We start from the raw sequence: 284,474 nt of genomic DNA on the forward strand, positions 1-284,474 counted from the left end.
GGGGAAAAAAACAGCCCAAAATTAAAACTAACAGTTTAGACTGGAAAATACGGTTTATTGTTATGTCATGTTATGTCAGCTTCTATCACAGTATAAGATTCAGTAATATCCAAATTGCATGAATGCTGCCATCATTTACGTTTATGTAGGTACACTTACTTTCGCTAAGCCCATCAAAGCCGTAAGAATTTGTTTACTGCTAATTCAGTCTTTTGAAAACAAACAAATTATTTAATTATGTTTTTTGATTTTCAAGCGGCATTGTTCGGTGTTTCGCGTGTGCCCCATTTCTTCCAAGCGGCTTGGTATTACGGTGTTCCAGGCAATTCAGTTTCCCTATGTTTCTCCTGTCTATCAGGAAATAATGTTTCCCCTAATATTGAAGCAAAGAGGTATGCAAAATTTCTAAAAATCACTCAGGTACATTATTACATGTAAATACAGTATTGTTATTAGTACAAAAGGCCCAGAGTTGCTGTATACCTGGGGGAACCAAATATCCTGGATATCAGGGAATAATGTTTCTCCTAATATTTAGGCAAATATGTATGTGAGATGTCTGACAATCACTCAGGTACATTATTACATGTGAATAAAGTAGATCGTCACGCATATAGTCTTAAAGCAATACTATACCGTTTTCATCAAGAAATATGTCTATCCAGCAAATTAAATAATTTCATTTATTATCTGTAAAAACAAAAAAAATCGAAGGCATGTGATGTTTTAAAATATATGGAGATGCTATCTGCTCAAACCGGTCATGCACAGACCCTGCCGTCACGTTCGCTCACCCCGGACCCACGCTCTTCTCATTAATCTGCTAATTACTCCAGTATGACGGGGAGGCAGCCTGTAAGCAGCCCGGGCAGCCGATCGCCCCGGCTTTCCTGGGGTGGGCGGCTGAATTGAGCCGCGAGGGAGTCCCATCTGCAGGTACGGCCTGCCCAGTCCGACAAAAAGCGGGCAGCGTGCTACTGGAACCCAGATGAAGATGAAGTCTCACTGAGACCCTCAGCAGGAGGCTAAGCGTGATCTCTACAAGCGTTTATAGTTTTTGGGCCAATACCCCGAGCAGGAAAAGAGTGTGTCTTTTTTAGACCTGTGCACTCAGCACACAACTGTCAGCAGCACAAAGGACCGCACTGCCTCCCAGCCTGGCCTGCAAAGCATCATGGGGGAAATCTCTCTGTGTAGCATTACAATATTGTGCTACAAAAGGGGCTCATCAGCCGAAAGCCCACAGACATCGTGATCGGCCTGTATGAGCTGGTCTTCCTGCAGGCACCAGGAGACTTTCATTTAAAAAGATATCTTAGGTGTCCTTCAATAACGGAGGACCAACTGACAGCTCAGGAGGGAGCACAGTGGCCTTGGCATCCTGGATTGTGGATTCCAGTCCAGCCAGGGACGGACTAACTTCTCTGGGGGCCCTAGACTGTCATGGGTTGGGGGCCCCCTAAATGAGCCATTTGAGTTTTTTGGAGCTGAAGAAGAGGGAATTAAAAATGCTGCAGCATCAACAATATGCTAATCAAAGCACAGGGTGCCAGCACTGAAACTTACTGATCATGGTGGGGGCAGGAACGCTGCTGGTAAAACTCACTGATCGGGGGGAGGGGGCTTTGATCGGGCAAACTTAAGATATATTATATTATGATAGATTATAATGTTTTGACCAAAACTGCTATATAAATGGTTTGAAGTGAACATTTGATCTATATGTTTTGTTATGAATAAACGGTGGAGATCTGCAGGGGGCCCCCAGGGTTGTTCACCCCCTGCCCCCCCCCCTAAATTCCACCTCTGAGTCCCACCCCTGAACTGATTAGAATTTTAGTTAGTGAAACATGACCGATCATGGATGGATTGAGACAGCATAGGGCGGCGTCTGGGCTCTTTAAGTCTGACCTTCTTTGCAGTGTGGTCCTAAAGAGCTGGGGTCCGGGGGGGGGGGGGCAGCATATGTTGGGAATTAATGTCTCCTGCAGGTGTGATGAATCCTGACGAATGCAAGGGTGACGCATGGGGGAGCTGCCAGGGCTGCAAGGCTTGTGAAATAAGATAAGACGTCTTCATGGTAACAGCTACTAATCTTTTGCAAGCCTGTGACAGTGAGCGCCAAGTGCGCTGATGTGACCCAATCAGGGTGGCCGGATTGAGACTTCAGTCTTTGTTGTAACTAGTGGCTGGGGATGTACGTTGGTAATGAGGCAATTTTAATTGAGACTCAGCAGCCTAACAGATGGAAGCTGCCACTGATGCTGAGCAACAGGCAAGACAGACAAGCAAAGAGAGAGGCAGAGAGACAGACAGGCAAACAGACAATCAGACAGGCAGAGAGACAGACAGGCAAACAGATAATCAGATAGGCAGAGAGACAGACAGGCAATCAGACAGGCAGAGAGACAGACAGGCAAACAGACAGACAGGCAGAGACAGACATGCAATCAGACAGGCAGAGAGACAGACAGGCAAACAGACAATCAGACAGGCAGAGAGACAGACAGGCAAACAGACAATCAGACAGGCAAAGAGACAGACAGGCAATCAGACAGGCAAACAGACAGACAGGCAATCAGACAGACAGAGAGACAGACAGGCAGAGACAGACAGGCAAACAGACAATCAGACAGGCAGAGAGACAGACAGGCAAACAGACAATCAGATAGGCATGTAAAACTCCATGTAAAACAACAGCTATGTCCAAACACGGCCTTTCTTGTGTAGTTATAGATTTATTGAATTATGGACATAGAATCGTAGATTATATATGATTATATGTAGAAAGTGATGGATTACAGTATATTTTGTAGCTCTTTGTAAATCACTAACTGTAAGGAGTCAGCTGGCCAGTTGGTAGCACACACTGTATACACTGTATGTTGATTACACAAAAGTAGAATGAAATGAATGAAGATGGTAGCTAAGGAACAGGCATCACAGACAATAAGGAAAAGAGCCTCTGATGGGTATAAGCAGGGTTATCCCAGCCCAGAAAGAGTGACAAAGTCCCCAGTCACCCAGGCTGAGAGGAAGTGATGTCAAAGTTTCTTGTCACTTCTTGTCCAGCACCTCCTGACTCCTCTGTGTTCCTACTGGCTCCGCCTGGCTCTCCTTGGCATCTCCTGGCCCCTTATGGCTCCTCCTACCTTCTCCTGCCTCGCCATCATCTCCTCCATTAACTGGTTTTCAGCTCTCATCTCGGTGCTGTTGGCCAGCATCTCCGAGCCCGAAAGATAAGGGAAAAAACCACCGCAGGGCGTAGTCCATACACAGCCCGCATGAAATATTGATTTGACCCAGTAAAAGGATCCACTGTGGGCCAGGGTGGGGCTTCCTCTGTTTAATGTGCATAATTACCGACAGTCACTGGGGGCAGCGCATTACAGCACAGCAGCTGCAAACAAACAGGCTGTCCTCCTTTACGGAACAAAGACCACCCTGTCCCCCCTAACCACGTTTCCTGAGGCAGGTCTGTAAATAGAAGACAGAAAGCGACACCTCTGAGGAGCATTGAGGCTTCGTTATGGGCAGCTAGAAGTGTCAGGCCTGCCTGAGACACAGACTGCTTGCTGATGGGCTGGAAAGTCACGCAGCTCAGCTCATCCTACTGCAATGCTTGACCGTCTATCTGCTTATTGCTGGTGCCTGTTATACATTCTTTATAATATGGAAGGTCTTAACAGTCAGTTAAGGACTGCAAAAGAGATCAAAGTCAAAAACCAGGATACCTTGTCACACTCTAAAATCATTAACTAACAATAAAATTGAAGACTAGAAATGTGGAGAAATCTGAATGGATGAAAGATGGTGAAGAAGCTTCATACTCTGCTCGAGGATCATACTCTACTAAGTGTGTAAAAGAGTTAGAGATTTCATACTCTGCTCGAGGATCATACTCTACTGAGTGTGTAAAAGAGTTAGAGATTTCATACTCTGCTCGAGGATCATACTCTACTGAGTGTGTAAAAGAGTTAGAGATTTCATACTCTGCTAGAGGATCATACTCTACTGAGTGTGTAAAAGAGTTAGAGATTTCATACTCTGCTAGAGGATCATACTCTACTGAGTGTGTAAAAGAGTTAGAGATTTCATACTCTGCTCGAGGATCATACTCATACTGAGTGTGTAAAAGAGTTAGAGATTTCATACTCTGCTCGAGGATCATACTCATACTGAGTGCATAGCTCTAGTGACCAGCTTCAGACATCAGCTGCCCTGATCATTAGGTTCCAGTTTACCTTACAAATATTTGTCTAATCAAAGAAAGTGGGAGCTGTAACTCTGTCCGTCCCATTTGAGGATTTACTGTGGGTTTACTGGTGTTGATCTGATGAGAGGACTTTGTAGATCCTCCCGTCTCTGAGGCTGAAACTTCCTCATAACAGAAGAGGGTAGAGAAACATTACTCATAATTTCATTTTCATTTCTTTTCAGTCTCGGCAGACATCGTCCTTATCGATGCCAGGGAAAGAAATACGATAAAAAACAAAGATGTAAAAGAAAAGGCATTCAGGGTTCATAATGGGTATAATATAGCAAGATAAAATACAGAATCCTCTCATTTAATGAATAAAAGCTTGCACAGCAGAAGCTATTGACACACTTTTGTTAATTTGCCAGTTCCCAGAAAAACCGCAAATCCTTCTGAGTATGGAGACTGATGAGACAATCGAAATCATATTGGTAACTGACCTATGTGAGATTTTCAGACACCCACATCCCAAAACAGGGACATAAGATAACCTTCATCCCTCAGATTTAATGCGTCAGCATTCATCAGTGAATATCAGCATAGACATACAGTAGATACAGGCCTCTACTGTCCATACGGATAATTAAACATCATCATCATCATCATATTCATCCTGCTTCTCCAGGTGAGCACTCGGCAAGTCAGACTTCTTTCTCCACAGCCATAGATTCTCTGTCATTCTGGGGGATCCCAAGATGTTCCTAACACAACTAGGAGATATAATCCCTCTGGCACGTCTTGGATCTTCTCCAGGGCATCTGCCCATTGGGAAATGCCTGGAACGGAACCTTCAGAAGCTGACCAGATAGCATCCTTATGTGATGCCTGAACCCCCGGTGCAGGCTTGATCTGAAGGAGCAGTGGCTCTGTTTCAGAGTCCCTCTGGATCAACGTTGAGCAAAATGCAGAATTTATGAATTGGAATCTGAACTGAATTACATTAGGTTTCTGTCAGCCCTCTAAGTCCTTTTCCATGGGCACGTATCTATTGTTTTTGCATATTTACCTGTTAATGCATTTTATCATTTGTGAGGAGTCTGCAGTAGCTTTTGTGAGCGTCGGGGGGTTGTCACATGGATAGGGCTGTGATAGGGTTACTTGTATGACTATGAAATAGTCTTCCACCATGATGCACAAAATCACAGTTAAAATATTTATTCTTCAAATGTTGTTCATTGTTCAAATTTGTTCATTCTGAGTAACATTTACATAACTATACAGTATATGATGTGTATGTTAATATGTTTATGTGTAATTCATGTAGAAATATTATGCTGTATCATTACAGCAGCCCCTGTACTATGTGTATGAATTTATGGACATTCAATTCCATTTTAATTCTACTTCCTACATTTCAAATTCAAACTGCCATTCTGCATCCAGTTATAGCAATACAAATTCAATGAACTGAATTAGAATTTCAGAGCCGTTCTCAGTTCAGTTCTAAATGGAGCACAGCCCTGCTCTGGATCTCCGAATCTTCAGCCCTTAATGGGCTGCATATGCACCTGAGGGCTTTCTGACTCTAAGACTGCCTGGCTGATACCTTTCTATCAAATCAGTAGGGATGTGGACAGCTTGACTAAAGGCTCTGATAAGCCTATTCTGGGCAGGGTGCTCGGGTTCTCCTTGGTACCTTTCAGGGTTTCTTTGTCGGATTGTAGTCTGTCTGGCCTCCTCACACAGTCCTGTTTGCTGAGGGAAGTCCTACCAGGAGCTCGGGCTCTGTGCATGGTTACCGCAGGTCCTACCAGGAGCTCGGGCTCTGTGCATCGTTACGGCAGGTCCTACCAGGAGCTCGGGCTCTGTGCATCGTTACCGCAGGTCCTACCAGGAGCTCGGGCTCTGTGCATCGTTACCGCAGGTCCTACCAGGAGCTCGGGCTCTGTGCATCGTTACCGCAGGTCCTACCAGGAGCTCGGGCTCTGTGCATCGTTATCGCAGGTCCTACCAGGAGCTCGGGCTCTGTGCATCGTTACCGCAGGTCCTACCAGGAGCTCGGGCTCTGTGCATCGTTACCGCAGGTCCTACCAGGAGCTCGGGCTCTGTGCATCGTTACGGCAGGTCCTACCAGGAGCTCGGGCTCTGTGCATCGTTACCGCAGGTCCTACCAGGAGCTCGGGCTCTGTGCATCGTTACGGCAGGTCCTACCAGGAGCTCGGGCTCTGTGCCCACTTGGATGAGCATCAAAGCCTCTCAGGGCTCCTCTCATGCCCTGCTGAAATTTACGCAGGACTCGTGAGAACTTGAAAGTGCTTTCACCCTGTGCAGAACTTTCTGGAAGCTTCTGTTATGACTGTCATTCCGGGCCGTGTGCCCTCATTACTAACAGCAGCTCTGAATCCAGGAGAGCTTAAGGCCAACTTGTGCTTTTTACAGCTTTTTTACATGGTAATTAGTCATTACTTGGAGCCTGACAGAGTGCTTCCCAATTGATACTTTCCTTTGGTAAATATTTAATTGGCACTTTCCCAAAAGAACAAACATCCTTGCTTATACATGAAAAAGCATACATTTATATCAATTACATCACAAAAAAAGATTTCATTAAATGCCTTAAACCACACATTGGTCAGTTTAGTGACCATATCTGCCTGGTCTGTCATGGTGACACTTATGAAGTGATCCCTGCACAGTAATATCAGGACGTACTGTCACGAAAGCTCTCCATCCTCCTTGGGTAATACATCCCAGCTTCCTTTCTGCTTCCTCTCTGCTAGGCTCCTGCAGAGTAACAAAGCAGTGTGGACCTTGTGACGACACCCAGCTCGCAGCCTTGGGCGCCACCTCTGTAACGCCGATCAACAGGCGCGTCAATTAAATATTTCCTCCACTTTCCACAAAACAGAATTTAAATGACCTTTCTTTGTGTTGCACCTTTACAAAGAGATCGCAGATTTAATCTGTCAGTGTGAAAGTGTGAAAGTGTGACATACAGACACTAGAATGTGTGTCTAATTATGAGTGTGTCTCATGGAAGCAGGTCACCTTCAGCAGCAAACTCTGCCTTTAAAATAACACACACTGCTGGCTGTTACTAATGTGCTGTGCGTTCATGGCACTGGTATTTCTGACTTTCATGCCAGTTGGAAATGGATTGCACTGCAATTTGTGAAACTATGAAAACATTCTGGTGCATATATATGTATCTGTATGATATATATAAAGTGTTTTTGTGATGTGCCAGTGACCCTGACCAAGATAAAAGGTTAGAAGACAGATTGATGGATGCATGGATGGATGGATGGAGTATGTGTTGAGTGTGTGTGTTTAATTCAAAGAATGTGCTTTAAAAAGAAGTGTTTGATTATTCTTGAATTATACAGGTAATTTAAATAAGAAAAGGTAATTTTACAAGAAAATCGCCTTTTTAGAGTTTGAACGTACCTGTAAAATGTCTGTAATTTCTTATACTGATCTTGGTTTCATTGCCTCCCGGAGACCTCCCTTCTTCCCATCTTCCCTTCTTCCCTTCTTCCCCTCTTCTCCTGCCTCATCATTCACTTTGAGCGAATGCACAGAAACCTGTTATGGAGGATAAAAAAAAATGATGAAAAAGCTGCCGTGCTAAAGTGACAGGAAGGAGAAGATGCCACGTCTCCGAGTTACGCCACGGTAATGGGGGCGTCATTCTCTATTATTTTTTATTAGCATGAACATACAGGGGGGGTGGGGAGGGTTGGGGGTGGCACCTGAAAGGCAGTGAGCTGAACCGCATGCATAGGACTCTGAAAGCTCTTACTGGAAGACAGCACCCTCCTACAAATAATCCCCCACCTCGCCAATCTCACAGCACAGCGTGCCGTCTGCGGTGGCAGGGGGGTTCTGGGGGGGGACATGACAACATGTGGCTCCCCTAAATACGTATACTACTTGAGTCTGAAATCAATTAATTATTACATTATATTACATATGTGGGCTACAATTCTGTGGGCTGGGAACAGGCGAAACACAAACTTAAGCACATTTTCCTGAGGGACCCTGGGTGCGCTGGGTGGTCCAGTCACATCAGTTGGTGAAAAGCGAGTTTAACGACAGAAAAAAAACTATCGAGCTTGAGGAAGCAAGACAGTCTAAACATGAAATCAGTGAGTCAAATATTTATAAAAAACTGTAAAATGTAACTGCAAAGCCTTGCATAAATAACTTATCAGTGTTCAAAATAGTCTTCTGCTTCTTAGTGCTGGTAATCTAGTGTAAGTAATACTTGGAGGGCATTAAGATCAAATGCATCTGGCCCCCTAACAGAACATCAGGCCCCAGTCTGCTCCCCCCCCCCCCCCCCAGATGAAATGGTTAGAAACACGCAGCTGCACAGTGCCTCTTGCCACATTTCAGGTACCGTGATTTAATAACCCCCCCGGCGGACACTGCAGAGCTGATTTCAATACGCCACACATGACATGTCCCACATTTATAAATCTGCATGTATCCTATAGCATTTCAGTCATTGTAGAGACAATGGACTTCAGCCAGCGTGTGACAAATGTCACCCTACATGCGATATTGTGAGTATTACAGTAAATAAATATAATTAATCCCCAACCTTTCTATCCGCGTGTGAGCTGCAGCTCGCTGGAGGCAGCCAGCCTCCCTCATATCGAGTGTAATTTAATAGTGTAAAACAGGCCGACATGAATCAGGCAGCGAGGTGCCGTGTTTGGGGTCATTTTTCCATTAGCTAACAAGATTTAAAAAAAACCTTGAATCAAACAATATATAGCAGGATTTTACAGTATATTGTTACTGCAGGTATGTTCCAATGTTTCTGTACAGTAATCTGATATAGGACTCCCCAGCTGCAGTCCTCCATACACCTTTCTGCGCCATTCCAGAGCTGGGGCACCTGAATCCAACACAGTGCGCAGATAGATCTCCCTGCTCAGGCACGTCTTAATCAGCTAATTACCGGGTTTAGTGGGTGTTTCTGAACAGGGAAATCTGCAGACTGTGTTGGATTCTGCCGCTCCAGCTCTGGAATTGCGCAGCCCTGATCTAATAGCAGTAACCTTGGAAATGCATGTTTCCTGCCTCTTTACTTACCGCCAAGACTATAAAAACCTTTTGTGTTACTGCTGCCTGACAACAAGACAAAGGGAAAGTCTGTCATCTTTAGTGAATTAAGGTAATTCAGCAAGACACAGAACATCTGACTCTTTCATTGCACAAAGAGGCACTGTGTTATGAAAAGAGGCTGGACATTTGATGCATTTAATATAATAACAAGAGAGGGGCGTGGTGACTCAGATGGAAGCACTGTAGCCCCAGGCAGCCAGGTTTAAGGTGTCCTGTCACGGTACAAAGGCATGTAGTTAAGGTACCTGCTGTCTCTACAATGATGTGTGTGAATATCTGCGAGTGTGTGCCCTGCAGTGGACTGGCACGCCGGGTGGGGTGTAGCTTGGGGGTGTCTGTGTAAACACAATAAATTCACAATAGAAACTACAGTCAATTGAGTGTCATTTGGGTCCCGAAATCATAGCTGCTTCTGTTATAGTACCTATGAGCAAAAACGGCACCTTAAATTTAACAGGGCCACACACCTTTCTCTAATGACTGTTTGCGTTTCATTTCGTACAGTACTTACTCCTTGATATAGGTCTAGCTAAACAACCAAATTAAGAAGAAATGTAAATTTATACTAAAACTGAAAATCATTGTATCTTGGTTAATAAGCTTAAGAGCCTGTGCATTCATAGGCAGGTCGATATGTGGTAGGAAATAGATCATATACTGTACAATAGAAAAAAAGAAAATCATATTATAGAAATACCAAAGTAACAGCCCAAATATTCTACACATTATACGTCACACAATGTTTGAGTATCAGGTACACATAAGATAAGAATAATAAAAAGTGAAATAATGCAAGGTTTAACATCTAGGTTTGTGAAAGGGCCCCCTCTGGTGGACAGATTGGCCAACGTACAAATAATCAAGACCAGGAGCAGCTGCTACATGATTTTGCTTCAAAGATTAACTGAGGAAAAGCTATGCAAAGCTTGCAAGATATCTCTGGCAGGGTGCTGAACCCAGAAACACGTTCTTGTCACCAGAAGCTCGGCCTTCTGGGTTCATCATGGCTGAGGCATAGTGACCCCAACTATTCTTTCCATCCATCCATTATCTGTAACTGATTGTCCTATAGAGGGTCACGGGGGTTCAAGGAGCCTATGAGTGCAAGGGAGGGAACAACCCAGGATGGAGCACCAACCCATCTCAGGACATGCTGACACACCATTTAGTCACTCCTACAAAGAAATGGGTGACTATACTCACCTTGCGTGCAATGAACAAATATTCTGTCATGCACTGTTCTCTCCTGTCAATCATTTCTTTTGTAAGAAAATAGGCTTGTGACTCAGGAGCAAATAAGTGATTTAACTATATTCACCTGCATGTTTTTAGACTGTGGGGGCAATCCCACAACAGCACAGGGAGAACATGCAAAGTCCACACACACAGAGGGTGGACACTCGAACGCTGCTCCCATAGGTGCGAGGCAACAGTGCTAACCACTGCACCATCATACACCCCTTTTTCCTTTTCTCTCTCTTCTAACGGGAAGTACAGAAATATGGAGCTTCTGGAATAGGCCCTCGGATAGATTCCTGCCGTCCAGATGGGTTTGGGAAGTTTAAATTGCCAAACATTATGAATACAAAAATAAAACAAATAAAATTCTTATCCAGCTAAGAATTTCTCTTCATAAGCAAAATGAAATAAACTGTCAAAGAAATAATATGATAATAATGTGTGTTTACATTCTCAAGGGCCGACGAGGCATTATTCTGGCTCTGATCCAGTGGACAGTGGGACACGGACTTCTTAAGAGAGCATGTCAACCACACACAAACTGTGGGGGGGGGGGTCATGTGTGTGGCTCAGAGGGGCAATGAAGCCACATGATGAGGGCTAACGGCACATAAGAGATGATTAGAAGCCTGCACTGGCGACGGCGGCCTGGATCGCCTCTGTATCTGTTACCCAGAGGCTTGGGTTCACAGTGCCGGTCTGAACCAACAATACAACAGTTGCTTGCTAATGGATTACAGTGGATCTGGGCTGGGGCATCAAGCTTGAGAAATCCCTCCTCTGTCTAAAGGCCGTTTTCTTACGAAATAAATAAGAAGAAATGACTGGGGAGAGAGAACAGAACGTAACAGTATTAGTTCATCGCACGCAAGCCCTTTTCTTGCTCTCATGATTGGCCTGTTTGTGCAGTGAGCCTTGGCAGTATCACTATCTGCCAGATATTTCTTTCTACCACTTGGTCATATGTGTTACATCCTGCCCGTCACGTCCACCTGACCCTCCTGTCTCCTCCCTGGCGTGGCTCTAATGAGCCACACCTGTTGTTTGTTACCCCTCGTTAGCCTTTGTTTTTAAGTACCTGTTTGTCTTGTCATCCCCGGTCCGGTCATTGACGTCACTCCTCCTGTCTGCCCGTGTCCCTCCCCATACTCGCCTTCTTGTTTTGACTTCTCATGGTCTTGTTTGTTTCCCTGCCCCCGCCCCCCTTTTTGCGTGAGGCTGAAGCACGCCTTGATATTTCGCATTTTCTGATCTGTCTGTGTCACATGGCTGTCTTCTGGCTATTCTCACTGGTGAATCCCGGCCATCGTCACCAAGCAAATCTGGTTTTTATTTGATGTCACCTGGTTTTTATAGAGCCTTCTGAGGCGGCCATTTCTGATGGGGATCTGCAAGCGGAGCCACACACTCACATCTGGAACACATTCATTCTTGGAGTGAGGCGACCGCCCGCCTGCGTAATACCGCCTCCCGTAAGATCAGCTGGAAGTGGCTTCTTTGGGAGATTCAGCCAGATGTGGGGAGGCTTCAGCTAGCCGAGAGCGCTCGAAAGTGAGAGAAGCTAACGACAAAGTTCCTGGGCTGAGTCTGCCTGAGCTGTGACTTGCAGTAACAGCGTGTGTGTGTGTCCCCCCTCGCCATAGCCTCGCAATGTATAGACGGTGGGTTTTGCTGGCGGCCGTGCTCCTGTCCCTGCAGATCGGACACGCTCAGAGGACGACGCAGGAGATGGTCATGATGCAGTACTTTGACAGGCGACTCTCCGAACTCGAGGTAGGAGTGGAACATATGCTTCAGCAGTCACGTCAGATCAAGCTTCTGAAGTCTGCGAAGAATCTACCTTATTAAGCGGATGTGATTAGTGTTTTCCTGGAATGTGTTCTTCCTTTCTAACATACAATATTTCCAGCTAATACTTTCACATAAAATCACACAAGTTCCTGATACTGTACAAATGGTGTGGGTATGGGGGTAGCAGGGTGATGACAAAAAGCAGATTTTAAAGCAGAAGTGTCTTTGCTAAGCGCTGTGATGACCACCACCCCCCCCCTTCCCCCGGCCCCAGGACCGCGTTAACAGATGCGACCAGAGTGTACAGACATACGAGCAGAAGCTATACGACATCAGCAAGCACCTGCGTGGTCACCTGGACGGCCTGGGCGTCTTCAAGGCTGAAATGAAGAGCCTGATTGACAGCGTGGTGATGAGGGTGGAGCGGACGGAGAGGGACATCGAGTACATGGAGCAGCAGAGCCCCCTACAGCCTTGCGTGGACGTCGACGAGGCCGTCCTGGAGGAGCAGGTGAAGGAGGCTCACAGGGAGACCAAGAGCAAACTGGAGCAGAAAACAGGTAGTGAGAACATACAGGGGGTGACCTGTGGTCAAACAGAGAAGCTTAGGGTGTAGAGGACCCAAACGCAACAGGCACATCCATGCAGCAATATCTGCTCTAATTGTTATGTTATTAATATTAAAAAAACATGAATGAACCATCTGTAAATTCAGTGATATAACTTACGTGCTAGATAAATATTTTAGTTGTAAGAAGATTTAGTTGTAGCCTATTTTGCCTATGAATTAGAACAGGGGTCACCAACTCCGGTCCTGGAGAGTTACCGTCCAGTAGGTTTTCTATCCTACCTGGCCTCTGATGAGCCACACTAGTTCTCAGGTAAATACCAGGAGCAGGTGTGGCTCATCAGAAGCCAGGTAGGATAGAAAACTTACTGGATAGTAGCTCACCAGGACCGGAGTTGGTGACCCCTGCATTAGAATATGTGAAAAGTGTATTCATATCAGAGCTGTACTAGACTTAACATTTACCCATTACACTGTGTGAACAGCTAACAAAAACAAGATCAGTCTCTTGGTTCTGTGCACAGCATTCTGGGTAATGAATGTCTCCCGTGTCCCGGATAAGCAAATCTCTGAAATGCAAACATTTATATCTGATTTTTTGTCTGAATTATGCATTAGAAAAAACATCAGAAGCAATAAGCTGATTTTTCTGGAAAGTGATTTCAGCGCACAGTCTGTTAGCTGTGTCTGTCTGGAGTTTGTACTCCTAGTAGTGCTCTGCCTTCCTTCCACAGCTCAAAGCCTTGTGGTTCAGGTGAATTTGTGCCATTAAAACACCTCAACCACATCTCCACTGGAGAACAGGTCAATGAAAATGGCATGGTGTAGGTTTTTAATACAGCTTTTTGTCTTCTTATAATGGAATTCATATAAAAGCCAGATAATTCATTAAAATTCTCAACAAAAAAAAAACAAATGAAAACAAACAACAAAGTCTCTAAAAATGTGCTGGATCTGCAGGTTCTTATCAATTCTTAATGACTTCTTCAGAATTCCAGACACACCAAAAAATGTCACCTTCCATCCAACACTGTAGTTGAGCTCCAAGCAAACAGCTGCACAAACACAGTGTTTGGCTCACTGACAAAATGAAATGTGTGCATCTTTACACTGACAGATTGTGATGTGGTGATCAAGGGTGTAAAGTCCCTGAAGATCCTGAAGCGAGCAGGGGAAGCCCAGGGCTCCTGGATGAAGGATCCCAGCAAAGGCTCATCCAAGGTCTACTTCTTCAGCGGGACGAGGAACAGTACCTTCCTGGAGTTCAGCAACCTGCAAGCTTTCACTAAGCAAAACTCTACCCAGGGGGCGCTAATGGTCCAGCTGCCATTCCCCTGGCAGGGGACAGGCCACGCCGTGTACCATGGCTTCGTTTACTACCACAAGGCTGGCACAGTCAACGAGATTGTCAAGGTGCACATCCGCAATGGTACCTTCAGCGACAACATGCTGCTGCCGGGGGCTGGGCGGCTGCCCACCTATTCATTGACCCCCCAAACCATCATCGACCTGGCCGTGGATGAGCTGGGCCTCTGGGCTATCCACGCCGACCCAGACTTCGGAGGGAACCTGGTGATCACCAAGCTGGACCGGTCCAGCCTGGCGGTAGAGCACACTTGGGACACGGAGTGCAAGAGCCGGGATGCGGAGGCGTCCTTCCTCATCTGCGGGACGCTCCACGTGGTGTACAACTCACGCTCTGGTGGGCGCTCCAGCGTGCAGTGCATGTACGACATCCATGACACCTTCCACAGCCCGGAGAGCCCAGTCTTTTTCTTCCCCAAACGCTACTCGAGCCACTCAAGCATGCGGTACCACCCCAAAGACAAGCAGCTCTACTCCTGGGACGATGGCTACCAGACTATCTACAAAGTGCAGACCAAGAGGAAAAACGAGGTCGCGTCAACCTAATTCACAAGCAAAGGCACCATCCAGTAGCATTAGGGGACAACCAGATCTTAATCATGAAGGCAACAAGGTTTTTTATTTTAGGAATTTCTCTTCAATGTATAATGACCAAAAAAATGTGAACGTAAAGTTACATTCATACAGTAACATATATTGATGTGATAGACACCAGCAGATATCTGGCACCAGAGTACCGCCGCAGTATACAACAAATATTAAAGTTTGAGAAAACACCCTCTACTGGTCAGTCAGAGAAGTGCACATGCGGAATGCGAGCGTTGCAATAAATCACGCTGAGTAGCTACTGTCTGTCGGTCTGTCGGTGACTTGATTTAATCAGAAGTTACACTGAAACACATTTTATGGTTCATTTATGGTTTGCGTGGCTTAAATTACATAATCGCTATAACTGCACACCAACACGTATGTTGTATCATTGTAATATATTTTTGCAAGCATAACTGAAATGTAGGCCTATATTGTAAGAAATTTTACATTTCGAAATAAAAAGCAGGTTTTTCTTCTGTTGTGCTTTTATTTAAACAATGTTCCATTTATTATAACTATGAGTACGCACAATAATATACATATATTTCATAGGAAAAATTTTGTTTGTCTTTAAAGACAGCTGCAAACATTTTTAAAAAATGACCAGACATGCTATTGCTGCTCAGCTTTTACTGTCGCGAACTCCGAGAAAATCATCATAATAAACATATGTAAGCTCTCAGTGAAATGAAGTGTATTATTCTTGACGGAAAACAGCATAGGTCTATAATAGGTCTAACAATAGGTCTATAAAAGACAGACCGATAGATAGATAGATTTGACTATATAGCCTATATTATCCCAAAATGCGCTTCCTTAAACATCTGTTTAACATCTGTTTGGCTCGGGGTCTGTGTCCCCCTTAATTATTTAACACTGAGAGCAGAAAACCCATTCTTCACATCTTCAAAAGGGGCTATTAAAAGATTTGCCACTTAAAAGATTATTTTATGCGTCCTTCGCAGCTGCGGCTCTCGGTCGCGGTTTTATTCAGAAAAAAATATATATGTAAATGTTTCCATTTAACTGTACTGTACTAAGTTACAGTACGACTCGCTGGATGCCCTTCAGCCACTGGAGGGCGACAAAATGTTGATAAAAATTCCCAAAATGCGCGCACTGTTCAAATTTAATACTGTATAGTACAACACTACTAACCTTCGTGTATGCATGAGCATGAAACATTTAAAAAGCATTACTGACTACATGCTAATACGTCATTATTCTGTTATATATACGGAGGGCTGCACTGCGACTTCACACCTCCATGGCTGTGGGTCCAAGTCCCGCCCTTCTATATGTATGTGTACATGTCCGGTAATGGACAGGCATCCTGCCCAGGGTGTCCCCCTGCCCCGTGCCCTGCGATGGACAGGCATCCTGCCCAGGGTGTCCCCCTGCCCCGTGCCCTGCGATGGACAGGCATCCCGCCCAGGGTGTCCCCCTGCCCCGTGCCCGGTGATGGACAGGCATCCCGCCCAGGGTGTCCCCCTGCCCCGTGCCCGGTGATGGACAGGCATCCTGCCCAGGGTGTCCCCCTGCCTTGTCCCCTTTGCTTCGTGAGGGAAGTTTCTCTTACCACCCTGACCAGGATAACTGGATGGATGATAGATGGATTAATATATACTGTATGGGCTATATTTATTGCTTCAAATTTCACTGCATTTATATTTAAAGCTAATACACTAATCTCCCTCTGAAGGTTTTTGATTGTTTTTGTTTCTGGTCATAATTGCAATCCAACCATCCAGGACAGACTATAGCTATAGGCAGAACAGACAATCGTCTATGAGGACCACTGCATTACCTGGCCATCCATCCATCCATAAATCCATCCATCCAACTTAGCGCATCTTGGAAAGATTGGCGGTTGCTGCACTTACAGTTTATTCAATTGATTAGCTGCACATCTATACCGTTTAAACCCGCTGTGTGTTTCCTCAGCTCTCAGATCGCATTTTTGGCTCTTGACCATGCGGACCCTCGCGGATCGGTGCACAGCCGCCGTAGGAATCACATGACGGGCGACCTACTGTAGTAGCCGCGGGGCGATGGAGGGAATAACCCTGGCGATGAGAACCGAGGGCCAGCAGAGCGCTTTACTGAGCCATTACCGGCGGAGGACGGACCGTAGCGAAAGGCGAGCGGCTCCCCCTTTTCCTCGCTGCTCATTCTGCGGTTTGCTGGTTTCCTTTTTGCACTTATGTCGATGTAAAGTCTTTCCGCGTGCATGTTTGTTTAATCCAAGTTAATAATAGCCCTGTATAATACGTTAATCAGTCGGCATGCGTTCGCTTTTTTCCTTTTGTAAAACGCATTATAAGGTCGCTGCTTTCCCTTTCTGCAACTTTTTAGTGTAAAGTTTAACTAAAGTGTGTAAAGTGCAGCGGGGCGGCGGTTTATTTGATAAGCCCGCAGATATCTGCGCACCTGTCTGATTAATACGCACAGCGCCGTTATGTCATATCGGCATAATTTAAACAATAATACCGTATTATATGGCTGTTTCATGTTATGTGGGCAACATTTTAAAATGTACATACGTATGCACCGAAATTGTATTGAACTTATTTGTCCACATATAACTGTTCGAAAGCGACTCAGGCAGGTTTTAGCATTCAGAGATATATTTCATGTTTACTGTCTAGTTAAAAATGAAAAAGTGCGTTGAAAGGAAACTTCTCAATTACATGTAATTTAAAAACTGCAGATCGAAACGTCTGTTTCACGAGGTCCATTAAAATGCGATGAGAATTTATCAGTTTTTTAGCTTTTCTGGCCTGCCCTATATGGATATAGATGGGCGGACTGGACATGACGTGGTCTCCCAAAGACGCACAGGGTGTACATGGCTGTTTGGACATCATGAGGATGTTTCATAGGTGGCCAAGCTGTGGCCCCAGGGACTTCTGGGAAATGAGCTGCATTAGCTGGGGCTCTGGCTGTATGAGGGGTCCTGGGGCCTGTTTCCTGAAACTTCTGCAGGTGCTGGTCTTTCACAAACGTTTAGCACGTCTCAAAACCAAATTAACTAGCAAATCAACTAGCAAAGTGTGGTTTATGACTTGTTAGGAAAGATTGAACTTTAAATAGATGTGTCCTTTTGAAAACATGGCTGAATTGCATCACTTGTGCTTCTGGGTGCATTAATGACACTTGTGTTACTGTGGTAAATTACAGCATTGATGTTCGAACATCAGGATCGGCTAAAGCCCAGCAGATGAGAACCTCACAGTGCAGATTTATAATTACACTGTAAAATGAGCAGATGTCGCAGAGTCACGATGGTTCATCCAGATAATCCTTCAGGAATTTTCCTGGGATGGGGGGGCTTTCATATTCCCAGTCTCTCCTATGATTATACCACGAAGGAGCTGAATTTTGGGGGGGGGAAAACTGTGGGTCTTAACCTCACCTGTGTCATCGGCGATTGCTGATGTAAGGCGGCGTGATTACGTTTGGCGCCCCCTGGCTGGAGGAATACACCTAGCGGCTCCTAGCAGGATAATAATGGATGAACAGAACTTGTGTTACCTCACAGAAATGATTTAGCAGCTGAACGTCAAAACTTACCAGTGGACACGTAGCATCATGGAAACCCAAATTAAGTCAAAATGGAGCCACACCAAAACAATTGTTTCAGTAAGTGTTTTAACTGTGAAGAACATATATCCAACCTCAGTCTTAGCCACTGGTAACTTCCCTGTGAAAGATTGCCGGTGCTCTTGTACAGTGTGGTCACTGCGGCACACAGATCGACCGCGGCTTAGCAATGCTGTCATCGTGTTACCGTGAATGTGAAGGATATGGTATCTAAGAACTGCTGCCCTTTATCTGCTCGCTTCCGTAATCAATCGGCCTGTTTCCTGCTCGCCAGCACTGACCGGCCTGTGACTGGGTCTCCCGCATTTAACCATTAAGGCATTATACATATCTGTGGTCTGAGGCTCTTTTCCACAGTGGAGGGCAGAGAAGGGATTTGTACCCAGAGGAAGGAGCGATGGGGAGCATCTCACTCCCTGCAGCCCCATCTCACTCCCTGCTGCCCCATCTCACTCCCTGCTGCCCCATCTCACTCCCTGCTGCCCCATCTCACTCTGCGAAAATACCCTGTGACTTCATGCCCCAAAACAATAACCACGACTGATTATGTTTTCTTTGTGTTTTGGGAGACGCCAGAGTAAAATGCAGTAAATTTTGCCTTGACAGCCCAGGAACGGCAGCCTTTTCACAAAGACGATTAAGAATCGGAGAGCTTTGCTTTTAGTAGGGCTTCTTGTTTTACTGTAACTGACACAATCCAACAGCACGAACGGATCTCCAAATTACCCCATGTGTTATGTTTCATAATTTGTTTGCGTTGAGCTGATGTTGGCGTGTTTGAACAGGAGCGGCGACGGAGTCGCGATGGCGTGCTGAGCATCGTGGCCACGGGGAGATCGTGGTGGCGGCAGCGACCGTGCACCGCACTTTACTCCAGGAGACGCTCTTGTGTTAGCTGCACGCTCGCTGCGGCCCCCTGAGTGTGTCTGGTGTGCGTGGGGACTGCTCAGGTGTCATTAACGCCATTGGCTTTGCTCTGAATCTCTGATTTGTAGGTGAGTGTGTGTGGAGAGGAACAGACTCGCATTTGGAAAGGAAACGGCAGTTTCTTAAGCGATTAAACGGCTCCAGAAGTTATGGCCAATTACCAAAGGCTGAGCCTCCGCCCAAAGTCCAGAGCTGCTCACATGGGTGGTCAGCAGAGCCCCCTGTCCCCCCCCCCGACCCTCCCCCGGGCTTGTTCTGGAAGCACTGCCTTGTTATCCAGTTAAACATTATCACAATTTGATGTCTCAGCCTGTCAGTTTCAGGCTGGGCTTTTGGTTTAAGGTGCTTTTTTCATTATTGTTACTGTTTTCAGTTTATACTGACAGATGAGTCCTTTCTAGCTCAGACTCAGATGCATTTCTAGTGAATTATCTCATTTTTTGTCACAATGCACAAAACTGGTGTTGGGTTACGTATGAAATAGGAAGTATTGGAGCAGAAGTCTTGTGTTACCAAACAACATTAACTTGTTTAATAACGTATAAGAGCTTCATATTGCAGACAGATCCTGGATTTAGTTTTTCATATTCCTATATTTGTTTCCAGCACTGTTTCCATTTTATGAAAAGTGCTGATGTAGTTAATTTGCTTATTTGTCTTGCATTATATAATGTATATAGAGCAACATTTTCACTCACATTTCTGCATGCAGAGGTCTTTCCTCGCCGCTGGGTCAGGGTGGTTGCGTTTGTCTGATTACCAGTTAATCTAGTAGGTAAACACAGTGCAGGCGTGCCACTCTGCACGGGAACCCCGATCATTACGCTTCCTGCACGAACGTATCTCACGGTAAATATAAGAACTGATTTCTGGATATTGGTTCAGACGTTTTTATTTTACATTTTCATTAGCCTGTTGAGCAATAGCTGGTTAAGCAATTTTCTGTTTAAATAATTTGAATTTTATTTTTTGCCTTATGAGTAAAGTAAAGGGATTTTTTTTAACAGTTATTGACAAAGTGTGCTTGCAGTGTTTGCTAGGAAGCCCTACTGCTAACGGCTGGTTTCTGGTGGCCCCGTGTTTCCACGTTTAAATTAGCCCCTGTTCTCAGAGCTTATCAAGCATTTCTACCGTGACGATGTACAGAAACCAGACACACAAAGTTGGATCTTTGTAACATCCTTCCAGCTCAGGCTGGCATGTGACTCTTGTGATGTCACTAATCGCTTTAGTGATACCGGGAGGTGCTCGCCGGAGCCTGTCCATTCACGCCGGGAGGTTCTGCTCGCAGAGGTTTGGACGGGCTCACGTTGGAGCTGCCGCTTGAGCGCACAAGTGTAAGTTTGCAAACAGCTGATATGTATCAAACCTTTTCCTGCATCCATCTGTAACCTGTTTCCGTAATAGAAACTGTAAAGAGACGCCACACGGATCCAGCAGTCAGTCAGCTTAAAGTATGACGATGATTTGTCCTACATGATGAAATGTGATCAGTAAGAATCCCAGCAGAATGAAAATGAATCGCTGTGTTGTTGTTTTTTTATATATAGTTGTGTGTTTCACATAGATTTATAAAAACACGGAGCAGGAGTAATCAGAGTGATCCCTAAAGGAGTGTTTCTGTGTAACATAAGTGCAGAGAGCCGTGTCTGTGAGCATCCGTGGCCCCTGCCCTCTGTGCGTGCCACGATTGGCTGCTTGGGGGGGCAGCCCACCCCTGCTGTGCACTGCTGGGCGATCCGGCCCAGAGACGCAGACGGACAGGCAGTGTGTCTATGAGCCGGGCTGCTCCGCATCCGACGCCCGCGTCTTTATGGGGGGGTAAGATATTCTGTGAGGAGGAACCCCAGCCACGGGGGCATCTAGGAGCCTCTGGCCAAAATGTTGCTGTTGAGGAGTTGAGGAGATGAATGCCCATGTGCTGTTATAGCTTGGATGTAAGTGCTCAGTGTAGAGCCAGTGCGGTCCATCGCTAATGGTGAAGTGAGGATGGTGATGATCTGTGATCGCCGGGCCGGTCTGCGCCTGCAGCCGCCTGTGAGCTCCTCTCGCTCCATCATCAGTGCCCTGAATTTTCCATGCTGGCTGAACTCTCTCTCTCTCACCCTGTCTCGCTTTAATCTCTCTCTCCCGCTGTTTAATTGATTCATTTCGACGCTGCTTATCGAGGCTTCTGTTTAAAAAACAGTTGAATTGAATTATAAGCTGCTTTGCAGTGGTACCTTTTGCTTGTGTTGTTCTTTCAAGCTCCCTGTGCTGTTTTTCCATGTCGCTTTAGGCTGTTCAGCTGCAGCGTTAACAGACGTGTCCGGCTGTGCAAACGCAGCCACGTGGGCCGTCCCTCAACCTCACTCTTCTCCCACATGGTGTTTTATTATTGTTGTTAATAATAATAGTGATAATAATACTCACGAATGTTGCACTTTTGCATGTATGTTAGCGAACATGCAGGCACAGCCGGGAGCAGACCCAACAGACACATGTTAAATTTTCATTTCACACCCTGTCAGATTTGTCTGTGAGTGTATAAGGTGCTAAGGCAGATTGGACCGTTTTAAGGAATTGAAGGAAATCCCCACGGGATATTTGTGGATATTCAGCTTATTCTGAAAGCCGCGTCCGTCCAGTTTTGGTTGGTTTACTGACAGCATGTGGGGGTGGTGGGTGTGTGTAGGGGGGTGTTACTACGCTGAGATCTGTGGGAACAGAGGGCAGCTAGAGGAACAGGTTGAGCCAGGCGATGGAGGAGAGTCACGCTGGGGTGTGTCCCCGCAGTCTGTCGACATGCTTTAATGACTGTACTGTAGGTGTGGCTGTGGGAACAAAGCTCTGCTGCAGTGAAGGCCTTGTGTTCCTCTGCTGTGCCAGTTTACCCTGCATTTGTCAGTGAGTTGCTCTCAGTACTGCACTGTCCTGAGTGTCATGGCCACCTCTGTTTCATACAACTCCAGCACAGGGAGGTTGGACTGTTAGCCCCCTGGCCCCACTGCGTCCCCGTCCCTCCCTCGCCCCCCCCCGCCGCGTCCCCGTCCCTCCCTCGGCCCCCTGGCCCCACCGTGTCCCCGTCCCTCCCTCCGCCCCCTGGCCCCGCTGCGTCCCCGTCCCTCCCTCGGCCCCCTGGCCCCGCCGCGTCCCCGTCCCTCCCTCGGCCCCCTGGCCCCGCCGCGTCCCCGTCCCTCCCTGGCCCCACTGCGTCCCCGTCCCTCCCTCGGCCCCCCCTGCCGTGTCCCCGTCCCTCCCTCGGCCCCCTGGCCCCACCGCGTCCCCGTCCCTCCCTCGGCCCCCTGGCCCCACCGCGTCCCCGTCCCTCCCTCGGCCCCCTGGCCCGCAACCAGCAAACAGTGTTAACTGCGAAAAGATGTTTTAAAAAAAGCCATACTTCTGTCTTGAGTTTGTCTCTTTTAATTAACTGATTTGGGGTTTGAGGTTAATTTGTTTATGCTGTAACATGACCCTTAGGTTTTCTGTTAGAGAATTACAGAATCCAGATCCATACTAGCCCAGTGGAAGCTGTTAGCAGTTAAATAGTCACCTGTCAGCAGTCAGCTGCTCTGTACTCCTCTTAGACCAACGGGAACTGAAAGTCCACACCAGCAGGTGGCAATAATGAATGCACTGAAAGCAGAGATAATGTGAATGATAAAGTGTGTGTTTGCGTGCACATGTATCATTTTTGGCAGCTACTTGTAACTATATATCTGTAACATTTGCACATATATAGGCCATTTGTTGTGTTTGAATATGTGAGGGACGTTTTGTGTACCCCTGCTAAAAGCAGCAGAAAAATCCATCTAGCCTACGACTAAAATGTCGGATTGTTTAGGGAAGAGAAAAGCCTCTTAAGGAGGGTAAGAGCCCATCCTGAAACTGCAGCATCTGCACGGAAGTGCTGAGGCAGGGACGCTCACCCCCAGGATCCGGAGGAGCTCCATCCAGCATACAGAATATTCTGTGAGGAGGAACCCCAGCCGTGGGAGCCTTCTGCTGTAAACAAATCCCTTTGGCGTCTCATCCGCTTGAGACCAGTATGATCATCGATTCCAGAAATCATCCATGTTCCCGTCCCTCCCCATGTGCTTTGCAGGACTTGGGGGGGTACCGGACCGCCAGTGCTGTAGCTGGTCGCCATGGCATCCGATGCAAGCCACGTCCTCGAAGCGGCCTTGGAGCAGATGGATGAGATCATCGCAGGTACAGCTCGTTGATCAGTGATCAGTCCTGCTGAATGAGTATTTCTCAGCACAGGCCACATTTTTGATCCCTCCCAGTGCACCTGTACCAGGTATTTGGTGTTCCTGATTGGCTGGGAGCTGGGAGGGAGCAAAAACGTGGCCTGTCTTTGGGTTCCCCAAGAACTGGGTTGAGAAGCACTCTTCTAAACACTCTTCTCTGCTGTCCCCCATCACAAAATGTCGGTAAAGTGGCTCCAGCTGTGCATGACACACACCTTTCGAACGCCTTTGGCTGGGTCACGCTCCACACCGTTCCTGAGGTGGCTGGGTCACGCTCCACACCGTTCCTGAGGTGGCTGGGTCACGCTCCACACCGTTCCTGAGGTGGCTGTGTCACGCTCCACACCGTTCCTGCGGCGGCTGGGTCACGCTCCACACCGTTCCTGAGGTGGCTGGGTCACGCTCCACACCGTTCCTGAGGTGGCTGGGTCACGCTCCACACCGTTCCTGAGGTGGCTGGGTCACGCTCCACACCGTTCCTGAGGTGGCTGGGTCACGCTCCACACCCTTCCTGAGGCCTCTGTCCCGACACCCAAGTTCCCCATTAAGCTGCTACTGCTTCCTCTCCTCCGTTTTCCCAGTCTGCTCCTGATCCGGTTTTTGCTGCCCCCCCCAGTGCTGTTTGGCTGTGCCATGCTCTGGAACCTTATCTAAACAGTGGCTGTATGGCCTGTTTTTGCAGAGCGGTACGGTACCTCTGACCCCCCTGCAGTCGCCACAATCCGCTCTATCTGCCTGACACCTCACAGCCTGCCCTGTGTATCAGTCATCGCAGGGGTATCAGGTGGCGCACTGGGCTGCACTGAATGGGGGGGAGTAGTGAGGGTAGATGGCCAGATCCCCCCCCTCCTGTGCTGGGGACCTACTAGGAAGCATAAACATTCACTGCTGCAGCAGCTGATCACATGCAGCCTGTTTTCTCAAAGCTGCATGTTAAAAATAGTTCATTTGTGCAGAAGGAAACAGCACCTTTGATACTCTTCAATGCTGTTTGTATGGTGAGGAGGCTGATGGCTGGAATGCTGGGTATGATCTGAGGATGCATGATGTGGAGATGATCTCCTGAACTCACAGTAGCGGGTGAGGGTTTACCTCAGCAGGTACGTAGATTGTGGCGGAGAGAGTGATTGAGAGAGAGAAAAACCAGCCTGTGTTGCAGATGGAGACTGAGGGAGTCTCCTTTCAGGTCACACCCACCGTAACCACATATGGAGACAGACTGCGGGTATTTTCACATTTATATACCACAGCCACAGAGGGAAATCTGAACCCCATCCATTTAATTAAATATTAAATCCCCAGTAAAGAAAGAAAACTTTGTTCTCTGAGTAAGATGTCATATAAATCCAGCAGGCAGCCCCATCGTTGCCCTGTCGGGTCGCTGTCACTGAGAGATTCATTTCTTTTCATCTGCTGCGATTAAACTGGTTTCGTAGCTCTTGCTATTTGTGAGACAGCAGAGTGGACATAGTGGCGGCATTTGTCAGATGAATGCTATTCGAAACGTTTGGGAATGGCCTTTTATGAGTGGTAAAAACAGAGTGTAATTAAAGTGTCATTATAGCAAAGTCCCTCATCCACCACAGTGGATTAGTGCTTGTCGCATTGCTCATGTGAAGCACGTCGGCAAGATTAAATTTAAGGATGGGGGCAAACCCAGACTCCCATGCAGTCCTGTGCTGTGTGAGGTGGGTTGTGTTTCACTGATTGGCTGCTCACTGACAGACTTAACTGCTTCAGTAGCTTTTTAAACAAGTGACACCTGCTGGTTGAACTTAGTAATTGCTGTTCTGATATTTGCTTTTTCCTATAACCAGTTTCATTTAGTGAAATGAGTTTTTTGAAAATGTCCTCATCCCACATTATAAAAATTTGAATTGGTATGGGGGTATTACATTAGTATTATGGTGAGGATATAACATATTTCTGAAGACACCCATGCTTAACAAGATATAACTTTTTAATTTTAAAAAGACTCTAATGTCTGTTTAGTGGCCTAATCTGTAAAGAATTAGAGTTTAGATTTTCCAGACAGATGTCGGCAGCTCTGACTTCTGGGCATGATGGAGGGATGATGGGGAGGATCTCTGAGGGAGGAGCTTCAGAGGTCACATGATCATGCTACAGCAGCGGGATCATCGGCAGCCACTAGGCCCGTGAAGGATCCGACCCTGCGATCTGTGTCCATACCCGTGAAGGATCCGACCCTGCGATCTGTGTCCATACCCGTGAAGGATCCGACACTGCGATCTGTGTCCATAGCCGTGAAGGATCCGACACTGCGATCTGTGTCCATACCACATGGCCCTTCGAAATGCATCACGAGCAGGTTGAGGCTCTGCTTCCTGGTGTGTACCCTGGGAGACGAATGTTTAGCCGGTACTAACAGGAAATGCCTCCTATGATAAAACACCAACGTCACACCTCGAGCAAATCCAGGCAAACGCTGTGTGGATTCACAGTTTGAAGTAAAACCCAATGCTTGAAAACATCATTCCCGAGGGATCCATGCCAGCAGATCCAGGCTCAGATCTGAGGGGAATTTCAGCACCTCCTCCCATGATCAAGGGTCCTACCCTTATGGTACTTGCACAAATGTGTGGGGGGGGGGGGGGGGGGAGGGTAGTTAAAACCACGTGGGCAGCAAGGACCCATCCCACTGTTTGCACTTGATCAAAAGCGGCTGGCTTGCCGTGATTCTTTGCCATGCATGTCTGATTGATGGTGCCACGCTATTGGATGGCTTTGGTCACGTGAGCTGTTTCCATAACCACTTAATGCTAATCTGGTCTTGCTTTCATGTGGGTCGTGTATTTACGGGCTGCACTGGTTTCGTGTAATAAATCCCATGAGTTAGTCTGTGAGATACAGTCCGCCTCAGAAATTCTGCATATGGACATCGAGTCAAACCTTGGTCAGTGTGCTGCTGATACGAGTCTGTACTTACTGGAGGGGCAAGAAAATACAGTGTGAGAGTTTTTTCCAGCACGCCTGTTATTTCTGGAGTGAGATTATATCATCTGCTTAAATAAGAAAGTGTGTGCGACAGACACACGTGTGCTGATGGCTTCCATGTGTTCCTGGGTTTGTTCTGGGACCCAGCAGCTGCAGTGGATCTTCTGTGACACGCAGACCGCCGTGCTCATTAGAGGCCACGCCCCCTCAGATGTCGCTCTGTGATGCAGGTTCCCAGGTGGCGGAGCGGCGCCCCCTGTTGGCGCCACAGCTGGCCGAGCAGCTCAGGCTCGCCGTGGAGACGCAGGTTGGCGTGGAGGAGAAGGACGCCATAGACGCGCAGGTAGCTGGACCCACGGTGCAGACCCTGCTGCGTTGGCTGGAGATGGGTGCGGTGAGTGGGGGGGCCCAGGGGACATTACTCATGGAGTAGCCGCTGATTGGCCAGGGGGTACGCGGTGTTCTCCGGCCATGTGAATTTGCAGGCTCACTCACTGTGAAGAGTATAATGATACGATGAGCCTGATTTAGGGTAGCCTGACATAGAGCTGCATCAGGCCCTCATGCCTGCTATTTTTCACTGGGAAGAGATGCATCATGGGCCGGGTCCTGCTTGGAGATGAGCCAGAGCTGCTGTCAAGAGGCGGGACTTAAGTGGCACTTCCCATCCTCCCGCACTCTTGCCCCAGTGGAGGAGAACAGATAGTTCAGGCTCACGTGGGACCTGGAAGATGATTGGTTGGTGATTCTGGGCAGCTGGTTCCAGCAGGGCGGCGGTGTTGCCTCTTCTGAAGGCATCTGGAACTGGTTAAGTCAGCCTAGTGTCTGAGAGAGGCCTCCATGGCGGCCCTTTGATGTCAGGCCTCTGGGCTCTGCGGCCAGGGAGTGCTCCTGCTGCTGGATGAGAGCCGCGTACCGGCCTGCGCTCCATCACGGGCGTCCGCGCTGCCAGCTGTGCTAAGCTGTAGTGCGTGGCGCTGGAGAAGCGGCTCGCTGCGGATGAGCAAGCGGAGAACAGGATCCTGCCCTGCCGTCAGGGTAAAGCTAAAGCTGCAGCTTTCAGATTTAGTCACTTGCTCCGATTTGAGTATCTCTCTGTTGACTCACTGTCCGTCTGAGTGTTTGAGATTTCTAGATGTCTATTTGGGCCGAGGGACCAATAGTCTGTGCCGCAGTGACCGTTTTGCTACTTTTTTGAGAAGCTAAGGGTAGCGTCTGCAAATGTCTCCCTACAAACAGTCATCTAGAACAAGCGGCTGTGACTGTGACACCATGAGACCATGCTCCACACAGAGAAGGTCTCACCAGGTCCTCTTCAGAAAAAGGTGAAGCAGGTCTTCACACAAAAGTGGATGCGAAGTCCATCTGGTGATAGCCATAAGTGGACCATGACCATCTCCTGTTGAGTTATTGACCAGCTACAAGCTGGGGGAGGGCTCTCCTTCCTTCCTGGAGGGTCTCGGTCGTAGTCAGAGGTTGTTGGATCTTCAGAAAGCTTCTAAAGCAGCATGGTAACAGTATCTGTCCCATCAGTTCATTTCCAGGCTTCCTATGACAAAAGTGTATAAGAACCAACAAATGGCCCTTTTTGTGGCAAGAACCATCAGCCCCCCCGCCCCCCATTGGTATGTAAATGTAAAAAGCCCCCCAACCCCACCCCCCTGCTGATCTGTTTCTGCTCTGCAGTTATATTTGTCTGGTGTTATCTGCAAGATCCCCCCACCCCCCACCCCCACTCACTCTCATGTGATCCAAACAGGAAATGGCTGAGAGTCATGAAAGCCCTGAATTGGGGGGGGGGGGCGGTAAGTACAGAGGCTGCCTGATGAGACGCCCCGAGGCCGCGGAGTTCTCAGGGCGATCCCGGGAGCCCACAGGTGTCAGCAGCGACGCCATGTAACCTCTCGCCGTGGTCACCCCTCTCGGGGTGGGGGCATGGGGGGTCTTATGGCTCTGAAAGGAGAAACAGGGCCTAATGAATCCCAGCCAGAGCTCTAACTAAAAGCAGCAGTGCAGCCCCTTCCCCGGATTCTGTGACTGCCTGCGACTGGCGTGCCCTGTTTGCATTACTGCCTCCTTCAATGCAGCAGCAGTCAGACATGCGTTAAGAGGACTGAGTTAACAGGAGCCAGTCTTTGAGGAGGAGGAGGAGGAGGGAAGGAGGGTGGGAGAAAGAGGGAGGGAGAGAGAGAGGGCAGGGGAGCCAGAGCCGGCAGCTGGGCTGAGCTGCACTCCGAGGCAGCGGGTCGGAGTTGCAGCTTGGAGCTCTGCGCTCCACACCACATGCTTAGCGGCCCGTGCCGTCGCAGGAAGTGGGCGTGAGCGGTGGAGTCTCGGGGTCGCCGCACTCCGTCCTCCAACTGTAGCCGCTGGGAAGCAGAGCTCGACTTGGGGAGACTTGGGCACAATGGCCCAGCGGCATGGAGGGCCACATTGATTTTTACAAGCATTTCACTTGGCTTAAAAAGGTATGTGGGTCTGCAAACTTTCTTACTGCCTCATCGCTTCCTTCACTGGGTCCTGAACTACAAAACAGTACTGGAACTCCATCACGGGAGAGGGGGAAGGGGCTCTGATCACGCATAGAGTCCCCGTTTAACATAAACCATGGGTCTGTTTACTAACCATGAGATAAACAGAGGCATCTGGTAGAGAAATGCTGGATGAATGGATGGATTTTATTAATTGCATACCAGCCTTTGGATTGCATGTGCAGTTTCAAGCTGGTTTTTGAAGTGTAGTTTAATGATGTGGAGCTTCCGCGCTGAGGTTCTGTTCTGCTCTCTGTGCCTGAGCACCAGTGTTGGGGAATAACGAGTTACTTGTAACGGCGTTACGTAATTTAATTACAAAAAAAATGCAATTGTAATCCGTTACAGTTACTAGAGAAAAAAAGTGTAATTAAATTAGTTACTTATGGAAATATTCATGATTACATCATAAGATTGTATGCAAAACCTTGCTAATATCTTTAATACCAGTATTTTTATTGCTTTTGAGTTTAGAAAAAAAGTCAGAATTTTGACATTAAAGTCAGAAGTCTGACATTAAAGTCAGAATTCAAATAATATTTTCATGGTGGCCCTAATCCTCTTCCATAGACAAGGAAAGTAATGCATTCCATTGCTGGAAATATTAAAAAACAATTCTGATATATTACGGAAAAAGGCACAAATTTAACTGTGCAATGCAGTGCGTGTTTACCGGCTGTAAAGATGTTGTCGAGACCTAAACAGTCCATGTCCAACCTAAGGAAACATCTAGAGGTAGGTGCAGCTTACTGTAACTGCAAACAGTCATAATACACAAGGCAGGGAAGACATGCCTACCTTCAGCGTGCCACACCAACAGTTGAGAATATTCATTCATAATTTAGAAAAGTAATCAAAAAGTAATCGAATGTAATTAGTTACATTACTTTCATTTAGTAATTGAAATAGTTACACTACTATTACATTTTAAATGGAGTAACTTGTAATTGTAACGAATTACATTTCCAAAGTAATCTTCCCAACACTGCTGAGCTCCAGTCAGGAAGCGGTTTGGCGGTGAAGGCAGAAGCCGCTGGAGTGGCTGGGCAGCCAGGCGGGAAATGAGAGTAAGAGGACGGGACAGGTGCTGGACTGCTTCACGCAAAGCCCAGCCTCTCATGAACAACTACAGCATCTTCTCATCCCCAGATGAAGTCTAACGCCTGACCGCAGCAGGGGTTAATGTGAAGTGAGGAGATGCAGGCGGCTAGTTTTTACAGCCGCTGCTGTCCTTTGACTGACTCATAACCATGACATAAGACAAATGTAACTATTCAGGTCTTGAATATAGTTTTTCTCCTTCTAAGTCCGTGTAAACCACTAAAAGTCTTCGGAAATCTCATGGCCAGTGGGTCTGCTGGACATCAGCCTCTGTGGCAGCTGTTAGTTTGCCTCATCGTGCCCGAGCAGAGACCTGGAAATTTCATTTATTCCTTTAAACAAGAGGCTTATTTTAATAGTGGAGGTTTTCAGGCATAATGCCTGGCGGTGTGCTGTGTATTAGTAATATCGTGACTCTGGAGACCTTCATTACATTCCATCCTAATTCCAGTACTTAAAACCTGCAGTCAATGCCCTTTGGCTGGACTGTATGCTGAAACCATGGCAACGGTAATGGTTAGGGTTAAGTGACCGCTTACCCTGAAGACTTGCTGGGACCAGGTTCCGTTAAGGTCTTAAGTGCCATCACAGCCCCGAATTTAGTACGATGTTAATGTGCTGCTAAAGCCCTTGCAGTGAGAGAGTGCCCCCCCCAACCCCCCTACAGCAATCGAGATCCCCCCAGGCAGCTCAGGTCACTCTTTTTAACGGTGACTGTCACATATGACACCCCGGGAAATCTGCTCACAGTTTGAGTGCTGCTGTGGTTGTGATTAAGACAGCCCATGATCCTTGTGAACTACAGGTCCCCTTTACCCAATCAGTGGGCTGGAGAAAGTTCCAGATCTCTGCACGTTCATCTCTGCGAGTTTGTAAGTGTCATTTGTTTCTGCATTTCATTTTTATAGATCTGGACCCACCTTACGAATCTGGCCGCTAATCGCACTTGATTAGATGTGTGTGTCTCTCTTTCTGTGTGTCTCTGTCTGTCTCTCTGTGTCTGTCTGTCTGTTTCTCTCTGTATGTGTGTGTTTCTGTCTGCGTATGTCTGTCACCATGTCCCTCTGTCTGTGTCTGTCAGTCTGTCCCTTCGTCCGTGTCCGTCTGTATCTCTCTGTATGCATGTGTTTCTCTGTCTACGTATGTCTCTCTCTGTTTCTCTGTCTGCGTATGTCTCTCTCTGTTTCTCTGTCTGCGTATGTCTCTCTGTGTGTTTCTCTGTCTGCGTATGTCTCTCTCTGTGTTTCTCTGTCTGCGTATGTCTCTCTCTGTGTTTCTCTGTCTGCGTATGTCTCTCTCTGTTTCTCTGTCTGCGTATGTCTCTCTCTGTGTTTCTCTGTCTGCGTATGTCTCTCTCTGTTTCTCTGTCTGCGTATGTCTCTCTGTGTGTTTCTCTGTCTGCGTATGTCTCTTTCTGTGTTTCTCTGTCTGCGTATGTCTCTCTCTGTTTCTCTGTCTGCGTATGTCTCTCTGTGTGTTTCTCTGTCTGCGTATGTCTCTCTCTGTGTTTCACTGTCTGCGTATGTCTCTCTCTGTGTTTCACTGTCTGCGTATGTCTCTCTCTGTGTTTCTCTGTCTGCGTATGTCTCTCTCTGTGTTTCTCTGTCTGCGTGTCTTTTTGTCTGTGTCCCTATGTATGCATTTCTCTGTCTGCTTATGTCTGTCTCCATGTCTCTCTGTCTGGGTCTCTTTGTACGCCTGCGTTTCTGTCTGAATATATCTGTCTGCGTGTCTTTGTCTCTGCGTCTGCCTTTTAACTTCCTGCAGAATACCTTCCCTGCACTGTTAGCTGTACTTTTTGGGAACACTTTGCATGACTTGATGTAATTAATTTCTGTCCTTAGTGGTGTTAGTAGAGTTGCCACTCATCCTGTATATATAAAAAAACCTGTACAAGACGGGATTGATCCCCAAAGTGCTCGTGAATGAGGCCCCCCCTCCCCACTCTGTGAATGTTATCATGGGAGACCCCCCCTGGGCGCCAGGGGTAGCAGCCTGTATTTTTTTGGATTGACAGTGGCAGCCCTACGTGTTAGGCATGTCTTTAACCGATAAAAATGTCTTAATGTTTCACCCTTAAATAGATATAAACCTGTAATATTATAACTGTAATATTATAACTAAATCCATTTGGACATATTATGCTTACAGTCATCTGACAATAAAAACAAACAAACACATTTAGTAACTTGAGCTGTATGCTTCAGCATCTGACTAAAATTTGTTTATGAAGATGGAAATTCAAAAGATGTGTATTTATGTAAAACTGAATTTTAATCCCAACGTTTCAGTTTAACAGTTCACTTTCACCATCTCTTTTAAAAATTTCCCTTTACCGTTTCGCAGGCCATTGATTTGTTAGAGCTGCCTGTTAAGGTGGACTAACCCTTTTCAGTAAATACAGGTAGCATGTACAGCCTGCAACATCCTCAAAGGGTCCTATTGGCTTTTACTTACAAAAAATGACGTTTCCCATCAAAGCTCCCAAAAGTCCAGAAATGTCGGGTCTTTTTCTCTAACAAGAAGGCTGGACTCCTGGCTCCAGATGTCTAGAGTGAACCATAAAATGTCCCTCTCTACGGGGGATTATATCTTTGGTGTCCATAACAGCGTTATGATGATATGATTTCCTACAAGGACATGATTACAGTATCTTCAATGTGCAAAGAGCTGATTTTTATTTGTGTTTTTTAGCTAAAAAGCTTCACATGATAAACTTAGAGGTGCATTGCCCATTTCATGCTGATACAGGTTATTTTTGGATTAAGGCAGAAAATTAATGTGTCTGGTATGACTGCTGTTTCACTTACGGTCCCTATAGTGACGTATCTGGTGTGACTGCTGTTTTGCTTATGGTTCTAATAGTGATGTGTCTGGTATGACTGCCGTTTCGCTGACGGTCCCTATAGTGATGTGTTCAGTATAACTGCTGTTTCACTTATGGTCCCTATAGTGATGTGTCTGGTATGACTGCCGTTTAGTGCTCTTCCTGTGCTATAAAACATGTAAATAATCCCCCAGGTGACCTGTGCTCGTGAGCTAACACTAACATCACTACAGACTCCTTTCCAGGCCTTCGCTGCTCTGTCTGGCTCCCTCCTGTCCTTAGTGACCTCATGTCCCCAGAGAGGCTGGCTTCTGTCCACTTTGCTCTCTCTATGCTGATTGGCTCTCCTCCTGTTACCTCCTCACAGGGAAACGTTCAAACCCCGGTGAGCAATGAGGGCTACCAAGAACGTCTGTCACGCTTAGAGGGGGACAAGGAGTCCCTTGTCTTGCAGGTGAGCTGGTATCTACCCCCAGGGACATGCTGCGGTGCCATTCGGCTCCTGGGGGGGCTGGGTAGGGGTGGTGGGGGCAAGTGTCTGTCCTCCTTTAATGGTGTTGATCACTTTAGTTAACAGCGAGCAGTAACACTGCAGGGTCCCATGATGCCTTGCCCGATATAGCCAGGTGATGCGTATCCCAGCCGTCTCGCAGTCATGCTTTTTTACTGCCTGCGGCATTCCCGGCATTCCTACCTGCCACAGCTATAATTACTGTATGAAGCTGGTGTGTTAGGCTGCACTCGGCCAGGGTGCCGTTCCTGTTTGTTTGTGTGACGTGTGACAGGTCCAGTTTCACAAGGTGTCAGGTACAGTGTGGTAGGGCATGGCTGTAGGTCGTGTGTGTGTGTGTGTGTGTGTGTGTGTGTGTGTGTGTGTGTTTTGGGTTGCGTGCTGCGTCGGGGCGGTTTGTCCAGCACCTTTTAAAATCGTGTCCTGGCTTGTTGGACTTGGCCCGTCTTCAGGCCGCTTTCCCAGAGACGGTGGCACATTCCCTGCTCCTAGGACCTGGCCAATCGGTTGCATTTCACCCTCACTAAACAGTTTTGCTTTGCCCCAAGCCCTGCCTGCCTTCCACAAGGTTAAACTTTTACGCGACCGTGGTAGAGTCCTGCTCCCATCCGCTTCCTGGTATTGTGACGCGTTTTGAGGGAAGGGCCCTGGGCACAGTGTGTCAGAGGGGCGTGCCCCTGGAGTTTGTACCTTCCCCAGGTGGGGGCGGAGTGTCACGCACTGACGGAGCGTGTGTTTCTGGCCTGGCAGGTCAGTGTGCTCACAGATCAGGTGGAGGCGCAGGGAGAGAAGATCAGGGACCTGGAGAGTAACCTGGAGGAGCACCAGCACAAGCTCGACTCCACTGAGGAGATGCTGCAGCAGGTAGGGACCTGAACGCCGGAGCCACCACCACCCCACCCGGAGTCTATGCTGCGTGATGTCATGGCGTTTGGATGTGGGCACAACTGGGCAAGTGTGTCTGTAGCTGTACTCTCATAACACATACAATTCCCGCACACTTGGCGGGCACTACCAGAGGAAACCACCACAAACCAACTCTCACTTCCGCACACTCAGCTCTGACTCTGACTGTGACTCCCACACACTCGACTCTGACTCTGACTCTGACTCCTGCACACACAGCTCTGATGCTGACCCTGATACCGTCACTGACTTACAGCTGGTTTCACTTTGCCATCTCCACCCACAGAGGGTTTGATTTCGCTGTGAATGTTGTTGAGAGTTTGGCAGCTGTTTCTTTTCCGGGGCACGTCACACTCTGGCATTCGCATGTGGAAAGTGTGCTTCTGTCACCTCCGCTTGTGGAGTGTACCCGTTTTCCACTGTCCGTTCTGATACAGCGACCTACACACAAACACGAGCCGCATTCTCGGGAGGGGGGAGGTAGTCACTCTGCTTAATCTGATTAAGTTCAGCTCGTGGCCACATCCAAAGGGCAGGTTACACAACACAGCAGGACAGCGGGTGACCTGATGCCATGTGACCACAGGTCACATGACGCTGGGTCACAGTGCTTTTGTTGTTTTTTTTTTTCCTTCGTGAAACGCTGAGGCCCAGATCTAACGCTGTTTCATGCTGTCTTTGCCCTGGATATTTTCATGTGTTTTTACATCAGTTTTCAAGTAATTTTAGTTCTGATTTCTGTGGATAAAACTGGCAGGGGTGCTGTGAGCGAAACACATACTGTAGACTTAGGAAGTAATTGTGCTTATAAATCCTCATAAATCTGTAGTAACCACACAACACAGTATCGTAAAGCTCTGTCTGGCGTTCCTGTGGGAAGTGAGTGTGCAGAGTGATGTTAAGGGGTGAATGAGGCCATTCAGCTTTGAGGTTCCTGTCAGCTGACAGACTAAGTCCCACATGCTGGACCCTTTAAATTCTGTGCTCAGGCCCGGTGCTTTGGCCTCAACATTTCCACCTGTGATGAAACCCAAGCGTGTGCAGGATTGCCCCGCCCCGGCGGGCAGGAGAACGCATCACTATGCTGCTCTCCCTGGGGGACTGGAGGTACTTCAGCTGCCCATCTCACTTTTAGGGCTGCTTTCATGGGCTTCCTGTGTCCCAGCATGCCTTGCTGCCTGGAGTTTTGTTTATTGTTTTCAGCATTATAATTTGCATGAAGTAGCCGGGGGGGCAGCATTCAGCCTTTCCGGCCTGGTGAGAATCTGGCCTCTGTCACACCTTTAATTGTTCTGGGCACACCTTGCATTCAGATTCAGGGATTTCCGGCTCGGAAGGCAAAGCACAGTACAGAGTGGCAAAGCCGCGTAAAGTGCGGCAGCCAAAGGCCGCCGTGCCATGGGAGAGTGGCGGCTCGGGGCCCTGAAATGTGAGAGCGTCACGGTACACAGCAGCCGAGTGAGCCAGAGCGCTACAGCACCTCCCAGAGCCCGACGAGACGGAACGGCAGCCACTCAGCACCCGCTTTCAAGCTCTCTTTCTAGCTGCTCGGGTCCCTTCATGCGAGGACCCGCCTCGGGCCACAGTTTAGCCGTCTCGCGTCTTGCCTGTCTGAAGTGTCGGTGGGTCCCGTCCAAAGTGAAACCATGATCCGTAACCATGCCAACGGTCTGCTGTAACTCACACGGTGTAATTATGAGTTTTCCACATTTTCCCTGCAGCTCTCATTTTGCTGCCGACCTGCACACAGAACTTTCCGTTTGCGTTTTTTTTTTCCAAAAGCTGGGATACCATGGCTTCGCAACGCACATTTTTTGTTTCTGTGAGTCTTCACGCAGCAGTCGGTATCATCACGGTTACGGACGGCACATCTCTGCGCTACTGCTCCTTTGATGGTTATCACCATAACCTCTGACAGGCCCATGGTTTGTAAACAAACAAGCAAAAAGAAGAGAAAGCCCCCGTTTGGTCTGAAGAACAAGGGTTTCACTCTCCAGTCTTGTTTTCCTCAGAAAACACAAGCTGAATCCTGCCTGCCGCTCATGTGCTCGCTGCCGACAGAGCAAATAAAAATAGAGTGCATAGCAGGATATATTTAGGAGAAGTAGATCCTCACTAAACTTTGGTTTAGGGGCTGCTACTGTTGCTGGAACGGAACGGCATCTCGAGCTTCTTATGTATCCGTGTGTCTGTCCCTGTGTCTGTCCCCGTGCGTCCCTGTGTCTGTCCCCGTGCGTCCCTGTGTCTGTCCCCGTGCGTCCCTGTGTCTGTCCCCGTGCGCCCCCCACAGGAACTCCTGAGACGAACTTCGCTGGAGACACAGAAATTGGATCTTATGGATGAGGTTTCCTACCTGAAGCTGAAGCTGGTGGGCATGGAGGAGCAGCAACAGGGCAATAGAGAGGACAAGCAGCAGAAAGCAGAGGTACGCGGTGAAGAGCGGGCCTGGGACGGGGGTGGGGGTCCGCGTCCTTACAGCCACAGCGGTGACTTACCCCGACAGCTGCCAGAAGCTGAACCGCCACAGATAGGAGACTCGGTACTTAGTGTGGATGGAAAAGGTTTGTTGGTTGGGTGTCATTAGACACTCAAATACTGACAGGACGGTTCTGCTAGACTGGGCTCCATGATGGTGGGAGAGCAGTTTACCACATCAAATGTGGGAACAGGTTTACAGGCCAAATAACTTTAGCGTCCTGTACAAACACAGCGTTGCCTAACAAAAGAGACTCGTGAAATATACTTTGGGGGGGGGGGTGCTGGGTAAATGTTCAGGGGAGTTTGCAGAGCTTGTGTTTATCTATTTAGGGTCAGTGTGGTGTTTCTGTAGGCCGGGGGGTAAGTGGGGGGCAAATGATCACGTCGTACGTAGATCAAACAGACCCCACAGGACTTTTTCAGATAACAGATAATACCCCCCTTCCCCAGTGAGACCCCCCGTAAACACCCGGCTCTCTGTACTGACACCCTGAGTGAACCCCCCCCCATGACTAAGAGCACTTTGTTTCATAATAGGCTTTCGGGCGGCGGGGGGTTTTCAGTGCTTCAAAAGATGCGTGCAAATATTTGGATGCATTTTTTCTGTGTTTTACAGTTCAAATGTTGAATAGTTTAAAGAGGGAGAGGTTTTAGCTGCGCAGCTGGGAATTTCTTTGCGACTTTGGTCCATTTGTCGAGTGAGGACAGGTTAGAAAAACAAGCCAGAAGTGGAACAGTCACTGGGAAACACTATGGCCAGCTGCCAGGGGGGTGGTATCGCTGCCTTACACCTTTCAGGGAGGCAGTTTATAGCTCTGGGCTGATCACCTCGCTCTTCAAAGGGCGACACGAGGAGCCCCGTCCACCTCAATGAGACCATTGTGCTGACTTAGAAATGCGTCCTTAGCAGCTGCTCTGGTGACTCTCCCCATCTCTCTGTTTCTCCCTCTCCCTCTTCACTCTCTCTCTCTATCTCTCTCTCCGTCTCCCCATCTCTCTGTTTCTCCCTCTCCCTCTTCACTCTCTCTCTCTATCTCTCTCTCCGTCTCCCCATCTCTCTGTTTCTCCCTCTCCCTCTTCACTCTCTCTCTCTATCTCTCTCTCCGTCTCCCCATCTCTCTGTTTCTCCCTCTCTCTCTCTTCCCTTTCTCCCTTCTCTCTCCCTCTCTGTCTCTCCCTCTCTCTGTCTCTCCCTCTTCCCCTTCGCTCTTTCTCCCTTCTCTCTCTCTCTCTGTCTTTCCCTGTCTCTCCCTCATTCTCTCTCCATCTTCTCCTTCTCCCTCTCCCCCATCTCTCCCCCGTATCTCGCCCACTCTCCCTCTCCCCCATCTCTCCCCCCTATCTCGCCCACTCTCCCTCTCCCCCATCTCTCCCCCTATCTCGCCCACTCTCCCTCTCCTCCCCGTGTTGTTTTCTGAAGTCCCCTTTGACCTTATCTCTGCCTCACTGAATGTGTGGCTGTCATATGACCCCAGCATGAGCTGCTGTCTTATTTACACAGCCGTCACTTACTGCCGTGGACACCAGAGAGACTCTTTAGGGTCTGATAGCGAAGGTGGACGCAGGCTGACCTCAGCAAGACGTCGTGCAGCGCTGGTGGGCCTGAGAGTGTTTCACATGATGTCTGGGAGTCAGGTTTTGTCCTCCTGCCCCTGCGAGGGGGAGGGGCGGGGGGGGGGGGGATGATGTCTCCACACAGCTAGCAGCTCTATGATTCGCTGAGGCGTTAATGTTCCTGTTTGTCTGTGTGTTGAGTCAACAAGCAGCTGGCATGACCTGTCCTGGGATGTGGAATGGCAGACGTGCTCTTTGGGCTCAGGGATGCTTTCACTGAGGGTGTCTCCCCAGCCTGGATCCCCCCCGACGTGGATGGGAATCAGTGCCTGTCATTGACAGACGGGCCACAGGAATTGACTCATGAAGCTTCCTTTGGTCACATGGTCCAAGTGTTAACATCTGGAGAGGAAGCTTCTGCTCTCTTGCTAAAACCGACAATCAGTGCCATTTCGAAAACACGAATACGGACAGGAAAGAGGCTGCATGACCGCCAGGCGCCATGGTCTCCTTCCAGAAGGCGCTGGGCTCTGTCAGCCGTTCTGTTTCTTTTTTCTGTCACGCTCGGGATGAGTGTAACCACTCTGCCCCCCCCCCCCCCCCCAGGAGAGTGTGTTGGGCAAACGAACACCCCCATACCTGGCAGACTGTAGCCAGTCCTTAAACATCCTGTCGTACGGAGCAGGAAAGGGCACAGTGCTGCCTAGAGCGCCCCCCCTGCTCACACGCCCGCCCACCCGCCCCCATCAGGTACTCTGTGGCTCCACTCCTGCCCCGTGGCTCTCCTCTCATGCACTCGCCTCTCTGTTTGTGTTTCCCTCTCTCCCCTCCTCCTCCCAGTGTGTAGTCAATCTGATTAGCGAGCTCCAGGAGCAGATGTGTAAGTTTCAGCAGGAGATCAGTACCAGAATCCAGGAGAAGCAGGCCCTGGAGGGCCAGGCTGGCCGTAGCGCCGAGGGGCCCCACGCGTGGCCGGTCCAAGGCCCGTGCAGCGCACCTGCTGAGGACCCCAGTCAAAATAAGGGCGAGAACGTATGCTCCCCGTCCTGCACGGCCGCCGCGGGCGCTAACACTAACCGCTGGCCCCTAGGGGGCCCTGTGGGGGTGCCGTCGTGTGGCTCTGTGGGTCACTAATCCCGCGTGGTCATCACTCTCGGTGCCATGGCTCTGCATAGAGTGTCTGCATGGGTGCTTCTTCTGGGTTTGTGTCATTTTCCTCTTCCTCCTCCAAGCTGGATTTTACTGGTCCGTCACTTATCATCGGACACCAGTTCAAGCATCCAAATTTCGAGCCTGTGCCGTGTGTGTGTGTCAGTCGTTAACAGACACGGCCGTCGGCAGCTGCCACTCCAGGGCACAGGCCCACACCCGTAACCGCGGCGGCGGCCATATTGGTTCGGGCTCTGAAGTGGCCGCACTGCTGGAAAACGGTGTCCATGAGAATTTCACAAACTGTCTTTGCCTTCCTGTTTTCCCATCTTCCTCTAGTAAAAATAAACCTTGTACTGGTAGCCATGTGTAAAAATACTGTTTTATCATGGTAAGTGGTAGGATCATTTTTAATTGCATTTTGGGGAAATGAACGTGATAAAACGGTGTGATGATGTAGTTCCCTACAAAAAGAGCTGAAGTGTCCCCTTTCTCATTTGCATGCATCCTGCAGCAGAGTTAACCATCATCTCGGGGACATTATCAAAGCGGCGATGCTGATTCTCATTCGTGTCTCTGACATGGACAGGGCCTCCTGCAGGAGCTCAGACACCTGAAGAGTAAAGTGGATGAGCTGGAAGGGGAGAAATGCCAGTATGAGAGGAAACTGAAGTCCACCAAGGTAAAGAGGGCACCGGGCGGGCGCTCATCTGTTCAGCCGCCATCGTGACCCTCAAACCCTGCTGCCCTAACCAGCCATATTGCAGTGTCTCTGTCTGTCATATAGACACTTGGCTTGATGATCTGATTGTTGAGGCTTTTGTGTTTTGATTTTGGGCATGTCTTGGGGGGGCGCACCATTTAGATTCTCCTTTTAACTGCGATAAAATGGCGGTTTGCTTTTTACACTTTGTGACCATGAGCTGCTCCGCTGAGTGTGAGGCTTTTGTCCGAGGCTGCAGGACGGAACACAGCGTCGCTTCTAGGCCTGTCATCGCCTGAGCTGACTGGCTGGCTGTAAGCCCCCTGAGGGCATCACAACCTCAGCAGGGCAGCCTGATGGGCTGCTGGCACCCCCTACTGGTCTTGCGGCCTTAATGCAGACGGTCTAGCGTCTCTCTGGTCAGGAGCCCTCCTTCTCCTGACAACCCCCTGCCCTCTCTCCCTCCGAAAAACATTCCCGTTTCCCAACCAAACAGCACCTTCCATATGTACGGTCACTAGGGTTGGCCTGGGGTGACCATCTGTGGTGGTATGAACACCCTGGGCCTCACTTCTAGTTCCACACCCCGTGCTCCTGCCGGCTTGAACTTGTAGTCACTACTCTCATTTTCCACTTTTAAACTGATACGTTAGAGATGTTCTTGCTTTTTAATTAGTTATGGGTTGATATTTATATATATTGAGTTTCCCATTTCATTTTTCCTACTTGCATAGTTACCTATGCAATTTGTATTTTTGTATAGTGTGTTTGTACACAGCCATGGAAAAAATTAAGAGACCACTCTATATTTTTAAACAAATCTGCATTTTTAAATCCCGGTTTGCAGAATACTATACTGAGCAGCAGGTCGCTTCTAGGTACAAAATTTCTAAGACAGCAGTACTCAAGAATAAGGTGAAGCAGGAGACACTGGGAACGACCAGCAACCAGCCAGGCAGAGGGCAGAAGCGAATTTCTAAAGCCAGAGATGTCGGTTAACTTATTTGACAATTTTTCATGAATTGTAGGATGACATGAAGTGACCTTCAAAAAGAATGGGAAACATTAAGTGCAGGTGTGAAGTGCACTGCTAGGACAGTTCATATCAGGCTCCTAGAAAGCAGGATTGAAGTCCCATATAGCAAGGAAGAAGCCCTTCATTAATGAGAAAGAAAACAACCAGGCTGGAGTTTGCAAAATATATATATATATATATATATATATTATTCACAGATGCACACCCATAAATTGAGAAATGAGTGAAACAAAAAATTGTGCTGTGGTCTCTTCATTCTTTACATGGCTGTATGTGTTTATATATGTTTGTAAATGTGTCTGTGTATGTTTGTATGTGTTTATATATGTTTGTAAATGCGTGTGTGTATGTTTGTATGTGTTTATGTATGTTTGTAAATGCGTGTGTGTATGTTTGTATGTGTTTATATATGTTTGTAAATGCGTGTGTGTATGTTTGTATGTGTTTATATATGTTTGTAAATGCGTGTGTGTATGTTTGTATGTGTTTATATATGTTTGTAAATGCGTGTGTGTATGTTTGTATGTGTTTATATATGTTTGTAAATGCGTGTGTGTATGTTTGTATGTGTTTATGTATGTTTGTAAATGCGTGTGTGTATGTTTGTATGTGTTTATGTATGTTTGTAAATGCGTGTGTGTATGTTTGTATGTGTTTATGTATGTTTGTTATACATGTGTCAGTTGATATGTATGCGATCATCTTTTGAGTGCTTCTCTCAGTAACAGAACTCATTCTCTCTCCCTCCCTCTCTCTAACCACCCCCCCCCAGGCTGAAATCTCAAACCTTCAGCAGCTCCTGGCGGCAAAAGATGCCGAAATCGAGGGTCTGCAGATGCAGCTTCTGTCCCGTGTCCCGGCATCTGACGACAATGCAGAGAGAGGTACTGTCACGCTGGGCTCCGGAGCCTGAGACAGTCACATGCAGGTGGGCCGGGGGCGGGGCCAAGCGGCCAAGTGACCACTGCTGCCCCGGGACCAGCTTGGCTGCCTCCCAATATGCATACTTGACCATACTTGTGTTCTTGCGTACCTGTTTTACACTCTTCAGCTGCCAAAGACCACGTCCATTACTAAGAAAAGTAAAAGTCCCCTGCTCCTGATCCCCCCCCAATGCTGTCGTCGCTATGCAGCCCCCCACCTACCCTGCAGAAAAAGCCTGAAAGGCTCATCAGTCACCACCCCCCCCACCCCCCGTCATCAGTTATTTGTCACACCGTGTCCTGCCTGTCACACCCTGTCCATCAGTCCGAGGGGGAATGGGGGGGTGGACATTAACCACAGTAGGGGGATGTCTGTGCTCATGAGTAGTGTAACCCCCCCGCCACATGCTAATGGTACTTTACATTCCAGTCACTGGGTGAGGGTGGGGGCTAGCAACTAGCTAGAAACAGTGAGTCCAATCCAAGGCCTTAAGTTCCAAATTTTGCTTGCTTGTACCGGGTTTGAGAGCTTTAGTGATCCAGCACATCGCTCCACCCCCCCAATCCGCCTCCCTACACACTGCCCATGAACTGTATCTGGGTGTCTCCTCATCCTCCGACGGCCTCCTGAGAGCGGTTATTAAGGGCGAGCAAGACGTCTCCAGCCCGCATGACTGCAGCCAGATGCTCGATCCACATCGGAAAGTTATTTTGAGGAAAAGGAAAATATTTTCACTGGCGATTGCGGTTTTCTGGCAGCTGATGTCTGTCTCGCTGCAGATCAGGAGCTGCAGAGACTGAGAATTGGGATGGAGGCTCTGCTGGCAGCCAATGAGGAGAAGGTCAGTGACCGCCACACTCACGTCACTCACAATACCGTCATGCACAGATATCTGTACTATGGTGCAGAATCTGCCCGGAATCACTATACCAGCTTGACGCATTTAGTGAAGAGCAGAGTCGAACCACAGAGTGATTTATTCCCGTCACAAAATGCCCAACATCTGCAGCCACAAGCCTGGAGCCTGCCCACACGGGCCGTTTTTGTTTTACAACCCATGCATGCGTGCGGGTGAAGATAGAAGTCCATGAGACGACTAAAAGCCGCAAGCCACAGACATGAATCACACCGCAGTATAAACCCGTTGTTACGGAAAGTCCCACGCAAGCTGCATTTTAGAAAAGGGCTCTGTTCCTATTCCGGATACGGGGTCCTGACGTTGCCTTTGGACCTGAGCCCTGCTACCGTCTGGCTGAGAACGCAATCGTTTGTCATGCAGCTGCTTACTATGAAAGGGGACACAGTTTGACAGGTGGGCGGCGGCCACAATGATGCACATTAATCTGAGCTGCGGGTCCGAAAAAAGCGGGTCAGCCTGGAGGCTTATTATTTATTAACTGGGCGATTTGCATTTCCATTCAGAATCAGTGTCTTTACACTTCAGTGCTGGTCCTTTCGTGCACTGAGATCACACGTCTGGCAGGCTGGAGACTCCAATCCCACGTTTGTGCCGTCTGCATGCCCCCCCCCCGGGATTGGAGACCCATCCTGGCACTTGTTATGGTTGTGCCGCGTTGCCTGTTTAACTAAAAAGCCAATTGCTTGGCTTCAGGACCGACGCATCCAGGAGTTGGGCGCCCTTCTAGAACAGTACAGAAAGATCAAGGATGACATGGGCCTCGCTCAAGGTAATTTGTTTTTACTCACTTTGAGAATAAAAGTGTTGCATTATCATATTACATACAGACCCATCTGGCAGCTGGGATTAATGCCTTGTTTTGTTGTTTACCTGCCAATTAGCCAATGAGAAGCTGCCAGGTGGCAGTGAGGAGGATCTCTCCAGAAGCGGGGGGCTGAGGGGTCTCACTCACAGAGCCAGCGTGGAGATCCTCCGCCTGGAGGTGAGAGTCGCACCCCTCCACACTGTGCAGCCGCTCCTGCCCCTTGCACCTCCTCTGACTCCCACTCTCCCCTCCCCCAGGTGTCTTCCAGGGGTTCCTCACCGATCGTGGCCTCCCCATCTTCTCTTAACTCCAGGTAGGGAGGTGACAGAGAGGGCTGAGGGTTATGGTTATGCATGTATCCCTGAGCTGTTTTTAAGGGCTCCACCTTTGTGCTCCAGGAGTACACAGGTGTCTCCAGGGTCTGCAGTGTCCCCTGGGTCTGCAGTGTCACCTGGCAACGCCAGCTGCCCGAACGGACAGTGGTAAGTGAAGACGTCACTGGATTATATGACTTTTAAACATCCACCCTGTTTACATCATTGACTGGTTCAACACCAGCCAAAGGCCAGATAATTTCTCTGATCGGGCTGCTCTGCTCAAAGGGGACACCTAGGGGTCGTTGGTGAAACTGCACTTCCATGAGCCCTCCAACTTGTGTTTAGTAATGACTTTAATGTTCATTGTCATTCACCAGGACAAAAACACGGATGCTGTCCTCCAGTCTAGAGGAGCTGCAGTGTGGACCTGTGCAGGTTTGGCCTCCATGTTCCTCTTTTGTCACAGCATATGGTGATGGGGTCCAACTGTGATAACTAACAGGGGGCAACTAAAAGGGGGCTAAACACTTCACATGGCCTCAGCTCTTCCTGTTTCACTGGCTAATGTTTAGGGAAAAAAGGTCCGCGATTATACCATCCCTGGTTAAAGTGTCGTTTCACAAGTGTCACTGTGAATAAGTGTCATTTTAACAGTGTCACTCTGAATAAATGTAGTTTGAAGTGTGTCACTGTAAAACTGGTTTTGGAATGGATAAAGCAGGCTGACATTAAGCTTCTGGAATGGCTTTCTCAAACCTCAACCCTATTTAAAATTTGTGGACTCTGCTTAAAAGCCGGGTCCGTGCCGGGAAAACAACCAATTTAAGTGAACTCTGCCAAGAAGAGTGGTCAAATATCCAGCCAGAACTATGCCAGAAGCTTGCTGATGGCGACAGAAAGCATCTTATCTGGGTGCAACTTGTTACGGGACATTTAACCAAATATTACAGTATGTATAATTATTGACCCTGTGTGGATTGCAGAAAATCCAAAATATATTCAATCTTATGCACCCAATTCTTGTTTTTAAAAATCATTGAAGATGATGAAAAGAATGGTTCTTATAAATCATTAAAAGCTTAAAAAATGACATTCATGCCCCTGATGAGTGAATGTAAACCTCTGACCACAGCTCTGAGTGCCTTTGCGTGACGTCGCTCACGCTCTCCCTTCTTTTGATTCACATGCACTGACAGCTTGCGGCTGGGGAGCCAGTACACTGCGTATCGCCAGAGGTATTTCCACTGGATGATGTCACTGTGACCTTTAACCCCACACTCAAAGCACTGAGCCGTCTCTCTGATTCCTGCCCTTTTTAACTCTCGGACTGTATGTGTTTGACCTGGATCTGCTGTCTCTGAAGGAGGCCGACTCACCTCCGCCGGCTTTGAAACCTGTAACACTCAGCTTTACTTCCGAAATGCATCCTCCTCTATGCCCCCCCCCCCCTCCCCTGCATGTCCCCCGTACACCAAAGCTCCCACTTGCCGCTTTTAAGTCCCGTGTTTCCTGTTCCCAGATCCGACATCCGGAAAGCGGTAAATTTCAGACACTTCCAGGGAAGCGGTGGCTGGCCGCGCAGAATGGGAGCAGAGAGACGCCGTCGCCCGCAGCGCCCAGGAATGACGGCGACCTCATCCTGAGTATGTGTCACTGGGGGTTGTGTTACCGACACCCGGCTATCAGCCGCCTGTTTACAATACAACACTGGGATCAGGTGACCTGTTGACATAGCGTCTGCCAGTGCAGAGGGCAGCCTGAAGGTGGTGCTGTTTCATCTCTGTGCGTTTTTCCACCACCCCAGGTACTGTACTTTTTGTACTTTGAGAAAGTACCAGAAGTACGGCACTTCAAGGTTTTGGTTTTCCGGCAGCATAAAAACTGGTACTGGTGCCGAATGACATCACAACTCAAGGCGGGGCATTTTGTACTGAATTCAAAAAAAGGCTGTAGTATATTATACGGCTTGCTGATGCTGATTAATACCAACATTGCATGTTATGCACGTACAATTCTTACATCGCTTGTCAGCTATATTAAAATAAAGCTTTTTTCTTACTTTCAATTCTGTATGGACATTATAGCGTGGGGGGTTAAAGTTTTGCTAAAATACTTTTCTCTGTTACTCTCATGGGAAATAACCGGGGCAGTGATGGCTTAATGGTTAGGGACATGCACTTGTAATTGAAAGATTGCTGGTTCAGGGCACCACTGAGGTGCCCTGAGTAAGGTACCGCCCCCAAGCACTGCTCCCCGGGCACTGAATTAGCCGCCCCCTGCTATGTCACATATGGGTTAAATGCAGAGGACACATTTTGTTGTTGTGTGCTGTGGTGTGTCAACAATGACCACAGATCACCTAATTCTAATTCTAACTTAGCAAGCGTTGCAATTTAAATTATTATTCCATTTATAGATTTTTTTTTATGTTTACAAATAAGTTTAAAGCTTTACCTTAGCTGCTTTTACATGAGCGCTGCATGCGTACTCCAAGATAATCATAATCATTTCATCCTTGCCATTTAAATCACTCGAAGAGGAGTTTGTGAGAAATTTTCCTTTTTTATAGAACTCCTGTTTTATAAATACCCCAATATTTATTACGACAAAATCTAATATATCCTATATACGTGCTGTATTAGTATATTCAACAAAATACTTTTTCATTTCTTGTCCTGCCATCCGGATCTTTTTGTTTTATATCTTCTTACGACGAAATTGCATATTTTTTACTTCGTTTTTTTCTGAGTTTGCGGCTGTTTTCAAGGCGGCGTTGGTATTGTGTTTCAGAGGCAGGCTATTTGCATAACAAGTCGACAAACAAAGCGTTTAAACTCCCACCCCAAAGTACCGAAGTACCAAAGTACCCCAGCTGGTTTGGCACTTTCGGTACTGGTACTCGACCGGAAGTCAGTGGAAACGCGAAAGTACCAAAAGTACCATACCAAGAGTACCGTACTGTGTACCGCATAGTGGGAAAGCGGCCAAACATTTACTACAACATTTGCTAATTCTAAACAGTTAAAAGTAGAATAAATACATATGGAGGTGGTGAGTGTGCCAGTTAAGATGAAGTGATTGCCTGCCTTTTCTGTGGATTTTTCTGTGAAGAGACCCTGCAGCGCTCTTCCTGGGCTGACCAGCAGGAGGCGCCCTGCCTTCTTCCCAAAACTCTTTCTTTTGTATTAATGGCTACCGTTCTTGCCCGGCCCCTCTTGCTCACTCTTAACCACTCTACCCTTTGCCTCTGTTCTATGCCCTGCCCTCTCTCTCACTCGATGTTCCAGTGTTCCGGCTTTACGCATCGAGTCCACAAGAGCCCTGGCACCAACCCCCCCCACTGGAAAGTTACATTGTAAAGCCGCCTGGCCTGTGCTCATTCTCTCTTAACCAGCTTTTCCTGGGGGCATCTGTCTGCTCTCTCATGGTTTTGTATCTTCCTGCTGCAAACACAATGCCCTGAGCCCACCATCGAGTGCACCAAACACCTGAAAGCTGAACTACCAGGTGCTCCAACCGACACATTCGATACATCTGCTCCACGTTCAGTAAACACACCGCACACGGGCTTAATTGCTGTGTAGAACATAACCGCCAGCTTAACGCATCTTGCATAATACATAAGGCTGCTCAGGCTGCTTTGTTGTGCTTTGCTGGCCCTGCAGAGCAGATGTTGTGGATGCAGAGCGTGTGACTTTCATCTGCACTTCAACCCCCCTCCCCCCCCCCCTCTCCGCTTTTCTTTAGACCAGTATCCCGTGGGAAACCAGATCTTTTTGGAGCTGGTGGGTTATTCTCGGTTTCTACATGTTTTTCTTGCATAACTAGAGAGATCCAGTCTTTCCTGCTCCGCCGTGTAGCTGTGACTCCACATGCCTCGAGACGTTTGCTTTCCGTGCGGTTCTGAGCGCACGTGGCTTCCTATAGCCCAGGCCAGACCACAGAGTGCGTGGCTGGAATCACACCCTCACTATTGAGAGACGCACACAGCCGAACTCTCTGAAAGCGTCTCCGTTTCTCTACGCTGCAGGGAAGACGGAGGCGAGGGCCTCGCCGGACGTCTCAGCCAGCTCGTCTGGCGTGGATTCGGGCCAGAACTCGCCTGTCTCACCAGAGCATAGGAAGAACCAGAAGGGAATCAAGAAGTTCTGGGGAAAGTGAGTCACTGCATGAGTGTCATGTTTGTTTGACATGCATCTCGTGGTGCACATTTAACCGGCCACCGTCCCCCTCAGGATCCGGAGGACGCAGTCGGGCAGCCTGCAAAGAGACGAGCTGGAGCCCTCGTCGTTTAGGCGGGGGGGCCTGAGGGCCACAGCAGGACCCCGACTTGCCCGCACCCCCGACAGCGGCAGCTCCATCCGGTACATTAGCCGAATCCGCACAGACACAGAGACGACGGTTTCAGTCTGGATTCATACCAGTTCCAAGGGGGGGGGCACTCTGATGACACAGTGACATCTGCTGCTTTCTCTTAGGGACAAGAACACACCTTTTGTCAAGTGGACCAAGGAGCAGGTGTGCGGATGGCTGGAGGACGAGGGCCTGGGGCAGTATGTGAGCCTCACGCGGCTGTGGGTCACCTCGGGACAGACACTGCTAGCAGCCACGCCCCAGGACATTGAGAAGGTACAGTGTGGGGGGGGGCACTTCCTGCTGGGGGTGGCCCGTCCACCTCTGCATGTCAGCGTGACATGTTCTTGCCCCCCAGGAGATGGGAATCAAGCATCCCCTGCACCGCAAGAAGATCCAGCTGGCCGTGCGCTCCTTCAGCTCCAAGGTGCCAGAGAAGTCGGCAGAGCTGGACCACATCTGGGTGACACGTGCGTACCAACCACGACGGCCATGCCCTCCCCCCGGCGAGCGTGTGTGACGATGCCAAACAGCGTCGCGCTTGTGCATTCGCAGGCTGGCTCGACGACATCGGCTTGCCCCAGTACAAGGACCAGTTCAACGAGGCGCGAGTGGACGGCAGGATGCTGCAGTACCTGACGCTGGTAAGGCCCCCGCCCCCGCTGACAGGCCATTTAAACATGCTGCAGTACCTGTGAGGTCCTCACGAGGGCGCTCCCATCCCACTTCGCAGAGCGACCTCCTCTTCCTGAAGGTCACAAGCCTGCTGCATCACCTGAGCATAAAGAGCGCCATCCATGTGCTGCACATCAACAAGTTTAACCCGAACTGTCTGCGGCGCCGCCCAGGGGATGAGGTACGCTATTGCGACCGAGCCTCACAATTAATCGGGGGGAGTGCCCTATTATGGACTGTGCATAATACCATTGCAGAGCAAGATGTCGCCTTCAGAGGTGATCCAGTGGTCCAACCACCGCGTGATGGAGTGGCTGCGCTCGGTGGACCTTGCAGAATACGCAGCCAACCTGCGAGGTAGCGGCGTGCATGGAGGGCTGCTGGTGAGTCAGCGAGGCGCCTACAGAGGGGGGGGGGGTTGGGGGGGGCACAGAAGGGGGGAGAAAGACAGAGAGTGAGACAGGGGAGGAGAGAGAGTGAGAGGAAGAGAGAGGGAGAGTCAGGGGGGAGGGGAGAATTTTATTAATTCCTTAGAGAGAGATTCTCCAGTTACAGAACCATTATTGACACCATGTAACATTATATAACATACATCACAACCCAGCATTTCATAAAAAAATAAAAATAAAACAAAAACAATCAAATAATGCACAAAGAATATCCTAATTATGTGCAAATAATTGCTAGTTTTGTGCAAGTAATGTGCAGATAATGTGCAGGATTGCAGATAATGTGCAGGATACATGAGCAGCTTACAGAGACCAACACTCCCCTTGCTTGACAATGACGTGCCCTGTTGTACAATGCAATGGTAAGGAGGCCCTTATGTGTCGTGGTAGAAAAAAACTATTATTTCGTAGCGATTCATGCTCTCAAGTTACTAATCCGTGCGCTTGAGTTACGAATTTGTGCGCTATAGAGCCGTCACTATGACTCGATTAAACTCGATTATTAAAAAAGCATCGATTGAAAATTTCCTTCTCGATTACTCAGCAATATGGCAGAAGGTAGACGGCTCATGCAGGATGAGGGTCCAAGTAAAGACTGGAAGCGCGACACATTAAAGGTGAAAGAAAATGCAGCCGTCTGTCAGTATTGTAAAGCAGAACTTGAATATCATCACGGCACAACTGCCATGCAAATACATCGTAAAAGAAGACATTCAGGTTTGACGGAGGAGATTAGCCGTAGATTTAGCTACTCCAAGTAGCTACTCCCATTTAGCTACTCCAGGTAGCCTAGCCTGTGTTTCTCAACAATTGACTTAATTTTTCTATTGTGATTCCTGTATATCAAAATAATCGCTGCTAAAACTAAGGCTTTACCGTGTAGCTTAACCACATCATAATACTGTACATAATAACCACGTCACATTAATTATGTTTTGTTAACATATTGCGTGTTTTGAGTAGAGCTGAACGAGACTAGGTAATGATTATATAGCAACATTTAGGAGTTGAAAATATTATAGCCAAATGTAGAACTTTTCTACCTTTAACCACCGATAGTCAATCTGCTAACAGTCTGTCACACATCACCTTGGTGTTGTTGAGATTTGTGCCAACAGACACAAAGCAGTGCTGTTAAATCACTTTGTGAGCTTTTGCTCATTGTCATTATAAAATACAAATGCAGCGGAATACGAAGGGCTTTTCGTGACCAGTTCTTCCTCACGTTTCTCCTCTTACTTGATTATTAATATAGTGACAGACCTAGTGTGCTCGAATTAGTAATTGGTGCTCTGAAGTTATTAATTTGTTTGCTCCTGTTAGTAATTCGTGCTCTCCGATTGGTGATTAATTTGGGGGATCAAATTACTAACTCGAGCGCAGAAGAGCACAAATTAGATTTTTTTCTACCGTGACACCTAATGGATTCCCTACAATGGTGGTTGGCAGGACTGATTTCTGCCCTGTTGCAGCAGAGCTGAATGACCCTGCTGCTGAAGGTGTTGAAGCAGCATATTATACGGGGGATGTCTGTCATTGTCCATAATGGAGAACATTTTCTTGATTATGCTCTTCTCCACCACGGACTCCAAGGTGTTTAAGGTGGAGCGTGAAAAGAGCCTGGTCATTATGATTGGCTTATTTGGTCTGTTTTTGTCTTTTGCCGTGATTCCGCTCCCCCAACACGCCACCACTGAGAGATCTGTACACTGACAGCAGACTGATAGATTTCCTTTCCATCCACACCTCTTGTGCCCCCCCCCCGCAGATCCTGGAGCCACGCTTCAACTCAGACACACTGGCCATGATGCTGAACATCCCACCCCAGAAGACACTGCTGCGGCGCCACCTGGCCACCAACTTCACCACGCTGGTGGGCCCCCAGGCGCAAATGGAGAAGCGGCAGTGCATGGGGGCCTCGGGGTACACGCCCCTCACTACCACCGCTAAAGTGCGGGTGAGGCCCTGGTCGTCGGGGGGCGGGCGGGGGGACAGCCTCGGGGTACACGCCCCTCACTACCACCGCTAAAGTGCGGGTGAGGCCCTGGTCGTCGGGGGGCGGGCGGGGGGACAGCCTCGGGGTACACGCCCCTCACTACCACCGGCAAAATGTGGACGCAGCCCCCGCTGGGCAGGCAGGGGGGCAGACAGTCAGGGTACACGCCCCTCACCAGCACTGCCAAAATTCAGGCGTGGCTCCACCTGGCCGGGCGGGGGCACAGCCTCAGGAAGCTTTACTTAATCCCCGGCTGAAGTTTCAGGCCTGAATCCTGCTGTGTGGGGTTCGTATTCCTGTTTGCTGAGATAAGCAGCACGCACCCACCTGGCCCCTCCCTCGCTGAGGCGGAAAAAAAGGCGTGGGGGTGCTGCTTTATCAGTATTTAGTGTACTCTTCATTCCTGCCACCTCTGCGGTTGGTGGTGGGGGGGGGGGGGGGGGTGGTTTACGGTTAGTGTTGTCGCTCTCTTGCCCCAACCCCAAACGCTCTCTGTCCCTTTCAGCCCAAGAAGCTTGGCTTCTCCACCTTTGGACATCTCAGGAAGAAGAAGCTGGACGACTCAACAGACTACATCTGCCCAGCGGACATGTCGCCGGCGGCGACCAACGGGCCCGTCCTCCCCTATGCTGGCTTGCGGGGGCTCAGCCCCATCTTCGACCGCGATGGTGAGCGGCTGGAGCAGGCCGGACGGAGAAGCTGATATACCTCCTCCCAGCGTCCCATGACGAGATGGACAGTTTCGTGTTTTACTCTCGCTCTCCATTATGTTACCTTGTACTCTGAATACTTTATAACCATGACGTTTCACACATTTACATGCCGTACTATTCCTGTACAAACGTGACGCTCTTTGATTATCCTTACTGTTCAAACAGTTGCTGTGTGGTGCCTTGTGCAATATTTGCACACTTTGGGATATTTAATATTTATGGTCAGTTATATAATGTGAGCCAATCCTACATCTCTGGACAAGCTTTTAAGGAGTATACATTGTTATTTTGCTATAAGATGGCCAGCATATTTTTATAACCACTTGCTCTCATATAATGCAGTAATGCATACTGTTCCAAAGTCATTGTGAATAGTATGTAAACAGGAAGTTACAATGATGAATAAATGTAATCTGAGTTCTGAATCTAAGTGCCGAATGCTGTTTGTTACACACACAGCGTGTCCAACACAAAATGAAGGTTACTCAGCTCAGTTAATTACTCTGAGTGTGTGGCTCAGCATGTTCGGCTGCTGATCCATTGATCGGTGGGTTGCTGGCTCTAATCCCAGGGGCAGCAGAGGAATGACACGGCTGAGCCTCTGAGCAAGATCCTTAACCCCTAATTACCGCAGGAACTGTCTGACCCTGCATTCTCAAAAATGTGTGTTGCTTTAGGAAAAGAGGTGTTAAATTAAATGCAACTTCTGCTACAGTTTGGTTTGTGTTCTACCCAGGGAGTTAATGCTGACCATTAATTAGGGAAGGTTGATAAGGTCAATGAACAGCAACCCCCCCCCCCAGACTAGCATTTTTGGTTGATCCCAGCAAATTAGCTCACCAGGAAGCCAGCACTGCACACACCAGTTTGTCCAGTTTGTCACATGACACACACCCCTTTGTTTTAAAAGTGTATGTGTTGTTTTTAAGACAGTCAAACAGTTTTATTTTTTTAAACAAAACAGCGGGTATCAGGTTCTAGGGAGGGTCCATCTGGCAGTGTCAGTTACCTCCTGGCAAGGTCCCCTGCAGGCTTCACCCCATGTAGATCCCATCTCCGCCGGGCAGGAGGAGGCAGGTGAATCCTAGCAGAAGGGGGCTTACGGGCAGCAGCAAGAGAGCCCGTTTATGCTTAGAAGGTTTCTCTGCTTCTCTTGCTGGTATAGTCTTCCCCTTTATGAATCCTCATCCAGTGTAAATGCATGTTAATTTTCAGTGTTAATGGCTTGTTAATTTAATCTTCTTTTGGGCTAAAGTAACCTCAGCCTCTGCCAATGGGACAAATGGAGACCAAACCAGGAGGACAGCGCACTATGTTAAAGAACATCTTAATTACGCCAAACAAGCAACGCGGGAACGTCATCCAGGCCTTCAGCGACAGCGTCCTCCGCGCCTCTGCTAGGGTTCGAGAGTACCTGGAGTTCTGTGACCCCAGAGGTAGATTCCACCTGAGCCCTGGTGCCCTGGAGGAGATCTTCCTGATGAGCTGCATCAGCCGCAGTGCACAGCTGCAGATGTCAGACTCCTTCAGCTGCACCGCCATGAGCAGAGAGCAGAAGGTCCTGCTGGGAGCTGACTGGGTGTGGACCTTCCCTGAGAGACATGGAGAAGCACTTGAGGCCCAGATAGTCGTTCGGGTTCTGTACAGTCTGGATGACACCATACCCCCCCCAGAAGCCCCTGAGGAGTCCCTACGCATCGCCGAGATGGCATCGGGCCAGTGGAGCCGGCCGGAGAGGATGGTGCGGTTCTGCTCCTCCATCGGCCGGGACTGCTACGCCCTGTTCCTCTTCTTCGGCTCCAGGAACGACCCGGGCAGCATCTCCGGGCTGCTCAGCAACAACCTCCATGCGGCTCTTGGCAAGGGAGCCACAATCGACCGGGCCTTTCTGGAACACTTCTTCAAAGGGTCCATGTCCTTCTCCACTCCAGGCGAAATGCTGGAGAGGATCAATCAGAAGCAGCGGAACGACCCCTTGACCATGCTCATCAGGTTCACATAACCGGTACACGAAAATGGACTGAAATTTAACAACTGCGACTGCACAGCTGTTTAAACAGCCACGCTGCACAGTAACTGCTGTTAGTCTTCAGGCACCTTTTGTCCCTTAGAGACAGATGACATCAGTCAGAGAACTTCTAACTATCAGCTTCAGATATATGATGTGTGGAGTCAAACACTGAGCTGAAATATCGTTCTCATTGGTCAAAGTGCAAATGAAAAGTAATACAATATAAATACTGAGACATATAAGCATAATATAGACAACAATTTAAGACATGGCATTAAGACAGATTGAAAGGTATGGTTAACAGCCTGTTGATGAAGTGCAAAACTGTTACAGAAATTTGGCATTGAAGCAAAATGTACAATGAATAAACAGATTCATATACAGAGCTGTGAGTCCAGAGCTATCAGTCCTTTTAACAGACCCAGACTTAGGCTGGGAGGAGCCAGACCATTCAGCAATCGAACAGTCTCAGGAGAAAATGTCTCATTGTCCCAGCTTTCAGTTTGCAAAGGCCTCCTAGCAGATGGCAGTGGAGAAAAAAGGCTATGAGTGGAGTTCAGTGGCTGATGCCATTGGCCCCTCTGGATGCCGCAGCCATTATAAACGTCCAGCTGGGAAGGCAGAATGCTCCCGGCAACTTCTCTGCTGTTTTAAGAAGCTGCTGAAGAAGCTGGTGCTCCAAGGCGTTGTGGCACCCGAACCAGGCTGTGGTGCAGTTTCTAAGAACACTCTGAATGGTGCCTCTGTAGGTGCAGAGGGTGAGAGATGGCATTCCTGCCCTTTTCAGGCGCCACAGGTAGCGAGGTTCACTGATGGCCTGTCTTGGTCAGAGAGGATACATGCTGGCTCCTCAGTGAGACCCACACCCTCCTGACACTGTTAAAGGGTATGGAGCTAAAGGACGAATCCCATTGTCCTGATTCATCATACTGCTTTTTCAGTTTGTCATCACTGACAGATCAACCACTAAAAACAGCCTGATTTGCTGAATCATTACAAATGTGAATTTGATTAAATATCGTTCGTGCTGAGTAAGAGCCAGAAAGGAATTCTGTGGCCGCAGTCTAGGAAGGGAGCCAAACAGAGGTGTAAGAACAGAAAAATTGTGTTGGCTAACATTGTGAGCCGGTGATGAGGATCGTGTTAACGTGGCCAATATGACGGGACACCTGGAGGACCTTCTCAGCAACAATGACAAATAAAACACAGGCTATTTATTTAAAATATTAATTTACAGAGCTGTAAAACATCATAGGCGGATGGTTGGAGCTGAGTATGTTTCCAACGCAGCACAGCAAACGCTGCATTTGGAGAAGAGTATGCCTCGCATTGTGACTGAGGCTCACGTGTGATTGTTGATAAACTGCCCTTTTCAGTCAAGGACATCAGTACCTCACAGCCCTACCGGAACCTTTAAAGCTGATTTATACTTCTGCGTAGAACCTATGGCATCAGTATAGTGTAGGTGCAGTGTAGAGCATACCCTACACTGTAGTCTGACGTGCACCTCCAGACAAACATCCAATTGCCCATCCACTTAGGGCTGATTTATACCTTTGTGTCGAGCATACACCATGATATATGCAAGTGGTGTACACCGTGGTGAGCATTTATACTTGTGCACTGGTGTGACTATCTTGCTCAGCAATTACAGTATTAGGTGATACATAGTTTTGGATGTTTTATTGTCTTTCCACCCTATGATACATTCAATTGTTGACTCAAGCATTTGGTAAAAAAAAGTTCTGCTAATAAATTTGTTAAGTTGCTTTTTATGCATTTTCCCAAAGTTAGTGTCTATAGTATTCTTTTACTTTTTAAAGTCTTGTATAGTATAGGATAACAGGGACCACACATTTTATGCACACACAAAATGCCAGTGCAGCACTGCCCTCTTGTGGTCATAAATAAAAATTAGTTACTATACTAAAGATCCTGTACCTGTATCACTGCAATTACGGATTCCTTCATAAATTTCAAAAACCACGAAACTTAGCTCATTGATATTTTATATATCAGAAGTTACATAGCTGACCTATTTGTTCAGATAACTTCAGAAAATCTATCTTGTAATGCTTTGAATAACTTAGAAATGTTGTCTTTGTATTTTTAACCTCATATTTTTGCATGTGAATTCGGACCATCGGATTTCCGATGTATATTTCCAATGCATAAATATTCAATGTTAGAATTTCAGTGGAATATAAAATTCAAATTGTGATGACTCAGATTTACTTCCATAATCTTGAGTTATACAGACTCGCTACATTGCAAACATCTACAAGAATATCTAAAATTGTATTCCCACACAAATAAGCAGTCGAAACTGGTGATTCAGCTAAGCCAAAATAAGAAAAAAGCTAAATAAGAAATGAATGTCAGATTCTGCATTTACCAGTTAAAAGTCATATTATGATCATATTCAATAAATCCATGAATCATACCACAGTTGTGAGACCACAGAAAGCCCCGCAAGATGTGTGTCACCACCCTGGGACATCATAATCTATGGATAGCCTCTAACCGACCGGGGAGGGGCGGGATGTGCTGATTAGTGGTCCTTTTTGACGGTGTTTTCACACCAGCACTTTTTAAGTCCGATTAAAACGGACCCTGATGCGATTTCCCCCTTGATGCTATTCGTTTGGGCAGGTGTGAGCACAGTAATCGCACTTGGGTGCGGACCAAAAGAACCATACCGAGACCCTTGAGAGGAGGTGGTCTCGGCCCGGTCCCAAACGTACTCGGGAGCAGACTGATTCTGGTGCGAACGTGATCCGACCTCAATCCGACCCAACTTCCAGGTGTCCTCTGCGAATTTCAGCTAAACGGCTCCAGTAGCAAACCAGGGGGCAGTCCCACCAAGCAGGATTAAGGGAAAGTCTGACTTATTTCGACAAGTCTTCCAATTTAAGTTGGAGTTCCGATTCATCAACGTGTCCGACGTGTGGGAACAGATTCCCAAAAGATCGTTCCGTCGGGCGAAATTCCGCTCACTATTCATGTATTTAGGTATTTTATGGGACCTACTGAAATAAAGGTAGCTGATTATGAGAAAGACCTTGGTGTGTATGTTGATGCTTCCATGTGTCATTCTCGCCAGTGCGGGGAAGCAATAAAAAAGGCCAATAGGATGTTGGGGTATATCTCCAGGTGTGTGGAGTTTAAGTCAAGGGAGGTAATGCTAAGATTATACAATTCCTTGGTGAGACCTCACCTAGAATATTGTGTGCAGGTTTGGTCACCATATCTTAAAAAGGACATTGCAGCCTTAGAAAAGGTGCAGCGTAGGGCCACAAGAATGATTCCTGGTCTTTTAGAGCAGTGTTTCCCAACCCAGTCCTCGGGGAACCCCGGTCATTCCACGTTTTTGCTCCCTCCCAGCTCCCAGCCAATCAGGAACACGGAATACCTGGTACAGGTGCGCTGGGAGCTGAGAGGAAGCAAAAACATAGACTGTCCGGGGTTCCCCGAGGCCTGGGTTGGGAAACACTGTTTTAGAGGAATGTCATACGAGGAAAGGTTAGTTGAGCTAAATCTGTTCAGCCTCAAGCAAAGGAGACTGAGGGGGGGACATGATCCAGGTCTATAAGATTCTAACAGGTTTGGATGCTGTTCAACCGATTAGTTACTTCAGCATTAGTTCAAATACAAGAACTCGTGGTCATACTGTAGGTGGAAATTAGCGGGAGAACATTTCAAGCTGGATTTAAGGAAGCACTTCTTTACACAGCGTGTAGTCAGAGTATGGAATAGTCTTCCTGATAACATAGTGCAAGCTGAATCTTTGGGTTCCTTTAAATCAGAGCTAGATAAGATTTTAACAACTCTGAGCTATTAGTTAAGTTCTCCACCAAGCAAGCTCGATAGGCCGAATGGCCTCCTCTCGTTTGTATAGTTCTTATGTTCTACATGTAATATAATAAAGTCTATAAAAATCACGTCTCAGCAGTCCAACTAATTCCAAAATAATTTAGATAAGAGGGCACCCATGTTACAAAGGTCAAACATGAAATGCAATAACTGAAATTGAAAAGAAAATCCGTTAAAATAATATGTACAGGAAGATATTTTTATATTTTGTTTAGTCCCTGCAGTCTACTTTAAAAGTTTATTAGTAAAAACGAAAGATACGATATGGTTATTTGTGCAGAACATTTCACAGGTATGCGACTGAAAGTATCTGACGGAGATCAAATAATACTGAATAACATACAGTAGGAATGACAGGAGAACCGAACTATAGGTGTGAAATGGCTTTGGTCTCTATGGAAAACGATGGATTGGCGAACCAGGTATAATTATGACCATTATGATAAAAACATGTCCTAAACCATCTAATGTACTGTTTGGCAAACTGATGGTAAGACCTAAGTGCGAACCAACATTGTAACCAATGTGTACAGGTACTTACCTTCTCAGGCAGAAGAAGGAGCTAAAATAAAACCTTTGTGTGGGCGCCTGTGTGTTTAACTGATTTGGAAATATAGGCTAGAAGGAATGAAATAGAAGCTAAATCATAAATTTTTCTGTTATCTTGCTTTGTGCGGATAGAGCGTATACTTTCCCGACAAAGGCGTTAATCAACAGTTAGTCTCTGTCAAGATATCGATACCGGGTTACTCGATTACCGATAATATCGTCATATGGCTCAGCTGCACATAATGGTAACCATCACAGATTCTACAGATGTTCTGCCTTGGGGGCTGCCGTTTGGATTGCTTAGGAAAGCCATGAGAAGGTGAATGCGTGTAACACCAATAAAACATCATTAGCTGGCCACACAAACCTATTTCGCCTAACAAGGGAGCAAATCCATCTCTCCCGTCCGCTGCGTGGGAGGTCTGTTGGCATGACAACGCTCCGTTGACAGATAAGCATTTGAATTAATACACTGTGTGACAAAATTAGCGTGAATCGTTTTTCCTTCGGAGGCAAAATATAAATGTCATTTTTATCACTGTTCTTTATTTTACTCTCAGTCTGAATTCGACAGCCATGACTAAGATGACGCTTATGTGGATGAGCGCAGGGTGAAGGGAGTATTCACATCTGAAGAGTATTTAATCTTTCCATTCATTCTGAATTCTGTGATGGCTGTTGAAAGTAGGGGTTAGTCAGTGATACTACGTCATTGTTAGTGATCGAGCTGAAAATACATTGTGCGAGCTGTAGCCTAGTGTTGGCCGGGGCACTGATATTGAAAATGTGCCGCATTTTCGAAAACTGTGGGTATTACATTTCTTTTGGAAGTGTACCAATTACACTATTACAGACATCACTAACGCTATATGTCGCTAACGCTAACCATCGAATCAGAACCATGGACTCAGAATGTCCGAACCACTGCCAAAACTCGTTATACTCTATTTCAGAATTGCAGACTTAATGCAAAATGGCATATTACGAACTAGCAAATTTTATCCGCTGTAAGTTCTCTGCATAAGAAGACGTCTGCTACTATAGTGTCAACTATTAAATATGATCTCTCTAGCTTCAGGTCAAGTGATTTATGCAAGGGATTTTTATAATATAGCAGGGTCTATACCTAGCTATATCCTGAATGAATGTAATAGAACGTATTATATCCTTGTAACTGAATGAATCAGACCGATCATAATGCAACGCTTTGCAACATTGTAGTAGGGTATGTGCTGGAGCGGAGTGAGGCTTACGTTATTAAAATTAAGAGAGCAACAATTTAAATGTATTTGAGATAAATGTCTCCTAAAATCAGTGACATAAGTTCATAATTTACTGTGAACGATACTTATGTTTCTTCTGCATTATTATCTCTGCAATATTAGCATTGTGATACTTAAAGTGGTATTGGTATCAAGATTATAATGTTCCTGACACTACTGTAGCTAATGTTTATTTAAATAATATCATACATCTAGCACTCTAGCGTCTATACAAGAATAAGCATCATTATGAAACTCCACTGGCAAAGTGAATAGGGGGTTGGGGGTATATAATTCCATGAACATCCACCAGAGGTCACTGTGTGTGTTGACAAGACCTGCCAGTACACAGGCAGGCACATGACTGGAAAGGCTATGCCCCCCCCCCCCCAATCAAACTATACCTCAGGATTCAGAGCATCATCCACACAGGGTGCGTGTCTGGTAGAACCTGCACCATAGGTGTTGAGATGTCAACACTGCAACATCAGTGTTTGCTTTCATGGGCTTCATGTTGGCGCTGCACCCGCATAGTCACCAGCAGCAACCTGACCTTCAGCTTCTGTTGTAAATATTGTATTGAGAATTAGGGAAAGGAATGAGCCATCTCTGACAGTGCAAGGAGAGTTCTGGAAGCTCAGAGACAATGACAGCAAAATATGTGTTTCAGATCCAGTGCGGTTGCTATCCAAGATGAGTGAGAGTTACATAGCAACCAGAATGGACTGATACCAGATAAGTGAGCCATTCAATGTAATCCTGATGCTGAAAAAACCTCCAACAAAACAGAGGATTAAATCCATGACTGGAAAACAAGCCTAATATGTTGCCCTGTGATAAGGTTACAGTTTAGCCAGTAGCCCAGTACTCTGAAGCCCAGAGTAAATGCAGGGAAACAGAGGCAAGGCCCAACTTGACAAGACAGTGAAGCATTTCTCGTGTCTCTGAAAACATTGTGGTTAAGAAGACACTGCAAACTGCAAATTTCCTACAATCATTCAGCATGCGCCCCCTATTGGTCTGTGTTGGAATAGCTTTCAGCTCTAATCAGGGATGCAGCTTTGTTTCAAACTTCCTGACTAGTGCATCACTGTCAAGCCTTGAGTTGAGCCAAAGAAAACATTCCTTTAGAGGGAATTTGCATTAGTCACTGCGCTTCGGTTCCAGTGTCACATAAATGATGAAAGATGTAACGTTAAAACCAGAGGACAGGCTGACATTGTGGTATTCCTTTTCTTCATCACGTGTTTTTCTGCCCTCGTCTGCCATGTGCTAAATACCACGGGGTCTTTCTAAACGCCTGACGTGAGCTGTCCCCCCCACGGCCTGGGCCTCATGGCTCCTGAAATGCATCCTTTGGTTTCAGTGGACTTTCACTGAACTTCCATTGTCTAAACTAGCAGTTCTCGTGCTGCTTCCCATAAAGTGCAGATGATCTCCCATCGACACAGGGCATTTTTTTTTTCTAACTCATCAGAATGCAGATACGCTGGTTCCATGTTTGTGCTTCTGATGAGATGATGCCGGGGAAGATTAAGCAGGAGACCAACAACCCTCTGACATTGCAGTGGTGACATAGCAGTGACATGATATCACCTTAGCAGTGAAGAAGTTAGTGTAACACCCTCCTAAGCAAGCAAAGAAATGCATCCTGACTACATGTCCTTGGGGGCAGGGGTGACCCAGTAAGCACTGTAGCCAGTGCCATAGAGCTGACCAAAAGGTAGCCTCTGGGCAATAACCTCTGGCTTGGAGGGTTGCCATGGCAGCAGAGCCCTCTGCAAGCCAGGCACAAAAGGCCATTATCAGCTGTGAGCCAGAGGATCCGGCAGCCCAGCAGGAGAGCAAACAAGAACTCATGTGCCTTCAGGTGTCCCGCCTGCCCACCACTGATTTGGGTCATATGGGGAGGGTGTGGAGCAGCTTGGTTGAAATTAGTGCATCATGAGACACTGATATAACAACCCTCTCTGTCCCTCTTTTCGCTGTGCAAGTCCATGAACAGACAGCGTAACCATAACAGCTCAACCCTTGGGGACACAACACTCCATGGAGCGGATCAGCCACGCAGCGCTGAAGGGGTGAAACGCCACCACCTTTAAGGGAGGTGAGGTTTCTTTAAGGGGTGGAACCGGGTTCCACTAAAAAAAAAGAGAAAAAACATTCATATCGCTTAAAACACATTTTCAATGCCGATTGTGCAGAATGGCACCACCTTTATGTCGATAAAAGGAACTTCAGCGAAGCAAAACATTTCCTGCGTTGACTAATAGACTTTAACGTACTTCTCATCAGTTTCTATTTAATAATTGTTTTTTATAGTAATGGACTATGACGCACTTTTAAATTCACCCAGTGAAGCAGTGCTTCATCTGATGTTTCCAATTAAGCCCACTGTTGTGCATTCTTGACCCAAATATAATTAACGCTTGTTTAACCATTCAGAACCGAGTTCAGCCACCAGGTAATATAAACTCACATTCGCCAGTATTCCTTGTTGGCATTTGAACAAGGCATACTCCAAATGAAAGAAAAATACTTTGATTTGTAAATACTGTTCTTGTTGATTGTAGCTAAACCCTTGTATATAGTGTAAATAAGATTTTCCATCCATCCCTCAATTTTCCAAACCGCTTATCCTTCTGGGTCGCTGGGGGTCCGGAGCCTATCCCGGAAACTACGGGCACGAGGCGGGGAACATAAGTAAGATTTTATTTGTAGAAAAAAATGTGATGTAAACAAACATATTTTTTGTTCACTGTGATGGCTTGGCACACTGTCATAGATTGATCCGTATTGAAAAATTGAATACTGCATCCTTCAATTCATATTACTTTTATATAGTGCCTTTTACAACAGAGCTGCCCCAAAGCGCTTTACGTGGATGTGTTGTGATACATTACATCAAAGTGCTGTCAACAAAGTGAATTGTAGTAGTTGACAGATTGCTTTTCCACTATGACAATGTTCTAGCTTTTTTGGCGTGTTTGTGTTACACGTGTAATGTGGAACAAAACGGTAATATAAAGCTGGGTAGCTTATACTCATATTTTAATCAAGTAAATAAATTTTACTTGTACAGACGCTCCTCTACTTCCGGACGAGTTACGTTCCGAACGGCCGTTACGCTGCTGTGCGGCGGGAGTAGCGGCCAGAAGTCGTGCTAGGCGGATTTGGTGCGCAGAAAAAAAATTGATGTTGCGGACAGGAAACGGGAGCCCAACGAACACAATTTGGACTTGCAGTTCTCTTCGTTCGTATGTCTGAATGTTCGTAAGTTGAAAGTTCATAAGTAGAAGAGCGTCTGTATTTGTATAATGACTATTCTAGAAAAGGGTGCGCCTGTTGAAATCTGACAAAAGCAATTTAGAATTATTTTCTAAGGTTCATAGTTACACAACTGAAGACTCAGTAAACATGCTAAATGGGCAAGTTTAACCAATAACACTAAACTGATAAACCACTAATCCGTGGAATATTTAGTAGTGAGGAAATTTTATGAATGGACTTATTGCACAGGTGGTATCCTATCATGGTACTGTACCACGGTTGAATTAACTGAGCTCCTGAGCAACCCATTCTTTCGCAGATGTTTGTAGAAGCAGTCTGCCTGCCTAGGTACTTGATTTTATACACCTGTGGCTATGGAAGTGATTGGAACACCTGCATTCAATGATTTGGAGGAGTGTCCCAATACTTTCGGCAATATAGTGTGTGTGTCAAATTAAAGGGGAGACTTATGGAAACTCTTTAGAAGCAAATTTCACCATTTTTCAAAACTGCAATCCAAACCGAATCTCCAGAAGTACTAGGTGCAGTGTGCTATGGTCATAAAGGCTGAAACATGACTTCCACTCAATAAGGCACCTAAGGTAAAACATTAAGAATGAGCACGGACACATCTCACGACTGATTTTATATGGGTTATATGGAGAGATGAGATGAGTGTCTCTTCACGGAGCAGATGGATGGGCTAGTGCCATGGTTCTCAACCTTTTCAACATTAAGGCCCACCTATTTATCACTCCATGTTGTCAAGGCCGACTAGGCCACATTAGATGGTACAGTGGAATCCACTTATAGCGATCACGTCTATCTAGGTGAAATTGATCACTATAAATGGATGATCAGTATAACCTATTTTTTCCCTTTTTCTTTATATCTCAGGTAGATTTCCATCTACTTCACATTTGTATATTTATTACATGAATAAGATCATAGAAAAGATAAAGATAATAGAACGGACAGCATTTACAAAAAAAGTAAAAAAGTAATTGATGATATGAGTCGGTAGCTTGGGCTGCTTTGCACACTCGCTGCAGCTTGTGAGACACGAGAGGCTGTTATCGCAGTGAAGTGTAATGATGCTGTTGCCAGTGGGAGAAAAACTGTAGGGCATTTTAAGCATTCGCTACTTGCATATCCTCACTTGGAAGATATTCAAACTGAACTGCAAATGCCTCAAGAACGCTTAAAACAAGACGTACAAAGGAGGAGGAACGGAATGTTATGTATGTCTCTATAGCATAATTTTTCGACATACATTTTTTCCATTTGTATTTACTAGTTTTAACAATACCAATACTATATAAAGTATAAAAATATATTACATTTATTATATCAAAATATTAAATATTAAAGTAATAAGAGCTCTTGTATCGGAATCGAACTGAAAGAAATGTGGATGGGCCCATCCGTAATGCATATCCTAAATCGCAGCCTTTGTGATTTGCTAATCGCATTGTTTCAAATTGTGATTTCCATCTGAATCATTCAGCCCTACTATATTTACTGCCCGAATTACGCAGGGCGCTGGCGCCCCATTACGGGCCAGTTGCCTCCCCTGATTTCAGATTCGCGGCCCATCAGTGGGCCACAGCCCAGTGTTTGAGAAACCCCAGGCTAGTGGACAGACACCTTCTTCAGGTGCCAACAAGGTGGTGGAGGAGTAGGGCTGCAGGCTGGAATTATTAGTGATGAACTTGTCAAAACTTTACGACTTGCAAATGGTGCAAAAATCCACTAGGAGATCTACTGCCAACCTTCTTGAAACACTGGTACAAAAAAAGATTCAGCATTTTTCAGAAAGGTTATGATATTCATACAGGATGATGCTGCTTCCAGTGCCTCAAAGTATTCCATAGATTAGCCAAGAAAGGCTTAAAAGATTGAATTATGACCAGGCCCCCGTCATCGCCCGACTTAACCCCCAAGGAGAACTGCTGGACCTTACATTTATTAAGGCAGCAAGCAGTACCCTTCTCAGAGCAGTGCCTGGAAGGGGGCCTAGCTGCCTCAGCTAATATAGGATGGGATTAAATTCAAGAACTGGTTGAATTGGTTCAATGGACCACAGCTTATTGAGAAGAAAGGTGGCTGTACACCTTGTAAAGTGGTCTGTACAGAAAGGCCAATATTTCATTATTCCTTAAATTCATTATTATTATTATTTCTGTTCTTGGTAAAGAGAAAAAAAATCCACTTTAAAAAGTTTCTGATTTGCTAATAATTATGCACCCTGATATTCAAGTGTTTATTTTTGTTTGTGATAGACTAATGTAACATTTTCTCTCTAAATAAATTTACTTGGACCAAAAGAAAACTTCTGAATTCACTTAAGTCTACCCAACTCTTGATAAATTATTTTCAGGAATAATACTTGTCTAATAATTCTGCATACAGTGTATTTTACCAATGCAAAGATGTTGTGGTCTGTGGTCTGTGGCGCCGTGACGCGCAGTGACATTTCTGGGGAGGTATAGGACTATGGTATATGTACAATTTCAATTCAACATACAAGTATAAATCAGCCTTTAACTGAACTGTAGCGTTAACACGATGCTGCTCAACTGTTGCTATTGGTCAATCATATCTTGTGTTTATGTGTGTTCTGCCAACAGCGTGCCAGATAATGTCCGTTGTAAGCGTGTCTGCAACAGTCTAACAACTATGTTTATTTTTATTGTTTAAAATGTTACTGGACTTGCAGTTAGCGGAACTAAATTTAGCAGAAGCTAGTTTGTCCGGCAGCAGTTTTCAAAATTAGCCGAAATGCTAATTCGGCTTTCAAGGGGGAGAGGCGGTGGTGGCGAGACCTTTAAAGGGGGAGCAGAGGCGAAGCTATCAAGAGGAGCTACATTTAGCAGAAGTCAATTGGTCCGCTAACGATTTTCAAAGTTAGCAGAAACGCTAATCCGAAAAACGGCGGCGACAGGGCCGTCGGGGGGGGAGCGATGGCGGCGACAGGGCCGTCGGGGGGGGGAGCAGCCATGACAGGGCCGTCGGGGGGGGAGCAGCCATGACAGGGCCGTCGGGGGGGGAGCAGCCATGACAGGGCCGTCGGTGGGGGAGCAGCTGTGGCAGGGCCTATATCAGGGAAACTCTGCCAAGGCCTTTAAACTGCAACCACCACTGTAACCAATTTGTAATCTTATCTCCTGCCCATCAGAGTTCGTTACAACACTTCCTTTTCTCATGAGACTGACCCTCAAATGTTAGCAATGGGAAATGTTGTCACCAGAGAACCAACAGAAACCTTAAAAAGCTGATCAACTCACAACGCTTGTTGCTCAATTCACAGCAAAACCACCACCAAGGGCATGAAGCACATTCAAAGAACCAAGCACAAATTAACCTTGAAAAATTACACTTCTAAAACGAACACACACACCCATAAAGCTAATCATCCACATAAAACCACATTAATCCCTAAGAGGAAGTTTAGCTCTGAGCTCAAACTTGAGGAATGGAAACTCCCCAGGAAAGAGTCACACCTCAAGTTCATCACAGATAATATACGAAGTTAGGTTCTCCTAGGAGTGTGCTTTGACAGACCATAAGTGTTTTTCCATTAGATTTGCCAGGTTTCACACCAAGTTGCTCACTTTCATAGTAAAGAAGTACAATGTGAAAGGATACAGACAAAGCAGTGGATATGGGGTACTGACCACACCACTGTACTGCTTCAGTCCAGAGCAGCACTGTACTGCAACAGTTCCAAGAGGCACTGTACTGCAGGACTGTACCACCTCAGTTCAGAACGGCACTGTACCACACCACTGCACTGCTGCAGTCCAGAGAAGCACTGTACTACAGGATTGTACCACCTCAGTCCAGACTGGCACTGTACCGCACCACTGTACTGCCTCAGTGCAGAGGTACTGACCACACCACTGTACTGCCTCAGTCCAGAGCAGCACTGTACTGCATCAGTCCAGAGCAGCACTGTACTGCATCAGTTCCAAGAGGCACTGTACTGCAGGGCTGTACCACCTCAGTCCAGACTGGCACTGTACTGCAGGACTGTACCGCCTCAGTCCAGACTGGCACTGTACTGCATCACTGTACTGCCTCAGCCCAGATCGGCACTGTACCGCACTACTGTACCAAAGTACTGTTTCACACAGCTGGCAGGAGTCTGGCTTGTTCTTAACCTTCACCTGTTAGGGTACTTTGACTTCAATCAGGCAAATTTAGCATCGGAGCAGGCCGCGCAGCACTTGGGAAGCACTCACATTTCAAATGAAATATTTACAGCACCAGTTTCAGTAACAAAGTAAGAGGAGATTTCCTGCATTGTGAGCACTGTACATTAGGTGAACACTTAATACTCCTGGCCTTGTACTGAGCCCTGGGAGATGAGGCCCTGCAGCACCGCCTCCCACTGGCCACCACTTAGCGACTCACATCTCTCCATCACCAGGGAGTATCAGTACAGCACCTTTGAACCTGCTTAGCAAACATTACAATTTGCAGTGAGAGAGAATCTGTCACTTAAATGTATAAAAGATGGGCCACTTCACAGCAGAGGGTTTCACAGTGATGCCAAACGCAAGCTGAAGTGGATGGTGAAGCACAAGGCAGCATGTTAAGGGAATAAGATCAAACTCGTCAAGGGGAAAAGTGCAGCAGTCTCAAAGGCACCGGTCAGTCAGTTTCTGCTCTTCATTCATTCATGAGGATTGAAAGTGAGCGAGGCAGGTAATGTGAGGAATGAAGGCGACCCAAACGAAGACAGCCCCTGCGCTTATGGGGGTTTCTCCAAGCCACAAGGCAAACAGCAGTAAAGCACATCATGCTCACGAAACGTATTCAAAGCAGCTTCGTCGTCGTTATCAAACAAAACCACTCGGTAATTATATCTGAGCGAGAGCTCTCGGGGCTGGTTGCCTGGCAACAGCAGGCCCCAGCGTGGCAGAGTAAGCGTGGATCTGAAACCGAAGTTAGCCTCAGCCAGCAACCAGCAGAGGTGAGGCTGCTCAGAAAACGGCATGTATGTGAAATACAGCCTTGCTGGGTGTCGAAGGCCTGAATCGCTGTGCCAAGAATGAGAAGTGAAGGTTAACTGCAGAGAGCTTTCCCCAGACACCAAACACCATTAAGACGTGACCGCTTACCAGTCTCGGACGGGAAACAAGACCATGTCACAAGGAAAGTTCAGTCTACAGTGGTTGTATATAATTCATTTTTATTGATTTACAAAGGCACCAATTTATTCCAATGAAAGAGACAGAGGCAGTTACCCAAACTGAACATGATAGAGCCTTATTCTGTGCAACAGGGATGTTACATGGATGTGGAACAGGAGACACCCTGAAATGTACAATGCCATTCTGAAAGAAATGTACCTGAACATTAAGGCAAAACAAAAGAAAGCAATGATTGTCCCAGAATTAGACCTTTGTGATAACGAAAAACCATCTCAAAAGCAATACTAGTTAATTCCCCCAAAATGATCACAGCTTGTTAGTGTCATTAGAGCAAGTATGGGCAGGGCAATGTCAACGCACCCGTCGGCAGGAATATTTTCTAAATGCAGCGAGGCCTCAAGTCTCGTCAAAAATAAGTGCTAGCTGGGATGCAGGAGAACCAGGCAATCAGGCTGGGGCCTCAGAGGTGCTCCAGCCCAGTGACAATTTGTTTGTTTTCTAACATTTTACACGGGTATGACCTGCTCCGTTGTGAAGCCATCCGACAGCATGCTTCCTCAGTGCAACATGCCCGGGGCACCAAGGTATCTGGATATACAGTAGCTGAAGCTGGTTCATTATTTCAAGTTCTCATTTTTCGAAATAAATTAGATTTAAGCATAAAAGTTAACCCTCGGCATGTTAAATTGTAGCTAAATAGATGTACACAAAATAGAAAAGACTGAAGTACTTTCACATTCTGTTGGACGTTAAAAATCCAGGCACGTATCAGGTTGTTCATTGTCGCATCCAAAATAGCTCTGAGTGTAGGGGAGGAGATTCCGATCGTAATGAGTCCCCATGGGGGCCAAGTTCATGACCCCCGAAACTGAACACTGGCTAGAATGGGGAATACAAGCATTCACTCCACCACTGACAGTGTTAACATAGGGATAGTTGGGAAAGTTAAAGGGATGCAAAGCTGGAGAAACCAAGCGATCATATTCGCCTAGCATGTTAGCTCGCCAAGGCCAAACTCTGGCTTCAGGTATCATTCAACCTCCGATTACCTCATCCCGGGCATGGAGATCGAGGGGAGAAAACCGAGACTAACTATCAGGGTTTAGTCTAAACCTAGGGGGCACAAAAAGGCTTTGGTTTAAAGACTAGCTCCTCAAAAGTAACTGGGCAAGATGTCGAAACCAACAGTACAAGTGCAAACCATAACGCGAGGATCTGGGGATTCAGGCGCAGGTTGGAAGAGGCGGCTTTCCAACTACGCGAGGCTGAAGGTCATTATTGCCATCAGCAACCCCCAGATCTCAAAGCTGGGGGAGAAATACCTCCCTCAGGTAAGCAGGGGTATATTGATGTGTGGAGGAGGCCACCAGCCTCCACCAGTAAAGGGTTTGGGGTGTCTAATACATACAGCAATACGATGAAGGCAGCTGAATCAAATGCATGAAGCCAAGTGCCAGCAGGTCCTTGAGCCTTGCCAGGTGTGTGTTTTTAAACCTGGGATACCCGCCCTCCCCAGAGGCTAAAGCGCAGGCACTTCCTCGCCAACTGGTCAACCAGCTGCTGGGAAGATGTTGGGATGTTGACTTTCGTGCTGTAATTCCGATGGCCAAGCATCATAGAGCGTTGGGTCAAATGCATAGGTATCCAACGGGGTGGGGAGGAGGGGGGGAGTGGGGGGGGGGGGGGGTAGAGACACCCAGCCTCAGTGCCTCAGTGTGCTGGATGCTCTGAAATATGACAAGAACTTGAAGCAGAGGCTGACCACAAAATACCAGATGTTGCGTGCCATCTGGGACCTGGCGATGAAGACCCGCCACACGAGCACCAACAGGACGGTGTTGAACGTATAGCGAATGTTCCTTAGCCTGGAAGAGGAGGAGATTAAACTGATGGGGGACAGCATTTTCAACACCGCTGAGACACACCCAGCACTCAGCAAGGAGTCAGAAGTCTCAGCATGCGCCTGAACGTCAAGCCCTTACTTATTGAGGTGCTTCCTGGCCGCTGGCAGTCCCGACAGTTCCTCGTTCAGGACATACTTCTTGGTCCCCATGCAGTAACTCTCCATGTATTCAGCCCAGTGCAGCTGTCTGACATCGAAGTTAAACATCTGGAAGAAGATATTATGGATTGATTAAACTGAGCAAGCATACAGCTCAAGTTTGATTGGATTAACCTCAAAAGCAGATCGAACTGCCAGCCACAACCCAGTGCATTAAAGTCATCCTGCACACTGATTTTCCAGCACAAGTGTCATTTCTGGGCTCATAAAAGGGCATTCAAGCACATCATTACCCACACGCTTCACCCCAAATATGCCAGACATCCACAGAGCAGGATTTCAGGGACAATGTCCCCATTCACACACGCCCCTCCTTCCAGTTATACTACGTTCCACATGCATCATTCGTGACCACACGCTCCAGGGCAAACCGCCCACGTCAGCTGTAGTGAATTTCCATGGCACCAGTGCTGCACCCCTCATACATAGCACCATAACCAGGCTGGCCGCCTGTCCATCACAGGACATATCCATGTTGACGAACAGCAGATCAAACCACAGCCGACAACTCGGCAGGGACCCTGCAGCCCTGATGGGACGATGAGCCGTACCTTCCGGTCCTGTGGGCTCATCTGATTCAGGAGCATGGTCATGTTGTCCGTGTTCCACGTCCACGAGTGGCTGGTGAAATATTCCAGCACCATCATGGCCTTGTGGAGTCGTGTGATGGTCTTCATCATCCTGTCACCATGGGAACACATCAGGCATACAACAGTGGTGTGGGGAAGGCTCACTAACCTTACAGCCCTCCCCAGCACAGATAGGACCAACATACTGGATATGAAGTCAGTGCAGAGACCAGAATAAGACATCTGTACCAAAAAGCCCCAGACTAGCGTCTCCCAACCTGGTCCTTGGGGACCTACGGTCGGTCCGTGTTTTTGCTACATCCCAGCGCCTGGAGCAAAAACGTGGACTGACTGCAAATCCCTTAGGACCAGATTGGGAAACACTGTCCTAGACAGGGTGAGGACAAGATGCTCACGGAGCTTCACCATGCCAGGGGAAACCCAAAACAGAAGCTCATCTGGCATGTCTTGGTACAGTCCGATGGTCATTCCACTGAAAAATCCAGTATTCAGGAAATTATAGCGGGAAATGGTTTGGGAACGAAACCGATATGGGAAAGCTATGGATTTACAGGAGGCAGCCAAGGAAGCGAGGGGTTGCGGAGAGGGAGGTGGGGTCATCTCCAAAGCTACTGGGCTCATGTGGCATGAAGATGGACTGAGAAGGAAAGGACCGGGGGGAGGAGGAAGAATCCGAGCATATATGCACCGTGTTGCTGTAAGAAGCCAGCATTTACAAACAAAAGGCTGATGGAAGCACCCAGCCGGTCTGCAGAATGTCCTGCTCAGCATAACGGCTGATATCAATCACTGTGCATATGCGTGACTCAGGTTCCCCACCAGACAAACAGAGAATGAAGTAACACGTGACTGAGCGATTACAAGGTGAATTATCCAAATCAGAAACAAGGATGAAAACTGCAATCTATTGGACAAATCAATCATTTTCCCTAACATGTGTCCAGCTGCTTTATACTGTATGAGTGTAGACCATTAGCTGCAAATCCACATCCTCACAAAATGCCTGATTTCAGAAACTGGAAAGGACCAGTGTATTGCTTGATACCAAACACCCCACATCAGGTAAAATTTTGCATCTTGAACCTGAATCTTATCAGTTGCATTCATCCATTATGAGTCAGAGCCAGTGAGAACTCGCAGACAGTCAGACAGACAGTCAAATTTAGCCCCACCCCCCCCAGAGGAGGAGGAACTGGGAGTTTCTAAAGGCAAAGGGGTGGGCACTTGGCATCAATGCAACCCAAGGATGATAGTCTGACCCAGGCTGGTGGCAGATGATTACGGTGCAGCACAGGGGTCCCACGTCACCCCCAGACTTAATGGCACGACTCACCAAGGAGAAATGGCAGGGCAACTGGCCGACCAATCAGAGGCCCAAACATGGCGGGAAGCCAAAGATAAAACTAGAGCCTCGACGCCAATGCCAAGTGGGGGAGGGGCACACATTTAGACACTACCAGTGGCTTCACGTCCTGCGCCCAAAAGGCCCACATGTGACATGCGTGACAGAGCCAAAGTGCCCCCTGGAAGCGACAGCGCCCCCCAGTGGCCGCCGCTCCGAGTCCGATGCCATGAAGTCGAGCAAACAGCTGAGCTTGCTTCCTCCCCGCCAGCGACACCCAGTGGTGGAGGGATAGAGTAGCAGCCAGACCTTACCGGGGCTGGCGGCCCGTCAGCCTGAGGTAGCCATCATAGAGCAGCGCGGGCAGCGTGTGACTCACTGTGGTCCAGTACTGATTGGTAAAGGGGTTGGACCGCAGGTTTACATTGGGCCGCCTGAACGGCTGTTCTAAGGGGTTGGTCTTGAAGGTCATGTTTATACAGTACTCTGCAGAGAGAACATCACAGCAGCCTTTAACACAGGCAGACACGCACACACACACGCTGGGGACGAGGGCGCAGAACCAGGCCGCGGCCTGCCGTTATGCGCCCTTACCCAGAAGGCAGCTTCACACAAACCCCTAGCTAGGCGAGAGCGCGCGCACGGGCAGGGTGGGGCGGGCCGGTGCCGAGAGCGGCGTTTACCTGGGCGCTCTTCCCGTCATCCGGAGGTAGAGATCATATAGGAAGGCCGGGACCTTGTGACTCACAGCTATCCAGTACTGATTGATAAGGTGATTGGATGTGAGATTAACATGAGGCCTCCTGAAAGCCTGCTCCAGGGGCTTCCTCTTGAAAGTGGATATTACATGGTACTCTAAGGGAGAGAAGTGTGGCAGGGTGAAGCCGGCGGGGCCCTCGGGGGTCACCGCCGCACTGAAACCGGCCGGCTTTAACAGAGGCTGCAGTGAGCGACGACAGTCAGGTTTCTGAAGCTGATACTATACAGTGGAGCAGGAATAATGAGCTGCAACTGCAGATCCACCTGGAAAGCTGGAGAAGCATCGCGGGCAGCTGCATTCTACGCGGGTTTCACTTTACAGCCGTTCTATGCTGAGCGATTCCATGCATTCATCACAGAGCAATTAAATGAACTGACATGACTGCATGCACTCAATAGCACTGATTAAATGCTGAAGTGCCAGAGAGCAACCCCCCCCACATTCGCAGAAGTATGAAATCATATTTAAGCCATTTCTCATTCTGGCACACCCGGATTAGACAACCTACTGCATTTAATACAAGTAATGGAATCCTAATCGAAATTGCTTGCTAAAAATGACACGCGCTATACAGATGGCCAAATATCCAAGAGGAAACCCTCCATTTAAATCCTGAGAAGTAGCTTGGACCATTTCCCCACCCCCACTAGCAAAAGGGCCAAACTCATGGGTCACTGGTGATCAAGAAACTGAGGCTCATCCCCAGGCTCAAAAATCTGCATTTCAGCCAAAACATCTGCAGTAGATGTACACATTTGGGAAGAGCCACACCTGCAGCTGTTATTATTCTGGTCTACAATCCAGCAAGACAGGATCTGTAACATATTAACCTGGGGGTAAGCCAACAGTCACACTACACTCTACAGATAAAAAAGCTGTCGGGTTCTACTCGGAGAACATGGACTCGTGGGTGTAGAAGCCCTGTGAGTGATTTAATCTTATCACTAGGTTAAAGCTGCTAGCACCAGCACTGCGTTTGGCCAGTGGGAGCAGGGAGGGTCCACAACCATCACAAAGCACCTGGAGATACTCGTTGGAGTCACACTGAGGCCAATTCAGTCAACCAGTCATTTAAAAGGGTAAAAACACAGCAAGGAGCAGGATGTTCCTACCGACTTCACCCCAGTGGAAGGGGTTGATGCCTCCGGTTGTGCAGTTATACACCAGCAGACTCTTCGGCCTGCAGTAGAGATATGGACCTCAAAGTCAGACGGGTCATTTAGTGTCACCAGCGCCCCAAAGACCTTGGATCGCAGCCCCGGCCTACCTGCTGAATCGCTGAGAGCCCGAGAACCAAGCGGCTGCCAGTGTGGCATTGATGACCACGTCAACCGGGACAAGGTCGGCTACGGCATCATTGGAGGCTCTCATGGTACGCAGGATCCCCTTTCCAGCCTGGGGGGGAGAGGGGACAGAGTATTGACCCATCTGGGTTCAAGAAAATGGGACTGGAGTAAAAAGGCATGCTTACAGCAATGAAAATCCCACTGGGGCCATTGAAGTTATCGATCCAGCCCTATTAGGGAAGAAGGAGAGATTGTTTGGTGGAACATCAAAACAGGTCTGGCAGGATAACACAACACAGGCCTAACAGGTTAACACAAAGCAGGTCTAACAGCTTTTACAGACAATAAATCATCCATGCGTGAGGTTTATCAAACAGCAATCAGAAACAGCCTCAAACCCAAGAGTGTTAGACGAACTCAGATTGGCAGCCAAAGGAAAAGGTGGGACCCGCTGCAGTGCCGAGACTCACGGGGAACGGCTCCTGCCAGCTGGCCCCCACGATCGAGGGCCGGATAATGGCCACGTTGAGGCTCCCGGACTCCTGCTGGACGAGGTACTCTGCCAGCGCCTTGGTGTATGTGTAGGTGTTGGGTCTGTCACCTATGAGCTTTGGTGTGATCAGGCTCACCAGCTTGTCATCCATCCACCTATATGATAAACCGAAGAAGGAGTTTAAACTTAACGTTATGGCCAGGCTGTACGTTCATAGCAACTAGAACTAGTCAACCAACCAGAGCCTGTTTGCAGAAGGTGGCCTCTCCTTGAGCTCATTAAAAGTTCATAAAAAAGGCACTACAAAGTGAAAGCCCTTTCGGGAACAACCACAGTGACACTGCAGTCATGTTAAGAAGCCTGAAGGTCACCCAGTGCTCAAGAACAAACTTCAGACGCCTCAAGCTAATACCGATGCAAGACAACCATTGAAATTTTTACCCGATTAAGTGTTCTTATATGGACCCTGAGTAGTGATCGCAGAATGCAGTCATACCTGCCACTCGGAACCTCACTGGCGATACATTACCCAACATGCCTGAGGTTATCAGCAAAAACCTTGCAGGCATGACATCAGAGAAGTTACACACTGCTAGGTAACAGAGCCCAGCATGTTCACGCAGATTAGAATGTGTACCAAACCAGGACCGGAGCTGCACACCATGTATAAAGTACACATTCACCTGGCTCTTCTGATTTGTTGCATTTAAACAGTGAAATTCACACGCCATTCAGCACTCTGCTCATACAGAGCACTTCAAAAAAAGCGATTGTACAGAAGAGCCGAGCGCTTGCTACTTACTCCAGAGAGTCTATGAGCTTCTTGTAGTCGACAGGTGGCGGATACACCATCTCCTCAATGACTGTGCGGTCACAGTTGGCATAAGCTGTGGACACGTGGATGAACACCTCCAGATGTTTCATCCTGCGAGCCAGAGCCACGACCTTCTGCGTGGCCAGCACATTCAGCAGCATGGCTTCCCTGTGACAGAAATCTTACGTCAGGGTTGGGTTTGCGAGTACCGGCAGTCTGCAGGTCACGAATGAGAGCTGGAAAAATAATACAGTACATCATAATAAATTATACAGTAATATAAGCAACATACAGTGATAATAAGTAACATACATACAGCACTGCACCTTAAGCCAAACTGCTGAAGCGGCACAAATGTTTTCACAAACACTGCATGTGATGCATGTGTATTACAAACCATTGTAATTAACCCGAATATTTAATATAAATTAACTTTATGGCAGTGCGTTCATAAGTAAGTCAGACATTCATAACCCAGGTACCGCCTGGGTGACTAGGGATGGGAATCGAGAACTGGTTCTGATTTGGAATTGATGAGGGAATCAATTAGTAACTTTAACATGTTCAATAGTTAAGAATATGGCCTGGTTTTGTGGTAATGTGCCTGTGTGCTTGTTACTACGGTGTTAAGAAATATTTTTATTTTAATTTATTGTTCATTTATTTATTGTTCATGTCACACTACAGCTAATAAAACAGCTGCTTTTGGTGCTGAAAACTGCATAGGACTACTGTTTTTTTAAAATAACTATGTAGCTAACCAGGGCTAATTACCTGTCCACAAAATTATAATCAGTGATAAATTAATATTTGATTATTTTACAGTGATTAGGAATTAATAAGGGAATCAATAAAGAACCGGATCGATAAGAAGAATCGATGATGGCACCGACATCAATAATTTCTTAACGATTCTAGGGCTGCAACAACTAATCGATTTAATCGATTAAAATCGATTATTAAAATAGTTGCCAACTAATTTAATAATCGATTAGTTGGGTCTACGTTATTATACACATAAGTACAGTGGCAACCTCCTAATTTGGGAGCAGTAAGCTAACCAAAGCCGCGGTGGCAGTAAAGTACCATTAAGCTGGATGCCGACCGCCATAAAAGAAAAAAGTAAATGCACATAAACGCCATTTACGCACCTTTTAAATTTACAAAACAGCTTTTACTCACCTTTTTTAAGATCACTAATGTTAATGATATAGTTACCCACCGTTTTTACTGCTGTGCATATAGTTTACCCAGCTTAAATTTCTTGTTACCACTACACCACTGCTTCATTTCTTCACGATAGAAATTTATAGTAATATCAAATGTTGTAGTACTCAAGACCAGTTTTTGAAGGTCTCGATCTTGTCTTTGAAGCAGCCGTATTTGTACTCGTTCTTGTCAAGGACTCGGGATTTTATTTCGAGACCATAACTCTGAGAATATTCTTATTAATGAGCCGTTTACTGTCGGATTGGATAACTAATAACTGCAACCAATGGCGTTACTGCCGGCCGCGTTACCCGCCCCGTCCCTTCACACACGCACATGTGTTTAAATGAACGCAGGGGAAGTCGTGGTTGTCAACACAATCAGCTATTATGGGGCTAGAAATGCGGCTACATACAGTATACCACAACGTGTTTACCCTACCATTCTATTAGGTGGGCGCCCCAAGTTAATTTTATTTAATTTCATTTTCTATATAGCTCCAGATCGCAACAGAAGTCATTTAAGGCTACCTTTCCGATAGAACAGGTTTATATCTTGTCCTTTTATTAAACAAACTAAATAGCCTTATATTATTTATCTTATTTACAGTTCATCACTGTAGTATGCTGAAACAACCGGACACGTTTTAAAACAAAATTTGCCGCCTGCCGTTCACGGGCACCAATCGTCTTATTTGCGTTGCTCAGTAATTTTTAGCGTAAGATGCGGAAAAGGCTTTTTCTTCGCAATAAATGTTTACTTTATTTGTCCATAATAAATGCAGACATACTCGCTGGCGTGCTCTCTCCCCCTGTCATATATGTGTATCAACATTAAATAACATTAGACAATTCTTTAATAATATTCTTAGTAGCAGCAGCGGTAGTCTGTGCTTTTACATTAAAAAACTGGAGTACTGAATACATTATCTAAAGCACCATGCTGGTTGCACTTTATAAAACAAGATTTTGTGTATTTCATTACGTTGATTCAGCTGCTACAAATTATTAATTTTTTTTGTATACTCTTAATGTAGCATACATTTGTTTTTTATGCGAGTTGCTGGAAACAACTTTTGTACAAAGACAGACTGGGTTATTAAAAATTGCTGGAAATCAAATTGTTTTTTTGCCCCCCCCCCCCAATCCGATTAATCGATTAGTCGAAAAAGTAATCGACAGATTAATTGATTATCAAAATAATCGTTAGTTGCAGCCCTAAACGATTCCCATCCCTGTGTGTGACAAAAACAAGGACGGCACAGAGCACTGGTTACAACCAGAGGGGAGAGCGGCAGGAAAACGGGACCCCAGAGACGGGCCTTCATCACTCTAAAGCAGCCTCCCGAGCGTTAATCCGAGAGGCAATGAGGAAATACAGGCCTTCATCACTCTAAAGCAGCCTCCCGAGTGTTAATCCGAGAGGCAATGAGGAAATACAGGCCTTCATCACTCTAAAGCAGCCTCCCGAGTGTTAGTCCGAGAGGCAATGAGGAAATACAGGCCTTCATCACTCTAAAGCAGCCTCCCGAGTGTTAATCCGAGCGGCAGTGAGGAAATACAGGCCTTCATCACTCTAAAGCAGCCTCCCGAGTGTTAATCCGAGCGGCAGTGAGGAAATACAGGCCTTCATCACTCTAAAGCAGCCTCCAGAGTGTTAATCCGAGCGGCAGTGAGGAAATACAGGCCTTCATCACTCTAAAGCAGCCTCCCGAGAGTCTTAATCCGAGCGGCAGTGAGGAAAGATGGGCCTTCATCACTCTAAAGCAGCCTCCCGAGTGTTAATCCGAGCGGCAATGAGGAAATACAGGCCTTCATCACTCTAAAGCAGCCTCCCGAGTGTTAATCCGTGCAGCAGTGAGGAAAGACGGGCCTTTAACGCTCTAAAGCAGCCTCCCGAGTGTTAATCGAGCGGTAGTGAGGAGTGACCGTGCTTTCGGGCGCCTTGCTCACTTGAGCGGCTCGTTGAATCTCACGGTCGCGGCACAGTGGAATACGATGTTGACGCTGCCCTCCAGCATCTCCTGGTCGTCTTTGCTCAAACCCAGTTCTGGCTGTGTCAGGTCACTGCTTACGGCCACGATTTTCTTGGAAAAACAAGGCTGCTCCTCTTTCAGCCTGTCAAAAAGCTAAATGGGGGGGGGGGGGGGGGGGGGGGTGGGTTGGATAAAAACACAGGCTGAACACCAAGAAAAGACATAACAGCTCTTAGGTGCAGCACTAGCCAGCGAGGACCAGGGACTCTGCAGGGGCTTGATAAGACACAGGACCGGGGGTGGGGGGCCACCAGCGGAGAGCCATACCTTGCAGTTCACCATGTCGGCGATGCGTGCCCCGGGTGCCTGGCCCGCCTTCGCCCGCACCAGCACATAGGCAGCCTTAACGTCAGGGCAGGAGCGCAGCAGCTTCTCCAGCAAGACTTTGCCCATAAAGCCGGTGCCCCCTGTGATGAGCACAGTCTTGCCAGCGTAGTACTCCGGAATGGTGGCCATGACGACGACAGTAGCCCTTTGCAGATGGTCCCCTGTAAGACGGACCGCACATGGTTATTACAGGAGTCTAAGAGCACGGGCCAACAGAAAAGGCCTCCTATAAGACGGCTTGAACGCAAATGGTTATCAAAGGAGGCCTACAAGCACGGGCCGACAGAAAAGGCCTCCTGGGAGACGGAGTCGCCGCTGCAGCATGAACACGTCGTTTCTTACAGAGCCTCAAAATGAGTACAGCCAAAAGAGACTCAACACTGCAATGAGTCACTGACAGCCACTTGTCACCAGCAAAGCAGCTCTATCTTATCGAGTGAATCATTAACAAACTCAAACCAATCTGTGCCAATTACAGATAACCCCAACCAAGAGGGACAGCGATAACATCCCCATCGTCACCTCATACCTTTCAGTTTACACACTTGGACAATCTGACATCACAGGCCACACTCAAATCCATCACACGGCGAAGCGGGCCAGGCTAAAAGGCCGTGTGATTCTGGATGGTGCCTGATAGCTAGGACTCCCGCGTCCTCCCCATTCGATGCAGAGGCTTGCAGGTAACATAGAACCATCACAGCAGCCTCCCTGCTCAATGCAGCAGTTGTGTAGCACAAAATACTGCTGCCAAGGCGACAGCCGTAGGAACCTCAAAAATGGCAGCGATCCCAGCTATGGGGCACCAATGCCCAGTCCATGTCAGGGCTCAAAATCCAACAGCACAACTAGACATTTACTTTATTATGGAGACATTCAACACGGTAACCCAGGCTTGCCTACACAAGCACGTCTGTTCACAAACCGCTGGACCGCATGCATAATCAGTCTGACCAGCACTTATAAATCATATTTATGTAGAATAGGGGCTCGTTCCTTTTATACTGTGGATGCAGCTACTTTCCAAGAGACAATCAGTGCTCGACTCTGAAAGCGGAAGCTCGGTGGCAACATTGAGACCTCAACTGCAGAGGCCACAGGCTCAAACGAGGGCGCCATGCATCTGCGCCATAGCGAGGCTTAAACGAGAGGAACTACCGCTGGACAGGAAGTAGCACAGCTCCCCGCCAAACCTGAACAAAACTGCCCAAAGAATTCACATTAGTTTACTTATAATCCGACAGACAGGGACTTCATTGTGCGCCACTTTAGCAATCTGATGTGTCAAATTAACACACACAATTTACAAGGTTTCTATGTGGGCGCTCATGTTAGTTTTTTGGATAAACTAACGGGTACCCCATAGCCAGAAATACGATAGGGTGAACCACAATTTAAGCTTTAAGTACTTCCAATAAATTGTTAAAATTGGTTAATTTCATCTACTCGAAGACCACATCGGAATCTACGACAACAAAAGGCCAAATCTGACTCGAAGTAGGGGTTTTTCAAAAACTGCTTTTCGCTCGCGAAACGGATCCTCTGAGCCACTACAGAATAGTTTCGCATGCATCCAGGCCCTATTTCGCTTAAGTGCATTTACACCGTTCGACCCCGAATACTTCCAAAAAGCGAGGAGAAAGTGAGCACGCTGCATTATCCTAAGTTTCATGACCAGGGGGTTGCATACCAAGATATCGGTTAAGGAAAAGCCCGGAGTTTGCAGTACTGCGGGTGCCAAGTGATCTCACATTTACTGGAGCCTGCGGAGATGCCTTTTCTGGGCAGAGCTACGCCGCGCGCGCTCCGATCCCCGCAGTTAGCGAGACATTAACCCGGCTGCACGCGCGGTATCGCCGTATCTAAACGCCAGCTGCGGCTGGTTATTCGGCTACTAAAGCAGAGGCTCAGAAAACAGAGCCAGGGAAACGTAAGGGAACAAAACAAAAGGAACGTAACTTTAAAAAATGTACCCATGCAATTCGTACAAAACTATATACAGGGGCAATTTGGGGAGTTAGCAGCTGCTTTAACTACCCAGCGCGGCACATATGTTACCTTGTTAAATAAGCATTAGTCCGGTTGATCCAGTCAGCCGAGGTTCATAAACCTGGTTAATGTGCACCTGACTACTTACTAACACGACTAACCCATAACCGTACCGCAGAAAGAGAGGGAGGCTGACGCACCTCCCCGGTGACACGGAAGCGGGGGGCCCCTCGCCCCCTCGCGCCGCCGCTCCGTGCTCGCGACGCCGCGCGCATTTACCTGCATTTCTCGGAAACCCCACCGAGACCGTTAGCTTCCCGTCCCTTAAAATCAGCAAGTTTCGTCTATCTTCAGAGCGGCTTCGTGAAAACAACGCGAGTCAAAAAGTCATCTTTACCTGTGACACCCTAGTGCCTCCGACCAGCGGCGTTACCCCCCCTTTGCAGCAGACCCCCGACGCTCGGCAGCTCGTAACTCCGCAGGCCACACCGACACACACACCGCAAGCCGCTACGTGTGCAGGGACCGCCGGCAGAGCTCGCAGAATAATGGGTTCTGCCTCCGCTGATTGACCACTGGGAGAAGGCAATCGGTAATGCCTAACAGGAAGTGATGCAAATACACGCCTCGAGCAGCACTAGTGGCTCTCCATGTTTCGTGTTTTATGTATTAAGCTTTTGCCAGGTCTTCTTTTCACATGGCTTATGATGAGTTTTATCGTTGCTTTGATCATTTTTGCGTTCAACATGTTTGTACAATTTATAGTTGCTGTCTTGATTTTGCAACGTGTAGCTACATGTATTTATTATGTCAAATATATTGATGTAATAGGGGATCTATAGTTACTCATCTTATTCGCGCATTATGTTAATAAAAAGCTGCGGTTTTCATCTCTCGGAAATTGCAGGAAATGAGCCGATATCGATATAACGTATAAGTTCCTTACTGAGGGCAAAACACTTTTTAAAAATGCGTAAATTAAAATATTTAATAGACATCTTGTAGTTTTGTTTTTAAGATTTTGTAGTAAAAGAAGGATGTATTAAAAACTGTGAGAAATGCTAAAAGGAAATTGTTATATTATAGCGTTTAATTCTTCTTGGATGTGTTGTTTTGTAGAAGGACTTTATGTAGTGTTTTACCCTTGTTTAATTCTTTTACTCTGCCTTTAATAGGTTTGCTTTGTATGACATATTTGGGGTAATTATAACGTAAATCACACAGCAAGTATTTAGACTAAACTTTTCTTTCGTACATTGAATTGAGAATTTAACCACGTGTCTTGCATGATGAAATTGAGTTTCCTAAATGCATTTCTTACATAACTCGATCATTTTCTAACGCAAATGTATTTAGTGATATCCCTACATCTGGAATACTCAACATTTATAGGTGACTGGATGAAATGGTTTGCGGTCCTCGGACAGCAGGAAGATTCTATCATCTTTCGTTCCAAATAATCTTTTAAGCTATTAGTAATTACAAGTGATTCTGTTGTTCCATAGTAAATGCTGATGAAATATTCGTTACTACAAAAATCTTTTTCCATATTTTGAATGTGCAAAATTTAAATGTATACGGGTGGTGTGCAAAATTGTTCATTCGTGCATTCATGCATATAAAACTCTGTAAAATGTATTTGCATTTGTAAAACTGATATCTCACATACAGCAATATTCCATTCCGCGTTCTCAGATATCTTGATTGTATAATTACCAGGAAGCCAGTCCAGTTAAATGGACGATGATTGAAGCGTTGTCTGCTGTGAGATTACTGAATGGTTGAATGTTTGACAAACCAGCTTGATGGGATAACTTAGTCAGTCATTTGATTTAATGATGAAGTATGGCTGAAATAGTGTTAACGTGTATGCATCATTAAAGGTAACAAAATGAAAACAAATGGAAACCAAACATCGATAAAACAATTATAGAATCGTTATTGAATTGGAATAGTTATTTAAAAACGTACGTGATCACTTAATTATATTTTCATAAATTTCTATAAATCAAACTATTGTATTTTGCCATCGCAAATACACAAGCTAGTATTCATGGCAGAAAATCCGTCCTTGTCTGAGTTGGGTTTTCAAGCAGCGCCCTCTAGTGTAAATATATTTCACATTTATCACGATTCGCAATAAAATGGTAATTAAAAATGTTTGAAATACCCTGACATCGTATTGGATAAGTAGCAATGCAATATGGGTGGCAATCTAAAACAATACCTCATATTTTAGACACGTTTTAATTCCCGTGAACAATCCGGCGAAAAATAGCCAGTAAGCTATTTTTGCTTATGTGATCATATGGGCAGCACGGTGGATTGCTGTTTAGTAACGTAACACCACAGCCGTATGTGTGTGTTTATGTTTTGGCTTTTTGGTTGGTTTGCACCTTCTCTCTCCTCTCAGCCGCCCAAAGTAGTATTTTTCAATATTATAGGCGACATAGGCAGCGGTCTGGGGCGCCAACTCCCGATTGACTTGCTAGCCAATTTCACTTTGCCTCGGACTGAAGGCGTGATCGCTTAGGGCGTCACATCGGCTAGGACCCGTATTGGATGGATAAATGTGGGGTTAGAGTTAAAATGAACTTTTTTTGACAGCCCGCTGAGTGCGTAAACCAGCAGCGGTACAGACAAGGGAGTCAATTCACCCAACGCTCACACACGGAGCTAGACGCCAGCAACACACGCATTCTAAGGCAAACATTGCATGGGGTGCCCCACTTACTAATTACACTGAATGCACAGGTACACAGCCGTGAAATTACAGAATTGATACATTTATGTGACTTTGCAGTGTGGCACAAAGCATGCTGGTCATCCGCTAAATAATTTACCCCATAAGCAGCCCCCTGGCACCACACTGCCCTCACCTGAGGAGTCAGTTCTTCCAGTAGCCCCCAAGTCCCCCAAATGCAGCAGAGGCTGGTCTCTGGCATACCCTCCTCTTCTGGCATGTCCTATTCTGCCACCGCTGCAGTGGGGTGAGGTCAGGCCAGGGGGTGATACAGCGCTAGGCGATCCCTGTGTAGGACCACAGTCTTTTGCTCAGGCAGCTGCATGCAATAAACAACATTAGAGAGCTGCTGCAGGACCTGCCCCAGTCCGCTGCAGTGGCTGTTCTGCTTGGGTCTTTATTTGCAGATGGGGCAGGACACCGAAACTGCCAAAGTCTTGCCCGCAGCTTTAGGCATCGTAGGTGCACTTCTGTCATTGCACCTTGGAGCTGTCGGGTCAGCTCACGCACCACCCTCAGATATGCTCCACAGATACCCGATAGTCAGAAATGAATTTGAGGTTGGGGGTTTCGCCTAAAGGGAGGGAGCTCCCTTCAGTCCCTTCATACTCCTGCAGCACCTCCAGCCAGCTGTACCTCAAAAGGAGTCACTTTCAGCCGTTAGGGGAGCAGTTATTCTAGCGCTCCCTCCTCAATGTGCTTTAGGTGGTCCCTGTCACCATGATCCACTTCCGGCCACCATCTTCCCAGAGGATCACCATGTCCACACTATGAGCCCCCAGACAGAACATCAAGTCCAGTCTGTTGATGCAGGAGTCATGGCTATAGCTCAGGTGCACCTCCAGCTCTGTAGTCAGTATGATGCCTGAGTCATTCTTTGTTGTCGAAATAGAATAGCAGTTTTGTAATAAGGAAGTAAGTGATGACACCAAACACTGGGAGCCCAGGTGTGTGACGTTTTGATCTCTGCTTTGTGGGGGAGGAAACGAACCCAATAAATAGATTATGTTCAAAAGAGGGATAATTTTTGCCATGTCAACGGATTGGTGAAGGCAATTGAAAAACTTCTTTGAATTTGTATTCATTTTCACAGTTCCTGAATGTTTTTTTGTTTCGTGTGGTTTCTTGATGCCCTGTTTTTTTTACATCGTAAACAATAATAATTTACAGTCTGCATCCCCATTTTCGAAATAAATAAATAAATAAAATCATTTTGTTTCGCCACTAGAGGGGGCCCTGTGAATATGAATGAATAATCCTGCCGGAGTTCAGACCCGATCCGAGATCGGATCAGGCTGTCAATAGAGAAAGCGCCTTCCGAGGATGCGCCGCTCTGGAGGTTTTGGTTTTGAGAAATGCAGACTGTGCAGCTGGCAGAGCTCCTACTGGGACTCACATTCTTGGTCAAGGGATGCAAATATTTGGGGTACAAGATTTTTGCACTAAAGCATGCCCTGTTAATTATTTGAACGATAACTGAATACACAGACCTTGACTGAGTTCTTTCCACTTTCATTAAACCCAGATGTGTTTCAGGACTAACCCGAACTGCACTACAGCAATATCAAGACAAATCAAATATTACAATATTTCTGGGAAGTGTCAGTTTTAATACAAAAAACAGTATGTTTGTTTTTTGGGGAGACCTTCCAAGGTCACAAACTCCACCTCGTTCTGGGGGAAGCCCAGACATTTCCTGGCCAGCTGGGGGAGATCAGTCTCAGGTTCCATCACTCGTGAACAAGTTCCAGAGCACTTACAGCTACTGAGACCTACCCCTGGAGCCTGGCCTGGGTGTGGTGTTCACTGAAAAGGCTCATATGGTGAGCCTGGAACCTATCCCAGAAAACATAGGGCACAAGGCTGGGTACACCCTGAACAAGATCTCAGTCTGTATTACCCATCCATCTTCCAATTGCCGGTCAGGGTCAGTGTAACAGGGAGAGCAGCAGACAAGGCTGCAGGATGCCAGGTCATTTTAGAGATTCCGTGGATGTTTTGTTCTGTGGGATTAAACCAGAGTATTCGGGAGAAACCTGCGTGGCAGGGAAATGACATGTCAGTTCCACAAAGACACAGTGGAGGTGGGATTCGAACCTACCCAGCAACCAATCCATAATTATTATTAATTATTATATTATATAATAATAATAATATTTGTTGTAGTAGTGGTCCTCCTACATTCACTTTTAATTGTTTCCACTGAAAAGTATCTCTTACGTGTATACATATTAAACGGTAACTACATATTACTATACATTTCGGACTGTTATATTAAATCGACTTTTTTAGTCCGCAATAAACCCGGATTGACGCTTCTGGTCAATGGAGCAGTAGAGAGTTTGATATTGGAGGTACACAACTTAATAGGGGGGAAAGATTAATAAGTAATTTATAGGGGGAAAATGAAGCCTATTTAAATATTGGTGGGTACGAGCCCCATCAACACACACACACACGCACGCACACACACACTCTTCGGTTCCTACGTCCCTGCTTCTGGCCACTAAAATGAGAATTTGCAACCCCCCGGCCGATAGCAGGGGGGTTCGGCCGGCTGCCGGTTGTCAGCCGGAGCGGCTGGCGTCATACGCCGCGGATTCCCCGGCATCACAGCCAAAATGGCGGAGCTGTGAGCGGGGTTGGCGCTACCATGAGCCAGCGGAGCATATTAATGCTGCAATAAACGCGTAGGAGCTAAATGATGAATCCGCGGCTGTAGTCGGAGCAGCGCACATTGTGAGAGGACGCGGATCCAGCTCTTTTCTCTGCGCCGTGAGTATGCTGCCGTGCATAGAGGTCGCAGCTCCGGCTACGGCTTGACTCTGCTCAGCGCGGCCCCGCGGTCCCTGCGCCGGGCTCGGTCATCGGGGACGCGGATCATCAGCGCTTAACGGAATCGGTGCGCCTCGCGTTTTAAACAGGTTTCTCATTGTTACCGTGGGACCTGAGCAAGGTTTATATTGCAGACGGCTCGGTGGGTTGCGGCAGTAACCTTAATGCACAGCCTACCGGTTTAGATGGGCTGATGCGATCATGGCTTTAATAACATGTTGAATAACATGACATCTGGTGAATTTTTACTGTGATTTTAATGTCTGGTTCGATATCAGCATTTCTTGAATAGATGGACAGATAAATAGGCTAGGGATTTTATACTTTGTTCTGCCTGGGTCAGGTTTAGCTGGGCGTGTGGGAATTGGAAATAGAGGCTAGTGTTCAACCCCCCCCCCCCCAAGCCCGCGCTGCTCGCCGCCGGCCGGAATAAACCCATAATAAATAATAATAATAATAATAATAATAACAACAGGGGACGCCGGATTCACTGCTTTGCTGGCTTTAACCTCAGCTTCTAGCTTTAACGGTTATCGCCGTGGTCAGTGGCGGCCGATCAGTGCGAATGTGATGCCCCAAACCTTTTCCCGTTAACGCCGATGCGCTCCAGATGTGCGGTGGGCGCGGGCACGTGTCCGCGCACGCCGGGGATGGGCTGAGCGGGGGGTCGGCATGGGGGTCAGGGATTCAAGTGAAACTGGATACCGTGCATGGCCCGGGCGCCTAAATACGGCGTGTCACAGATGGTGGACAGTGAAGGTTATTTTTAGCTTGCTTTCGGGCAGTCGTATAGGGGACAGTGCTAATCATTATGACAGTGCTAATAGCAGTCGGGAAATGCTGATCACAATGTGATTGAACATTCGGTTGTTAAAAACCGTTAGAAATACGGGAATAGCCATTTGAGCTCTTGTGATGATTAAATTTGAGTCAGGCAATTAAGCACCCTGTCTTAATCTAATCCTTCGGGATGTTCCAGCGGATTAGGATGTAATGCAGCAATTCACGAGTTGCGAGTATTTTGTGCAAAGCATTGGTGATTCCAGCTGCGATAGAAATGCATCTCATCGACAATAATACTTTGGCATGTTGCTCATTAGATGTACGGCGAGAGAGTAATGCATTAAAAGTTCCTCCCGTGTTTCAGCTACAGAGGCTTACTTCCTTTTGTCAGATTTGTGTCGGGGTGTCTAGTAGGCTTCCTGACATTGTTTTGGTTTTCATGTCCTCATAGAGAGAGCAGTTATCCGCAGAGGCCGGGCAAAGGCTTGTCTGGACACATCATGCGTTATGCAGATTCACTGACATAAATACACGGAGAAGGCATACCCCTGTGATCTGACAGGCTCAGCTGCTCCCTCCCAGTAAACACAAGCCGTCCCCGGACCCGGATCGGCTGAGTGAGCTGGCAGTCCGGAGAGGAGCTGTGAGGGACTGCAGAAGGACTCAAAGGAAAACAGGAGGGAGGGCGCAGAAACTCCCAGTGTTAGACGGGAGTCTAACAGTCTTTGCAGGACGCGGTGAATGGAATGAATTCAGGGTACGACCCGCCGCGGAGGGAAAACTTAGAGGTGAGATCCGCTCGCACAGGTGAAGTAACGACAGCGGCTTTAGGCAGTGCCAACACCTTTAGGGCGACCGAGGAGGCCGGACAGAGCAGCTCAATTCGTTTTTGTCATGCGCTGCACGCAAAACGAGTAATACGGAGATGGGAGTCGGGGGTGAGTATGCTGCAGGGACCTGCATCTCCCATCGCTGTCCCCGCAAATCAGTCCAAGCCCTTGAAATCAGTGCAGTGTTTTATAGAACAGTGGAAAATGTGCGTGTCATTTGTTTATAGGCAAAACATATTTGTATGATGTACGAAACATGTAAAGCGAGCATTAGGAGAACATAGCATTAAATGAGAAGATGGCTTTATGGTAAATGCTGATAATTACACAAATTTGGATAATCAACACTAAATAAACTTAAGCCTAATAATATCAGCTAACTGTGCATTATCCTTAAATACATTCCAGAGGACATGTATCTGAAGATACATATGGTTATTAGATTAACTCCAAAGCGATGTGGTGAAACTGTAAACAATGTTAAAAAAAAAAAAGGTTTAAATGCTTATATACAATTTAAAATGTCAAACAGTAATTAGAGTGTTCTGCTAGCAGGAAACTTCATGATTCCTCATTGTGTTTGGGTGGCCTGGAGTTGCCTAAATACTGACTGTGTTTTGTAATTAATTAAATGCCCCCCACCCTCGACCTGCCTCTGAGTGCTTACGGTAGAAGTGTTTTCTCTGTCAGCTTGCAGTTTGGCTCTGTAGGTATCGAAGAAAATGACACGCCGTTCTCTGTCTGGAAGGAGTCAGCATCCTGGGAATTGAGCAGTGTGCTAGTTTTGCTTGGAGTAATTATTGGGTTTCGTGCAGTTAATTACATGACAATCTTCCCGCCGGCGTGAATTCTGCCTTATTGCCTGACCAGTCTGTGTGAGAAAACGGTAATCTGAATGAGAGCAGCATTAAGTGTTTTCCTCGGAGGGGAATATAACGATGGCTGATCTCTGGTCAGTGCACGCAGGGCACCACCACCATCCTAAAGGAGGGAGTAGGGATGCAGCACCTGAAGATATGGGCGACCCAAAGACTCTCTTAGAAATCCATCCATATTAAATTAACATGCATTGTTAGAAACAATCACCTCAACCTTCAGTATAGATTGTCTGGTGATTTACTACTTTATTCAGTTCATCTACTGCTTTTTAAAAAACAGTCACCGTGTTTGGTGTAAGCTTCTGGGGGCTGTGAGTCAAAGCTTTAAGATCAAGAGAAGAAGGGATCCAGACCCCCCCCTCCACCCCCACCCCCCCCCACCCCCCCTCCATGAGCACAAACATACACACTGAAATACTTTGAACAACTGGGATCTTAAGACAGGTTGCTTGCCAGGGAGAGAGTTATAAGATCAGGTGGAGAGAGGAGGATGGTTTCTAGGAGCCCCGAGTCCTTGGCAGAGGCTTAGAAACGTCCAGGGTGGGAGAGCAGCCCTGTGTGCCTGAATGGCGCCATGGGGTGAAGGGCCGCGCCAGCTGTGTGTAGGGCGTTCGGGGCCGAGCCTTGGAGTATCTCCTCCTCTGTTCTGCGTGACAGACTGGCTCGGTTTCTGAACGCTAACTTGGATACTTATTTATGTGACGGGCCACATAAACCGTGGATTGAAAGTGGGGGTGGATGGAAAGATTGAGCTCTCTGTGCTTCTCTGCCAGTGAATGGTGGGTGGAGTGTTGAAGTCTCATTACCTAAATGACATGCTGTAGCGTTCGTTCCAGGATGATCTGAGACTGGGATCCTATCCTCCAGTAAAACTTAGGGACCAGTGGCTTTACCAGACGAGCCCTCACTGGAGAATATGACAGGTAAGCAGCAGGGCAGCTTAAAAGATGCCAAATGGGGTAAAACCTTACGTATGACTGAGTTCCTCATAAGGATAAACACTCAAGATAAAGTATACAGCTGTGGATGGCTTTGATCACTTTGTCTTTGTCATGTCCAGCCTGACTATTGCGGAGTATAAAAGTGGATGTTTTTGTTCTGAGAAATCCAAATGCATGTTGTCAGCAGAAACCTGCCTTATTTTTCTGGGCTTTTGATGAATTAAGAAGCTTATAATTTACTTTATAATCAAAGTCCAAAGGTCAAGAAAAAAATCAAAGATCGAGGTGCAGGTTATGTTTTGTGGTTGGTCCCTTGATGGAGATGCTGCGTTATGATCAGGGAACCCTGAGACATGGTCATTTGGGCAATATCTTAGGAGTGTGTCCTCAGCGGGCATGGTTTTGGGGGTGTGGCCTCAGGGGGCATGGTCTTGGGGGTGTGGCCTTAGGGGGCATGGTCTTAGGGGTGTGGCCTCAGGGGGCATGGTCTTGGGGGTGTGGCCTTAGGGGGCATGGTCTGGGGGGGTCATCTTAAGGGGCATGGTCTTGGGGGGGTGGTCTTAAGGGTTATGGTCTTGGGGGGGGTGGTCTTAAGGGTTATGGTCATGGGGTGCCGCATTCAGAATGCATGCCAGTCCTACTGTACTACGGTGTACTGTGGTGACAAATATCTTTGTCGGTATTTTATTTTTACTGCCACCGCAAGACATGAAAGCATAATGCAATGAAGAAGGTGCTTTACAATGAAGTAAAAAGCATGTCACACTTCAGGTTGGTGTGATTAAGTGGCAGCGAGGAGAGCCCTGACTAGACTGCAGGTGATTTTACATTATCTGCATTGCGGTTCTGGTTATTTTGACACTGATATGAAAATGCATCCTTAGAAGAATGGACAGTTTCCAAATGAAGAGAAGACGGTAGATTCTGCTGGCTGTTCTCAGAGCAGCATAAAGTGGGCTTAGCTCTCCACAGTGTCTGACCCGGTGCTGTTCGACTTAGGGCCCGATCGGCGTGGTGTCTGACCTGGTGCTGCCCATCTTAGGGCCCGATCGCCATGGTGTCTGACCCGGTGCTGCCGGTCTTAGGGCCCGATCACCGTGGTGTCTGATCCGGTGCTGCCCGTCTTAGGGCCCGATCGCCGTGGTGTCTGAGCCGGTGCTGCCGGTCTTAGGGCCCGATCGCCGTGGTGTCTGATCCAGTGCTGCCACAGCTTAATTCACAGATGAAAAAGTTTAGACGGATTAATAAGGCAGTAAAAGTTTGAGCTGCGATGTAAACACCCCAAACTGTCTGGCTGCAGAATTAACTCGCAGGATTTGCTTAATTACAACAGCCTTGTTGAATTCCCAGTCTGACTGTGAAGCTGCTATGAAACTGTCCAGCTGATTGCACAACACTGCGGTTTAAATGGTATGTTTTGGTCAGCATTAACAGATACTGCGATGGATTATGTGTTAGTTTTACCCCGCAGCACTGCACTCATTGTGCTCACTGCACTTATTGCGGCCATTGCATGCTCTGCATTCACTGCGCTCACTGCATCCACTGGCCCAGTGGCTCCTGAGGCCAAAACCTGTGTTTAACAGGGTTTATTTACCATATTGGATTAGTGTGTTTTTTTTTTTTCTTTCAGATTTAAAGCAGTGTGACGTTTATGCATTCTGATTTATTTTTGAGATATTTTCATTTATCCATATCATCAGTAATGCACTAAGCTCAGAGGGTGCTGGGAGGCGGGGCTAACTTACGGGAGGCTGTCTTACGGGGATCATGTACTTCAGAATGCAATGATGGTGACAGGCCGCCCCCTTCCTGAGGGGGAACCTGATTGCCGATGAGATATTTTTGTCTGTGATGCCCTTAGGGTTACCCCTCAGCTTTGAGTCAACACCTGTGCTTCTTCCTTCATAATATGACAGAGGAGACAGAGTGCTCAAACTTTCGGTCTAAAAGCAGTAACACGGTAGAGATGAAACGCCACGCACAAGAATGCAACTTCCACTCATCAGATTGTTCATTTGCTCCAGTAGTACGGAGTACCGCAGCAAATTTTCTGGAGTGTTCTTTCTTTGGAAGCTGTTGTTATCCTCTTAATACCATAGGTAGGTATCCAAGGAAATGTTAGCGGTTTTGTGTAAATTTGGAACAATTTTACATGAATGCCAACCAAGCGATATCACCATGTTACAAATTATACATACACTACACAGAAAAATATTAAAATGGTAGTCTTCAGGTGAAATGTTGTAACATGTATTTTTAGCCATTTTGTTCTTACAAGAATCTCATTTAAACACAACCTTCACCTGGTCTGAAGATGGATGAATGAATCGATGGGGGAACAATCCCATCTAGAAAGGCTGAGGTGGTCCTGCTCAGTGTGGTTGGCGCCTCCTAGTGGTATTAACAGAACTAACCGTGGTCAGAAGGACCCGGCCAGCGATCACGTCACTGCAGCCTGTGTGACACGCGCTGTCCTTCTACAGCACAAAGCCACTGGTATTTTTATACACTGCCATCAGTGCTGGGAGGGGACAGTGTCGCTTTTTAAAGGAGGATGACGCACAACATGTGGCACCGCAGGTCAGGATGCCGTTTCTGTGATCGGAAGGTCGCTAGTTCAGACCCCAGTCATCAGAGTGATTGCCCTGTTGGCCCTCGAAAAGGCTCTTAACCCCCAATTGCTCCAGTAACTGACTGCATTAAAAAAGTTTCCGCAGAATAAATAAATAAAATGTAAAATCATTCCTAAAGATTTCATTTGATAGTTCATTAGCCATAACTCGTAACCAACCATTAGTGAGATGATTTTTACTTAAATGTTGAACTCATAATTTATGCTGGAAAAAAAGCTAAAGTGGATGGCATGAATCTCAGTGGGCAGAGCTGACGCCTCTCCACGCCAGGCTGGGAGGGCAATGCCTGTCCCTGTGCTGTGCCTGTGGAGTTTGCATTTTGTCCCTGTGTTGTGTGAATTTTCAGGTACTCTGGTTTCCAACTGCTCCAAAGAAATGCAATCTTGCATAAATATCTGGTTATGTAAATAAAAAATTGGTTGGAAGATGGACGGATTAAAACTGAAATAATATTTTTGCACATTTGAATGTGGAATTTTATGAAAGAAGCTCATCGTAAGTATGTAATATAATATTTGTGTTTTAGCATGGGACATGCTTTCAAAGCACCATTTAATGAAATCTAATAAAACTTAACTACACGTAATAATTCTTTGAATGAAAAGACTTTTGAGCCAAACGGTACATCATGGCTGAGCTGATGGCAGGTTGGGGAAAATGGCATCTCACTGTCACCAGGCTGCAGGGTGGTGTTACTCTGATGGGGGTGGTGGAGCCTCACTGTCACCAGGCTGCAGGGTGGTGTTACTCTGATGGGGCTGGTGGAGCCTCACTGTCACCAGGCTGCAGGGTGGTGTTACTCTGATGGGGCTGGTGGAGCCTCACTGTCACCAGGCTGCAGGGTGGCGTTACTCTGATGGGGCTGGTGGAGCCTCACTGTCACCAGGCTGCAGGGTGGTGTTACTCTGATGGGGCTGGTGGAGTCTCACTGTCACCAGGCTGCAGGGTGGTGTTACTCTGATGGGGCTGGTGGAGCCTCACTGTCACCAGGCTGCAGGGTGGTGTTACTCTGATGGGGCTGGTGGAGTCTCACTGTCACCAGGCTGCAGGGTGGTGTTACTCTGATGGGGCTGGTGGAGTCTCACTGTCACCAGGCTGCAGGGTGTCAGTCTGATGGGGGAGGTGGAGCCTCACTGTCACCAGCCTGGGTCATTATGAAGCCGCCTGGCTCTCAGACTCAGAGCTGTCCCCTTTGTCACCACACGCACGCCCAGCCGTCTCGACAAAGGGCGAGGAGGCTCTTTGCTGCTCATTCAGAAAGAATCCTCTTTTCGGGGACAGTTTGCCTCCGTCCTCCATCCTAGATGTCCCGTGATTCCACAGGGTTCTGGTTCAGGAAACATGGGTCAGCAGAGACCCCACTGCGGCTGGCCGAGTCTCGGAGGGAATACGTAGGCCCGTATCCTTGCATTCATCTGGCAGATACTCAGAGCTGCGGCCTCAGCTTGCACAGGGGGGTGGGCATCGGCTGCTTTTTTTCTGTAATAACCAGAAGCAGATGCGAGCCCAGATGCATTATGGGCGTTTTAATGGACTTATTTGTTTTGCCTCCTCTAAGCTCGGCTTGTTTGTCCATCCCATGATCCTTCGGCGGCTCCCAGCAGCTGCACTCATGTGGATTACAGGCTGCTTTCGCAATCGGCGTCTCGGCATCCCACGGCACTCACTGTCCTGGCCTTTAAATGGTCGGGGGCGGGGGGGGCGGGCCGCGTCAGCATGCAGGGGGGCAGCACCGCGGCGGATTCCTCCTGCTTCTTCCGGGGTTAAGGAGTCAGGGGCCGCAGGCGTGGGGAGATCTTTTTCTCCCAGAACCGCAGGAAGGCTCTGCGTTCTGGCTAGACAAACAAGCCGCATGGAGTGTTCAGATCTGCTCGGCTGGTAACATGGTGAGAGAAAAACAGCCACATTTGCCCACTTCAGGCCTATCCCTCTTTAACTATTCCTCAGCTGGTAGGATTACCGCCTCTTACTCATCTGCTCTTAAAAGTCACATTCAGGCTTTGTCTAAATCAAAAGTCCAGTTTTTTGAGAGTCAGCTTACAGCTCACATGTGACCCATCTGCTCCTCAGTCAGGATACGTGTCCCTCACGTGTAGCATGATTCAGCTGATTAATGGCCTGTGACATCACATAATGACCTCACTGAAGGGATTTCTGTAGTGATAGCCAGCCGATGTCATCAAGACAATACAGGGGTCATAGAGGGTTCAATACAGGGGACGTTACATAATCCTATGAGCTGCGTGTTGACATTCATGAAGGTTAATTTATTTCCAATTGTGTCCATTGTGGCCTTTGTCAACATGTTGGACATGTTGGATAGCACACTTACTAGGCACTCAGAAATACTAGTCAGAATGCGCAATCGGTCTTCCTATAGCTGCTTAAATGGCCTTTCCTCTTTTCAGGACAGTGTGGTTACAACCACAGGGCCAGCAGGAACATCTTCTCTCATGTGCATTGGTTGTGCAACCAAGAGGCTGCACAACCTCTTGTCTGTTGACATTAATGGCCAGTTTCAAGGGAGTATGGGGGCTTTAGTGTTCACTTTAATGGGAGGTTTGATGGGAGTATGGGGGCTTTAGTGTTCACTTTAATAGGAGGTTTAATAGGAGTATGGGGGCTTTAGTGTTCACTTTAAAGGGAGGTTTGATGGGAGTATGGGGGCTTTAGTGTTCACTTTAATGGGAGGTTTGATGGGAGTATGGGGGCTTTAGTGTTCACTTTAATGGGAGGTTTGATGGGAGTATGGGGGCTTTAGTGTTCACTTTAATGGGAGGTTTGAAGGGAGTATGGGGGCTTTAGTGTTCACTTTAATGGGAGGTTTGAAGGGAGTATGGGGGCTTTAGTGTTCACTTTAATGGGAGGTTTGATGGAAGTATGGGGGCTTTAGTGTTCACTTTAATGTGAGGGTTGATAGGAGTATGGGGGCTTTAGTGTTCACTTCAGTGGGAGGTTTGATGGGAGTATGGGGGCTTTAGTGTTCACTTTAATAGGAGGTTTGAAGGGAGTATGGGGGCTTTAGTGTTCACTTTAATAGGAGGTTTGAAGGGAGTATGGGGGCTTTAGTGTTCACTTTAATGGTAGGTTTGAAGGGAGTATGGGGGCTTTAGTGTTCACTTTAATGGGAGGTTTGATGGGAGTATGGGGGCTTTAGTGTTCACTTCAATGGGAGGTTTGATGGGAGTATGGGGGCTTTAGTGTACACTTCAATGGGAGGTTTGATGGGAGTCTGGGGGCTTTAGTGTTCACTTTAATGGGAGGTTTGAAGGGAGTATGGGGGCTTTATTGTTCACTTTAATAGGAGGTTTGAAGGGAGTATGGGGGCTTTAGTGTTCACTTTAATAGGAGGTTTAATAGGAGTATGGGGGCTTTAGTGTTCACTTTAAAGGGAGGTTTGATGGGAGTATGGGGGCTTTAGTGTTCACTTTAATGGGAGGTTTGATGGGAGTATGGGGGCTTTAGTGTTCACTTTTATGGGAGGTTTGATGGAAGTATGGGGGCTTTAGTGTTCACTTTAATATGAGGGTTGATAGGAGTATGGGGGCTTTAGTGTTCACTTCAGTGGGAGGTTTGATGGGAGTATGGGGGCTTTAGTGTTCACTTTAATAGGAGGTTTGAAGGGAGTATGGGGGCTTTAGTGTTCACTTTAATAGGAGGTTTGAAGGGAGTATGGGGGCTTTAGTGTTCACTTTAATGGGAGGTTTGAAGGGAGTATGGGGGCTTTAGTGTTCACTTTAATAGGAGGTTTGAAGGGAGTATGGGGGCTTTAGTGTTCACTTCAATGGGAGGTTTGATGGGAGTATGGGGGCTTTAATGTTCACTTTAATGGGAGGTTTGAAGGGAGTATGGGGGCTTTATTGTTCACTTTAATAGGAGGTTTGAAGGGAGTATGGGGGCTTTAGTGTTCACTTTAATAGGAGGTTTAATAGGAGTATGGGGGCTTTAGTGTTCACTTTAAAGGGAGGTTTGATGGGAGTATGGGGGCTTTAGTGTTCACTTTAATGGGAGGTTTGATGGGAGTATGGGGGCTTTAGTGTTCACTTTAATGGGAGGTTTGATGGAAGTATGGGGGCTTTAGTGTTCACTTTAATATGAGGGTTGATAGGAGTATGGGGGCTTTAGTGTTCACTTCAGTGGGAGGTTTGATGGGAGTATGGGGGCTTTAGTGTTCACTTTAATAGGAGGTTTGAAGGGAGTATGGGGGCTTTAGTGTTCACTTTAATGGGAGGTTTGATGGGAGTATGGGGGCTTTAGTGTTCACTTTAATGGGAGGTTTGATGGAAGTATGGGGGCTTTAGTGTTCACTTTAATATGAGGGTTGATAGGAGTATGGGGGCTTTAGTGTTCACTTCAGTGGGAGGTTTGATGGGAGTATGGGGGCTTTAGTGTTCACTTTAATAGGAGGTTTGAAGGGAGTATGGGGGCTTTAGTGTTCACTTTAATAGGAGGTTTGAAGGGAGTATGGGGGCTTTAGTGTTCACTTCAATGGGAGGTTTGAAGGGAGTATGGGGGCTTTAGTGTTCACTTTAATAGGAGGTTTGAAGGGAGTATGGGGGCTTTAGTGTTCACTTCAATGGGAGGTTTGATGGGAGTATGGGGGCTTTAATGTTCACTTTAATGGGAGGTTTGAAGGGAGTATGGGGGCTTTATTGTTCACTTTAATAGGAGGTTTGAAGGGAGTATGGGGGCTTTAGTGTTCACTTTAATAGGAGGTTTAATAGGAGTATGGGGGCTTTAGTGTTCACTTTAAAGGGAGGTTTGATGGGAGTATGGGGGCTTTAGTGTTCACTTTAATGGGAGGTTTGATGGGAGTATGGGGGCTTTAGTGTTCACTTTAATGGGAGGTTTGATGGAAGTATGGGGGCTTTAGTGTTCACTTTAATATGAGGGTTGATAGGAGTATGGGGGCTTTAGTGTTCACTTCAGTGGGAGGTTTGATGGGAGTATGGGGGCTTTAGTGTTCACTTTAATAGGAGGTTTGAAGGGAGTATGGGGGCTTTAGTGTTCACTTTAATAGGAGGTTTGAAGGGAGTATGGGGGCTTTAGTGTTCACTTTAATGGGAGGTTTGAAGGGAGTATGGGGGCTTTAGTGTTCACTTTAATAGGAGGTTTGAAGGGAGTATGGGGACTTTAGTGTTCACTTCAATGGGAGGTTTGATGGGAGTATGGGGGCTTTATTGTTCACTTTAATGGGAGGTTTGAAGGGAGTATGGGGGCTTTAGTGTTCACTTTAATAGGAGGTTTAATAGGAGTATGGGGGCTTTAGTGTTCACTTTAAAGGGAGGTTTGATGGGAGTATGGGGGCTTTAGTGTTCACTTTAATGGGAGGTTTAATAGGAGTATGGGGGCTTTAGTGTTCACTTTAAAGGGAGGTTTGATGGGAGTATGGGGGCTTTAGTGTTCACTTTAATGGGAGGTTTGATGGGAGTATGGGGGCTTTAGTGTTCACTTTAGTGGGAGGTTTGAAGGGAGTATGGGGGCTTTAGTGTTCACTTTAATGGGAGGTTTGATGGGAGTATGGGGGCTTTAGTGTTCACTTTAATGGGAGGTTTGATGGAAGTATGGGGGCTTTAGTGTTCACTTTAATATGAGGGTTGATAGGAGTATGGGGGCTTTAGTGTTCACTTCAGTGGGAGGTTTGATGGGAGTATGGGGGCTTTAGTGTTCACTTTAATGGGAGGTTTGATGGGAGTATGGGGGCTTTAGTGTTCACTTTAATGGGAGGTTTGATGGAAGTATGGGGGCTTTAGTGTTCACTTTAATATGAGGGTTGATAGGAGTATGGGGGCTTTAGTGTTCACTTCAGTGGGAGGTTTGATGGGAGTATGGGGGCTTTAGTGTTCACTTTAATAGGAGGTTTGAAGGGAGTATGGGGGCTTTAGTGTTCACTTTAATAGGAGGTTTGAAGGGAGTATGGGGGCTTTAGTGTTCACTTTAATGGGAGGTTTGAAGGGAGTATGGGGGCTTTAGTGTTCACTTTAATAGGAGGTTTGAAGGGAGTATGGGGACTTTAGTGTTCACTTCAATGGGAGGTTTGATGGGAGTATGGGGGCTTTATTGTTCACTTTAATGGGAGGTTTGAAGGGAGTATGGGGGCTTTAGTGTTCACTTTAATAGGAGGTTTAATAGGAGTATGGGGGCTTTAGTGTTCACTTTAAAGGGAGGTTTGATGGGAGTATGGGGGCTTTAGTGTTCACTTTAATGGGAGGTTTAATAGGAGTATGGGGGCTTTAGTGTTCACTTTAAAGGGAGGTTTGATGGGAGTATGGGGGCTTTAGTGTTCACTTTAATGGGAGGTTTGATGGGAGTATGGGGGCTTTAGTGTTCACTTTAGTGGGAGGTTTGAAGGGAGTATGGGGGCTTTAGTGTTCACTTTAATGGGAGGTTTGATGGGAGTATGGGGGCTTTAGTGTTCACTTTAATGGGAGGTTTGATGGAAGTATGGGGGCTTTAGTGTTCACTTTAATATGAGGGTTGATAGGAGTATGGGGGCTTTAGTGTTCACTTCAGTGGGAGGTTTGATGGGAGTATGGGGGCTTTAGTGTTCACTTTAATAGGAGGTTTGAAGGGAGTATGGGGGCTTTAGTGTTCACTTTAATAGGAGGTTTGAAGGGAGTATGGGGGCTTTAGTGTTCACTTCAATGGGAGGTTTGAAGGGAGTATGGGGGCTTTAGTGTTCACTTTAATAGGAGGTTTGAAGGGAGTATGGGGGCTTTAGTGTTCACTTCAATGGGAGGTTTGATGGGAGTATGGGGGCTTTAATGTTCACTTTAATGGGAGGTTTGAAGGGAGTATGGGGGCTTTATTGTTCACTTTAATAGGAGGTTTGAAGGGAGTATGGGGGCTTTAGTGTTCACTTTAATAGGAGGTTTAATAGGAGTATGGGGGCTTTAGTGTTCACTTTAAAGGGAGGTTTGATGGGAGTATGGGGGCTTTAGTGTTCACTTTAATGGGAGGTTTGATGGGAGTATGGGGGCTTTAGTGTTCACTTTAATGGGAGGTTTGATGGAAGTATGGGGGCTTTAGTGTTCACTTTAATATGAGGGTTGATAGGAGTATGGGGGCTTTAGTGTTCACTTCAGTGGGAGGTTTGATGGGAGTATGGGGGCTTTAGTGTTCACTTTAATAGGAGGTTTGAAGGGAGTATGGGGGCTTTAGTGTTCACTTTAATAGGAGGTTTGAAGGGAGTATGGGGGCTTTAGTGTTCACTTTAATGGGAGGTTTGAAGGGAGTATGGGGGCTTTAGTGTTCACTTTAATAGGAGGTTTGAAGGGAGTATGGGGACTTTAGTGTTCACTTCAATGGGAGGTTTGATGGGAGTATGGGGGCTTTATTGTTCACTTTAATGGGAGGTTTGAAGGGAGTATGGGGGCTTTAGTGTTCACTTTAAAGGGAGGTTTGATGGGAGTATGGGGGCTTTAGTGTTCACTTTAATGGGAGGTTTAATAGGAGTATGGGGGCTTTAGTGTTCACTTTAAAGGGAGGTTTGATGGGAGTATGGGGGCTTTAGTGTTCACTTTAATGGGAGGTTTGATGGGAGTATGGGGGCTTTAGTGTTCACTTTAGTGGGAGGTTTGAAGGGAGTATGGGGGCTTTAGTGTTCACTTTAATGGGAGGTTTGATGGGAGTATGGGGGCTTTAGTGTTCACTTTAATGGGAGGTTTGATGGGAGTATGGCGGCTTTAGTGTTCACTTTAATGGGAGGTTTGAAGGGAGTATGGGGGCTTTAGTGTTCACTTTAATGGGAGGTTTGATGGGAGTATGGGGGCTTTAGTGTTCACTTCAATAGGAGGTTTGATGGGAGTATGGGGGGTTTAGTGTTCACTTCAATGGCATGTTTCAGCCTCCCTCTCCTGCATGGGTGTCTCTGTGTAGGCTTTGTGCTGGAACAGTCATTAGCAAAATACAGTAATTCATTAGTTAATTGGTTTGATTTTTTCCATCCTAAGATGGCAGCCTGCTTTGTATGTCTGAGAAAATAGCTTTTCCAGCTAAGCTTCTGTTTAAAGGAAATAAGGAAAGTCTTCAGGTGAGATGCTTAATATATGCATCTGTTGAATCTTGCCATTTAGCCCACGGTTACCATGGTTACCTATCAGAGGGACTGAGCATCTCAGCGAGTGTCTTCCTGGCCTCAAAGCTGAGACCTCTCGGCGAGACACGTTTGGCCCAATTAGACTGGGCCGTGGTTTGAGTCTGTGTGTGAGTGACGGTCCTCTGATCGGGATGGCTGTGCTTCCTTTATGTGTGACCTGCCATTTGCCCCAGGTTTGAGTCTGTGTGTGAGTGACGGTCCTCTGATCGGGATGGCTGTGCTTCCTTTATGTGTCACCTGCCATATGCCCCAGGTTTGAGAGGTCATGCTCCTCCCCGGGAGCTCGTGTCTGCTCTCAGATAAAGGAAGCGATTCAAATCCTCACTCAGATGAAGCCGATTTTCAGCGTCTGAGAGCCTGGATTCCGAAACGGAGGCACCTGTGAGTCTCCCGTCCGTGGAGAAAGGCTGCCTTTTCTAAACAGTGTTTGCAAAGAGAGTAAAGCGTGGCCAGACAAGCTGTGCTTCCTCCGGCGAGGAACCCCCCCCATTCTGCTTGCTGACTCACTGTCCTGTGCGGCCTTGGTGTGGGGAAGTGCTTATTTTAACATCTTAATTCGCATCTCAGACCTTAATGAGAGACTCACTGTGCTGGATTACATTACTTCCTTGTTCACTAAATATAGTAAATTATAAAACTATGATTGCATAACCATGGTCTCCAGCCTGTTGGGCTGTGCCTTATGAGCGGAGCCTGTGCTTTGATGATGTTTTTCCCGATGTCTCGTGGCATCTCTGCACTCTAAGTGCCCCCCCACGCGCCCCCATGTTCAGGCAGCACCTGCGACTTTCTGTTTTTTCCCATCAATTCCTGCAGCATCTGAGAGGTTGCATGGGGATTTTTTCCACTGTTGCCATGGTGAGCGTTACCGCAATCGCTTGTGTCACTGGGGGGGGGGGGCACCGAGGGAGGCCACGTCCATGAGGGCCTGTTACCATGTTTCTGAGTGGTGGGGTCCATATGTGGTCACCTGCCTCTTCTAAGGAGTGGAAGCGAGTGTGTTTGACCACGCATGTCTGGTATATGGCATACATGCTAACCTTGGTGTGATGTTGGAGCCAGAAGGTCCTGATGCATTAGCCAAAAAATATCAGCATTGTACAGGAAGTATCCCAGAATGCTGTGCAATTGCACCCTTGTCTGTTCTTAACCAGTGAAATTGTGGTTTGAAAAGTGGTTTGAAGTGAGGGAAATGGATCATCCATCCATCCATCCATCCATTTTCTGAAACCACTGAATCCCAACTGGGGTCGCAGGGGGGACCGGAGCCTATCCTGGGAACAATGGGCTCAGGCAGGAACCAACCCTGGGCAGTCGCTAACACACCACAGGGTGAAATGCATCATCTTTTTAAATAATTTTTTCAACAGTGAACATGCAGGTTTTACAATAATGTGTCAGGAATTGGTTTATCACCATAATTTGTCTTGCTTTTAGCTAACAGCTAACACATGATGATAACTACCTGCCAAGCCGTGCAACCGCCAGCAGACAAACAGATGTATCGGTGTCCAAGAACAATATTTGCTATCCTTTTATGTTGGTTAAGCAGCCATACTGAGAAGAAACTGTTTTTCTTTATTTGCTTTAATCCACATTTAATTCACTTTACAGGCAGAAATACCTGGACTGCTCGGTTTCTAAAAAAGCCTCTATCTTCTGCCCAGTAACAAAGGCTGTTTTCTGTGCTTCAGAATCAAAGATGAATCCCCGTGTTTGTTCTGATTTCCTGCCGTGGTGCTGTCCTGATCAGGCTTTACTGTGAGTCTAGCCAATTATCTAGAGCTGAACTACTTCTCTGCCCCTTACTGTGACCTAGGAACACTCTTAGCGAACACTTGCAGAAATTAAAGTGCACTGTTTGTTGGCATGCAGGGCGGTGTGTTGGAAATGGAATGGTCTCTCAGCCGGTGTGCTTTCCGGGTCTCCTGGTACCTGTATCCTCGGCCATGTGAGTGTGACAGGGAGACAGGAAGAGTGCATCCACTCAGGGGGTCTCACCACTGTGCTAATGATGCTCAGTGAGGTTATGCTGAGTAGGATTCCTGTCACTTTGCAGTCATGCTGGGGGGGGGGAGGGGGGGGGAGCTCATTGGAACAGGCCAGCTTGCTAAATTAGGAGATGTGGAACTTTCCAGCTAATTTATCCCCCCTCTCCGCTGTCATTTCTCATGAGGAACATGGAAGAATGTTGCTAGAGGGGGGCTTGTAACGTCCTGTGCAGTTAGGGTGTACTCTCTGCTCTCAGTCCTTCTGTGCCAGCACTGTATTTCTTTTGTGTCACGGTCCCCAGGCACCTGCACTCGCACCATAAACTGCACTGTTGTTTCTGCTTCCCAGAATGCCACACGCAGGGGCCGGGAGGGCAAGGAACTGTGCTGCATGTTCCTGGGTTGCTGGATGAGATTGACAATGAATGGATGGATGGAGTAACTGTGGATAATTTGTGACGAACGGCCTTTGCTTAGGTTCGGGGGAGCTCCTGACCCTGTGCTGGGGGCCCGTGCTGGGGGCCGGTGTGGGCCCTGCTGACCCCATCGGTGGCACCTGTGTGTTTACAGCTTGCGGCCTGGCTGCAGTGTGCCCCGCCCTCACAGATGTCTGTAGCACTTTCCCGTGTAACAAAGGGGACATTTGGCCGATGGCTCATGCCCTGAGAGATGGCCACGGGAGACGACCACGGGACGTCGTGGACGTACATAAATCAGGCAGGGTGACGTGTCCAGCAAAACCTCTGCCAAAGCTGGGGGGGTGACGTGGGAACTGCACCCTTGCCTGCCAAGGGGGTGCCCCCCCCTCCCCCCCGGCATCTGGCAGAAGCGGTCACTGGGCCTCACGCTCACTGCAGCTGTGTCCGGCAAAACAATAGGGTCCCACATTTTCCGAAAATCTGCTTCTAACCTATCCATTCTGCTTCATTAGGAAGGGAACATGGCTGCAAATACAGTGTGCTTCACTGCGGCTCTTTGTGTGACAGACATGTGCAGCTCTGGCGCTGTAATGATATACATATGTGCAGTAAGTGCTCTTAGGGGCTTTCATTTGCAGGGTGGGCCGGTCAAGGCACGTGGGGGTGTTTCCACTCTCTGTCACCCACAGTGTCCTCACAGTGCCACCACCAATCTCTGCTCCCCACCAAGCAGGTCTACTCTGAGGTGCAGGACCTGGGGTTCAGCATTGAGCTGTACGCACACACCCAGGGATACACGTCCATTCGGCCCCCGCCTTCATCCATGCACACCTGCCCCCTCCTCATGTGCAGACCCCAGCCCTCCCTCACCTCTCCACTCCATCTCACCGCAGACCTGCTCCATGGGATGGAAAATGATGGAGGACAAAGGCCCTCGTGTTGCAGACTACTTCGTGGTGGCTGGCCTGACGGAGTCGTCCAAGCCCCTGGATGAGGAGATCCACTTTGATGACGTGTGCCACAAGACAGCCCGGCCCAAAGCCCCCATCACAGATGTTGCCGTGGTGATGCGCTCCCTTGGAGAGGAGGTTCCTCCAGGCTACATCTGTGTGGAGACCACGCCCTCGGGGCTGTCGGCCGATCTCAACAGCGGGAGCCTCATGGGGCCCCAGGTCTTCCTCTGCTACCGTAGAGGCCGGGACAGACCGCCCCTGACCGACCTCGGGTGAGTGGGGCTGTCAGGATCTGACCAGCGTCTTTTGACCACTGAGTTGTGGTTGCCAGGTTGTAATCGCCAGGTTTTGTACATCTGGATCTGACTGCCTTTCCGTCTTTCTACTCATGGATTTTTGCTTGTGTACTAAATCTGGCCCCTCCCCGGCCCCCTTCAGTGTGCTGTTTGAGTGGAAGGAGCGGCTGAAGCAGGGCTGCCATGTCATCCAGATGACGCCCTCTGGTCGGTCCGCCAACATCAGCAGCACGTCATCACAGCGCATTTACATCACGTACCGGCGTGCTCTAGATGGCGCCGCCCACGCCCCGCTGGCTGTCACCGACATCTGCATCATCATCCCCAGCAAGGGCGAGACACCCCCCCACACCTTCTGCAAGGTGGACAAGAACCTGAACAGCAGCATGGTGAGCTGTGAGATTGCAGGGCAGGGATGGGGCTTTGCACGATTGGATGGCAGAGCAGGGGCTGGGCTGGCAATCACAGGGGCACAGCAATCACCCTATTGGAGGGGGTAGCTTGGCTGTTTATTCACCCTCCGCTCTGCCTGACAGCTGCCAGCATCCTCATCATCACAGGAGCTGGGAGAGGGGTTATGGTTAGGGGTCAGGGAGAGGGGTTATGGTTAGGGGTCAGGGAGAGGGATTAGGATTAGGGGTCAGGGAGAGGGGTTAGGGATCAGAGAGAGCGGTTAGGGATCAGAGAGAGCGGTTAGGGTTAGAGGTCAGGGAGAGGGATTAGGGTTAGGGGTCAGGGAGAGGGGTCAGGGAGAGGGGTTAGGGATCAGAGAGAGCGGTTAGGGTTAGAGGTCAGGGAGAGGGGTTAGGGGTCAGAGAGAGGGGTTAGGGATCAGGGAGAGGGGTTATGGTTAGGGGTCAGGGAGAGGGGTTAGGGATCAGGGAGAGGGGTTATGGTTAGGGGTCAGGGAGAGGGGTTAGGGATCAGAGAGAGCGGTTAGGGTTAGAGGTCAGGGAGAAGGATTAGGGTTAGGGGTCAGGGAGAGGGGTTAGGGGTCAGAGAGAGGGGTTAGGGTTAGGGGTCAGGGAGAGGGGTTTGGTTAGGGGTCAGGGAGAGGGGTTATGGTTAGGGGTCAGGGAGAGGGATTAGGATTGGGGTCAGGGAGAGGGGTTATGGTTAGGGGTCAGGGAGAGGGGTTAGGGTTAGGGATCAGGGAGAGCGGTTAGGGTTAGAGGTCAGGGAGAGGGATTAGGGTTAGGGGTCAAGGAGAGGGGTTAGGGGTCAGAGAGAGGGGTTAGAGGTCAGGGAGAGGGGTTTTGGTTAGGGGTCAGGGAGAGGGGTTAGGGTTAGAGGTCAGGGAGAGGGGTTATGGTTAGGGGTCAGGGAGAGGGATTAGGATTGGGGTCAGGGAGAGGGGTTATGGTTAGGGGTCAGGGAGAGGGGTTAGGGTTAGGGATCAGGGAGAGCGGTTAGGGTTAGAGGTCAGGGAGAGGGATTAGGGTTAGGGGTCAAGGAGAGGGGTTAGGGGTCAGAGAGAGGGGTTAGAGGTCAGGGAGAGGGGTTATGGTTAGGGGTCAGGGAGAGGGGTTAGGGTTAGAGGTCAGGGAGAGGGGTTTGGGGTCAGTGAGAGGGGTTATGGTTAGGGGTCAGGGTTGGAGTTCAGGGAGAGGGGTTAGCGGTCAGGGAGAGAGGTTATGGTTAGGGGTCAGAGAGAGGGGTTAGGGTAAGAGGTCAGGGAGAGGGGTTAGGGGTCAGGGAGAGGGTTACGGTTACAATTAGGGTGGTTTGGATGGTACTGTGACAATGGTGATCTGATGAATGCATTTCTTCTTGATTTTCAGTGGGGCTCCTCAGTTTACCTGTGTTATAAGAAGTCTGTGGCTAAAACCAACACTATTGCCTACAAAGCAGGTTAGTGACCCACATCTTGCCATTGGTTCTGTAGATCAGGTGCACAGGGGTCTCTGAATGGCCCGAGTGCACATTCATGTGTGGGGGCAGTTGTATGGGAATGTGGGAGCATAGGTCTATAATTACAGGAGCTTCGGATGTGATAAACCCCACAATGTTGGGAGCCTGTTCCTCCGGTACATCATGGGGGCTCTGAGATCTGCACAGATCTCATTTGGAAGCATTCCTCCTAATCCTGGGTGACTCCATCTTCCCAGACTTGCGTGGATCCCTGGCAATATCTGTGACATTGACTGCTTGGTTTTCTCACGTGGTACAAAGGCTGCGTTCATGAGTCTGGCAGCCCAGCAGTAAGAATGATCATGAAGCATCCTTTCAGCAGTGCAGGATATATGGAAATACTCAGGAAGTGAGGCAGGTTTACACCACAGCCATTTATTATGCATTCATGGTTTTTGAACATAAGAATCAAATGAGATGTATGACTCACTCTCATCCGGCGCCTCAGTCGCTGACTCGATGGGTGTAGCCAGGCCTTCAGTCTCATCCAGAATTAATGACGAATAAGGCTATAAGTTCACTTTTGAAGAGCCAGGCCTATTACAGTGGGAGTGTTTTCTATTAAAATATTATTAAAATAGCTGATGATCTGTGGCAGCTTCTATGAAACATTTGGTCATATTTTGGAAATTTGCTGATAGACCGAAACGCTTTCTGGGATCATGCGAGGTCTGTGTGGTTTTTAAGAAGCGGGGCAGCCATCACCCTCCCACTCTGTCGCCCCTCCACAGGCCTGCTCTGCAGGTACCCCGAGGAGGACTACGAGTCCTTCCCGCTGCCCGAGTCCGTGCCTCTCTTCTGCCTGCCCATGGGCGCCACCATTGAGTGCTGGCCGTCCCAGACCAAGTACTCCCTCCCCATCTTCTCCACCTTCGTCCTGACGGGGGCTTCGGGGGAGAAGGTGAGCTCATGCACTTAAACACAGAGAGCTGTGTAAACAGAGGGCGGATACCTGGCTTTTCCCAGCTGGGATGGAGCTGCGTCCCGCTAGCTGCAGCGTTCCCTCCGCGCCCTCTGCACGGCTGGCGGAGCACGGTTGCTCTGACAGGGGCTGCCAGCTGCTGACTCTGACGACCTCACCATAGCTGGCAGAGGAAAGCCTTCAGCTTGGGGGGCCAGGTGTTTTAGGGAGGGGGGCACAAACACTTAAAATGAGTATTCCTGCATTTTAGTAAATATTAATTGTGAGTCTTTCCCCTGATGCAGGATGTATCGCAGCACCATCTGTCGACGGTTGAAGCTTGCAGCTGTATTCGACGGGTACGATTAATGCCCCTGAGCTGTGGTCCTGTGTCATGTGATCCCGCAGGTGTACGGAGCTGCTATTCAGTTTTACGAGCCGTACCCTCAGGAGCAGCTGACGGAGCGGCAGCGGCAGCAGCTGGGCCTGGATGTGGCCAGCGAGCATGTACCCGCAGCCACCCGCTCTACACACACCAACAAGTGCATCTGCCTGCTGTCCCACTGGCCGTTCTTCGACGCTTTCCGGAAATTTCTCACCTTCCTGTACCGCTACTCCATCTCCGGGCCCCATGCCCTGCCCATCGAGAAGTGAGTTCCATGTTGGCGTCCGCGTGCTGAACCCTGTGAAATTCGAGAGCTCCATCTGACCGGGATTCAAATGACCTCGAGTCAGATGACAAGCGTAGAGTCTTGGCCTGGTGCTCAGGGGAGCTGCCAGTGCCTGAGGGACTCGGGTAGCACGTGTGACGGCAGGAGGTTTTACTGCACTTATCCTGGAAGCCAGGGCCTGTTCCTGGGGATTTATTTTTTTTAATTGTGTCCAGGTCTTAGTTGACATGCCAATTATGGTGGAGCTTGAGGGGTTTTTATGTGTCTATTGGGGGGGGGTGGTGGTGGTGAAACACCAGCCCCCCCGGTGGCTAGTGAAGGTCACTGCACTTTTGTTTCCAGGCACATCTCGCACTTTATGCACAAGGTGCCCTTCCCTTCATCCCAGAGGCCCCGCATCCTGGTGCAGGTGAGCTGCTGGTGTACTCCCCCCTGCAGTGTCGTGTCTGCCTGTGTCCATTTACACACAGGCCATGTGTGACTCTCTGTGACTCCACAGCTGTCCCCACATGACAGTCTGATGCTTAGCCAGCCGGTGTCCTCGCCACTGCCTCTCAGGTAGGTCAGTCTGCTTCACTGACGCTCCAGTGCCTCACCATGTGACGCTCTGGCTCGTCCGTCCTAAACGCCGCCCGTGTTCTCGTGCTGCAGTGGAGGGCGGCTTTCCACGCTCCTACAGAACTTGGGCCCTGAGAATGCCGTCACCCTGCTGGTGTTTGCCGTCACCGAGCACAAGATCCTGGTGCACTCACTGCGGCCGTCCGTGCTGACCAGCGTGACAGAGGCTCTGGTGTCGGTATGTCCCGCCTTGATTCTGCAGGATGTTTGGCCGGATGACAGGCCCTGGAGCCTGGCCTTCCACAGTTCCCAGCCCCAGGATCTCCTGCTTTCCCATGCAGATGATCTTTCCCTTCCACTGGCCGTGCCCCTATATCCCGTTGTGCCCGCTGGCTCTGGCTGATGTGCTCAGCGCCCCATGCCCCTTCATCGTGGGTGTGGACTCCCGCTACTTTGACCTTTACGACCCCCCGCCAGATGTCAGCTGTGTGGACCTCGACACCAACACCATTTCCCAGTGAGTGCAGCTGGCCACTTCCATCTGTCATCCTCTTATGTCATGTAATGCTTTTGTAATCACCTTCCCGCTTCCTCTTCGAACACTGATCTGGTCATATCTGGTTCCCCTTCTTCTCAGGAAAGAATACTTATACCATGCGGGCTTTCACAGTTCCCCATGTCACGTTGTGGTTCACTTCCAGAACGCTCTTTGTTTTTTAGCAATGACGATAAGAGGGGCCTGTTGTGGAAGGTCCTGCCGAAGAAGGCCTGTAAGAACCTGATGAACACCCTGAACAACCTCTACCAGCAGCTGGCTGAAGGTGTGTGTCCATCACACATGAATATTCATACAGGCGATTATTCATATGATTGACTGTTCATACAAGCGATTATTCACTGTTCATGTGGGAGATTAATCATGCAAGCAAATATTCCTATGAACAATTGTTCATGCGAGGAAAACTCATGTAGGCAAAGGTTCATACAAGTGAATATTCATATGAGCAGTTATGCGAGCAATTATTTATGTGAGGGAGCACCTATTTTGCCCATGTGGGAAAATGACAAGAAGCATTGTGTTTATACACAGTTGTTTTGGAGTTTAATAACTGCCTGTTATGCATGCAGTAAACCTACAGATCCTGTCCGCCTTTCCCATGGAGCCACTGGCTTCCAGAATTTTCTGTAGAATCGCATTTGTCACAGAAAAGTCAGCTGTGTCACTGGGATAAAAACAGGATAATTTCGGATTAGCGACTATGAGTTGCTTTAAATAGGATTGCAGTAGTAATTCACAAGCCGTGACTGTATGTAGGTTATTTCAAGACCTTCCTGGTGTCAGTGGGATTTAGGATGCCTTATACCATCACCTGAGAGACTCGGGAGTAAACTGTATAAATGGTGTCCAGCCAAATCACTGCCTATTTCTACTAATAGCTTTTCATAATGCAGTGTTGTTAACTGACTTGATGTCATAATTTAGATTGCAATTGTAATTGAATGCTCCCGATTTGTGTCAGGCTGTCAGAGACCTCGAGAGGATGGCCTCATGGAGCTGGCCATGAGTGACTATGACTTCAGCAGCGGGAAGAGTCTTCAGAGTCTGGAGATGGAGATCCAGGAGGCCTTCCTGCGCTTCATGGCAGCCATCTTGAAGGGATACCGCTCGTACCTGCGACCCATCACCCAGGCACCCTCAGAGAAGGCCACAGACGCCAGCTCCCTGTTCGACCTGCAAGGTGGGTGCCTTTCTGACCTGGCAGCATTTATCAGGCAACCTTTTTTTGGATTTGTGGGACTGAAAATGGAGGAAGTCTACATATATCTTGAGTATGTATCTTTCTTGATTTAGTGAAGTAACTCACAGTTGGTATGTTGCAGTGTCTAACAGTCGATATGCTGCAGTGTCTGATAATTGTTAAAGTGAAGTAACTGACAGTCGATACGATGCAGTATCTGACAGTCGATACGATGCAGTGTCTAACAGACAATATGGTGAAGTATCTGACAGTCAGTACGTTGCAGTGTCTGATACTTGATACAGTGAAGTGTCTTAACAGGTTGTCGCAGTGAAGCAGTGTCTTATGTTCAGGAAATGATTCTGATCAGAATAAACTCTGCATGTGTGGCCCTCCCAAAATACAAGCCCTGCTCAGATGAAGCCAGATGGTCTTGTTTCTTGTTTTCCTTTTAAATAAATAAATAAACTAGATTTTTTTTGGTGCACAGGGAGAGGGTGGGGCAGTTTAGCAATTCGGATGGTTAGTTAGTGACACAGCTGCTCATTCTGGAAGGCTGCCTTTGAGTCCCAATGATGTCATGGACGAAGCGTGGTGATCTCATCTGAGTCTCTCCGGACTCACAACCTTATCACACTGAATGAAACTGAGGAAGAAAATGTGTTTACATAATAACCTGAGCAGGAGTCCAAGCCCCAGTTCCCCAAGGGTACCATAGTTAAATCAGAGGCCACTATGTACCCAGACACATCTATGACATCAGTCTTGTCAAGTAGTTCAGTTAGTCATGGACATGATGGGACCCGGAGCCGCACCGAGGGGCTTCCCTGGTGTCACGGGTAGGGTGGGGTCAGCCATACCAGCATGCCCTGCTGTGGGCGCCTCTGTGCGTGTCAATGCTTTATTCTACTATTCAGAAACCAACCAGTTCCTGTAGTTTTGACTTTCTTGCACTCTTAGTAGTCACATGAATATGAGTAAAAATATCCTGACAGTATGAAGATGAAAATCGGTGAACATCTCCCCTGCCAAGGCTTCCATAAGGGTGCTCTCAGTGATATTTCATCACATCTCCAGGTTTCCTGAAGAGCCGCGACCGCTCCCACCAGAAGTTCTACTCCCTCATGACGAAGACCCAGATGTTCATCCGGTTTATCGAGGAATGCTCCTTCGTCAGCGATAAAGATGCAAGCTTGGCATTCTTCGATGATTGTGTGGACAAGGTAGGGTCGCTCTCCGCTCCTGATGGACACAGAGCTCACTGTCTCACCAGGCTTCCTGCTCTATTTGGCCTTCAGACCAGTCTGAGGTTGTACCAGAGGCTGCTTAGTAATGAAAGTTCATTAAGGCCTCCTTTTTCGAGTAAGACTAAGCAGTGTTCTCATGTCCGCTTCCATACTTCAGTAGACCTTTATGGTGACGTTTCTTTCCTACTAACCCAAACGCCTCGCTGCAGCATGGCAGATTCTTTGCATGGCTCAGACTGGTGGCCTGTCCTTCTGTAACCCAGCTCACTTCTCTCTTGCCTGCCTCTCCTCTCCATCTCCCTGTCTGGGCAGCTGTTCAACACAGAGCGCAGCGCCGACAGAGGAGTCAAGGTAAGGCGCCCTCCACAGGCCCTGACCCCCTCTGTCTGTGTGTGTACGTCAGCCGGTGAAATGGTCTATCAGCCTGTGCTTAAGATCATATGGGATGTTTAAGGACAAAAACTAATTTGCAATTATTGACTGTAGGCTGTTAACTTTGAAAATGTAACAAATGTACAGAACAAACAGATTTTTGTTTAAGGAACTGCAGCCAATAATTTGTGTTTGGAGATACAGGTAACGATGACCCGTTAATATAAACCTGCCCCGAGGTCCAGCTGGACAACTGGAATTTAACACGCAACATTAATTATCGTATTAATTGTAGGAAAAGGGAACACATACAGGATGCAAAACAAAACTACAAACCATAGTCTGTTTCAAATGATAACTAAAGTAAAGTTTGCACAGTTTTTCTTAGTTAGCAGTATACACAATAAGTTAACAGGGTGACTCTGAGGCATTTTTACCATAGCATGCTTACCTCTCTCTTTCTGTGACTGTATGTGCTGAGACTGGCTGTCATCCTGTCCAGGGTGTATCCAACCCTGCGGGAACACTTCCCAGAATACACTCTGGTTCACCATGTCCTGCCTGAAAAGATGGATGGATGCCTGTTTCTTTTCGTCAGTGACACCAGGATGATTTAACAGCCATTAAAAATACCATTAAATCAAGAGGCAACCAGAATAATGTGACATTCCCTTGGATGTGGTCACTGTTATACATTTAGCTCTCAGTTCTTGCTTTTTGTAATGAGTCATTAAAGGTTCTATCAGAGATATTACACACTGCAGTCATACCTTGATGGACCGCCAGGGTGTGGCTGATTTCATGAGTCACCAGTTGTCTTTGGAAGGCTGCCAACCAGAAGAACGGGCCAAATTACTGAAGAATGCTAGGGCCAGACTCATTGGCACAGCGGTGGCCAATGTTATCCGCAAAGGGCCGATGTGTATGCAGGTTTTTAGGATAACCTTTAGGTCAGCTGTTCAAACCCAGGTGTGAGGACTCTTTAGCCAATCAGTCCTCTAATTAATAATCTAATTAGGGGGTTGCAGTGAAAACCCACACACACAGCAGCCCTTTCTGGATAAGATTGCCCACCCCTGCGTTAGAATATACATCCCTGTATTATATAATCATGTACCATCTTAGCATTGATTTTGCAGTGGTGGCCCACGTTTAGACAGGTCTATACAGTCTGTATGATGCGATTCGTGCACTTAACTATATGAACCTCCATACCTCCGGAAGACCTGTCACTCTGCCATCCCACGCAGCTGTCTTGGATGTTTAAAAATAAACACCCACCCCCATGCTTTGCATCTCCTGTCTGCCATAATGCAGTGAAGGATACAAAGAGGCTGGATGTAAGTCACCTGGGCTTGTCACCATGGTGACCTCCAAAGTGTGCCGGATGTATAGGGCCGCCTTTGCGGAGGTCAAGTGTAATTTAATCGTAAAGGGTTTGTGTGGGAGGAGCCTTTGCGTCGCTATTGGCGTTTTTGTATCGTGCGATGTAAACACGGAATGTCCCCGTAGCCTTGACAGATGTGGGAATGCAGGGTTAGCCTGCGGCTGATCCTCCACCTCTGGGTTGACAGGGGAAGCAATCACACTCTTGGTTTCCAGGTGAGCTGTCAGACAGCTGCCTGCTGCAGTGAAAGTGTCTCTCTGCAGTGGATTTGGATCGGTCCCCTGTTGTGCCAGGGCTGACGGATCATGGCAGGAGCAGCAGGAGAGCTTCTCCATACACTCTCAGGCGAGAAGTGCCCTCCAGCCATCGACATGCAGGAAAAAGCCAGTTTTTCTACTCTGGATAGATACCTGCTTCGGAACCTGGGGTCTGCTTATCTGGTTGTCTGTTGCATAGTCTACTGATCTCTGTGATTCTCTGTGTGAGATTCATTTAAAAAATCCATAGCAGGAGTACAGTTATGCTATTACACATTCTTCACTCATTTCTCATTTCATTACTCTGCGTTATGTGTTGCAACTATACCAGTAAGGGCATGAAGCCCTGTCATAAGATATTTAGAGAACAAATTAGCATCTGACTCTCAAATAAGCGCTAACTAGATGCTAATGCTGCATGTTAGGCGTGGAAAGATGCATCACTACATTAATGTAGCAATTTAGGTGCATCAATCTGTAACATGAGAATCGGTTATAAACGATTTTTGGGGGCAAAATCCTCCTTAAAGGTATTCCCAACTTCCAGATTGCACGCTCTCACGATCAGATGCTGCAAAAAGACACGCATAGTAGCAGCTCTGGCGCGTAAATTTTCAGCATGTAAGATGGTAGGGGAAGACTCATTTATAGTGATAAAGGAAGCACAACCTGACGATCTTTGAGTTACAGTGATGATCTTTGCACCATGACGCTTCTGAGAAACTTGCTGCTGTTTTATAGTGTAAAACGATCTCTCTAATGGTCATGAAAATCTTTGTGCTACAAAGCTTTTGGGAAACTCCCCTCTTTTGTAGCGCAAAAAAAGTTGTTCTTTTTGCTATTATTGATAGCAATAGTCCGGATTCTGAAGTAGCCATCTAGTTAGCTAAGTAAAAAGTAATGTTAGCTTTAGAGATGCACGATATATCATTTAACATATCAGCATCAGATGATATTTGTTACAAAGAAAGATATCAGCATTGATCCGATGTGTCAATTTTGTCTGAAATTGCTGGCCAATATTTAAACTTTATCAACATTCAAAGTTAGCAGCACCACAGCTTAAGACACAACTACTAAAATATTGGAGATGACTGCATTACACGTCCGGCTGCTTTCTGTAGTGGCGGATGAGGGATGCTGTCAACTCATTTAAGTACCGGCCTGTGTTTATAATTCATTATAAAATCTGGCCCGCTCCCCGCTCACCAAGTGGCTCAGAGGTTAGGGGTTTCCGATGCATCGCATTGTCCCCTAAATAATCAGAATCTAATCAAATTGCCTTGGGGTTGACTGCTTACACCCCTAGTATAGCTAATATGATACAGGGATGAACGTGAGACCCTGACCTGGGGGCCTCAGATGAGCAGCTGGATATTTGTAAATATAATGCAAACGTTCTGAATGTGCTGCTTGTCCCATAGCTACTGTGTGTCTTTGAAATGGAGCTTTCCCATGACATGCTTACTGGCCCTGACAGGGGGGTAATGGGGCAGACAGAGTGTCAGCTCCGGGAGAGATCAAGCAAAACTCTTCTTGAAGGGGGGATAAGTTAGTCATTAACTTTGCTTGGTCATGTGGCTTAAGTAAGCTGTGAAAACTAGGTCAGCTACTGGGCCTTTCCACTGTGGGAAACGTAGAGTCAGAAAGATCCGAGGAGGTTTACCCACAGTATGCGCTGGGGGGTGTCAGGGTGCAGACAGTCTGTCATGATGTCTCATTCGTAGAAGAGCATGATGAGACAGTCCTTCTAGTTTGCTGATTTTGTACTTTGAGACTGTCCTGTTTACCCCCTTTCCCTAGTCTTTTTATCTATGCCTGCTTAGTTAAAAGCCAAAAAATATATGTTAAATAGCATTTTTAGCATCTCTGCTAAAGCATTGATACTATGGACCAATGTACTCTAAAACCGATGATCATTGCCTTTGGGTACATTAATAGTAAAACGGTCCCTGTCTGTCACTGATGGTCACCTTAGTGCCACCTCTCCTGAGTTTAACTTGCTCTTCCTCTTCCAGGTGGACAGCGACCGGCCAGAGGAAGCGCGGCTGATCGAGCTGGACGAATCCCACCGCAGTGAGCATACAGTCTTCATCACCCCCCCAGAGATGCCCCCCCTGCCAGAGGGTGAGGAGTACCCTCTGTGCTACAGGTACCGGCAAAGACCTGGCAGCATGCAGACATGTTGCGTATGCTCCCACATTTTCTGAGGGCCTTTAGATATCCAGATCCGCCTTCCATAGTATGTACCTCAAACGGGTCAGAGAGTACACTGGGGAATCACAATGAGGGATTTTGTCCTGAAGGTTTTGGTTTGAGCCCTAGAAATGACCCAGTTGTTTTTCTCTTGGGGACATACCCTAACTTCTCCAGGCAAGTGTCTACTTCCATTCACTGATAAGACAGTAGGCATCTTTGGTTAACAGCTTCATATAACTGCATTTCGGATTGCACCAGTTGAAATGGATCATCTGAGTGAGTGTATCTGAAGGTGCTGAACGGTGGTCTGTATCTCCTGCAGCTACAGCGGCTTCCCTGTGTTAAGGCCGGAGCTCTTTGATCCATTGGAGGGGCTGAGGACCCCTGCCTCTCGCGTAGCTTCGCGACACAGCTGCCCCACAAGTCCCGCTCCCATGTTCCGCCGAACCAAGCAGGTGAGAACCTACAGGCCATACTATAGGCCTTAAGCTGAGCCATACAGTGCCCTCCCCAGTCAAACGGACGCTTCTTTGTCAAGCACTTCTGATGTCCTTCAGATTTTATTGGTTTGTTGAACTAGTTTTTGCTCAGTGATATGTAGGTCAGGAAAGGGAGGAAGGCCACGGTGTCTTCCTCACAGTAACTTGCTCAATGACAGGAGTATCAAGCCAATCTAGCAGGGAACTGGGGTCATTGCGGGGTTTCTCTATTTCAGGAGATCAGATCAGCACAGAAGATTGCAAAGAAGTACTCCTCCATTCCCCAGATGTGGTCCAGATGCTTGCTGCGGCATTGCTATGGGCTTTGGTTCATCTGCCTGCCTGCCTACGTCAAGGTGTGCCACTCCAAGGTGCGGGCACTACGCACAGCCTACGACGTGCTTCGGAAGATGCAGGCCAAGAAGCTGCAACCCCCAGACGAGGTAGGAGCTTGGGCTGCCATCGCGGCCTGATGCAGCCACGGCTTTCTTCAGGCCAGACACTTCCAGGATCTTGAAACCTCTGCCCTGTATGTTCGATTCTGCATACTCCACACTTGGCATTGCTCCCTTTCTCCTGCAGGTATGCTACCGGGTTCTGATGCAGCTCTGTGGACAGTACGGACAACCTGTGTTAGCTGTGCGAGTTCTGTTTGAGATGAAGAAGGCTGGAGTCCAACCAAATGCAATCACCTACGGTTACTACAATAAGGTCAGTCCCTGGATAATCTGCCAGAGAAGAGCAGTGGTGTTGTTAAGCATCTTGAGGGAACATGATGTCATTGATGACAGTAACACAACATTGTTCATTTTAGAGGTATTTGAGGTTCATTATTTTATAAGCGTCAATGCTCTTCTGGCTCCATAACCACAACATGTACAAAGCAAACATCAGGACAAGAGCCCTTTTGGTTCCCCGTGTATTGCTGCTGTCGCGTCTCTCACTCACGGAGAGAGCATTGACGACTCCCGCTCATACAGCGTGAACACAGGCATCTTTGTCTGCTGTCACTCGTGGCTGGGTGTTTGTCCTGCTTCTGAGAGCTCAGGCGGCTTGCTGACCAAAATCACACCAGAACCCCGTTCGGCATCATTTCTAGAAAGTCAGCTTAATCTGTTATTGATTTTGGAGGAGTAATCCAGGGGCAGTGAGGTCAGGGTAATGAGAGCTAAGTGTTCCTTAATGTGTTGCTGGCGTGTCAGCGTTCCCGCCTGCTTCCTCACCACTCCTCGTTTCCTGTCCTCCCAGGCTGTTTTGGAGAGCACCTGGCCCTCCAGCACGCGAGGGGGCTACTTCCTTTGGATGAAACTGAGGAACGTGGTTTTGGGTGTGACTCAGTTCAGACGGGCACTGAAAAAGCAGCAGTCTAACCCAGCGCAGACCCCCCTGTCGGGTAAGTCAGACACTTTGGGCCTGTGCACCATGCTATGACCAGTAACTGAGCAGACTGCTAGTTAGACGGCTGCTCTTTCACCCTGCCAAATCCCGTACTTAGCAGCATGGGCATTCCTACCTCCTCAGACTCCATCTTACTTTGGGGTTAGATAGCCCCCCCCCCCCCGACACATGTCCGAGCTCCCCTCAAAAGAGCCCCCACCCCCTACCCAGCTCATACCAGGACACCGGGCTTCGCAGTAATCAAGTATCTCCAGAGAACCTACCTCTGTGACTCCTGGCTGATGGTCACCCCCCCCCCACCAGCTAAGATAATATACCCGAAGGACTCATTTGGATGGCTTGTTGCAGCCTGTCAGCCAAAACCAAGGTTTATAACCCCGTTCACACCAACCCCAGCTGTACAGGCTAAGAACATGAGGTTTTCTTCCCCATGTCTGACAGAACTGCGGTTCTCTGGCAGGCCTGGATGAGAACGTCGCTTACGCTGGTGTTAATGTTCCAGTTTCTCTCGGTTCCCTGCAAACGTCTTGCTGCCGCGCAAACTCCCGGCTCTGCCCGGCTGCTTTATCATGTCCCCCTCCCGCCACAGAGAATCACCAAAGTCCATTTTCTCCACAGAACTCAATCAGGGAGTCCATCTCCTCACGCCTCCCTGGCCGCCCCCCCCCCCCCACCCCAGGAGCTACGAGGCTACACCTCCTCTCTCCTTTATTTCCTTCTCTGTTTTTTTAGATTGTTGAGTTTCGCTGTCAACCTTGTTCAGACTGTTCTCTCCTGCAGGGCCCCCCCTGTCCTGGGTGGCCCCTGTCGGCCCTGGATGTGGGGGCCCCTCTCACACTCTGTTGTTTTTGAACAGATGGCAGCGACCTGGACGCCGTCAGTCACGGCAGCCTGGATAGCTCTAATGACACTAACATGGTGGAGCAGGCCCCGTTCGGCACTGACCCAATCAAAGTAGATTCTGCTGATGATAGATCTAGCACAGGTACAGGAGGTCCATTGCCCCGCATCGTGCCACGCCTCCCTGTCTCCTCCTCATCGCTCTGTTCTGCCTCCCTCTCCGTCCACCCCCTGCTTGCGTGTGACGCCAGCCTGGGGTGGCCCTGGATGGCCCTCCGGCCCTCTCCTCTGGGGGGCTCAATCCGTCAGCCTTTTTCCACCCTTCCTTTAAGTGTCTCACTGTGTCTGTCTCTCTGTGTGTCTCTGTTATCCCCACCCCCCCACCCCGCGTCACTCATTCTGATCGTAACGTCGATCTGTGGTGCACTGTCCTGAATGTTATGTTAAAACTGAGCCATGACCTATTGTTAAAGATATTTTGTTCTCCGTTCAGGATCCCATCCCTTTGTTCTAAGTAGGACACAGTGTATTCAAGATTTATGACAAATATCCAGAATTGTCACCACTAGTACATAATGTGCCTAAAAAAAGATTAATGAGCTTCTGGAACCTCCTTCCTCAACGAATGACAGATATGAAGCTGCAGGCAGAAATATTCATGGAAAAGATAAAAGTGGATTGACGTGGCAGCCGGTTGCCAGGAGACTGAAATGTCCCTCTTGCCGAGGCAGAGAGAATCAGTTTTAACAGTGTCGGCCTACCTCGTCCCCTCGGCCGTTTTTTTCCGGTAGTCGTCAGTTAAAAGGTTTCTCTCTATCTGGCTCCTGAGCGGGCAGCATCCCCCCGCACGTCAGCCTCAGCTGACAGGTCATCTGAGACACCGGCTGCTTTGATTCCATACATTGATTGAATCTCTTACAAACGTGGGAAGGTTAGTCCCGGCATTCTTCTAAGCAAGGTGTCCAGTTCGGGGAAGCTTAGTGATAGCCTGCGTGCAGAAACAGCGTGAGGAAGGACGCTCACTCTGCCTCTGTGTCAGGGGGCCAGTCTGACCTGGGTTACAACTCCCTCTCTAAAGAAGAAGTGCGAAGAGGGGAAGGTGGTCTGCAGGACAGGACGCTGGAGAAGGAGGACTCCAGCTCCCGTAAGTTGACAAGGACCACCCCCTCCGAGCTCCAGCTGACCAAGCCTAGTGCTGATGTGTCTATAGCCCTGCTCTCTCATCCTGGCCTCTGAAGGCAGACATGCAGTATATGTCCTAAGTATGGAAAGATGGCAGCTGTGAAAGGTTTTTGTGGATGACCTTGCTCATATTGCTTTTTGACTCTCAAACTGGAGTGAAATGAGCAAGTGCAGAAGGCAAGAGTACTTGTGGAGATCAGAGAAATAGCATTTGTGTCTGTTTCTTTACAGACCTTAATATTACTCTTTATAAATAACATGCTGAAAGCATTTTTCATGACAGATTACTGCTCTCTAGTGTTCTTCCCCAGTACTGCAACCCGATGTTGCATTACATAAGGATTGTTTTGTAATTCCCATACTGAGTACTGAGCCTATATTGACAGAGCTTTAAATAAGTTACTTTGCACTTGCTGAATTAATGCAGTCAGCCTCAATATTATTTAAGTTGTCTGTCCTTTTGTTGTGACTGGTTTGGTAGAGATGTTTGTAGGATGTGTTAATGATGTACCCGTTGGGGGGGGGGGGGCAGTGTCTGAGAGCGAGAGTGCCAAGGACAGCGGAGACTGCCTCCCGCCGCTGGACTTCCCTGATGTCAGTGGCCCGTTCCAACCTCGTGCTGGCATCGTCCGTAGCAACTGTCCCTATGACAACACAGCCAAAGAATCTGACGCCAGCACCGGTCAGTACCACTAACTTACAAAAATACAAAATCTTTGTATCCATCAATTCCTGTGGCATGGTTCTGAGGGTCTTCCTGAGTTTTTTGTACCTCCCTGCAGACCATGTGGCTGGGCTGCTCTTCACTTCCTCGCTGGACGACATCGGGCTCATCCAGAGCAGTAGCCTCCGCAGGCGGCACAGGAGTGCCATGGAGGAGGGCCAGAGACGCTTGGACTGGCCTGGGGTCAGAGGTCGCAGCCTGAGCGGAGACACCGCAGGGGGCATGGTTCTGGGCCTTGGCATGACCCGGGGCAAAACGGACCCTCTCAGGATTGCCGAGAATCTGGGCGCAGACGCCAGGATTCTCTCAGGAACATTCCAGAAGAGCACAAGGCCCAACTCTTTGAACCTTGGCATGCGGGAAGGGGGGCTCAAGAGCAGCCACAAAGAAAGTGGGGAGAGGGATTCCAGCGACGAGGAGAAGCCAGACACTGCTGCCATCTTCGACCTGGAGGACCTGGACGAGGAGACGAGCAGAGAGGCCACAGCGGGTGGTGCCCAGGCTGGCCATAATAGGGCCACAGAGCCCTGCCTGAGCAGTGGCAGCACCACAGGCTGTGTGACTAAGAGGTTGGGCATTGAGACGGGCTTCGACCCACTATCCCTGTTCGCAGCCCAATCAGAAGAGCAGGACTCGGGGGGAGGTGAACCAAGCACCCCCACGGCCCGACGCAACCTGGCCGAGGAGATCGAGATGTACATGAACAACATGGGCAGCCCTCTAAGCAGCCGAGCTCCCAGCATGGACCTGCAGGATGCCTGCAGCCCCCAGCTCCCGGGCAACTCCTCGTCACGTCGTTCCAGCCTGCCCCAGGGCTCCCCGCGGCCTCCCCCCATGCCCCGCTCACGCACCTGCCACCAGCGCCCCCGTGATCGCCTCTGGTCTTCACCCACCTTCTCACAGGGCAGCAGCCCCCTCAGGGACAGGGAGCCTCCTGCCTCCCCCTCATCGTTCGCCCTGGACACACTTCTCACCCCCACTCTGGACGTCTTTAAGAGCAGCGTCTTCTCCGCGGGGAAGGGGGTGGCAGAAAAAGCCAGTCGCTGGTACTCCCGTTTGGCCACCTACACCACACCCAGCAAGGTGTGACTGGCAACACGGCTCATTTGGTTCACGGGTTTACACAGTTACTGTGACAAGGAGTCTCTGATAACTCAGGATTATCTGTTAAAATTGTACTGTACATAAACAAGTTTCTTAAAAATCAGCATGTCCTTGAAACACACAAAGCTGTATTTTAATTGGTTATTTCATTATTCAGGATGGCTTGATTAACTATTAGGGAATGCATCCTGAATTATACGGGCATCTAAATGAAGGGTCCTTTGAGGTTATTTTTTTGATAATGCTTTATATTAATTACACCTTCATTATGTCTTTATAATGCATTTATAGAACATTCATAAGCTGCTTGTAAATATAATTTAACATCCTAACATATCCTAAGAGCTTTAATATACATTAATGTCAAACATGATATGATAATAAGAAGCATTACAATCTTATAATGTTTGTTATTAAAGTACATTAAAGTTGTTAAGGTATGTTAGGATGTTACGGTATACTTACCTGCTGCTTATGATTGCTATACGAATGCATTATAAAGGCATTATGAAGGTGCAGTTGATTACCCTGTTTTTGCTGCTAATATTCTAAGTGGTCAGAAGCTGGTGTATGGCAGAGCATGCTCTCAGGTAAAAATGAGGAAGTGTGCAGTAGGTCCAGCAGAGGGAAGCATAGCTTAAATCAGAACGGCTACCTCGAAGTCTTGTTTTGGGATTATCTGAATTGGGGCTTTATCTGAAGGCAGTAGGTGGCCTTTAGGCACAGTGCCTGTTGGGTGCGTTTTCCTGTAGTCCTCATTCTCCCCGTCTTCTTCTCAGGATACAAACTACGACCACATGAGCGTCTCATCCTTGGGTATGGGGGACACAGACCGAATCTCCCTCATGGATGAGGAGTCTTACCTGGAAGCTGAGGTCCTAGGACCCAGCTCACCACAACGGAATGGTGTTTCAGGCCCAAAGAGGAGCCCTCACAGGACACGAGCGGAGAGCCCTGCACCGCAGCTCAGCTCAGGCACAAAGCCTCTCCACACAGGTGATGTTACAGATAGGCAAATGTGTTTAATTCCCCTAACCTTGAGGTCAGCTGGTCCTGATAAATCATACATGAGAGTGAATGTATCAGAGGGCTGATTGTCTCAAGCTTGAGTATGGCCTGATTGAAGCTCTTCAATCAGCCAGCTCTAGTGTCATTAAGACCAGATGTGCCTTCCCAGGAGCTCAGAGCCCCTCTTCAGCAGACATGCTGCTGATTACCCTCCTGGAGTGACTTTGCACTGCATGCAGACTGATGCCTCCCCTTTGAGGCTATGGATTTCACCTGGTTGTGTTTGTAGTAACTTAATAAGCAGCTACCTGTACAGGCTCCAGCTCTGTTGCTCTTGTCCCTCAGGCTGCGTTCCACCTCCGTCCAGCTTTACTCTTCCAGACAAATCGGAACTGGAGTTTTCGCAGTACACAAGCAATACCAGCATCTTTCAGAACTACGCTATGGAGGTGGGTCTTTCACCTAGGAAGTGCCAAAAAGCGTCGAACCGTGCGATCAGGTGTTTGTGCAGGTCTGGGAACAGTGCTGAGGCACTAGGAGTGGTGCCTGCTCAGCTTTGTGGTTGAACGTGCACCCGGTTGACCTCAGGTGCTGATCTCCAGTTGCTCCCGCTGCAAGACCTGCGAGTGTCTGGTTTACGACGAGGAGATCATGGCCGGATGGACGGCTGATGACTCCAACCTCAACACCACCTGCCCCTTCTGTGGCAACCCCTTCCTACCTTTCCTCAACGTGGAGATCCGGGATCTCCGTGGTCCTGGCAGGTATGGGACGAGGAAGCAATGGGAAATGAACTGAAGTAGCAAGGGACGCATTGAAGCTAAATGGTCCTATATGTCACTTCCAATCATATTAACCAACACCGTTCCAGTGTCACTGTGCACCTCGCTATATCTTCTTCTCTTTTTATTAATCAGGTTTTTCCTAAAAAGCAGCCCGTCTGCAGAGGAAGCTGTGTCCTCGTCCTACTCGGTCTCCACAGGCCTGGGTACAGGGACGTCCACGCTGTCCACTCCCTGTCCCACCCTGACCATGTCTCCACGGTCACCCCAAATCACAATACATGGTTGCCCTGGCAACAACAGGTTTGAATCCTGTTCTGTTCCCGTATTGATTCTGTTTATTTTTACTGTGAATGAAAGCCATTGAGAAAACCATGCATGACAATACTGCTCCCAAAAAGACTCCCCCATTGCTGGCATTTATCCACAGTGTCGGTGAGGTTTAGTCCGAGCCCCTAGTCCCCATTCCATTTGTGTTGCTGATAAAGGACGTGTTTGAAGTAGCCGTCCCTCAGAGATGAGCCCTGCTCCTGACCCTAATCTACAATGTAAATGGGAGCTCCCTGCTCAGCTGCACCTGGGTCCGCTGTACCCAAAAAGCTGCAGAGGGTCACACTGTAGTCCTCGTGGAACACTGAGTGCAAAAACATCAGCACTAGGGTTTACATGCTGCACCTTCTGCAAAATTATGGTCAGGATCCACTGATGGAACAAAAGAGCTTTATATGGCCACAGGATGTTCCTAGGAAAGAGTTTAATACTAGCTGATACCTCAAGTGAGAGGCAGGTTATTTGGGTGGATATGAGGAGCTTCTACACTGATCCAAAAGGTCATTTGCTCTCTGTAATTATTGACTTTAAGCCACAGCTGTTTCACTGTGTTTTACACAGTGTAGAAAGGGTATTGTGTTACTCCAGCTTATAAGCAGGACCTTCTGTCTGTTTTATGGCTGCATGCATTTCTGCTGCAGCGCTGAGTATTCTTCTGCCTGTGCTCCAGGTCGAGGACTGAGGGTTATCTCACTCAAACAGCCTTTCGTACTCACAGGAGCAGCTCCCTTGGGTATTCCGTGGCCCACTGTGTCGAAATCCCGACAGAGCGACGCCAGGGTGCCCTGTCTCCAGAGCCTACCATGGTGCGCAGTGTCAGCGCCTTCGGAGCCCTGGAGGAGCCAGTCCGCACCAGCCGCTACATCACAGGCAGCCTGCCCTGCCGGCTCAACGAAGTCACGGTAAGGCAACGAAGATCAGTCCTTCATCTGAAAAGTTCCAGAAAGTTGGACACATTGGAGAGCACCTTAAGACATTTTGATCTGTATTATTAGCAAATCTGAGATGCATGTAAACCTACATGTTCTAGGATCCCTTGAGCATGGAGTGGCGTCTACACAACCCAGACCCAGTGACAGTGCCCTATCTGAGCCCACTGGTGCTCTGGAAGGAGCTGGAGAGCCTATTGGAGAACGAGGGGGACCAGGTGATCACTGTGTCGGACATGGTGGACCACCATCCCATAATTTTCTGGAACCTGGTGTGGTACTTCCGTCGACTGGACCTGCCCAGCAACCTGCCTGGCCTCATCCTGACCTCAGACCACTGCAACCGTGGGTCCCAGGTAGGACACTCAGATCTGCAAGTTCCCAGATCTTTTCAGATTCGGATATGGGGTCTCTGATCTCATCTTTGATCCCATACTGCTTACGGATCATTGAATGCGAGTGTGACTCAATGGTGCTGACTTCAGTATCATAGTTCTTCTTGTTTACTAACACGTTTGAAGTTCATGGTACAGGGTTGTATTGTTGACCTCAGGACGTAGGACAGCTGTAGGTGCCTGGAACATACTCAAGGAGCTATGGGGAGGCTTTCTAACCTCACCACTCACTTTACAGATTCCTCGGCACTGGATGTCTGAAGACAGCAAACATGTGCTGATCCAGATCCTATGGGACAACCTGAAGCTACATCAGGATCCCACACAGCCGTTCTACATCCTGTGGAACACGCACCGTAAGTGTGGGCTCCGTATCACTGTGAGGCTGCTTGGGTGGGTGGCAGTGAGTTTGTGAACCCGCCCATGCAGTCTTTGGCTAGGTGTGCTAAATACAGTTTCTCCAGATTTGCTGTGTATGTATGTGACGGGGAGTAACTAGTTACATGTAACAGTGTTACATAATGAAATTACAGAATCAACGTAATTGTAATCCATTACAGTTACTGAGAAAAAAACATGTAATTGGTTTAGTTACTAATCAAAATTTTGGTGATTACAAAGGGGTTACATCCAAATTGTTTTCAGTAAAAAGCTTATATGAAGAAAATAACATTCATTTTGTTGCTTTGCATCTTTTCGCCATGCAGAAATGTCTTCTTTTCGCATATTTACAGACAATGGGGTCAGCAAAGCCATTGGGACTTTTCAGCTTTATTGCCCAGTTTAAAACGCTTTTTAGAAAAGAACAGTAAGTCGTCGACTCATGATCTATGGACTTACGACTGATCGCCTTTAAGACTGCAGATATATGGCCATGACTGTGCCGGGGCTGGCAGCACGAGTGTTGCCTAACATAAATGTCTGACAGTTTCCGCCCCAACAGCTGGCAGCACGACTGCATTCATTCATCTCGTGCTCAGGCTGCTGCTTGCAGCGGTCACAATATACATTTCTATATACAACGTGTAGAAAGATGATAGAAAGGTTCTAACAGTTCAGCACAGTAATGAACAAAGAAAATGGTGATAAAAAAAGGTTAAAAAAAAGATATGGTTTTATTATACAGTATACTATACGTATGATAATTTTTGCATATAATACAAAGGGCCACCTTGCGACTAAATCAACTTACAACTGATCAGTCGGAAACGAACACGGTCATAAGTCAACGATAACCTGTAATCAAATGTAATGTTACATTACTATGATGAAGTAATCAAAACAGTTATGTTACTTATTGCATTTTAACAGAGTAATTTTTTGTAACCTTTTACATTTCAAAAGCAACTCTCTCCACCGTTGGGTCCCTTTTCTGTAGATTGCTCTCTTTCCTTTGTCTGGTCATTCTCTCTTGACAGTCGCATCTCCGTACTGCTAAAAGCTAACAGAAACTCTCTTTGTCTTGCAGGCCTAAATCGTACTCTTTTAATTAAGAGTGAGTGTTAACACTGGGTTGTTCACTTATCGTCCCTCAGCTGTTGTGTCCTTTGGCTTTGCCCTTTTTGATGTTTGATCAGCATGTTTTTAGTTTTTCTGTTTGCCGTCTTCACACATCTGATGCGCTACTTCGTTGTTAGAAGATTTTCTTTTTTAACTTTCATTCTGTTGCTCTTTAATGCTGCTGATAATAGAGGATTTATATTTTGTACAGTATTTTTTAAATGGACACTGCTCCAATGCGATTGAACTCCAAATTCATTTCTTTGAAATATCTCAAACGCTTCCAAATAACAATATTATATTATTTTGCGTCCGGGCCTTAGACACCCTGACACGTTTGCGGATGTGTGTTTATACTTTATTTCGATCCTTTGGTGTCCCATTGTTCTGTGATTTCCCAGCCACTCTCAGTCCTGCCATTCCGTGCACACGTGCATGCACACATGCCTGTCCTCGTGAATGCATGTCAACTATCTTCTCATGCCTCGCTGCAGATCTGAACTACCCAGTGACCTGGCCGCTAAGGGAGGAGGAAGATGAACACGTGGGGAAGGAGCTGCTGCAGAGTGTAGTGAAGAGTATCCAGAAGAACGATGTGTACCGACCCATGAGCCAGGTCCTGCAGCTGGTTGGCCAGAAGCTGGGTGTCCGTAGGCAAAGGTAGGGAGACTGTCATGTGACATATGAACATGCAGCAGCCACCTCACTGATACAGAGCGGCAGCTCACATAACTCACTGCTTTTCTTTTTATCCTGCTTGTCCGTGGGCTTCTCATAGGAGTTTGTACAGAGAGATCCTTTTCCTGTCTTTGGTGGCATTAGGCAAGGACAACATTGACATCGGTGAGTACCTCATCTTTGTGAGGATCTAGTGTATGTAACACCACAAGGAAGAACTTGAAGTGGTTTGCTGACTGGGGGTATTCAGGGGTGGCGCATGGATAAGTGGGCTAAGGCTCTGTGTCTGTGATCAGAAGATCACTGGTTTGATCCCTCGCCTCAGCAGAATGATCACATGTCTGTGAGCCCTTGAGCAAGGCCCTCAACCCCCAGCTCAAGGGGTGCTGCATGCTGACTGACGCTGCACTATGACCCACAAGGAATGGATAGCAAGATGGGTTGGGTGAAGAGAAGAATTCCAATGTACTTGTACTTATACTTGTGCAAATGGCAAAAAAGGATTTAATCTTATAATCTTTAAAATGTGATGCTGTGGATCATAAGAAGTTAATTTTCCTTCAAGGCAACAGGGATTTAATAGGCCGCTCTTGACGGAATTCAGCTTCTATGCTAACCTTTGCCTCACAACCTTCATACAGATGCATTTGACCGGGAATACAAGATGGCTTACGACCGTCTCACGCCCAGCCAAGTCAAGCTGACGCACAACTGTGACCGACCACCCAGTGTTGGGGTGATGGAGTGCCGCAAGATCTTTGGAGAGCCGTACTTGTGAGCCATGTCTCTGTCTCTCCACCCAACACCTACAACACTAGCATCCCAAGACTGCAAGGTCCTCATCAGTGCGGCCTGCTGAATGGGTGGAGATCACTTTGGGACATCACAGCAGTAAGACGGCACCCAATGTATAGTTCCCCCAACTTGGACAGGGTGGCCTCCTCCATGAAGAATGGATATGTGCCACCAGAGTCATGTGGAGTACCAGCCTATAGGCCTGTCACACATGCAGCCTGAAAACAACACCTGGCACCAACCGGTGATTTCCAGAAGACCCCATACCAGACCACTGCCCACACTAGGAGGGCTTGTGCAAAAAAAGACGCTCAGGAAATAAGAGGTGGAAAGAAGCAAGACAGCGTAGTGCCCCTGGTAACAAACTGATAGCAGGGGCCCTGTGTGTTTTTACTGCCCCGGGATAGGGTTCGAGCAGGCAGTAAAGCGGATTCTGTAGCAATTACCATTAACAGGAAATAGGTACCTCGGACAAGAGCAGCCTTCTAGAATTTACTGAACACTATTTAGTAAAAAAAGAACAGAACATTTATGGTCACGTTTCTTGGTTATAATGTGGTACTTTTCAAAAACCTATTTAGATTATGTTCTATACAATGAATATGTCCTGTACATACTTTTTAAAACATTTGTATTATATATTCATACATTGAGACTAATACTGACAATATGTCACTTGTATTCTATTTATAAAAATGCACCATTATTTATTTATGTCTGCTGTAGCGCTTAAGCCCAGTTTTTACTATGTGGTGGTTTACTTTCAAACGTGTGTGTGTGTGTGTTTGTGTGTGTGTGCGTGTGTGTGTGTGTTGGTTATTAGGGAGGCCTTGTCTTACTAGAGAGTACTGTAATAACGCCTGTATGTCTACCTGAACCATCTGAGGGTTTGATGGTTTGTGACACTGCATCAGAGGAGACCCACTTAAGGACTGGAAAATCTACTTGTACTGTATACACTCACCTAAAGGATTATTAGGAACACCATACTAATATGGTGTTTGACCCCCTTTCGCCTTCAGAACTGCCTTAATTCTACGTGGCATTGATTCAACAAGGTGCTGAAAGCATTCTTTAGAAATGTTGGCCCATATTGATAGGACAGCATCTTGCAATTGATGGAGATTTGTGGGATGCACATCCAGGGCACGAAGCTCCCGTTCCACCACATCCCAAAGATGCTCTATTGGGTTGAGATCTGGTGACTGTGGGGGCCATTTTAGTACAGTGAACTCATTGTCATGTTCAAGAAACCAATTTGAAATGATTCGAGCTTTGTGACATGGTGCATTATCCTGCTGGAAGTAGCCATCAGAGGATGGGTACATGGTGGTCATAAAGGGATGGACATGGTCAGAATCAATGCTCAGGTAGGCCGTGGCATTTAAACGATGCCCAATTGGCACTAAGGGGCCTAAAGTGTGCCAAGAAAACATCCCCCACACCATTACACCACCACCACCAGCCTGCACAGTGGTAACAAGGCATGATGGATCCATGTTCTCATTCTGTTTACGCCAAATTCTGACTCTACCATTTGAATGTCTCAACAGAAATCGAGACTCATCAGACCAGGCAACATTTTTCCAGTCTTCAACTGTCCAATTTTGGTGAGCTCGTGCAAATTGTAGCCTCTTTTTCCTATTTGTAGTGGAGATGAGTGGTACCCGGTGGGGTCTTCTGCTGTTGTAGCCCATCCGCCTCAAGGTTGTGCGTGTTGTGGCTTCACAAATGCTTTGCTGCATACCTCGGTTGTAACGAGTGGTTATTTCAGTCAAAGTTGCTCTTCTATCAGCTTGAATCAGTCGACCCATTCTCCTCTGACCTCTAGCATCAACAAGCCATTTTCGCCCACAGGACTGCCGCATACTGGATGTTTTTCCCTTTGCACACCATTCTTTGTAAACCCTAGAAATGGTTGTGCGTGAAAATCCCAGTAATTGAGCAGATTGTGAAATACTCAGACCGGCCCATCTAGCACCAACAACCATGCCACGCTCAAAATTGCTTAAATCACCTTTCTTTCCCATTCTGACATTCAGTTTGGAGTTCAGGAGATTGTCTTGACCAGGACCACACCCCAAAATGCATTGAAGCAACTGCCATGTGATTGGTTGATTAGATAATTGCATTAATGAGAAATTGAACAGGTGTTCCTAATAATCCTTTAGGTGAGTGTATATGTAGAGTCAAATTCCATCCTTTTTAGGAGGGACCTAATTTTTCAGGGCCCACCCAAGTGGAATATAAGGACTGGAATACTGATGATCTAACATTTAAAGGATATATTTTAAGTATTTTTAACACATTTATGAATTGGAGTGGCTCATCATTAAAGGTACCTCTTAAAACTATATATAGATTACCAGTTGAAATCGGCATTAGAAATGTGGCTGCATTTTAATTAAATACGGAGAGATATGAATGGGTGTTAGTGAATTTTTCAGTGAGGACTAACGGAGTTTATGCTGAGGCACCCAGTCGTGTTACCTGAAACAAAGGATGGTGTCTGTCTCCTCCTCCCAAGCGTCAGTTAATGGCCCTCTCCGGTTTTCGCTCCGGTCTCCTCCGTGTAAGCAGACTCTGTCAACCGGTCTGGATTAGTTACACCATGTGCAGTTTAGGGTTCTGATTGTTCAGCTGCCTAAAATGGCGTGAGTTGTTTGCTGGATATGGAGTATTTCTTTAAAACGCGTGTGAACGGTTTTTTATAACGGTTTCACTGTGCCTGTCTTTCGTTAGTTTGTAGAGAAATGCTTTACCAGTTGTAATCCCAGCGCGTATACTGCCCATTAGAAAACCAAAAACCGATTACCCGAAAACGGTACATCGAGGCTGTGCGTACGTGTCAGTGTGCCTGTCTACATGTATATATTTGTTTTCATTTGCGCGTTTTAAAGTAGTTATAAATCGTGGTTTAAAATAATCGTCAATTGCGGCAATAATGCGGCAATTAATTCTAAATCTGAGGTGGTACAGCTTCGTGCTGCCTCTGCCCGGCTTTCCATTAAATTAAAAATGGGTGTTATTTCTATATCCACAGCAGTGTACGTAGTGAGACCTCCCTCTGCTGCGAGATGTGAAATGGCGCGACCGCCTAACTGTGAAATACGCCGGAAGCGGTAACCCTGCTCCATTTATCAAAATGGCGGGGAAATAACGGACGTTTCACGCGCCAGTCTCCATCTCATACGGCGATGCCACGGTTACCGTGCCCAGCCTCTGCCTACCCTGCCGCTGCGGCCCAGTCATTAACGGCGGCTGGGGGGCCCTCTGCGTCCTGCCTGTTTGGGGGTCACTAGTGCGTTAAACTGTATTTACATGGTTAATTATTATGCATCCAAACGTTTATTTAAAAAGTAACAATAGTAACACTTTAGGTTTTCTTCCATATTATATTAATATTCATACATATCCATTAATTTCTCGGAGCGAGAAATGTGCATAATAAGAAAAAACGGCCATATATCCATATACAGTGTTACTAAGCATCACACGTTTTCTCTATAAATAATTAATATAAAATATAGGCATACGTATATAACTGTTCATACACACCTGTACATGTGTACAATGGTGTAAACTGAAAAGGAATTTGTTTGTAAAATAGCTTCTCGGTTAGTCGTTCATTTTAATTAAATTAACGGTAATTCGCTTTGGATCAGGATCTTAGAAAACACCATCTCTTTATGTTATCTTGGATTAAAACAGCATGACTTCCGAACCCGCTGGTATAAGCTTACATAATTGTCAGTTTTCACAAACTGTGTATGTTACGTCCTTCTGTACAGTGTAAGGAACTAGCAGTTAGCTTGTCCCACCATGACAAATCATGATGGTATTTTCCAAATATCAAGTAAACCTCTGCTGAATTTTTGTGAAATTGTGAAGAAGCACTTCCACTTGTAAAATACTAATTTTGAAGCTCTGTGTTTTTTACCATATGGGTATTATAAACGAGAACTAGCTGTGCCTTGTGTTTGGCTTTGGAGTGGTACAGTCCATAGGAGAGCTCACAGGATATATGGACATGCCTAACTGGTAATTGACATTTCTAACTGGTTGGCATGATGGCATGCTGGTCACTAACAGAAAGCCTCTGTCAGTGACAGCTGGCCATTTATGCCCCTGTCACACTGCGCCCTGCCCGTTGCGGAGCCCTGTGCTGAAAGTCTTGGGGGTCACCGGACTCCCAGACACCCTACTCCGTGTTTCCAGAAAATTCACACCGTTAAAATGCAGATGTGCATTTGCAGTGAAGGTTTCAGTTTCCATTGATCACCTGCCCTATACAGTAGTGAATATGGACCATTCTGAAATCACAATTTATTTTTTTTGTCATAGACTTTGCTCTTTGATAGTTTTGTGATGCAGGTCTCATGAAGTTTCAACTGGACATGTTGAAAGATGTAGCTTTACGTGATTGCAGAGCCTGAACTCACTGACCCACATCAGGCATTTTGTCTAACAATGGTCAGTAGCTTCTGGTCAGTGTCAGTCTCAACGCACTGAACGGTTCTCCTGAAAGGCTGACTTTGGGTGTATTGCCCTTTTGAAAGTTTCAGATTTTTTTTAAAGCCAACCAATATGTGGGCTGAGTGCTATGCAAATGTTAATCCTTTATAAATGTAAAAAATGAATATCTAGAAACTTCTCCAACCCTCTTCCCTACCCACCCAGCAAGATGGCATGGAGCGAGACTTAGACAGTTAAATGTTCTTAACACCCAGCAGCTTCTGTAATAATGTAGGACTGCCCTCAGTCCATGTATGTGTCACTTATTCACAGCTGTGTGTAAAATGTGTAAGGTTTTTAGCTTGATGTAAGTTTTGTCTGTTCTTTTTAGACTGGACCTTTAAAAATGTTTACAAATGTGTACACAGGAAGTACACCTTGGGATCCAGTAGTGATGATGCATCTTAGACAGGATCTTCAGGGTCGTCAACCTTTTAATTGTAAATAAATTCACTCATAATGCGCATGGTTTTATTATTGTGTCTGTGGAGCTTAACTTCATTACTTTATGCATTTCTATGTAAAGTATAAGGTATATTATTCAGTATTTCATAATTATGGTTTTACTGTATTCCTGCTATATTTCTAAAGCCTTCTGAATACTAACCTTCACACAAGGCTGGGATTTTTGTCTTCTCTTATTAACCACAAGTGACAGGACACCAGCTTTTCTAAAATAGTTTTAAGGGCCACCTGGCAAATAGCAGAGAGCGTTTCCTCCCTTCCGAATGAAAGGCTGTTAATCTAAGCCAATGTGACTCCTTCACTGCTGTTTACTGACATGTACTTACTGTTAAAGTGTAGTGAGTTTTAACGATAACAGCAACGGAATGGTGGGCAGACAGTTACTGCTTGTTTAATGAATTCATAGTGCATTACGTCCATTTTGAGCCTCAGTGGTACCTCAGAAATGTCACATTGACATGTAGATTGATGCGCAGGACATACAGCCCCACACAAATACACATACTCACACGCACCAGGTATGAACAAGATACATGCATCTTTAGACCAGTCTCTTAAATCACATATTAAAAACACTTTTAATCAAAGTTAAATTCTTTCATCCATCACTTAACAGATACCTTTGACTTGGTTATGGTGGTTTTCTGCGGGTGCCGTCCCACACTTGCAATGCAGTACAGAAATTCCTACAAGCCTTACTGATCTGCCCTGGAAGTAAAACAGGGGTAAAACAAATCAATCACCCCCAGCACTCTCAGCTAATACCCCTTTTGATGGGAGGTGATTAATATGTTCACGTCTATTGTTGTGATATTTAGCCTGTTGCACCAGTTTCAGTTTTAATTTCTATAGGTTGAAATGATTTGTTAAACCTGATCCATATTCACAGCATCTTTAGCAAGAGATTAAAAAATATCATGGTTCTACTGCTTTACACATGAAACCTGGAAACATGATCTCATAAAACCTGAAGCTCACTGTCGAGCTTCTGTGCATATTCATTACTAAACAATCCAACCGCTGTTCTTGACATCCAATGCTACAGTACCATCTTAACTCACTGGTGTTCATACATTCAAAGACTCCGTGTGGATAAGCAGATAAATGAGCTTAGTGTATATGAGTCGCATTAAACAATGGTAGGTGAGCATGCTTTGTCTGCTTGGACAGCAGTACAAACAGGCAGTATGAGGGGGAACATCAATCTACAAAACCTTCAACTGAGCTTAGTGTGTTTAAAAATCTGTGTGGGACCACACTGAGGTGTGGGAGCCTGTGTGCTGCCCTCAGGTAGACACGGGGCAAATGGGGGCACAAGTGCTATCCTAAGATGGACACAGGGCAGATGGGGGCAGATGTGCTGTCCTCAGATATATGGGGCAGACAGGGGCAGATGTGCTGTCTTCAGATGGGCACGGGGTAGATGGGGGCAGATGTGTTGTCCTCAGATAGATACGGCATATGGGGGCAGATGTGCTGTCTTCAGATGGACATGGGGTAGACAAGGGCAGATGTGCTGCCCTCAGATGCATGGGGCAGAGAAGGGCAGATGTGCTGTTCTCAGATGAACATGGGGCAGATGCGCTGTCCTCAGATGGACACAGGACAGACTATGATGCGATCTTCCAGCATGACACTGAGCACCAGGAACACAAAGTAGAGCAGGAACATGGTGAAGCCGAGCCTCTTGCTCATCTTCCACTTGCAGGCAGCGATGGAGACAATGACAAAGAGCAGCATGAGGAAGAGCAGCACAATGGCGCAGAAGAGGCCGTTGCTGCTGACGGCCACAGGGACCAGACCGTTGAACAAGGAGAACATAAGCCAGGGCAGGGGCAGCCTGGGGAGGGAAGGGGATGCGTGTGAGGCTCATGCTCTCCCAGGGAGAAGCGTGTGCCTCATCTACTGTTACTGTAAATGCACGGTGGAAGGCAGAAAATTCCATGGACGAGAAAGACTGAATTATGCAACCAATTATTACAACCAATATTCATTTGGGATCAACTAAGTGACAGCAATTTTAAACTTAATCTCTGAGGCTTATGAAACAACCACATGAATCAGCAATAGTTACTTACCATTTAGGGAATAAAAGCAACTGATCGTACCTGACTGCTCTGGTTCTATTAGTAATGAATCTGCAGGCATCACCAGTGGAGCCCAGCTAGTGGCAGCTCACCCCATTGTGATGTCAAAGATATTACTGCCCACTGAGCTAGACACCGCCATGTCGCCGAGGCCCTTACGGGCCACGATGACGCTGGTGATGAGATCAGGGATCGAGGTGCCAGCTGCCAGGATCGTCAAGCCCATGATTTCCTCTGAGATGCCAATTGTCTCGCCCACCTGCAGAAACACACTCCGGTCAGAGGGGGGAGCTGTTTCGTTTGAGGGTGTAGAGTACAGCCTAACAAAGAACACAGATGGTTACAAACACGCTCAGAAGGGTAACACTGAGACTGTTAGCTTTGCTTTTTAAGAATACGCATTTGAAGCTGGCAGTAAGAATTCTACAGAAAGGCTTGAGTCACTGACCTGATGTGCCCACCACACCATCAGGTAGGAGAAGACTGCAATCCAGATGATGGACCCAAGAAAGGTCACTACAAAGTACTTTTTGGAAGCCTGCAGAAGGCAAAGTGAGAGTGGACTGTTTCAGCTGTACCTTGGAGTGTTTCTGGCTCGTTCGGCTTCTCGCCAGGCTGGTTTAGCGTGTGCAGGCCATGGGCCGTGCACGCTGTGGCTGGTCTTTACCAGATTTCGCATGTCAGGGAGGGTCAGCCACAGCGGGAAGATGATGGGCAGCAGGAACAAATAGGTGGCCTGCTTGCGCCGAGTGTCTGGCCACTCCAAAGACAGCGGTTCCTCGTTCTCCAGGTCCTCGTCGTCCTCGCTGTCATCGTCACTGTCCTCGTCACTGCTGTCCTCGTCACTGCTCTCTTCCGAGCCCCCACCATCAGCACCTTCCCTATCCTAACATACAACAGGGGAGTTCCTCAGACCAGGGGAAAGCAGAGGAGGCCAGTAGGTGGGGATGCAGAGGGACACTAGGATGGACAATATGCCTGAAAAATATCACAATATTTTCAGAGATTATCACGATACTGATATTTATCACAATATTCTAAAAATCGTTTGTAGAAAACAGTAAAATATGAAAAGTAAAATTATGACCAAATAATTTTATTAATAGTTATGGAGCGTGTGACAGGTATAATGATAAAATACGCCACCAACAGTCTCATACCTTGATGCAATTTGTGTATCCAAAGTGCATTATAACTCTTAATTATCCAAGAAAACAAGTGTTTAGGTGATAACACGATACTCGCAATATTCAAATTGATGATGATGTGAATGTTCATAATCACGGTACGATATTTTATCGATATATCGCCCCAGACCTAGGGGACGCCCACGAGCGGCCATGCTTCAGTGAATGACGGATGTGCTATGATGCACCTTCTGCTCCTGGATCTCCTTTCCCTCTTCCTTGGCTGCAGGCTGGGAGGTGGAGGCCTCAGCTGCTCCATCTGGAAGTCAACAGGAAGATGGGCAGATTCAGCAGCTGGCAGCAACGCCCCTTCATCGCTGCTCATGGAATGTGAATTCATCGCTGCTCATGGAATGTGAATATGTTCTTTACACAGCACGTATCAGAGGCTGCCCCACACAGATTTTACTGAGCTGTCATACCATGAAATAGAGCAGGGGTCCCCAAATATCGATTGTGGGGTCCAGATTCAATTGTAGGTTGGTTCCGATATTGGTGACCACTGTACCGGTGATCAATTTACGACCGCACATCCCGGACAGGACCGTAGGGTTCCTGGAGAGTTTCTCAAGAAGCATGGGACACAAGGCTGGGGGGTCTCTGGATTTCTAGTCCATTACAAGGCACATACAATCACACACTCACACACCAGGCTATCCTAAGGTACCAGCTATAGCCTAATTGCATATCTTTGCACAGTGGCTAGAGACCCATGTGACACGGAGGGGACATGCTAACTCCACACACAGCCAGTGGAGGCAGGATACTCACCTATCAACCATCCCAGAGGTGTGGGCCAAATAAGCTAGTCTCTGAGCCACCATGCCACCTTCAGTGTTCATGCTTATTGTAATATAACCCCGTTTCCAAAAAAGTTGGGACGCTGGGTGAAATGTAAATAAAAATAGAATGCAATGATTAACAAATCGCATAAACCCATATTTCATTGACAAGAGAGCAAAGACATATCAAATGTTGAAACTGAGACATTTTATTGTTCTATGACAAATAAATGCTCAATTTGAATTTGATGCTAGCAATACATTGGAAATCAGGCCTGTGGCATGTTTACCATTGTGTTGCATCACCTCTTCTTTTAACACCAGTCTGTAAACGTTTGGGTACTGAGGAGACCAGTTGCTGGGGTTTTGTAAGTGAAATGTTGTCCCATTCCTCCTTGATATAGAATTTCAACTGCTCAACAGTTTGGGGTATGTGGCAAATGTTTCTAATGCAGACAGGCCAGCCTAGAACCCGAGCTGTTGTACTACGGAGCTATGCTGTTGTAATACGCACAGAATGCAGTTTGGTATTGCTGAGATATACAAGGCCTTCTCTGAAGAAGACATTGTCTGGATGGCAACTTATGCTACTCCAAGACCTGTACATATCAGTCAGCATTAACGGTGCCTTCTCAGATGTTCAAGCTACTCACGGGCACTAATGCACCCCCATACCATCACGGATGCTGGCTTTTAAACGGTTTACTGATAACAAGCTGGATGGTCCATCTCCTCTTTAGCCCGGATAATGCAGCGTCCTTGATTTCCAAGAAGAATTTGAAATCTTGATTAGTCAGACAATGACAAAGACAGTTTTCCATTTTGCTTCAGTAGATCTTGAACAAGCTCAAACCCAGAGAAGTCAGCTGCGTTTCTGGATCATGTTCAGATATGGTTCCGTCTTTGCATGGTATACTGTCAACCTGCACTTGTGGATGCAGCAACGAATTGTGTTCACAGACTGGTTTTCAGAAGAGTTCCTGAGCCCACGCAGTGATTTCCACTATAGAATCATGTCTGTTTTTAACGCAGTGCCGCCTGAGGACCCAAAGATCACAGCTATCCAATATTGGTTTCGGCCTTGTCCCTTGTGTACAAAGATTTCTCTGGATTCTCTGAATCTTTTAATGATATTATGTACCGAAGATGATGAAATTTCCAAGTTCTTTGCAATATTACATTGAGGAACATTATTCTCAAATTCTTGTGCTATTTGCCCACACAGTCTTTCACAGAGTGGTGAACCTCTCCCCATCTTCACTGCACAGAGAATCTGCCTCTCTGGGGGGGGGGGGGGGTCTTTTATCCTAATCATCTTACTGACCTGTTGTCAAATAACCTAATTAGTTGTGAGATATTCAACCAGGTGTTTTGTTTTAGCATTACACAGTTTTTCCTGTCTTTTGTTGACTGTCCCATCTTTTTTGAAACTTGACATCAAAATCAAACTGAGCATTTATTTGTCATAAAAAAAAATCAGTTTCAACATCCGATATGTTGTCTTTGTTCTATTTTCAATGTCCTTAAATATGGGTTTATATGATTTGCAAATCATTGCAATTTGTTTTAATTTGCGTTTTAGTCCCAACTATTTTGGAAACGGGCTTGTATCATAAAAGTCAGTAGCTACCAATAATGTAATAACGTGCCAATAACATGATGAATATTAGTTCTTAATGCACTAAAAATCGATAACGTAACAGCTAGCTAATAATATAATAAGTTATTGCATCATTGGTTCAGAAAATATATAATATTATTGGCCAGTTATTATATTATTGGCCAGTTATTATATTATTGGCTGCTATGGGGTGGTTTCAATTTTCTCATTAACTGCAAGACCAAGAGATAAACGTTTGTATATGTTCATTCCAGCTTGTTCAATTCTATACATCACTGATTTTACTTGGTGTCATCAGGTTGACTGTAATAACTGTTAAATTCTGTTAGTAGGTAATACCTGTTAAAGTCTGAATGCATGGCCAAACACGAGCCCGCGTATTACACCATGAGCCAGTGCTGGTGTGTTACCAGATGCGCTCACTATATTAAAATGATTAGGTGCTGTGAAGTCACCATATAGATGCTCTTCCTCCAGAACATTCTGTCTAAGACTTAAATATTAAAATCACCAGCCATAATATTTATTCATAAGATAATAAGGCTAGAAATGACATAGTTTTTCACCTTTTTATAATAGGTACAGCTGAATAACACAGCTTTTCATAATTTCTAATACAGTATGCATATTCTTTGTGTTATTATACAATGAAAGCTGCAGAAATATGTCTCCAGTGCAGGGGATCCCAGGGGAAGGGGAAAAATTGCTCATCCTTTGTCACCTTAACGATTCTGCCTCAATGAGTTCTAAGCAACAATTACCCTGATGCTGAAGTGCACGGCTCCATCTGCATGTAAATCCCAGAAGCGATTAGCTCAAAGGCCATGGTTCTTACAGCCCTGCTGGTGACCCATTGTAACAAAGCACTCCAGAGAGGAAGTCAACAGGCAGAGAAGGTGAATGCAGTCATTACTACTCGGGGCCATGTCGAGACGCGTAGCTGCACTGATTGCACGTGCTACAGGCTCGTCAAACTCCTCTTGTTGCTATGGCCACCGATGCTGCAGCTTGACCATGAGGTTGTGCCCACAGACACACAATTCAGTACACAGACACTGCTTGAGAAAACCTTTTAGCTTGAGAATCAGATTGGAGCCACATGGTTTTTGTCAGCTAGCTGTAATGCTCGCCACCGTGAGTGTCATCGCTCCTTATCCGAGGCAGAGGTCAGGGTGGGGAGAGCCCTGCTTTGGCGGTCGTCTATCTTACCTTCTGCTCTTCCTCGCGCCTTGCTCTCTACCTTCCCCCTGGCCATTTTGTTCAACATCTCGGCCTTGTCCTTAAACTTAACTGTAAGCGAGAGAGAGCAAAGGTGTCGGCACTCGGTGAGGGGACCGGACACGACACCACCCCACCTCGAAGCGAGCACGAGCATCTAGCGAGAAGGCAGCCTATTACTTCTCCGACTGGCCATCATTTGGGGGGGCGGGGTGTCTCCCTTAACACAAACAGGAGCAGATAGTCTGGAATCTAGACGTCATACCGGACGACACAATTTCATGTGACAGAGCGACAAACATGCAAAATCACAGACGCTACAGAACGCGATACACAGACACCAGAGGAACGACTGCAGATTTCGCAGGACACAGAAGCAACAAGACACAGGTTTGGTGAGCAGACCATTCTGACCTTACCTGGTCCCTGCTCTGACCCTCCAGCCTTTACATCCCCATTAAAGCCTGTTTCTAATGGACAGAGATTGACACATGAGAGGACCCACACACTGCATTCAAGGCAGCTTCACAAGGGCACAAATCGAGGGCAATCAAGACAGCCGGCTATGAGTAATGAAGGCAAACACTGAACATACAGGCTTCAGAGGCCAGCCAAGGTCACCTTGAAGTCCTTCTCATTACATCTGGTTGTAAGCTCTGAGGCAGGGTTTTTCAGTTATGCTCCAGGTATTTACCACACCAGCAGAAACTCAAACAGCAGTTAATCAAGTTTGTTGAAGATAATACGCTGAATCGGGTGGTTTGTCGTGCAGTCGGACCAAGAACCTTCTGGTCTTGGCCATCCATCTCCTTGCTTGAATGATCTACCACAAAGCTCTTTCTCTTGTGCCTCTAGAGAATGCAGTGGCAAAGAGTTTAGGGTCATTGGCTGTCTATAGGAGTCTGCTCTGTGTGTGTAGGAGTGTCTCTGTACTAAGTGTTCTACCTCCGGTCCTATTGAGATAAAGAGATTGGGCTCAGAGTGGTTGGCTCTCCTCCAGCCTTTATTAGCTGTAGCATTAAAAGCTGATTAAGAGGTCGCCAGAGGCTGTGAGGCTGAGCCCAGGCCTTGGGGGAGGGAGGACATCGTGAAGGTCACTCTACGGGAGGAGCCGGCACCTCAAACCTCAAACGGTACCCTAAAGCAGCACTCTGACTGGGTCGGCTGGGAGATCTTCCTGACAACATGTGGGCTTTCTAGTTTTCCACTCAGTTTGGAAGCCATAAGACAAACAAATAATATTTTCTACTCTTGCACTGTCATCTCGGTGTTCATCTCAAGCCTGCATGTCATTCATGTTCACTGTATTCTATAGTCGTACATGCATGTACAGAAAAGCATACATAAATGCACAAACAGCTGTGTTTTTGGGCCATATATTTAGCATCCCTGAATCTGAACAGCCACAGAACCAGCTTGCTATTTCTTAAAAGTTAGCCAAAAAATATAAGCAGAGTATGCAGGCTTAAAATGTATGGTAATATGAGTATTAATACATTTTTTAGGACTGAACATACATAATTGTCGATGCCAATGTTCATGCTGTGTGTGCTACATAAATATCATAAGACAGAAGAACAAATTTTACACATTGCTATGAGCAATTGATGCTATGAGTTGTTACTGTAATGCAATGCTATGAGCAGTAAATACTATGCTATGGGCAGTAGATACTATGTAATGGGCAGTTGATGCTATGAAATGAGCAGTTAATACTATGCTATGGGCAGTAGATACTATGTAATGGGCAGTTGATGCTATGAAATGAGCAGTTAATACTATGCTATGGGCAGTAGATACTATGTAATGGGCAGTTGGTGCTATGCTATGGGCAGTTGATGCTATGTAATGGGCAGTTGATGCTATGCTATGAGCTGTTGATGCCATTCTATGAGCAGCTGGTGTTATGTTACGGGCAGTTGGTGCTATGCTATGAGCAGTTAATACTATGCTATGGGCAGGTGGTGCTATTATATGAGCCGTTGGTGCTAAGCTATGCTATGCTATGCTATGAACAGTTGATGCCATTCTAAGAGCAGTTGGTGCTATGATACAGGTAGTTGATACTATGTTTTGAGCCATTGATGCTAAGGTATAGGCAACTAATGCAATGCCTTGGGCAGATGACGCTATACTTTGCTACATGGAAAGTCAGAAAGTCTAAATAGACAAAACCCTAATCTAACCTTCCCCCAGTGGATCAAGGGTGTGGATCATCAGCTGAAAGATGGTATTCCTCATGGTGCTGTTGTGTAGGGAGGCCGAGCTGCCTCCTCGCTGCAGGGAAGGTTTCGGCTGTGGAAACAACAGAATTCAGTTCACCAACATACACACGATTCACGCGGTCAAGATCTGCATATCGAAGCACAAATTCAAAAACTCCCTTTTGGAATACAGCAGGATACTGCAGAGGAATGCTGCCCATCACTCAAACACAGCGGACAACCATCCATCACACTGATCTTATTTACATCAAGTGGGAGCAAATGTTCAGCAAGGTAAAAGAGAGAGATGTGACAAAATCCACCATTTAATTGCATAAAGTGAGATAAAAAAAATACTGCACTCAAAGCACAGAACCAAACCAGCATGTTTCTGCTCTTGTGAATCCTCAGCATTCCAATATTCATAGGGTCACTCGGGTTGATCGTCTATGTGTTTCTTTATTCATTGATGGGCCACATGCAGTCACCTACCTTTAATCTCTTTTTGTCCTCAGGATGGTCCGGAAGGTTATCGCCACCAGGTGTCCCATCGTCCTGCATGCATCATTGAAATGTTTCACCAGAGCTGACTGGCAATAGCCATTAGTGCTGTCGCTATGCTAACACTTCCTGTTTGGTGTGAAGTTTTCATCACTGGGCCCTTGAGCAAGGCCCTTAACCCCAATTGTTCCAGGGACTGTCTGACTCTGCTTTCCCAACGGTACCTGGCTTTGCTTAAAAGTGTCTGCTAAAGAGAATCATGTATAAATGTAAATGTTTCAGGAGATTCACTGGCACTTTTTGCCTTGTCATGGCAGTGTGTCCCTTCTGCGGCTCGGATTAGTCATGTGACAGAATGATTCAATCACAGCGGCCCATCAGCCTCGATCGACTTTCCTTAAGCCCACTGGTCTTCAGCAGAGGCTTAAGGAGTGTCACTCTGCTAGTGAGAAGATCTACCACTCCACACAGGCCAACGATTCTGCTCAGTAAGCGTGTCCTTAGGCTCTCGTTAGGTTTGTTTTGTAGAGCATCTGTGCGTTCATCAAGAGCTCACAGCCACATGTGATGAATGTGTAGATCAGTAAGACATATCACAAGGTCTGATTCTGCACAACCATGCCCCACTTAAACAAGCCGACTGCATGAACACAAGCTCACTCTCATCAGATAAAATGCTGTTAATCATTTGCTCCTCTGACAGTGACCACAACATATAAGGTTACAGTTATGTACAGATCTGCACGCGTATCAGAAAATTAAGAATTCAAGCCCAGTTTACAGTGATCCCACTCGTATGATCAGAGCTCTGGGCCGGATGACAATGGCTGTATCCTCACAGACAGACAAGCTCTGCCTGCTTTATAGCGCCTTTTCCACTCAGCCTAACCTTTGTTAACAGAGGAACAGTGTGGTTCAAACTACGAGGAAGGTGGCAGCTTGTGTGCAGTGATGCCGGGTGTGAGCACTGGCACGCCGTCATTGGCTGGAGGCTCAGGCCTCATGTTTGCCAAATTGGCGATGCAGTGAAATGCTGTTGCATGTAGACGTAAAACACGGCAGACGATCTCAGCTTTGTGAACAAGGAGTGGTTACGTGGCATAGACCTGTGCAGAGTGGTGATTTATTCCATTTTTTAATCAGACATAAAGCCGACCCATTCCTCTCACATAAAATGCAGGGGCTATTGCACTGCAGGATGACTGTTGTCTTCCACTTATCAGTGACCTTTTTTGCCAGTATTTTTTCTTATCGTTGCATGTTCACATTCACAATTGCTGGAAAAGAGATGCATCCCCCAGGTGAGTCAGAATTTTCAGAGGAGGGCTTAGTGGTCTGGAGCACTGCGGATTTTTCGCTAGCATGAGCTTGCTTTAGCCTTTCAGTTACACTTCACGGAGTGCTCCACTTTCCAGCCAGAGTCCCTCAGAGGATTAGCTGCTACGCTAGGTGATCGGCTTTGGTTCCAATGGAGTTACAACAGCTTCCTTTGTCTCTACATGCGGGAAAAGGCAGGGAGAGACTGAAGGGGGTCCAAGCCTGTTACACGGCTTGTTTCAGGAAGCATACTAAATTAAGACAAGTTAAATGCCAGTTTGCTTAGAGAATAAACAAAAATATTAATCTTTGTTATAAAACGGGTTGTTGCCCCTTGTATCTTACAGAATCATCAAGATGCTACGTGTCAATATGTCATGTAAAATGAAGGAATGGCAGCCTAAAAATGGGCTGCCAAACGACTGTGTGGAAAATTACACAAACGTGGCGTAAATGATAAACAAGTGCCGAACAACACACAATCAAAGCTGTGATGATCAGAATCCATCATCAGGCACTTGACGGTCACGCCGGGCCCCTCTCACATTACTCTCACATTACTTACAAATCTGGGAATCCATCTCATTTCTGCTCATCAAACACTAACAGGCAGGGCAACGTTTCCAATGAGCCCTTCAATGCGGCTCATTAATAAACATGAGCTGAAATTAGAACAACCATTGGCTCGCAGCTGGACACGAGAGGCGCTGCCCATGTCAAAATATGGCCGTATAATTAAAGATTCTTATACACAAGGAAAAGCAATACAAGTACAATACATGTTAATTTAAGTCAATGCATGAGATGTTGATTAAGGCAGTGTACATAAAACAGTTATACACTGCTATCTACTGCTCATTATTCATCATCATTAGGCCTAAATTCAACAAATTACGACCGCTCTCTATAAATAGAAATCATACCCTTCACATTTCTAAGACAACTAATTGTATAAGTTTAAGATGGCTTATAATGTATGAAACATCTTTAAATATCTTGTTGCATATTTCTGAAGTTTAAACTATGTATTCTAGAGAATGAAATGGACAGTTTATAAATGAAATATGAAGTTTTATGCTAGTGATCATAGTGGAATCCTGTAAGCATTATCACAAGTGCATATTCTGTAATCGGTTTTTTTCAAACTGTATAAATGTGAGATTTTGTCTCCTATTGTGACCTTGTATTTCTAACATCTCAACATGAATTACATCATATTTTTCTTTTCATAGCAGGTCTAGCTGTCTGCAGATAACTTAAGCGAATGTGTGAAAAGGCTGCAAATAAAATGAGCAGAGCGAGGCCGACCTTCTCTGGCTCCTCTAGGGCGATGGCCTTCACGATGTTCTTGTGCTTGTTGAGCTGCGTCTTGAAAGCGTTCTCCAGCTGCACGTTATACTTCATGAACCACACGTAGGACAAGTACGCCAGTACCAGCAGAATACTCTCCCACCACATGATGGTGCTGTCCAGGAAGAAGATAATCAGCAGGATGAGGTCCATAATGTAGAAGGACACGTCCCGAAAGAGCGGCCACCAGGTGAGGTGTAGGATCTCCCGTGAGAAGAGAGCGCACATGCCGATCACAAAGAGGATGTTGAAGACCGCAGAGCCCACGATAGTGCCGATGCCCACGTTGCTGTGTGCGATGAACACCCCGATGAGCGAAGTGAAGAGCTCAGGAGCCGAGCCGCCGGCCGCCATGAATGTGGCCCCGGCCACATCATCCGAAATTTCCAGCTTATCTGTGATGACGCCAAGGGCGGGCACGAAAAACTCATCACAGACAATGGCCAAAGACACAAACATGTAGATCATCCCAAAAAGATGCAAAACGACCCAACCCTGTCGCCTCTGATCCACAGAGAAGAGGTCCTCTGGGTATTCGCCCTTCACTCGTGGGGCACTGCCAGAGGAGGGCGCTGTGGTGTTGGGGGCATGTGTAGTGTAGGGTGTAGGACTTTGGATGGGCATGGTGGGTTTGGGGGGCTCTGGGTCAACGTAGACGCAATGTTTAAGGTTTGTGTGGTTTGTGGTCATTAAAGGAGGTGCTGAGGTCATCACAGGAGGAACTTCTATGACTGAAGTGGTTGTTTTTTCGGTCGGATGCTCTACTGCCTGTTGGGTAGTTACCGTGAGCTCCTGCTGGTCAGATTTAAGCACACTGTCCGCTGTCCCAGGCTTATCCTCGATCTGTCGCTCCAACCAAGGTTCTGAATGCCTGGACCTTAAAGTCAACTGGTAGACACAGCATATCAAAACTCCACAGAGAAAAAACACTGCCCGGCTCCAGTGAAGTCTCCGCCTTCGTGACAAATGCATTCTTTCACAAAAGATCAAATATTCACACGCATAAATAAATGTAATTAATACTGCACTTTCCCCATCCAGCTTCTAGTTCCCTTTACAAGCAGGTTTTTATATGTTTCATCTCATCTTTAAAACAGATCCTTCAGGGCTGCACCTGTTGAGAAGTGGAGACATAAAGCGTAAATTAGATGAAGTTTTTTTCGATTTTTATAAACCGCTTGCAGTCTGATATGAACGCGCAGCCATAGCGCACTTATACTGAACAGGTTTCAAAGCTCAAGGTGAAGCAACACGCACCTGTTACTATGGCTACAAAATTACAATATTTCCTTTCCCTGAAAGATACCTATTAAATCGCATGGAATACCAACTGAAAACACGAAAAAAGGGAAAAAAAGAATTGCGTTTACGTACATTTTAATCCGATGGCGATAAAGACCGCGGAACACTCAGCGAACCACAGAATCTGCTTAACGACATACATACTTGAGCAAACCTTTTATAAAATACGTATTTTTACTGATTTCGATCAAACCTTTCAACGGCTGTAAATCCCCTCTAAAACAATTAGGATTCTTAGGTCTCTCGACATGCAACTCATTAAAAAAAAATATGTTACACGTTCCCTATATTTAAAAATGAATTCAAATCATTCACACGAGCAGAACAGCCGAAAGTTACCTGAGAGCGCAGGATGGTGGAGGATCCCTGCTGGAGATAGATGAACCCTGCAGAGATGTGCGCTCCCAGCCGCGGGTCAGGACGCCCAACCGGGACGCGCTTCTCCACGCATCAGCATAAAGCCTAATGCTTGCACGCTTTAATCAACAGATTATCCCTGGCGTCCCTCACACTCTCATTATCTTCTGGACAACTTTCACCGATGGCGGCCGCTTCTGAGCGATCTGCTCACTGACTGTCGCTGTTATCTGTCCTATCTGTGATGGGACACACAGGCGTGCTTTCCACACCGTCACTGGTGTCCACGCTTCGGCGGGGGGGTCACCTATGCATGTACAATATAAAATCTAATTTATTGACAAAATAACCCCCACTTTATTCATTATTTAAATTCGTGTCTGTACAGAAACAGAATTGAGTTGCTTACATAGAATTCCCAAGTACACCAAAGATATGAACCCTGTTCTGGCATTTTACCCTTGATTTTCTATACAGTAGGCTATAAGAAGCGTGTATGAAGATAATTGATATATGACATATTTGTACGCACGCATTCACATAAAAGATTACCAAAGTGTTTATTCTGAACTGTTTACTTTTTAATCGAACTATTTGGATATATCATCAAAAATGGGTGTATATAGGCTATCATCAAAATATAAGGAGAATTTCCACACGGAGTACCACTATTCTATTCTATTCTATTCTATCCATTTTAAGATTAATAGCTATTTTGACAAGATTTTTAAACTGAAATAGTGATAATGTGCTATGCTCTTTGTGTTAATTGCATTCCTTGGTGCATCTAGAATAATAATAATAAAAAAAAATAAAAAAAAAGCTTTAGCTATACTTTGCATGAGAGGATGTTTTATTTGTAAATAATCTATATCCATTCGCGGTTAAACATATCTTTGTTATGAAAATCAGAAATCTGAAGTTTTGTCGTAGTCAAGATAGCAATATGACACAGAAACGTGTCCTTGAAAATTCATGATAAATTTTTTAAGTGTTTGAAGTTCATTGATAATTTCTTAAAGTCTCAAATATACACATACACTCACCGTTTCACACACACACACACACACACACACACACACATATATATATATATATATATATATATATATATACACACACACACACACACACACACACACACGGCATCAAAATGGAAATCCCCGAAGTGCCTCTAGGAACTAAAGTTTGAAACGGTGAGTGTTCCTCACGTGCGCATTTTCGAGGCGCGCAAGCGCTGGAAACCGGACGCAGAGTTTTGTTTATATGGCGTGAGGGGATTTTATTGTTGCCGGTGAAGTTCGTAGAATTGTTTACGCTGTAGCTGCTTCCCCCAAAGGTGTGGTAGGACGAGTTCTTTAAAGTGTTTTTATTTCCCGTAATTTTTAAATAAACTTACAAGTAAGAGAAGTAATTTATGCGACCGCGTTTTGAATGAGAAGTTGTTTGGTTGCAGGGTTGTATTTAGAGGATTTTTTGACTTTTTATAGGTTTCTATAACTTACACCCATTTGTGGTATTTGTTTCGAATAATATATTTAAAATAAAAAATAAAACCTGCGTGCGTTTAGTAATTTCTAGTTACTAAGACACTCGAGAAACCCGACGGCTCTGTATTGCTTAATGTATAGTTTCGCATTTTTTTAATGCTGCCTGTAACAGTGAATCGTATGAAGTTATGTTATATTCCACGTAACTTCCTTAGATTAATCTACGCTATTGCAAAACATGACGTAGATGTAGACTAGCCGTAGTTTGTGACTGAAACATTAAACTGTGCGTGACATAAGGGTCACACAGCCGAAGAACAGGTTTATAGTAAAGCGTACGGAAACGTCTGTAGTGGCTTTTGCGAAACAAAACTGTCGCCCCTGCTGTGCTGACATTTTTAAGGGCTTTTCACAGGAGACGCGCAGGTGAGTCTGCAGCCATGCCGACCGTGGTCATGATGGACGTCTCACTGTCCATGACCCGGCCAGTGGTGGTCGAAAGCAGTGAGGAATTTCAGAGGAAGAACCTGGCGATCCACGGGCTGACCATGCTCTTCGAACACATGGCCACCAACTATCGTTTGGAGTTCACTGCACTGTTGGCGTTCTCATCTCTTTGGGAGCTTATGGTGCCTTTCACCAGGGACTACAACACCCTGCAGGTACTCTTTGTTACAGGGAGTGTCTGTGCATAGTTTGCTCGCTTAATATGGCATATCGTATTAAATTCAGAAAGCAAGCTTTGGCCAGTCGCCTTTAACGTTAAGACTGCTGGCCGCATGGGATAACCATGCAAAACCATTATTGTTTCTTTGGAAAATGTTTCCCTTTCTGTTAGGAGGCCCTGAACAATTTGGAGGATTATGATAAGACGTGTTTAGAAGCGGCCCTGCAAGGTGTCAGCAACGTTGTGCAGCAGGAGTGGGGCAGCGGTTGTCCCTGCCAGGTGGTGCTGGTCACCGATGGCTCACTCGGGATCGGACGTGGCTCTCTCCGCCACTCTCTGCAGACCATCAAGCAGCGTGGGGAGGATAAAAAGTTCCCTCTACCTTTCCTCTTCCCGTCAAAGCTGTACGTCATGTGCATCGCCAGTGCAGAGGAGGTACCGCAGTGGCTCTGCTCCCACCCCGAGCAGCGCCTTTCATTTCCTGCTTTTCTCAGCATGTGTTTCATTATGTCATTTTTTATATTATATTTATGAATGAATCAATCAGAGGTCTGAGGTATGTGTTGTGCAGTTTATGGATAGTTTTCGAAAAACAAAATCAACACAAAAGCAGTCTTGTTATAATTCTTAGGTTTTTAATGGAAGGAAGATCTGTGAGTTGTTACTGGACATTGTTGCATGCTTCCTTGTACAGTGTGTGTAACTGCTAATGACGAATTAATGTTCGTGGGTCCTGTCTTGCATGTGACAGCTGCAGTATGGTGACGCTTTGGAAAACCTGGAGCAGTTGCTTAACTTGAACGGAGGAGAAGGTCAGATCTTCACCATGGAGGGGCCGCTGTGCTTGAAGAACGTGCAGTCCATGTTTGGGTATGTCTCCATTCCTCCTTTGTCTTATGCTGTGGGCTGCCTGTTCGTGGAGCTGGTTCTGCTGGGTGTTGTGTATCAGACACCACAGTCACGTTTGCATGTCTGTGTTCAGGAAACTGATCGACCAGGCGTACTCGCCATTCCACGCTGTGCTGCGCTGCGGGAACCTGTCATCAGATGTGCAGGTGTTCCCTCGGCCCGAGCCGATCCAGTTGGACGAGGAAGTGGACCCCACACCCAGGACCATTCTTACTGGTGCTGACTAAACCTTCTCTGATGTTTAGGGTTATAACTTCTTAACATTATCTACTCTCAGTGGCCTGAAATGCTGGGTTGACTATTGATTTTGTTGCAGAACTGGAGATTGTTGGCTTCATCGAAATTGGTGACATTTCTAGTCCGCCGGTCTTATCGAGGCACTTGGTTCTACCCATCGCTGTGAACAAAGGTCCATCCCGTCAACCTAAATGTGTAACAAAACCCACAGATATGAGCATGTGATCAGAGATGTTCAGGCATGACCAATTTGTCGAACCTCATTTACAGACGTAGACGAACTGGGAACAGGGGCCCCTGACGAGATGGAGGAGGACAGCTCCAGCACTCAGATGGCAGGAAAGAGCCCCAACTTCTGCGTTTTGCTGCATGGGAGCCTGAAGGTGGAGGGCATGGTGGCACTCGTACAGCTCGGGTTAGAGACCAGCATGGCGCATTCCTGTCTTTCTGATGTCACAGCAGGTCATCACAAACAGAAAGGTCCACCCCTGACCTTCTGTCTCTCTGCTTTCAGCCCTGACTGGTTTGGGATATTATACTCTCAGGCTGATAGCAAGAAGAAATCCAACCTGATGATGTCGCTTCTTGAGCCTGGCTCAGAGCCCCTTCCCTGGCTAGGAAAGATCTCCCAACTGGGCCCTACATCAGGTAAGCGGTGGGGAGAGACCCTTCTCTCTAAAGAGACACATCTGCACATGGACACTCAAGGGAGTGTCACAAAAATGAATTCTGAAATATAACTGAAATGTACTCAAAGATTGTGCAGAAATATGGGTTTCAGGGTTATTTCTTGACCCGTTTCTAGATGCCGCTGAGAATCCTTATGGTGAAGATGACAGCAAAAGCCCTTTCCCACTACAGCCCAAGAACAAGCGCAGTTATGCTCAGAATGTCACTGTGTGGATTAAGCCCAGCGGTTTGCAGGTACCACTTGCAGTCCAGAGGGAGTGTCACGCATCAGGTAGCGCTCACTCTTTCAGGGGAGGGTGGAGTGACACGTGTCGGGGACCGCATGCCATTCCGGGGTGGGGGTGGAGTGTCACGCGTTGAGTGCCACTTACCCGCCTGGGGGAGGTCACACATCAGCCACTGGTTTCAGCTTACTGCCTGCTGTTTGATGTTCAACACAGACTGACGTCCAGAAGATCCTGCGGAATGCCAGGAAGCTACCAGAAAAGACGCAGACCTTTTACAAGGTGAGCCTCTGGGGCACCTGTCTGGTCTCCCAGCGTGCCATAATGCCTGTCTGTAGGGAAGCCCTGTGTGGTCTCTCAGCATGCCATAGTGCCTGTCTGTAGGGGTCTCCCAGCGAGCCATAGTGCCTGTCTGTAGGGAAGCCCTGTGTGGTCTCCCAGCGAGCCATAATGCCTGTCCGTGGTGTCGTGTCAGGAGCTGAACCGGCTGCGGAAGGCGGCCCTCGCCTTCGGGTTCTGGGAGCTGCTGAAGGGGGTGGCGGACCTGCTGGAGAGGGAGTGCACGCTGTTGCCGGACACGGCCCACCCCGACGCCGCCTTCCAGCTGTCGCATGCCGCACAGCAGCTGAAACTCGCCAGCACAGGGGACTCCCAGTACGCAGCATTCCAGCATAACATCACACCTATGCTCACAGACTTCTCAGGAGGGGCCGGTGACCGCGACCGCCTGTGAGGGGGAATGGGGCTCTGTCATACTCCACATGAGCGAGATGCTGCAGAGAGCAGGACCATGGGCAATACCATTCACCGCAGTCCCTGAGCCACGCTCCACCCCTGAATGACTGGCTGAATGGAATCACCGTCAGGGCCTGATGCTTTTTTTAAACCGTTTTGTTCTGGTTTAAAAAGGAAAAAATCTGCCGTTTAGTGGAGGGTTGAGCCTATGACTGGGCAGCAGATCTTGCCGGCCAGTCCCTGCCATTCGCTGTCATTCCAACTTAAACACAAGGCAACATTTCCTGCATTTTTGTTCCGTTTTAAATTGAAACCTGTCTAAATTATAGAAATGAGTCAAATTAAACATCTGAAAAAAAATCATGCTGAGGCTATATGTTTCTGAAGATGTGGTGTTGACAAGTTTTACAAACTTAGACCACTAAGGGAATTACAAGTTAAGGAAACATTACCACAACCAAACTACCGGGTTCATATTCAGTCATGTCAACCTGCAGAAAATTACGTATTTAAAAGCATTCAAGTAAAGAACCCACATCACATTTTCCCCCAACCTTTATTTTAAGAATGACATTTACCAGTACCATCTTTCATAAACTGGTCTATTCACTGATGAGACGAGCCTCCATCTTGTTGCCTGGTTTAGAAGCGCACTGTCCCTCACTGTCCCTCACCCTGCAGGTGTCCTGCACTGGCAGGACATGGTGGAAGGCAGCAGCTTGGAGATGCCTGCAATGGTGGGACTCATCACCCCGCATCTAACCCCCCACGACCCATAATCCTGTGCTTTGAGAAAAAAAAATTAACACCAACCCCTCACACTCTGGTCCAGAAAAAACAGAACGTGTCACATTTCTGTGGTGTCCTCCATTTGGTGTGCGCGGTGGCAGATAGGAACATGTGGTGTTAATACTGCTATAGAAACACATGCTGTGAGATTCACACTGTGAGGTGGGAGTGATAAGCAGGGAGACACGACCCACTGCATTCTGGGAGTCCAGCAGAGTCAGGCGAGTCGCACCATTTAACCGAGCCGGCATTCTGATTCAATATGCGACAGAGACACCTACCCTCTGACTGATCAATAATATCAGATATAAATATTAGATAATATAAAGAGGATGGGAAAAGTGTATAAGAGCAGGGAGGAGGTGTGTGAACAGGCCGGGGAGCAGGGAGGAGGTGTGTGAACAGGCCGGGGAGCAGAGCGTGTGCTAATGCTGCTGAGTAATATAAGAAGTCCAGCAATGGTGCATCATCACTATTCCAGCTCCAGACAGCATTCAGACTGCTTCCTCTTAATGCCAAAATGACGTTCAGTCTGTCCAGGGAAACCAGCAGTGTCAATGTCTCATTTTACAGTTATTTACGGCGACTGCGTCTATGGAATTGCAGACAAGCTTGAGTGGACGTGGAAACGGTTAGCGAATGCACACTGCATCCTGCAGGAGATGGGCGGGGCCTTGCAACACGAAAGCTAAGAGTATCAGCAGGCAGAGGCTCTGCAGCCTCCTACCACACGGGGCTCGGACAGCTATCTTGGAGCAGTAGAGCGAATAGGATACACCTGCGGGGTTTTACAGCGCCCTCTTCAGGAACGGAAACAATGCATGTGGTTCTGTGACTTGAACAGTTGAATACTCAGGCCAGATTATCCATGCAAAGAGGTCTATACAAACCCAACGCACTAAGCAGGGATGAGCAGTGTGGGCCAGAGTGCCACCTTGCTGAGGGACGCCCGTTGGGGACAGGAAGGGATGGGTGGGGACAGTGCCGAAGCTGGGGTGGGCAGCAGGAAGACAGGCAGCAAGAGAATGGAGGAGCTGTCCCAGTCATTTAGAGACCAGCAGCTTCAGTGCAGCTTCCTCCTCTTGGGGCGTAAACGGCGCTTTCGCTGCCTGAATAGGTGCCGGAAGTTGATGAAGAGACCTGAGAGGGAAGAAGGTCCGCCAGCGTTTAGGCGCGGATGCATGCCGGCTTGTTACTGCCGATTGTCAGCCACAAACGGACGGGACAGCCAGCCAACTCACCCAGGAACATGAGCACGAGGTAGATCTGCAGCGAGTAGGAGAAGCTCAGGGAGCTGCCCAAGCTTTCGGGAAGCGGGATGCTGAAGAGGCGGGTCTCGTCGAAGATGGGCAGCGACTGGATGACGGCCACCGCTTGGGGGGGGCCCACAGGCTTATTAGTGTCACGGTCACCACGTCCCTGATTGGATATGCAGGATAAGCAGGTGACACTGACCTTCTGCCAGCACCCCCATAGGGTACAGAGGGATCCAGAGAGAGTAGCGGAGCCAGGTGAGCATGGTCCACTCGGTGCTGATGCAGGCCAGCATGTAGTACGGGTACCTACAGCGAGCAGAAAAGCTCAGAGCCCACAGGCAACATCCTCAACACACTCAACGTCGCCCAATAGGCTCAACGTGAAACCTAGCGGCTTATAAGAGATAGCCTAATGCTAACCCTATCCGCAACGCTGACCTTAACCCGAGGGCTGACCCAGACCTCACCTGAAGATCTCGATTATACTCCACAGGTAGAAGACGAAGAAGACCACCGCTTTGTTCTGCATGTCCTCCAGGCTCCCAAAGATGACGAACAGGATGACGTTCCTTCCCACCAGCTGCCCACGACGGGCACAAACGACGGGCACAAACGAACAAGAGGCTCGTGTTCAGATGCATGGGTGGCAATTCCATAGAAACAACCTACATGTTTCAACTATGGTATGATCCGAGGATGAGACCTGGCAGACATTTTTATAGCATATCCATTTGCCTGAGCTTCATAAAGGATGCATCACTCTCACGATGTGATCAGCGCTGCCCCATCAAGGAGAGGATCGCTTTCACATTGCATGCTTCCTGAAGCAGCCTCTTGGCTCACCACAAACCCGTACTATAAGAGGGATCATTGACAGAAGGGTGGACGGATAAGTTGCACACTAATAATGTTCAATACTTAACTAGGCTGCATCCTGATATGACCCAAACAGTTTCCAGGTACGACTACGCCTCTCTACCCACAATGCCCTATGAGAGCAGTGCCCTCATCTTGCAGGTTCAAACCTGGATAAGCGGTGGCATGAGTCCCGTTCTGACGATACCCAGGGCAGGATTGACGACCTCTACCACAGCCAGGATCTGGCAGAAGTACATCATATCAGCAATGGTGTGGAAGGTGTCATAGAGGGAATCTGGGAGGAGAAGAGAGGCCCATCAGTTTGTTATGATATACCTTTCCAGTACAGCACACACTTTCCCCCTGTCGCACATGCAGCATAGATCCTGCCCTGTCCTTCAGCCTTTAAATAGCTCCTGTGAGTTCTCGTAAGAGATTGGCACAAGGTCTCCGCAGGGCATGTGACCTCCAGCTGCCATGGCAACAAAAACACAGGTTGCCCCCAGAGTATCGGCAGCCTAGCTAAACGACAGACACGGATGCCATGAACCCTCACCCTGTCCCAGGATAAAGAGGCGCACGGTCATGTTGACGAAGATCCAAGAGAAGCCCAGGAACTGCACCAGGTTGTACATGAAGAGGTAGCCTCTTTTCAGGCCCAGGTAGGCTGGAAGGACACCAAGAGAGAGGAGTCGTGTTTGCTCACATGCATCGAGATGCAGAAGTGGGGCCGCAGTCACAGTCACACGCCGAGGTTACTTACGATCCTTGGGAGACCGAGACTCCACAGAGACTTTGCTGATTTTCTCCTCCTTTCAGGGAAACGATCATTAGCTTTGACATTGATGACCGAGGACAGCAATGCAGTTTTTAAAGTTTGCCCCCAAACATACGTTATTTTGAACATGCAAATATGCCACTAAAAAATGACAGTTATATTTTAAGTGACGGCTGAATTACACATCATGAAGTATCATTCTAGTAAGTCAGACCCCCCTACAGGACCAGAGACTTGGATGGGGGGGGGGGGGGCGGACACCTTGGCACGGAGCTCCATCTCCGCGTCGGACTCCTCCATCCAGCGGTCAAAGTCAGGGGCCAAGAAGACGGGCTTGCGTTCCTGCAACGTTAGCCGGTCCCACCACGAGTGCTCCTGCTTCCTGACTGTGATGTTCACCTGACGCTGAGTGGACCTGTGAGTCACCTGAACACACACACGTGCTCAGGCCGGTGTTCAGAGGCCATGTACTGTCACTCAGATACTACAGTGTTTCCCCTACCATCATATTAGGAGGGCGCTCTGCCCCACCAACAGCATCTCCTGTCCCCCCTTGAAAGTCAAGTTAATTTTATTTAATTTTATTTTCTATATAGCACCAGATCACAACAGAAGTCATTTAAGGTTACCTTTCCTACAGAACAGGTCTATACATTGTCCTTTTATTAAACAAATTGAATAGCCTTATGTTATTTATCTTATTTACACAACAGCTTGTCATTTTTGTCTCTACACGGTCACGCGTTTACAATTCTCTTCTGCTCTCTGTATCGCGCATGGCGGAGTTCCGCCCTGATGCGTGTGCACAGACACGTATGCGCACACACAGGTGAGCACACTCCCACCAGCGGACAGAGAGCGCGTCGGATAATGTCGCATCAACCACCTGAAAAGCAGACAAAAATATCTGCGTTTTTTTGACAGCTGTCGGTGTCCATCTGCGCCCCCCCCCCAAAAAAGCTGTAAACGTAGGGAAAACACTGTACTAACACACATAGACTGGTGTTCAGAGGCTGTGTACTGCCCCTGAGACCAACACACATAAGCCATTCTTCTGAGGCTGTGTACTGACACTCAGACACCAACACACACATCATTTTAAGAGAGAACCCCAAAGCAGAGACACCTCAGCAACAGCCACGGCTTACAATCACTCGTACCTGGGGCTCCACTGATTCCAGAAACTCCAAACTGAACTCATACTCATTGTCTCCCTTCGCTCCATGACCCTGGGCTGGAAAACAGGACAGTGAGCAAACATTAAAATTACCTGAGAACGATATCTGCGTGCATTCATCTAAATATAGACGAATGCAAATCGAGCTTTCGTGCACATCAGAAATTACCTCTGAAGTGAAGGGTGTTCTCATGCACGCTGATATCGAGGTCCTGCAGAAGAACACACACGATCGGTGACTTAGCAAAGACGACGAGAGACACGGGGGAACAAAGAAGGGGAACACAGCCTCCACCCCCCCTGCCCCCTGCCCAGCACGTACATCCGCAGTCTCCACAAAAAGAAAAAAACGTTTACAGTTACTACACTATACATGATAAGAGGAACTATAGGAAGATGGTTGTTGATTTCACAAATGTCTCAACTGATGTTATCAAGTTTCTACTATCAAAAAACTCCCCAGGCTGCCATATGTTCTAAAGCTGCTCTTCACAGAAAACACAGTCTTCTCTTCGAGCTACAGTATAGCAGTCATCTGAGAGAATGTCTCCACAACTGACCCACTATGCACAAGGTATAACATGCTCATATATGACGTTACCATCTGCAGAGATTCTTAAGAATGGTACATTCATAACAGTTGATTCATTTAACTAATATTGCTGGTCAGCTTAGCTGCGAAACCATGACCTCTGCAATTAAAATCAGGCATTTAAAACAAGCAACGACATATTTTTAAAGCAAAGGAACTTTAAAAGGAGCTCAGTAGGCTTCATCTTTATTTAAAACCTGCTATATGATCCCCACCACAGGATGACAACAACTCCTTGTGCTCAGGAGGAGCCTCCTTTTGAAATGCAAATCGAGAACCCTGCCACAACAGCGCTCTGCACGGGGCCATGGTGCAGAAAAACACCGGGAACCTGCCTCGATCTTGCTGCCGACCCACAGAGAGCACCAGAGGTTCCCTGTTAAGTACTATTATTTAAATGAATAAGGCCTGAGCATGACAACCTATTTGCATAAAATATACATACGAGCACCACCTGTTTTTGCAACGAAATACAGCCGTTCAAATGGCGGTTCATATTTCCAGGCAGGTGTCAAGTGAACACAATGCCACAGGGCAAACTCCTCCATAAAGCAAGGGTTTTACAGAACATACACCGATGCTCACAATAATATTAAATAATCAAACAGGAAGATGCATGTAACACGACACATTCTAAATACTTAAAGATTAACACGTGACTGTATTAATACCATAATTATTTCCTTAACTTCACATGTTTTGTCCAATATCAAATTGCGGTTCTCTTTATTTAACACTGGTGTACTGCTGGACCTTTGGCCGGACCGCTGACATTACTGGACACAGACACGCGCAGCGCCCACGCGACACGGACACGCGCAGGTCCACGCAGCCTTTATTAAAATATAGAGTAAACATGGCTCTTCGGCAAAACTGCATTAACCCTTTTGGTTATAAATTATAAAAAAACCTGTTTGTCCAGCTGACACATTATTTTATGCACGCTTTGAAGAGAGCCAAAACTGGACATTTTTAAAATTTTAACAACCAATGGAGATAGCGACATGTTTTAAAAGAAGCAGGTCAACCCGATGGGACTTATTAAACAAACTTTTTGGGCATTTTTACAGAAGAGCAGTAGTATAATGACATGCTTATACTTGTTTTGCTGCAAAGATGATGGACGCCGAAGACCATGTAACGCCCTCCCCCTGTTACTACTCCAGCAGGTAATCAAGAGAGGGCTGCTGCCTCCTCGTCAGCTGGCATCGACATTACAATTAAAAACAGTTATGCGCCCCGGGAGGCGGCTCGCCTGCCCATGCCCCACCGTACCCGGCTCCTCTCTCACTGTCACCATCACCGTCACATACCTGAGCGTCGCTCAGCTCCACGCGCAGGTAAATTTCGCCGTGCCGCTGAGCCCAGTAAACGTGCGGGGTGAGCGTCTGCATCGTGAGCTGGAGGAAATGCCTAGAGTTATTTCAGTCTAAATAAAATAGAAAAATGAATGGGGTCATAAAGCACACCAGCAGGATAAACCGTTTCGAAGGATTCACGGGAAGCTGCCCAGAACATTCCGCAAAGCCAGCGTGCGCGCCGTCGACACCTCGTGCAGCGAACGGGCTCGTGCACTGGCGCTTGGAGAGCCCCTAGGCGGATACAACCACGTGATCAGGAAGCGGGGTCCAGATTGGGCTGAGCAGATACGGAAGATAAACTCAAATTTTATGCCTGTGTTAGGGAGAAGGGTCTGGCTGCAGACACTGTGGAGCTCCACAGTAAGCGGAAACACGTGACCTCCACAGTAGGCGGAAACACGTCACCGCCACAGTAGGCAGGAACACGTGGAGCTCCACAGTAAGCGGAAACACGTGACTTCAAATTTGAACACAGTTACGTCGCACGAGAAATGTTTTTGTGTTGTATCCCGTATTGCAATATATTGGAATAAAAGGTTTAAAAAATATAGGATGTACTTAATAGACAAATTAATAACAATAGACTTTGACAGCGAAAACTAAATTGCGTTTTTGTTACTGTTGATAATGCTGAGAAATAAACATGGTTCTAATTAAGTGTTTTTAATTCGTAAAATGTATATAAAAATATTATTGATTACAAGCTAATACATTACTGTTAATAGCAACTAAGCTTTTTAATGTTACAAGTATAAACAATGCTGTTATATTTGCAATGTAATCTTTTATTTTAAATTGTAGTAGTATAATTAACCTATGGGGATCAATAAAGTTCAACTATAAGTATGAACAAGGAAACAAGTGAACAAAATTTTGAAATAAGTTTAATTGTAATTTTTTATTTACATTGAAAAAAAACACATAAAAAAAAAAAACAAACAGCCAGTGCCTTCCTCCGTCCATTATTTTTCAAACATAGCATTGACCCTTAGCCCCTGCTCGTCAACACATGCCTGTAGAAAGAGCTCCATGTCCTCCGCACACTGAAAAACAAAGATGAAGAAGTCCCTTGCTTCAGTGTCTTCTTCCTCCAGCATCTCTCTCAAGACCCTCTGCTGGTCCTCTTTATTTAAGGACAGATATTTTGGCATGGTTATGTGTTCATGGAAAAGCGCCTTATTTTGGACAACCCACTGCACAGCAGTATGCAGATCTTGAACAACTGCTGGCTCCTGTGTCAAGCAAATGGGGATAAAAAGTTAGATATTCTCTGAAGCAGAACGGTTATTTTAACAGTGAGTCAAGTCACTAACCATTTAATTACACTAATGTTTAAAGTGAATACTGACCTGACTGACTTCCGGTAACTTGCGCTTTTTCAGTCTGAAAATGGGCACATGTTGTCCTTGAAGCACAACTTTGGCGTCCTCTCTCCAGTGTGCAAAAAGCTTGCCATAGCTTAACAGAAAATTTTGATATTGTTAATGTGTCTAAACCTTGAGACAATATAGCACAGAAGCCAAAATATAAATACCTCCTGAGATCAAAGTTCTCCATCAACAGCAAGCACCACCATTTCCGCAAGTAGGGCATGTCTGACTGTAAAATATCAATATGAAACATATTTAACAACTTTCAAAAGATTCAAGACTCCATTGCTCTCAAATGAAATAGGATACTTACTATAGTATAATCAAATGGTGCATCCAGTGCCACGTAGAGAGCAGACTGTTTGGGACAAAAAATAAAAATTACATTGTTTTGGAGCTTAATTTAACTTTTGTATGAATCTCAAGGAAAACTGAATAACAGAAAAATAACCATTAGCATGAAGATCCCACAGTCAATTCCAAAGTCTTGGCTCAGAAAACCCTTTATTACAGAGAAAATAAAGGTTCATTAATAAAATCCCTTAAAAGACGACTAGCGTAATTCATGTAATTCACCATACACTCACACCATTACATACCTTCAAGTCAAACCTATTTTTTTCTGACCACTGCCCTGGAATGACCTTCACTGCAAGATTCCTTTTTCCAAGACAATTACATTCACAAGTTAACAGACATCATCATGATGGGTGTGAAATGCTATTTGCTAATAGCACCAACTTTAGGAACACGGCCTTAGGAACACGGCCTGGACACAACAAAATGTAAAAGTACAGTCACATGCTCCCAGTTGGTTAAAGTGTGTCATACATAGCAATTTCAGTTTTATTTTCAGGTTGGCATAATTTATAAACTGATTTTTAATGGTGCTTTATGTTAAACACTAGATTTTGAAAACCCTATTAATGTGTGAAACTCTCATCTAAAGACAGCATCGTTGATCTGTACACCATGTGGCACTGAGGACACAATCTATGGTATGTTGAAACATCTGTTAAAGACAAACCACATTAATTTCAAAACATTAGTATAGGAGCAATTATAAGTCATAATTCCACACTGAGATTTAATCTGATTCATTACAACTTACTCTCAATCATTCCCATCATGCTGACAATCCTTGCTTTATTAGTAATTAGAACAGCCTCGTCAAGTTTAGGGTAGTCTGGGCACACCTGGCACAGAGTTTCAAAAGGAATGAGCTGTCTCTGATGTTCCATTTTCTGTGACATGACATCTTCTGGAAGAGATTGAGGAATTTTTTTCTCTTTAAATATATAGCGGATACTCCTTTCCGCAGCAGCATTGTCCTCACAGGAAGAACCCTCCTGAGTCATCAGTGATGGGGGGCCTGATGATAGTGGCACATTTGACTGGAAGAGGTCTCTCTCTGTCTGAAAGAGATGCCATTTAGCAATGCTTTTATGAGGGCATGATATTCGTGGCTTTGCACAAGCACAATGCCAGGTATTCCTCTGAGCATTGTAAGTCACAAATATTCTGCCAAGATGGCAGAAACTGTGTATTTCAGGCTCAAGTACAGAGAAACATATCTGTGAGGAGGATCCACCAAAATCTACCCTCACACAAAGTGGAACATGTGTCATCTGGGCAGCTTTCTGTCTCCTTAAGCATGCTGCAGCCTTGTCCTTTCCGAAGAATTTCAGGACCACCATTTCCATCAAAATAGCTTCTTGAAGAAATACCTCTTTCACAGTTTCTCTACAGTAATCTAGTGAGCGAATGTGCTCACATAAACTGTAGCCTAGTCCGCTCCGCTGAGCCAGCAACTGATATTGCTGACATTCCTCCAGCTCACATCTGACACTGTGAGATCTCCCCCATGTTTTCCTCTGAACATGAACTGGTACAGAAAACCCATGGCCAGTTCTCTGCACAGCAAATAAGCCAGTAGTCTCATCTACACAAACACACTGCAGGTGACAGGCCAGGTAAACATCCAGTGATCTGTTTGAATGCCTCCTCATCATGTGAGCCTTTAAGTTTTTTTTAAGAAGACTAAGACCACAGTGAGGGCATTTCATTCTTATTGACTTCCCATAAGCCACAGTTTCATTAAGCACAGAGGGTAGAGCATATGAATGTTCTACCAATGGTTCAGAAGACTGTTTAGACACTGGACAGAGGACATCGGGAGGGAGACGGGGCTCCTCGGAGAGTGCAGCGGGAGGGAGACGGGGCTCCTCGGAGAGTGCAGCGGGGAGCAGTCCTGACAGTGGTGGCTGACTTGGTATTGAAGAATGCTGACATGATAATAAATGCCTTGCCATATCCCTACGCCGTATGATTGTCCTGTTACAGACAGGGCAGTGAAAGTGTCCTGTCCTCCTACATGGCAGCCTGCACCGGCATATAATTTTGTCTGTAAGAGAGAAAAAAAACACATGTAATTTAAACGTAGTTATATAGAATGCAATCAATTTATCTAACAGAGTGTACATGTTAACAAAAGCATAAATAAAATAATGACCATCCAATCCTCTATAGTAAAAGCAAAAGGGTATGGATCACATGTGCCATCAAGCAATGTGGTGAAGAGGAAAGAAAAATATATTTAATAAAAACAAGCTTTTTCTTGCTGATGAATGCACTGCACTATACAATGTGATAGCAACTTTTAAGTCAACAAAGACACCACAGAAGTTCTGAAAACAAGTGCATATAACTATATTTATAACTATAACTATAAACTATATTTAATACCAACATACCTTTGAAAGGCAAAGCAGTTTTAATGTGTCCATTTATATGTTCCTCCATCTTTGCCCTGACAGTAGGGCTGAAAGTAGGGCACAGAGGGCAGTGAAAGAGTCTCCTGCAACATGTTGTGCATTCCTGCAATGCTGGCTTTGAGGCAGAATCACAGATTGATATGTGCATCTAAAACAGAGAGAAAAGAAGATAAACACCATATACACATTTGAACTATTTTGATGCTACTTTATGCTACTGTATGTTCTTCAAAGTGCCGAGACCCTTATTCTACTGACTACATTGAAGGAGCAGAGAAAATGTACTAGACAACAGATTAAGTTGAAATTATGAGATCAAATACATTTTGGATGTAAAAAAAAAAAGAAACCAGTTCAGGTTTTAGCAGAAATAACACATTACACTTAGCATGTAATAGTGATTTCTCAATGTTACACTGGTAACAATTACTGTTTAAAACCACTGTGCTTCGTGATAACGATTTAGCAGAATAACATGAAAGAACCAAATGAAGATTTGGGGAGAAAGGTCTATACAAAAAGATACTTTACAAGACTTTTAATTGTGACATACGTATGTATTGACATACAACACATACAATTTAACAAAGGCCAACTAAAAACTGGGCAATAAAAAAGCATTAGAGAAAAGAATAAAGAATATAAGTATTTATAAATATATAAATCTCTTTCTGAAGCACTTTACAACGTCGATGCAGGTGGAATGAGAGACATGAATAAAGCGCAATATGCAGTAAATGGAACAATGTACATTGATGTTACAAACAATGAAAAGTACTGAAGTGAATTTGTTCAATAGGAAACAAAAACAAATACATTTGAAACTGACCACTATATTCCAACAATAACTCATTCTAATGCAAAATGTGGTTTAGAGATATTTTTGGTCATGTCGCTCACAGAAGCCCTTAATCCAGCTCTCTTACTTAAACCAGGGCCAGGAAACAAACATCGGTGTGTTTCTCTGCCATGGAGCACGAAAAAAAAAAACAAGTTTAAAAATGACCTTCGTTTTAAATATTTCATGTTGATCCGCATACAAAGTGCCAACATGATCGGTTTAAGCAGACTAGTTGATTACTAGAATTACTAAATTACTAACAGCACATTTGTATATGAATGACTCTGTACCAACCTTTACGATCCACTTGCGCGGTTTCCACTGAATCTTTGCAGATCACGTGTTTCCGCCTACTGTGGAGGAGTGACGTGTTTCCGCTTAGTGTGGAGGTCACGTGTTTCCGCTTAGTGTGGAGGTCACGTGTTTCCGCTTAGTGTGGAGCTCCACACCCACAGTGTCTGCAGCTAGCCGCTCTTGGAGTTAGGCAGACTGACGTGCGGCAAGGAAGTATTTCCGGTTTAGAAGTGTCCATTTTCACTAGAAGAATGCTCTAAAATATATATATATATTAGTCAATTTTGTTCCCACCTACAGAGCAAAATATAATCCTTCTGGGTGTTAGGGGTTGCCACTGGACCCGTAGCAGTTGCTTAGATCACTTATAGACTTTTCATCGGTTTCTCTATGCTGCTCTTAATATATTTTGAAGTGCATGTGTCCTGTGTTGGATTGGCATGTTGTCTAGGGTGTGTCATGCACATAAAGGGTTACCATGCACATAAATTCTAATTCAGTACTTCGTTCTTGAATGGTATACTGGGTATTTACAGTGTAGGTTGTTGTATATGGTGCATATTGTAAGTTTAATGTACCCATTGTATGTATATTGTATTTCATTGGTGTAGCAATAATACACTGGGCCTTGAGCCTAAAACAGACCATGCCCCTCCTTCCAAATTCACACTTAGGGCCTGTCTACGCCAGTGGCAGCAGTTGCAGATGATGAAATTTAAGTAGCCTCCACATGTTGTACACATCATGCACTGCGGTAGATAGCAAATTCCACAAACATGCTTTTTTTCATTAAATACATGCCTCAACAACAGACTACAAAACATTATAAACTATTACATTTCAAAATTGTTTTAAGTATTGTACCAAATATTTTTCTGTTATGACTCCCACCATAATGAGACTGTATACATAAAACTGAGTATGTAGCATGTCACAAACTTGCATAATATACATTACATCAATGCCTAAGTCTTACCCAGCCCTTTGCAACAGAATAGATGCTGTTCACTTCGCTATGTTAGGGGATGCCTAAGTCTATAGGAAGCAACAGAAATAAGTGTTTCATTGTACTTGTCCCCATACTTGTACAAATGACGATAATGTTGTAGTCTTTGAATCATATACATGCATTCAAAATTCATTTAAAAATGTCCTTACAGTTGCCTATTCACCAAACAACCACCGAGGAAACATGTTTCAGCCTTTAAACATTTAAGCCACTTATATGTTAATGAATAAATAAATGTGTGGTAATCTGTACTGATATTCTAAATTAAAACACAATCTATAAAACATACAAAACATCAATAATGAAGTCCTTATGAATTTAAAATACAGCCTTGCATCGAATAGTGCATGCATTTGGGACCGGGATCACTGGGCACAACTCAGACTGGGTGCCTTTCAGCATTGTAGCTGTCCATCACCTTTACTTTACTGTATGAATACTGCATTACACATTGGATATGGCCAGTGGATCATTATATGGCTGGCAGCACTGCCCATTCTCTCGGCCCTTTCATCTTAAGCGATACACCCACTAACATCGTACGACGCCCACTTCCGGACGTCTCTTGAGCAGTGCGTATTATTTACTATGAAAATCCAATCCAATGGAACGTGACTCGTGCAGATGTAACTCAACATAAGGCTGTAATATAAATGTGCGGATCTCTTGCTGTTTCTTGTGGACCCCGAAAATAGCAATGTCAAGCGTACCCTGTTAGTTTTATCACGTGGGGATGCTTGTAAACCGCATGTCTGCAGTAGCCGACATCTCAGGGTGGTGTTACTGTAACCCCCGTTTCCCATAATGCAAATCTCTGAATTGTTCAAGCAATCACATACGATTCGAACAATATTCATTTTTTGTCCTATGAGCTGGGACACTCGCTATTATAAAAGAATAATATCAATCTTTTTATGGGCTGCTAATTCTGCTGACAGGTGCACTCTTTCCATATATCAAATATTAACCAGAAAATGGTTTGCGATGGTTCGAGTCGATTAAATTGTACATGGCTGCCCTTATATTCTTTTATCAATAGGGGGAGACAGACGCCAGATAATCTATTTGTTCTATCTGTGTAACGTGGGGAGATGGATGTTGCTTTTAAACTGGTAAGTCTGTATGAGTGAAGAAAACAGCTTAAGAGATGAATATATTAGAAACGCATTACGGACCTCCCAGGACAATTAAACATTGAAATACTGAGTATGGAGTATTGACTTAGTTGACCTGTGGGCGTGGTGAGCAGAGGATTAACCTTCTTGTCACTGTATTCGCTTTGATTACAAGAATTCCCCATTTAGATCAATGAAGTTTATCTAATCAGTAACATTTTACTTGAGGCTGCACAAATAATGTAGTAATATACTCTTACTTAATGTATTCATTATTCAGAAACTAAACGTTAGTTACTTACTGATCCCATGTTTGTTCAATCATAATTGTTCATGCATTTCATGTAGTTACCATATTTGTTCGTGATTTGTACTTTAGCAGTAACTGAGTTACCGAGTTACTTGTGCTCCCTCAAGTAAGTAAGTGTTACCATCTAATCTAATTATGATGTATCTGTCAGACTAGGATTATGAAATGTTCAGCTTTTAGAACAGATCTCGTTTCAGATTGACAAAGAATTTTTTCTCTGTAAGTTCACACATATCATGACCCTCATACAGTTTCATTAAGGTGACAGCTTAATGTCCCTTCACTCACAGTAACCCTAAATGTAATAACAGACATGCGTCTGTAAAAGTTACTGTGTAATCAAATTGTGACTAACATCTGCATCCATGGACAGTATTTCCGAGGATGTGTACAGAAAACACAGCTGTGGCTGGGTGGTGCCAGTGTTTGGCAATCGACTGTAAAAAGGCCAGCAACAGCCACTGATCCTGATGCTCACTGATCCCGATGTCCACTGATCCCGATGTCTACCTCTCAGTATCAGAACATTCAGCTTTATTGGGAAAGTTGTGTCACTTGCTAGTTCTTTAGTCATGAATCATTCTTGATCGTTGTTCAGTTCAATAGCACGGATCTGCAAGTTATACAAAACATTGATCACAGAAACAGCTGCCATCCCGTCCAATGCTCATCAGCAAAGCAAAAAAAAATATATCTCTTGACAACATTTTCGATGATGCTATAATACAATTTTACTTTTTATTATTAGCAGGAGTGATGGTGATAGTTAATAAGTAGGCCCATAATTAAAACCATGGTCTGTCTTAACTTGGTCTTGCCTCCCTCAAATTCTAGATCTTGACTCAGACTGTACCCTTGAAGGTCTAGACCTTGACTCAGACTGTACCCTTGAAGGTCTAGACCTTGACTCAGGCTGTACCCTTGAAGGTCTAGACCTTGACTCAGGCTGTATCCTTGAAGGTCTGGGTTTTGACTCAGACTGTACCCTTGAAGGTCTGGATCTTGACTCAGACTGTACCCTTGAAGGTCTGGTTCTTGACTCAGACTGTACCCTTGAAGGTCTGAGTCTTGACTCAGACTGTACCCTTGAAGGTCTTGAATCGGACTCGATATAAGTAGCCTCACCCCCATCATTACTGCCTTGCATTTATGCTACTCTTAATGTTTGTCCTGTATGTTGTTACCCTGTGTCTGCCTGCAGAAAAGTAAGCATCTCAATGTACTCCGTATTAGTGTCGGCCATATGGGGTTGAATGAACACAAAACAAAACTGTGTATGAATGTGAACCTTGTTGTGTAATTAGAATGATCATTCTGCAGTGTGGTCTCCATGATCTGGCCCCACTCCTGGTGTAAACACCTGCACGGATCCCCTTGTTGTTCCCCTCCAAAGCTCTGAGGGGCGGGGCGGCCTGTCACGGAGCCTTTGGAGAGCTGCAGTGGGGAGGAGCTCCAAGTCTGATGCAACTCTGTGGCAAATGAAGCTCGTGGCTCAGGATGCAGGTGCCAGGGACTCCGCCGCTGCAGGGCTGGCTGTCTCTTAGGGCTTTTTATTTCCTTCCAAATTCCCCATAACAGAAGAACACATACATGACACAAATGTTCATGCCTATGAATCCTGTTCATGGCAGCATCATTCCCTACTTTTGACGGAGTAAATCATCACTGCTGTGTTTACGGTTTACAGTCATTTAGTCACCCATTCAGGATTCATTTGTTGCTACTCTGCATTTCCTTCAGGCTATTGTGTGTATTTAAAATGTCCTCTGTGTGACTTCTGGCCCTGGTGATTTGCACCTTGTGTGACCCCGTGTGCATGTTTGCTACTTCCTACATGGGGGGGATCTCACACCTCTCTGTGCTGCTGTGTAGGTGACAGTACAGCCCCACTTGACGTGCCCTCAAACACTGAGAGCATCACTGTGCTTTCAAGCCTGTGGAATAACACGGTAAAAATATCCTAAGCTGACCTTTGATCAGTGCAGAGCATACTTTCCAGTCTGTTGCTTATATTGATTTAATTGTTGGCAGGTTTTTCTCCCAGGCCTGGGTGCCCCCCCAATGCCTGAAAAAGCTAACATTGTATGTAGAGTTGTGAAAATGATTAATCGGCATCATAATAACCACCTGCCATCCATCTTCTGATGAATTATCCAGTACAGGGTCATGCGGGAGGGAGGGGGGGGGGGGGGGTACAGTCTGTCCCAGGCAGCATGAGGCACAAAGCCGTCCATAGCAGCTCATCACTCATCACTCACACACTCCCATTACCACCAAACCCAACCAGAGTCTTTGGTTAAACACAGGGAGAGCATGGGAACTGCACTAACACAGAGCCGGGGCCGTGGATCGAGCCCTCGGCTGCTGAAAGGGGTAACCAGCACACCGGTCCATATGCAGCACGCCAGGAGAACTTTATAAATGAAAGACAGGCACCAAGGAAACGAAGAAATGAATGAGCCGCAGGCAGCACAGGGATCAGAGATTCAGTGACACGCCCCATTGGTCCAGCTAGTCGTCCATTCTAAGGGAAGCTAAACCATCGTCTAAGCATGGACCAATCATTCAGCCGCGGAAAAAATGAAGAGACCACAGCACAATTTTTTCTCTCATTTCTCAATTTATGGGTGTGCATCTGTGAATAATGATTTTTTTTTGCAAACTGCAGCCTGGTTCTTCTCTGTTTCTCATTAATGAAGGGCTCCTTCCTTGCTTTATGGGTCTTCAGTCCTGCTTCTTGGAGCCTGATATGCACTGTCTTAGCAGTGCACTTCACACCTGCACTTAATGTTTCTTCCATTCCATTTAAAGGTCACTTGATGCCATCATATGATTCATGAGAACCTGTTGGATAAGCTAACAGTCATCTCTGGCATTAGAAAGTCGCTTCTGCTCTTCACCTGTCTGGCTTCTGGTCGTTCCCAGTGTCTCCTGCTTCACCTTATTCTTGTGTACTGCTGTCTAAGAAATTTTGAATCCTGTTCATCCTGATGCTCAGCATAGCCTTCTGCCAGCAGAACCGGAATTAAACTGGGATTTAAGAATGCAAATTTATTAAAAATATATACAGTGGTCTCAATTTTTTCCACACCTGTATGCTGAACACATAGCAAGCACACAAAGAATACATGCTCAGAACATGCCAAACACACACTGGACACAGGCGAGCACACACTGAACACATACTGAACACCAAACATTTGGAAAGTTTCTTTTTCTGATTGTGTATTTCTGATTTATTGGCCTCATTGGCTCAAGCCTACTGTCTCTGCGTCTTGGGTGATCATCTCAAAAACAACCTTCTGTATTGTTGGGCCACATAATGGGAGACCTGCATCTTACAGGCCTCTGACAGCTCAGCAGCCTCTCCGGACAGTCAGTAGATTAGGGTGCTGAGTACTGAACGGGGAGAAGATAAGAAGTAAGTGAAAGCAGCAGAAAGAGGAGAAGATCCATCCATCCATTATGCTGTTAGTTATCTGCCACGGTTTGCACTTGGTTCCCCACAAAAATGTTTGGATGCTTCCAAGATTACTCCCCTTCACATTACAGACTCCAAGAAAAAACAAGGTGTAGGTGAGTTTTCAAAATCTTATGGGAAGGAGGGAAGAAGGAGGTTCAGACAGAAGCTCCTGATATGGCTGCAGGTTCTTCTATAATCAGGGCCATAGCAAGGGATTTTAAAATACCAAAAAATACATAAATGTTAGCCCTTCCTAGGCGTTATCTGTAATAAATCATGGTTATTGGAGTTGCAGAAAAAATACCAAGGACTTCACTGTCCTCAGTGGTAGGTACAGGCATGTCTATAATGAATCTGTTTGGCTGGCTTATGAAGGCGAAACTTTACCAAAAGCTTGGAAGAGCTGAGTAATGACTTTGAAGACTGTGGGTAACCTCACTATGTTATGAATACAGAGAATATAACCTGAAACCTGCAGCAAGACCTCTTCGACTCCCAGAGACAACATTTCATTTTTAACCAGTTCCTAGATCCAAGATTCCTTGGTACAGGTTCTCAATTTGAGTGCCCATGAAGTTCAGGAAAGATGGAACAACACTAAACCTTAAGAAGACCCAGGAATATTTCATGGATTTGCATCAGTCTCTATGTAAGCGGATTCCCAAATGTGACTTCTATTTCAAACACCAAGAATCGAGAGACTGACTATCTGACCTGGAGAGTGTAGAAACCCGCATCTGAAGGACAGCTATATTTGCAGTATAATGACCCCTCAATAACACATCAGCCATTTACCCCAGTGTGCTTAATACATTTCCCTGGGCATGTGTCATGAAGTGCATGGTGAGTTTTTATAGGCAAAGATTACTATGAGGTAGGAGGGATGGATGGAGCACCAAGTCACAGATGGAGTGTGTTGTACATTTTGTGGTGGTGTGTGTAGCTCAGCCTCTGTGCCTATGATCAGAAGGTTACTTGTTCAAGCTAAGCCTCGGGAGAATAGTGACATGTGCTCAATCAAGGCCCCTAACCCCCAGTTGCCTGAACACTGCCCTCTTGCTGTGACCAGCAAGCTTGCACTCACCTGTATGAAGAATAAGATGGATCAAAGAGAATTTCCCCAAGGGGATTAATAAAGCACTACTATTATACTCTATTGTAGGGCACTGTACAGCAGGAAGTGAATTCCTGCTTATTCTGGTCAGGATCTCCTGGAGTCAATCCCAAGCAGCATAAGGCTGGGATACACCCTGCACACGATGCCAAACCATCACATACACATCATCATAGACTACAGGCAGTTTCTGGATGACCAGAAAGCCTGGCTGTATGTGTTCTTTGGAAACCTGTGAATTACAGAGCAGAGCTAGGATTCAAACCACAACCCTGGAGATGTGAGGCCTGCTGAGCCGCATGTTTACTCCTGAAGAGCCTTTGGTTGCCATGGCCAACAATGGGCCAACACGGAGAGACACCATCACATTTACAGCGCCCTCCACAATTACTGGCCCCCTTGTAAAGATTTGTAAAAAAGGGTTAGAAAGAATCCACCTTTTGGTGAAATAATTTCATGTCGCACTGAAAAATTGAGCAAAATCCAACCTTTCATTAACATAAATTTATTCCAAGAAAAAAAAAAATCCTTCATCAAGAAATAATTATCTTTAACAAAAACACATGTGCCACAATTATTGGCAAGGGGTGCCAATAATTGTGGCACATGTGTTTTTGTTAAAGATTACACATTATTGGCATTATTGGCCAATAATTGCTGGCACCCCTGCTTTAAATACTTTGTACAACCACCCTTTGCCGGTATAACAGCACTGAGTCTTCTCCTATAACATTTTATAAGGTTGGAGAATACAGAGCAGGGCATCATTCCTCTTTAGAAAATCTCTCCAGATCATCCAGGGTTCTAGGCCCTCTCTTGTGTACTCTTCTCTTCATGCCAGCCCACAGGTTTTCAATGGGGTTCAGGTCAGGGGACTGAGATGGCCAATGCAGAAGCTTGATTCTGTGGTCAGCTAACCATTTTTATGTTGATTTGGACGTGTGCTTAGGATCACTGTCCAGCTGGAAGATCCAATAACAGCCCAGTTTTAGCTTCCTGGCAGAGGCAGCCAAATTTTGATTTTAAATGTCCTGGTATTTCATGGAGTCCATAGTGCCATGTACCCTAACGAGGTTTCCAGGGCTTTTGGAAGAAGAACAGCCCCACAACATCACAGAACCTCCACCATATTTTGCATTTGGGATAAGGTTCATTTCATCATAGCCATCCTTCTTTTTACGCCAAACCCACCTTATGTTTATTGCCAAAAAGCTCCATTTTTGTTTCATCAGACCATTGTATTTGGTTCATGTCAAAGTTGTAGTAGTGTTTCGCAAACTCTAGGTGCTTACATTTGTGGTTAACTGGCATACCTTCCAAATAACCTGTTAGCACGAAGAGGGCATCTGATTTTTTAGAGACATGGTAACCCCAATAATTTTACTTGGTCTTGTAATTCACCAACAGTCATTCTTGGGGATTTTTTTTGCCTCTCTTACGATTCTCCTCACTGTACATGGAGGAAAAATTAACTTGGGTCCTCTTCCAGGCAGGTTTGTAACAGTTCCAGTTGTCCACTTTTTAATTATTGCCCTAACAGGTGAAATGGGCATTTTAAGGCGAGTAGCTATTTTTTAATACCCATCACCTGACTTATGAAGGTCAACACCCTTCTCCCTCATTTGGTTTGTGTGTTCTCTTATCTTTCCCATGTTGATGGATGGCTAAGGGAATTTGGGCTCTGTGTCACCTCATGTTCGTATCCCTGTTAACCAGGAAGTCATGGATTACAGCTTGAAGGTTCCTATTCACTCCACTCAAGTCAAAGATGTACAATATACAGGGGAAACATGCTTCAGTTACATTGTGTTTACTATAATTTCCAGGGGTGTCAATAATCGTGGCACATATGTTTTTCGTTAAAGATAACTATTTCTTGATGAAGGATTTTTTTTTCTTGGGATAATTTTATGTTAATGAAAGGTTGGATTTTTCTCAATTTATCATTGTGACATAAAGCTGCTTCACCAAAAGGTAGATTTTTTTTTAAACCTTTGTACAAAAATTTGCAAGGGGTGCCAATAATTGTGGAGGGCGCTGTATTTAAATAATTTATCTGTCTGATTCATGGTCAAAATAGTCTGTCTTTTAAGCATGTCTGGGGATTGGATTCTGACTACCTGCCAGTTTTGCCAGAGACGGTTCTGTCTGTTTCGGAATTCGGGCGAGAAGCTCTTGCTAATCAGAGATGATGAAATGTGTGACAGAAAGCAAAAAAACAGCCACGTCTCCGTGCGTGCCGATTCCGGGAAGGTCTCTGCTGGTTTCCATCAGCCCAGAGTTTTTCTGCTGTGCTTGACCAGAAAAGCGGCTAGCACAGCGTGCAGAGGCAGCAGCCTGCGTCAGAGGCAGCCTTTCCTCCTGCTGCTGCTGGGTCTCTCCAAGCCAGACAGCGACTGTTCATCCAGCAAAAGCCACAGGAGCACCAGGACAGCTGGTGTGAAACACCACCAGCCAAAGGCAGTTGCCTGTCTGCCAGGACCACAGCATTCAGGATTCTCCATATTGTTTTTAAGATTTGGTAAAAGTAATGTTATAGTAAACATTGTCATTACTGTGAATTAAGTGATTGTAATGAGTATACCACATAGTGAATTTTTGAAAAAATACTTATAGAAATATAAATGTAGTATTTCCCCACTGTACTTGAATAAATTCATGAGCATATATCATAGCTACTACAAAAAAAACCTCACAAAAGTTTTAGTTTCATAAAGCTTTCAGTAAATGAATGAATTATCCACCAAATGTGCCTCATATCAAATGGTATGACAGTCACCCACAGAATACAATTATGGAGATAAGATGGAGATGCTTTTCCAGAATGTGACTGACACACCATGTATATGGTAATTTATATGCACCATAAAATAGCTACACTGAGACAGAAAAGGCTAGACAATAATATGTTATTTAAATGACCCACTACTGAAGAGCTGAATACTATATTAACTTGTCAAAACTGCAACGGATTCATGAAACAAGTTTTTTTTTTTTTTGTCTCTCCAAAAAGCAGAGGGAAGATGGTGGGAAAATCAAATGATTGTTATTTTTCAGATTCAGATAGTTGTTTAAAACAATGGCATGTGAATATCACGAAACCAGACACTGCAGAACAGGAAACGGACCTCGGGGCCGTTTGTCCATGAAGGGGCTGCCGGTGCGATAAAGCGATTTAATTGATCAGGGAGAGCGCTTGCGTTACAGAAGGCATGGTTCATTACTTTAATTCAAAACATACGATACAAACAACATTTTCTTGTACAGAAAATTGCATCCATAATCTTGAACAAGGTCATGAAAACCAAACATGAATGTTGAGCAAATTCAAAAGCACATCTGAAAGCAGCTGTCCACAGTCGTGGTCATTTTCCAAACTTCTCGTTGTACGGTTTGAAGGCGTCGTCGCAAATGCCACCCTTTGCCTGCCGCCACAGCAGGTAGGTCTTCAGTGTGCAGAGCGCACACAGATGGGCAGACCCTCCTAAGGATGGATGGTGAACTGCTAGTGATGAAAACTGCACTCAGATCCCGAAGAGCTTGTCTATGCTAATGAGTCACACAGAACTCCCAGTAAAAAGATTTATTTTAATGACATTTATTTAAATAGTACAGTCAGTCTTTTGTTTGTAGGAACTGTTAACACATGAAAGCAACTGGGTTCAAACCCACTTCCCAGAATGTCTTAGAAACAAAAGAAAGAGTCTATAGATGGTTCACGCTTTGGTGAAAGGAGGCATCCTTTAACATCCTTTAGCACTAAGCTTTACGTTTTCCTCCCAGAGTGCTGTGCCGCTTTCTGCCACGTCTGCCAGTTTGAAGACAAGCCCAAGCGGAGCACAGCTACACCCTTTCTGAGGGCTCTCCCAAACCCACGCACACACACTGAGGAGGGGGGGGGGGGGGTGTCCTCTTGTACCTTCCTGTGTAAACACAGCTCACGTGGAATACAAAAGCATTACAGGATCTACCACAACATTTCTATGGGACTTCTGAAACCGCAATCAGACTCGAGAGCTCTTCCGACCAAACTGTGAAGCGTACTTGTGCCAAGCCGTTGGGCTTTTTATTCAAAGCATTGTTAGATTTAGCAAGGAGATAAAACGTACAAAAAGAATGACATCATGGCCAGGACAGTTTGCAGTAGCATCTTCACCCTGCTCAGCCTCCTTTCGGGACTGCAAGGCGCATCCTAACCTGTGCAGAAAAGGTCTCCTCTTAGGTGAGTGAATGTCACTCGATAGGGTGTCCGTAAAACTATGGGTAGTGTGTGATCTTTACACATTTGTTCAGAAAATGAACTAAGGAGTAAGTGACAGGGAAGGAATGCGCTACTTAATGCAAGCTCACTGAGGGTCACTCATGAAGGACTAAGGGCCATGTTTAACCAAACATCTACCGTAACAACCACCTGCTGTACAAAGAAGCGAGCAGAACGGAGCAGATGACACCTACAGACCGCCTCCTGTCCGTGGGCGTTATCAATGCAGTAAAGCGCAGCCTTTAGTGGGTCATATTTGGCATATCTGAAACTCCAAAAGGAAAAACACACACAGCTCACTCTCTGGAGAACTAGCTGCTAATGGAGATGGACGGGGACAGGATGGGATTCGGAGCCTGGGAGAGAGATCAGTCAACCTCCCATCCTCCAGATTAAAAAAGAAAAGAAAAGAAAAAAAAAACAAAAAGCAGGGAGAAATACTTAAACTGCACAGCAAATATACATCTTTTGAATATTTGTAAAGAATAAATATTTTTTTTAAATTTAAAAATGATGCAGACACGTGCCACGCTTGCTGTTTAACTTCCATGCATATGCATTATTTACAAATTGAAAAATACAGATCTGCTTGCTTCACACGTGAAAGGTGCGACCCCGTACAATCATCCCATGGACATTCAGCAGCCCAGAGCACAGCGGCCGCGGCCAAGGTGCTTAAAGCGGCGTCTCCAGACTCCATTTTACACCCAAAGATGCAGAAAATAAGTCAAAACAACAGAACGAAAGCCACAAAGAAAGGGTCTAAAGGATGAAGTTACAACACAGGCCCGGGGGGGAGGTGGGAGGGGCAGGGGGGGGTTCACGCGCCACTCTGCTGCTAGCAATACTGTTGTACAGTTAATATATTTAATATTTTGCCTTTTATTTCAATATAATCTGCTTTGAATAAACAAAAATGGGGGAAAAAGAAGATGCAATATTGGATAGAAGAGCAGAGGTGCACGCAGAGGCCAGTGCTGCCCAATGTAATCGCATTCAGCACTCTAGATTCATTTCCAAGGAGTTCATGGTGCTCAGTTCATCCTCAATCCTCTATGTACTCCCAGAGGTCCTTCTCATAGCCTTCATGAACATGCTGTAGCAACACTCTCCGTCGGCTCTCACAGTATCTGAGGGGGAGGGGGATGCCTGTTAGGGGCTCGGCGAAGCCTTAAGCAGGACGTCGCCACCACGGTGTGATGGAGACGACCGGACATGCACCCCCTGACATGGACCAGCTGAGATGAGATCGAAATTTCTTTGCCCAGTAGCAACAAATACAGCAGAAGGTAACGAGGAGGGAAAAAATGCAACCTCCTATCACCACATTAAAACTGATTCCCGATGACACCACCCCTTTAAACAGATGCCTTGGTAGAAGAATAGTCCCCACCCCCAAAATATATGGGCCCCCATACTGACCTGTATTTATCCTGTACTTTCTGCTTGATATCCTGCAAAGAATCTTGGGAAATGTCCCTCTCCAGGTATCCAGACAAGACCTCTGTGGCATTTTCCAGGTCAGCTTGATTATTCTGGAATTAATGAAAATCAAAAGTGCCTGTTTTCAAAGGACTAGTTTTATTTGTAACCCCCGATTAGATGAATTTAAATACACTTAAGTTAATTGGGATGTTATTGTTTCAGCAATTAAGTTAAATAAGTTTCTGCAAATCAGTATATCCATCCATTCACATTCCCACCATCTGGCCAGAGTTAGAGGGGGAGGGGAGCCTGTCTCAGGCAGCATAGGGCACAAGGCAGGGGACACCCTGCGTGGGACGCCAGTCCATCACAGGGGACACACATGACAGCATGTGATCATGCAAACTACACACAGATGTGGGGTTCAAACCCTCAACCCATGAGGTACCCTGCAAATCAGCACGAGACAGGAGGGTGAAGCCCGGACTGCGTTTGGCCACATCAGTGTGGGACTTGCCTCAAAGATGATGGACTGATTGTTCTTCTTGAGGTAGAACGCGAAGACGTAGGTGAACATGAGCGTGGAGCGGCACTGGCACAGCACGTCCACGGCCTTCTTCAGGAACTGCACCTCGATCCACGACATGTTATGCTGCTGCATCTCCTCCATCTTCTGCTTGACCTGTGCGTACAGCTTGTGCTCGAAGCGCAGGCTCTGCATGTGATTCATGTAGCGGTTGCAGTAGAAGAGGTAGCGCTGCAAGGCGGCCCTGGAGCGCTGCAGAGGACACGGGGCCTTAGTGAGAGCCGGGATACACAATCACTCTGAGCAGGGGGACACGGGGCCTTAGCGAGGGCCAACACACAATCACTCTGAGCAGGGGGACACGGGGCCTTAGCGAGGGCCAACACACAATCACTCTGAGCAGGGGTACACGGGGCCTTAGTGAGGGCCAACACACACAATCACTCTGAGCAGGGGGACACGGGGCCTTAGCGAGGGCCAACACACACACAATCACTCTGAGCAGGGGGACACGGGGCCTTAGCGAGGGCCAACACACACAATCACTCTGAGCAGGGGGACACGGGGCCTCAGCGAGAGCCGGCACACACACAATCACTCTGAGCAGGGGGACACGGGGCCTCAGCGAGGGCCAACACACACACAATCACTCTGAGCAGGGGGACACGGGGCCTTAGCGAGGGCCTACACACACAATCACTCTGAGCAGGGGGACACGGGGCCTCAGCGAGGGCCGGCACACACACAATCACTCTGAGCAGGGGGACACGGGGCCTCAGCGAGGGCCGGCACACACACAATCACTCTGAGCAGGGGGACACGGGGCCTCAGCGAGGGCCGGCACGCACACAATCACTCTGAGCAGGGGGACACGGGGCCTCAGCGAGGGCCGGCACGCACACACACAATCACTCTGAGCAGGGGGACACGGGGCCTCAGCGAGGGCCGGCACACACACAATCACTCTGAGCAGGGGGACACGGGGCCTCAGCGAGGGCCGGCACACACACAATCACTCTGAGCAGGGGGACACGGGGCCTCAGCGAGGGCCGGCACACACACAATCACTCTGAGCAGGGGGACACGGGGCCTCAGCGAGGGCCGGCACACACACAATCACTCTGAGCAGGGGGACACGGGGCCTCAGCGAGGGCCGGCACACACACAATCACTCTGAGCAGGGGGACACGGGGCCTCAGCGAGGGCCGGCACACACACAATCACTCTGAGCAGGGGGACACGGGGCCTTAGTGAGGGCCGGCACACACACAATCACTCTGAGCAGGGGGACACGGGGCCTTAGTGAGGGCCGACACACACAATCACTCTGAGCAGGGGGACACGGGGCCTCAGCGAGGGCCAACACACACACAATCACTCTGAGCAGGGGGACACGGGGCCTTAGCGAGGGCCAACACACACAATCACTCTGAGCAGGGGGACACGGGGCCTTAGCGAGGGCCTACACACACAATCACTCTGAGCAGGGGGACACGGGGCCTTAGCGAGGGCCGGCACACACACAATCACTCTGAGCAGGGGGACACGGGGCCTTAGCGAGGGCCGGCACACACACAATCACTCTGAGCAGGGGGACACGGGGCCTCAGCGAGGGCCGGCACACACACAATCACTCTGAGCAGGGGGACACGGGGCCTTAGTGAGGGCCGGCACACACACAATCACTCTGAGCAGGGGGACACGGGGCCTTAGTGAGGGCCAACACACAAAATCACTCTGAGCAGGGGGACACAGGGCCTCAGCGAGGGCCAACACACACAATCACTCTGAGCAGGGGGACACGGGGCCTTAGCGAGGGCCAACACACAATCACTCTGAGCAGGGGGACACGGGGCCTTAGTGAGGGCCAACACACACAATCACTCTGAGCAGGGGGACACGGGGCCTTAGCGAGGGCCAACACACAATCACTCTGAGCAGGGGGACACGGGTACCTCTTGGGCGTCTCTGGCTGCCTTCGCGTCGTCTTCATTGTAGCGATTGCAGTTGTACCTACAAAGTCACACAGTCCCTCAATACAACAGATGAGAATCATACAGGAGACAGCAAGGCTGCATTATAAAGGCAGGCAAACAAAGCCATGGGCCTGGCAGAGTGCAGCCACACAAAGTGCCGTGCTGATACATACCCCTCAGCCTGAAAACGTGGGAACGCAAGTGAGTCAGGAAACTGATCAACAAACAAGACTGATGGGAAAATTGTCTCTTCATGGCCAATATCAACTAACAGTAACTGGTGAAAATTTGATGGGGGGAGGGAAAAAAAAAACAGCTGTAATTTAAGTTTCAAGGATGAAAGCACTTATACAGAGAGTGAATCATATCCTGGCCTAAACTGCAAAAAGCCAAACAATCATTTAGTTTTACAGCAAAAAACTCAAACATCAGGTCAGATCCCAGTATTCAGCACAAAACCATTGATCTTCACGTTTTATTGTAGGAAATAATGTGCATGAGTACAGAGGAAATGAAACTGAACAGGTGTATATTAAGCAAGATGAAGGCGGAGGGAGTGGATGATGCGGCGTCCCAGTCCACCAACACGACACACCATAACGCAGCAGATCAGGGGACTAACGTACCAGGCAGAGCCGTGCGGCTCCCAGGGACCCAGGCAGACCCAGCAGAACTCTGCTTTGCAGTTCTGGTTGCGGCAGACCATGTGATTGCAGCCTCCGTCCTTCTCGATGGTCACATGGCATTTAGGGCATTCCTAATAACACGAGACACGGTCACCCTGTGGCTCAGCAAGCCCCCCCCCCCCCCCGCCGGCGCAGCGACGACCACATCGGCACCCACCTTTGTGTTCGCCGCGATCCAGTTCGAGGTTTCACTGTCGTCGTCACACTTCTTGATCCATTTCCTCAGCCACTGCAAGCAAAGCCGTGCAGAACAGGTCAGACTCAGCAACAGGTACTGAGGGTCAGGCTGCTTCCAGCAAGGAACATACAAAAGGTGCGATGGGCATCAAATCTCCAGTCACCCCAAACTTGGCTTAGTTTTCAGGTACACAACAAATGCAAGGCATTGTGGGGGATTTCTCTTTACCACACAAACACACAGGCTGGTTCTTTGGAGTCTCACAGAGTGATGAATACAGGCAGAATTCAAGGCCCTTGCTTGTGTGGACAAAACGCCTTTAGATGAAATACCACACAAAGGCTTTAAACAAACCAGAATACAGTAAATCTAAGCTGCTTTTAAAAAGAAAACAAGTGACACTCCACCCAAAAATGGAAGATGTTAGACTTAGATCTTTAATTGGCAATGACCACATAAGCAGCATGTTAACACCCGCTAGTGTAAAGCTGAACACACCTTGCACTTTACAGGGTCGTGCCAATTCTCTCCACAGTTGAAGCTGCAGGAGGAAAGAAAACACATTTTCCAAAGATAAAACCAATTAGTTTATGACAAATAAAGCATGCTTAGAGGGTTAAGCAAAACCAAATTAATGAAAATACGGCGGTTAATAGGAATTTAATACATATAACAGACATTCCAGGTGCTACAACCCTTCAGTTTCAAAATCTAATGTAACTAGTTCCTGCAAAAAAGCAGCAAGACAAAACTCAAATGACCGCCTACAAATAAAATCAGAGTATACAGCCCCCTTGGGAGCAGAGTCACATGGCCACCAAACATGATCTTGGATACCCACCTTGTACCTTGGGGCCAACAAGCGCTACAGGAGGAACCCCTACAGATTACCCACAATGTAAGAAATCTACACCATAGAAGGTTCAGTTTCATACTATTATGTTTAATCCTGGGAAAGTCCAAGCTCAGCCAAAAGCACCAGCAGTGTCCTGTTGCAGATCTCACCATCTTCATGCTGAGGGACACCTTACCAGAACTGACGGCCGCATTTGCATCTCACGGGCTTCGCATCGGGGTACTGGACTTTGACGACGTGGTGGCAGTCTGGCGCAGGACACCATTTTAACAGTCGATTGCACTGGGAAAGGAGCAAACGGGGAAGGCAGAGGTAAACGGCAATCATCTGCATGTTCACATATCAGCTTTGTGCTGAGTTTTAGTGATAAGAGGCAATTTAACAAATTAATATAGCGCGCTATTAAAAATAGGATCCTTACCTCTACAAAACTATTAGTGATCAAATGTTGATACTTCAGTTTCACTTTCGAATCTGTTATCAGCCGCCTTAAAAAGAAAAAAGGTCACATGACTTGAGATTTATCGAGCGTTTCGCAGAGATGAGCAAAGCAGCGCATCTAGAAACCTGGCTTCCCTCAGATGTACACAAGTTTCAAAGAGGAAAGTGCACGTAAAACACCACAGGTTACACTTAATGAGTCCCTCAGCCCCAGGAACCATATAAGGCACTGGCTTCTCACTTTAAACAAAGGGTGCATCAATTGGGTTGTGGGGAAATTACTACCACCCACACACACACACACACACACACACACACACACACACACACACACACACACACACACACACACACACACACACACACACACACACACAAAAACAGGAGTGGATTTCAGTTCTGTTGCTTGTGTAGCCTTCAGCTGTGATGAAGAGCTTAGTTTAGTCAAATAATGACAATATGTGAGCAGCTGCACTAATATTTTGGTTGTATCAGACATTATATTAAGCTCTTTCCTCATTGGATACTTCACGTTTTAAGACCATTTCATTTTCTCTGGATGGACACCAACTGACTTTTATTCAACACAATACCACAAATTTCACCCTTTCCTCTCTTAGCGCTGACGAAACGAGCCTGTACCACAGCTGTAATGTTATGGGATCTCTGGGCCAACACCAGCAGCAGGGACTGCCAAGAGCAACATTTCTATAACTGCTTTTGGTGCCTGCAGATACGGCATCCGATACCCTATCAGGCGTGAGCAAACCAATGTGTCTTCAGTTAGCCAATAAAAAACAAAACACAGTTTTAGGGTTCCTCCTAATGCCAATCATACCTACTGCCAGTATTATCATTTTGGCATTTTTGGATATTTTCATCAGGGACTGCAGATATTTCAGACCAGAATAAATTCTTTTAAACAAAACCGAAACTGGTCTTCCATGCAGAAATGAGCAACGCTGCCCTAAAGACAGAGTCTTAAAATCCATTCCTGATCTGAGCAACGCGCATTTGGACCAGAAGCCTGACTGCTTGTACTGCCACTCTGCCTTAACAGGTTTACGTCCTTTAAGGGACGAACGACAACATAAAAGAAACTCCCACGATTCGTTCTTCCATTCATTCCAAACATGGCTGGGCCAGTTTCTGTAGACAAGAGCGTGGCAGCGTCGCCAGCCGTGAGGCCAACATTGTTTTCCTTCAAAGAAGTGAAGAGGGGCTGTAGTCAGTGACCCTACATGACACAGACTTGACCTTAGCGTAACCTTAGACAGCCTGGGGTCGGCCTCGTTCACGGTCCAATGACCGGCTCAACATGACTTCCCGGATGCTGTGATATTCAACCAGCACCATCTTCTTTTCGAAGTTTTATGAAGACCCATGAAGTGATACGGCTTACTGCTGACAGATTGATGTAAGAGCAAATCCACTATCTCATGTGGTGGGGACTCATTTAAACCCAGCCAAAATATACTGTCACAAAAAAGTACCGCACCGGTTTCACAGTAATGAATTGCATTGAGTGTGTACACAACGTTATATCAGACACCTTAATCCATACAAAAACTTTAGTCCAAATGTACACGAAACATTACAGGATAGTAATGGTTATTTATCTTTTTCATTTCCCAAAGGAGTGGCAAGTACCACTACTGACCTGGTATGATTTATTCAATTCCAACAGTAAACTACTGAGTGCATAAATACTTACATGACAGTGTTGTCATCCACCAGAATATCACAGCTGTGAGCAGGGCAGGAAATTGTCTATGAGGGAGGGAGAAAGGGTTTATGTTAACATATTTATGTTAACTACATGAAGACATTTTAAATACTTGTATGTTCTAACAGCTTGTATGCTGATTGTACTGCTCTCAAACTTCTCTTACAGCACCTCAGGCAGAAACCACCGGTGTATACAGTGTATGTGTGCACACGTGTATGTGCGCACACACACAAATAATCTTGCAGGTTCATCTGTCACTGATCTTCACTCCCAGCTCATGGTTCAGATTCTCCCACAGCATCGGAGCTAGATATTTGAAATGACAGCCATGCGCCTGACATAAAGCCCGTTTTATACAGGCAGCAAAGCAATGTTGAAAAGACATGGAACTGCTTATCAGAGGAGATTAAAGGTTAAACATTCTGAGAGGTTACATGCTTACTGTCCTCTGCAGGGGTCAGCAGCATATCTGCCTTTGATTTAGCACTAGCAGCCCACTGTGTGCCAGCCAGTGCACCCACTTAACGTCACACCCAAGACCAGAAGCACTGGAAAATGAGCATGACACTAGAAAAACAAATCTCACCTGTCCCATTCCCTCCTCAATGATTTTGGTTGTCAAGTAGTCACCCCAACACTGCATGCAGAACTTGTGCCCGCACTCCAATCCAGTAAAGTACTACAAGAGCAGCACATACACATTTTACAACTATGGACAAAAACACTGCTTTAAGAATTATTTACAAATGCTTCAGTATTCTGAAACTGTGAAACATCCAACAAAAGGTAAGCAACAATTTAGAAATTTGTGTGCAGCCAAATAGTTCAAAATAAACTTTTTTTTGATCCAAGACTAAGGATGCACTTTACCGATAGTTAAAAAAGAAAAAAAAAAAAAAATGAAAATGAAAACAGCAAAATAAATACTCACTGAATTTGGATAGTTCAGGTAACAGATCTGACAGGGCATATCTTGGGCCGAAGACCTCGTGGTCATCAAACGTGCTCGAGATTTCTTACTAGGGTTTATAACGTGACATTCTGAGAACAGCTTATCCAGATTTCCATCAAAATACCTGTGGGGAAAAAATACTGCATGAATATAACCAAGTGCTAGTAATAACTACCGCAAAATCAAACAGCATCCTGTTTGGCAGCATTCACATAAGGAGCCCAATGAAATACTGACTTAAACTTAAAAAAAACTGCATGCTTTAAAAGAAGTTCAATGACCAAATGAGAAGGGTTCCAAACCTTAAAAGGTTGTCATAAAACAAGTCAGAAGGACTAAATAACTGGAGTGTTGAAGGCAAACATTCTATATTTAGAGGAATTAATTTATTAAGCTCCAGAATTGATATTGAAAGCAGAAATGCCATTAAAGCTCAGGGATCCAAAAGAAACAAAAGTAAAACTCGCCTTTCCATCAGCTTTTCCTTGTCCCAGTTGAAATGGCTAAGTAGTATTCTTGTTATAGTCGCAGGGTTCTACAAAGAGGAAAATCACATCCCAATCAATTTATGTCAGAAACCTTCAGAGAGGATTTGACAGTATGGCTTACAGCCATCCCTATATTTGACTTGTCACAATGTTTTGTGTCAAACAAAGGCTCGCCAACCCAACATTAGAGCCGTTAAAATGAAAGCAACGCTGGGACATATGCTGTTTGTTCACATCCAAGGACAGGAAGTGCTGAGACACCCCTGACTAATATGCTTAAGTGAAACCACTCCAGGGAGATATCCAGCTGCAAAAACAGGACATTTTAAGTTGTTTTGGAAAAACAACAGCTATGACACCCCTAATTTCCCCTGGGGGATTAATAAAGTTTATCTAGGCAACAAGTAAAAGGTGCAACCGATAACTATACACTGGGCTGCTAACCTTTAAAAGCAAACCCTTTGTATTGACAGTAAATCAGGAATGCACATTCATGAAGTATGTTCATGTATTCAAGGAAACAAGTTAGTTTTCAATTGATTTCCAAAAACACTCACCTACCAGAAGCAGGAACACAGTCTAAATACCTGAGGGGGAACATTTTCTCTCAACATGCACAGGTTTGAAATTTGGAAACACTATGTAAACAAAACACTTTCTGGCCACAACCTGCAGACAGCCACTTAACTGCACCACAAAGTAAAGGGAATCCCAAGCAAACAAAATTAGGTTCTACATGAATATCAGAATCATTCCACAGAGACCCCGAAGAACCTATACAGCATCACAAAGAAACAACAGGAGCCTCTGCTGTCTAGCTCAGTTCACCAACATGCTCATTTTCCACATGAAGCACATGACCATCAAAACATATGTATTTAAACAGTAAATTCAATATCATTCTGATCAACACCTGAGCATCGCATGGATGTATTCTTTAAATGTGTTCAAGAGATTTGAATTAATAAATCTCTTGAACATCCCTGAGTCATTAAAGAACAGCCCCCTCAATGGGGTGTTTTGAATCTTCATCGCTCCATGAATCAGCAGTACTCTTCCAACTAAGGAGTGACTGAAGAGTAGGCCAGCTTCCAACAACCAGAGGCCGTCCACAAGCCAGGACACAAAACAAGCAGAGCAATTAAAATACTTGTGCGCTGGAGATTCCCACTGCAGTAAACACAGGAATCACCACATCAAACTATTGAATTTTGTTACAATTTATCAAATGGCAAGAATATATTTCAGAAGCACAAACTTTGGTGCTCAATTTGCACTGACCTATATTATGAAATGAATAAGCTACTCTTACCATTAATCACGTAAGTAGTACAGAAAAACAAGATATGCATGTCCTTCCCAAGCAAAAAACACAAATATCCAAGGCTAAAAGCTGTTTTAAAAAATGAATTGGCAACTGACCATAGGGATATATTTAAGAACTTTTACTTTTTTCCTAGAATCATCTCTGTACTGAACCCATAGAGACTGTGAAGGAGATTTCCCACCTAAGCAACATATTTCATGGCAAAGGACTTTTGTTATACTTTTAGGTCAGATAAGTCAAGTGATGGCAAGAAACGGTGGAACCGAATTTCCTTTAGGCAGGATTGCAGAGTGCTGTCTAGTTCCAGTAAGACGCACTACTAGGTACCTGAACAAATAACTTGCCTTGGTTTTACCCTTTACAATGTTTAATTAACGTGTATCAATTTCAGAAAATTATAGTGGAATACACGCAAAAGTATCTAAGAAAGGTACAGGTCCTGAGGTGAAACTCGAACATTAAGACATTTCTGGTAAATGGCCTTATATATTTTGAGACTGAGATACAAACTTATTCACTGTAGAGGAGCTGAGATCGGAAGAGGGCCTTAAAAGTGCGTGGTTTGTTTTATGTGGCAGAAAGGGCGATGGTGGATTACGGCATTTAGTATCTTTAGATTGTGCACGCACCGGCAATCGGAGAGCTGAGCGGCGGACGCAGCCCAACTTTAAAGGCCCAGCTCTACTGCCTGAATATGGGTAGCAGGCCTAGTGGGGATCGGGCCAGTGAAGGATCGCAGGGAAAACCTTTAAACACCACATTGTCGTTTACAACACACATTTATCCGGCCTGTACTGCGGTTCAAACGCCCCATAGCATGTTAGCTCGTACCATTATCATCTTAATACTTATTCTCCAAACGCAGTGGGTGTTAATCTGTGTAACAAACGCCAGACAGTACCGACCGATATTTACGAGCTTGCTAGTTAGCTAAACTAGCAGGACGTCAAGCACTGGGACCGCGCCGTAACACACTCACAGTGTGCTGACAGCGGCCGTTAAACGCTGCGACTCGTCCCCAAGTCCCACTCCGAACACCGTCAGGGCTCCCGGTAAAATGCGCACCGATAACTTGTCGGGTTTATCCCGCCACCAACATGCAAAGGCTTCCGCCATGTTGTCGGTGGGTCGATCTTGCTAGCTGGCTTCGGCTAATCGGGGCTCGCTAGCCGGGTTAGCGGGGGACTTTAATCGTGTAACGACACCACACAATGTGAGCACTACACCGCCGGCTACCTGAACCCCACAGTATGAGAACCGAACCCACGGTTTACAGACTGTATGAGGTCGAGAAAATGACCGGCAGGCTACCCGAGTACAGCTCCTAATCTGAAGGCACTTTCGGCTAAACAAACAGCATAGTACGCCTTCGTTAAAGCCCGACTAGGGAGATCCATCCAATCAGTCTCACTTCGTTTAGCAGGCTCGCTAGAGAAACACCATAAACACCGCCAAGAAACAGTGGAATCCCCAGCTGCCAGACAGTAGCCCGCAAACGAGCTGACGCACACAGACTAGGGCTGCGGCAGAATACCCACTTCAGGTGGGGCTAGCCGTCCCAATAGCCCCGGCACAGGCCAGATTCGCGCCGAGGCCTACCACTTCCCCACATCCCCGGCCTTTCCTGCGGTTCGCACGCCGAAAACACCTCACCTGGATGACCTCGTTGACCTCCCGGATACACTCCACCATATGCTGCAGAATCTGTTCGGCCGTCAGTACTTCGAAGCGGTAGTCCTCCTCGTCCTGACCGGGCCCCAGGCCGCTGCCCCCATTCTCCCCGCATTCGTCTCGCTCACCACCGGCCACGACGGGGTCGACGAGCTCTACGTCCCCGATCTCCAGGGTGTCGTCTTCGGGCTCCTCTTCGTTGCTGTCTTCGCTACACTCCTCTTCCTCATCGTCGAATTCATAATTGTAACCCTCGTCCGAGTCCATAACTAGTGTTTGATGTGAGGTTTCAGCGTTTGCCGGACACGGATATAAAAGAAACGGACAGAGACACAAACACAGCAGAGAAAGATGACAGGACCGGGCTTCGGACTTTCAGCCGCAGAGGAACAACAACACAGGCGCCGCCGCCGAGCCAACAAAGGGACGCGGCGTCATGAACCGACGGCGAGCCTACGTCACGCGGCACGACGCGAGGAAGCCGGTACGGTCCGCCGCTTCTAGAGAAGCCGGGGGTCGGCTAGCCTGCATGAGGGTTTTGTTAGAAATATAATAGTATATTTAAACTTTACTAGTAGCATGTAGTTGAGGGGGAGAGTACTTTGAAGTTCTGCGATATAACAGGAAAAGAAGACAAAAATCAGGGTAACATTAAAAATATGCATGACAATAATACATTGTTACGTTATTTTAAATCTAAGTTACATTCCAAAAAAAAATAAATAAATCAATTGGCCCTTGCAGGTAAAATATTATTCAAAAGATAAATTGCTTACTACCAGAAACCATAACCAAGACAATGGATAGAAATTGTTTAATCTTGATTTTATTAGATGCTGTTACTGACTCTGAATTTGAGATACACATCTGGCCTGTTAGCCCTGATTGCCTCTGCTGACTTGAGTCCTTGAACCAGACATTCTACCAGTATCCAACATACAGTGTGTTTAACTGCATAAAACCAGTGTAGATGAGGGAAGTTAATTTGGGATTCAACATGTGGCCAAAGGTACTTATATATAGTATCTAATTAGGAGAAATTATTCAGATTCTTCAATCCATTCATCATCCAATCTCTTCTCCAATAAAGGAGGGCTGGAGCATGTCACAGGCAATATACAGGTAGGGCACTGTTTCTCAAGGGAGCACAAACAGCTACCATCTGGGGGTCACCAAGGACCGGTTTGAGAAACACTGGTATAGGGCACCTGGACATGATGCTTGTCGCAAACTACTTATCACCCCGCCACCAGAAACGATATTTGGAAATTTCAGACTCACTTCCTCCTGCCGGTACAAGTCGGTCAGATCTTGACAAAAGCCAGCCGGTCATCATCAGTACAGCTACCTGCTGCCAGGCTAATGCATCCCCCTTCCCAAGGCTCAGCTCCTCATTGGCTAACGGTGTATGCTGGGATGTTGCTGCTCCCTGCACAACTGAATCTGCAAATGTTATTGTGGGGGAACCCCCTGGCCCTGGCCGACATTGGACCATAGCTTTGTGCTGCTGACGGAGTTTGGTCCTCTGCACGCTCAGGAAAAACAGCTACTAGTTTGTACCTTTGCTTGTCACTGGGGCTGTATCCTCAAGGGTCTGCCAATTGTACCCTTAGCTGTAGGTAATTGTACCTTTTAAGGTACAGAAATGGACAATGAGGAACATTTTTGTACCATTGGGGGTACATTATTGTTGTTTGTACCTTGGGGAGTCCATTTCTGTACTTTAAAAGGTACATAATTGTAAAGTACAGCCCCAGTGATAAGCAAAGGTACAAACTGAGAGTGGGATAAATAGTTGGGGATCATTGGTGTAACTCCTCCCAGTAGAGTCACTATGTGACCTCACAGTGAGATGCAGGTACAGGCAGCGTATGAGGCCTGCAGTGTGTTCTCCTGTGATGGCCAGCTGTTCCCACATGGACTAACATGACAGTGTGTACTGGCTCTCTGGGGGCGGAGTCTGATGAGTGACCCTAGTGGCTAAGTGGCTTGGGATGCTGATTATTCATTTATTGTCACTTCCATTGGATCGCCCCACCGGGAGTCTATGCTGCATATCTGAGATCTAAGTTCTGTTTTGAAACACTTGTATGGAAATGATCAAAGGCTACTGTAGAGGTGATGACTGTCTTCTACCACAAAGTAACAGGTTTAAAAGGGATATTGGCATTTGGTGACAGGAATGAGAGGTTAAGCTAGAGAATTGAGGCACGTGAAGATGAGGACCTCGCAGGCTTGACTGGTGCTTCTATCAGCCAAATGACTGCTCCCACTGGATAATTCCATATTTACACATTTAGTCAAGGCATAATTAGGCTGTGTTAGGTTTATGCCTACAGCCTGGCTCATTTAAGGTTACTCACACTGCAGATGCTCTCATATTCCTTATGTTCTATGTACGCTGCAAGTATATGGCCATCCTTTAGCTTGGTGTGTGAACTTCTGAAGATTTTCCTCAGTTTTAATGCGATGTCTCTGTTGTTGTCATTCCTGGCGTGATTGCGGTATTAAGATGCTCAGAGATCTCAGAGATAAAGAATGTGGCTTAGAATATCTCAGATTTTTATTTAGCAAAAACAGTATTTAATTGGAATTAACTCAGTAGGTTTGTATTTATATTGTCTGTGTATAAAGTCTATTGTAGTCAATATAGGGATTGATTTTCTTTGCTTTCGTTTTGTAGTTGAAGTGGTCGCATCTTTTGGCCACCACAAGAGGGCAATATAGACTCAAACAGCTGTAAGTACTGTCCTCCTCTAACCGTCATAACAAACATCATCATTGGCTTATATGCTGGTCATATGATCACACAGGTGGCAAATCATGGCTTAAACGGTAACGTCATGGAGCTATAAATAAATTAATAGGATCAAATATTATTTGTGTGTAGACAATAACAGACACCTAAATGTAAGTTGAACATTAACATGAATTTCAATCTCTTCATTAAACATGGTTAGGTATAAGTGTATTTTTGTGACTTTCCCGTTACACTGTTTTCACATGTATTAAGGTGCATAATAATATGATATGATATGATATATTCAGTATTTTAAATTACTTGTAGTGCTTGTAGTGTAATAATATCGTACCTGCTAGCAGCCTGCTGCCCCCAAACCTCTAAAGAGCATGACGTTTCCACCTGATAAGCTCCTGAGCCCCAGAACGTCTCTGGGAATGAAAATGATCAGTATCTCATTCTCTGCACAGGTGTCACTGATCTCACTATAACTGTGTGGATTTTATTTGGAGAGAGATTTTCGGTCGCATTTGACTGAAATGTAAACTGTTGTGTCTTGAGCTTTGTGAATGGCTCCGGTGGTTAATTTCAGTCATGGTGTTGTTGTTAATGTCAGCAGGGAGTATGGTTATGAAGTGTGGTGTAGCTGCGCTGTAATTCATCAACCGCTCCAAGAATGTCAAGCTACAAGAACAAGTGTTTGGGGTTATGATGAATAGATACCATCAAACAATAAATGGCAATACAAAAACCAATTTCTAAAACATCTTCATTTCTGTGCATTCATACTTCCTAGAAGACAGAGGCCTGCCTGCTGTGCCAACTGGGCCATGTTGAGTTTGCATGTCTACACATGGGGGATACATTTTGGGTGCATAGACATATTACAGGACAACAGAGCCCACAGGGAATTTTTATATACATGAAGGGAGAAAACAGGGTACATAACAACAACAGCAACAACAATGAAAACCATAACAATAATAAAAACAGGCCAGCCTGTATAACAAAGCAGGTTTTCTTGCTTGGAAAGACAGCTTGTTGGATTTAAGGTAGTCTATGTTAAATGTATGTGAACGAGGATAAAGTCCATTTAAATTGGGGTACCTTAAATCCAACAAGTTATCCAGCTAAGCAAGAAATCCTGCGTTGTGTAGCAGCCATCGAAACTCAGCTGACCAAGTACAGACAGGTACGTGGACGGTGTGTTACTCTATCCTGCAGGCAGGGGGCAGTGCAGCGGCTGGACGGCGGTGCCTAGTTACACAGTCTGTTCAGTGGGACCGCTGCGGACAATGCTGCTGTTAACACCCCCGCCGGGGACCTTTGGGCCCCCTGAAAGTTTAATGTGATTTGGGAGCGACCTCCAGCGTGAGGTCAGAGATGAGCCAGAGTGACAGCAGGCCAGGCCCTCGCCGCATCCTCGCCCCGGTAACCGGAGGCGGTCGCCGCGGCATCAAGTGCCGGCCAGCTTTGTTCCTCGGCTGTTGGTGATGGGCCATCTGTCTTTGCGGGGGGCGCAAAGACCGTTCTTATTGCCGTTGAAGAACAGGCCCGCTGCGTACCCGTCTGATTCAAACGAGGCGGAGTAGTGACCTGATCTCAGGCCCTGGAGTCCTGTCTTAATGATTTATTCATCTCTGCACCCTGATAAAGAGGTTATTTTCCTGCGTTTCTGCCCTCTGTTCAATGGGCTGTGCCGGTGACATCCGAGCCAGACTCTGTTATTGTATCACGTTCAGTAGAAGAACCCAGAGGGTCACCTGACCTGCGTGCTGCTGACAAGTCAAATAAAAAAGCAGACTTTCCCTCTTTGTGTATTTATCACTGTTTGTCAGTAAGAGACAACAAAGTGAAAGAGATACACTCAGCCATTAAACATTCGCTTCATTTCTTTCACAAATGCCTAAACATGAAAGATAAATAGTGAGAGTGAGGTCACAACTCAATAAAGGAGATAATATAGAATATCTGGGAATTTGCTTAAACTGAATAAAACAACATGCAATAGCTGTGTGATTTTCTGTGCCTGAACAAGTAGAACATTGTACTAACAACACAAAGGGTATAGTTTGAAGTCCCATGGAACACACACATAAAAGGGGATGATTTCCTCAAGCTTAAGTTGCTTTAGATATAAGTCTGATAAATAAATAAAATGTAAAATAATTCAAAAGTGAAGGTGGAAAATTCAGAATATTTACGCTTGCTTGAATAATGGGTTACGTGTGTATCTAATTTTGTGCATTTGTGTATGGTTGTTTTTTGTCAAATTACTGTGCTCTCAGATCCTCACATCCGTTCTTTTAATCTCCTGTCTAACATATGCATGTCCACTGTGATTTCCACTCACAGGTCAAACCCAGAGCTGATGCAGATTCCCCTGGCAGACTGAGGGCTGTGCATCCTGCATATTTCCCGCAGCCCTCCCTCGGGTGTGCCTCCGTATTCCTGGCTGCGCTTGGCCACAAACTGGGAAGAGAATCCCTGGGTCTCCTGTGCTGCTCTAATGAGAGACGCATTATCAGCCCCGAGGACGGAATTACGGCGGAGGACAATAGTGGATAAAATGTTGTGTGGGGGGGCGCATGCGGGGAGCGGCTTGGGTTTCCGTCCTGATTACAGTGTCTTACAAACAGGCTGAGTGTCCAGGGAGGGAGGAAAACGCTGACCTCACCCCAGGAGGGGGCGGGGGGGACGCATCGCCGCACTCGCTGAATGTCCGTCAGGCATCATCACATTCAGGCCGCGCTCAAGTCGCAGCGCCTGATTATCCGAAAGCCGGGAGCTGGCCAAACCCTAACCCTAACCCTAACCCTAACCCTAACCCTAAGGCCAGTCTCTAATCGGCACGTCAGGCTGCAGCTTTGTGAAATGCCGCTCATTCCTCCGTTGTGGTGAAGCCATGTTTAGCGGCCTGTCCTCACGGGCGCATCAGGTGGACTGTATCCACCTTAATGGGGAGACTACTGTGTTATTCCGATGACAGCTTCAGATTGGTGTTGTGGTGACGAGACTCGACACGGTCCAGTGTGTCATGAAATTAAGGCCTGTTTCTGCTCCTGAGCCTGGAGGTGTGGTGGCTGTTATGCAGCCCACATGGACGTGCTATAACATGAACATTCGTCAGACTAATGAGGAAGCTGCATTTGCTCATACCCAATCCCAATCACAAACGCAATCTAATGACTGGTATTACACCAGTTACACTGCCTGTGAAAGCTTACTAAAATATCTTATATAAGGTATATATATATATATAAGGTATACAATTGCAAGAAAAATTATGTGAACCCTTTGGAATTATATGAATTTCTGCAGAAATTGGTCATAAAATGTGATCTGATCTTCCTCTAAGTCACAACAATAGACAAACACAGTCTGCTTAAACTAATACCACACAAATAATTATATGTTTTCATGTTTTTATTGAACACACCATTTAAACATTCTCAGTGCAGGTGGAAAAAGTATGTGAACCCCTAGGTTAATGACATCTCCTTAAGCCAATTGGAGTCAGGAGTCAGCCTTCTGAGAGCTCTTTTGTGCAAGGCATCGTTCACATCAGGCAATGCTTCTTGAGAAAAGCAAACTCAAAAACTGGTGTGTGTGTTTTTTATAGGGCAGGGCAGCTTTAACCAACACCTCCAATCTCATTGATTGGATTCCATGTTGGCTGACTCCTGACTCCAATTAGCTCTTGGAGTCAACTGTATATATCTTATATATGATCCCAGGTGCCTCTCGTTTCAGCCCTCATGTGGATTATCCCAGGTGCCTCTCGTTTCAGCCCCCGTGCGGATGATCCCAGGTGCCTCTCGTTTCAGCCCCCCATGCAGATGATCTCAGGTGCCTCTCGTTTCAGCCCCCGTGCGGATGATCCCAGGTGCCTCTCGTTTCAGCCCCCGTGCGGATGATCCCAGGTGTCTCTCGTTTCAGCCCTCATGTGGATTATCCCAGGTGCCTCTTGTTTCAGCCCCCCGTGCAGATGATCCCAGGTGCCTCTCGTTTCAGCCCCCGTGTGAATGATCCCAGGTGCCTCTCATTTCAGCCCCCGTGTGGATGATCCCAGGTGTCTCTTGTTTCAGCCCCCGTGCGGATGATCCCAGGTGCCTCTCGTTTCAGCCCTCATGTGGATTATCCCAGGTGCCTCTTGTTTCAGCCCTCATGTGGATTATCCCAGGTGCCTCTCGTTTCAGCCCCGTGTGGATGATCCCAGATGCCTCTCGTCTGCTCCCTCATCTGTGGTATATAGAGTGCCTCCTCGTCCTGAGCTCCCAGTCCCGTTATTGTAATGTCATGGTGCAAACTGCTTGCGCCCCCTTCGTTTACCCTGCGCCCCCTTCGTTTACCCTGCGCCCCCTTCGTTTACCCTGCGCCCCCTTCGTTTACCCTGCGCCCCCTTCGTTTACCCTGCACCCTGTGTCTCTGCCTAGTTTTGACCCCTCGTGGTCCATTTACTTTACTTCCCCCGTTGTGTTTTGGCCTCAATAAAGCCACTTTATTTTTCGTAGACACCTGCCTTGCCTCCGTCCTTCCCACACTGTGACACGTACAGTACAGTAACTGTGCAGTAATTAATATGTAGTGGTACAGGAAGTCAGAATTTAATCACTGTCAATGAAAATGTGATAATTAGATTTTGCCATTTGCCCCTTTTTTAATGGCACTCTATAGCACCTTCTAGTCCTCCTAATGATAATTTACTGGCTACAATAAGATTACACGTCTGGGATATTTACTTAGCTGATTGATCTGCTCCTTTCAATGACAGCAGATGGCCGAGGCAAATAGATTCCAGGTGGCCTTGCTCTGGAGGACGACTCCTTCCCAAGGGGCTGAGTGGGCCCACCAGCGACGGGCTAGTGGACGGACCCCACTGTGCGTTGGGGGGTGGAGGTGGGGGGGGCATCACCATGGATGCCAGCTTGATTACTGATTTGATGGGTGCTGGGGGTAATAGGGGCATCTGTTTCTTTCCCTGTTCCTTTAATAAGCTGACTTGGGCAGTAAACAAGATGCCCAGGCAGGGGAACACCGTAACCAGGGTGCCGGGCCGTCTGGGGCCACCGCACTGACACACGCATGCAGTTTTAGGAGACCCAGTGATGTCACCAGCCCCTGGAAACTCTAGACACTGTGAGGTGTGAATATGCTCTTTCTGAGATGCTGGAACCCCATGACACTGACAGAGACGCCATATTAAAAATGACTTAGATCCGGCATCTTAACCATTCTAATGCACAGCCAAACAGTAAGTGACCCTCCTGACCCTGTCTGTGTGCTTGATTGTGTGTCTGGAGGAGCAGGCCAACCATGTTAACGACCGGCCTGTGAGTGCATGTCAGCGTGTTGGAAGGAGTTGTTTTCCAGATTCAGCTCCGCATCTTAATCACAAAGGGAAACAGTTGGCCGTTCAGATACTGCTGGATCTCCCAAACAATCTGAGGGAGGCTGATCCCATCAAAGGGATCAGCCGGGCGCCGTTGTGACACTGATCTCCCACAGGCAAGCCCCAGGCCTCTATTCTGCTGATGTCAGCATAGCATTCCTCTGACCAGCAGCTGCTTACTATCAGAGATCTAGGTCACCAAGTGTCCCCATAAGCCAGTGCAGGGGACAGCAGAGGGGAAACGTCCTCATCTCACACAACGTCTTCTCCCTGTCCAACTTGTCTGTCCTTTCACCCGAGGTGTCTGTCCGGTCATCAACTGCATAAATATGTTTCCAGAGGTGTAACTCATGGGTGCTGGCAAACTCATGTAATCTACGGCAGCGATTTCCAACCTTAAGATGATGTTTCTGTGTTTTTTTTTCTTCAGATGTGATCATAACCTGCGAATGTCAGGGGTCATGAAAAGCCATGGCTTAAAAGTGTACGATTTATCTTTGGGAATTAACTGACCCCCCTCCTCCCAAACCCACAGCGTTCGACAGCCTCAGACGAGCACCGGTCTGTAGGATACAGGCTGAGATCGTTTGAGTATGAAATTGATGATAAAGCAGCAGACTAGCCTTCTGGATGGGGGGCTGGTGGCGCTAAGGCTAACATGCAGGTAATCCACGCAAGTCAAACCCCCACATACAGGTATGCTGGGCAGGAGATACTCTGGTTTATATAACCTGAAGGGGGGGGGGCAGGGGCTGGAATAGGGCAGCTGGCAGTCTTACAGTGTCAGCACTCCACAGATCAGATCGATAATGCTGCTCTGCTCCAGCCATACAGTAAACCAACATCGCCTTTATGTAATGCCTATTAAGGGGGGGTGAGGGGGGGGGCAGTCAGACAGAACCGCCACAGCTCTGGGGGGATTTCGCTTGAGACTGACAGAAGGCCACTTAAGCACAGGAAAATGCAGCAATCTCTCTTGTACTTTTTTGTTAATGTTAACACACCAGTGATTTCAGCACTGAAGGTCGATATCTTCAAAAATTGTAAGCCGAAGCATATGCCATCACGTCAATCCCTCTGCTGACCTCAGCACTGCCCCCCTGTGGACGCTGAAGATGACGGAGAAGCTGTGGTGACAGGAAACCCAGCAGCCTCCACCTCCCTGCCAGCACGCGCCAAGGACGTGCCACCACTGAACCACATCATTACATAATGCAAGTGTAATCGCTCTTTCAATTCTTATTTTAGGGTGCCTCTTAATCTCTTTGTTTACTTGTAATCGCTCTCCTGCCCGTCTAAGCAATCCATCTCTGACACGCGGTGTAAGAAGCTCTCGCTGGCTGCCCCACGTTGGCCGCCCCACGCTATTCGCCAGGTGATCATTACATAAACGTGCTTAAGGGTGTGTCACCCGCTACTTATCAATGGAAGCCACATCACACTCACTCGGGGTTTATTCAGCTCCTGCCCGGCTGGATCTCTCTGTGAACAATACCGGAGCCACATCCCCCACATTACACTCACTCAGGGTTTATTCAGCTCCTGCCCGGCTGGATCTCTCTGTGAACGATACCGGAGCCACATCCCCCACATCACACTCACTCAGGGTTTATTCAGCTCCTGCCTGGCTGGATCTCTCTGTGAACGATACAGGAGCCACATCCCCCACATCACACTCACTCAGGGTTTATTCAGCTCCTGCCCGGCTGGATCTCTCTGTGAACGATACCAGAGCCACATCCCCCACATCACACTCACTCAGGGTTTATTCAGCTCCTGCCCGGCTGGATCTCTCTGTGAACGATACCGGAGCCACATCCCCCACATCACACTCACTCAGGGTTTATTCAGCTCCTGCCTGGCTGGATCTCTCTGTGAACGATACCAGAGCCACATCCCCCATATCACTCATGTCTGATCCTCTCGACAGGTCTGGCCCATCTCAGTGCTATTTGAGGGTGTTCCTGTGCGCACAGTCGTGCATCTCCAAGTGTTTGGGGATTGGACTCCAAAATGCCGGTCACCTTCAGCTGCAGCTCTGCTGGTGTTTTGCTGTTCACTGGTCTGTCACATGGTTCACAAGTGACTGAGTATAAGCTGATGGGCAGACGGCCTCATATCCTCCCCTGGACCACGCTGCTACAGAAGGACATTCACGATAGATTCCATGAATATTAGTGTGATGTCACTGTTCACACTCAAGTCAAAGCTAAGGAGTTCACTTGGTTAGTAGTTGTATTGTGGTGCTGATGGACTAGGGTTCAAATCTTGAAACAGCCACATGAATTCCTGTGTTATGGGGGGGTCAGGATGCTGTGTCTGTGATCAGATCCCAATTTTACCACTGGGTTCTTGAGCAAGGCCCTTAACTCCCATTTGCTGAAGGGACTGGCTGACCTTGCTCAAAAATGTACATCACTTTGGTTGAAAACTAATTGCTAAAAGCTAAAGGTGGCCCCAATAATCACGTCCTGCAGGTTTCTGTGGTCAAACACAGTGGCCGGTTTCCATCAAGCACATCAATGCAGGCGATGGACGTCATTCCAGGTGTCTAGCGGTGAATCAGATGCTTTCAAGGGCATTTTCCCGTTTGCTCTTACAGAAAAGTCACTCTTTTCCTGATACTGTACTTCTGAGCATCCGCTGGGTTTACAGAGGCCCATTCCTTTGTAAATGACCTCCCTGTGTAATGACAGAGGCATAGGGCAAAGGGGCACGTGCTTGTAGAATGACCTCCTCTTTTTATTCACCTTCTTTATCAATGATGCCTTAATACCTGTTTATCACGCTGTAGCTGAGTTTAGGGTTGTTGTGTTTTTTCCCCTGTTAGTGACTATTTTGATATTTCTTCAGGCAATATCATCAATACCAGGCAGGCAAGTAAACACCTTCCCTTTTCATCATGAAATAATCTTGTGTTGCACCATTAAATAGTATTTCAGTGAACGGGGCTCATTGCAACATGTTCTTGTAGCTTCTGGTGTTAATTATCCAATCAGAACGTCCCGTTATCATTGTTATTTATCCTGCCTCTTTGGAGTAGAGCGTAGCTTATTAAAGCAGCAGCGCTATTTAGGCAGATTTAATGCAGCCAGCCAAGTGGTTCCGTGGGAATGAGCGCAGTCTGCAGCTGGACCCATCCTGCCCCTGTCTGCCATCTGCCCCCCCCAGCTCCCAGTCTAGAGCTCTAATCTTTTTACACCCCGTTGTGTCCCCAGAGCCTGCCGAACAAACATGGAGTTTACTAATGTTGGAATATTGCAAAAGTGGCATAAATCTCTCATTGCCACCCTCCATATGTATGTATGTGTTTAGCTACCTGACAGATGGGGGGGGGGGGGGCTGTATTTGTGGACCACAGGCGGGTGGATGGTGGGGGCCGGTCAGGCAGCTGTCTGGCTTTTCCCCGGGACCCGACACTGCATAAGTCCTTAATAAGATAAGTCCTGGAATCAGGGGAAAAAAGCAAATCACTGACTCCAGGAGCATAAGCACTGGCGAGTTGCACAGGAGTCAGTAATTAGTGCGGCTGGGGTGCAGAGAGCAGCCCCCACATGGGTGGGAGGCAGAGTCGTGCACAGTGACCCCTCTGCTCTTTTAATCTCACTGATAATGGTCCCTGGTTAGCATTTACCACCCAGTACCCAGATATATTCCACCTGACATCCACACTCATTTTTATATTTTATTTAACTGATACCTTTACCCATTTTGTGACATCAGGGTCAGATGGTTAAGGGCCTTATTCATTAATTGTGCTAATGATCTCTGACATTCTAATACATACGGAATGATTGTTAAAAATTTAATAAATGCCACATGAAAACACTTGTGACATCTTTTTATTTGTAACAGAAAACAGCACCCACAGGGGTAGCACAGGATTAAATGGATGTGGTATGATGTCATCAATGGGCTCTCTTACAAAGCGGGATTAGAAAATGATGAAACAGTAAGAAATACGTGTGGGGGGGGGGGGGGTGATCACCTGCTGGCTCCAGGCCAGCACAAAGCGGCCAAACAGCACTAAACATAAACAATTAAACAAAACCAACATTAATGGCGGGCGCGCTGCCGCCGATTCATCCCGTCATGTGTCTGTCATGGCCTGTTACCGCTGGGTCCTTTCGATTTCCCTAACAATAACTAACAACAATAATAATGAACAATAACACGACACACTCGCATGACACGTTCAGACAGCCCATAATTCCCTGGCTCACGGTGGCCATTCACCAGCGACTGTTTGCCAACAATAAACCAGACGACTAAATTTAGTAAAGTAAATTAATCCCCATGAAAACTACATCCATTTAAAATTCTATTATTCCCCCGCCTGCCCCGCCCCCTCGGCACTGCTAAAAAGAGTGATTTCTCACCCAGTCAGAACTAGAGAAATGGCAGTTAATGGGCGACAGGGTGCCTTGGCAAACAGTGCAAGTCCTTTAGAAGGAGAGCAATCACACTGATCAAATTTACAAGCGGAAATTGAGCTGGAATTCAGGGGCATCGCCGCCAGGGGCCAATACAAATTGAAGGCCGGCAAACATAATAATGGCCAGGCCGTGTAATGATCCCTTTAAAGGGGGAGCTGGCGGGAGCTGCTGACTGACGACTGCTCTCGGAGACAGAGACGGGTGTGCGGGATGGGAATGGAGTGTAGGGTTACTGCCGTCCCACCCCAGGCCAGCGCCTCCCTGCTCAATGCCCCTCATTCTCTCTTCAGCTTTTTGGGTTCCTTTGTCATTCTTCGCAGTGTGACTGATTGATCCACCTCTAGATGGACAGTAAAGATTAAGAGGATGACAGATAAGCATGTGCTTACACAGCGCCAGGACTAATCTCCCCGAGTGCCTTTAGGAGCCCCGCAGACAGGAGGACTTGCACACCCGAGGCAGTGGGGGGAAAGAGAGGACGAGCAGACAGCGCGGAACGCCTGGAACAACCAGCAGGGCTCGAACCAGGAGCACCCTCCACCTGGAGCACCGGAGCAGGGAGTCCCTCCACCGGCAGAGAAACTTCTGCATCCATTGGAATCTTATTTGCCGATCGGCAGCTTCCTGGCCAGCCCACATCGGACGACCAGCAGGGTTCTGCGTACTTCCATTTGGAAGAATATCCAAGCTTCACAGAACAGCTCCAGGTGTCTGATGCCAAAAGAGCGTCCACTACTGATCACCTAGAGCTGACAGCCAGGCACTGATCAACAGGCGCTGTTGACCAGCCGCTGATCAATAGGCACTGATCACTGGACACTGATCAACCGCCGCTGATAACTGGACACTGATTACCAGGCACTGATCAACAGGTGCTGATCACCTGGTGCAGATCACCGGGCACAGATCACTGGACACTGACCAGCGGGCACTGAGTCCCAGCCACTGATCACCAGGCACTGATCATCAGGCACTGAGCACTGGCCACTGATCACTAGGCACTGATAACCAGGCGCTGAGTCACAGCCACTGATCACCAGGCAGTAAACACTGGCCACTAATCACCAGGCAATAATCAACAGGCACTGAGCAGTTCAGGTGCTGAAAATTACATACTGGTCAATCACCAGAAAGTAACCAGACCGAATTGTTTCTTGGAATACGTTTACAAACGTTGAACAGGCGTTTGCTTTGCTTTTTGACTTATCATTGGGCCACACCCCACTGTCGGAATCCTCCCAGAATGATGATGGAGGATCACCTCAGCAAGAGCTCCATGCTGCCCTCCTCATCGCCTAGTGAGTCCTCAGGGAGCAGCAGCACAGAGGACGGCCATGGAGGTAAGAACCCCCAGGGGGCGCTATTTCCCATCCAAAATCTTTTATGAATGAAAAGTTATATAGTTAAAACTAGCTAGCCTAACTAGCTCACTGTTTCTAACCAAAAATTCAAGGTTGGCTGAAAACATAGTGTAGAAAAAAATCATAAATGTCACTGAAGAAATGATGACAAGATTGTTTTTTTGGTCAAACAGTAAAATAATTAAAGGTATTTACATTTTGAAATGTAAATGTACTGTTTAATGTAATTAAACAGTAAAGGCAATACAAATATGATTATTATAGGTGGTTATAGAGGGAAAAACATACCAACATAATATGATATAATATGACTGAACAACGACAAGATTAGTCATATTTATCTACAACACACCTAAAGTCAATGTACTTTCAAAAGTCAAAATAAAGGGTGTATTATATAGTACGCGGGCAGTAGATTAGCACAGTCTCACACAGAATCATCCGGCTTTTAAAAGCCGTTTATTCCCGACGGGACGCCAAAGGCAGCCAGCAGCTCAGAGTTGCATGGGCCATGGGCTCAGATTGCAGCCTATGGCAGCGCATCCGTGGTTCAGCACAACTTAACCAGCTTAAGAAGCCTCCGGCTCACCATGCGCCGGCGTCTCTGTGCCCCTGACAGCGAAGAGCCCGGCGCCCGGCAAAGCCCTGAGCCCCGCGTTGCTCTGCAAGGTGTGCGGAGACACCAGCAGCGGGAAGCACTACGGCATCTACGCCTGCAACGGCTGCAGCGGCTTCTTCAAGCGCAGCGTCAGGCGGCGGCTCATCTACAGGTGCCAGGCCGGCACGGGTATGTGCCCTGTGGACAAGGCCCACCGTAACCAGTGCCAGGCCTGCCGCCTGAAGAAGTGCCTGCAGGCGGGCATGAACAAGGATGGTAAGTGCCAGTGTGAGTGCCGGGAGTGTGAGAGTGCCATGCTTACATTCCTGAAGGGCAGGATAACATTATTGAACAGAGGGATGTGTGTAATAATATTAATACCACATGCTGCACATTTGAGGAAGATCAGAACAGGCCAGAATTTAGGTAACAGATCTGTCTAAATGGCAACAAGCCCTCAGAGAGGAGGAAAGTGCTCATCTGCTCAGCGTAAGCTTCCAAAGCCGCCCACGCAGAGCTCCTGCATATTGCACGATGGAGACGCATGCATGCGACCCGATCCTGCCTCCCACAGCGGTGCAGAATGAGCGGCAGCCGCGCAGCACCGCCCAGGTGCGGCTGGATGCTGTGGATGCAGACGCAGCGGAGAAGGAGCACCTGGCCACCACGCGGGAGCCCACGTCCTCGTCCTCATCCTCGTCCTCGTGCTCAGTCATCACGCGGCCGCACATCAGCTCCTCGCTCAGCTCGGCGACGGTGGCGGTGGTGCAGCACTGTTCCAGCCCGCAGAATAACCACCGCTTCATGGCCAGCCTGATGACGGCGGAGACCTGCGCCAAGCTGGAGCCGGAAGATGGTGAGGGCGGAGCGGGGGGGTCTCGTGTGACATCATCATCAGTGTGGGAAGCATCCAGCCCTCTCCTTGCTTATGGTCTCCAGCATTCCACTCTGGTTTTTTCAAAAGAATTCAAGAATTCAATAAATTGTAATTTATACAAGTGCAATGAAATGCGTGTATGAATATTTCCCTGAAGATTTAAACAGAAAGAAATAGTAATACAGAAACAGAAAGAAATAATAATAACAGAATAGTGAACAATAACATGCAATATGTACAATATGTGCTGTATTTACAATACCATACATGTCGTTCTACATGGTGCTCAGGTTTAAAGTGGCAGTGATGAATAAATCACAGTGGTGACTGAGTTTACAGTGCAAGTCTGTCTAAATGGTCCCCCCTGCAGTGGATGAGAACATCGACGTGACGAGCAATGAGCCAGAGAGGTCCTCCACTGAGTACCACGTGTCGCTGTACCCTCCCAGCAGCCCCGAGAGCGTTTATGAAACCTCAGCCCGCTTGCTTTTTATGTCCGTCAAATGGGCTAAGAATCTGCCGGTGTTCTCCAACCTGCCTTTCAGAGACCAGGTGAGCCCTCAGAGGTCCCTGTACACCAGGGCTCTCCATGTGCAGCTTTAGCACTGAAGAAGTCCACACATGTATGTCTATTCAGGCCATTCTTGCTTAAATGTTGGATAAATGATCAAATTAGTGTACTGAAAAAGCATCTTTCAATTAATTTCGGAAATTATTGTAAAGTTGGTGTACCAGGGAAGATGTTTGGCAAGCACCCAGCACACTCCCTCTAAGATATGGATATGGTACTTGTGATTGGTGCTCCATGTGTCACTGACTCCTCCCATTGTGTCACTGACCCCGCCCCTGTAACTGACTCCTCCCATTGTGTCACTGACCCTGTCCTTTATGTCACTGACCACACCCCTTGTGTCACTGACCCCGCCCCCTGTCACTGACTCCTCCCATTGTGTCACTGACCCCGCCCCCGTCACTGACTCCTCCCATTGTGTCACTGACCCCGCCCCCGTCACTGACTCCTCCCATTGTGTCACTGACCCTGTCCTTTATGTCACTGACCACACCCCTTGTGTCACTGACCCCGCCCCCTGTCACTGACTCCTCCCATTGTGTCACTGACCCCGCCCCCGTCACTGACTGCTCCCATTGTGTCACTGACCCTGTCCTTTATGTCACTGACCACACCCCTTGTGTCACTGACCCCGCCCCCTGTCACTGACTCCTCCCATTGTGTCACTGACCCCGCCCCCGTCACTGACTCTCCCATTGTGTCACTGACCCTGTCCTTTATGTCACTGACCACACCCCTTGTGTCACTGACCCCGCCCCCGTCACTGACTGCTCCCATTGTGTCACTGACCCTGTCCTTTATGTCACTGACCACACCCCTTGTGTCACTGACCCCGCCCCCTGTCACTGACTCCTCCCATTGTGTCACTGACCCTGCCCCCGTCACTGACTCTCCCATTGTGTCACTGACCCTGTCCTTTATGTCACTGACCACACCCCTTGTGTCACTGACTCCTCCCATTGTGTCACTGACCCTGTCCTTTATGTCACTGACCACACCCCTTGTGTCACTGACCCCGCCCCCGTCACTGACTCCTCCCATTGTGTCACTGACCCCGCCCTTTGTATCATCAGGTGATCCTCCTGGAGGAGGCATGGAGTGAGCTCTTCCTGCTCTGCGCCGTCCAGTGGTCCCTGCCCCTGGACAGCTGTCCCCTGCTCTCGCTGCCGGACCTCTCGCCACCCCCGCAGAGCAAAGCCAGCCTCTCAGGAGCTGACCTGCGTGTGCTGCAGGAGGTGTTCAGCCGCTTTAAGGCCCTTGCTGTGGACCCCACTGAGTTTGCCTGCCTCAAGGCCGTCGTCCTCTTCAAGCCCGGTCAGCTATGATTGATGCTCATTCTTTTACTGTCACTGTACCGGAGACCTGAAGCAGGCTGTCTATCTTTGTCTGGGATGTTAACCACTTTCTTTCTCTGATACGTTGGGCTGCTTGCAGAGACCAGGGGTTTGAAGGACCCCGAGCAGGTGGAGAACCTGCAGGACCAGTCTCAGGTGATGCTGGGCCAGCACAGCCGGACGCATTACTCAGGCCAGCCTTCCAGGTAAGAGTGCAATGCTGTCATTAAGAATATTCACCATTTATTATGCTTTACATTATTTACAACAGGGTTTCCCAGCCCGATCCTCAGGGACCCCCAGACAGTCCATGTATTTGCTCAGGGAGCTGGGAGAGAGCAAAAACGTGGACTGTCTGGGGGTCCCTGAGGATCGGGCTGAGAAACCCTGATCTACAGCACTGTGATGTGGCACTGCCGTTATTCTTACCTGTTCATCAATGCAACACCCTTCAGGTTTGGGAAGCTGCTCCTGCTACTCCCCTCCCTGCGTTTCGTGACCTCCGAGCGGATCGAGCTGCTCTTCTTCCATAGGACCATCGGAAACACCCCCATGGAGAAGTTGCTCTGTGACATGTTCAAAAACTAAGTGGCCACTAGAGGTCGCCCTGACGCCGGCCAGGCAGACGCTGTAGGCGTGCTTTGCTGTGCTTTTGCGGCAGCGCTCTGCAGATTTATATTACTCGTATATCTGCGTTGGGATGACAAGATTTAAATATACACAGATTGTCCCAGTGGTGGGCGTTCCGCGACCGCGGTAACTATCACTGGACATTGCAGGAATGTGAAGGTTGTCGTTAGTGTTTCCACCTGCTGATAAACATAACCCTATACTAACTGTACAGCTGCAGCAGACTCATCTATAGGCAATATTATTCCGATGGCTCATGGCAATACACATTCCTCATTAATTTGTTTCTTTAGTTCTGTGTCATTCCCCATAATCTGCGAGCTAAATACTAATCTCTGTTTATGATGCAATTTTATGGTTCAATACTTTTACGTTTTCAGACCAGTTTTAAAGAGAAACAACTGTATATACGCTATATTTAATTGTCAATCTTCCAATGCAATACATACGCCCGATGGACACCACACGACTTATTTTCTATCAAAATGGTTATGAGTGATAAACATAAGAAGCATTTTAATAAAATATTATAAGCACTTCCCAAAGGTTCATTTTTAATTTCAGTCTGACTCTAACTTACCAGCTTCAGCAACAAGCCACGTCATTTAGGACGCACAGTATATCAGAATATTTGTAAACAAGCAGACTGGAGTGCAGTATGGTATTGAATCTCCCACATTTTATCCTCCAGCCTGGCTTTTCCCTACAGTAAATACAAAACAGTGACTTGTACATGCAGAATCAGTCTTAAGTTTGGAAACGCCAAGCTGCCTACAAAGGAGCCCGATAGTGTCACATCACATTACCTGGCCACCTGACCTAAACACAGTAGAATGGTTTTGGAGGAATTTGACCAGAGAGTGGAAAAGAAGCCATTGAGGGTTCAGCATATGTGGGGCCTCCTTCAGGACAGCTGGAAAAGCATCCCAGGAGGCCGCCTCATGGAACTGACAACTGGGGTTAAGGGCCTTGCTCAAGGGCCCAATGGTGGGATCACTCTGCTGAGAATGGGTTTTGAACCGGCAACCTTCTGAGTCCCGACCCTCACAGCTCCCCCCCCCCCCCCCCGCGCAGCAAATTATCTATTTTTTTATACTTTTTTTGTCAGTGCATAATTCCATATATGGCATTTTATAATTTTGATACCTTTGTAATTATTCTAAAATGTAGAGAATAGTATAAATCAACCTTTTTGTGGGTAGGTGTCTACAAACTTGTACTGGTACTGAATAGCCTGCAGACGGGACTGTTCTGGTATTTTACATTGCAGCAATTAAGCTTCCGAAAGCGTTGTCACACGTTAGTTGCGCTGCTTTTTTCATGGCATTCTGCCTGTTCACCTACTAACCACCCCCACCCCCTCCTCTTCCATCCTCTCACAAGCGAACCTTCATACCTCAGACCTGCCATGTCACTCCATGGACAAAAGATGGCAGCAATTAACACATTTTGAAAAACAGCTCTAACAATACCAACTATCGACTCTTCACATTTTATTTTTCAGACCCTCTTATCCAAAGCAACATACAACTGCTGGGATCAAACCCACAATCATGGCACCTTTAGCACCTGGTTCTAACCAACCATGACCCTGTTTTTCTTATATGGCTCCAGTATATCAGGAAACAATATAAAAAATTATATAAAAATAATAATTATTAGTTCACATATTTGTTGCAGCCTCATTTATGAATTCAGCAGTTTCTTCAAAAGCATTTAGCCTATGTCTAGGCTCTAGCTGCACGTGTCACATGGAGTATAGTAGTAAATTTAATCAGTGTCATATGTATAAATGCTCTGTTATGGCGTGTCGAATGCACACATGACTTCAGTAATGGCTCCAGTCCCAAGCTCAGTGACGATGTATTCAGCGGAGAGCTGGATCAGTTTGAGGGTGCCACCGTAATTATGAGTAACGCTCTTTGGAGAACTATGTTCAATATGCACTTCCAAATGCACCTGTCTAAATCCCTTTATGAGCACTGCAGTTCTGGACAAACATCAGTAACTTTTACAATGGAACTAATAAATTATGCAAAAGTCAGCTAGCACGTCCAATCTAGCTGCATGTAATGCATTTTAACTCGGTGACATTCCCAAGTTAATTCCCGGCTCTTTTCATATTCCCGTTATCGTTCTCCAACCCCCACAGTGTTGTAACATTTATGAATCTTTCCATAAAATCATGTTTCACGTCCTGTTCACACCCACCCCATCTAGCCAGTGTACTTCAAATTGTAGCTTTTTTTTTTACTAAATGTCACGACGGAGCACAGTGAAGGAGAGACGATCCAGGGAGCGGATTTCAGACATCAAGGGAACTTTATTTTAAACTGAACTTAAACGACATTACAAACGAAAAGGGACCAGGAGGAGTCAAAACAGAGTCAGGTACGGCTTTAAGAATAAAGGAGGGCTAGGACTGAGACTGAAAAAAAAAATCACTAGGGTAACAGTAACAAACCGCACTAACTGGGGTCCATAACAAAGGTAACAACTACAATCCTCAGGCAGGAACAAATACAAAATGACCAACAGAGTAACAGGGCACATGTGGTAGGCAGATATATACACAGGTAATGAACACTAGTTAAGAGAGAGCTGTGAGTCATTGATCAATTAACCAGACGCTTGGGCTGGGAGTCACAAAGAACATACGGGGTGGGATGGCCAGCAACACCTGCTGACCAAATGGGGACATGTCAGACATCCAGACACTGAACTGCCATTGGACATTTGTATTTACATGGGCCTATAATAAAATTGTATTAAGCTATTAAAATATGGCTTTATATAGGCTACTTTGCTCCCTGAGTAGCAGTTACTTTTGATGAAAACGAAATGAGAAATGAGACAAAAATGAGCCAGGAGGAGCCAAATGATAACTGGGTGAAACAACAGTTGTTCAAAGTTTTTTCACTCATCACAGGTGATGTGGCATCTGTCTGTTTCACAATCGTTCGGGGAGTCAGGTAGACATTTAAACCCCACGTCTCCATATCTGCTGCAGACCGGTAACGGTATTAACAGGAAACTTGCGCCTTGATGGCTAGCATGAGTCGGGGTCCGTTCGCAAAGCGGTGTGTGAAGGTCGCATTTCTGTCCTTCAGGAGATAAGAGATTAATTGCAGAGCTGCTTATCGGCGCCTATTTCCTAAATGAGTTGCCTTATCTGCGGGGAGCACAAACCCGGCACGGATTACACCGCGTGACCAGGATCAGCTTCACTCCTCAAACTTTCCTCCAGAACATCAGAAGTAAATGTCATCACACTAAAATACACCAAACTATTGCGGGTCGAGCAGAAAACTTTAAAAACTTTTTAGATCTATCCCAGCTGGCATTTTAACGTGGAGTCAGCGTTGAATCAACGTCAGGTGTCAGTGTTGGATAACCGTTGGATTTTGTTTAGATTTTGCAAATGGTTGTAAAAATAATGTTGATTTGACGTACAACTCAAATTTTATTTATATTTCTATGTTGAATCCATAGTTAGTTAACAACACCATTTCAACCATTTGGTATTCAACGTTGTTTTGACGTTGAATGAATGTTTTTTTATAAACTGACATTATTTCAACCACATTTAAACGTTTAAGGTCGGTCGAATGCCAGCTGGGATGGGAATAATTCATGTATTTGCAATAACCAAAAACAGAGCTTAAAGTGGGCTGGTAGTCAGCAGTACGTGGAATCGGTACCTAAATGTTTTTCTCTTCAGAGTAAAAAGAATGTTTCTTGCATACTGGCACCTCTCATAATATATCGTAATGACTAACAAAATGAATACCGGCACCTGTTTTTCTCACACTTCTTCACTTTCGTAAGCCTATAAATAAAATTAGAAAACCTCTCTGGTACTGACGACATATGGTGGCATGACCATGAATATAATAAAAACAGCCTACCTGATAATGATGAAATATAACGGTTTAACCACGATTTTTAAAATATATTAGGCAAATTCACGCCACCTCCGAGGGAATAGTATTATTAACAATTCCAATTCTATTTAATAAAAAAACTGCTTCCCAACATCTTCAGGCAGACCCAGCTAAAATGGAATAATGTTTTGCAATGGTTTATGTTCTTAGTGAGAAATTATTATGAGGGATAAGGTCAGTGCCACCTGGTATCCTGCAGTTTAATAAATAATTTGGATAAGTGTTTGGTAGTTTTAGAAAATGGATGGTTTGATTTTATACAGGCCTCACACACTATCGGCAATTTACAGACATCAGTACCTGTTTTTGAATGAAATTACGCAAGCAGACCCAGAATATCCATAAATTTTATACTCAATTGGCCTGTGCAAGGTTGTGGGGGTCCATAGCCTATTCTGAAAGCTAAGGAATTACCTAGGCAGTGAATTACCCAGGTGGGGTGCCAACCTATTGCATGGTACTGATATACAATTTGGCAACTGTAATTCACCTTAGCATGCTCTCTCTCTCTCTCTCTCTCTCTCTCTGTGTGTGTGTGTGTGTGTGTGTGTGTGTGTGTGTGTGTGTGGAGGAAACCGCATGACAATACAGCGTTAACCTCCACAAACGTGGAGCCTGACATTCAGGGGACCCAGAATTCCTTGATATACCCCTGCGTGGGCAGTGCCGGCATGACACTCCTTCAAGGATTCCTTGGGTTTCACGTGCAGTATGCATTTCGCCATTTGCAAAATGTGGTGACCGGTTTAAGTTACTTTAAGATCAACAGCGCCGGCAGAGCCCCTCGACATAGTAAGAATGGGATTAATTACAGTTCATGACCACAAGGTGGCCCCTTTGCCCCACAGAGTCGTCCCTTCTGTTCACAGATTATTATTAAAGATTACAGATCATAATCAAACCAATGAAAGGCAGTCTACATCGTGGAATCTCGCTTTACAGTCTACTGTATTCCTCAGCAGTGAGATTCATTTCTGTACTAATGTCGTTTCTAATATGCTTCCGCGTCTCTTCTAATTTCGCATTTTCGGGAGAGACGTTTAATTAGGATGGTGAAAAATGGGCACGTTTCTTTGTGTTCGCGTGTAGCCCCCTAATTGATTTTCCACGTCTGTGTGTACAATGTAATCGCCTCTCCACATAGAGCCTCCAGCCGATTTTGCCTGGTCGTGTCTGAGGCTCTTGGAACACTGCACTGATCCGGGGGATTTGGGATAAAGTACACTGTAAAATCTAATTTAGCTAAAAGCTCTGAAACTGCTTATCCCGCGACAGGGGGAACGCAGATCCCGGACAAAAGCTAGGAAATCTCGGAGTCAGACTGGCCCTTTGTGATAAAGACGATCAAAGAAAGTTCTAGCAGAGGGTGGAGCTGGTCCGGGATGCGGAGTCATGGTGCGTTTATGCGCAGGTTTTGTGGCTTCTGTTTAAAATTGTGTCTCGTGTGACCAGGGCAGTTGAGATCGAATTTATTCATTGTCATTCATTTAATCAGTTGGGGTAAATAGGAACTTAATGCCTTATTTTTTACATGAAGGAGAACCTAAAATTGTTGTACTAGATTCATGCAAACGTAAAATAACACGATAAAGTAATTGTAGTAACAACTGTAGTAACAATTCAGTTCCTAAATCAATATTGTGTATATACACATTAAACTATGTTCACACAGATTTTTTGAAGAAGAATTGCTCATGCTTTCAAAGACCTCATACTTCCAAGCTCAACCAATGATTATTCTGTAGGCTAATGATCAGTAGTGCAATGTTCTTTATCCATCCATCATCTGACACCGCTTATCGTGTTCAGGGTCACAGGGGTTCCGGAGCTTATGGGGACAAGGCAGGGAACAACCCAGGATGGGGCGCTAACCCAACTGAAGGGCACACTCACACACACCATTCACTCACACATGCACACCTATGGGCAATATGGTAACTCCAATTAGCCTCAGCATGTTTTTGGACTGTGGGGGGAAACTGCAGTAATTGGAGGAAACCCCACCATGACATGGGGAGAACATACATACTCCACACACGCAAACCTGGTGGAGACTTTAACCCAGGTCCCAGAGGAGTGAGGTGACAGTCCTAACCGCCCTGCAATGTTCTTTATGAAAATTAAAACTAAAAAAGTGCATATTTGCTATTTTGTGAAATTTTAAAAAGAATGTTCACAGTAAATGTCATATTTGGAGTGATACAGCCCTGTTGTGAAGCTCTACAGGAAAAAGCCCCCCCCCCCCATCGATCCTCACGAAGTGCCACTCAAGTCTGCCTTTGTGACGCCTCTCTGTTCACTAATCTCACAAAAGAGGCTGATTCAGCCAGTTTGTCTCAGCCACCACAGGGTGGCGCTGTGCTCCTGGCCTGGAGCTGCTCCCACTACCTGCCATTAGGAGGCCCAAGTCTTGGGCCTGTGTGGCTACCGGTCCCCTGGGGCCCTGGGGGGCAATTGAGCGCCTAATTGAAACAGCATATGAGGGGTGACAATTATGAGTACAGATGAGATCAGGGACTGGGGCCCCACAGGGCGGAGGGGGGTGGGGAGGGGCTTTGGATGCTCAATCATCTGGGTCACAAAGCACCCTCCCCTCATTTCTGAGCTATGATTTTGAATGCAGAGAGTGTCTCAGCCCCAGAGCACTTAGATTCACCGCAGGACACCTGTATGGCCCAGCCAGATGGCAGCACGGTCCCTCAGATGCTCTGAGTCTGTGTGTGCGTGTGTGTCTCTGTTATGTGTGTCTGTTGTGTGCCTTTGGTGTGTCTGGCGTTTGCTTTAGCCGGATTCTCTTTCAGTTTCCCTCTGTGCACAGAAACAGCATCTCCAGCCTCGTTCAGAGAGTCTCCTGTCTGCACGACTGACAGATCCACAGCCCCGAGGGCGGCTTAGAAGGCGAGCCGCAAATCGCTAGCACGTCGCTTAGAGACACTTGTTAGATACGATCGCCGGAGGGACGGTGAGAGGCGCGAAAATGTGGATGAGGGTGTCACACAGACGATGCCGGGTGACTCGTAGACTTGGTGTTTAATTCCAGCGTCAGTCAGGAAGTGGCAGGGCCGCTCTCCTAAGCAGAGGTGCTGGCTGCCGGTCCTGCAGTTTCACCACAGGCCTGTGGGGGCGCCAGCTGCAGGACGACCTGCTCTCCCCAGGATTAATAAGAGCGCCGGTTGCCGCAGGCTGTCCCATTGACATTTACACTTTAGAGGCTGATGGGGGGAGGGGGGGTGCGTCTCCAGGCAGCGGCCTGACATTTGCAGTGTGGTGCCGCTCGTGACACAATTTGCTTTTCAAAGTGGAGCCCAAGCGATGTGGGGGGGGGGGCAGGGGGAGCGAGCCAAGCACTTCGGGGATGGGGGGGGGGGGGTCGGAGCTGGCATCTTCTCTCAACCCACATGTTTGCCCAAGACCCTCGAGGCCAAGAATGTAACGGACAGGAGAAAGAGACTATACCATTCCAGCGCCTCCTACTGGTGACTAAGGAGAAATGCACATCAGGTCTTAATGTCACTCATCCACTGTATGACCCCCCCCCAGGGGGAAAATGACTTTGATCATCAACTGAATTCATTTTATTTTAATTTCAATTTATTTTCCCAAGACCAAGAAAGAATTCTTCCACAAGATTTTAAGTGAGACAGTAATTTTAATTTAATGATTTAGGCATTTTGCTCGAAAAGTTTTTCCTGCTTGTAGTGAAGTATGCTGAAAGGCAGAGATGTATCACACCTGAGTCAGACTAAAAAAATCCTGCTCATCCCATTCTCATGTAGTCCACTCTCTCTGCTGTAAATTCTCCCACTCTGCCCCTGGGTGGCGCTCTGATCTCCTGGATCTGCATTCGGGGCTGTGTTCACAGTGGGCTACTGTAAACCTCAGATCCCTCACCATTCAGGCTTCATATCATGATATACGTTTTATAAGCACGAACGTCACTTCTCTTCCACTATTACATTTTTCATGCTTTTGATTGTCATCATCTGGTGTAACTTCTACAAAGCACCTAGCTTTGATAGTGTTACCATTAGTGTTGTAGTCAAGACCGCCTAAACCGAGACCAAGACATTGCCGAGACCGGAGGGTATCAAGACCAAGACACTGCCGAGACTTGAGGGTACCAAGACCAAGACCAAGTCCAAGACCAAGACCAAGACACACTAAGGCGAGACCAAGACCAAGACTGGTCGAGACCAAGACCAAGACCAAGACCGAAAACAGACTAGGGCTAGAATCGACATCACATTACCCAGATCAACTGTAGAGAAAAAAGGCATTGCTGTAAAGTGTCATTACTCGTTAAATCAAATTCATGTTATCTTTTCAATTATATTGTCCGTATGTCCATATGTCTCTCATTTAAAATCTCCCAGATTTGTCATAGTTATGAGACCAGATAGAAAATAATATTCTCAGCAATCCTCTCCTATAACCATTTTATCAGACCTCGTCAAGGGAAAGAGATGGGATGTACCAGAAAGATGTTCATATTAAGTCTCTTATACCAGGGACAGAGGCCTCGGGTAAGCTATGAATACAGCTATGTAATGATCCTTTGCTTTGAATTGAAGAGAATGAGCCTCCAGATTGACTTGCACCTCCAAGACCGTGCTTTCTAATCAATGTAAAATACCTAATTTATTTGAATTATAACTATGCTATAGACTTCGCGGACATTTTCGGACATTTTTTTGCCGATGTATGATACGATGTGTATGATGTGTGTGGACTGTGAAGCACTGGCAGTGTCCGTGGAGAAAATGTATAAAATGTAACGTTTTTGAAATGGATGCATCTGACTGGTTGCATTTGAATTGAGGCGCGTAATAAATAATGATACTGTTCTGTGAGGATGTGCAGTTTTCTCTTTTTTTCCCCATCCCATCGAGACCGCTATGTCCGAGACCAAGACAAGACCGAGACCAAATAGAGTCGAGACCAAGACAAGACCGAGACCAAATAGAGTCGAGACCAAGACAAGACCGAGACCACAAAAAATTGGTCTCGAGACCGGTCTCGAGACCAAGACCGGTCTCGAGAACTACAACACTAGTTACCATGACAACCCACTTAAACAACAAGCCATCTGAGAAACCAACTAGTGGAAATTATGGCACAAAGTAAACAAAAGAGATCAGCTTGGTCTCCCCCTTACACAAAGGGGCCGCATGTTTGCCATCCCTATTCCATGGTTATTCCTTGATTGTACAGAAATGAGAAGAGACATACAGAATTAATACAGTTCAGAGGGAATTTTAGTGCCAATGTTCTGATTTTTACTGATGCAATGTTTGTGTATTAATTTTATATAGTCCGTTCACTCCTGCCTTCTTGCTCAAATGTGACTTTATTGTGAGTTTAATTTGTCAGTTTTCCTGAAAATAAGACTTAGCTTTCCATCCACCTTCCATAAGCGCTTATCCAGCAGGTTCACGGCTTTAACAAGGTGTTATGAAGAGCTGAAAAGCTGCTGCTTCCCACTAATCGAGTAAAAGCCACTTTGCATCAGCTCCACAGTGTCCCCACACTGAGTGGGGGGACCTTTGCCCCCGCATCTGTATGCATTCAGCGTTCAGTCTGTAAAACGGAGAAAATGGTCTTTTCAAGTGCAGCGATTCTGCAGCGTCTGATGGTGTGGAAAGCTGCAATTAGCCCACGAAACAGAGCACCCCCACCCCCCACCCCAGAGGGCCAGCTGCAGGTGATGGCGTTCTCCATGGGCGCTCTGAGGCAGTGGGCGTTTGATTGGTCTGACAAGCAGGCAGGCGGGCAGCAGGTTAGGCGCCTGGCATTATTTATGAATCATAAACGTTGGCGTATGCGACTGTCGGGGTGTGAGGACATGGAAAGACAGGATGTGGGGATCAGTGGCACAGGGACATTGGGACACAGGGTGGGGGGACATGGGGACACAGGGTGTGGGGAGACAGGCTTTGTGGATGTGGGGACACAGGGTGTCGGGACAGGGGGACACAGGGTGTGGGGAGACAGGGTGTGGGGACATAGGACACAGAGAGATGAGGACACCGGAAGATGGAATGCTGGGAAACGGAACATGGGGTGCGGCTATGCCAGGTGTGGGGACATGGGATGAGGAGACACAGTTTAAAGTAATGTCTCAATCCAGGCCGCCATCACTGTGGTGGGATCTCAGACAGAAAGTGGCAGAGGAGCCTGATTCTGAGTCGGATTCCTGTATAATTCAAGGGAAAATGTAGAACAAAGAAATATGTATTGGTAGGTATTAGGTAATTTGATACGAATTACAGATCATCCTGCAAAAAAATACTTGATTTGTTTACCTGATAGTAACAGCAGCAAAAGGAGGGCTGACGTCTGCATAGGTGGATGATAATCAGCCAGGCTGTTTCATCCTTCACTGCTGTCGATGAGTGTGTGCTGGTTTGAGACCAGGGGGTCGTTTCAGGTCCCCAGCCGGCAGCCAGTGTGCTGTGCATTTACACCAGCATCAAGGTGAACTGGAACTGATATTAAGCTCTGTATTATGAAGCTCTGCAGCAAAAAACTTGGACCGCATGCATCCATAAATATCTTGTTACTCAGTGAGCCATTAGCTGTCAAATAAACAATAGCTAGTAAACACAGCTTTTCAAAAATGGTGAATATTAAATGTTTATAAGTGAATTTCACCTCTTAATTTGCTTATGATTTTCCATGCCACATCCTACAAAATGTAATGGAATTACCGTCACCCCAGAGGGAAGGCTGTCTGGGCAGTATTACATTTTGGGCTCCATCAGCAATAACACACACACACACACACACACACAAGTCTGTGTGTCAAGGACAGCAGCCGCCTGAGCCACAGGACGAGCGGAGAGCCAGCCGCCATGACGGACTGTGCCTGACAGCCAGAGGAGGGCAGACAAAGAAATGTACTGATAATTCGCCGGTGTCTGTCATTTATGTCTTTATGCAAAATGCCAGAGGTCCATTAATATCAACTCTGTATGTGTGTTACAGAATCATACGTGTGCTAAGGCTCAGAAATGTACCATTACGGCTGGTATCGGCACCAACGGGAAATGAGAGAAGTACGATCAAATGAGAGAATTTAGACAACAGCATTTAGAGGCTTATCGATGAGAGGGGCTTAATGGAGTTACATTTGCCTGTTGACAGCTTACTTGACACAGCCAACCGTATCTGCTCTGATATCTGCCCTACACACCCTGATCATCCGGAGATTCAGAGACCCTCTAAAAAGCGTTTGGTTGTCCAGTCTAACTCACACAAAAGCTGACATTTAAAACCCGTTAAACTCCTTGTCGGATCCTGAATTGAAACGATGTTAGGAAGGGTCTGTGCACCCCTCCCATGGTGCGTGTCTCCACACCCGCTTCTGGCAGGCAAACACGCCCCGCATTTTAATAACGGAAAATCGAGCCACAATCAAGCCGGCAGGTAACGGCATGTCATTGTCATTCAAGTCACCCGGGGGGAGCCGTTCTAGAGGACCCAGTGGACCAGGAGCCGACCCGGGGACACGGCACTCATGGCGTGGGGGGCAGGGCGCTCATGGGGTGGTGGGGGGGCACAGTGTTTATTGGGGTGCGGGTGGTCTGTCTCAGCGTGTTTTGTCTGCTTTCTGATGAAGTGTTTGCGCTGCAGAACACAAAAAGCACATATCCCGGACACCCCCAGCCCCCACCTGATTACTGCTGTCTGATGTCCTGCAGCTTGATTATTCTGCAAGACCCTAATTATCCACAGAAAATGGGGACGATTCCTCAGAGGCCAGAATCCAATCAGGCATCATCCTGCCACAATAAGACTCAGTCGATGTTTTTCGACTGAAAAGGTAACAGTGGGCGGGGCAGAGTGCCTGTCGACATGGCGATCGGCACGGCGGGTCTCAGAAAGCGCCGGCCCCCATGTGTGTGACGGCCCCCGAGCCTGTGAAGATTATTCTGGATGGATAAAGCATCCTCAACAGGGCCAGGCATCAGGGGGTGTCACCAGTCAGGGGGGGGGGGGAGTAAAGAGAACATAATACAGACAGTTTGTGGGAAACGAAGGGCAAGTGCACATGATCTCAAAGCCCCAGATAGTGCAGCAGGCGTTGATGCAATGAACTGCCCAGCAACAATATCAATGAAGTTATAATGTCATATAAAGCTATACTATGGTTACATTAAACTGCAAGTTCTGTTGTATGGTGTTAAGATTTTAATGAGTTTAATAAATGTGCAAATGAATGTTACAAGAGTTTGCTAGGTGTTTCCTAAGAAATGATGAAATGCTGATTCTCTACACATTGGCTGCACAGGGCAGTGTCCCCCAACCCAGTCCTCAGGGGCCCCCAGGAGGTCCAGCTGGGAGGGAGCAAATATGTGGACTGTCTGGGGGTCCCCCAGGGCCGGGTTGGGAGACACTGGCATAGGGGGCCATTCAAGGGTATCATTTGCGCAAGAGCTGCTCCTTAGTTTGCTGCATGTAAACACAACCGTAACTCGTAACGCATAATGTCAGTGAGCGACAGCAAAATGCCAGCCGCAGTCCCTGAATCGGCACTGAAATCATCGTCTGCATGCAAACACAGAAAAGCAACGGGCAGGTGGGTAGAGGGCTGGGAAAGGCCGAGCCGAACCCGACTGGGACACAGAGGGAGATCCAGAGCGATTACAGCCGCTCCTGTGATTCCCGGTGCTGTGAGTACATCTGACTTCCCTATGCAAGCTGTGGGGTTACCCTGGATCATGACGGCAGCTGAATCAGGGAGCAGTAATTTGCAGAAATACAGCATCGGTGCAGGATGGGGCCAACAGAAGTGTGAGAGCTGCAAGGAGCCAGAGAGCCATTTGATGGCCACTTGATGTCACTGTGAACCAATTTCAGCCTGAAATGGGAGTGATCAGGCAGGCGGGGCTCTGCAGGCAGGGGGCTGCGGCAGTGATATCCTTGCCGGCCAGGCCGTCCTCTTCCGTGTGTCCGTACTGTCCGCTCCGAAGCAGCAGGAGATCGTCTGGGCCCTAAAATAGCAACACATGGGAGGAACCGTTACAGCAAAACAGCCCGAAAATCACCAAGCCCATCAGGGCCTCAGGTCCCGGAGATTACGCCGGCCCGCCTGTCGAGCGGGCGGGGCACCACCAGCCACGAACGAGCACCTCTCAATCCTTCCGGAAGATTTACCACAAAGCGACAGTCATTCCCTGTGCCGTCCTGCCGTGCGGAAGGTGAGCGTTAGCAACGCATCACATGACACATTGATGGCAGACAGATATCGGCTATCGGCGAGAGACATCAAACGGGAACATCAAACTGCATTAATCTGCTGGCCACTTTGCTTTCAGCCAATTAACCGCAGTCCCGGAAGGCAAAAGTAACAATAAAGACTGCGGTGCAGGACCAGTCTGTGTTTGCTGCAGCAGCTCTCAGGAAGGACATGGTCTGAAGGAGGATTAATGTACACTTGCTCCATACTCTACATTGGCAGGAATGGAATCAGTGCAACAGCGCCACACTTGGTAGATCCAGAATATTGCATCCTGACAACTAGCAATGAAATATACCAGCCATATTTATTTAATACAGTGTGCTTTATAGAGAGCCCTATGAGTAATATCTCCTAGGGGATTAACTACAGCAGATATACGTATATACATCTATATCATTCCCAATCCAATACTCTAGGTCTAATAACAATGCTGCTGTATCTGATAGACAGTGAGGGTTTGGCGGGATGGAGGTGCAGAGGTAAAGCCGGCGCCTTTCCCTGTTTATCAGCAAACACACACGCACCACCACGTACCTCCATTTCCCGCTGTTGATGGCGCTGTCATCATAAACACAGAACCAGCGTAACACAGAAATGAAAGCGCTTGATTAAATCGCCAGTCAACGCGCCTGTGCGCGGTTCTGACCTCAGATAAGCTCTTAACGAACCGTGCTGCAGTGCAATAATCGCCATGCCAAGCGGAACTGTGACTTACAGCACAGGAGAGTGAGGTCAGACTGCAGGACCCTCTTAATCGGCGAGGGCGATCGCTCCTGCTAAACGGGATCCGGCCTCTGTTTTCACTCCAGTGTGACAGTAACACACCGATGCCCTGTATCTCTCTCTCTCTGTCGTTCACAGACACACTCATAGACTCGCTCAGATTCACAAACACACTCGTGTGTGTATGTATGTATGTTTCAAAAATGAAAATTTAAAGCATGTTAAGAGGTTATTTTTTCGCACATTCTTCAAATATATTATAATACTGACATACATATAAATTACTGGCGTAAACAATATATGGAAGGAGAAATCGTGTATACAGCTACAAATGCAAATGTTTACAGGACCGTGCCTTTCGTATATATTCACTTTTGCTAAAAATTGCTATTTAATGCGAAGGGTTTCAGATTTCACAGAATATCTGCATGTAGCGACTACATCCTATAGAATGAATCTGCTCTAAATATAATGTTTATTTCTCCTTTCTTACCCACTTGTACCGTGTATATAATACATTTACAGTATAGTCACGCTCTGGCACACGCGTGCACGTCGTCTCCGGATACACAGCCGGAATTCCGTCCATTAGCCTGACATGTGGATGGATATAAGACGGGATTTTGAGCATAAGCTCAGGCTGAGGCGCCCCGGACCAGCGCGTGCCTGGAAACGCGATGGGGCAGTCAGTGCGCTAATGGGACGGGCTGCAGACAAATGCAGCCTCACGCGCAGCGCAGATACCCCCCCCCCCCCCCCCCCCGCATAATCCCTTACAGCGCTGAGTTCAAGGCCTGCTCAGGGCACTGCGTGGCTGTATACCCGCAGAAATAAGGCTGTCTCGCTAACTGCCCCTCATTACAGATGCTCATCACCACACAATCCAGATACGGCCAATGAAAATATCCCCTGACACAAACATCACGGTATTAGCATTGAAAGGCATCTTAGAACTGGATCACAGCAAAAAGCCACTTTTTACCATTCACCGATAGGCTGCATGTTTATTATTATTATTAGTAGTAGTAGTAGTAGTAGTAGTAGTAGCAGTAGTAGTAGTCATAGTAGTATTGCTCTGAATGTGCTGGCCATTGTCCTGTCGCTCTCGCTTGGTCTATTCTGCCGTTTCCCTTTTTTATGCACTTGATTCAATTACTGGCCTCTGAAGTCTCCTCTGGGACCAGTGGAGGGATGGGAAGCGGGGGGCGGAGCCTGAGCCCTGTCTCACTGTGGTCACGCCTCCATGTCTGGTCGCCTCACTCACACCGTGGGTAGATCGCTCTTTATCAAGCAGTGTAGTACTGTACTTTTGTTAATCGGAAACTATAAAATGCACCAATAAAATAATAAGTTAAACTTTATTGAGGCTAGTTGTAGCTAGATGGAGCGATTTCCCGAAATGTCCATCATACAGTAAAAGATACATCACAGACGCCTCTAAGCTTCCAGCCGCCTCAGAGGTGTGAAGCCCCCCCCCCGCCGCTGTCGACCTCGTCTCGACACAGCGATAACGCGCCTTCCAAGCTCTTCACACACGTTTCTGTACTTTTCAAAACACACCGAATGTCACTCTAGGATGAATCCGGGGGCTGTTTGTAAGAGATGCATCCTGCCCCCCCTCCGCAGTCTGGAACACCGGCCCTCGCATGCGGACTGAATCCTTTCATTAAAAGGAGGAAACGACAGAGTCGTTCAACAGGAATATATGCCATGTCAAAAACACATCTTGTCGAATTACCTTGATTCTATTCTGTAAACCAAATGAATACCAATAACTGTGGTAAAAAAATATTTAAATATTCAGTATCCCAACAGCGCCTTATCTCAAGGGCGGATCTCGGACGTGGTATTTCGTTTTGGGTGCTTGGGTATGGCAGTTTTAATAAAATTGATTTTATTGTAATGTTACCAGCATTACCTATGAATTTATAGTCTTTCTGCATATATTTCACAGATGTACCAATAATGACATTTTTATTTAATGCACATTTTGTTTTTATACAATCGTCACATGCAAAAAAGTTAAAATGAAATTACATTTTAATATGTATTATTTACTATGCATTTTAATATGCTTTTAATTTCCCTCTTTACAGTCCATTAGGTCTCAGTCTTGCTTAGACAGCACAGTGTGAAAGAGAAATGGTTAGGTGGAGTTGGACGGATTATGGCAGGGGTATCCAATCTTATCCGCAAAGGGCCGGTGTGTATGCAGGTTTCTGGGATAACCTGTAGGTCAGCTGTTCAGACCCAGGTGTGAAGACTCTTTCAGCCAATCAGTCCTCTAATTAGTAATCTAATTAGGGAGTTGCAGCGAAAACCCGCATACACACCAGCCCTTTGCGGATAAGATTGGCCACCCCTGGATTATGGGATTATTGTGTTGTTTTAGGCCTTTGGCAAAAAGATGTTGTTGTTCTTGTGGACTCATGAGAGGAAGTGTGCTTGAGGGAACATGCTGTGGAGCACCCTGATCTGGCACAATTTGGGGAATTGTCATAACTGAAAAGATGGGATACATCTGGTAGCTGACTAAGGGAAAGCTGGGGTTTGTGGGGGAAGGTTATCATGGTAACAGTGAACAGCGCATGAGAAGCTTGGGGGCGGAATCTGTTATCCTGTTTGTGATAGTTTGAGCTAATAGTTTGAAGTACAAAAGGTCATTATAGGATGTCACAGGTGCACTTTGCATAACCACTGTCAGTACAAACAACATGAAACAATAGAACTTTAGGTAATTAATCAATCATATAAGCCTAATCTTAACATACACATATAATAAGTGGAATTGGAGGTTGCGAGATGGGAGGAATTCCAAGATTGGACACATTATATGGTTATCAATCATGTTGAAGAAGATCTTGTGGGAGGGACGTTGAAAAAGTGTATAACAGGGTAAACATTTAGGTCATAGCCTGATTTTTTTAAATGCCAAATGTTTGCTTAACAAAAACATTTTTATTTCTTTTATTTTAAATGGTTGGATCAAAAAGGCAATGCAGCCTTCGTCACCTGTGCTAACTGTCACCCAAACACCAACCCCAGGCCTATCACTAAAACAGCAGCGCAGACTGTGCTTCTCACTTACAGAAACCCAGCAGTGAGACGTCTGCACACGTCACTAAGGTTCAAGCCCCAGACGGTGGTCTGAAAATGAAGACATTTCCCTGGAAAAACTCAACGTTCCTTCCTTCCAGGGATGTAATGACACCTTGCACCTGTGATCATGACCAGGATGGATTATACTTTGTATATTACTGCTGTTTAGCCAGTAAAAATAAAAGACCAGCATATCCATAATTATTCATTATTGATCAGGAAAATAGGATGGAGGAGAAAATTCACAATTTCATACACATCAGATGGGAAAATGTGGAAGACGTGTAAGCAGCATGTAGGTAGGGTGTAGACAGTGTATAGGTAGGGTGTAGACAGTGTGTAGGTAGGGTTTAGACAGTGTGTAGGTAGGGTGCAGACAGTGTATAGGTAGGGTGTAGACAGTGTGTAGGTAGGGTGCAGACAGTGTGTAGATACCTTGTAAGCAACATGTAAGCAACATAAAGGCTGTATAAATGGTGTGTAGACAGCGTGCCGGCAGTGTGCTGAGTGAATGAACATTGTAGGCAGCATATGGACAAGGTGTAGACAGAATGTAAACAGTGTGGAGGCAGCATATAGACTGCATGCAGGCAGCATGTAGATGGTGTGTAGACAGCATGTACACAATATGTAGACAGCATGAAGGTGGTGTGTAGGCAGTGTGTAGACAGCATGTAGGCCACATGTAGGCAGAGTGTAGACAGCACGGAGACATCGTGTAGGCAGCGTGTAGATAGCATGTAGACAGCATGCATACAGCATGTAGACAGTGTGTAAACAATGTGTATGCAGCATGCAAGCAGTTTGTAGACACCATGTAGACAGTGTGCAGTGTTTAGGCAGGGTGTAGACAGTGTGCTCTTTACAGAATTAAAAAATGCTCCCCATTTGGATGCCTCCACATGGACGTTGACTTTTCTCCCCCTAAAGAGCCCCGCCCCCGGCAACCAGACGCCCTTTGCAGGCTTCCCTTCCTCAAAGCCTCCAGCACTAATGATAACCATCGCAGGAGCCAGAGGAATAATTATGGCGACTCTCGAACCCTGGGCGAGTGTCGCTCTGTGTTTCAGGCTAGCCCCCTGAAATAACACTCATCCAGATGAATCCCAGCACTTTGCTGCATGGCTGGAAGTGTTAATTTATTTCTGCGACCAGCTGGACTGGAAAAAATTGCACTTATGTTCTCAGGCCATTGAATAATGCATGCCCCCCTCCCCTCCCCTCCCCCTCCCAGCCTGCTCCGTTTCCCCTCTTCTTCTCCTCCCACAGGAGCAGACCTGCTCCGGGCCTCCTCTCCTCAAAGCCTGAGTGCTACACCAGCCTCACTCCCGCAAACCGCTGAGTCTCAGGCAGGTTAAGGAAGACCAAGGCTCTAAATAACCTGCTAACAGCCCACTCAATATCCAGGCTCAATTAACCCTGAAGCAACCCGCCAGCGCCCTCCAGTGGACACTAATTAGTGCACTGATTAAGTAATAAATACTTGCTTTCTTTCTTTGTCCTCAGTCACACGCTCTGCCTCCATGACCGCTAAAATATCCCGGCTGCCCATCTGTTCCTCGGCCCAATTAACACTCGCCACAGCTGAACTGGATTGCCGTCCACGGTGTTACGGGGTCCCGTCTCCGGTGGATTATAAATCAGCGGCAGTCATGGGCCCCATTACCCCCCATTCCCCAAACCCCGGTTTCCGCACCTCCCCGCATGTGCTGCACCCCCTTTGTTCACAGCCCGACGTACATCCCAAACCACCGGTTGTTCATCTTTCCCCTTGGGCCAATTTACACGCTGGTCCGCGCTGCCCCATTATCGTAATGAAAATTGCCAAAAGACACAGAAATTAATTGGGAGACAGACCGGGCTTTTGCAAACAAGGGGGCTTCTTTTCACGGCACTGCTAATTAGGAAAGGCGGCACGCTTGCAAATAGCTTAGAAGAAAGTGAGCAGACGCACAAACGAGGATTTATATCATGATTAATTAACGCGACGATCGTGACTATATGGCTGAGAGTCAAATTGTGAATTCATGCTTTGAGCCTCTCTGCCATGCCAGTATTTTTGTCCCTGCTTTCATTTTCTGGGATAAACGCATGCGTCACCCGAAATGGGACTATAGAACCTGGCATAAATAAGATCATTTTCAACACTGCCTCTAAAGATTATTAAAAAGTGTCTGCAAATAAAATGTACTGTTACTCTAGTGATATTAATTCTGTTACGTATTTGTATTCTCTTTGAAATTAATGTTTGCTGTCGTTACACAGCATTAACTAAGCTTGCTGCTCTGCTCTGGTATAATGAACATTAATCTCTCGCCTAGTCGTGGTGTTTTTTTTTCCTCCGCACGCTTCCACAAACATCCCCCCCCCCCCCCAAGCCGCACAAACACGACTCGGAAGGGTCCGTCTCTAGTGGGCAGCAGAAATTGATAGGCTTCCGAGACAAGTGCTGTCATTTAGCAGCGTTGTAATTTCACAGCTTCTTTCTTGCCGACTCTAAGTGCTCGTAAAGCGCCGCACTCTGGACACATAGTGATGGATGTCTGTGCTGAGGCCACATCTTACCTTGTAAACGACATATCGCCCCATTGAGCCCATAAAGTTGGCTGCATTAAGATAATAATGTTGTACGGTAATTATTAAATATGCAGTCGGCAGCCTCAGGACTCTCCCCGGACCACTGGTTTAGGGGCCCTAATATTAACGGGGCCCTGGGTGCTTTAACCGATTACTGTATTTCACGGCTGGGACCCGCAGATCTCTGGCTCGTCTCGAGCGTTAGAACAGAAAGGATTTGTGTGTTGAGTTTCGCTAATCGCATAACAGTTTTTCCATGTCGCATTTCCTACGCGGTGATTTGAGAAATTACCTTTTCCCCGTATCGCTTTAGCACAGGTGTCCTAAGCGGCCCGTTCCCAGTGCGTCGCACATTAATATTCATGGGAGTACCAGAACGCGGGGAGGGGGGCGACGCCGCTGTTACACACAGCAGAGGTGGCGGCGCAGAGTGGGAGACTGAGTACGTGAGGCTGAGGGACGCTCCTACAACTGGATACCACACACATACACACAAAAACTCACGTTTGTATTCTTATCTTTGTGGGGATTCTTCTTCATTCCTATGGGCATAACCCTAATCCCAACTAAGGCAACCTTAACCCGTATCCAGCCGTAACCTTAACCATAATTAACCAAATAAAATATATGACTTTGGTTTATAATGTGGGCACCTGAAAAAATGTCCTCACAATCTAAAAAGTTACAAGCTTTATTACATCATAGGGACATTTGGTCCCCACAATGTGGTAAATACAAATCCACATTACATACAAGCGCACACGCTTACTAGTGTCTGGATCATGCATTTTTAATTTAGCACTCCTGTTTATTTGGTTAAACTATGACATAAGACAACAACCACCTGATCCTAACTATAAACAATATATTCTCTAAACACATGACTAATCTGAGTAGTGCAGCGCAAGTCGCTTTTGCCTACACCACCAGGTTTGAGGGTTTGAAACCTACAGTAGCTACCTCTGCTCTGCTGTGTGTGTGTGGAATTAGCATTCTTTCCCTGTGTTGTGGGTTAACTGGCATCTCTACGTTACCCATAGTGTGTGTGTGTGTGTGTGTGTGTGTGTCCTCTGCTCTCTGGAACAGGCTCCATGTGACCTTGACCAGGATAAGTGGGTGGAGGAGGGTGAAAGAAGTACATTTGTGAAAGAAGCCAGATTCAAAAAAGCGGTGACTGAAAGGAGGTGTACAATTTTTTTCCCTTTGGGGAGGGTGATAATTAAATCGCTCAATACAGCCTCACGTGGACACAGTTCATGACACGTGCAGCTGGTCAGTGCAGGGCTTGGTGTATACGTCACCACGTGTAAAAATAATAATAATAATAGTAAATTAAGGAATGAAGGTTTAGCCGGCATTTTGAAGAAAGGTTTCAGTTTATGAAAGTTTATATTTTATAGATACGCAATTTATTTGTTCATATGCAGAAATGTTATTCTTATACACAAGAATTTCTTAAAAAAAAAAAAAAAATCCGAGCGTAGTCAACACAATAAATCGTAAACATCTGAGGAGTGAAACTTCGGGGGTTTTGAGTGTTACGGTATTTAGTAAATCCGATTTTATCTTAAGAGCATTTCACCAAAAGCAAGTTATTTTTGTAACACTTCAAAATATAGAACGCCTTTAAGCAAGAAGGTAGCGAATAAATTAAATATTTTCCACGGCACTGCAAATCTAATCTCTAATCTATAATCCTGGCAAATCCAAAGAAGTAGAAACATTCCTTTGTCCTGGACTTTTAAAGGGTTATACTGTCTACACGGTGCCTACAAGTATAATAGACGTTTACGGATGTTGATTACAGTGTTATTTTAAATGCTTTGTCAACTGCAGCCATGCAAAAGGAACAACAGTCAGCCTGCCAATCGGCGCTGTACGTACTATGTGATAACAGTATGGGTACGTGGATATCAATTCTGTTTTGTTTTCTTAACATGTGTAAGTGAGTGTTGGGCAGTGTGCGACGTTAGTGTGCATCATTTTCAAACATACGGTTTTGAGATGACAAAAAATTAAATTAGATGCCGTATATTCGCTGCCATTACGATTGTGATCACACACACACACATATATGACCTATACATGTTTTGTTTGTTTAGCCGTCGTTTATTTTGCTTTTGTCTTCATTTTAAAAGCCATCCTTTTTTCATTCTATCGTCTTTCCGCCCATTATTTTACCCGTTAAATTACCGTCTGTTTTTCCAGCCTGGACTGCAGCGACGCTTCGTTTACTACCCACGAAAAGAAAAGACGGTAACGACGCCGTCACTGCAGTTATGGTGCACAATTTAATTATGCGATCGATTAACAGTTTTTTCATTACTAGCCAGAAAAGTATTAAAAAAAAAAAATAAACGGTTCAGTTTTATTACTAGATAAAGATTTCTTCGGAATGAGCCATGATTATGATTGCTATATTGTTGTTGTTGGTTTTTGTCATTATCATTTTAATGGTTACTAAAATAAATATGAAAATAGTTGGGCATTACTTTGAATACTGGTTTTCTGTCTACTTAACAGAGAGATTAAGGGGAGAAGCCCCATCACAGTTTACACCAGGCACATGGTGCTCAACAGTTGGGCCGGTCCTAGCCGGCTTGGGGCCAGAGGGCCGTGAACGTGTTTGGGTCCCCTGCAGAGAGCCGGCAGATGGTCTCAGAGCCGGGGTGCGCGCACGCAGATTAGCCGTGTTCGGCGCCAGGTTGTAACGTAGCAGGACTCCAGCAGGTGAGATGAGAGGCTGGTCAGTGTGGCTCTGGGTTGGTCAGTGTGGTGGATCTGGCCCAGTTAGCGGGGTGGATCTGGGCTGCTGGCATGCTGCTCTGGGCTGGTTAGCAGGATGATCTGTTAACGGTTGATTAGCATGTGGCTCTGGCCTGCTTAGCCAGGTGATCTGGGCTGGTTAGCATGGTGATCATGGGTGGTTAGTGTGTGACTCTGGGCTGATTAGCAGTGCGGATCTGGGCTGGTTAGTATGGTGATCAAGGGGGGGTTAGCATGTGGCTCTGGGCTGGTTAGCAGGATGATCTGTTAGCGGTTGATTAGAGTGTGGCTTTGGCCTGGTTAGTGGGGTGATCTGGGCTGATTAGCGTGTGGCTCTGGGCTGGTTAACAGGATGATCTGTTAGCGTTTGATCAGCATGTGGCTCTGGATTAGTTAGCAGGGTGAATCTGGGCTGGTTAGCGTGCAGCTCTGGGTTAGTCAGGGCGGTGATCTGGGCTCGTTAGTGGGGTGATCGAGGGCGGTTAGTGTGTGGCTCTGGGCTGGTTAGCATGCCTTGAGATTTCCTGAGTCTGAGAATTGCCTGACTCTGCTCCAATAGTATAAGTATAAGTAGTATAAAACCGAAACATTTACTTCCTCGACATCCTTGCTCTCTTTATATATTTAAGACCCTGATGCTGTGGTGGCTTTACGCTCGAGCATGGAGCGGGGAAGCAGGACAGAGGCGATAGTTGGGGAATCGTGGGAAAACACGAGGCAATACAACAAATGGACATTAGACGTCAATGACCGGACTGGGAAAAACATACCTAACGCAGACTTAAATACATTGCACTAATGACAACAATCAGAAAGAGCTGGTAAACACAGGGAATCCACATGGGGTTAATGAGGGGGCGTGGCACATGGAAGGAGCAGACGAGCAGGGCAGGACAGGACCCCCCCTCAAAGGCGTGCACTCCAGGAGCGCCTAAGTGGAGCGAAAGATGAGACCGGGGACACGGTGACACCTGGGGAAACAAAAGCAAACATCAACACACCACAGAGAACAGCACAGACACACAGAACAGGCACAGGGAGGACAATTCAAACAATAGGTGACAAACCACGGGGAATGAGGACAGACACAGAGACACCAAAGACGGAAACACAGGACCCGGGAACACTAAAGGGGGCAACGGAGGGACCACACCGGGGGGCACACCCACAGGAGGCACACAGGGACCAGAAGGGAGCAAAGGCACAGAGGGATGAGGAGGAAACACAGGGGGCATAGAGGGATGAGGAGGAAACACAGGGGGCATATACAGTACAGTAGAAACTAGAGGGGAATGATGGTGAAGCAGGACCGGGAGTGAACACAGGGGGCACGGAACCAAAGGGCAAGGGGAGCTGGAGGGATCCTCAGTGGGAGTAAGGTGGGGGCTGCTGGAGTAGCAGACAACCGTGAGGCCGGAGCAAGGGTTGAAGGGGACAGTGGAGGTGGCGAGGAGGACGGCAAAGGGGCTCCCCTGCCTTTCCGGGAGACTGAGAGGCGGGAACCCAGCCGAGATCAGCCGTGATACGGTGGCACTGACTGGGGTAACTCCTTGGAGGGGTCCAAGGGTGTGGCTAGGGTTATCCCCGAGGGGTCCCACTCAAGCTCCTCATCCAGCTCCACTAAGGAGGGAGGACCAGAGGTTAAGCCATTAGGGATCTGCTCAGGGACAGGAACTGGGGCCATGATAGCCAGGGACAAGGGGGCAGGGTCAGGAACAATGGAGTTGGGAACCGGAAGGTCGGGAATGTGGGGAGCTAGAACCGGAGAGTTGTAGCTCCCCAGGACTGGTGCCTCGAGCACGACTGGCTCCTCGGGAGTGGGCATCACGGGGACTGGCCCCTCGTGAGCGGGTGTCAGAGCAGGGACCTCTGGTGCCGGAGCAGGGACCCCGGACATGGGGACCTCAGGCACCAGGCCAGGAATCTTGGGCGGCAGCGCAGCAGGAACTATGGGTGCTGCAGGGACCTCGGGCAGCGGCGGCGCAAGGACCTCAGGTGGTGGCGGTGCAGGGACCTCGGGTGGCGGTGGCGCAGGGACCTCAGGCGGCGCAGCCAAAGCCACCAGGTCTGGAGCCACAGGGAACAGAGTAGGACCTGGAGCCATGAGGGGCGAAGCAGGAACCATGGGGAGCTGAGCAGGAACCATGGGGAGCGGAGCATCCACCGCCCGCACAGGAACCTCTGGGGGCAGGGCTGGAGCTGCCAGGTCGGGGACCACTGGGGACCACCAAACACCGCCGGATCCAGAATCGGGAGGGGTTCCCCCTGACACGCAGCAGGGCAAGTGCCATACACAGAGACGGCCCCTAGGAAGAGCTCTGGCGTCTCTTCCCGTCTTCTGCTTTTCCGCCTTTTCTTCTTTTTGGTCGCTGCTGTCGGTGGTGAAGTCTGGGGCACCTCAGGCAGCTCTGCCATAAGACCATAGGGTAAGCCAAGAGCTGTGGCTTCCTGCTTCAGCTTTTCCTCCACAACCCCACGTCTCAGCTGCCGCAGGATTTCACGCACCTCCTCCACGAGGAGCGTGTCTTCGGACAGGGATATCTCCTCTAATACATCCCTCATCCGGAAAGCAAGGGCTTGCAGTCCGGGGTTCTCCCTAACCTTCGGCTGGTCGAGCTAATGCAGAGCCTCATCAGCGAGACCGAGGAATTGCTCCTTAATGAGGGGGCATGAGGGGGTTAATGAGGGGGTGTGGCACATGGAAGGAGCGGACGAGTGGGGCAGGACAGATGCCTTGTCCTGTTTTTTGTTTAATAGTATTAAAGAATAAAGAAGCCGACAGTATGGAGACTGCCGTTAGGATCACTCTCTCAAATCGCTGGGTCTGATTCTAGTTATGTCTATCCCAGAGTGTCGGCCAGAACACCGCTTAAGGCTCAGCGATCCTGATGAATCTTTATTATTGCAACATCCTTTCTCCAAGTCTCACGTAACACAGGTGCTGACGTAGGTGCTTGGGCGCACGCGTGTGTGTGTGTGTGTGCGCGTGTATGTGTGTGTGCGTGTGGTCTAAAAGAAACAAACTTAGTCCCTCGCGGGCTCCCTCTCGGGTTGGGCGGGTGGTTGTCTCTGGGATGCGTGGCTGTGGGCCCTTGTGCCGGGGGGGCAGTAGGGTGGCCTCGGTTGCCTGGTTCTCCTGCCTTCGCCTTGGGCCTGGGGGGGGGGGGGGTGCTGCCGCCTCCCCTGACGGCATTAAATGCCAGCATATCCAATGACAAATCAGGTCACACCTACACTTGCACATGCATACAAGACTGGTTGAGCGATCAATATCATTCTTATTATTACTTTTTAGGGTATGTTATAGATTTAGGAATTGAAATATACATATATAACGGTACGATTACGTGTGTGTATGCTACATATATATAATACCGATTTGTATTAATTATTATTAGTATCACTGATGTTGTTATAATTCTTGTTGTTTGATGAGTGTTATGTTTCTTATGGTTGTTTGTATTCTGTATTCCCCTATACTTCATCTTTTTTCCATCCCGCCTACATTATTAGTGTTATTATTTCTGTATACCTTTTTTTTTTTTTCTTTTCTCTCTCCCCCTCTCCCCATGGTGATTGATGTCTGTTATTGTTACGCTTGTTGTTTTTGTACCCCCCCTGTTTTTCTCCTTTTCCACGGTACTGGTGAGTTCGGAGCGGCCACAATCTTTACTCTTGAATGTAATGTAAAATAAAGTTGTCCTCCGAAGAGGGGGGGTGGTGGTGGGCAATAAAAAAAAAAAAAAGAAACAAAGTATGGTAAGTGTACACTCAGTAAACTACCAATAACAATGTCAGCTTACAAACATACATGAACACAGTGACCTCTCTGTCCGCGTATAATCGAATCCGCATGCTAAAGTTAATTATACAAACACAGCATTGCACTGTATATGCCCCGCGTTATACAAATATAATCTCTCCCTAATTTAACATTAACAGAGATTATATGCATGAAACTCACGTTTGACATACAACTATACTTCGCAACGCGAAAGAAGTGAATGGCGCATTTACTAATTACTTTACTGATTATAACAGAACGATTGCATAGAAATGATAAAGATAACCACTTTTATAATGAAGGCGCAAACATAAAGATAGCCAGACTTAACATTTGTCTTACCTTTTGGTCATTTACGCACACAAGCAGAATGGACGGGCACTCGCAGTAAGCCTCACAGTTAACTTTACTGTTACTGAACGGAAAATAAAATGGAGACCACAACTAAGTTCGCGCCATGCGTGCCCACGTACTACCATGGAAACAATAAACTAACGGCTGCTCCCATGTAACAGTATAAATGGATTAATGAAATCAACTAAATAAGAATTTTGGGTCTTTTGTACACCGACAGAGGAATTTAGAAGGGGACATTCATGTCCCTGTCATGGTTCTTTGGGCAGTAACTCTGAAGGGGACCCCAGACGAGACATGACTGCGGACGAGCTGTGGTCACCGGAGACCCGCGATCCATAAACGTCACGTCTCTGCTCGCCGAAAGGTCAACAGTGCTGCTGGATCCTGGGGCCTGTATTGATTCTCAATGCAGAACCATAAAGCACAACGATTAGCCTCCAAACTCCAAACGTGTTAATAATGCAAATAAATGCAGATTTAGGGAATGCATAGCTTTTGCCAAAAATGTCAATATATGCCAGTCTGTGGTGAAGAGCCAGTGACTGATAATGGCCCACAAATCATTGCCAACATGAATATTCATGATATCTCCCATATCAGACCCTTCAAATGCTTCAAGCTTTATTAATTTCTAAAAGGTTGGTGTGATGTTGTTACCATTTACCAGTGAGAGATTTTGGCAGGAAAATCCCCCCTCGAATCCATGAAGACACACCAGACGAGGTAAAGGCAGTGGATCCCAACCCAGGACATGCAGGACAGGCCACCAAGAAACCAGCGAACCTGAGCCATACCACAAACTGACCGTTTTCTGAATTATCTGAGTTGTACCAGCTCTGACGTGGCCCTGCTTACTAACTGGGCCGAAAGTGTGATTAAACGATTTAACCAAGCTGGTTGTGTTACCACAGTCTGATTAGTTGAATTTGACAGAGATACTGGTTCTGCACTTAGATCATCCAAAGAAAAAAGTGTGTATTCCATATATTATTCATTATTAGCAGTATCACACATCGCAATGTATTGCTGCATTCCCGATAACTTGGAACTTGAAAATGTCCATCTACCTACTTAAAAGAGTGCTATAGAACTGTTGAAAGGAACAAATTCATAATGCAAAATTAACACTAGCGAATGGTAATTCCACTAGCGTTTGATGATAACTTAACAGACTCGCTACTGGAAATTTGGACATAGTAAAACATGATGTACACCATGACCAGTAAATAAGCAACTCATCAGTTTTATGTCACTTTCACTCTCCAAACCCAGTAATGCCTTTAGCCAGCCGACCCTTCTGCAGTGGAAAACCATGCTGTACAGTGTACAGTGTACAGTGTACGGCTTGGTTCCTCTATGCCGATGGAAAAGCACCATAATATAGCATGCCTGGGAAAGGCTGTCTCCTTACACATGGCAGGGTAGGGGGTGGGGAGCAGAATAAACACCCCCCCTCCCCAACACACACATGCCACTCTGATTGGCTGCGGCAGTCGGGAGAAAGAATATAAAGATTAAAAGAGGAAAGAGACAAAAACTGCACACAGGATTGAAGGCGGGTTGACCTTCACTGCTGAGCACGCAGCAAGGTGTGACTGCAGCTTGTGAATTCATGCATGAGGGGAGTCAGGGCCGGCAGATTTGTAGTCGATACGGCATGTTGGGGGGGATTCACCCACATTCGGCGGGGGTCTCATCCAGATCTGGACTTCCTGAGGAGTGATGATGTTTAGCTGTGTAAAGGAGGACGGAGAATGCGAGGGTGTGCAAAACACCAATATTATATTATATTTCTGTCACTGTTTTTTTTATAGATGCGTGGACAGGCAGCGAGGTGTCTGAGGTATATAGATGCGCGGACAGGCAGCGAGGTGTCTGAGGTGTATAGATGCGCGGACAGGCAGCGAGGTGTCTGAGGTATATAGATGCGCGGACATGCAGCGAGGTGTCTGAGGTGTATAGATGCGCGGACAGGCAGCGAGGTGTCTGAGGTATATAGACGCGCGGACATGCAGCGAGGTGTCTGAGGTATATAGATGCGCGGACAGGCAGCGAGGTGTCTGAGGTATATAGACGCGCGGACAGGCAGCGAGGTGTCTGAGGTATATAGATGCGCGGTCAGGCAGCGAGGTGTCTGAGGTATATAGATGCGCGGACATGCAGCGAGGTGTCTGAGGTATATAGATGCGCGGACAGGCAGCGAGGTGTCTGAGGTATATAGATGCGCGGACAGGCAGCGAGGTGTCTGAGGTATATAGATGCGTGGAAAGGCAGCGACGTGTCTGAGGTATATAGATGCGCGGACAGGCAGCGAGGTGTCTGAGGTATATAGACGCGCGGACAGGCAGCGAGGTGTCTGAGGTATATAGATGCGCGGACAGGCAGCGAGGTGTCTGAGGTATATAGATGCGCGGACAGGCAGCGAGGTGTCTGAGGTATATAGATGCTGAGGCGAGTTGTTAGGAGGATGGATGAGGAGGTCTGCTCCCAGAAGGATTCCTTCACATGGAAAGGCAGAGCTACATGCCATATTGGCCACAGGAGCAGCGGAGCGTGTACTCAGCAGGCTAACAAGCTAACGGGGGTGGGCAGTGATGCCGGAGCCTCCATGGACAAGCCCCGCCTCCTTCTTCCCCAGCAAGCTCCGGAACATTCCGCCGGCCATGCCGGGCTGCAGATTACTAGGTGACAGTCGAGCAGTCACCATTGGTTGATCGGGGAGCATATGTTGAGACCAGCAGCAGCGTATTGACCTATAAGACACAACTCATCAAGAAAGATCCTAGGGCAGTGTGCTCAACGGCTAGATTTTTATGTATAAAATAATATGCTTAATAACACACATACAGCTTCAGAGAAATTATAATATAAGAACTGGATTCAGAAAATAACAGGTCAGTATCTAATCTACAGTTGGCATTAAGGACAGCCACTGAGTTATTCATGGTGGGCTTCTTCATATAGATACTCTGTCTCAAGTGTCTGTTCCTAAATTATGTTACATTCCCCAGCTCAATGTGCTCTGAACCGTTTGTAAGAATCTCACTTCAAAGCTTCAAATGCATTTCATGAGCTGACACATTTTACAGGAAAATGAGTAAGACCGGAGTGTTGCTCCTGATGCACCACCAGGGAAGTATCTAGTTATTGAAAAGATCAGGGGCTAAGTTCACCTGGGGCTTGACTTGTTTTGTTTTTTGGCGTAAAATACTCGGGGCTATAGCCGCAAGTCATGGGACCTAACGGCGCCCCTGTGCACCACGACTGCAGAGAGATCATCAGCAAATCATGGCGATCTTCGCTCGGCACGCATTACCACCGCCACTGGGGTTCACAGTGCCCTGCTTCAGATACCCATTTTTCGTGCTGTACGTGCATTTAGCCCTGTACCAGACAAAACAAAATGACTGAGCGCACCAGATCGAAAAACGAGCAAAAGTATTACATCAAATAAGAGCACAAGGGGAGCATGTAAACAAGGGATATTTCCCAGGGCTGCAAGGAGGCATTCAGGCAGAGAGACAATCCAAGACAACTAGCTGTACGGTGCTTCAATTTAACAAAACAGACACCAGAAATGTGTGCAAAAAATATGAAATCTTAAAATATTAATGGGCACAGCTTGGTTTTCTTTTAACTGGAAAAAAATTTAGAAGGTCAATCACTGTAGACAGCCGTCACTAAGCATTAATCGAGAGATGAATTAATGGTCCACTTATCGGATGTTTTAAAAAATGCTGTCTCCCAGTCAAAAGAGGAAGAAAAGTCATTTTCATAAATGATGTCATAGATCAGGCAGGCATTATCTGCGGCAGGATTAATTTTTGTCCCCGAAAACAGCAGATTGCTTAAGGAGAGTATGTTATAAACAGGTCATGTGTGTCACTGCATCACGAGACGGAAATCTCATCAGCGTTTACAGGGTGTGGCCCCACGGCCATTTGCAGAGTGAGCGGGGGACACTCAGGGGCGCGTGTCATCAGCCAAGCCTGTGGAATTTATCAGGGGGTGGGGCACTGGGCATCATTACCAGGCCTTGTGGAGGATTCTTCAGGGTGTGCAGCACATCCCAAAGGCACCGCAGGGATTGATGCAGAGAGAATGAAAGGCGGCTTCTCCTGCATTTGGGATAATCGGCATGCAAAGCACACTCGCCAGGCATCGCAACGAATGCGGCTCCACGCACGGACATCTTTGCTCATTGTCTATTCAATGCTTCCCAGCCCAGATCTGATCGATTGAATAATTGACGATTAATAACTAGCTGGTAGTGGGGATTTGGATTTAGCTTAATTTCAATCTTGATAATATGGTGTGATGGAACAGAAATACAAATCATAGATCCAAAGACTTAAAAGCTATTATGCCAAATCCAAAATATACTTCATATCATCTTCACATTATTTATATTCTGCCTGAGTCCGCCATCCAGAGCCTCCTGTGGCTGCACACACTCTGTCCTGTGAGCAATTTCTATTTCATTATCATGGAAGAAGTCCAGCACCTCCCCCCAACCCCCGACCCCCCCACATACCACAGACAGCAGAGTCTCCTGATGAGAGAAGGGCCCCTTGCCATTGGACGGCTCGTGGTCACTGAGCCGGCGCTGGGAACGCCTGTCCCTGCACGGGGCTTGCGGCAGCAGACACAGATAGACACGTATCATCGATTCGGGGACGGAATCGCCTGGGTGGCTTATGGCTAAATTTATATTCCTGTCAGTGAAAAACAAAAACGTCATAACTGGTAAAGAGAAGTGAGAATGGAGGCATGATAAGCAGAGACAGGAAGTGCCAGTGACGACCGCCTGAGCTGTAATGCTGGCTTCGCCACGAGGAAGCGGGAAGTGTGAAAGGTCTCAGAGGGTCTCGGAGGGTCTCAGAGGGTCTCGGAGGCACCTTCAGAGTCACCTGACATAACCTCTGCTGAAGTCTCCATTATGACTGTGATCAGTTTAAATTGAACTGTTAGCTGAAATGCTTTTTAAATGCTTGTTTAATACCAAAATTGAAAAAATAATACAATTATTTTATTGTAATTAATCTTCGAGATCTTCGACTTGTTTTACATCTGTGTTTTCTCACCTGGATGCCCACGTACACTATCAGCAAAAAAGAAGTACCAGTTTGTACCTTTGAGGTACAAACTGTCACTGGGGCTGTACCCTCCAGGGTCTGCCAGTTGTACCCGGTCTGTAGGTAAATGTACCTCTTAAGGTACAGACATGGACTCTAAGGAACACTTTTGTACCATTGGGGGTATATTAATGTGGTTTGCACATGCTGTGTTCTGCATATTCTTTTTTTCTGACAGAGTGATTCTGGAGCACTTTGTGTTGTTCTTCTTTAACCGTCTGTCTGGGTGTGCAGGGGATACAGTGGGGTGTGGAATGAGCGATCATTACCTGGTGATCTCTGGAGTGATCTCTGTTAAAGCAGCAGTGACTCAGTTGATGTTGTTGGTGGGTTTTGAAGAGTATGCTGTCCATATGGTGAATATGCCCCGCCCATTCGACAAATACGCCACACTCAGCCGGCGAATAAGCCACGCCCATCCAGTGAATATGTCACCCCCATGCAGCAGTCATGCTGTCCATATAGTGATTATGACACACCCAGCTTGCGAACACAACAAGCTCACTCAGAGAATATGCCACGCCCATCCAGCCATTATGCCACACCCATCCAGCCATTATGCCACGCCCATCCAGTCATTATGCCACGCCCATCCAGCCATTATGCCACACCCATCCAGTTATTATGTCACACCCACCCAGCCATTATGTCACACCCACCCAGCCATTATGCCACACCCATCCAGCCAATGTGCTGTCCATACAGCAAATGCGTATGTCATCTGGCAAGCAGAAGTCGGCTCTCTCCTACCTGACCCCTTGACGTTACACCATTTTTATCACATTGAAAGCTGTGCTTCTGGATCCCTTTAAAAGGAGCCTGTGAGGGTGTTTAAATAGGCTGGGTTTGGGTATTTTAATAATGCAATTTGTCCATAACCCAGAAGAATGGAGGACAAGAAGGAGGCGTGGAGCCTCCCTCCAGAGCGCCTGCTGTCTATAAGCTGCCCATGAATAATTTACCTCCTCTGCATCTCCTGGGCCGTTCCGGCAAGCGCTGACGGGGGGGTGGGGGTGGGGGGGCCTATGAACTCACTTCCCGCTCACTCTGGAAGCACACAGCCGAAGGGCTTCTCTTTCGCTAGATCCTCCACATTAAAACCTCAGCACCATGATACATACGAGCTGCCTCTTCCATCTGCCCCAAGCACCTTTGATCTTGCATCCACATCATTTTCTGGTGTAAATGTTTATTTTGAATATCTGGGCTCGAACAATTCAAGCATGGCTTTGGCCCAAATGCTACATAGTATACCAGTTATAAATGAATAAATGTTAACAAATATATTATGGCCTGAAATAGGACCGAAATTTCCTGTGATGCACTGGCAGGGTGTTCTGGGAGCCCCATGCCCTGTACTTCCTGGGACAGGTTCCAGACTCACTACGATCCTGTTTTGTGGAAAATCGACAGATGGATAGATGGCATATTCACATATTCAGCATTTGCAGCACCAAGTATGTTATTGGTCATAACTCAGCTTTCCTTGCAAAGACACACAGACCCATGGATAAAAATGACTGGTGTGAATTTTTAAACCTACAGTTAGATTAATCAGATCCTATTGCAACTCGTTTTTTTTTTTTGCGTGCCAGCATTCCAGAATCTACACTGTCTCACTTGCACGTCCGTGCTTCTCTACTCCAGCCGGCATATAAAACATTCACCTCCAGCATTTTCCCCAGCTGCCCTTGCTGTCCATCACTCCCCCATAAAACCACCTTCTTGAAAGCGGCCTCTGTTCCCTCCGTTGCTGTCTCTCTTCACACCGTGTTTCTGTGGAGCGTAAGACACTCCTCCCTTCCCCCCCGGACTTTAGCGTACACCGGAGCCTAACGACAGAGGTGCCCCGTGTGCGGCGTTCTGAACAGCATTCACGACAAAGCGTGCGGGAATTCACAGGGACACGCACGTCTGCAATCATCCCAAGCGTCACTGGCAGCACCGGTACGCGCTGGGTAATTATTCCATCATTTAACGAGCCGCAATCACACTGCCTGACGAGCAGAGCTCCGCCCTCCAATCACCATCAGCAGAAAGGCTTCCCGGCGGCTGGTCGCTTTATTACACACTCGTTCTCCCTGCTGTTCTTCCCTGGGTGCACAGGCAGAGAACAAATGAAGCCAGCATGAATAGCCCAGGCGTTGCCGTCCTGCTGGCTGTGAAAGCAGACAGCTGTCGTTTTGGCCTGTGCCCGTGTTCTGTTCCTCCATGTTGATGGACGGACCTCACCCTGAAATCAGAGCCCAGGCCAAAGGCGCGGTCACACACGTGATCCTTCCCGCCAATCAGAGGCCTGCTGCTCTTCCACAGCAGGCTTATCGGGACAGGAGCTCAGACGGAAGCCCCTGCGAGCAGGTCACTAAGGGGACAGTGATCACTGAGTCACGTGATGTTATTTCCTGTCTGCGGGCCGTGGGGTTAATTTCCTCAGGGGCTTCATGGAAAGGAAATACCACACTGTTCAATATCTCTAAAATGTGCAGTGATAGTAATGCGTCATATGTAAATAAAATTTTCCAGAATAATGCTCCCATTTTTGAAGGAAGGATTTTTGAAAAGGATTTACACCATAATATATATACATGATTCCAAACGGCATTGTGCATTTTGTCTTTGCATCTGAAATAAAATCGCTTTCTATGTTGTCTTCATGAGCTTTTCTCAGCTTGTGACATCACCTGCACAGTCTGCCAACACCAAAGCCTCTCTGATGGCTCCGATACGTTTACACTCGCACTCTTCGATAAAATCTGTTTGTGATCGGCATTTTGCACGCGAACGCCGACTTTAGATCTCCGAACCTTATGAAATTTCACATCAAACAAGCTGCTCTTTCAAAAGTACTCATTTAAAAGCCTCAACAGGAGGAAAGGCAACTTTTCAGAATGGAGCAAATAAGCGCTTTAAAACCGAACGGTCTGACTAAATCCTTAATCCTTCAACAATGAGTTTTGTAACCGAAATTATCAACTGAAACACACATTGACAGTTTAGGAAGCCATAAAAAGGTTGTTTGTGCTTAAGCTGTTTTAGAACACAGGAGAAGGGAGGGATCTGGATCTAATCTGCGGAGGGAGTGCGGACAGTCGGATCACCGCCGCGTCATGCAACACCGTCAGATAAACTCGTTTGTTACTCGCAATTAGGGGACTTTGGTCCACAAGGCAGCCTGGGCAAGACAGCAAACGTCTGCTGTTAAATCTGCCAGAATAAATTCAAGGCACACTTCTGCAGATGAGCAGACGATTAATTCTATCTTTCTGACAGCCTTTGAATAATGTGCTATGAAGAGCAAGCAGACAAATGAAGAATAAATTAGGGCAACATGCCGTTTTGGTCACGGAAATAATTTAGACAGTTAAAGCTCAGTTAACCCTTTAACTGTCTGACAAATTGCTTGCCGTTCAATGCAGTGTAACATGATCCTGATCAGCAAGCATGATAAAGTCCTGAGTGGAGGGGGGGGGGGGTTTCCTTTAGACCAAAGCTATCAAGGCAGAACCTGAAGTGATGAAAAAACTGCAGTTTGGAGAAAATGAATCACATTCAGCGTTTCAGATGTGTCTTTCAAAGTCTTACCAACATGATTCCTTTGCTGTGTTTTTCTAACTTTATCTGATCAAAATAAAAAAACGCTACAATGATCACAGCAGAATAATGATGTTTTTATTGTGTTGACATCCAGCGCTTATGTCCGGCAGCATGATCCAGTCTGCATGACCTCTATCTGTTGTTAGAATAGAATTGTGATGCTTTATCAATCCCAGTGGGGAAATTCCCCTAAGCCTACCTCATCTTGCTCTCCATGACAGACACATATACAGGTGAGAGCAAACCTGGGGGTCACAGGGTAGGCCTGGCCAGCAAGCGGCACCCCTAGAGCTGGGGGGTTGAGGGCTTTGCTCAGGGGTCCAAGGGTGACATAAGTCTGCCAACCCTGAACCACACAGCGCCCCCCAGAGGCAACGTGAGGGTGAGCGCTGTCAGTAAAGAAGAGGACAGCATTGTGATCCCAGTGACCCTGCTTAAGAGGCCCCTGGGTCATGTGATTAGCATGTGTGATGCTGGCTGGGGGGGCCGGGGGGGCAGGGGCGTCTAGCCTCAGAAGGTCTTAGGTGTTGATGCTTATTCATGCAGGACTTTCTGAGGGTATAAGTATTTCATTTTTTGTAACCAAGGTATATTTATCATATTTTAATGTTAATTTGCATATTTTTGGGGAGAAATGCTCCCTGAAATTGTATTATGTCGTGGGATGCTGGTTAAAACAGTTTAAAAAAAGTGCATAGATGGAGCACATTTGAACACCAAGGTTATGTTACTGTATGCTGGGACAATTATGGAAGGGTTTTAAAAAGCATTACAGACAGTTTGCAGTATATAAACGACATTAAAGACCAATAAAATGTCAAATAACATTCTGCAAGCTGAAGTGTACTGAGGATACTTTACTTTATTGCTTAATAGAAAACCTTCCACCCAGAATTGGCCTCAATCTCTGACTGCTGCCAATAACCTTTAGAGGAAACACCCCATAATATCCTTTCTGTTATAGTGATCCCCAGAGATCTGCCACTTAGGGTTAGTGTCGGGAGGGCAGTGTAGTGTCACTGCATCATTGCCATAGTTACAGCCAGTATTTAACGTCTAATTCTGGAACAGAACCTTCTCTCAGAGGTGACAGTGCAAAAACTAAATGCGGGGGCATGCCCAGCAAAGCCCCTACGATGTGGTCTGGCTGAGGAGTGGAGAGCAGGACCACTCGAAGCGGACGTCTGGCTGTTCCTATTAATGGGGCTTAAAGGCAATGGCCGTCTGCACCCAGAATGCTCTCTGGCCAACAGTCACATGAGCTCGTTAAACAGTCTCTAAAATGGAATGTGTCTTCTCTACATTGGTAACTCTCTCCACCTATTTCTAGGTCATTTTCAGAAATGTTAATGCCCCAGTTCACTAAGAAAGGAAATCTGGAGTTTCCCGGAACCTGTTTATTAAAGCGGCATTAATACAGACGAACGTGTTGGCGATTCTTTTACTTATTAAACACCAAAAGGAACATTACATCAAGTCAGTGAAACACTTTCATATAGCATTAACATCAAATATAACTCAGAAGCGCGTTTACATGATAAGCGCAGAGAAACCAAAAGCTGAATCCTTTCCAGAAAGCTGAGCTATATGCCAATTTGAGATACAATGTTCAAAGGAAAATTACAAAGGCAATTTGTGAAACCAGAGGAGCTTTTAAATGCACTTGTAAATGTTTTGTACCCTTAAGCACTGCAGTTCCTGTCCACAATTCACAACAACTTTGTTGAGTAAGTAAAGCCATATGAACAGCATTCAAAAGCGATGAACAAAGACGAGTTTTCATTCTGGACATTTTCATTCTGTTGTGTTGATCCTCTGCCCAGGAAGGTATACAGGTTTCCTTTTAACAAGGACAAAGATGTCAGCTTGCATTAGCATTAGCGGGGAATCGGTACCCATAGGATTCATTACTGAGTGGAGTTACTCATTAATTCTGCAGCCTCTTCAGTGGCACCGTGCCCACTTGGGAATCATGGGCCACATCAGCCACACGGAGTTAAGCCCAGAGCCAAGATTTCCCTTGAATTATGCTTAATTATTTTAGTTTGCTCAAAATGTCAGATTAATAGGCTCCTTAAACTTGTAATTCCCATTTAAACTGTGAAGCATGCGGGATAATTCAAGCTATTCAGTTCTGCTTGGCATCAGATTTGAATTTTTATATAGAGCAGGACAACTATTGCTACAAGATCAAAATTGATTTAAGGTAATCGAACAAGCCGTATGTGTCAGAAATACATATATTGATTTGGCATTGCTATATGACTATTCTGCTGATATTAAGAGCACACATGGGAATTGAAACTGATTTTATTTTATATAAAGTTGAATACCTTCCACAATAATACAGCATTAATAGGAGTAGGAGGAGGGTCAGTACTCAATCGCTCACTGAAATGCAGGACTGCAAAGGCCTTCCTTGCTTAGCTATGCGATTTTGTGCAGTTATGTGGGTACACTCCCCCTCCGAAATAAGGGGGTAATGAGAATTACCCCAAAGGGCAGATTATATAGAGATGACATGTGCTTCTGTGCAGAAGTTGGGTTTTAAAATGTTCCATTATCTGACCATTATATGACCAGTGATTGTAGCTAAAGTCTGACACCTCATATAGAATATTCTGTGAGTGCACCACAATACTCTCCAAGGCTGAGCCATTGCTATAGAAGATGTTCCATTCAGTGTGCAAACGAGGGGGTTCTGTCCTTGAATATGAAAGGCTATTCATAACTGTTTATTAAGTTCTCCAGACACAGAAAAGATGCATATATGTACGGCACGCACTGCATAACACAAAACTCATATCTGACAGACTTACCTACTGATTCGTTATTTTTCATAAGGATTTATTAAGTACCTCTCCTGGAGCCAACACCTTATCGTGGGGGAGGGGTTTGCGTGTTCCAATGATCCCAGGAGCTAAGTTGCCCAGGGCTTTATGCCCCTGGTAGGGTCACCCAAGGCAAACAGGTCCTGGGTGAGGAACCAGACGAAGTGCGGCTCACAATACCCCTAATGATGAGTAAAAACATTGATCCACGATTTCCCTTGCCCGGACGCGGGTCTGGAGCCAGGCCTGGGGGTGGGGCTCGATGGCGAGCGCCTGGTGGCCAGGCCTGCACCCATGGGGCCTGGTCGGGTACAGCCCTCCAATGGGCTCACCACCTGTAGGAGAGGCCAAAGGGGTCAGGTGCAGTGTGAGTTGGGCGGTGGCCGAAGGCGGGGACCTTGGCGGTCCGATCCTCGGCTGCAGAAGCTAGCTCTAGGGACATGGAATGTCACCTCTCTGGTGGGGAAGGAGCCTGAACTGGTACGCGAGGCTGTGAGGTTCCGACTAGATGTAGTCGGGCTCACCTCGACGCACGGCTTGGGCTCTGGAACCAGTCTCTCTCGAAGGGGGTTGGACCCTCTTCCACTCTGGAGTTGCTCACGGGGAGAGGCGCTGAGCTGGGGTGGGCATACTTATTGCCCCCTGGCTGGGCGCCTATACATTGGGGTTTACCGCGGTGGATGAGAGGGTAGCCTTCGGGTGGGGGGACGGGTTCTGACTGCTGTTTGCCAAACGGCAGTTCAGAATACCCACCCTTTTTGGAGTCCTTGGAAGGGGTGTTGGAGAGTGCTCCTCCAGGGGACTCTCTTGTTCTGCTGGGAGTCTTCAATGCTCACGTGGGCAATGACAGTGAGACCTGGAGGGGCGTGATTGGGAGGATCTGAACTCAAGTGGTGTTTTGTTGTTGGATTTCTGTGCTCATCACGGATTGTCCATAATGAATACCATGTTCAACCATAAGGGTGTCCATATGTGTACTTAGCACCAGGACACCCTAGGCCGCAGTTCGATGATCGACTTTGTGGTCGTGTCATCAGACTTGCGGCCGCATGTATTGGACACTCGGGTGAGGAGAGGAGCGGAGCTGTCAACCGATCATCACCTGGTGGAGGGTTGGCTCCGCTGGTGGGGGAGGAAGTCAGTCAGACCTGGCAGGCCCAAGCGTATAGTGCGGGTCTGCTGGGAACGTCTGGCGGAATCCCCTGTCAGAGGGAGTTTCAACTCCTACCTCCGGCAGAACTTCGCACTTGTCCCGGGGGAGGCGGGGAACATCGAGTCCGAATGGGCCATGTTCCGTGCCTCCATTGTGGAAGCAGCTGACCAAAGCTGTGGCCGTAAGGTGGTTGGTGCTTGTCGCGGCGGTAATCCCCGAACCCGCTGGTGGACACCAGAAGGAGTCCTATTGGGCTTTTTTGGCCTGTGGGACTCCGGAAGCAGCTGATGAGTACCGGCGGGCCAAGCGGAACGCAGCTTCGGCGTTCGCTGAGGCAAAAACTCGGGTATGGGAGGAATTTGGCGAGGCCATGGAGAATGACTTCCGGACGGCTTCAAGGAGATTCTGGTCTACCATCCGGCATCTCAGGGGGGGAAAGCGGTGCAGCATCAACTCTGTTTATGGTGGGGATGGTGCGTTGCTTACCTCAGCTTGGGACGTTGTGGGTCGGTGGAAGGAATACTTCGAAGACCTCCTCAATCCCACCGACACGCCTTCCAATGAGAAAGCAGAGTCTGGGGACTTGGGGGTGGACTCACCTATCTCTGGGGCAGAGGTCGCTGAGGTGGTTAAAAAGCTCCTCGGTGGCCAGGCCCGGGGGGTGGATGAGATCCACCCGGAGTTCCTCAAGGCTCTGGATGTTGCGGGGCTGTCTTGGTTGACACGCATCTGCGGCATCGCGTGGACATCAGGGGCGGTGCCTCTGAATTGGCAGACCGGGGTGGTGGTCCCCATCTTCAAGAAGGGGGACTAGAGGGTGTATTCCAACTATAAGGGGATCCCTGGTAAGGTATATTCGGAGGTGCTGGAGAGGAGGGTCTGTCGGATAGTCGAACCTCGGATTCAGGAGGAGCAGTGTGGTTTTCGCCCTGGCCGTGGAACAGCGGACCAGCTCTATACTCTCGGCAGGGTCCTGGAGGGTGCGTGGGAGTTTGCCCAACCAGTCTACATGTGCTTTGTGGACTTGGAGAAGGCATTCGACCGCGTCCCTTGGGGAATCCTGTGGGGAGTGCTCTGGTAGTATGGGGTGCCAGACTGCCTTATAAGGGCTGTTCGGTCCCTGTACAACCGGTGTCAGAGCTTGGTTCGCATTGCCGGCAGTAAGTCGGACTCGTTCCCGGTGAGGGTTGGAGTCTGCCAGGGCTGCCCTTTATCACCGATTCTGTTCATAACCTTTATGGACAGAATATCTAGGCACAGCCAGGGCGTTGAGGGTGTCCGGTTTGGTGACCTCAGGATTAGGTCTCTGCTTTTTGCAGATGATGTGGTTCTGTTGGCCTCATCAGACCGTGACCTTCGGCTCTCACTGGAATGGTTCGCAGCTGAGTGTGAAGCGGCTGGGATGAGAATCAGCACCTCCAAATCCGAGACCATGGTCCTCAGCCGGAAAAGGGTGGAGTGCTCTCTCTGGGTTGGGGAGGAGGTCCTTCCCCAAGTGGAGGAGTTTAAGTATCTCGGGGTCTTGTTCACGAGTGAGGGAAGGATGGAGCGGGAGATCGACAGGCGGATCGGCGCGGCGTCAGCAGTGATGCGGGCGCTGCATCGGTCTGTCATGGTGAATAAGGAGCTGAGCAAAAGTCTCGATTTACCAGTCGATCTACGTTCCTACCCTCACCTATGGTCACAAGCTGTGGGCAGTGACCGAAAGAATGAGATCGCGAATACAAGTGGCCGAAATGAGTTTTCTCCGCAGAGTGGCTGGGCTCTCTCTTAGAGATAGGGTGAGGAGCTCGGTCATTCAGGAGGGACTCAGAGTACAGTCGCTACTCCTCCGCATTGAGAACCAGATGAGGTGGCTCGGGCATCTGCTTAGGATGCCTCCTGGACACCTCCCTGGTGAGGTGTTCTGGGCATGTCCCACTGGGAGGAGGCCCTGGGGAAGACCCAGGACACGCTGGAGGGACTATGTCTCTCGGCTGGCCTGGGAACGCCTTGGGATTCCCCCAGAGGAGCTGGAGGAAGTGGCCGGGGAGAGGGAAGTCTGGGTTTCCCTGCTGAGACTGCTGCCCCCGCGACCCGACCTCTGATAAGCGGAAGTTAATGGATGGATTGATGGATGAATTTATTAAGTATAAGTAAATAATCTTTTTCAACTACTCAGCTACTACATATTTTAGATAACGTAACAATTTTGATGCTGATGAATGAGTTTGTCGCTGTTTTAGATTGTGGGATAATAGCACCATTATTTCCCACGGAAGCACTGGAGCTGCCGCAGACTGGGAACACCAGCCCTGTCCATGAAAAAGACAGGTCAGTCTCTGCACCTCACCGCAAACAGCCACCTCGTCCATCAAACCGCCTTAAGGAGACAACAGCTCAGGTACTTTAGGGTTTGGGGCATCTCTCTCTCTGTTTGCTTGCCTGTAACTCTTTTCCTTAGCCACACCTCCTCCCCCATTGTCGTATCAACACCCCCCCCACCATTTTACCACCCCAAGCTGCAGTATCACCAAATGCAGCACCCTACCCCCACCATGCCCCCCTGTGCCACCCCCCACATCATTGTATCACCATCCCCACCACACCATGCCCCCCTCCCCATATTACCAACACCCCACCCCCAGCACGCTATGCCTCCCCATACCATTTTATCACCACCCTACCCCCAGCACACCCCACCCCTCTACTCAGGGGGCCAGGCTCGTTAGATGCTTTCGATCTGAGGCGTCCCCCCCCCCCCACCTCAAAGCTGGCTACAGATGAAATTTTAATGAAGATCTACTTAGAGCCCCCCCCCATTCCATTTGAAGTGCTCGCGTTCTCCTTCTGTGATGGTGACCGCAGCCCCTGCTCCATCCTCCGGATCTTTCCGTGCATGTGCTAATAAGCGATTGATTGGAATTGGAAGACACGCCCACTAGCACTGCGAGTGATAATTAACCCAAAGCTGCTCTCATCTGCACGAAGCTTGTCTGCCCCCCCTCCCCCCTCCCCAGATCTCCAGGGTCAGGTGTCCGCTTCTCCCCTTAAGGTCGGGTGGAGAGGTGGCATCCATTATTTATCGGCATCTCAGTATTTCGGTTACACATCAGACAGCCAGGATGTGGATGGGGGAGCTGGTACACCACCGCAGTCTGTCTAACAGAACCCCCCCCCCCCCACCACCACCACAACCACCCATAACTAGAGGCAGTCGTACAGCCTATAAACGACAGGCTGCTGCATTTGTAATGCTAGCAGAATTAATATTTCAATTAATTAGGTGTTGTGATCCTCTAAAGAGTAGCAATCAAACGAAGCCTAAGAGATCTTGCACATAGGAGTTCTTTAATTTACCATGATTCACTGCCAACAGGAAGCATGTGGAATCCACTTTGGTCCAGGTCATAAAACACGCAGTGAGATGTCTCCCTGCGTTTGCAATATGAGCAATTAGTTTGCTTTTAAATGAAATGAAATCCAATACACAGATTACCACAAAATAGATATCCAAAATGATTCATAAACTATAATAGCAATAAAATAAATTAGAACATTATTATCCAGCTGGTTTTCTTTTCTCAGGAGAGAGAAATGGGAAAATGAAGCCAGAAACCAATTCTGTCTGATCCAGAGCTGCCGGCCAGAGGCAGTTAATGACGCAAAAAAACAACTAAATATCCGTATCTGGTATCCTGCTCACAGTCTTTGTCAAAACAGCAGCACCAACATACTGACATGTTCAGCACAGCCATTGTTTGCATACAGAATATCCTACCGGACAAACTTTTGAAAATAAAAAGACGAAGGGCCCTGTGTTCTGGCTTTGTGTTTCATGATCATTCATCATCCCAGGCTTCTCCCTCTTCTGCTTCTGGAGAGATGCTTCATAACATGCACACACTGAGTAACACGCACACACTGAGTAACACGCACACACTGAGTAACATGCACACACTGAGTAACACGCACACACTGAGTAACATGCACACACTGAGTAACACGCACACACTGAGTAACATGCACAGACTCTGTAAAACTCACACGCTCTAGGACATGCATTCTGTGACACGCACACACTTCCTGACACACGCACGCTGTATATCACGCACACACTCCCTGATATGTACACGTTCCCTGGCATGCACATGCTTCATAACACTCATGTTCCATAACACATATATGCTCTGTAACACGCATGCACTCAAAGGCACGCACATGATCTGTAACACATGCATCCAATAACACACACATGCTCTGTAACACACGTGTTCTGTAACACACACACGTTCTGTAACATGCATGCCCTCCCTGACACACACATGCTGTGTAATATGCAACGTTCTGTAACATGCATGCATTTTGTAACATTCATGTGCGCTCTGAGACACACACGCACTCCCTGACACACACGCGCTCCCACGCTGCTAAGATCTGTTCACTGTGAAGCTTCAGCGCGTCGGCAGTCACCCAGAAATTGCGTCCTGCCCCCCCCCCTCCCCGCCGGTGTCCTTGTGTGGTCGGCCAAGGCCTTGGCATCTGAGGGGTGGAATTCCTCTAAGCCGGCATCCGGAGCGGAAAGCCTCTGTCGAGTTTGGATCTCTCTCGACAGCAAAAGGAATTAGATCTGCGTTCAGAGTCACTTCACTGAATGTTACGGCCCCAAATGCCACATCTGTCCTGGAGGAGATTCTGGTATTTATGAGAGAGAATCCTGTTAGGGACATGGCTCTGTGTATGGAAGGGTGCTGGCAGTGTGGCCTGTTCATCACAAGTTGTGGGGTGGGGTGGTGGACCGCCCTGTTGTTCTGCTTGCTGCCTGCAACCCCCCCCCCCATCCCCCCCAGGGAAGCCGTCTGGTTAATTACTCTGCACACACAGCAGATCCCTGCGGGAGATAGGGGGTGTGGCTGTGACTGGGCAGCAGGAATTAGGCAGAGCTGCTATGAAAAAGAAGGCGTGGCTGCGGGGGGGCGGGGGGTGGGGTTATGGCTATGTGGATAGGGAATTGTCTGTTATCTTGTTGTAATCGGCGTGAGGTGGGGATTGGGGAGGCTTCAGCCAAGCCATCAATCGCGGGCGACCATTGGCTGTGGCATCGGGCCATCTCCGAGTGGGAGCAGACTGTCAGCTCCACGCGGGACGCGGTGACAACCGCCACACAGGGACAAGACACGTGTCACTGGTTGAGAGCGCGGAGAGATTGGGGGGGGCGACCTCATTACACCCAGGGCTGGCCCAGCATCAGCCTGCACTCCCCGGGGACTGTGACATCATTCATCATAAGGACCAGAGCGTTTATATGCCTCCTAAAAGCTCAGGGTGATCACGGGGTGATTGACTGGACAAGGTTTGGTTTAATCCCGAGCTGCGTGTTCAGACAGCTGGCTTAGATGATAAATGAGGGAGGTTTAAGGACATTTAAAACTTTCCCATTATGATCCAGGATGAAAAGTGCACATGCATCAGGTGGAAGTAAATGAATTAAAACTCATTAAGCATAGAATTGGCAGGGAAGCAGCATTCCAACACCGAAATGTTAGAGCACTGATACAGAGACATTCATGTTCAACACTCATTTCTGTACATAAGCACATGTGTTCAAATGGATTTTAAAGTGATGTTTAGCTTACTGTAATTAAGCACATACCCCCCCCCCCCAGCGATGTTATGACCTCAGTCAGGCTGCATCCGGCACATTGAGTCCGGTTCCTAAGCAACAGGTAACCCCAGGCTGTGGTAGCAGAATGGCTTTTCACAGCAGTATCTGAAAGCATCGCTTCTGAGAGTCAATTCAGCCACACATCATGGTGCAGCCTTGAAACACTCGGCATTGTCCACGGACCCGCAGTCATGCCGTTTACCATGAAAGAGGACAGTAATCACGTCGAGACAAAGAGACAGCATCTGTGGCCCCTTTGAGAGAGAAAAAATGACAGACATTCCGCAGTACTGCAGAGGGTCTCCCGACACGGCACACGGCAGCGCCGCAATAAAGCGCTTCCTCATCTTCTTATGAAATAAGCCGCTTAGAAAAAGGTTGGGTGAAGGAAATAAGGTATATGGTAGGATAGAATAGCGGCAGGGAAAGTCACGGCCCGCTTCCCGAAGGCACAGGGAACGCCGTTCGACGCCGCCCAGGAATGAGAAGCTCATTAAGCCGTTATTTATCGATCTTGATTTTTACGGCAGAGAGGAGCTGCTTTGCACAGATGCCTGAGGTCACAACAAACACAGTCCCATGAAGTCAAATAACTATAATGGAGAATTAGGTATAATGAAGCTTCCGTAAAAATGTATGCATACATGTACATAGGCATATACTTTACATACTCTTTTTTTTGGAAGTCACACCCGCAGAATTTGGGGAAGTCGTAATTGCAGAATTCTGGCACCAAAAAGCAGCCTGGGTCGTCTCCCCCGGCTAGAAAGACGAGAGCGCGCCGTTCCTCAGTTCGAAGACGGCATCGCCGGCAAGGCCGATCGATACGCAGGCAGACCTCAGTCAACAGAAAGCTCTCAATCTCACAGGACGGCTCGCTGATCAATAATTCACGAGGGCTGAAGAAATTTCATAGACAAAGGGAACCTGGGTGGGGGGAGGGGCAGAAAAGCAGGTGTGGGGGGGGGGGGGCAGCACGCCTGTGTTCATGTTTGCTTGACCCTCCCCCAGCCAATGAGCTTGCATTTACATTATGTGAAGTTTCACGTCGCTTCTGGGTTGACCTCGTCCATCATCTCGTTAGTTCTCGATATGTCTTGAGATGCTAACGTGCTAACATGCTAAGTGAACTAGACAGAGAGGGAATTATGATGTTAAGTTCAGAGGCATCTGTGTACAGTGAATTCCACTTCTTTTACTTGGACATATACTACTGAACCAGCGCCATGCTGTCAAATGATAAGGAGAGCAGCCTGCAAGGATTCCAGACATTTCGTTCAGAAAATCACAGCAGACACTCTGGGTTCTTGATGTATGGATGCCAGACTGTGACTGTGCTGTACAGCTTAATTTAAGCATTCATCTGCAATGAAGCCACCTTCTCCGGTAAGCGCCTGCTGTGTACATGCAGTGCAAATGCTCACACATGACAACATACCGTCATCATCTCTCAGGTGCGCAGAAGACCCACAAAGCAATGGGCCGTTTTTTGCAAGTGTATTTTGGTACCTGCAAAAAGATTTTACTCAGCATTCTCTGCCTGAGTGAGCAGACCGTGCACATACCCTGGATGGGATCCATGTAGATCTCATAGATCCTGAGAAGAGATGAGAGGAGAGGGGAAGAGAGGAGATGGGAGGGGAGGAGTGGAGGTGTGGCAAGGGGAAGAGAGGAGAGGGGTGGAGGAGAGGAGAAGAAAGAAGGAAATGAAAAGATAGAAGAACAGAGGAAAGAAGTGGGGAGGAGATGGGAGCAGTGGAGAAAAGGGGGAGGAGATGAGAAGGGTGGATAGGAGAGGAGAGGAGGGGAGGGGAAGGGTTGAGAGGAGAGGAAAAGGGAAGAGGAGAGGGGAGGATAGAGGAGGAGAGAAGAGCAAAGGATAGGAGAAGACATGAAAGGAGAGGAGGGGAAATGAGAGGAGAGGGGAGGGTGGAGCTACATAAAACCCCCTCCATTGCCAGGTCGACTGGCCGGCACCAGCCCCCACCCCCACCCCTGGGGAGTCGCCTTTGCAAAAGGCTGCCTCAGCACCCGAAACCAGTTAATTGACATTCAATCGCAAACGGATTTGTCCTGAGTGTGTGAGGGAGGCGTGGGATGCGGTGTGGGATGCGGTGTGGGATGCGGTGTGGGAGGGCAGCACAGCGCTCCTGATAGACCCGTCAGACGCAGCGTGATGCAACACGCCAGCATGCGACCTCACAGTAGCAGCCGTGTATCAAGCACCCTGCTCCACAGAAGGTCTTCATACCGTCGCAGCTGATTAACTGCGCCTGCATTCTCATTAACACACATGCATGAAGTTATTGCTACATAAACCATTTTAATAAAGCTTGTTGACAGATGGCAGGAAGGAGTTACATAAAGGTTCTTACAGTTAATACTGACTGACAGTACATCCACCAGGTTCCCTGACACCAAATGGTGAGTTTTTAATTTCTCTACAATAAAACCAGAGAATAATCATCACTTATACGATGTGAAAGCCATCTTGTCGTTTGAAACTGGACACATGCGTCCATTACAGTTCTGGTGGGTACAGGGTTGCATGTCCCCTTCTGGTGGAACGCTGCAGACACGCCTGGTGAGGGACAGTGTGTCAGGGTTAGCGCCCATCCATCCCTGCCCTTTGTGTCGCTACCCTGTTTGGCCAGCAGGAGTCACTGGCCATCCCACCTTTTCACTCCCTGTCTCCCTTGTGTGCTTCCCCTGCTCCCCAGACTGATGCATGGCTCAGTGGGTTGTGTGGCTGGCTTACAGACTGCATTCTCCTAGTCATTAGTTTGCGGTCGGCTAATGAGCCTCATCTGATTCTTTCTATTTATGAGTTTCTTTTCTTCAGTTTTTTATGTTTCCTTTTGAGGTTTGGCCTTCTTCTGTGGTGTTTTAGTTTATTTTGAACTTTGTTTTCTTGTACATGTTCTTAGTATAGAATTTCCCAGTGTTTCTTCAGTTTCAGGTCTTGTAAGTTCCTTAGTTCTGTGTTCATTAGTTAGTTACTTCTCCTTTGCCTTGTTGCCCTGTGCCCTTGTTCAGTGGTTGTTGTCTTGGTCATGTCTCACTCCTGCTCCCTCGTTAGCTTAGTTTGGTGAGTGTATTTAAGTGTTCAGTTCTGTTTATTAATAAACCCCTCTGTCTCAGAACCACAAGTGGATTCTTTCTGTCTGCACCATGCGGCACTGTGACACGGCATCACAAAGTGAGTGCGTAAAACAGCCGAGTGAGAACGACAGGTCCGGTCCCTGACACACAGCCGCTCTCACAAACGCCATGTGACCAGCTGAAAGATTTAAGGCTATTTGTCCAGGAAGGATGTGTCCTTAAATAAGTGCATTTAAACATATACAGGATCCGTACACCAGTCACAAATTTGTATCCTTGTGCTGTATTATGAAAAAGAAGCATTTCTCACATATAGGCCTACCATAGCAAATGCTTTATACATTATAAACCATGATAGGAATATCTAACACTGAGCTTTTTAGCCCTGATTTCAGTAACCTTCAACCAACAGTCACATTTCAGCCCTAAGAGACTTTAGACCTTTGCCAAAAGAAGCTTTAAGTTTTACACGTAATATTAAGTGATTTCAGTTTTATTCTGCCATTTTTCCATTTGATCTGGCAGGCGCACTGCAAACCCAGAGGCTGGAGACCCGGAGGACCTTCACCCGAAGAGAGACATAAACACGCACGTTTATGAAACGTGAGGAAATGACTTTAGTGCCGTTCAGCTGCCTACAGTTGTGTCTGATACTGGTGTCGGAAGTTAAGCCGAGTCCATATGCCTGACGGTAACGGTGCGACACCACGCCTTCAGCGTCTGGCCGCCTCCACAATGTCCGCGGGGGGCGACAGCTCTCACGATGGGGACGAGGGAGAGCAGCCGCTGGGGCTCCACTTTCATCACAGTGCGCTGCGGGCTCCGGGGCTCCTGCAGGCTCCTGCACTTCTCATCTCCATTCTGGTGAAACATGCCAAGTGCCCGACAACACAAGACTGTGACTTTAGTCTGAAAGGGTGGATGCATTTTATAGTGACACAGAGCTGGAAACCCCAAAATTATTTATACTATAAGGAATCTCTACATTTTTTACCAGCTCAGAATTAACCATAACAACAAACAGCAGTTAATATCACGTGTAAAACGTAAAGCTTCTTTTGGCAAAAGTCTAAAGTCTCTTAGGGCTGAAATGTGACTATTGGTCGAAGGTCAGAGGTAGTAAAAACAGGTAGGTCAGGTGTACAGTACCATGGTAAAGGGCTTATCTCTGTTATGATTAGATGTGAGTATCTGGCAATCAGTCCAGCTCTCTGAACACTCAGCATGTTACGTGTACAATACACTCCTGACCAATTCATCATTTACATGAACAGACAGCACGGGGGGGTGCATTAAGACCCCCCCCCCCCCCCTTTGGAGCGTGTGATTAAGTGGTATAAATGGTAGAAAGACATGGGGCTGGATCCTTGGGGTGGATGACAGCACTGATCCTTATTAAGGCAATAAGTCTTAACAACTGAAAGGCAATAACCAGGCAATAAACCAGCGTGGCCTGAGATCTGATTAGGCTAGACCCATATCAGGCTAACAGAAACTTCAATATTCCACAGAATCAATCACTGTAACATTCAAACAGCAAATTCACTTCCATGCCAGGGATTGTGAAAAACAAACCCAGACGCGCTTTTCATTTTTCACATTTAATTCACCTGGTTTTATTGAATCATGTCAGGCTGCTGTATAAAAGACTTGAACGGGGTTTATAAATCAGGGACTTGAATGCTTACGTGAAGCTATTCTCACATATGGGATTCTTGGCATATTTCCATGTTCTTAATCTGCTTTTTTCTGTACGTGAAGAACATGCGTGACGGCTCAGTCAGCACTTCAGAGACGCCGCGGCTGCTGTCGGTGGTGCGAGTGCAGCGATGCGCTGAGAAAAGGGCCTGAAATTCACGGTGATTCTGAGGGGTAACATGGGAGAGAGGAAATCATCTATGAAAAAAGCACACGAACATCACCCAGACTTCAGTGAAACCTAAACAGGCATGCTGTGATGAACTCACTGTGATGAACTCACTGTGAAGGTTTTCCCCCCAAAAAGAAGAGATTCCATACAGTTGCAGAAATATATATATATATTTCTTTTTTTTTTATTCACCCCGGTGCACCATTACAGGCACCACAATGCTGATTTAATCATAGAGTTATGTGCACAAAGCCATTTTCTGTTTCCCTAGCAATGTCCACCGCTGCTAATTAAGGAAGGTTCCGGAAAGCAGTCGGTGGTCTCCTGGCTCCCATTGTGTGTTATTCGGTTATTCCCTACAGGTGGCGGTTTCCAAGCATGTCGGAGCGTTTTCCCCAGTATCGAGGAGCCAGCGGTCCCAGGGGACACGCCTGTGCTCTGCAACCAGGAAGAAAATGCAGAACTCATCAGGACAAATAATTATGAGACGGATGACAGGCTTTTTGTGAAACCCACACTGTGATGCTGCACTGGATAAATGGCTAGGAAAAAAGGATGGATGGATGGATGGATGGAATGAATGAAATATATTATTCCTTAGAAAATGACGAAATGTGAGCTGGATTAACACCACCTCACAGCATGCTACAATGTCACACCGGGTTTAACTGCCAGTGCAATCAAACAGTTTGAATTAGACCTGACAAAATGGGTTTGTTATTTTCTTAATTTTCCTGTTGACCTTTCATAAAATGCATGCTGCAGCTGATTCTAAACAAAAAGACGCCTTTTTCTGAAGTTGACTGACACCCCTGTTGAGATTTTAACCCGAAGTTAATATGTATTCCCTCCTTCGGTACAAGTGCCAAGTACCTGCTCACTGATAGGCCGGGGTATAACAAAGGGCCCCCTGGGCCAGCCAATCACAGTGCAGCAATGATCCAGCAACATGTGCCAGTAAAAGCGGCTCCTGTGATCACAGAACGCCTGGCTTCCAGCTGCGAGCCGACCCTCTGAACGAGGCGCAGTGACGGGGAGAGAGTCTGCGGAACACTAACGGGTCGCTGCTGCAGTATCTCACTGTAAACTGAGTCACATCGCAGCTTGCAGGGATGGCAGTTTACTTCAATGTACCTGATGCACAAAAAAAACCGCATTCTGCCAATGCATTAACACGGCCAACCGAAAACCAATGTTTCAAACATGCCCTAACACTAACCCTACACATTGTCCTCCAAGGATGAATATGGTAATTATTCATGTTTTATGGTGCATTTTAAACTGAATACAGTCTATGCCTCACACTGCTTATTTTAAGAGACTCATATCAAAATGTCTTGAACCTATTTTAAAGTAAAATAAAAGAATATACTAATAGGCACGTCCTCATCTGAAGGGTTAATAAACGTAGAGATAAAACGTATCACATCTTACAGATGATCAAGCCGTGATGAGGACAGAAAATCGCACCTCAGTTCCCAGATGAATCCTGTCTGGCGTGGGTCTGAATGAGGCCCCCCCCGCTCGCACGGCCCCCACACTGCCGTCCCCTGCCTGGGGCTGAATAAGACAGCCTAAAACAGCTGACTGTACGCAGCCTCGTGGCAGAGATACGGAACCCCGCATAGCCCCGGGCTGAACTCACCGGGACTTTCCTCATTATTAACTCCAGCCCCCCCGACGACCCCCACCCCCCCCCCCATTCGGATGCCGCCATGAAGACACCCCCCACCTTTGATCTGTGGAGTGACACCTCAGCTGTCGAGCCTCGTTAAGAAGTGCAGCTCTGCCCCCTCATTGGCTCTCATTTGCGCGAGACGACCAGAGAGTTTCAATCGCACCGCTGTCCTCACCCCCACGCCCCAAAATCGCTGCGGCATGTGAATCCAGGGGAGCTTTCGGGCCCAAGGAGACAGTCGCCGTGGCTGATATCCCTTCCTGTGGAGGGATGCCCTCTGCCGTCGCTGTGCTCCGTGTAGTTTTGGAGGCACAGAGGATCAATAACACAGACAGATAGCATCCCCGTCCGGGGGCCTGCCGTAAATCAGCGGGACGGACAACGGTGTCGCTCGGCGCTTGATTGCTGCTGCCTAAATAAGCATAAATAATGTCCGCGGCCCTCAGAACATCCCGTGGCGGGGATCCGTTACGGCGCTGCTCATAAAGGGAGGCCGCGGCTCGACCCCCACGCTGATAGAAGCATCACCCAACAAAACGCCCTTTGATGAAATATTGATTTCTACATTTTTTGAAAATCTAATCAAGCCTCCACATCCAGACCGCCAAGCTCAGCTAGTTCCCATGTGAAGAGCAGCTCTCAGCCCTTATTCACGGGCCACTTTATTTTAGGGGGAAGCAGGACGGCAGGACCAGGCTGCCATGTAAAAAGCTTGGTTTTGTATATTGTCTGATAAAAGAATGATAAAAATGCTACTGTAAAATCACCAAAGCTTCCATCCATCCATCCATCCATCCCTGCATCATTTTTCTAAGACTGCTGATCCAGTAGAGGGTCTCACACACACACACACGCACACACACACACACAAACACATGCACGCATGCACACAGACCGCAGTTCCTCCTTATGGCCTCAATCATTGTCCCTCTTTCAAGCACATTAAACCGTTTCCCGAACAGAGGAAATGTGAACGGCAGGAATTCAGGCGACTCAATTTAACATCATTACAGCTGCCAGCATAGATAAGCTGCTCTGTCTCCAGCCCAGTGCCGTGCTGATTGTTCACTGGACACAATCTACTCTAATTGCCTATGAAAGCATATTGAAAAAAGCTCAAGTTTGATAATAAAAAGCAGCAACGCCGGACACCTTCACGCGACCTTAGCGTGTCCTGGGTGTCATGGCTGCAAGACTGAATGTGCCACTGACATGTGATTTTACATCCTTCGGTTTTCATACCCAGATATAATAATAGCAATGACACTTCCTTGGTCCCTGTGGGACACTTTTCATTTTGCCCACCCCATCTTGCTCTCTGCAGCGGCGCCCACGGAGCTGGGGGTTAAAGGCCTTGATCAAGGACCCAGAGACATGTGACTATTCTGCCAAGGCTGGGCTCAAACCAGCGACCTTCCGATCACCGGCACGGAGGCGAGCGGAGGGGAAAGGGCTGATCACACACCCGGAATCAGCTGGCAGGAAGCTAACAGGGAATAACGCACACAGCAGCACCCTGCTTCCAAGTGGGATTACCCGATGTCATTAGGGGGGCAGGTCTTTGCTGCGTATACCCAGGGACAAGTTATTGGATGTACATTCAAAGAAAGGAAAGAAAAATAGGGTCTAATCTATACAACGAAAACCACGTTTCCCTGCAGGAGACTTTCTGAGCACAGCCAGAAGTCCTTAGGCTCAGACGACATATTACATTTTCATTAAAGGTCTCAAAAGGAGGGGTGACACATGACAGATTAAGCAGAGAGGCTCTTTGTGCGGCCCGATATTAAGCCGGCTGATGCGCGATCCCGCCAGCAGAGCTTGCGTAGCGGCTGAGCGCCTTTTTCCCACTGGCTGCGGCGAGCGGCGCGAGATTTGTGCTAATATCACGAAACGGCATCTTTCTCGAGCTCGCCGTCCCCCCCCCCAAAATGCGCCTGGCTGCTTCAGAAGCGACTGTCACTCCCCCCAGCATAGAAGCACACAGGGTACCTGTAATTGGAGGAGTACTACAGTGTTCACTGCAGGCATCTGGGTACAGTGTTCACTGCAGGCAACTGGAGCCTTGCGGGTGCCTGACAGCCCTGCAGGAGGCACTAATGCACCAAGCAGCTAAGAAAGCACAGCTGCCAGAGGCCGGGGTCCCCTGCGGGTGACGGGTGACAAAGGGCTCTGTGCGGGTCCCCTTCCCCTGACACACCTGGCAGCGTCACAGAGGACGCTGAACTGCAGCCTGACAGATGCCGCTTCCCCCAGACATGCAGGCACAGCCTGACTATGGTGCCTGATCATGACAAGTGTCCAGGCAGCAGGCTGAGGCTGCCAGTTGGCTTTTCTAACAGCCATATTAAAAAGAAGATCTAGAAGATACTAAGGCAAAGGAGCTGTATCCGAATGATTAAACTCATCGTGTTTACTAGGCCTACAGAATCTATTTCATTGTAAATATACTGTGCATCTGCTGGCGCGTTCCAAACTAAATCTCATTGTACTTACAATGACAATAAAGCATCTATCTATCTATCTATCTATCTCTAGAAAATAAACCAAATTTGCAGGTCGTTCTTTCATCAGTTTACGAGTTACTTTCCTTGTACTTTTTAATTTCCTTAAAAGAAAATCCAGATACAGAATTAATTAAAGTACAGCGGAAATCCGAGCATATGCCCGGCACATAGCCAGAAATTCTCTTCGGGGTGGGGGGCAATCTTACCGGTAGATTCGCCAAATGAGGGGCGGGGGGGAATCCTTTATTTTACTTCCTACTGGCTACGTATTCCCGGGGGAGGGGGGGGGTCAAACCCTTAATTTAACTACGTGCGTGGTGTTAGATACGTATTTATATTAGCGTTTGGGCACATGGCTTATTCCTAAATCTGCGTATTTGTAAAACAAGTAGCTCTGCAGTTCGCACTACTACGGTAATGATTTTATGCCCCTTTAATATACTTGTTTGCAAAGGAAATTAGCATCACATTTTGAACTGCGACAGGTGTAATAATGGTTAATTAATAAAAAGCCAACTTTCCGTGTCAGTTTGATAGAAGTCATCAGACTGAGGAAGACGGCGGGGTAGCTCTTCATCCTCGCTGCGCTCCTGGACGTACGTGCGTTGACAGCTCCACCTGCGCCAGGTGCCCCAGCCTTACACCCATCCAACCACATTTTCTTTGAAAGGTGTTTCGTATCATAATAACATATATAGCCAGAGGAACTGTACTTTTTGGGGACGTGCAGATGAAAAGCTGACCCGGGGAGGGGCTGAGCTTTGTGCCTCTGCGGCGGGGTGAGGCTGCCGGCTGAATGGCCCTTTGTCCGGTACCGGGAGGAGGATCCGGCGGCGCACTTCAGAGGCTCCAGCTTTTATCTCGCTTTATATCCAGAGTGCATGTCACTTTACCCTGGAAGACCTCCTTTGTAGGCACTTTGAAAGTGACACTACCCCGCCGGAGAGTGTTATGGCAGTTTGCAGTAAAGGGTATCAGACAAAGTAGGTATTTCCTAGGTAGACTTTAGTGTAGTGACTCTGCTTTAGATCCTTACCCGTGATCATCCACTGCCTTTTTGCACATTTCTTCACTGCCCTAAAATCAGCTCACATGAACTAGCACCCGTGAGTTTTGTTTTCGATTCAGCTTAACCGACCGGCTTTGTCATTGTTATCTTGTGATCTGATTTAGTTTTTCGGGGATTTAATCCGTCAGTGTTTTCATGGTGTTTTGCCGTGACATCGCTTTGTAAATGCGGCTTGTGATTAAGTGCCGTGTTTTTTTAAGCGGCCGCAGTAACTGTTCCCCAGAGGGCTGGAATGATGATGGTGGATATGGGGTCATTATACGGCCCATAAATCCTCCCCATTTCACGGCACTGGTGTCACTTTCATCAATCCCGCCCTGTGTGTGGAGGAAAGAGGCTAGTGATTTTATTTAAACAGCCGCTGCTTGGGAAAGATGGACCTCATCGTTAGCCTCCCCCAACCGCCGACGAACTGAATGGAGTCGCATGCAAATATGCACTGGCAGTACTGGGCCGCACCGAATTCCGAAACCTTCACCTTTGGAATGAAATGCAAATCAATTGACGTATCGTAGGTGTATTCAGTGAATAGACCGATAAATATTTATTATTATTTAGTAATAGTTTTGTAGCAGGAATATAAGTCCTACATGACATGAAAGGTGAATCCCGAGGCTCTCGGCCGATCTGATGCCTCCCTGCCTCGGTTTCTGATGCGGGGACAGCACGCGCTTTTATTTCCCGTGAATTTTCTCTTAATCATGACCTCTGTTGTAGGCCTACTCTTTGTACATTGTTTTGGATATTTAAGATGATGGATTATCCTTGAAATTCAATTTGATTCTAATTTAAAAAGTAAATAGTTATTTGTAAAAATTGCCTTTGGGCAGAAATTTTGTGAAATTTTGTCATGTTTTTACATATTATATAATAAGTACAAGCAGGCGTGTAGTTAGAGATGAATGGGTGGGGGGGTTGAGTCTTTATGGGGGGAGGGGGGGCAAACTATAAATGACTTAAGACAATAGATACATATTTATTTAGGGGGGCAAAGCCCCCCCTCCCCCCGAAAATAGGCCTAAAATGCCCCTGAGTTCAAGTAAACAAAAAGTAGTTGCTTATAAAATACAGCTAGGACAAGGAGTGTGCAAATTCATCACATGATTTTGTTGAATTTGTATTTATTTTTTCAAAAACAAGCTATAGGAGCTCTAGACCATGTAGGAATCAGGTGGAACAAAGCTGGGTGTGTTTTCACTATTATTATTTTTAACGATCTTTTGGTAATCATAGTAGATTGATGTTGCTAGCATGTTTTAATTAACAATCTTTATTACAGACCCTATAATATTGGTCGTGCTATTGTTCTTAGATACAGTAGCTATTACAGATGTGGTGATCAGCCATGCTCATCACCATGGAAATGGAGCGAAAGCACTCTTTCCATTTTGTTGTAACAACAGTACTTGTTAAATTGGACTTTTGAAGTCTTGAAAAGCTGTTGTGCTCCGGGGACACTCTGACCCTGCTTTCTCAGCTGTTACTTCGGGTAACAGCCTCTGCTAAATAAATAAATGTAGTTGTTTCAGTAAAGCAGCACTTTCCATTTTCAAAATTGTCAATATTACAACTATAATCTAGATATGCAGAAGAGTAGAGTGAATTATATTCTTATCAAAATTCAACCATATGTGGATGTCATTCATCCTAAAGCATCGTTTACTCTATGCATGTATATCTGTGTTTATAAGGTCACTGCACCTCTTTTCCATTTCTGCCAGCATTTAGTCCAGTGGCCACAGAAGCTGACAAACTCTATTACTGTATGTGGTAGAGAAGATGGCCCGGCCCGTCTGGAAAGTTGCCGGCCCTCCTTTCTCTCTCTCTCTCTCTCTCTCTCTCACACACACACTCTCTCTCTCCGTGTCTCTCCCCCGTATCCTAGCATTCCGGTAATCCCCGTTTGAAAAAGCTCTGACCTGGGGGGGGGCCACTCTGAACCTGTCGCACCACACCAGTGCGGCCAAGCAGAGCAGCCACCTGCAGAGGGGGACACGAGGTGTGAGAACTTCAGAGGAAAGTTCTCAGTTTATCCAGAGGGTCAGAACTGGGTCAAAGCTCTCAGAAGTAGCCCATTGAACTTAAGAACCACCTGAAAAACTTCTCAACGAGCTGTGGATCTGACCAGAGGAACACAATGAGCACCAATGTATCAGCCGTGCAGGACTACTATGATTACGCAGACTGGTATGACAATGGCGAGCCTACTAAACCAGCAACAGAGTAAGTGTCTTGTTTCATCTTTGTCTGAGAAACTGTTATCAAATGTCTGTCCTTCAGTGTTTTTTTTTTTTTTACTGAAGTGTCTTTTATAAAGTGTATCTTTGAGTTACAAAAAAAGAACTTGTTTCACTATTACAATGGCAGCGATATTTTGTTGCCACTCTGTAAGTTAATGTAAAACAAGGTTAAATGTTTTAGCTGACAGAAACAACTGTTAGTGTGTTTAATGGACCTTTAAATGATGAGATGAAAGATTTACCAGAGCCCTTGTCCAGGTGTTTTGGGTCATGGGTTTTGCTTGGGTTGTATGTTGGGTAGCAATACTTCAAGATGTATTCAGATACATAGTGGTACGGTTACGATTCATACTTCTGCTGTTCAAATTCAATGTCTCACTGCATTGAAAAAATACTTTTGCGAGTCATATTGACTATAACCTCAGTCAAAATGAATCAATACTTTTATAATCAGAAAAAGCAGAATGAGTAAGAGAGGGTGTAAGCGGTATTTGTTTGGGCCCTGAAAGCAGCAGGCGGGGGGTTTTGCCAATACCTGATATGATTTCCTGCAGCAGGAATGACGCCAGGGGGATATGATGTCGTTTTCTGCCGTTGCTGTGCAACAGATGCTGGGAAAAGGTGTTCAGAGTGTCCTGGGACGCCCCGTGCTTCGGGGTATCTCATTGTCTCTGTCCTACAGAAGACGTCTTGGTTTATATAAACATGCTGAGGTCACTCATTCCTCTTGTTTCATTAATTTGGGGCACAATATTTCTGCCCTGTTAAGACACGCTATGTCTACTGGAGGGCTCCAGTTCCCAGTTAGCCACATCAGCCCGCCTCCATCTCCCAGCCTGCTTTGCATAGATGAGCTCTGGCTCTGTGATAATCTGCCGTGCGAACGGAATTTGTCTCGGGGTGGGTGTACAGAGATGTGGCGATAAGTGAGCTCAACGCTGACCGTGACGATTGCCGTCTCTCCCATGACACTTTCAGGGTTATCGTCCCATGTGACCCCACTGCCGATGACTGGCTGTTCCACACATCCATCGCGGTCATATCTGTGAGTCTTTCACAGGAAAAAGGACATGCCCACCTTGGTACCCTCTACCCACTTTGGGTGTACAGCCTTATGACAGGACTTTGGGGAGATGGGTCATTCTTTTGTTCACTGTTTTGGTATTAATTCATTCATTGAGATATAGCGTTGTGAGTTTAAGAAACCTTAGTATGATCTTGTTGCATAAAGAGATTTTATTGTGGATTTTTAGTATTGCAATAACTAAAATCATTAATGGAATGTAAGTCATTGATATTAAATCAAGATATGTCACTTAACTTTCAGACCTTTACATTAATGTTTAGATGTCTGTTTGAAGAACGTATGTACTAAAATAGAATACTTGGCAAATCTCTTAGCAACTTCTGACCATTAAGCTCTGCTGTTAGCCTCAGTGATTTTTGTTTAAGACAAACTACCTGATTGGTCCCGACAAATGGGTGTTATCAGCTTTGGCCCATTTACTCCGAGCTCTCATTGGTCACTCTAGCTGGGCGGCCTGCAGGGTTCCTGCTCTCTACTGGCGCCTCCCTCGCTGAAAACTGGGAGGGAGATTAATGGCTGCAGAGCGGTACCCTGACCCTGACTGCGGGGTGGTCTGCAACAATAAAGCAGACGTCTTCTTTTTTGCTAGTGTATAGTCATGCTGATATTGGCTGCAGTGACCAGATGGAAACAGCGGCATGGAGGCTTCAGGAAAGACGTCGCTGGGTTACTCAGGTGACAGTGATACCGCCGTCTGTCACTTGCAGGAGATGTTGGGTTTCATGCTCCAGTACCTCCCCTTTCATCGGTGTTTGACTTGGTACAACAGTGTCAAAATCATACAGCAGCCTGTCCATCATAATACCGGCAGTATTCTCTTCAGTGAAGGAAATGTCACGGCCAGCTGCTAAAGCCTGCGTTCCCCCCCCCCCCCCCCAGTCCAGTGAACTTCCTGGAGCAGACGCGGCACCGAGGGCTGGCCGTGGCCGTGTTCGGCGTGATCTTCTGCAAGCTGTGTGGGCTGCTGCTGGCCCGCTCCCCCCTGCCCTTCTCCAAAAGCCAGGAAAACAAAGGTGAGAGTGACGCTTGGCTCTCGCTCAAAGCTCTGCGGGAAGCACACGGCTGTGTAATCGCGGTATTCCTTTCCGGAAGATTCCGATCGCCTTGACTAAGTGTGAGTCACCCTGTGGTGAAGTTTTTTCATGCTGAGGTAATGGGGCAGAGTCAGAGCTGGGTCAATGCGATGCAAGGCACAATTCTGTCCTCCTTAAAGGAGAACTTTATTGAAAACAAGTTGCTTTCACACAGATGTATTCTCACTGACATTTATCTCATCTTCCCTCCAAGGCAGCATGTAACAAACGAAGGTATCCCTTTCAAAATCACTCCGTCATACTTTACATTGCATTTCATTAACTGCTCTTCATCCTGCTCCCTTTTATCGGTTGGATTTTTGCTCTTGATGTCTTTGCCTTTCTTTATGTTTACGTCGTCCATCCTTCCTTCTGGCCATAGAGAGATGTGCTGCATTTTAGCACGTGCTGTTAGTGAGTCTGTGCCGTTTCTTGCAGAGTACTGGAAGATCCTGGGTCTCTTCTACTACCCTGCCCTGTACTCCCCCCTGCTCGCCTGCGGGGGGCTGCGCAGTCAGGTGGGCTATGCGCTGGGCAGCCTCCTCTCCTGGACGCACCTCGGAGTCCTCGTCTGGCAGAAAGTCGACTGTCCGCGGACCTCCGAGGTAACAGGAGGGGTATATCTGGGAGCGCAGAGCCGCCTCATGCTAACCCTAAGCAGCACGGTGAAGATCGGCATGCATGCAATAAAGAGAATCTGAGTGTGCAGAGGGGTTTGTGCCTCAACATATCACCTCCAGGCCAACTGTGTAAGATATTTTATGCATGAATGAATAAATGTTACATTTATATAGTGGTTTTCAAGACATCCAAAGCACTTTACAGAAGCAATGGGGAGCCACTTCAACCACCCCCACTTGTGTAGCCCCCACCTGGATGATACGATGGCAGCCATTCTGCCCCAGTACGCTCAGCACACTAGCTAAGGTGGGGAAGGGGCAGGGGGGAATTCACCAATTAGATATAGGGGATGATTAGGAGGCCAGGTTTGAAACGGCCATAGTGGGCAGATTCAGCAGGACATCGGGTCCCAGCCCAAGTCTGTTATCGAGGTTTTAGTGTTGATCTGTTCAGGAATAACTGAGACAAAGGGCATCCATCATGCTGTTTGTACAGAGCTGGGGTCAGATATGGTAGCAGCCACCGTTAGTCATTTTTCTTCAGTGTATTCATCTGATGACTGTTTGAATCGGAGCAGAACCATCTGGGGGGAACAGATTTGGGGGTCCGGAAGCCCCCCAGATAAAAAGCGGCGCTTCACCCCAGACCTGGTCTGCTGGAGTCCTGTCCCAGAGTGCAGAGTCTGAATCCGTTAATCACGTCAGTGTCCATGAAGCAGCAGCGCACGGCGTCCCAGCCTCACACAGTCTGCTCTGTATCTCTCCAGTGGTAGCGTCTGTTTCCCCCCTGGTCTGGGGCAGAAGGTCAGAAATTAATGGGGCAGACATATTTTATTTTATAAACCTTTTAATTCAGCGGCCAGAGGGAATGTGTGATTTTCATAGATTGCTTCGGCTCTCTTCGGAAACCAGGAATCTAATGGTTGTTACGTTTGTTTACAGTGAGTTGAGACGTGATCCCTGTGTCTCGATCTCTGCTTCTGTATAGCCATGAAGGGGGGGATCCTCTGGGAGATCTCCCAACTGGGACGCCCTCTCTGCTTCTCTTCTTGTAGATCTACCCCTATTACTCCCTGTTAGCAAGCCTGCCCCTGATCGTCTGCCTGGCCTTTCTCAGTCTGCTCTACCCGCGGCTGCTGTTCATGGCCCTGAGGAGCAGCCGGGAGGTCAGTGTGTCTGAGGTGAGCGACCCCAGGGTGGGTACAGGAAGAGGTGAGCAGGGTCTCACTCATATAGCGGCTGTGGGAATTTAAATGAGGTTCAAATTAAGGACTAATTAAAGGCAAGATTTAAATGAGCAGCATGAAACCCAGAAGGGAAATTTGAGGTGATGAAATTTTATTAACCGGTAACAGTTTAGCTAAAGTATAACACATTCCAATTCCGGTATGAAATCTTGTAAAGAGCTGTTGTGATTGTACATGTCATATTTTAATATTACTGCTATGCATTTTACAGTCAAATCCATTAATCAATGGCAACCACTCAGTTCTCTCTTCTACTAGAGATTAAGTATACAATTATATAAAATTAGAAGCATTACAAGTGGAAATAGGGATTTGAGAATTCAGCATTTACTTACAGAAGCGCCCTCATTGTCAAACAAGTCCTACTTCCAGTGAGACCAATCAGAGCTACAATTCCAATAAAGTCCCACTACATGCCAGAGGCCTAATCATCGTAAGCTGCTTTCATTTAATTGGCTTGCATAATGTTTTTGAACCGATTATGGGGATGTTGTCATTTCCCACAGAGAGGACACAATGCGCTGTGTGTCTGACGGTAATCTTTAGCAAAAGCCTCACCCTGCAGTGGTCAGAGATCGCAGATGTACAACCTGTGAGCAAAGACTGCATGTGATTTGAAATGCTGACATAGAAATCAAGGACAAGACAAGAGCAACGGGCATAATTCATAAATGCGAGGTGCTCTTCCTGTCATAAAGATGGTCATGTTACTCTATGGCCAATGAAGGAAACAGGAAATTATGAAATTGCATTAAAGGATAAATAACTCTCATACGTATCAATGACAGACGGATGTGTGATGTATGTTACACTATCTTTTCCTCTCAAGTTGTGTTCACCGTTATTCATTTTGGTCATTTTTAGGACCTTGACAGCAGCTACTACAAAGATTATGTTAAAGAAATCCTGCAGAAGAGACCTACACCAGACGACAGGTTGGGAACTGCATCAGAAAATGAGCATCAATATTTAACTATGCTTGGTCATATTGCTCAAGTGCACAGTGGCAGTTATGGCTGATATATTAAACCCTGATATTTTCTCTGGCCCTAAGGCGGTTAGTCGGTTCACTATATTGCTTTACAAAATTGGAAACTGGGTCGAGGTGAGTGTTGTGTACTTAACGAAGATCCGATTTTACACTCTGCGTTGGTTCGAGTTGGAAATCAGTTGTCGAAAGTGTTCTTGTTAATTTATTTCTCGTTAATTTCTCACTGTTGAGTAATGACAGTCTTCTATGCCCCGCTTGTGTCCGCTGGAGGTGAGTGCCGAGGCCGTTAAGGGGAGCCTCTGGCTTTCCTGGCAGACGTACTTGTATCACTGCAGATAGCCGGCAGGCGGCCTAGGAGCCTCTGTACCTTTTCGAAGTCGGATCTAACGCTCATCTATATAACAGGTGCTGCGTTTCAGGCATCTCAGCGTGCAGAATGGCAGCCTGGAGCAATTTTTCGGTGCCTCTGTTCATAAAGGCTGCAGGTGGCAGAGACACCATCCTTAGCTTTCATTCGTCAGCATATAACGACTGGGTTGAGAATGTCGAGTTGTGGTATTCAACCTGTTAAACATCTGATATTTATTTAATCTGTCTCCTTAACTCTTCCAGCGTGACCAAGACTAAGCTGGCTGAGAGGATATTTGATGCCTTAAAGTCGTATATCTCCAGCCCGGAGGAAGGTGGGCCCCCCCCCCCCCACATGATCCTACAGGCTGTCCTGCTAACTTCATGCATAGCTTAGCAGCTGACTGTGGATTCTCCTCTTCCTCAGTCTTCCAGCTCCCTCTGAAGCTGACCATCTCGGCGACGGTCTCCTGCATCGCGGTCTATCAGGTGCATTGTGAAGAATTTCCCTATCTGATCGCCTGCATTAGTCAAAAAAACATGTTTAAATTGTTGCATAGTAAAAATTTGACAGTAAAATCGTGATCGATAGATACAAGTATGGCACTACAACACATTTCTTTGTAATGCATAGATGCATATTTTACATGTTCAAGTTTATATATACCGGAACCTTGGAACTCGACCAACTCTGATGTGGAACGAGTCTGTTGACTTTTTCAACTTGTACTTGTGAAATTTTTCTGCTTTATCTACAGTACATTTAGTGATACAGTAATCATGGTCCCTAAGAAAGTTTGCAGTGACAGCAGCAAACCAAAGAGGAAAGTAGTGAGACGTGCACATGTGTATTCGCTCGCATACTAAGGATCCGAGGTTCCACTGTAAGAGCAATGTTCTCTGTATCACTTAATTGTCATTAATCAGAGTTGCATTATCTCACCAATAGGTGGCGCTGTTACTCGTGACTGCAGTGGTACCCACGCTTCAGAAGGTCCGTGCTGGAGTCAATGAAGAGGTCACCTATCTTCTGGCTGGCTTCAATGTCATTCTGTCCCAGGATCGGGCGGAGGTGATCCAAATCGTGGTTCACTACATGTGGTGTGTGGAAGGTATGCAGCGACGGGCACGTGGGGTCGACCTTTGAGCTCCAAAACCAGGATCTTGTTCAATAAAAAAAAGAAAGAAAAATCCTGAAGCAGTCCTGACTGCGTCTCTGATCGTGGCTGACGGCAGCTTTGCTCTTTCTCCACTAGCTTATCCAAGTGGGAATTCCGGTACGTTCTTTATGTGTAACAGCTGAACTTTGTTGTCATATCTCATTAGCTGAGACGGGTATTCAGAGGTACCTGCGTGGGGGAGGCCTAGCTGGGAGGGGAAATGAAAGTTCCGTGTGCCGCCTGACTGTCACACTGATCTAAGAAGTAGCTGCAGCAGCCCAGAAGCTGGTTAAAGCGACTGTGATGTCAAAAAGACGCAGGATCTCCCGGGTGTCGCTCCCCTATACGCCTCGCTGTTATGTAAGAGGCGGATGAGCCACCTGCTCCTTGTCACCTGTATCTGCAGTGTGTTACCTCTCAGCGATGACTCTGTCCTGCCTGGCCACCCTAGTGATGCTGGCGAGATCCATGGTCCTGCACAGGTAAGCACATCCGAGCCCATCGGGCCTACATAGGGGGCGGAGCCACACAGAAGGGCTCAGGTGGAGATAATCAGGCTGCCCCCCTGCAGTCTTGGGCTATTATTTTCTGTTTAGCATTTATATGTCTGAAAAACTTAATAAAACAGTAAAAAATGCATGATATTATCTGGTATGTTACATTACTAGTCTGTACACAGTGCCTTACTGTCATGGTGAAATTTTGTAATGTTATTGCCTGGCATGTGTCATATTACATTTTATTTATTTATCTCATGCTTTTATCCAAAGCAACTTACGGTAGAGGGAAGGGTTACAATTTATGTGTGCTCCCTGGGATTTGAACCCATTACATTTGCATTGATAGTCCAGTGTTCTACTTGTTAAGTTCGAGTGGAGTAGATATTGTAATGTCATTGGTTGGAATGTGTCATGTGGGCTGGATATTGAAATGCCATTGGCTGGGATTTGTCACGTGGGGTGAATATTGTAATGCCATTGGTCTTTGGCTGAGACATATCATGGTGTGGATTTTCAAGTCACATTTCTGATGTGTCACTACTTTTTGATATGAGGCTGACCTGCAGGATGGTAATTAGCAGAGCTGAGGCTTGTGCAGAGTCTAGACTACAACCATCTAGACACATATTGCGACAATTTTTGGAATCTAAACTAGACACATCAAAGTAACTTGCCATTATTTGATGTTGTTTTTAAGAAAAGAAAAAAAAAAAACATTAATCATATATCACGTGAAACACCAGGAGGGAGTGAGGATTGATGTGTAAAATCAATAGGAACTGGATTCGATGAGCAGAATTTGAATCATATTTGGAATTAATAAAATGCAAACGTAACCTGATCGTGTGTGTGTGTGTGTGTGTGTGTGTGTGTGTGTGTGTGTGTGTGTGTGTGTGTGTGTGTGTGTGGTAAAACCTTAAACTTCCTTACTTTAGGGGACATTTTTCAGGTCATCATTTGGATAACCTCAGTTTTATATTTTTTTTTTATATATATATATATATATATATATATATATATATATATATATATATATATATATATATATATATATATATATATATATATAAAAAAAACAAATCTGTCAATGCAATCAAAAAGGTAAAATATGCCGAAAGTCTCATATTTTGTATGGTTACTTATGGTTAAGGTTAAGGTTAGGGCTCATTGGGGTTAAGTGTGTCCTGACTGGGATTAGGGCTTTTCCCATAGAAATAAATGGAAGGTCCCCATCTAGATAGATATGCCAACATGTGTCTATGTGTGTATCTGTGTGTGTCAGGGATTAGAGCTACTCCATTCTGTGACCTTTTCCTTAAAAATAAAGCATCACATTGTTATTTCTGTAAATTGTATGTTTATGACCAAACCATTTATCTGGAATACAGGTATGGAAAAAATCTGAATGTGTCGCATTGCATGTCGATTTAAACGGTGCAGCTAAATTTTGCGCTGGTGCTCCGTAAATCTCCAGTAAGCTTTACGAATGCTGCCAGTGGAAAAGGTTAGTCTGGAGCCCTAGGGTGGCTCCTGTTTTCTGCATGTTCTCCCAGTTCATCCCTGGGCACCAGCCAGGCAAGTCATGTAAGATTTAGGAAGCCTAAAAGCAACTGTGTGTTTTATTTATGGCAGAGATGCAGGGATGCCGGCGTGCTGTCCTGCGGCCGGGCTGCGCCCCACGCTCACACACGCTCCCATGCATGCATGCTCACACACACTCAGATACATGCAGGGATGCCGGCGTGCTGTCCCGCGGCCGGGCTGCACCCCACGCTCACACACGCTCCCATGCATGCATGCTCACACACACTCAGATACATGCAGGGATGCCGGCGTACTGTCCCGCGGCCGGGCTGCGCCCCACGCTCACACACGCTCCCATGCATGCATGCTCACACACACTCAGATACATGCAGGGATGCCGGCGTGCTGTCCCGCGGCCGGGCTGCGCCCCACGCTCACACACTCCCATGCATGCATGCTCACACACACTCAGATACACACATACACTGACACACAAGCTCACATACACACACACTCACACGCTCACACCCAGTAATGGGATTTCCATCTGCTTTTAGGCAGACTGAGGCTATGCAGGCTTACAGTTAATATTAGCAAAATTAAATCCCTGTGATGGTCTAATTGCAGAAATAACTCTAACTTGGGGCATAAACAGCAATTAGAAAATGGAAGCGAGGGGATTATACACAGTGAGGGCAGATACCATACAATGTGGTGACAGTCCTGCAGGCCCTTGTTGGGGTATCTATGCTGCAGTGACCATCCTGCAGGCCCTTACTGGGGTATGTAAGGTGCAGTGACAGTCCAGTAGACCCTTACTGGGGTATGTAAGGTACAGTGACAGTCTAGTAGGCCCTATCTTATGTCTACCTTTTGCTCAGGTCCAACCTCAGAGGGCTGTATAGGGGCAACGTCCACAATGTTCTCAATCGCAAGAGAATAGCCCGCCCATCACGACAAGCCCTGGTCTGCTGGATGGGCTTCACCGCATACCAAGCTGCCGTCGTCTGCCTTGGTAACTCCGATCTTTGATGGCATGTTTTTATTTTCCAAAGAAACTTGTCTAGAAGAATATATGTTCTTCACACTTTACTAAAAATCATTGGACGAGTTTGCAGGGGGTGCTATGGTGAGCGCCGTGTTGGGCATGGTGAGCATATGCTAACGGAGAGTTCCCAGTTATCCCAGTTGATCCCGGTGTCCAGGCCAGTGCTCTGCTGGCTCCTGCGATCTCAGGGCTGCCCATGATTTTTGGCAGGAAAATGCAGTTAAATTTTGCCCATGAAATGTTGGTCACAGTCGGCCTTTTCTCCACAGGTATGGTGATCCAGACGCTGGTTTTCTTCATCTGCTTCCTGTTCGCTGTGTTCCTGGTCCTCATTCCCATCCTGTACGGACGGAACTTCATGCTCTTCCGTTTCCTCCGGAACATGTGGTGAGGACGACTCATCGCCCGGACACCCATGCCATTTCAGGTGACCCCTGGGTCACAGAGGAACGCCCTTCAGCGCGGACCCCTCTATCAGTGACCTCTCCCCCCCTTTTGGTGTGTGTTCACACTTCCATAGCCTATCTTGATGTGGTTCATGTGAGTTTACACTAGTGACTGGCACTGAGTGATACATGTGGTACCTTTTTTACATTTTCATTACACAAACAGGATTAATCAACATGCTAGTTGCTGATGGATGATGCATCTACATGCAACACGGAGGCTTTGCCCTCCCTTGTCCTATCAGTAGTACAGATCAGCTAAACCCTAACCCTAAGCCCCATAACGATCAGCCTCTGAGTGTTACCCGTCACCACAGGCCCTTCTGGACGACGCTGCTCCTCATCACGGTTCTTCAGCATGCAGCCTCCAAGTTTGCCTTCCTTAAGAATGATGCAGGATCGAGAGAACTGGTCAACAGGTAGTGGTTCCCCGGTTCCCCTGACAGTGCCTCATAGAACCATGCTCGTTCTGTCCAGTAACCAGTCGGCGAAATGTGTGAATGCTCACCCCCTTCGACAGGAGCGGCCCTTTCCTGATGGCCTACCTGCTCTTCCCAGTCAACGTTCTGCTGGGGTTGGTACTGGGGGTGTGGAGAATCGTAATCACGGGCCTCTTCAACATGGTGCACCTGTGTCGCATGGACATCAGCCTGCTCAGCCGGGGAATGGAGGCCTTTGACCCAGGTGGGTGGGGCCATGGGTGGCCTTCAAAGTGGATAGCAACAGTCATCATAGCAACAGCTTTCAGTCTCCCAGTCTCTGCCAGTCGCTGCGGTATCAGCATTCAGTTACTTGTCTCCCGCATGACAAGGAGGTGTTGAGCATTGCACTCTAACTCTTGGCGATGCAGCACCATGCATATCAGCCGCATGTGAATCTCATTACAGCGACACATTTTTAGCTGTGTTGTCTACACCAGATCATGCAAATTCCCAGCCATGAAATTACAGTATTAAAATAGCAGGCAATTTGTGCTAATGGACGTCTTTTAAAAATGATGCGCAATTTTCTGTCAGTAAGTAGATGGATGTGGACCGGGAAACTGTATGGGGTGAAGCAGTGGCAAAGCGCTCGTGTTATTGCGTGGGATGAATGCAGCACCGGCGGATCACCGAGCGCAGAACCCGGGTGACGGGCTGGGCTGAGCCTTTAATTTGTGCAAAAGCGTTACCTATCTGCTGGTACTTTCAGACTCCCAGTCAGTGTGTCACCCCCACCCCCCCCAGGATACTGCTGCTATTCCTATTACCTGATGATGGAGGCAAGCCAGTCACACCCAGTGATGAAGGCTTTCTGTGGTCTGCTCCTGTGCTCCGTGCTGGGGGGGGGCATTCCCGGCCTGCAGCTGCGTGATGCAGAGGAAGGTGGGTCCCGGGAGGCTTTGTCCCATTTAGCCTGGGGAGGTCCCTTGTTTTCAGCGGGCCAGACGCCCCCGCCTTACATGCCGTCTCCCTGCCCCTCAGCTGTGCTGCAGCTGCGCTCTGATTGGCCCATTTTTATTGCCACCTGTGTGTTCTGCACAGTGATGTCATGCCCCTCCTACACCAAAGCAGCTCTGCTGCTGGCATCAGTTAGGTGGACGGTTTATGTGCCATAGGTGTGTGGCCACATGGTTAAAGCCTGGGCATGGGGCGGGGGGGCGGGGGGGCGAGGGGGGTGTGGTGCTTGATGGCGACTGCTCTCCATCATTTTATTGAATGTTCTACTTAAGATCTACAAAGTCGGGAAAGTGGGGTTTTGGGTAGGATACCTATTCTGAAATTATCTAACATTTAAGTTCCTAATAAATCTTGCATTATTCCTTATATCAAATAATTTAAGAAAAATAAGTCCGGAGACTTATTCACAAGAAACCTTAAAAACAATCTTGTGTGTTTAATGCTTATGTGAAGCCCTGGGCTAATTATTTTAAGAACATTTAAATTGCGCTACTGGCTTTTGTGCGGAAATGTCTTTTAATGAAGTTCTCAGCCGTGTGTCTGCAGCCGTCTTCGCATGTGTGAGTCCTGAGTCCCTGTGCTGTCCTCTGCCCGGGGTCCCCTTGGCTTTCAGGAGTCCGGCTGGTCCAGAAGGAGAAGAAGCCGACGCTCAAGTCCAGTGCCAGGAGGGCTCAGGCACGGTGGCTGCTCCTCTACACCCTGGTGAACAACCCCGCTTTGGCGGCCTCCAGGAAACACTTCGGGTGCCAGAGCTCGGAGAGCTTCCTGAACGGGACGCTTAGCCGCGCGACCAAGGAGGGCGGTGACAATGGAGCCAGAAGGGGTGCAAGTGCGCGCGGGCTTGCGGTGTGATTTACGCTGCAGCATATCTGTTCCGTGCGTGAAATTCTCGCTGGTTGCTGGGGTCGCTGTTTTCACGATGTTCACGTACAGTCCAGTAATGGCACTTTGATAGTACTGTTATTAAACACTGTAATTGTTGTTTTTCTGAGTAACAAATATAGATGTTTTTTTTCAAGAAACACGGTTTTGTATGAGCGAAGTAAGCCATTGTTCGCGCGGCCCTTATGTAGCCTAAGTTCTTTGTTTTTTTTTTTAACAGGCTAGGCGTCCGTCACGGAATAGTTTGATTTAAATTCAGATTTTCAGTCTTGTATTAGAGTACGGTAATTTATTTTGTTTTGATATTCATCACTTTATGTTCTGCTGTGTTGGGTTATCTAGATGAGACTTCAATGGGCTGCCCTTGAATGTATATGTATTAAAGATTAATGCATCTAGTTATTATTAATGTGTTTTGGGAAATCATATAGGCCTAACAACTCAAACGTCCTGCTCCGAACAACAAATTAAGCAATAACTTGGAAATGTTACGATAGACGAAAATAATGTTAAACTGGGCAAACAGGCAGTTTATCTTACATTCACTAATGATTGGTACACTCCTGATATCCATCTCATTGTGTACACGAATGTATGTGCAGGGTATTGCTAATACTTTGAAACTTTAATTGTAAAAACGGTATTAACGTTATGTGTCGCGTTTGGCTGCTTCTGGGACATTTGTAGGAATATTAATTACATGTGTCCGATAATCCTGTACACGTCCGGGATCCGCTAAAGGGAAGTAGAGGTCGAATCGTCTGCATGGGCCAGATCACAGTGGGTAATTTACCTGAGCAATATGTTTCGGAAATTCAGAAGAAACCGGAGGTCCTGCATGGAAAAAAAAGACATGAAAAGGCGGAGATGGGAGCCGACAGTCGGGAAAGTAAAGCGTCGGAAAACCGTTTAAGTGCATTTTATACTACAGGTTAAATTTCAGTACTGATTATCCATAGAGGTCTAGAAATATTAATAAGAAACGGATTGTTAGACGGATGGTAATATACTCTGGGAATTGGGGTTTTTAAATAATAGCTGATTGCAATTAAACGCGCGGTCTGCGCTATTTCAGATTCCACGCTAAAATGTATTTCAAACCGCAGTGATGTTATATGAAATTCTTCTATGCATGTCAAACATTTATGGAGGTTACACTTGTGGAACACTGGTTTTTAAGTTTTTTTTTTCCTGAAATATTAAAATACTCATTACGTCGAACACCAAAGTCAGTTATGACTCCACGGATTTAAACACGTCAAATACCGCAAATATCCTAAGTTTTTTTTTCCTTCAAAAATTATGTAGACTTATGTCTCCCGTGTTTGGTTATGCCAGTTATATTTTAATCTATCTAGTCAGGCTGCATTAGCATCGCTATGACGGACACGCAAACTGGCCAACGCCCAAAACTATTACCTCCCGCGGATAAGTGCGGCTGTTCGTTTTCTTAACCACAAAAATTGATATAGTAGGTCTATTATTAGATTTACGGTTATATTTTTGCATTTAAAAAATACTGACCTAAATACCATAACTCCAAAGAGAAACTCATAATTGTAGAATTTAAAAGTCACTTGACATTTCACTGTCAAAAAATGAGTGCGATTATTATTTTCAAGAACTTTATTTATTCCACGTACATAAAATGATATCAAAAATGTAAAGGGATCTTTAAAATATAACTGGACAGTTAGTCACTTAAAGCCCACAATGAGTCATTTTACATTACACTCAAAGCCGTAAGGTGTTCATATGCAAACTGACCTTGTTCATTAACAAAAAGAAACATTTTCGTTTCACCGGGCTTACATCACATAATGACATTAAGTATATCTAACTTCCTATACACTATTAAAAACACACATGAAAATACATATGTGTGACATGCCACGGACAACATCTCTAAAAGGGATCGAGGACACGTTCGGAATCTGAGAAAAGGAAGAAAATATCAAGCACCAGTGATTTTAAGGGCTTCAAGTCACATCTGTTAGAATCGCCACAGTATATTTAATACTGTTGGTGGTTGCTTGGATTCCCCAAAGCGTGTATATGCCCTCCTTTATTGACCGTGAAATTCCCGTCATATCTTACAGAGTAATAATAGTCAAACGCACAGACGCGGGTACTGAAAGTGCCGTCGGCAGCACCACAATCCTCAGATACAAACGTCTAAAAACGACTAGTCATTTTGCTCCTGTCTACAGGGGTAAAGGCGATTTTCACCGACTTTTCCGAGTATTATTTTAGAGCTCTTTATTTTACTAAACATCAATGATAACGATAAAATGACAACGACAAAAGTGCCTCTAGTTTCGAATGCATTACAATGTCTTTATACAAGTGTATTTATATCTGGTGTCCCTCTAAAACATTCCCTCCAATCCATGACATTAACTGGTGGTAAAAGAGTTTGTCGCAACAGAACATCATATGTATATTTATTATACTCATATGTGATTTTTGGGAGCTTATATGAACGAACGGACTCCTGTGCTGTATGAAGTAGTGATCTGGAAATTACCTGGTTTTTTAAATTCGTTGATAGCAACAGCCTCTAACCTCTGACAACAAACCTGTCAGCGACCAGGATGTTTGTAATTTCCGTTAATTTCTTCCGAGATATTCACTGCTTCTGCCCCTAGGGGTAATCGATCGCTGTATTCGGAACCCACCTCAAATTCGTCATTGTTAGTTTTGGACTGCGATCCGGGAATGGATTCGGTGACCACGCTGCCTTCCACTTCACCTTCACCGTCCCCTACCTCACTCTGCGCCTCTCCCTCTCCCTCTCCCTCGCCTGCCTCACTAGGGTTGAAGTTCTTCTCAGATTCAACAAAAGACGACCTGGGATCGAAGTCTGTAGCCATGTGCTTCTCCATCTGATCTGGATTTTGTGTCTTCATGATCAGTTTATATGTCTTGCCTTGGTATTTGTACAATAAGTGACAGCAAGTAGCCCCTAGCAAGGGGACAGTGGCCAAGGCCAACAGGAACGCGCTAACTACAACTATGATGAGCAGGGAAGGGATTTTCTTCCTTGTTGTGAAGACGACTTGGACATGACAGTCAGAGCCGCCATAGGTGAGGCAGAGTGTATAGTTTGTTCCTGGCTGCAGACCTTGGAAACGATAAGCATTAATGCCATCCTCAATCTTGGACCACTGAACTACAGAGTGCCCATTACCCGTACTTACGCATAAGTAGAGCATATCTAGGGGCACCTTTTTGGGTGATGTTTGGCTGGAAGCTTCTTTATTCACAGTTTCAAGTTCCTGGGATGGACTGAGGTGTAGATTTGTCTTTGAGCTGGGTAGCTGCAGAGGATTGAGCTGGACTTTGGCCTCAGTTTCTGATACTTCTAGTGCAATGACCCCAAAATCGAAGGTATACTGCTTCAGCTCTTCTAAGCTCATATTAAAGGCATGGTTCGAAACATATATGGTGCCATCATTTATGCCACATTTGTTGGCGAATGTTGGTTGTGCTGGATCCTTGCCAGGCTGCACGGTGTCCTCAGTGATGTACGTTGAACCGGTGGGGATGTTCTTGCTCTTTTCCTCAGACCTAGACCAAGTGATCACGCTGTTTTTGGAGGCCTTAGTGTCGGGTTGACGTCCGAATAAATTCTTCCTTTCTGCTGTGGTGTCCATGGAACTCTTAGGCTGTTTTTTGGTACCTGCCACAATGACCCTGACTGAGCTCTCGGCTCTTCCTAAGTCGTTGGTGGCCGAGCAGCTGTAATTACCATCCTCCTTCTTGCTCGTGCGGGGGATGATGAGGGTGCCATTTTGAAAGACCTGAAATCGGTTGTCCACCATTTTGGAATCTACAGGCAGGTCATTTTTTTCACTCACCGGACTGGGTAAGATGAACTCAATGTTCTCATTTCCAGCACGGATTTCCCACTTGACGTCTGGGTGTGGGTTTCCTTTGGCTTCACAGTTCAATATCAACATGAAACCCTCATAGAGCTCAGTGTTCTCGATATTGGGCAAGTAAGTTATACTCACAGTTGGAGCGACGCACTCTAATTTCGGCATTTTCACGACCAGCATACCTTTCAGATGTGTGGGGGTCTCGCACATGATAGAGGTTTGCTCTGGAATTGAAATTTTAGCATCAGAAATATAATCCCTTAACCATTCCAGTCTGCAGGAGCATTTGAATGGATTGTTGAAGATCTGAAGGTGGGACATGGAGCTCAGTGCATCAAAGGTGCCCTGTGCGATGGTGGTAAACTTATTGTTATTAATACGGAGTGACCTCAGGTCTTTCAGAGTGGAAAAGGCATCCTTAGGCAGACTGACCATTTCGTTGTTGTTCATCTTCAGCAGCTGTACGGCAGTGAGGTTGTAGAGATCTTCCCATGGGAAGTTCACGATTTTATTGTGGCTCAGATCCAGGTTTCGTAGCTGCACCAGCGGTGCCAGAGTGCCACGTTCTATGGTAACGATCTCATTGTGCGCCAGCCACAGTGAATTTACCTGAGTAACGTTCACGAAGGACTTGGATTTTAGCAGGGTGATTTTGTTAGCAGAGAGACTGAGAGTCGTCACATTGGTTGGCAGTCCTACAGGTACCTCCAGCAGGTCTTTGTAAGCACAGTCGGCAAACTGATGAGCGTATTTGTCTTGACAGCTACATGGTTCTGGGCAGCACTGTGCAAGACTGATGAGAGCAGCCCACAGAGCCAGGTGACAGAGATCCATCGTTGTCCTTCTTCCAGCACCTGCAAAACATTTGTTAAACAATTAGGCTATATGTTCCGGAAGTTTTTGACAAATGTATAAGATGTTTTGAAAAAAGGTACAAAAACTAATAACGCTACAAGCATTTGGGCTTCTGTCTCACAAAAATGTGGTTTTAATAAAGTGGGAATGAGTTCATAATTGGTTATCTATATAAGAATCAGAAAAGCATACCGTATAACACAACGGTACGCGAATTAGACTTATTATTGTAATAATGATACAGAACGGCGTAATAATAAGGAATTGTTGATACAAAAGTAAACTATAACATCTTTCTACATAGTCTAATACAGCTGAAAGTATCTATGCTACTTTCTGGATTCTGAAATATACTGTACATTTAGTATATATTCCGAAAGAATGAAACCACTCATCCATTTACAGTATGGAGCAAGTTTTAAACGGCTCATTTTATTATTAACTGCCTAAATCGCGAGTCGTTGCATTGTCGACAGGTTGCATAGCTGCACTAGCAGAAAACAGCGCTGATTTCACGTCGTTTGGGTCGCCAGCTCTCTGTCCTTGGTGCTGAAAAGTACGTCTTTCATTCTACGTTTTCAGTATATCCATATTTTGAACTTTCAGTGTACAATGTTTTCTAATCTGAAGACCGTGTTTATACTAACAGCATAATTACTGTCATATAAACAACTGAAATCTAAAATAACTAAATCGTATTCCACGGGATAATCGCGTATTGTAGTTCTTATCGTAAAATCAATGCAACAGTACCAAAACAAACTTAATACTTCCAAAATAATCTTACCTTTGACAGTTTATTCAGTCCTCTATGTATTCTTTGATCTGAGCACTTTCGGGCATATAAATTCAAAATACAATTAATTGTTAATCAAAGTATTTTCTTCGGATATACTGCATATGCTTTTATTTGTTTGGCAGCAGTTTTTTCCAATGGTAGCTGGCGAAAACGGCATTTTTCTCGCAGTGTGATGCCGAGCAGCCCCGAGTGTTTTTCTGTTTGCGGAGAGTTTGGCTGGGATTCATTGCGCACTCCCGCTTCTGCTGAAAAGGGGTGGGCTCGTGAACGCGCAGCCTCTCCCACAAACCGCACGTTAAAGCTACAGGGCATCGCGACGCAAATATCACGCCTGGATCCCTGCACCTTTTCCCGACGTCGCCGGGAACCATTTTAAGACAAATATGTTTATATTGTAGTGTAACGCTTTGTTCTTCGTAATTGAAGATTAAATAAGCGAACAGTACTATTGTACTTTATTGCGTCGGTTTTGTAAACGCAATATAGAATTCAATATGACAATGTTGTTGTATATCATATTTGATCTATTTGAAATTTCTTCAGCCTTGTTAAACATTTTAATTTAGTTACTTCCAAATGTACATGTATACTTAATATAGGCCTATTGAATTCTAAACTTTGCCTCCTTGGACTAACTTTTAACTCCGGTTAAATTGTATTTTTAGTATTACGTATGGAATAGTGAAAATAAATCCAACTAACAGTCCTATTAATTACATACTGAAACACTGCAATTTATTTTCTCATTACAACTAGGTCTTTTCAGGTCTTTGAAATAGATTGTCATAAAATCCAAATTTCTCAAGAGTTGATAGCACCAGTTCTATCGTTTAGGTCTGATTGAATCTGTTAAAAAAATAAATTACGCAGATTTTTAAAACGAGATCCTTCACATTCATTCTTCGAACATGGTAAAAAACAAGTTCGCTTTGTCGTGTTTCACGTTGATTCTTCAGAAATGGAAAACTACATAATATGCCACGTTTTCATGTTTTCGTGTCTGTGGTATTTTAGGCAACGAAATGAATTTATTTCACAGTCAGATTTTTTTTTCTAAAAAAATGCAATATTTAGTATTTCTACATTAGGCGTAAGTATACCTACCGTTTTTATGGGTTTATCGTTCAGCAAAATATTGAATGCAGAAAGTGCACTTAATTGTCATGTACTAATACAGTAAAAAAAACCTTCAAATATTTATTACCAACACTAAATATTTTATAAAAATCCTTTTGCGAAACTGCACTCACAAATTTTATTATGTTGTATTTATTCACGTTCAACACGCTTGTATTTGCACTTAAATTGATAACAGCTAGATCTGTAATGGTGCAACACATTTGGCATAGCATAGCAATTTATGCAATGAAAACATTGTGTGTGTGTGTATATATATATATATATATATATATATATATATATATATATATATATATATATATGTAAATGTGAATATTGGAAGTGACCTCTCATTTACCAAACAAGACTTGTGCATGTATTCAGATTCATTTGAATTTTCATTTAAAATCAAGTAGAATATGACACTGCTTTAAATTTAGATTTTTGATTATCTATTCTTAAAAATACCTAGGCCTATCCTGTAATAGAATCAGTTAAAATAATGTAATAACTTCGCACATTATCATGAAAAAATAGGTTTAGGTAAGTGGTCATCTTCTGGAAAGCTTTTGGACTCGCAGGTCCGATGTTGTAGTCAGACTTCGTCGGTTGTACCGCATTGTAAACGCTATCTAAAATGAATATGGGATCTGCACTCCAAAATTAGGCGACGCCTCGTTCAGAAACCGCTGCATTCTTCTCTTGGCAATAAAACCCAGGGACCTGCATCTGAGCAAGAGTGAGTTCATGGTCCCTCTGCCCAGACATTCTGGGAATCATACTGTAGTCCCATCTTTGATTGTGTTTCTGGAAATAGTAACGGTTTTATTTCAACTACTGCGCTTAGTTTATCCGCTAGATATAAATACGCCAATGCGTCTTTTATTTTCAGTAAAAATAACAATGACCAGAGTGACCGGACACGGCCTAACTTTAAAATGTATAGATTAAAAATATATTTAAAAAGTAAGCTGATATCCCTTCTTGGAAATTGAAGACTTATGCTTTTTGTCTGCTGCTCTGCAGTTTGCTGTAGTGACTGTAATGCACAAAACACTCTGCCATCATCATATACTAGACAAAGGCACAGAGATGTGGATGTCTTTGTTGACACGATCACAGTCCAGCGTTATTCTTCATTTCGGCACCTGCACGCACTTTTTATGACTGCTGCTTTGCGCAATACATTACCGATCCTGGCGCATGATATTACAGATTCATGACTTTTACATTCAGTTCATAGTCAAACTTGCAGGTATATGAGCTGTAGGTGATCTAAAAAAAATCTGTTGTCTTCATAGAATTTCTCCATTCGTCCATGATTCCATAAGAAGCGAAGGGCACAGGCAAGGGATAGTCTAGACGGGACGTCAGTCCATCGCAGAGTACACACACTCACGTAAATAGACAATTTAGAGGCATCAGTTCACTTAGTCGCAGAGGGAAACCGGGGCACCCGTTGTAACCCCGAGTAAACAAGGGCATAACATGTAAACTCTGCAACCAGAGCGGGTCGGAACCCTGATGGCGTGACGTCATTGCGTTAAACATTCCCTGTTCACCTAAAGCTTATTAATTAATATGTAGGGGCTATTGCATTATCTTGCTACATGCTGTTGCTTTATGCCGGTCCTGCAATAAGATGCTGTACATTGTCTCGTGACTGAACGTCTCTCATTCATCAATGGCGTTCAAGTAATTGGGCAAGTAATCGATAGATAGATAGATAGATAGATAGATAGATAGATAGATAGATAGATAGATAGATAGATAGATAGATAGATAGAATTGAAACGGTAGGTATAGTTTATTAATTGATAAATAGCGGCCTCTATAGTTTCATTTCTACAACTACAATTTTTCGTGTTTACATATAAATGTATTACTTTTAATAGCATGTCAGCATTAACTATTGTACTATTTTCAAAAATATATATGCCTAGGCTTATCAATTCACACGCAACATCACGCTTTGTGCCCTATCTGTCTGTCGGTCTATCTATCTATCCATCCACCCAACTAGAAGTTTCGGGGTAATGTGGGTTGCAGTTCACACACACATACACACAGATTAGGTATCTATGTTTTTGTGAGGACTCTCCATTCATTTCTATAGGGGAAAACTCTAATCCCAACCTGATAACCTTAGCCCATATACCCAGCCATAACCGTAGCCATAAATAGTCAAACAAAATACAAAACTTTTTAGTCAAACATTTTTAGTTTAATCATATTCACAGATTTTTAAATTTATTATTTACTTATCACAAATTCAATATTTTCCGCACAGCTACACTGACCTTGTTTGATTTCATGTAAAACAGATGAAACCTGTCATGATCCTTACAAGTCAAG

At 46.7% G+C, this 284,474-nt stretch overlaps 12 protein-coding genes and 3 long non-coding RNA genes across 46 annotated transcripts; 7 read left to right on the plus strand and 8 right to left on the minus strand.

The window, feature by feature from the left end:
• Nucleotides 1-6,697: 6,697 nt before the first annotated feature.
• Nucleotides 6,698-7,780, minus strand: LOC111846154 (uncharacterized). Its single transcript, XR_002838832.2, has 2 exons — nucleotides 7,646-7,780; nucleotides 6,698-7,047 (listed from the first exon to the last, which is right to left on the minus strand). It is a non-coding gene; the product is annotated as an uncharacterized lncRNA (long non-coding RNA).
• Nucleotides 7,781-11,822: 4,042 nt separating this feature from the next.
• Nucleotides 11,823-15,570, plus strand: olfml1 (olfactomedin-like 1). The gene is made up of 4 exons (XM_023816107.2): nucleotides 11,823-12,124; nucleotides 12,217-12,346; nucleotides 12,639-12,924; nucleotides 14,050-15,570. Exons 2-4 carry the CDS (start codon nucleotides 12,224-12,226, stop codon nucleotides 14,841-14,843), a joined length of 1,203 nt encoding a protein of 400 aa, XP_023671875.1. The 5' UTR covers nucleotides 11,823-12,124; nucleotides 12,217-12,223; the 3' UTR covers nucleotides 14,844-15,570.
• Nucleotides 15,571-20,136: 4,566 nt separating this feature from the next.
• Nucleotides 20,137-52,977, plus strand: ppfibp2b (PPFIA binding protein 2b). 8 transcript variants are annotated; one of them, XM_072718145.1, is made up of 27 exons: nucleotides 20,139-20,267; nucleotides 20,651-20,755; nucleotides 23,503-23,609; nucleotides 26,836-26,999; nucleotides 33,432-33,518; nucleotides 34,326-34,439; nucleotides 36,772-36,906; nucleotides 39,354-39,545; nucleotides 40,252-40,344; nucleotides 42,174-42,285; nucleotides 43,105-43,166; nucleotides 43,938-44,013; nucleotides 44,126-44,226; nucleotides 44,307-44,362; nucleotides 44,448-44,531; nucleotides 44,744-44,801; nucleotides 45,563-45,601; nucleotides 45,886-46,009; nucleotides 48,397-48,523; nucleotides 48,602-48,730; nucleotides 48,845-48,995; nucleotides 49,078-49,189; nucleotides 49,275-49,363; nucleotides 49,453-49,575; nucleotides 49,652-49,777; nucleotides 51,612-51,800; nucleotides 52,345-52,977. In XM_072718145.1, the coding sequence occupies exons 3-27, from the start codon at nucleotides 23,546-23,548 to the stop codon at nucleotides 52,540-52,542; spliced, it is 2,805 nt and encodes a 934-aa protein (XP_072574246.1). In that variant the 5' UTR covers nucleotides 20,139-20,267; nucleotides 20,651-20,755; nucleotides 23,503-23,545; the 3' UTR covers nucleotides 52,543-52,977. The 8 variants fall into 8 exon arrangements, with proteins under 8 accessions (XP_072574252.1, XP_072574246.1, XP_072574248.1 ...); XM_072718147.1 differs by having other exon boundaries at nucleotides 26,836-26,948; XM_072718151.1 differs by lacking the exon at nucleotides 39,354-39,545 and having other exon boundaries at nucleotides 20,137-20,267.
• A 144-nt stretch (nucleotides 52,978-53,121) lies between these two features.
• rep15 (RAB15 effector protein) lies at nucleotides 53,122-54,948 on the plus strand. The gene has a single exon (XM_023816501.1). It carries the CDS (start codon nucleotides 53,826-53,828, stop codon nucleotides 54,552-54,554), a length of 729 nt encoding a protein of 242 aa, XP_023672269.1. The 5' UTR covers nucleotides 53,122-53,825; the 3' UTR covers nucleotides 54,555-54,948.
• Nucleotides 54,949-70,339: 15,391 nt separating this feature from the next.
• Nucleotides 70,340-82,200, minus strand: far1 (fatty acyl CoA reductase 1). 5 transcript variants are annotated; one of them, XM_072718155.1, is made up of 12 exons: nucleotides 81,981-82,200; nucleotides 79,535-79,755; nucleotides 79,185-79,360; nucleotides 76,012-76,191; nucleotides 75,187-75,364; nucleotides 74,902-74,946; nucleotides 74,698-74,825; nucleotides 74,543-74,610; nucleotides 72,985-73,156; nucleotides 71,290-71,419; nucleotides 70,659-70,786; nucleotides 70,340-70,541 (listed from the first exon to the last, which is right to left on the minus strand). In XM_072718155.1, exons 2-12 carry the CDS (start codon nucleotides 79,721-79,723, stop codon nucleotides 70,379-70,381), a joined length of 1,557 nt encoding a protein of 518 aa, XP_072574256.1. In that variant the 5' UTR covers nucleotides 79,724-79,755; nucleotides 81,981-82,200; the 3' UTR covers nucleotides 70,340-70,378. The 5 variants fall into 5 exon arrangements, 4 of the variants coding, with proteins under 4 accessions (XP_072574256.1, XP_072574254.1, XP_072574255.1 ...); XM_072718153.1 differs by lacking the exon at nucleotides 72,985-73,156 and adding an exon at nucleotides 73,354-73,525 and having other exon boundaries at nucleotides 81,981-82,198; XM_072718154.1 differs by lacking the exons at nucleotides 72,985-73,156; nucleotides 81,981-82,200 and adding exons at nucleotides 73,354-73,525; nucleotides 81,653-81,807.
• A 4,664-nt stretch (nucleotides 82,201-86,864) lies between these two features.
• Nucleotides 86,865-133,351, plus strand: dennd4a (DENN/MADD domain containing 4A). Of its 7 annotated transcripts, none has more exons than XM_023817229.2 (34): nucleotides 86,865-87,101; nucleotides 104,631-104,962; nucleotides 105,129-105,375; nucleotides 106,768-106,837; nucleotides 107,629-107,798; nucleotides 108,207-108,448; nucleotides 108,812-108,878; nucleotides 108,969-109,027; nucleotides 109,121-109,265; nucleotides 109,369-109,544; nucleotides 109,748-109,848; nucleotides 110,548-110,766; nucleotides 111,844-111,989; nucleotides 112,326-112,364; nucleotides 116,048-116,181; nucleotides 116,551-116,683; nucleotides 116,944-117,150; nucleotides 117,290-117,418; nucleotides 117,956-118,100; nucleotides 118,962-119,090; nucleotides 119,985-120,089; nucleotides 120,660-120,809; nucleotides 120,910-121,934; nucleotides 122,735-122,951; nucleotides 123,309-123,412; nucleotides 123,552-123,727; nucleotides 123,881-124,048; nucleotides 124,794-124,977; nucleotides 125,106-125,360; nucleotides 125,638-125,755; nucleotides 126,868-126,894; nucleotides 127,394-127,559; nucleotides 127,678-127,742; nucleotides 128,219-133,351. In XM_023817229.2, the coding sequence occupies exons 2-34, from the start codon at nucleotides 104,640-104,642 to the stop codon at nucleotides 128,353-128,355; spliced, it is 5,778 nt and encodes a 1,925-aa protein (XP_023672997.1). In that variant the 5' UTR covers nucleotides 86,865-87,101; nucleotides 104,631-104,639; the 3' UTR covers nucleotides 128,356-133,351. The 7 variants fall into 7 exon arrangements, with proteins under 7 accessions (XP_023672997.1, XP_023672971.1, XP_023672986.1 ...); XM_023817203.2 differs by lacking the exon at nucleotides 86,865-87,101 and adding an exon at nucleotides 88,282-88,732; XM_023817218.2 differs by lacking the exon at nucleotides 86,865-87,101 and adding an exon at nucleotides 88,282-88,732 and having other exon boundaries at nucleotides 120,024-120,089.
• On the minus strand, nucleotides 107,248-130,986 carry LOC111846739 (uncharacterized). 5 transcript variants are annotated; one of them, XR_011993810.1, is made up of 6 exons: nucleotides 130,863-130,986; nucleotides 124,792-125,004; nucleotides 116,003-117,315; nucleotides 113,156-113,212; nucleotides 112,837-112,946; nucleotides 107,248-112,325 (listed from the first exon to the last, which is right to left on the minus strand). It is a non-coding gene; the product is annotated as an uncharacterized lncRNA (long non-coding RNA). The 5 variants fall into 5 exon arrangements; XR_011993811.1 differs by lacking the exon at nucleotides 130,863-130,986 and adding an exon at nucleotides 125,097-125,199; XR_002838944.2 differs by lacking the exon at nucleotides 116,003-117,315.
• A 376-nt stretch (nucleotides 133,352-133,727) lies between the features above and the next one.
• slc24a1 (solute carrier family 24 member 1) lies at nucleotides 133,728-147,839 on the minus strand. Of its 5 annotated transcripts, XM_072718158.1 has the most exons (12): nucleotides 147,261-147,839; nucleotides 146,994-147,045; nucleotides 145,578-146,733; nucleotides 142,944-143,006; nucleotides 142,434-142,542; nucleotides 140,667-140,717; nucleotides 140,239-140,319; nucleotides 136,815-136,885; nucleotides 136,107-136,325; nucleotides 135,888-135,977; nucleotides 135,532-135,698; nucleotides 133,728-135,192 (listed from the first exon to the last, which is right to left on the minus strand). In XM_072718158.1, exons 3-12 carry the CDS (start codon nucleotides 146,589-146,591, stop codon nucleotides 134,943-134,945), a joined length of 2,115 nt encoding a protein of 704 aa, XP_072574259.1. In that variant the 5' UTR covers nucleotides 146,592-146,733; nucleotides 146,994-147,045; nucleotides 147,261-147,839; the 3' UTR covers nucleotides 133,728-134,942. The 5 variants fall into 5 exon arrangements, with proteins under 5 accessions (XP_072574259.1, XP_023672322.1, XP_023672295.1 ...); XM_023816554.2 differs by lacking the exon at nucleotides 146,994-147,045 and having other exon boundaries at nucleotides 145,578-146,507; XM_023816527.2 differs by lacking the exon at nucleotides 146,994-147,045.
• A 664-nt stretch (nucleotides 147,840-148,503) lies between these two features.
• ints14 (integrator complex subunit 14) lies at nucleotides 148,504-152,593 on the plus strand. The gene is made up of 11 exons (XM_023818432.2): nucleotides 148,504-148,617; nucleotides 149,184-149,430; nucleotides 149,607-149,870; nucleotides 150,187-150,305; nucleotides 150,418-150,560; nucleotides 150,661-150,753; nucleotides 150,852-150,996; nucleotides 151,096-151,229; nucleotides 151,387-151,505; nucleotides 151,712-151,777; nucleotides 151,971-152,593. The coding sequence occupies exons 2-11, from the start codon at nucleotides 149,209-149,211 to the stop codon at nucleotides 152,226-152,228; spliced, it is 1,563 nt and encodes a 520-aa protein (XP_023674200.1). The 5' UTR covers nucleotides 148,504-148,617; nucleotides 149,184-149,208; the 3' UTR covers nucleotides 152,229-152,593.
• Nucleotides 152,594-152,767: 174 nt separating this feature from the next.
• hacd3 (3-hydroxyacyl-CoA dehydratase 3) lies at nucleotides 152,768-159,268 on the minus strand. The gene is made up of 11 exons (XM_023818441.2): nucleotides 158,994-159,268; nucleotides 157,258-157,300; nucleotides 157,072-157,145; nucleotides 156,173-156,337; nucleotides 155,897-155,945; nucleotides 155,690-155,800; nucleotides 155,301-155,428; nucleotides 154,743-154,855; nucleotides 154,475-154,581; nucleotides 154,261-154,392; nucleotides 152,768-154,159 (listed from the first exon to the last, which is right to left on the minus strand). Exons 1-11 carry the CDS (start codon nucleotides 159,072-159,074, stop codon nucleotides 154,083-154,085), a joined length of 1,080 nt encoding a protein of 359 aa, XP_023674209.2. The 5' UTR covers nucleotides 159,075-159,268; the 3' UTR covers nucleotides 152,768-154,082.
• Nucleotides 159,269-159,957: 689 nt separating this feature from the next.
• On the minus strand, nucleotides 159,958-164,467 carry LOC111841103 (uncharacterized). 3 transcript variants are annotated; one of them, XR_011993814.1, is made up of 8 exons: nucleotides 164,321-164,467; nucleotides 163,165-163,333; nucleotides 161,011-162,815; nucleotides 160,863-160,913; nucleotides 160,725-160,769; nucleotides 160,576-160,640; nucleotides 160,391-160,499; nucleotides 159,958-160,273 (listed from the first exon to the last, which is right to left on the minus strand). It is a non-coding gene; the product is annotated as an uncharacterized lncRNA (long non-coding RNA). The 3 variants fall into 3 exon arrangements; XR_011993815.1 differs by having other exon boundaries at nucleotides 160,725-161,423; nucleotides 161,523-162,815; XR_011993813.1 differs by having other exon boundaries at nucleotides 160,725-162,815.
• Nucleotides 164,468-174,905: 10,438 nt separating this feature from the next.
• Nucleotides 174,906-188,350, minus strand: LOC111847200 (E3 ubiquitin-protein ligase arih1). The gene is made up of 14 exons (XM_023818186.2): nucleotides 187,830-188,350; nucleotides 184,829-184,896; nucleotides 184,341-184,485; nucleotides 183,996-184,088; nucleotides 183,395-183,450; nucleotides 181,661-181,727; nucleotides 181,415-181,521; nucleotides 180,882-180,924; nucleotides 180,363-180,434; nucleotides 180,146-180,276; nucleotides 179,499-179,556; nucleotides 177,535-177,795; nucleotides 177,015-177,127; nucleotides 174,906-176,722 (listed from the first exon to the last, which is right to left on the minus strand). Exons 1-14 carry the CDS (start codon nucleotides 188,112-188,114, stop codon nucleotides 176,638-176,640), a joined length of 1,584 nt encoding a protein of 527 aa, XP_023673954.1. The 5' UTR covers nucleotides 188,115-188,350; the 3' UTR covers nucleotides 174,906-176,637.
• Nucleotides 188,351-201,628: 13,278 nt separating this feature from the next.
• LOC111847538 (photoreceptor-specific nuclear receptor) lies at nucleotides 201,629-205,744 on the plus strand. Its single transcript, XM_023818804.1, has 7 exons — nucleotides 201,629-201,755; nucleotides 202,396-202,650; nucleotides 202,949-203,230; nucleotides 203,622-203,803; nucleotides 204,896-205,136; nucleotides 205,257-205,362; nucleotides 205,612-205,744. The coding sequence occupies exons 1-7, from the start codon at nucleotides 201,659-201,661 to the stop codon at nucleotides 205,742-205,744; spliced, it is 1,296 nt and encodes a 431-aa protein (XP_023674572.1). The 5' UTR covers nucleotides 201,629-201,658.
• A 54,334-nt stretch (nucleotides 205,745-260,078) lies between these two features.
• Nucleotides 260,079-275,867, plus strand: stra6 (signaling receptor and transporter of retinol STRA6). Of its 5 annotated transcripts, XM_023815915.2 has the most exons (19): nucleotides 260,079-260,205; nucleotides 260,321-260,418; nucleotides 262,746-263,083; nucleotides 264,079-264,145; nucleotides 264,777-264,862; nucleotides 265,067-265,200; nucleotides 265,699-265,865; nucleotides 266,936-267,061; nucleotides 267,992-268,062; nucleotides 268,731-268,801; nucleotides 268,894-268,955; nucleotides 269,416-269,578; nucleotides 270,033-270,108; nucleotides 272,532-272,665; nucleotides 272,968-273,085; nucleotides 273,462-273,563; nucleotides 273,665-273,828; nucleotides 274,371-274,508; nucleotides 275,197-275,867. In XM_023815915.2, the coding sequence occupies exons 3-19, from the start codon at nucleotides 262,998-263,000 to the stop codon at nucleotides 275,433-275,435; spliced, it is 2,004 nt and encodes a 667-aa protein (XP_023671683.2). In that variant the 5' UTR covers nucleotides 260,079-260,205; nucleotides 260,321-260,418; nucleotides 262,746-262,997; the 3' UTR covers nucleotides 275,436-275,867. The 5 variants fall into 5 exon arrangements, with proteins under 5 accessions (XP_023671683.2, XP_023671711.2, XP_023671693.2 ...); XM_023815943.2 differs by lacking the exons at nucleotides 260,079-260,205; nucleotides 260,321-260,418 and adding an exon at nucleotides 260,435-260,461; XM_023815925.2 differs by lacking the exons at nucleotides 260,079-260,205; nucleotides 260,321-260,418 and adding an exon at nucleotides 260,525-260,774.
• A 1,206-nt stretch (nucleotides 275,868-277,073) lies between these two features.
• LOC111846467 (immunoglobulin superfamily containing leucine-rich repeat protein 2-like) lies at nucleotides 277,074-281,224 on the minus strand. The gene is made up of 2 exons (XM_023816662.2): nucleotides 280,989-281,224; nucleotides 277,074-280,200 (listed from the first exon to the last, which is right to left on the minus strand). The coding sequence occupies exon 2, from the start codon at nucleotides 280,178-280,180 to the stop codon at nucleotides 278,048-278,050; it is 2,133 nt and encodes a 710-aa protein (XP_023672430.1). The 5' UTR covers nucleotides 280,181-280,200; nucleotides 280,989-281,224; the 3' UTR covers nucleotides 277,074-278,047.
• Nucleotides 281,225-284,474: the final 3,250 nt, after the last annotated feature.

Source organism: Paramormyrops kingsleyae, chromosome 11 (genome assembly GCF_048594095.1).
Source record: "Paramormyrops kingsleyae isolate MSU_618 chromosome 11, PKINGS_0.4, whole genome shotgun sequence".
Taxonomy (NCBI): Eukaryota; Metazoa; Chordata; class Actinopteri; order Osteoglossiformes; family Mormyridae; genus Paramormyrops; species Paramormyrops kingsleyae.

Excerpts from the sequence above, each read along its gene's own strand:
- LOC111847538 (XM_023818804.1), top strand. The coding sequence starts at position 201,659 with ATGATGATGGAGGATCACCTCAGCAAGAGCTCCATGCTGCCCTCCTCA. Across the intron at positions 203,804-204,895 it reads ACCTGCCTTTCAGAGACCAG|GTGATCCTCCTGGAGGAGGC; the intron begins GTGAGCCCTCAG and ends TTGTATCATCAG. Across the intron at positions 205,137-205,256 it reads CGTCGTCCTCTTCAAGCCCG|AGACCAGGGGTTTGAAGGAC; the intron begins GTCAGCTATGAT and ends GGCTGCTTGCAG.
- hacd3 (XM_023818441.2), bottom strand. The coding sequence starts at position 159,074 with ATGCAGACGCTCACCCCGCACGTTTACTGGGCTCAGCGGCACGGCGAA. Across the intron at positions 156,338-157,071 it reads TGGAATCAGTGGAGCCCCAG|GTGACTCACAGGTCCACTCA; the intron begins GTACGAGTGATT and ends GTGTGTGTTCAG. Across the intron at positions 154,856-155,300 it reads TCATGCCACCGCTTATCCAG|CTGGTGGGAAGGAACGTCAT; the intron begins GTTTGAACCTGC and ends CGTCGTGGGCAG.
- ints14 (XM_023818432.2), top strand. The coding sequence starts at position 149,209 with ATGCCGACCGTGGTCATGATGGACGTCTCACTGTCCATGACCCGGCCA. Across the intron at positions 149,871-150,186 it reads GCATCGCCAGTGCAGAGGAG|CTGCAGTATGGTGACGCTTT; the intron begins GTACCGCAGTGG and ends TGCATGTGACAG. Across the intron at positions 151,230-151,386 it reads CCAACTGGGCCCTACATCAG|ATGCCGCTGAGAATCCTTAT; the intron begins GTAAGCGGTGGG and ends ACCCGTTTCTAG.
- far1 (XM_072718155.1), bottom strand. The coding sequence starts at position 79,723 with ATGGCCACCATTCCGGAGTACTACGCTGGCAAGACTGTGCTCATCACA. Across the intron at positions 75,365-76,011 it reads AAGCTCATAGACTCTCTGGA|GTGGATGGATGACAAGCTGG; the intron begins GTAAGTAGCAAG and ends TTTATCATATAG. Across the intron at positions 74,826-74,901 it reads CCAGTGGGATTTTCATTGCT|GCTGGAAAGGGGATCCTGCG; the intron begins GTAAGCATGCCT and ends TCTCCCCCCCAG.
- ppfibp2b (XM_072718145.1), top strand. The coding sequence starts at position 23,546 with ATGGCATCCGATGCAAGCCACGTCCTCGAAGCGGCCTTGGAGCAGATG. Across the intron at positions 36,907-39,353 it reads ACAAGCAGCAGAAAGCAGAG|TGTGTAGTCAATCTGATTAG; the intron begins GTACGCGGTGAA and ends TCCTCCTCCCAG. Across the intron at positions 51,801-52,344 it reads CTACCACCGCTAAAGTGCGG|CCCAAGAAGCTTGGCTTCTC; the intron begins GTGAGGCCCTGG and ends TGTCCCTTTCAG.
- dennd4a (XM_023817203.2), top strand. The coding sequence starts at position 88,691 with ATGAATTCAGGGTACGACCCGCCGCGGAGGGAAAACTTAGAG. Across the intron at positions 88,733-104,630 it reads CGCGGAGGGAAAACTTAGAG|ACCTGCTCCATGGGATGGAA; the intron begins GTGAGATCCGCT and ends ATCTCACCGCAG. Across the intron at positions 109,545-109,747 it reads GACACCAACACCATTTCCCA|CAATGACGATAAGAGGGGCC; the intron begins GTGAGTGCAGCT and ends TTTGTTTTTTAG.
- LOC111847200 (XM_023818186.2), bottom strand. The coding sequence starts at position 188,114 with ATGGACTCGGACGAGGGTTACAATTATGAATTCGACGATGAGGAAGAG. Across the intron at positions 181,728-183,394 it reads GTGGATGACAACACTGTCAT|GCGGCTGATAACAGATTCGA; the intron begins GTAAGTATTTAT and ends TTTCTTTTTAAG. Across the intron at positions 180,925-181,414 it reads AAATGCGGCCGTCAGTTCTG|CTTCAACTGTGGAGAGAATT; the intron begins GTAAGGTGTCCC and ends TTCCTCCTGCAG.
- LOC111846467 (XM_023816662.2), bottom strand. The coding sequence starts at position 280,180 with ATGGATCTCTGTCACCTGGCTCTGTGGGCTGCTCTCATCAGTCTTGCA.
- rep15 (XM_023816501.1), top strand. The coding sequence starts at position 53,826 with ATGGGACAAATGGAGACCAAACCAGGAGGACAGCGCACTATGTTAAAG.
- stra6 (XM_023815915.2), top strand. The coding sequence starts at position 262,998 with ATGAGCACCAATGTATCAGCCGTGCAGGACTACTATGATTACGCAGAC. Across the intron at positions 265,201-265,698 it reads CAAAAGCCAGGAAAACAAAG|AGTACTGGAAGATCCTGGGT; the intron begins GTGAGAGTGACG and ends CGTTTCTTGCAG. Across the intron at positions 272,666-272,967 it reads AGCTGCCGTCGTCTGCCTTG|GTATGGTGATCCAGACGCTG; the intron begins GTAACTCCGATC and ends TTTTCTCCACAG.
- slc24a1 (XM_023816527.2), bottom strand. The coding sequence starts at position 146,591 with ATGCATTTGTCACGAAGGCGGAGACTTCACTGGAGCCGGGCAGTGTTT. Across the intron at positions 136,326-136,814 it reads AGGAGATCCAGGAGCAGAAG|GATAGGGAAGGTGCTGATGG; the intron begins GTGCATCATAGC and ends GTTGTATGTTAG. Across the intron at positions 135,978-136,106 it reads TCCCTGACATGCGAAATCTG|GCTTCCAAAAAGTACTTTGT; the intron begins GTAAAGACCAGC and ends TGCCTTCTGCAG.
- olfml1 (XM_023816107.2), top strand. The coding sequence starts at position 12,224 with ATGTATAGACGGTGGGTTTTGCTGGCGGCCGTGCTCCTGTCCCTGCAG. Across the intron at positions 12,347-12,638 it reads GGCGACTCTCCGAACTCGAG|GACCGCGTTAACAGATGCGA; the intron begins GTAGGAGTGGAA and ends CCCCGGCCCCAG. Across the intron at positions 12,925-14,049 it reads CAAACTGGAGCAGAAAACAG|ATTGTGATGTGGTGATCAAG; the intron begins GTAGTGAGAACA and ends TTACACTGACAG.